General features: G+C 39.9%; 1 protein-coding gene across 1 annotated transcript; it reads left to right on the forward strand.

The window, feature by feature from the left end:
• Positions 1–15,834: 15,834 nt before the first annotated feature.
• Positions 15,835–129,875, forward strand: LOC132115618 (ADP-ribosyl cyclase/cyclic ADP-ribose hydrolase 1). The gene is made up of 8 exons (XM_059524034.1): positions 15,835–15,859; positions 15,959–16,079; positions 16,315–16,441; positions 19,823–19,961; positions 25,061–25,143; positions 25,326–25,399; positions 120,017–120,109; positions 129,675–129,875. The coding sequence occupies exons 1-8, from the start codon at positions 15,835–15,837 to the stop codon at positions 129,769–129,771; spliced, it is 759 nt and encodes a 252-aa protein (XP_059380017.1). The 3' UTR covers positions 129,772–129,875.
• Positions 129,876–288,358: the final 158,483 nt, after the last annotated feature.

Here is a 288,358-nt window from a genome sequence, read left to right on the forward strand (position 1 = left end):
GTCCATGGCGGCCTGACAAATTTCGATGTTTCGCCATGAAAAAGGAAGTTGCTGTAACTCAGACATACAATATCCAATCTGCCCCAAACTTCACATGTTAGATAAGACCTCTGCCCTTAACAGATCTAAATGCCCATATTCAGTTATAGTCATAGCGCCACCTGCTGGCAACAGGAAGTGACATGTTTTACGTTGCGACAAACTACTCCTAGAAATCTTTTGACATTAATGTATTTTTTGTGGTCAGTCTAATCTAAAGGCCTGTGCAATGTTAAATTGTGGAGATCTTCAGTTTTTGTTAAAGGGCTTGTCCATGGCGCCATGACAAAATTTGATGTCTCGCCACAGCAAGAGAAGTTGTTGTAACTCAGGCATTAAATGTCCGATCTTGCCCAAACTTCACATGTGTGATAAGGGTCCTGGCCTGAACACATCTGAAGGCCAATATTCCATTATAATGATAGCGCCACCTGCTGACAACAGAAAGATTGGCACATATATGGAATAAACTTTGATATATTCCACTTATATTTATGAGTTTAAATGCATATTTCTCACCGTTCACCTATTTACTAAAGCCACTCGCTGCCGGTGAGCCCGGGTGCGAGGGCCCGTTCATCGCTGCTTGCAGCTTTAATTAGGGCCCGATCACCGATGGTGTGAGGGCCCTCTTGGAATTGCTCCGTTTATTATTATTATTATTATTATTATTATTAGGGCCCGAGCACCGATGGTGTGAGGACCCTCTTGGAATTGCTCCGTTTATTATTATTATTATTATTATTATTATTATTATTATTATTATTATTATTATTATTATTATTATTATTCTCTAAGATGAATCGCATTTTTGAGAGCCTAAACATGCTCGAAAAGTCATGAAACTTTGCACACACCTCAGAACTGGCGAAAATTTACGTCTGATATGGGTTTCAGAAGTAGGTGTGGCAAAATGGCTCAACAGCGCCACCTATACACGTTCAACGGTGTGCGCCTCGAGCTACGTTTCACGTACATGTATGAAAATTGGTATACACATGTATCTCTCCAATACCTACAAAAAAGTCTCTTGGAGCAAAATCCGAAACCCAACAGGAAGTCGGTTATTTTTAATTTTATGAGCAAATTTTGTGTCATTTTTGTCATTTCCATGCGTTGTATTTTAACGAACTCCTCCTAGAGATTAATTCAGATCAACACCAAAGTTGGTATGCCTAATCTAAAGGCCTTTGCGATGTTAAATTGCGAAGATTTTGAGTTTTCGTTAAAGGGCGTGTCCGTGGCGGCCTGGCGAATTTCGATGATTCACCATGAAAAATGAAGTTGCTATAACTCAGACATACAATGTCCAATCTGCCCCAAACTTCACATGTTTGATGAGACTCCGAACCTGAACAGATTGACATGCCCATATTCAGTTATAGTCATAGCGCCACCTATTGGCAACAGGAAGTGACATATTTTACACTGCGACTAACTACTCCTAGAAATTTTATGACATCAATGTCTTTTTTGTGGTCAGTCTAATTTAAAGGCCTGTGCGATGTTAAATTGTGAAGATCTTGAGTTTTCGTTAAAAGGCGTGTCCATGGCGCCATGACGAAGTTCGATGTGTCGCCATGGGAATAAAAGATTTTATAACTCAGGCATAAAATGTCAGATCTTGCCCAAACTTCACATGTGTGATAAGGGTCCTGGCCTGAACAGATCTGAAGGCCAATATTCCATTGGGTGTGGCAAAATGGCTCGATAGCGCCACCTATACACTTTCAACTGAGTGCATATACACTTTCAACGGAGTTCGCCTCAAGCTATGTTTCACGTACATGTACAAAAATCGGTACACACATGTAACACACCAATATCTATGAAAAAGTCTCTTGGTATGAAATACGAATCCAAACAGGAAGTCAGTTATTAAGAATCTTCTCTGCAAAATTGGTGTTGTTTTTGGCATTTTCAGGGGTTGTACTTTAACAAACTCCTCCTAGAGATTTATTCAGATCAACATCAAACTTGATCAATTAAATCTAAAGGCCTTTGCGAAGTTAAATTGGGAAGATCTTGAGATTTCGTTAAAGGGAGTGTCCATGGCGGCCTGACAAATTTCGATGTTTCGCCATGAAAAAGGAAGTTGCTGTAACTCAGACATACAATGTCCAATCTGCCCCAAACTTCGCATGTTAGATAAGACTTCTGCCCTTAACAGATCTACATGCCCATATTCAATTATAGTCATAGCGCCACCTGCTGGCAACAGGAAGTGACATATTTTACGCTGAGACAAACTACTCCTAGAGATTTTTTGACATTAATGTATTTTTGTGGTCAGTCTAATCTAAAGACCTGTGTAATGTTTAATTGTGGCAATCTTGAGTTTTTGTTAAAGAGCGTGTCCATGGCAAAAATGACAAAATTTGATGTCTCGCCACAGCAAGAGAAGTTGTTGTAACTCAGGCATAAAATGTTTGATCTTCCCCAAACTTCACGTGTTTGATATGAGTGCAGCCCTGAACACATCTGAATGCCAATATTCCATTATAATGATAGCGCCACCTGCTGGCAACAGGAAGATTGGCACATATATGGAATAAAAATTGATATATTCTACTTATATTTATGAGTTTAAACGCATATTTCTCACCGTTCACCTATTTACTAAAGCCACTCGCTGCCGGTGAGCCCAGGTGCGAGGGCCCGTTCATCGCTGCTTGCAGCTTTAATTGTCTTTATCTTTAGAAAAAGACAATCGTGTCCTGCTGCTGTGGTCTGAATATCCAGCCTGTCTTCATCATGAAATGATGAACCCCCATCATCAGCCCCCATTCTGGAGATTGTGTGTATGCTTGTTTGTTTTTACATACATATTTCATCATAAAACTAGGTAAGCAGGTTATTGTAATAATATGGTAAAAATGTGATAAGTTGGTCAACCGTGCATCCAGAGTTTATCTTACTGCATCTCTACAATAAATTTCTGCAATGGCTATACTTGTTATGGTGCGTTCAAGTCGGGGGTCTGGGTTGTTTTATGAACAAACCCTTGTTTGCCAAACTAGAGTTAAGCCACACTGTCCGCATTTTTAAAGTTAAAGAGGTTAATGAACTCTTTTACCATCTATTATTGTTAGAATGCATAATCAGTGTTAGGGGTCAACTAGTTACATATAGCTAAATTATATCATTTGATTACAAAAATAAAATGTAATCAGTTACAATCACTGAGAAAAAATAATTAAACTTCGGTTAATTATGAAAATGTTACATCTGAACATTTTTTCACACACGTACAGATTTATTTTAATATATTGCATAAACCACCTTAACTACTCTAACTACTCTATGCTAATCTCCAAGCAAATCTGATTTTGTGGTGGTTGTGCTTTAAAATGAAATGATCACAATCCTAATTTAAGTGATGAAGGATTTTGAAAAGTCTGACGGCCATTAGCTGTTGAGCACTCTAATGTTAACCCCGTCCTGTTTACATGTTTCAAAAGATTAACGGTTGAAAACATTACAAGTCTTAAAACATGTAATCAAATGTTATCAGTTACATTACTTTTTTAAAGAAATTGATATAGTTGCACAACCTTTTAGATTTTAAATAGGGTAATTTGTGATCTATGACCTATTACAAAGTTCATAGTAACCTCACCAAAACTGTGCGTAAAATAATTCCCCCAAGGTCTCAGCTACAGCTAAACGTTAAAACAAAAACTTAAGGTCCTTGTTGGCAGTTTTGTGAGGTGTGTGTGTGTGTGTGTCTGTGTGTGTGTGTGTGTGTGTGTGTGTGTGTGTTTGTGTGTGTGTGTGTACACACATTCAAGAAAAATGCATAAACTCAATTGTTTTGAAACCATTTAGTCTGTCATTAAAAAACTCTTACATTTTTTTCTTCACGCATCTATTTTCATCTGTCACTGGACTCTTGCTAAAAACATTTGAGTGCTGACATGAATCCTACATGAAAGCTAAAAAAGAATACTTTTTTAAACTATTTTAAACATCATGGTTAACAACACCATTTGGAAAGTGAGAAAGGACATCTAATCTATTGTATAAAGTTCTGTGAGACATTTGTAGCAACAAACACTTTTGGTTTCAAAGAAAACTTATGACAACTCATTTTCAATCTAATATGGGTATTTTCGTGTTTGTGACCTATTTTGTTTTTTTGTGTATTTATGTACTTGTTTGACTGTATATTTGTATTTGTTTGGTTACATGTTCATGTTTTCTGTATGTTTACATTTGTGTCTGTGTGTGTGTGTGTGTACTTGTTTGCATTCTCAGTATGTCTATGTTGAGGTTAACAATATTTTGTTAAACAACATTTTCCTATATGGTCTGACTTGTTAAAAGATTTCACATCCTTTTGACCAGAAAATGAACTTTCAGCTAACCTCGCAAACGCAGGCCTAAGCAATAAAGTTGAAATTGTCACCCTTTGATCACTGAATACACAAACATTTTTTTTTTTACTTTAGCTGACCTGCAGCACACCATTTACAACACCAGAACCCCCGGAAAACTAATTAGATTACAGTTGAGTTGCAAACCCCAAAAACCTTTAGATGTTTTACAATCTTCGCTGACATGGTCATAACAGTAAACACAAAGACATCAGATGCCAGACACCAGACGCGTTTCTACGCACTATTTGAGATGAAATATTTAGCCTTTCCTGTAATGTTGTAAAAGTTTCTTTGGCAAGAAAAGCCCATCTTGACTTACCACATTCATTCCTGTTTAATATTTGAATTGATATAGCAACGATATAGCAATGATAGAAGTTAATATTGACAACATAAAAGACGTATTCAAGGATTTAGACTACTAAAGTATGTGTGAGTGACTTATTAAAATTAAATAAAACAACACTTTTTTCCAACAAGGAATTTTTGTTGAGATGAAAAAATAAAATCGTATAGGTTAACCTAATTTTAAAGTAAAAACATTGGTTGCTTTGAACATTGATACAGAAAGGCATACATTACTGGTAGATTTACAAATACGGTCTGAGATTACACTAAATGTTTGTTCACAATCTGTACATCATAAAACAAAATAAATGTAAAATAAATAAATAAAACAACACTGAAGAAAAATAAATAAATAAAAAATATATATAAAGATAAAGAAAATGTGTGTGGGGGGGGGGGGGGGTAACAGATTTTCACATTAAGAAACCAAAGTCCTCTAATGAAGAATACAAAAATCTTGCTTTGGGACTTTTCATTCCTTTTAACGTCTCCAAATACATCACAAATTCCTCTTTAAACGTCACTAAACGTGGTGGAATTTTGAAAAACATACATTTATGAATGTAGAATTTCGTGCCAGAAGTTAATATTAACAAAATAAAAGACATATTCAATGATTTAGGCTACTGAAGTGTGAGTGGCTTATTAAAATAAAATAAAACATCAAGGACTTTTGTTTAGATTAAAAATAAAGAGCATATAGGCTATTTAACTAAGTTTATTATTATCATTAATTTTATTTTTGTATTTCTTTTATCTCTTATGTTTGAGTTAGTTTTCATTAACGTCAAATGCTAAAACTCTGTTACCTAGTTTTCTAACTGGTAACAAAACAGCTTTTTAAATTGTAATACTACAAGCTCTCACATCTTTTTCACGTGTTGCTTAACGAAACATATCTGTTCGTTTTTGACTTGTTTAGTTGTTTTAGATAAATAACCAGTAACCTAGTTTTATTTTTATTTAATTTGTAACAACTTTAACACCGTTTTTACACTTCCATGCACGGAAAAAAAACGACCATGACATTGTTTCCGTCTCGTCTGTGTTTATAACCTTTTTTCTGATAGTTTTTGACTTGTTTAGTTGTTTTACATAAATATCCAGTAAACTAGTTTTCTTTTTATTTAATTTGTAACAACTTTAGCAACGTTTTTACACCTTTTTAAACTGCAACGTTATAAGCTCTCACATCTTTTTCACGTTTGGCTTAACGAAACATATCTGATAGTTTTTTGACTTGTTTAGTTGTTTTAGATAAATAACCAGCAACCTAGTTTTATTTTTATTTCATTTGTAACGTTTTTACACTTTTCCAAGTAGGACAAAAACGATCATTACATTGTTTCCATTTTGTATGTGTTTATAACCTTTTTCTTGAAATGCACTGTGTACTTAAAACCTTAATAAAAACTTCCCTTATACCATTTTCACGATTTCACATTTCAGAGTTTAAAAAGTATATAGATCCCAACGCACACACACACACAAAAAACCCATTCCCCTCCCTCACCGAAATTCCTTCTTAGGTTCATAAGTTCATATTTAGGTCACTGGGGTGTACAGGGAGGGGAGGGGAGGGGGGAGTGTACAAACAGGTGTCCAGAACAGATGGCTTTTATGACCCTCATCAATCAAATTTTTGGAGACAAGGTGCACAGGATCCTCTCTCTCGGCGTTCTCCGGATCTCAGTATGTTATGGCTCTAAACATCATTTCCCTTCTACATTACTGAGTGTGGAGCCAACCTTCTGGGACTTGATCTATTAACAAGCTTGGGATTCACACTTCGAGATGAAAGGTTTCTGATATCCACCATGTCATCTCCACCTGGCAACAGAGATGGCCATCGCTGTTCGATGGACTGGGCTGCTTTAAAACATTCACCTATAGGTCTTTGCTTGACCCTTGTGTGCCGCCGGTCATACAGCCCCTGTGCAGACTTCCCCTAGCCCTGTGGGAAGAAGTTACTACGGAGCTTCAAATGATACTGGACATGGAAGTTATTGAGCCGGTCAATGCATCTCTCTGGATTTCTAACCTGGTCACTGCCACAAAAAAAAAAAAGAAAATAAAAATCTGGAGGAATACGAGTATGTGTTGACATGAAGAGAGTCAACCTGTAAATAAGGTGGTTATCCCGGACAAGTATCCCTTACCCACAGCTGAGCACTTACTTTTATGGTTCAACAGTCTTCTCAAAACTGGACCTGCGCCAAGGTTATCTGCAGATGCCACTTCACCCAGGGGCGGACTGGCCATCTGGAGCACCGGGACTTTTCCCGGTGGGCCGCTAGCCAATGTGGGACGGCCCGCCCGGTACACAAATATATATATATATATATATATATATATATATATATATATATATATATATATATATTTTTTTTTTTTTTTTAATTGACGGAAATCATAATATTACATCTCTTTTCTACGCAAATGGATGAGTGAGTCGATCGCGCAGCCAACAAGCGCGTTTTCGTCTAATTTAGAGAGAGACAGATTCATCTGGTACAGCGAATTTCTCTGAGCAGCAGGCCACTGTATACGTTCACTTAAAACATAACCGACTGTGTTTACGAGAATACTTGCAGAGACAATTATTTTGAAATAATTGTGTGTGTATTTGTTCATTCAGAAGTTAGGATACCCAAAAGATGAATTAATTCTTTGTACGCGCATTGTCTGAAATGCTGCTCACAGCGCGTGCTTTGAACGAGTGCACGCAAGCTTCGAACGCGCGCAAATTGTTTAAAAAAGTTGAATCAGCAAGATTTAGAAACAAGTGAAAACGATCAACTACGATACATTTCACCCCTCCAAGCGAGTGAACAACGCGAATTTTAAATCACTATTCACGATAGCCCGTCGGGAAGAGCAGTGATACATTTTGGAGCCCGACTGCAAAACACAATAGCCCCTGGACGTCGGGCTAGCGATTTTGCGAGCCCTGCACCTCAGATCTATCCAGTTTGTGAACCACTGGTTTCCACAATGTTTTCGTTAAACAAAATAAATGATTATTTTAAAAGATTTACTCAAGAGAATAATCTGTTCACGAATCGGATCATGAACTTATATTACCGCATATTCATGCATCTGTTAATTGCAGTGTTGGGAAGGTTACTTTGGAAATGTAATAGGTTACAGATTACAAGTTACCCTATTTAAAGTGTAATAGTAGTGTAACTTTTTCAATTACTTTATTAAAGTAATGTAACTAATTACTTTTGATTACTTTTTGATTACTTTTCAAAATCTCCAATAAATGTTTATTTGCAACTGTTAATCATCTTCAAACATTTACACCATTCAGGTTTAACCTTACAGCAGTGCTCAATACTGTCAGACTTTTACAATCCTTCATCACTTGAATTAAGATGATCAAATTTGAACACATGTCTGCATGTCTGCTTCATTAATTTCCACATGGGGCGGACTGGGATAAAATTTCAGACCGGGAAATCTCAAACTCATACAAACAAATTCATGTACAACACTATTTTTTGTATGGACCTTATATAAAAAAAGATTTAAATCTTTAGTTTGGGGACATGCAAAATAATTAAAAGTTCTCTCCTGAACTTCACCTTCACTTCATTTCTTTTTTCTTTTCAGTCTCTTTATTTTGCCCTGTTATCCATCTACCTCATGACTTTAACACTCAAGATTTAACAAAACTATACTTTCTAAATTGCCTACATGTCAAATTGAGTGCATCACTACAATATAAAATCCTAATACTGAACATGAGTCATGTTTTTCCCTCACAAAAATTAACTGCTTTTATTACGTAAAAGTACAGTAACCATGTTTTTTTTAATTATTATTATTGCAAATGGATTACCATTTGTATTTATTTTTAAATAAATAAATATGTAAATTTGTGGCATGGTTTAACAACAGTAACCTTTGTCTCTGAAAAACTTTGCATATGCTTTGATTCAAGTGTACTTTTGATATATTTGTCCAAAATGTGGCATATTCCGTCCGTGTTAGGCAATAGCAATCCCGTTTTTATGACTGGATTCTACTAACCAGACTATGTTTCTGCATCGCGGAAATTATAGGGCCGTACGTCTCAGAATAGTCAGTTCAATTTGGGAAAGAAATCAATTACATCTGTATGTGGATGTGTGTAAATATTCAAATGTAATCCCCACTGTAATCTTTAAAATTTTCAGAAGTAACTGTAATTTAATTACTCATTTTTTCTTAGTAACTGTAACTGATTACAGTTATTTTTATTTTGTAATTAAATTACGTAATTAAGTTACATGTAACTAGTTACTCCCCAACACTGGTTAATTGAATGCAAAGTGTGAGTTCTAGGAGAATGTTTGTCTCGCGATGAACATGTATCGCTCACTAGGAGTCGCTAAATGAACAGCTGCAGCACGCAGCTTATCTTTTTTTTTTTTTTTTTTCAATGGAGGATCAGTTGCCCTATTGGTTAAAATCCCCAAACAGTACACTTAAATATCAAATAAATAAATTACATCAAAACAGGGGCGTTTGCGTTTTGATGTGGTGGGCTGCTGTGGGCCAGAAAGTCCAGGGCCACTTTTTGGTCCCAGTCCGCCCCTGACTTCACCCTTCTAACACAGACCATCACTCAGATAATGGAGAGTCTGTTCACTTGCTGGGGCATGCCCCGTGCCATCACTACTGACAATGGGGCGCAGTTTACCTATGCAGACTTCTCCAGCTTCCTGTGTAGTAAAGGAATTAAGCATTTCCATGCCACACTCTACCATCCCCAGGCAAATGGTGGGGTTGAAAGATTCAATCAAAGCTTTAAGAATGGCATTCGTGCACACCAGACCTAGGGGTATACATCCCAAACAGCACTTAAATTAATGCTCATGCATTAAAGAGCTAGCCAGCACATCACCACTCCTGCTCTGCTCATGCTTGGCTGAGAGATGGACTTGCCATTGAACAGACTGAGACCACAGGAATAGTCAGCTGCAGCCTCAGGTAGCACCTGGGCAGCAGCCAAAGCTGCCTTAACATCAAACCCGAGGCTAATGAAGGCCAACTTTGACAGAAGACACAAGGCCAAACCTAGTACAATAACAGTACTATACTGGGTTCGGTTCCAGAGACCACACCATAGGAATAAAATGGCATCATTTTGGTCTAAACCGCTCCAAGTGGATTGTCAGTTAGGGCCTGCCACTTTCTTGTTGAGCGATGGTTCTCACTGGCACGCTAGCAGACTGCGGAAAGTGCTTACCCCTTTCAACTCAAACATGTGCTCACAGGCAAGGGAGCCTAGTGGAGGAACAACACACAGCTCAGCTTTTGCAACATTATCACCGGGGCCAGTACAACCACAGGCAGGCCAGGTGCATCAAGGTTCCCCTGTCAGGGTGGTCCCACAACAACCTCCACCAGCTGTGGGGCCTCAACCTCTTCATCAACTGCTTGATGAGAATCAGGAGGGCCAAGAGGTGCCGCAGTCGACATATCTGAGTGCCAGCCGATTCGAGCAAGAGCTCGTCTCACATACCTTAAGGACTTTATCACTGGCTTTAATGCTTAGGTGTTTGGTCATTTCCTTTAGCTATAGCTTGAGAGAGCAGTTTTTGTTATTTGAAAGGTGGGAGGGGGTGTTGTGTTCTACCACTAGGTTTTCAAGGTTATGAGGGGGTTAAGTTTTGTCTGCTGTGTGCACATTTGTGTGGGTGAGTGACACAGAACTAGTAAAGTGATTATCCGTTCAGCCGTGTGTGCTTAATGTTTAATAGCTAACTAAACTACTCCAACATAACAAGGTATCTTAAAATAGAGCAGCTACACCTCCACCTCTCCTAACAGTCCTGCAGATACTTATGAATGTAAAGTTAGTAGGGGCTGCTTCATTGAGGACTGTTGCACTGTAGCTGTCTTCTAGCCATGTTTCATTTAGAAACATAAAATCCAGCTTGTTTGTGGTTATAAACTCATTGATTAGAAATGATTTTTTTTTTTTAGTGAGCGACTGTTTAAAGATACTAACTTGATGGCAGTGCTTTGTGTCTTTACATCAATCTTAGTTTGGTGCATAATAGGCCGCAGATTAGATGAGTTTGTCCTTCGGCTTGTAAAGGCCTTAGACTTTCTATCATGTGATAAAACAGGCACACTGGGTTCCCGCTTGTTCTGTAAACATTTGTGAATGTTGCTACTATTATAGCAGGGACCCGACACATATCACTGAGAGCTGCTATCAGTTGTTTTTGGATCACCTACAGCAGATGGAGGGTTTGGGCCCTGGCGTTGTGTCAGCGGTGGGAGATCTCTCACAGGAGCAGGGCCCATAGGCTTTGGTGGTTGGGGGGCCCACCATTTTTTTGTTGATATCTGCGGGCTTGCAGTGAATGAGTGGGAGAGTTTAGTCCCAGCATACACCAATTCCTCCATTTTCTGTGAGAAGCACAGAAGTGGAGATGCTGGAGAGAGGAATAATGTGTCCAGTGAGCAGGGCTTTGTCTCTGGTGTTTCCGGTGACTGTGATATGTTGTCCTGGCTTCCCTGGCTGTTTTCCAGAAAGTCATCCTTGGTTGCTAAGTCTTGTAGCTGTTTTGATACATCACAGTCTGTAAGGAGCTCTGTGGGCAGGGCTCAGCCGGTAAAGTGTCTATCAGCAGTGCTTGTTGTGGCTGCATGGTGTTATCAGTGTCCTTGTGGGATATGTCAACCACATGATGACTCAGACCTGGTGAGTGTGTGTGCTGAATGGATTGACACACTCTGCTGAAGGATGACGGAGGGAAAAGTAGATATTGTCCTTAATCACTCTAGCACCAAGTTTGTTTGGGTGGAGGCCATCCGGTTTAAACAGTTGTCTATGGCCCCAGAAAAGATTGAAGTTGTCGAAATTCACTCATTTTATATTGCAAGATCTTTGTAGCCATGTGTTCAGCCCAAGCAACCGTGAAAACATATTTGTTCACTTTGCTGGGAGTGGTCCACTGATGAATGAACTTTGAGTCTTCAAAGTGTATCAAACAGTTGACTGAAGTCCTTCTTAAGGAGTTCTGATTGCTCTTTCTGAATATCATTCTTTCCCACATGGATGATGATTCGATTAGCAGTCTTGTGCTTCATCTGAATGTTCTGAATTTCCTTGTTCACATCAGTAATGCCGCTGTCTGCATGACCTTGAGCGCCTGTTAGTAGCGGTGTTAGCTGCTGGCTGATCCGATCCATGTTTAATCACATTTGGGGATTCATCACCCACATTCATTAATGGTTAAAATCTGTTCTCAAGATGTATAGAGGGTGGTAGAATAGCAGTATTTACAAGCCTTGTCATAGGCTAATCTGGGGTAGAGGATGCTATGGCAACAATACGAGAAACTCGTGACAACCTGATGTCTCATGTTGTTTTGGGTCTCGCTCCCTGTTTGTGCCATCGATTAGTGTGGCTATCAGTTTCAGCTTGTTCCTCTACACTTTGTAGAAACTGTTGAGATTCAGAAGATTCATGGGACTATCCTGTATGCTGAAAGGGTCTATGACGATGGTCTGCTGAGTGTTCCACCTGTTTTGGAAGGCCAGCAAGTAACTTTGTTTTAAGAACCACAATCCTTTGTAGAAGTTTGTAGCAGTTCTTGCAACAAGTATATTCAATAGGAGGCATTTTCTCTCTATTTTGTTTGAATGTAGGCAGTTGTTTTCCCGTCTCCGGAATGTAAGCTGCTGGCAGTGGGAGGCAAAGTCTTCTTTTTGTAAAATTATTCCAGTCCAAAAGAGCTTTTAGTTTTTGTGTTTGTGCCAAAAATCTGTTGTTTGAGCAATGTGCTGATCTGCTGAAGTAAAAATCTTAGAAAAATCTGAGAAAAGTACAGAAATAAGAAGCAAAGCACAGAGCAGTAAGCCAGAATGTCTAAACGGTAGCGAAGCTGGAAGCAAGTTCTATAGTCATTTGAATGCTGTAATATTCAGAGAAGTTACTGGGTCTTTCTTTCAGCTGCGATGAACGAAAGAGAGTATAGTGCACCATGTGACAACATTTTATTGATGAGGGTCATAAAAACAGGTGTCCCCATAAGTGGACACCTGTTCCTGTACAGTCCCCACCCATCTAAGTGACGATCTGTTTATCCACCACAATGATCCGAAGGAATTTATGATTGTTTGGGAATGCACTTCTTTTTTGTGGGCCATTGAAAACTATGTGCTTTAAACTTTAATTGTAAAACGTGGTATAATTATTAAACGGGATAAGGAAGGTTTTTGTTTAAGTTTACACACATAAAACAAAAATAGAATAGAAACAATGTAATGACTTTTTCCAGAAAATAGTACGACTTATCTTACCGTGATCTAAACAAAAGTAGTCCTCCAGATACATTCATTAAACAATGGAGCAGTTTTTCTATGTTAACATTTTTAAAAGTTAGAATTGGTTACAAGTTAAAAAAAAAAAAAGTTTACTTTTCTTACCGCGATCTAAACAAAAAAAGTATCAGAAGCGAATGTTAAGCAATAAGATACATGTCAAAATCTATGTTGTACTGTACCATTAGCTACAATTATTTTATTTATTTAATTATTTATTATTAGTTATAACAAAATAAAAAGACCCACTTATATTGTATCCGTCAGACACATCCTCACACGCTGCTATCAAAGCTCAGAATGCATACGTCTGGTCTTACTCAAACCTCACCCACCAACCACCCCTAATGAAACTTTGCTCAGAGAAGGAACCAGGAGAAATACTGAAGTAGGATATTTTATTTAAATTAATATCCGATGTCAGTGTACTGTATTTCAGAAGGTTGTAAAGCATCTAAGCATGTTTCCGTGGTTGTAACTCATTTGCATTCTAACAAGTTTTTGAGGATCTGGCATTTTGAACTTGGTGTCGTGTGTCAGCTAAAGTTCAGTGATCAAAACAGATCATTTTCTAATATGTTCAGTGATCAAAGGATCTCCATTGCATCTATTTATGGCATGCACCTTCGAGTGTGAACTTTGTTAAAAGTTTAGGCAAAAGTTGGATTTGCATATGGTATCTGGCTGATTGTTAGGTAAAGTTGTTGAATAATAATGATATTTTTTTTCTAAGAAAAAAAAAAAAAACAGGAAGGTTTATTTATAATGTAGATCCGGGGAATGTAATTTAATAGATGTTCAGAATGAGATTAGATAGATCGCCTGGAGGGTTGAGGGTAATTGTTTTGAACAAGGCAGTCTATGCTGTAGGAAAATGTTGTTTAATTTAATTTAGTTTATTTTAGTTACATTTATTATTTTTATTCACACTTAGATTTTTAAAGCCTATATATGCAACTTTCATTTTGACAAATAAGTTAAGTTTTGTAGATTTTTAGATCTTTCAAACCTAAAATGACCCTCTGATGAATGCAAGACTGTGATGAGAGGGGTGAATAGAGGGGTTCCCTGTCGTAACTCCTCTTTTTACCCTTTCGGAGCTCCTCCATGGGACTCGAGACCAGTGAGTGGCGCGGGTGTTGCTCATTTCCAGTTACTCCACCGGAGAACAATCTCAAAGCAAGTCTGATTTTGTGGTGGTTGTGCTTTAAAATTAATTTATTACAATCCTAATTTAAGTGATGAAGTGTTGTTGGCAGATTGTGGGGGTATCTGTGAAAGCTGCATGGGTGTGTGAGAGTGTTTGAAAGAAAACATGTTTAGCTTAAAGATGTGATTTTATTACAAACTATAAGCATTCTATCTAAGAAACATAAGTTTTTTTTTTTTTTACAAAACTGGTTGTTCGACATTTAAAAAGTCATGAGAAAATTTACTGTGTTTTGAAAATAAAGTAAGATATGGTATATAATTTTTTTTTTTTTAATTATTGATTAACATGGTAGAACCACAATGAATTTATTAGGTTATTTGTATTTATTCTGCTTCATGTACTCAATGTTAACTGTATACATATTCAAGAGAAATGCATAAACTCAATTGTTTTAATCAATCTAAAGCTTTTTTGGATTAGTGTTTGGTTGTGTCTGGTCTCACCTGTGGAATATTAAAAGTACTATATTGTTGTACTCCTTTGTCGTGTGCTTGTTTTGCACACCAACATGTGACACCATCAGACACATCAGGTGGGGGTTGAGAAATTGGACTTATCGATTGAAAAACATAGAAAAACTGCCACATTGTTTAATGAATGTATCTGGAAGACTTCTTTTTTTGTTTAGATCAGGGTAAGAAGTCAACTCTGGAAAAAGTAATTACATTGTTTCTATTCCGTTTGTTTAAACAACCAAAAAAAAATTCCCGAACAATTACCACTCGGCACGCTCCTGGTGTGACAACTGAAGAAATATAGCTGTGCTTGGGGAAAAAAAGCTTTGGTGGACATGCGGCCTGAAAGTTATGTTGAAATAGAAATGGCAACAGATATGTGTGATTTAATAATTATAAGCTCCATTGTGAAACTATGTGGGGAAGAAAAAAAATTATTTAGTGAATTAAAGACACTCTCCTCTATAGAAATGTATACAACTGTTCTACTTAAGTGTATACCTTCATTCCCTCCTCGCTCCGTGAAAATGCCCAACTTGCATCATAATTAGAATCATGAGAACCTGAATTTTTTTTTTTTTTTTTGTAGAGTGTGGAATGGCTTATGGGTGGAATTTGTGGTTTCTTTATTCAGAGGGACAAGACCAAAGTGGTATCCATTTTAGTCTTTCATGATATGATGTATAATATTAGCCTATATTTTATGTGCTTGGGTAATTTAATTTCCTTTACTGCATTCTGATATTCTGATTCCTGTGGCCTAGTTTTATTCTTCACATTTTGCAAACATTCGCAAGTGCTGCTATTATATATATTATTAATCTTTACAGAATGTGAGTTCTAGCTTTTCATTCTTCTTTAAGATCAGCTAAACCGCATAATGCATACAGAATGACTTGAGAATGTGAGGGTGAAGGACATTTTTGCACTGATTAAATTAGTTTGGTAATTTCTAAGGACACAGGCTTATGTTGTTGTTGTCCCTCCCTGATCCCTGATCCCTGATGCTGCCCTGTAGTGTTCTGCACACAAGACCATATAATTTTCTTTACCTCAGATTTAGTGAAGCATGTTAACTGCTAGAGAGGAGGAAAGTAAAACGTTTTCAGGATGATTTTAGGTAAGCATCTGTTAGACAGATGACTAGTTTTGTTATCCCTTACACTATGTTTTTTTCATGTTTATAATTTTAGGATTTGCCTTGCTGTTTGTTCTCACGGATGTAACAGCAGAGTTTGGGACCACACCAAATCTTAAACAGATTGTCATTGGACGGTGTTTTGAATATGTAGCCCTGGCTAATTTTAACCCCAGGTAAGATTAAGATTGTTAATTTTAACCCAGTGTCTTATAAGCAATACTTTTGACATTTCTAATAGGAAAATGTAATATGTTTTATGTAGTCAGTCTTTCACACGATTTCATAAACTTGTTTAGAGAAAAATTTTATATCTGTATCTGTCTCATAACTTCCACTTTCATTAGCTAATATTACATTCAGTCTTTAAAAATGCAAACTGGAGAAATGTTTACATTTTCTTTCTAACAGGTACAATTGTGAGAAGATATGGCAGGAGTTTGAAAAGGCTGTGGTTAGGAGATCCCCCTGTGATGTCAGAGTTAAAGATTACCGAAAAATGTTCCAGGTCATCACTCAGATTTTACCATGTGACAAGGTGATTCCATGCAAGTGGAAAACAAAACAACAGTATAGAACATTTTCAGAAAGATTTATTAAATCATTATATTGAGCATTAAAAGCTAAAACTAAAACTGTGCTCAAGAACAGAGTGTGAATTAACTTTGTATTTTAAGTAAAATAGAAAGCAAAAACAACAAAGACGAATCCTATATATGGAAAAATTTTCATCAGACTTAATTAAGGACACATTCGGTCCAAAAAAAGAGACAACAATAACATACAAACACACACACAAGGACAATATCACACCTGTATACTAAAACACCAATGATTCCACATCTGAAAAAAGCATGACTGAACTTAGTGTCAAGTTCGTCAGTGTTAAAATTATTGTATACATATTCTGATAACCTACACATACATGAGATTACACAACACAGCAGTGTGGGTTGGCATACGAGTACTGACAAATATTTAGCTTGCACTGCTCCATCAAGCAGCAATTGCACACCATCATTATACGCTACATTACTATAAGTCTCTGCACTCTGCAATGCCGCCACAAATGACCAGTATACATAGGGATACAGAACGCTTTAAAAGTGTACTCTACACAGATCCTGAGGACATACCAAATTTGCGAATCAACATATTGGCCTGGGCATACAGCGTACAACACTGTCTATAAATATCCCTATCATCAGACAGGTCATCAGTTATATGATGCCATCTTTACATACTTTAAAGGGTTAGTTCACCGAAAAATGAAAATGATGTCATTAATAACTCACTCTCATGTCGTTCCAAACCTATGAGACCTCCGTTCATCTTCGGAACACAGTTTAAGATATTTTAGATTTGGTCCCAGAGCTCTCAGTCCCTCCATTGAAACTGTGTGCACGGTATACTGTCCATGTCCAGAAAGGTAATAAAAACATCTTCAAAGTAGTCCATGTGACATCAGAGGGTCAGTTAGAATTTTTTGAAGCATTGAAAATACATTTTGGTAGAAAAATAGCAAAAACTACAACTTTATTCAGCATTGTCTTCTCTTCCGTGTCTGTTTTGAGGGAGTTCAAAACACAACAGTTCAATGATATCCGGTTCGCGAACGAATCACTCGATGTAACCGGATCTTCTTGAACCAGTTCACCAAATCGAACTGAATCATTTGAAACGGTTCTCGTCTCCAATAAGCATTAATCCACAAATGACTTAAGCTGTTAACTTTTTTAATGTGGCTGACACTCTCTCTGAGTTAAAACAAACCAATATCCCAGAGTAATTCATGTACTCAAACAGTACACTGACTGAACTGCTGTGAAGAGAGAACTGAAGATGAACACAGAGCCGAGCCAGGTAATGAACAAAAGATTGACTCGAAGATAACTGTGGCCAATACGCAGTTCTCGAGCATTATATGACACAGTATTTATCTTCATGTAGTTAAGTATATCCCGAGCACCCACAAAGCTACTGCTCTTCCATAAGCCTGTAGGTGTAATGTCAGGCACTGGGCGATGTTCTTGCAAAACACCCCTGCCTTTTGATGCAAGGGCCGCACAACCACTGTTTACTCTAGGTTTACGAGCCTCAAAATAATGGTGAACATAAATCCCTGCCAAACAAAGGAAAATCTAGTTGCAAACACATTCACCAGCTTAGTTTTAAATGTTGCTCTCAATGCCAGAACCAATAATACCTACTTTCCTCTGCTGATCCTATTTCGTGCAAGCAGGCACAGCAGTGTTATTGAACTACCCGGTTATGCTTGATGGCTTATGATACTTTTTATGAGACTTACGGCTGTCTGTCATGGCCCACTGGGTTCCAGATGCCGCCTTGGTAATTCTATCCCTCACATCCACTGACTCTACCCTCAGTCATCTAAGCCCCTATGTAGTTCTGCCCGTTCATGTCCTCCTTGATGCCTCTGCTTCCGTCTGGGTCTCTATTTCCTCTTGCTCCAGTGCGGTCATTTGATCCACTGGTTCCACTAGGTTAATGCTGTGGATTGTCATCACTCTGGCTCCAACAGGTTCTTCCACCTCAATGTTTCTGCTGTGAACTCTTCCTCCAATGACTCCCCATGGTGATCTCCTCTGTTGGCTCCTTTGTTCTGGTCTTCAGCAATGCCATGGTCCCTTCCTCCATCGGCTCTACAATGGACATATCTTTTGTCTGCTCCTCTGAGGAGGTCTCCATCTCTGCTGGCCATCCAGAGGTCTCATCTTCCGCCAAGTGAAAAGAGCTGTACACAGGAGATCCCTTGCAATGTGATAAATCCAGAGCTAATTCTTTCTTCAAAAAAAAAAATGAAGACTGTCTTTTATTAGTCTTGAGTCTTGAGTCTTTTATTTATTTATTTTTCCTTAAAGGTTTCTGTTGGTTTGTTACATTTTGTAGGTTTCAATATTACATTAAAGATGGAAAAAGTTCTGAGATGATTTTATTTGGATTAATTTTTCTTTTACGTCTCAAAAAGCTGCAATTTTTTGTGAATTATTACAATTTAGTTTGTATGAAAGTGTATGATTTGTATGTAAAAAGTAAGCTCCATCCCTAATCCCAACCTTAAGACCCTATTCCCCAGATAGCCCTTCAAACTAAGATTTTTCGGGACCACACTTCAAATGAAGGGGTATGAATTATCTCGGCAACATGGCTGCTACAGCGAACAAAAAGACACATAATGTAAGCTTTTTTGGCATAAATAAAGATTTTAATGAAAAGTAATCATTTGTTTTATGTTACATTCAATTGTGAGTTCATATTAATGGTCATGTTACTTAAAGAAATGTTTGCAAAAAATCGCTAATATTTGCTAACATCATATCATTACAGACTGCATGATAGTGCCACAGCATGTCTGATCAGGGCCATAACTGCCGTAGACATTGATGGGGGCTAATCCCCCCAATAATTAGAAATCGCTAAACCATTTTCTCAAATATTGCCTATTCGAGAGAGAGAAAGAGAGAGATAGAGAGAGATGGAAGTTGTGTGTATTTGCGTCTGTGCGTTTATCTTTTTAGAGTGAGTTTACTTAAAAACAGCGATTGTATCCTCTCGTTGCTGGAAAATATAATGTAGCGATTCAGTATTTAAACTGTATTTAATAAAAGTCTTGGGGCAGCGTTGACAAGTTTATTTTCTCCTGGATGTGTGAGCTGTGCGATTTCCAATATGTGTCATATGTGTCAGTAAGCAGCTCATTAATCCAGAACGATAATTAAAGGCTTTAATGCACACCAGTATATGTGTGTATTGTAAGAGCTAGACGACGAATGATGGCGTGTGATGTCATGGTAGTGGTGTCCCAATCCTTAGGGGAATATTTTCTCCCCTACCCCATGACACTAAAAAAGAATGGGTTTGATCTTTCATTTAATTTTTTCTTTTTATAATTTTAAAGTTGCTGTTCTGGAGTAAGACGAGAGACTTCATGCACAGCTATGTAGCTGTCACAGAATCCTTCTGGACATTAGAAGACACACTTCTGGGATTCATGTTCAATGATCTGATCTGGTGTGGACAGCAGGAGAGAGAGAGAGGTACCACCAAAAGATGATACAGTTAGCGTAGCACCAAATTTTGGGCCCTGGGTACAAACCAATTTGCTAGGCCCCCGTACCAAATACCATAGTGATACCAATGGTTGGGGTTTTGCATTTTTATCAATAGTTTATTCAATAGTTTTCCTGTGCTTATCAGTAAAAGTTGTTGGCCATAATCCTGGGTCCTCTGACAATCCCTCACCAGTATCCCTAAGTCTCTCATTCTCTTCTCTTTCCCCTTCAGCTCTGTCCTCCTGCTCCTGACTACGTTCATCACATTCTTAACTTTCCCTCTCATCACTTATATGAATATCAACCTCATCTTCTGTTTCTGCCTCTGCTACAAGAGGAAATAAGCAAAATGGGTGCATTGTTATTGTACACATTTAAACTTTAAACTGTAATTAGTAATTACAGTTTGAAGGGATAGTTCACCCAAAAATGAAAATTCTGTCATCATTTACTCACCCTCAAGTTGTTCCAAACCTATATGACTTTCTTTCTTCTGCTGAACACAAAAGAAGATATTTTGAAGAAAGTCGGTAACCAAACGACCGATGAACCCCATTGTTTTCCATAGTAGGAAGAAAAATTACTATGGAAGTCAATGGGGACCAGCAACTGTTTAATTACAAACCTTCTTTAAAATATCTTCTTTTGTGTTTAGCAGAAGAAAGGAAATCATACAGGTTTCACACGGTGGCTTGTCAGATGTGCGACAGCATGCCTCGGGAGAACAACATTCATACACTTTACAATAAGATTCATTTATTAAACATTAGTGTATTAACTAACATGAACTAACAATGAGTAAGTAATACATTTGTTACAGTTTTTATTAATCTTTGTTAATGTTAGTTTATAGAAATGTTCTCATGTTAGTTCACAGTGCATTAATATTAACAAGATTTTAATAAAGTATTATTAAATGTGGAAATTAACATGAACAAAGATGAACAATTGCTATATAAGTGCAGTTCATTATTAGTTAATGTTAATGTAGTTAACTAATGAACCTTATTTTAAAGTGTTACCGATTTGTTTATTACGGTTAAGGTGTACAGTCAGACACATAAGCATTATTTTAATAAGAGATAACAGAGATATATTTAATAATAAAAATACAATGCCTATGTGAAAATAAACAACTTAACTAATTTAAATGATTGCATTCTTCAATAGGTTACTGTAGAATTAACAATACACTATATAAAAACATTAACTTACCAATAATAATAAAAAAAATTGTGTGTTTTACATGAATTTAGAAATGTTTATAGATCGGTTATTTATTATGTGGTTTCACTGTTTGGATGGTGTTACTATCTGCAAACAATGACAAATATTTTATCCAAAATCTGTGTTCACGCTACCTTATACAATTACTAAAGTTCATTAGCATTTAATATATTTATGAAAACATGTTTCAAGTTGTGATTTACCACCACTGGCATGTCATCGGACCTGTGGTTATTGTGGCCCTGAGGGGTGGCCCTGAGGGGTGCTGTTACGTTCGGGAACCCAGGGAAACACAGGAGACGAGAGATCCAAACGCAGTGTGGGTTTTAATGGGTAATCCAAATCAGAATCCAACAAGCAGGGGTCAAAACCAGAAATCAATCCAAAACAAACAACAGGGATAGGAACAGGAACAGGAATAGGAACTGGAACAGGAAACTCGGAAGACGAGGAAACTCGGAAGGCGAGGAAACGGGGTGATGGAAAGAAAGGACTCCATGCAAACAAACAGAAACAGACTGGTTAATATAGGCAGGCTAATGACTATCAAGTGAAGACACCTGAGTGCAATTAACAGGAGTGCAATTACTGTGATGAAGGGACAAGGCTTTGTGGGAATTGTAGTGCATGCGGTGAGGTGCCTATGGGGAAGTGAGACCACTAGTGGAGACTCAGGGAAACAGAGACCAGACAGCGTGACATTACCCCCTCCTCCACGGAGCAGCTACCAGATGCTCCACCTGAACACAAGAACAGACCAAGGAACACAGAGACCAAGAGGGAGGTGGAGAGCGGAGGACCAGGGGGAGGGACAACAGAGACAAGAAGTCGGAGGACCAGGGGGAGGGACGGAGGGCCAGGTAATAGGGGAAACAGAGAGAAGAAGAGCAAAAAACAAAAACAAGGAGCCCAGGAGGGAGGTGGACCAGCGGAGGATCGGGGGAGGGATGGAGGGCCAGGTCCATAGAGGGAAACAGAGAGAAGAAGAGCAAAACACAAAAACAAGGAGACCAGGAGGGAGGTGGAGTGGCGGAGGAACAGGGGGAGGGACGGAGGGCCAGGTAATATAGGGAAACAGAGACAAGAAGTCGGAAGACCAGGGGGAGGGACGGAGGGCCAGGTAATATAGGGAAACAGAGACAAGAAGTCGGAAGACCAGGATGAGGGACGGAGGGCCAGGTAATATAAGGAAACAGAGACAAGAAGTCGGAGGACCAGGGGGAGGGACAGAGGGCCAGGTAATAGGGGAAACAGAGACAAGAAGTGCAAAAAAAAACAAAAACAAGGAGCCCAGGAGGGAGGTGGACTGGCGGAGGATCAGGGGGAGGGACGGAGGGCCAGGACCATAGAGGGAAACAGAGAGAAGAAGAGCAAAAAAACAAAAACAAGGAGACCAGGAGGGAGGTGGACTGGCGGAGGATCAGGGGGAGGGACGGAGGGCCAGGTCCATAGAGGGAGACAGAGAGAAAACCAAAAAAAAAAAAACTAAAACAAAACAACAACAAAACACAAGTCCAGGAAGGAACAGAAAGTTCTGTGGCCCAGGGCCGAACCAACAGGGCAGGAATCCAGAGAGGAGCAAGGTGGAATTGGAGCCATGCGGTCGAGACAGAAGCCCACCAGGGCGGCGCAGAAGACCACCACATCCGTGCGGTCGAGACAGAAGCCCACCAGGGCGGCGCAGAAGACCACCATATCCATGCGGTCGAGGCAGAAGCCCACCAAGGCGGCGCAGAAGACCACCAAATCCTTGCGGTCGAGACAGAAGCCCACCCGGGCGGCGCAGAAGACCACCACATCCGTGCGGTCGAGACAGAAGCCCACCAGGGTGGCGCAGAAGACCACCACAGTGGGATCGATGACACAGGAGAGCAAGTCTGGTTAGACAAGTCTGAAACAGAGAACATGAACAAGTTAAGGGTGGCCTCCGTGGCCACGACAGGATCAGTCGAGTGCTCAGAGAGTTCGGCTGAGACGTGACGAGGCTCTGGAAGTTCCGCAGACACGAGGAGAGGCTCTGGTAGTTCAGCCGAGACGTGGAGAGGCTCTAGTAGTTCCACAGAGACGTGGAGAGACTCTGGTAGTTCAGCAGAGACGTGGAGAGGCTCTGGTAGTTCCACAGAGACGTGGAGAGACTCTGGTAATTCCGAGGTGTTTAGACTGGATTCAGGAAGATCAATGGTGACTTGACTCTGCTCATGAAGATCATTGGTGACTTGACTCTGCTCATGAAGATCAATGGTGACTTGCATTTGTTCATGAAGATCAATGGTGACTTGCCTTTGCCCATGAAGATAGTCTGTGACTTGACTTTGCCCATGAAGAACACTGGTGACTTGACTTTGCCCATGAAGATCATTGGTGACTTGACTCTGCTCATGAAGATCATTGGTGACTTGTCCTTGCCCATGAAGATCAATGGTGACTTGCCTTTGCCCATGAAGAACACTGGTGACTTGACTTTGCCCATGAAGAACACTGGTGACTTGACTTTGCCCATGAAGATCACCGGTGACTTGCCCTGACTCTGGAGTGTCAACGGTGACTTGACCTGACTCTGGAGTGTCAATGGTGACTTGACCTGACTCTGTAGTGCCAACGGTGACTTGACCTGACTCAGGAGTGTCAACGGCGACTTGACCTGACTCTGGAATGTCAACGGCGACTTGACCTGACTCTGGAGTGTCAACGGTGACTTGACCTGATTCTGGAGTGTCAACGGTGAACTGACCTGACTCTGGAGTGTCAACGGTGAACTGACCTCACTCTGGAGTGTCAACGGTGACCTGACTCGACTCTGGAGGATCAACGAGAACCTGACTCGACTCTGTAGGGTCATCGGAAACGGGAAGATGAGAGATCCAAAGGCAGTGTGGGTTTTAATGGGTAATCCAAATCAGAATCCAACAAGCAGGGGTCAAAACAAAACAAATAACAGGGATAAGGAACAGGAACTGGAACAGGAAACTCGGAAGACGAGGAAACTCGGAAGGCGAGGAAACGGGGAAGGCGAGAAAACGGGGTGACGGAAAGAAAGTACTCCATGCAAACAAACAGAAACAGACCTGTTAATATAGGCAGGCTAATGACTATCAAGTGAAGACACCTGAGTGCAATTAACAGGAGTGCAATTACTGTGATGAAGGGTCAAGGCTTTGTGGGAATTGTAGTGCCTGCGGTGAGGTGCCTATGGGGAAGTGAGACCACTAGTGGAGACTCAGGGAAACAGAGAGCAGACAGCGTGACACAGGCGTCCCTTATTTTCCTATATTGAAGGTGGCAACCCTATTTGGAGCTCATCTTTCTTTTCAAAAAACTGAGTGAGCAACTGCTTGCCGTCATTTGCCTTTCTCTCTTTAATCTTCTTTTCTTTTCGTTTTTGAGCCCCTGATTTTCCTTTCTTAAGGAAAGACATGACTCTTCCCGTCTTCCTAGTTCATATCACGGCTAACTCCAGCTCCTATCTCATTAACTGATTCACCGCAGGCCCGCAGCAGAAGCACCTGACCTGCGGGTCATAACCATTACATTGATTGAGAGGGGTGGTGGGGCCCTGCACAGCATGAAAATGACTTTTTTTTTTATATACTAAACCAGTGCCTAACTACAAGTTTAGTTTTGCACAGGAACTTTTTTATTTGTACATAAATGCTTAAAAAATTTTAGTGCATGTATATGTATAGAAAACTGACTTCTAAGCGCCCCCCCGCCTCGAGCCCTGGGTACTCTTTACCCCCCCCCCAGTACGACGCCCCTGCAGTTACTACTTTTATTGAAAACATTTAATGCTTGTATACATGTTATAGATATAAGCCATTTATATGCAACTTAAGCCCTCTTTCTCTGTCTACCCTTAGGTTTTGACTATCAGTCCTGTCCAAAATGGTCAATGTGTTCGAACCATCCTGTGTATTCACTTTGGAAGCAGGCTTCTCAGAATGTAAGTCTTGTTCATTTCATATTATTAAAAACATAAATAAACTATATGTCAAAAAATGTATACGAGCTTCCAACTGACCAGGAGTATTGTCTAAATGTCTAAATTAAATTTTTCTTTTTTTCTTTCTTAAGTGGAATTCAGCTGCATTAATGCATATCATTGGTTTGAATCTGTCTTTGCAGTTTGCTATGGCTGCATGTGGAAATATTACAGTCTTACTAAATGGATCAATTCATCATGCTTTCAACAAAAAAAGGTGTGTATGCTTGCTTTGAATATGCTCACTAGCTATAATGTGAATCATGATGAGAATGTTTTTGGTCCTTTGAATATCTAAATTATTCCAAATTTACAGTCATGAACTGAATTGCTTACCAACATAAAAAGCCATGTATTTTCTGAAATCACAGAAAATATTTAGCTCAAACGTTTGTGGACATATGTCATGTTTTATATCAGATCATCGTCTTGTTTAAACTTAGGCTATGTCTTTACCTTACCATCCACCAGGAAAGCTTAAAATACAAAAAAATACAGTGGGGTACAATGGTGTTTCATGAATTCAGAGTTGTTTACACTGTTTAAGAGTTGGATTCTCATGCTAAGCATAGACAAAGTAAAAAAAAAATTGGACATATGACAGAATATTTCTGTGCCAAAAATCTTACCAGGTTCGTACAAGTTTCTCAGAGTTTCTTCGATCGTGGCTCTTTATGATGTAGACGAGGGTAGAACTCCTTATATGGGCATTTCTCAAAAATGCGGCCGCACACACATTGAGCGGTGCGAGCCCATCAACAACTTTACATCTGGTGACAGCGCTGGACGGGACTTGCTCGGGAACAATGTCTCAAAAGAAGTGTTTTTTTTTTGGTTGTAAGGAAAAGATAACTGTTCAGCTTCTTAAAGAACCCAGTGTTATGTAAACAGTGGATACAGTCTGTTTATTCGGGGCAGCGAAGGAGTTTCACAAGTGTTTGTTGATGAAAGTTTTATAAACAAGGCCCAGTTTCGACGCTGGATTTGCACATTGTTTCATACTGAATGATTAAGCAGTCCCAGCTATAAAAGATCCCGGTCATGATTCAGAACTGCAGACGGTAAGTGAAACGGCATCAAATGTCTGTTTTGTTGGCATTTGGTGCTCAAGTGCTCTAGCTCCGCTCACGGCACACCTTCAGGAGCTCGGCTTTTTCCAGAGAGAATGGTAAAGCTATCTTAAAGTATTTAGTTTTATCATGTATATAAAAATATACATGATAAAACTAAATATTTTTTAAGAGATGAAGGATGCAGTCCTACTCTATAGTTACTCAATATTAACATGAGATTGGGTGAAACTGTGTGTGTTATGCCCCCTTTAAAGAAATATTCGGGGTGTAGTACAAGATATACTCAGACAAAAGCACTTGTGTCATGATGTTGATTGCAACTAAAATTAATTCCCACTTTTCCTCCTCTATCATTTCAAATACTTAAATGTTTCCTTTCAAATGGGATATTACAGTGCATCTGCTGATGCCATGGAACACCCTCAGCATGGCCAGTGTCTGAAGTTTGTTGAGTCAAGTCACTTTTATTTATATAGCGCTTTAAACAAAATACATTGCGTCAAAGTATCTGAACAACATTTATTAGGAAAACAGTGTGTCAATAATGCAAAATGACAGTTCAAGGCAGTTCATCATTGAATTCAGTGATGTCATCTCTGTTCAGTTTAAATAGTGTCTGTGCATTTATTTGCAATCAAGTCAACGATATCGCTGTAGATGAAGTGATCCCAACTAAGCAATCCAGAGGCGACAGCGGCAAGGAACCGAAACTCCATCGGTGACAGAATGGAGAAAAAAACCTTGGGAGAAACCAGGCTCAGTCGGGAGGCCAGTTCTCCTCTGACCAGACAAAACCAGCAGTTCAATTCCAGGCTCCATTAAAAGTCAGATTGTGCACAAGAATCATCTGTTTCCTGTGGTCTTGTCCCGGTTGTCATCTGAGACAAGGTCTTTACAGGGGATCTGGGGCTCTAGTTGTCCTGGTCTCCGCTGTCTTTCAGGGTTGTAGAGGTCTTTTATATGTGCGATCCACAATCTGGTTTCGATACGTACTGGATCCGGGTGACTGCAGTGACCCTCTGATCTGGATACAGACTGGAACTGGTGGCTACAGAGACCTCGGAATAAGAGAGAAACAGACTAATATTAGCATAGATGCCAATCTTCTAATGATGTAGCAAGTATATCGGGTGTTATGGGAAGTGTTCCCGGTTCCGGTTTACCTAATTAATGCAGCCTAAAAATCCTTTAACGGATTTGGATTTTAAAAACATGTGTAAGCCAGGTTAAAATGATGGGTCTTTACTCTAGATTTAAACTGCAGAAGTGTGTCTGCCTCACAAACAATGTTAGGTAGGTTATTCCAGAGTTTAGGCGCCAAATAGGAAAAGGATCTGCCGCCCGCAGTTGATTTTGATATTCTAGGTATTATCAAATTGCCTGAGTTTTGAGAACATAGTGGACGTAGAGGATTATAATGTAAAAGGAGCTCATTCAAATACTGAGGTGCTAAACCATTCAGGGCTTTATAAGTAATAGGCAATATTTTAAAATCTATACGATGTTTGATAAGGAACTAGTGCAGTGTTAACAGGACCGGGCTAATATGGTCATACTTCCTGGTTCTAGTAAGAACTCTTGCTGCTGCATTTTGGACTAGCTGTAGTTTGTTTACTAAGCGTGCAGAACAACCACCCAATAAAGTATTACAATAATATAACCTTGAGGTCATAAATGCATGGATTAACATTTCTGCATTTGACATTGAGAGCATAGGCCTTAATTTAGATATATTTTGAGATGGAAAAATGCAGTTTTACAAATGCTAGAAACGTGGCTTTCTAAGGAAAGATTGCGATCAAATAGCACACCTAGGTTACTTAATGATGACGAAGAATTGACAGAGCAGCCATCAAGTCTTAGACAGTGTTCTAAGTTATTACATGCATGAGTTTTTAGGTCCTGTAATTAACACCTCTGTTTTTTCAAAAAGGAAAAGGATCTGCCGCCCGCAGTTGATTTTGATATTCTAGGTATTATCAAATTGCCTGAGTTTTGAGAACATAGCGGACGTAGAGGATTATAATGTAAAAGGAGCTCATTCAAATACTGAAGTGCTAAACCATTCAGGGCTTTATAAGTAATAGGCAATATTTTAAAATCTATACGATGTTTGATAAGGAACTAGTGCAGTGTTAACAGGACCGGGCTAATATGGTCATACTTCCTGGTTCTAGTAAGAACTCTTGCTGCTGCATTTTGGACTAGCTGTAGTTTGTTTACTAAGCGTGCAGAACAACCACCCAATAAAGCATTACAATAATATAACCTTGAGGTCATAAATGCATGGATTAACATTTCTGCATTTGACATTGAGAGCATAGGCCTTAATTTAGATATATTTTTGAGATGGAAAAATGCAGTTTTACAAATGCTAGAAACATGGCTTTATAAGGAAAGATTGCGATCAAATAGCACACCTAGGTTACTAAATGATGACGAAGAATTGACAGAGCAGCCATCAAGTCTTAGACAGTGTTCTAAGTTATTACATGCATGAGTTTTTAGGTCCTATAATTAACACCTCTGTTTTTTCAGAATTTAGCAGTAAGAAATTACTCGTCATCCAGTTTTTTATATCGACTATGCATTAGTTTTAGACTATGCCATTAGTTTTTCAAATTGGTGTGTTTCACCGGGCCGCGAAGAAATATAGAACTGAGTATCATCAGCATAACAGTGAAAGCTAACACCATGTTTCCTGATGATATCTCCCAAGGGTAACATATTAAGCGTGAAGATGTTTATGTGTCATAAACATATTAATCTTTGATTGCAAGTCAAGTTGGCTAAGGAATTATGTAGCAAATTATCTCAAATGGGAAAAATTTATTAATTATAACTGGTTATAATAAATTATAAATAGGGATATCGAGCCGATCTCAAGGATCGTGATTGGGGTCGATCAAGCATTTTTTAACAGTTTGGTATCGGCTCTCCTTAAAGGGGTCATATAATGTGGCTAAGAAAAATATTATTTGGTATATTTGGTGTAATGAAATGCATTCCTGCAGATAAAGATTCAAATTTTCCACATGCTGTACATTGTTGTTTTTCCTCTATGTCCCACCTTTCAGAAAAGCTCATTGGTCTGAAAAGCAAGGTGTGCTCTGATTGGCCAGCTGTCCAGTGAATTGTGAATGGCCAAATACCTCAAGCGTGTGACAGAAATGTTATGCCCCTCACCATACTGTGATGTCATCTCCCCACACGATCAGACAAAGCCAATATAACCCATTACAAACAAAGCATTTGTTACATCCAGACAAGTCAAGTCACCTTTATTCATATATCGCTTTAAACAAAAAAATATTGCGTCAAAGCAACTGAACAACATTGATTAGGAATGCAAAGACAAAAAGGGCTAGTCAAGACAGTGTATAGAAATACCCTTTGTGAGAAGCAGTTAAATCAGCGGGAGTTAAAAGCAGAACGTAAGTGTATTTATTTCTTGTCTCATTAGTGTTTAGCGCAGTTGTTGTTGCTAGGAAACACTTGTTTGTTTACTGTGTTGAGACGTGCTGCGTTTGGTCTCCTAGTCTATCGCATACAGTGTTGTGCTCTATCGTATACAGTGTTGTGCTCTTTTAGACCTTGTTGTGCTAAACAGTAAAGTGCGTTCAGCTGAATTCAATTTCCGTTTTGTCGGGTATTAAAAAAGGTTAGTATACCGCGGCAGCCCTCCAGTTAAGCCCTCCTCGTGTGAAGACCGAAGAGTGTAAAGACCATCGACTCTACCGTGCGACTCCACCAGGCAGGGACACCGGCAGGTTTCAGCTGTTTTTTGCTTATAACCAATTCTTACTATGTCACCTTTATTTATATAGCGCTTTAAACAAAATACATTGCGTCAAAGCAACTGAACAACATTCATTAGGAAAACAGTGTCAATAATGCAAAAATGAGAGTTAAAGGCAGTTCATCATTGGATTCAGTTATGTCATCTCTGTTCAGTTAAATAGTGTCTGTGCATTTATTTGCAATCAAGTCAACGATATCGCTGTAGATGAAGGGTCCCCAACTAAGCAAGCCAGAGGCGACAGCGGCAAGGAACCGAAACTCCATCGGTGACAGAATGGAGAAAAAAACCTTGGGAGAAACCAGGCTCAGTTGGGGGGCCATTTCTCCTCTGACCAGACGAAACCAGTAGTTCAATTCCAGGCTGCAGCAAAGTCAGATTGTGCAGAAGAATCATCTGTTTCCTGTGGTTTTGTCCTGGTGCTCCTCTGAGACAAGGTCTTTACAGGGATCTGTATCTGGGGCTCTAGTTGTCCTGGTCTCCGCTGTCTTTCAGGGATGTAGAGGTCCTTTCTAGGTGCTGATCCACCATCTGGTCTGGATACGTACTGGATCCGGGTGACTGCAGTGACCCTCTGATCTGGACACAGACTGGATCTGGTGGCCACGGTGTCCTCGGAACAAGAGAGAAACAGACAAATATTAGCGTAGATGCCATTCTTCTAATGATGTAGCAAGTACATAGGTTGTTATGGGAAGTGTTTCCGGTTCCGGTTTACCTAATTAATGCAGCTTAAAAATCCTTTAACGGATTTGGATAATAAAAGCATATTAGTATGTTATGTGTATGCCAGGTTAAAGAGATGGGTCTTTAATCTAGATTTAAACTGCAAGAGTGTGTCTGCCTCCCAAACAATGTTAGGTAGGTTATTCCAGAGTTTGGGCGCCAAATAGGAAAAGGATCTGCCGCCTGCAGTTGATTTTGATATTCTAGGTATTATCAAATTGCCTGAGTTTTGAGAACGTAGCGGACGTAGAGGATTATAATGTAAAAGGAGCTCATTCAAATACTGAGGTGCTAAACCATTCAGGGCTTTATAAGTAATAAGCAATATTTTAAAATCTATGCGATGCTTGATAGGGAGCCAGTGCAGTGTTGACAGGAACGGGCTAATATGGTCATACTTCCTGGTTCTAGTAAGAACTCTTTCTGCTGCATTTTGGACTAGCTGTAGTTTGTTTACTAAGCGTGCAGAACAACCACCCAATAAAGCATTACAATAATCTAACCTTGAGGTCATAAATGCATGGATTAACATTTCTGCATTTGACATTGAGAGCATAGGCCGTAATTTAGATATATTTTTGAGATGGAAAAAATGCAGTTTTACAAATGCTAGAAACGTGGCTTTCTAAGGAAAGATTGCGATCAAGTAGCACACCTAGGTTCCTAACTGATGATGAAGAATTGACAGAGCAACCATCAAGTCTTAGACAGTGTTCCAGGTTATTACAAGCAGAGTTTTTAGGTCCTATAATTAACACCTCTGTTTTTTCAGAATTTAGCAGTAAGAAATTACTCGTCATCCAGTTTTTTATATCGACTATGCAATCCATTAGTTTTTCAAATTGGTGTGTTTCACCGGGCTGCGAAAGAAATATAGAGCTGAGTATCATCAGCATAACAGTGAAAGCTAACACCATGTTTCCTGATGATATCTCCCAAGGGTAACATATAAAGCGTGAAGAGTAGCGGCCCTAGTACTGAGCCTTGAGGTACTCCATACTGCACTTGTGATCAATAGGATACATCTTCATTCACTGCTACGAACTGATGGCGGTCATATAAGTACGATTTAAACCATGCTAATGCACTTCCACTGATGCCAACAAAGTATTCAAGTCTATGCAAAAGAATGTTGTGGTCAATTGTGTCAAACGCAGCACTAAGATCCAATAAAACTAATAGAGAGATACACCCACGATCAGATGATAAGAGCAGATCATTTGTAACTCTAAGAAGAGCAGTCTCAGTACTATGATACGGTCTAAATCCTGACTGGAAATCCTCACATATACCATTTTTCTCTAAGAAGGAATATAATTGTGTGGATACCACCTTTTCTAGTATCTTGGACAGAAAAGGGAGATTCGAGATTGGTCTATAATTAACTAGTTCTTTGGGGTCAAGTTGTGGTTTTTTGATGAGAGGCTTAATAACAGCCAGTTTGAAGGTTTTGGGGACATGTCCTAATGACAATGAGGAATTAATAATAGTCAGAAGAGGATCTATGACTTCTGGAAGCACCTCTTTCAGGAGCTTAGATGGTATAGGGTCTAACATACATGTTGTTGGTTTAGATGATTTAACAAGTTCATACAATTCTTCCTCTCCTATAGTAGAGAATGAGTGGAACTGTTCCTCAGGGGATCTATAGTGCACTGTCTGATGTGATACTGTAGCTGACGGCTGAATGGTTGCAATTTTATCTCTAATAGTATTGATTTTAGAAGTAAAGTAGTTCATAAAGTCATTACTGCTGTGGTGTTGGGAAATGTCAACACTTGTTGAGGCTTTATTTTTCGTTAATTTAGCCACTGTATTGAATAAATACCTGGGGTTATGTTTGTTTTCTTTTAAAAGAGAAGAAAAGTAATCGGATCTCGCAGTTTTTAATGCTTTTCTGTGCACTATGTGTTTCCAGATCCCTACTATCACTACCACTCGCAAACCACACATCACACAATGTAGGCAGTCCAATCTTAACAACCTGCGCACTTTGCCTATATCTGCTAATACACTAAGTAGACATCCAAAAGGCCCTTTTTACCGCCACACGTCCCGCCGCGGCGGTGGTATAAAGTGCATTTGCAGCCTTTGACCGCTGAGTGGCGCTTTAACCACAAGTTATCAAACAAGCGCATCAAAGCACATTTTCCCTAATAGACGTCAGTTTTGCCTCACTGATGTGTTAGATTTGATGGCTTCAGTCAGGGAAAATGAAAGAAAAACACTGTAGTTAAAATATTTAATATTTAATATTTAATATCCACAGACGAAAGTTTGGAACTTATGAAGTTATGTGCATTTCTTAGAACGAATTCAAGCAGGATGTCAAGCCTGTGCCTGAACCTGTGATAATATTTTCTCTAATCTACATGGTATTAAACCATATTTTAGATTTGACACATTTAAAAGGTGTGGAGTATTATTTATATTATATTATGCGTTATATTATTCAAAAGAAATTGTGGTTTACTTTGCATCGGAGCATTAAAAGTGGTAGCCTATTTTAGGGGGGTTGGCTACATGGATTAATATGCAAAATGTCAATATTTTCATATATTATGCCTATAGCCTATTTTAATTTATATTTTCAATATAAATATATTTTGTTGTTTTCATAAGGATTACTTTATCACATAATATCTGTTTTCGGTGGCACTTGTTTAGTTTAAAAGTAGACATGTCAAGCTTTCTATAGATATCTCTCATGTATTTTCCTTGAGTATTCACGGAGTTACAGTTCATTTTAATGACGTGTTTGTAAATGAAGATCAGCAGACAAAGGCTGCAGACAGCACACCTTGTTTCTTATCTTTATTTTATAAGTGCACAAAGTTTTGTTGTTATTATGTCTGTATCCAAAAAAAGTAGACCCTTTACAGATTCGATTGATGTATTGCTCTTATCTGTACGATTAAAACTGAAAGTGTAATTTAAGTTATTTTCGGGGTTATCAGGAGAAAATGACTCCAGATGGTTAATAAAATCTGATTTATGATTTAAACCGATGTTTAAATCAATATTCAAATGACGAAGAAATTTTACAAAACAAGTTTTAATATAGTTCTTTATCATTCATTTAGCATGTAAACATTTTTTTTTAAATCTATGAAATTACACTAAAATAAAAACGTGCAAGCATGTTTTCAGAGTTTTTAATTTTTTCATTCTGCAAAAAGGTGAAAAGGGTAGCCTACACAATAAATGTACAAAATTGCAATAAATTAGTTACATTCCAGTTGCGCATCCGTTGTACTGCACTACAGCTGGCAAAACCTTCTGAAGGTGGTCAATGTATCTGTTGCAGACAGTTTTTGTCAAGCAATTGCACCAAAAAGTTACAATGGCCTCAAGAAGCTCGTCTTTATTTCTTGGCTTGACCTGACGTCTGATAAATTCCTTCAGTGCGTGCCACATCAGCTCGATGGGATTAAGATCTGGTGATCTGCAAGTGAAAAAAATTGTGGGCACGGTTTGTTAAACCGAGGGAACAGTTTATGAATTCGTGAGTACGGTTTATAAACTGCGGGGACGGATTGCAAAACCGTCGCCACGGATTGATTTTTTTTCTCCTACAGGTGACGTGCAGGGCTCCATGCGAATGGGATCAACCCTCCCTCGCTCGTTTGCCAACGCGCCTTCTGCTGCCGAGCAGAGTTATGTGAGCAGTTTGGACTGGAGCGAGAAAACCATGCACATCACGGCTGGGCGTGATTTTTAACAGGTACAATGTGTTCACATCTGTCACGTTGGTGACAGTTTGCAAGTGAAAGTCAATGTCTTGTAAATAAGCGTGAACGTCATGTCCTCCTGCAAGGATCTGGATTGAACGTAGGGATGCTTCTGGCTAGCTTGTCAAATTCTTGGTAAGCCGTGCAGGGTTTAGTGGCATGCGTTCTCTGGAAGGGTTCTCCCCCCTCCGTTGTTGACAGGTGTTCTTGTAAGCTGGCTGGTGATTTCTTGAGCCATGAGCTTACACCCCCTTTTTCAGCTCTGGGTTCTTGGCTGAAAGGTTTGGAGTGGAGGGTCGGGAGAAACTCTGTGGTGTGCGTTTCTCCGATCCAGCCACTCTGTAATCTGTCAGAATGTTTCAGTTCTGTGTGAACAGTGTCAAGTTCATCTCGGAGCTCGTCTCTCTGCAGACTAAGCTCGTTGATTTTAGCTCGGGCCGCTTGCAAGTGTGTTTTGCAGGACCAGGTTTTAGAGTCTCTTTCTTTCAGTTCAGTCTCTGCTCTTTTTAGGAGAGCGTCACCTTGCTGGAGTTTTTTGTTGAGTTCTTTTCTGGCTTTTCTCTCCAGTTGTTCTCTTTGGTCTGTGTCGAGGCGAAGATCTTGCAGGGCATTGTGAAGTCTTTCTACTTCTTTCTGTAGCTCTGGATCTGTGTCGTCCTCTTTCTCGCACTGGTTTTGGGTCTCGAGGAGGAGCTGATCAAGGCGACACTGGGTTCGGGCCTGGTCCGTCCAGGCCTCCTCCGCTTGAAGCTTAAGCGTTGCCGCTTGCTGTTCAAAGTCGATGTTGCACTGAGCCGTGCCTGGGCGACGAGAATGTGAACTAGGCTTCCGAGGATCCTGGCGAGTTCTTTGTAGTAGTCGCTTTGGGTTGGATCGTGTGCCATCAGTTCATCAAGCTCGGTGTCTAGTTGCTCTGGGTGCTGCAGGTAACTGGCGTCCTTGGGCAGGAAGGGGGTCGTCACTGCTTTCAACCATGTCGAGAGGTGGCCCCCGTGGACTGCTGGACTGGATGACTGGAACATCCTGACTCCCTGTCGGTGAGAGAAGCACAGCACACACACAAAAAGACCAATGCAAGTTCGTTCTACGGTTAACGAGCTATATTCATACGGGCTGTGCCGTATATGAGAATTTTGGGGCTAACTGATGCAAACAGTCAGACAGTTCAGTAGCCAATTTACTTGGGTCAACGAAGGACCTGAAATGGAGATTTGACAGGCAGTAGCCTAGCGGGTCTCGTGATGACACCGGCTGCTGGTTGTCGCTCTACTATTTAGCTTCTTTGGTGGCTCTCACAGGTTACTGTCTCTATGTGAAATGAAAGAAACAAATCACAACAGAACAGAGGATAGAAAAAGACCAAAGTGAAACAACACTTGAAATGAGATAAAAACAATAGTAACACAATGTGTTAGTGAGAATAAGGAGGCCTAAGCCTACTGATAGATTTTAAGATAGGGCCAACAGGTGAGTGGGGCTATCTGAGTAGGAAACCTAAAGATGGTGTGGCTTGAAGAAGCAATGGGTCAAACACTTAAAATATATCCCGGGGAATATCTAATATTCTGTGACTTATAATACGTGGATCGGTTTTATCACATTTGGTTCACCTGGGTGAATTGAAGCCATTCTGGTGGAAACCAGTGGCTTGGTCAACCTCTCCGGCGCTACCCAAACACTCAACCGCAGTGTCCCCGGCCCTCCGTTACTCTGGCCTTGCGCCCTTTCAAACAGCTTGTGACTTTTAACACAACCTGGCAACACCAAGATGTCAACCGCCAGACAGCACTACAAAATTGGGCTGTTCCCTAGAAGCTTCTCTTAAAAAGAGAGTGGCCCCGCTTTAGGCCCCGGTTTAGGTACTGGTCCCAGAGATTGCATTGTGTGTGTTGGCTGGACTGATTGACTACCGTTGGAGTGCCAAATTGCTGATGTCTCCACTGCGTGCCGCAACAGACAGAGATAAGAGGAACCGAGTTTCACTCACAGCCAGTGTCGGTAACGCCTGTCGGCTTCCTTGCTCACTGGAGACCTGAGATGACTGTCCAATCACCAAGGGAGTTCTACAATCAAATACACAAAGGATGACACAAGAAACTTAAAGTTAATTAAGGTTTGGTTTGTTTAACATCAACTGAGTAAATATATATGTAGAAATGAGAGGTTACAGCTTTACCTAATAATGATAAAACAAAAAAGGAATTATGATAATGATGGTAATTATCAAAATAGCCTAACCCAAAAGAGAGAAGAAAAAGAAGAAAAATCAAAATAACAAAAGACAGGAATGAAACACGGGAGAAGAAGTAGCTGGTTTTCACCACAAGGGGGCGTACTCCCTCTCTGTGATTAACCTGGTGAGCAGAAAACTTAATTCAAATTAAAAATTCAAAACTGGTTTAAATCAAAATTTAAAATAAGCATGTAAGAAGAATTAAAAGGAAAATCTGAATAATATCCTATAATAACCAATGATAACAGTAAGGTATCATTAATAATTATGAAATTAATCAAAAAGGGTAAAAGTAGACATATGCAATTCAAAACAGAATTGAAAAGAGAGCTGAGAAAGCTGAGATCTGTTAGTCGATTTAACAGGAGACTGCCACTAGATGGCTTACTTCCTTCTAAGTGGGTCAATCAGTGGTTGACCTGAAACATCTAGATTTCCACTAATAAACAATTACATTTTAATTCAAATCATGTTTGAACCAAACTCAGAGTAAATGTAAACAGTCAAAGGAAGGGAAGAATTGTCTAATTTTAAATAATATTCGCACGAGCAAAGCTGTAAATGCAAATAATTATTGAGAATTTAGACATTTAATTCAATAAATCACAAGGGAAATAGAGATTAGCAATTAGAGCGCATTATCTGAAACGGCCACGCGATGGCGGACTTGCACTCATGCAGGCTGACATCAGAAGGCAGGGCATAATTTTGAACTTCTAAACAAAAGACCCCCTCTGGTGTTTAGTAAGCGGAATTACAGCCGACTTCAATGTGATCTAAACTCTGTGCGCTCGTCAGCACTGATTCTCCAACAGTGCTATATATACTGCACTAGGATGTACGGCACGATTCATTTCGCTGCACAAACACACCAATGTGAAACAACAGGAATTTTCCATCTGTTGACTCCCATAAACATTTATCCAAATAGCACTTATGATTTAAATGTTTTAGGTTTACAATCGGGTAGCTAAGCCAATTTTAGACCAGGAGTTTTTTTATCCGTTCAGATTTACATGTTGCAACTAATAAAAGATTTCTTCATCTTTTAATTATTCATATTAAAATGTTCTCACTGCAGAGAGATCTTGGTCTTTCTTAACAGTAGACTTATAACATTATACTGCAGTTTACTTTCATTAAAATAACAGTGACTGTTAAGTTTCTATAAATACGTAACGTGCTGACTGATCAGCTTTTTGCCTCAGTCAGTTAGGAGTGAGTTCGCGTCTTGCGACTTATCACAAGTACATAATTGAACTGGATTGCTCACAAAACAAAGTTTGAAATGCCCGCATCCTCCACCAATAATATGTAGCCGCACTGGGTTGTACATAAGTCAAAAGTCAAAGTCAAAGTCACCTTTATTTATATAGCGCTTTAAACAAAATACATTGCGTCAAAGCAACTGAACAACATTCATTAGGAAAACAGTGTCAATAATGCAAAAATGATAGTTAAAGGCAGTTCATCATTGGATTCAGTTATGCCATCTCTGTTCAGTTAAATAGTGTCTGTGCATTTATTTGCAATCAAGTCAACGATATCGCTGTAGATGAAGTGTCCCCAACTAAGCAAGCCAGAGGCGACAGCGGCAAGGAACCGAAACTCCATCGGTGACAGAATGGAGGAAAAAACCTTGGTAGAAACCAGGCTCAGTTGGGGGGCCAGTTCTCCTCTGACCAGACGAAACCAGTAGTTCAATTCCAGGCTGCAGCAAAGTCAGATTGTGCAGAAGAATCATCTGTTTCCTGTGGTCTTCTCCTTGTGCTCCTCTGAGACAAGGCCTTTACAGGGGATCTGTATCTGGGGCACTAGAGGTCCTTTCTAGGTGCTGATCCAGCATCTGGTCTGGATACGTACTGGATCCGGGTGACTGCAGTGACCCTCTGATCTGGACACAGACTGGATCTGGTGGCCACGGTGACCACGGAACAAGAGAGAAACAGACAAATATTAGCGTAGATGCCATTCTTCTAATGATGTAGCAAGTACATAGGGTGTTATGGGAAGTGTTTTCGGTTCCGGTTTACCTAATTAATGCAGCCTAAAAATCCTTTAACGGATTTGGATAATAAAAGCATATTAGTATGTTATGTGTATGCCAGTTTAAAGAGATGGGTCATAATAATTAACTCAAATGATATATAGGGAATTTAAATAATTAATCAGGAATATGATTAATATATATATCTCATATGACAGTTACATTAAAATTATTGAAGATGAAAAATAGCTCAATTGCATATATCAATAACTCATTACAAGGCACTGTAATTTACTCATTAATATGTCAATATTCCATTCTTCATATCAATTATAGTGATATCTCTTACTGTAAATTACCGCAAATCAAACAGTGGTTTGTCCAGCAAACGGCCGTAAGATTAACTTATCAATTTTCAATAAAGTTATCACTTCTTATAATTCAAGGAAAAATATTCTCTGGCCATGAAAACATTATCCTATCATTATGAAATTTAGGTTTGTAGCTAAAGATCAGACATTTCATTGACTCGTGAAGTGAGCATTTCAGTCGGAGGCAATCATGAATATATATTGGTTTTTAATAATTGAACTAATAATACATCAAACTACAAATCACACAGGGTAAATACGCATACGACAATATAGACAGTAAACTTTGTACAAGACATAACGAAATCCAAATGAGGGAGAGGGAGAGAGAGAGAGAGAGAGAGAATGAGTGAGAGAGGATGAATGCGAGAATAGGCGTGATCACAGAATCACGCGCTCAGTTATGCAAACTCACAGACAGTAACCCTTGAAAGACAACAACGAATCAAATCATAGACAAACTTTAAGCAGCATTTAAATCTCCATTGAGAATGATACTTGCATGTGGTCTCTTTGTGATTGGGCATGTTCTCTCGTGTCTTCCGGGCTGATGTGTCTCTTTGTCAACTGCCAGACCAGCGTGCGTGTGAGCAGCGTGAGCGTGGTCCTGTAGCTAGGCGTGTTCTTTCGTGTCTTCCAGTGCGGTATATTTGAAAGGTTCAACAAAGCAATGTTTCAGAATTCATCTTCCTCGTGTGGAGAGGCGAATAGGTGAATAAACTTAGTAATGAAAAGAAACGAAAACAACGAGATAAAAGCTCCCGAAGGATCCATGAGTAAGAGCTGTTCTCTCAGCCGCCGTGCGGAGAGGGACAGCGATAGGAGAGTGGACCAAGGCCGCGAAGAAGGACGAGCAGGGTCAGAAGCGGGGAAGCGAAGAGAGAGCTAAGAGAGGGAGGAACTTCCTGGGTCAGCTCTTATGGCTTGAATAGTTCACGCCTCTGTTTGCGTGAACAACCAATGAACGTCCGCGATCTGAAGCAGGAAAAAGTTCCTTTGTCTCTGGGGAAACACCCACTCTAATAAGTTCTGGCTTATAAGATTTCAGCAGTGATATTCCAGCAAGTTCGTAATTCCAGATTAATACATTTTACACACCTTTTATACAGGTGGATAGTTTGGTCACAACATGACAATTCCAAAAACACCAAACAGTACATATATAACTGATAGAAACACGACGTTACATTCATATGCAGAATTACACACATTTAAAGATTAACACACAATAAAATTGTGGATACTCCAATTTTTGATTATGGAAAACATCTAATGCACCAAAAAGCAATACTTAAAGGTAACCCCGTTTATTAAGACACATAGGCCTAAATATGCTACAATTGCTCTCTCCTACAACATACATAGTTATAAATACATAAAATATTTTCGTTATTTAAAAAATACTCAAAGTGGTTTACAGAATTTGAGCTACGAAGGCAGCCATTATTTTTGCGCGCGCAGTGCATTCTGGGTCGATGACGTGTATTGGTTGCGTTCAGAGCGGTTCAGAGCAGAGAGAGGTGAGCTAATGGCGCTGTAAACTGTAGCTACATCCTAAACGTTAATATAATGCCACATTGTGCAGCGTTTGGTTGCAATTTCCAATCCAAAGGAAATAAGGGGAGTGATGTAAGCCTCCACTGCTTTCCAAATGAGAAAAAAATACGAAAAGAGTGGCAAGTTGCTTGTGGACGAGTACAACTCCCTAAAGACCCACGGCTGTGTTCCCGCCACTTCAGCCCTGATGCATTTGAGGCATTTAGTCGGCTAAAAGAGTTCACAGGTGCAGCTGGTTACAAGCGTAGGCTGAAACCAAATGCCGTGCCTTCAATTTTCCCCCACAAGGAGCCTAAACGTCCGCGCGTAGCGAGTGAAAGCCGCGCTAACAAGCGTCAAAGGCAAGAGACTCTGGACACTCTCCTGCTAAGATGTAAACAACCCGCTCCTTTCGTTGCGGAAGACGAATCATCGGACACTACACCGATCATGGAGGTAACCGACAATCCACCAGATGCTGTTAATAAATTTGTAACTGTAGGCCTACAGTGTTCTCCAATTATGACCGATGCAGCAACGCAGACGGATGTTTACAATTCGGATGCAGCGGTACAGTGGTCAGCTGATGTGGACTACTCGGTAAAAAAGGACCATACTTACACAGGTAAATATGAAATTGAGTTGGGCAAACCTGTACAGGAGGATGACGTTGATAACTCCCAGGATCTGTTCCTCTCAGATGATGAACTTAGTGAACAGAGTCAACCACAGTACAGTCACTGTGATCCGGAATACATTGCAAGTTCATCTGAGTTTTCTCAAAGCACCCAGGGATCACAAGAATGTTTGTAACCAAACAGATCTCGGTCCCCATTGACTACCATAGTATATATTTTTTCCTACTATGGAAGTCAATGGGGACTGAGATCTGTTTGGTTACAAACATTCTTCCAAATATCTTCCTTTATGTTCAGCAGAACAATAAAACTCAGGTTTGGAACAACTTAAGGGTGAGTAAATGATGACAGAATTTTCATTTTTGGGTGAACTATCCCTTTAATCGCTCAGGTGCGCGCCGACACTTTGATAGCACTTAGCTTAGCCCAGTATATTCAGTGGTATCTAACAGCAATGAATTTAGAAGTGACCAAACACATCAACGTTTTTCCTATTTAAAAACAGTTGCACGAGTAGTAAGACGAAAAGGATAACTATAATGTATGGCGGAATAGCACTTTTGGGAGTACTTCAACTCGGCGCAGTAAAAAGTCACACCTGATCCTCTGCCCTCTATTGACAAGTGAGAGGAAGAGGATCAGGCGTGACTATTTACTGTGCTGAGTTGAAGTACTCCCAAAAGTGCTATTCCGCCATACATTATAGTTATCCTTTTCGTCTTACTACTCGTGTAACTGTTTTTAAATAGGAAAAACGTTGATGTGTTTGGTCACTTCTAAATTCATTGCTGTTAGATACCACTGAATATACTGGGCTAAGCTAAGTGCTTTCAAAGTGTCACCGCGCGCCTGAGCGATTGAGTGCACGCACTGAGATGAGAGAGGTATGTATCAACTCGTCTTAGTTAAAGGAGAAGTTCACTTTTAAAATGAAAATTCTGTCATCATATACTCACCCTCATGTTGTTTCAAAGCTGTATGAATTTATTTCTTCTGTTGAACAGAAAGGAAGATATTTAGAGGAATATCAGTAACCAAACAGTTTTTGGGTCCCAATGACTACCATAGTATATTTTTTTCCTACTATGGTAGTCATTGGGACCCAAAAACTGTCTGGTTACTGACATTCTTCTACATATCTTCCTTTCTGTTCAACAGAAGAAAGGAATTCATACAGCTTTGAAACAACATGAGGGTGAGTATATGATGACAGAATTTTCATTTTAAAAGTGAACTTCTCCTTACATAGTTTAATATGAAACTATGTAAGGGAATAAAGGGAATAACATAGTTTAATATGAAAAAAGTTAAAACGGTGGAGTATCTCTTTAAATATTAGTCAGGAAACAGAAATCCAATCGTTATCCTGATACAGAGGCTACTTTATATGATCAAATGTAAACGCACCGTGTCCTGATTGGCTAATAATCGGATCACGGTGATCGCATGTTAATGCCAAGTGTAAACGCAGCCATAGTGACACATTGGATATTGCACATCAAACTGTTCCTATCACCTTGTATCTATTTTCCATTTTTCTGTTTTTGAACAGGCTGTTTTTCAAGATGGGGAGAGTGTTGGAGAACCCAAGTTCAAAATCTCATGGAGCAAAGTCCACAAGGCATTCAGAGCAAGACCAGTGCCTGTTGAAAAGGACTATAGCTACATGACAGCTATGATTGCAGATGTTCTCTCCTCTGTTTTAGATTCAAAACAAGTCATGGGGATGAGAGTTAATCCAACACACGTCATGGCTCCACAAGACAGACTATCCAGATCACAGATCATTTTTCAAACACAGCAGTTTTCACGTTTCAAGTAGCTGCATCAGTACGAACACATGACGTGTACACAAGCATAGTTCAAATGTACAATATCTTTAATTTTGTATTCTAGTCAAGCACATGTAGTACTTCAAACAAACATTTAATGGAGTACATGCAACATTTTTATTTACACCATAAACATTTGGTATGATACCCTATTTTGTTGCAAGCATAGCTTGTGCTCTTGCCAAAATGTAAACTATCCAGCTATATGTTATTAAAATCCCTCCATGCCTCATCAACTTCTGCACGATCAGTCTTCATATTCAAACCCTGTATAGATTCCACTTGGTTCAGAGTAGACGTTTCTTATTTTGTTAACAGCACATGATGGAAGGACTCTTCTCCCTAGCCAGCCATGCATCCACCATGTAAACTGACGATATGAAGCATATCTGTAAGACCTAAAAGGCAGAATTTTGAAAACAATTATACTATTACGTTATGAATAATGATTCAGGCTGCTTGTCTTAAACAATAAAACAACTGAAGCCTTCACTGAAAGCACATAGTCCAGTTAACTTTTTTTTTCCACTATTTGTAGGCTACTATGTAGGCATACTCAGATAACCATGTTCACGTTTGACTTGCCTATTAGTGACCTGGTACGATTTGGTAGACCAGCACTATGCCGGTCATGGAGGCTGACGAGGGCCGCCCATAAAACATCTTTATTGAGGCAAACTGCATTAAAGTTTTCATGTGCTGTGATACACGGAGTATCTGTAAATACAATCAAAGCATGTTATAGCATTTTACTTTATGTTCTCATCAGAATCACAATCAGCTTTATTGGCCAGGTTTGTTTTTAAATATATAGTGCAAGGCAATTCAGTGCAATTGTAATTTTTAATAACAATATCATAATTGTACGATTTTAATGTACATGACATAGATGAGAAAAACAGTGTTGACTTTGTTCAGGGGGAGAGGGTATTTTTGCGCGTTCAACATAGTGACTGCTTGGGGAAAATAAAGCAAACAAGGGCGGTAAGACTTATTAAATTATTTATACTGATAGTACGATTGTCTGATCTAGCCTATACTTAGCCTACCCTGGACAGCTGCTGACAAAAAGTGAAGCTCTTTACAGCAAACGCTCTCGTTCTCGCTTGGCATTGGCAAGCAGTTGCCGCACAGACACCATCTGTTTTGCCCCACTCTCGCTTCCTCAACTCTCTGATAATCTTCAGGCCTATCGTCTTCCGCGCTATTCTCCTGATTTAAGCCTACGGTGAGCTCGGGTTCAAACTGAAAAGGCTGAACGGCAGACGTGTTCATCTCGCTAGTCGCTACTGTCGAAACTCAGCTAGCTAGCCGCTACTGATGCAATCCTGACAGTAAGCAATCTTTACACTTCACTACCCAGAATGCATTGAGACGTAAATAACTATGGCGGCCTACGAGTGAACGGATTTTCGTCTTTTTTTAATAAAAATAAAACCATGTGAAGTGTTTTTGTATCACCTTTTTATAGCTGACGCCTACGTTAATCTTATAAGGCCAACATGCCGCACAAGTCGGGGTTCCTTTTAATACATTTAGAATACATTGAGAAAAGGTAATAGTTTAGGATACATTGAGAGAAGATGCCAGTGAGCTGGCTTTTTCCTGTCCTGTTTCCCAGTGGGATCATAAAGTTTTATGAGCTGCTAAGGGGGTAGGGTTACAACTCCTGGTTCTATTTGAGAACATTAAAATTAGGAGAAACATTTCCAATTTATAAGTTAGCAACATATACTCCTCACATAACAAGGATTAACCATTTTATGCAACGCAAAAACATATTCAAAATACATATTATTGAGGACTTACATAGAGAGCTTAAAGAAGAGTTTGTGTGTGTGTGTTTAGGAATGTGGGTGTTTCGTTTCTCCTTTGAGCATGCTCACGTGACTCTGGAATTTCTTGTCGTAAATAATTTAAATCCAGCCAGGCTGGCGCCAGGCCAGGCATTTAGTTTACAAAGGTTTCATTTTATATGCCTGAATTAAAAATCTACAAGTGTTAATGTCAATGTCACCTTTATTTATATAGCGCTTTAAACAAAATACATTGCGTCAAAGCAACTGAACAACATTCATTAGGAAAACAGTGTCAATAATGCAAAAATGATAGTTAAAGGCAGTTCATCATTGGATTCAGTTATGCCATCTCTGTTCAGTTAAATAGTGTCTGTGCATTCATTTGCAATCAAGTCAACGATATCGCTGTAGATGAAGTGTCCCCAACTAAGCAAGCCAGAGGCGACAGCGGCAAGGAACCGAAACTCCATCGGTGACAGAATGGAGAAAAAAACCTTGGGAGAAACCAGGCTCAGTTGGGGGGCCAGCTCTCCTCTGACCAGACGAAACCAGTAGTTCAATTCCAGGCTGCAGCAAAGTCAGATTGTGCAGAAGAATCATCTGTTTCCTGTGGTCTTGTCCTGGTGCTCCTCTGAGACAAGGTCTTTACAGGGGATCTGTATCTGGGGCTCTAGTTGTCCTGGTCTCCGCTGTCTTTCAGGGATGTAGAGGTCCTTTCTAGGTGCTGATCCAGCATCTGGTCTGGATATGTACTGGATCCGGGTGACTGCAGTGACCCTCTGATCTGGACACAGACTGGATCTGGTGGCCACGGTGACCTCGGAACAAGAGAGAAACAAACAAATATTAGCGTAGATGCCATTCTTCTAATGATGTAGCAAGTACATAGGTTGTTATGGGAAGTGTTTCCGGTTCCGGTTTACCTAATTAATGCAGCCTAAAAATCCTTTAACGGATTTGGATAATAAAAGCATATTAGTATGTTATGTGTATGCCAGGTTATAGAGATGGGTCTTTAATCTAGATTTAAACTGCAAGAGTGTGTCTGCCTCCCGAACAATGTTAGGTAGGTTATTCCAGAGTTTGGGCGCCAAATAGGAAAAGGATCTGCCGCCTGCAGTTGATTTTGATATTCTAGGTATTATCAAATTGCCTGAGTTTTGAGAACGTAGCGGACGTAGAGGATTATAATGTAAAAGGAGCTCATTCAAATACTGAGGTGCTAAACCATTCAGGGCTTTATAAGTAATAAGCAATATTTTAAAATCTATGCGATGCTTGATAGGGAGCCAGTGCAGTGTTGACAGGACCGGGCTAATATGGTCATACTTCCTGGTTCTAGTAAGAACTCTTGCTGCTGCATTTTGGACTAGCTGTAGTTTGTTTACTAAGCGTGCAGAACAACCACCCAATAAAGCATTACAATAATCTAACCTTGAGGTCATAAATGCATGGATTAACATTTCTGCATTTGACATTGAGAGCATAGGCCGTAATTTAGATATATTTTTGAGATGGAAAAATGCAGTTTTACAAATGCTAGAAACGTGGCTTTCTAAGGAAAGATTGCGATCAAGTAGCACACCTAGGTTCCTAACTGATGACGAAGAATTGACAGAGCAACCATCAAGTCTTAGACAGTGTTCTAGGTTATTACAAGCAGAGTTTTTAGGTCCTATAATTAACACCTCTGTTTTTTCAGAATTTAGCAGTAAGAAATTACTCGTCATCCAGTTTTTTATATCGACTATGCAATCCATTAGTTTTTCAAATTGGTGTGTTTCACCGGGCTGCGAAGAAATATAGAGCTGAGTATCATCAGCATAACAGTGAAAGCTAACACCATGTTTCCTGATGATATCTCCCAAGGGTAACATATAAAGCGTGAAGAGTAGCGGCCCTAGTACTGAGCCTTGAGGTACTCCATACTGCACTTGTGATCGATAGGATACATCTTCATTCACTGCTACGAACTGATGGCGGTCATATAAGTACGATTTAAACCATGCTAATGCACTTCCACTGATGCCAACAAAGTATTCAAGTCTATGCAAAAGAATGTTGTGGTCAATTGTGTCAAACGCAGCACTAAGATCCAATAAAACTAATAGAGAGATACACCCACGATCAGATGATAAGAGCAGATCATTTGTAACTCTAAGAAGAGCAGTCTCAGTACTATGATACGGTCTAAATCCTGACTGGAAATCCTCACATATACCAGTTTTCTCTAAGAAGGAATATAATTGTGTGGATACCACCTTTTCTAGTATCTTGGACAGAAAAGGGAGATTCGAGATTGGTCTATAATTAACTAGTTCTTTGGGGTTAAGTTGTGGTTTTTTGATGAGAGGCTTAATAACAGCCAGTTTGAAGGTTTTGGGGACATGTCCTAATGACAATGAGGAATTAATAATAGTCAGAAGAGGATCTATGACTTCTGGAAGCACCTCTTTCAGGAGCTTAGATGGTATAGGGTCTAACATACATGTTGTTGGTTTAGATGATTTAACAAGTTTATACAATTCTTCCTCTCCTATGGTAGAGAATGAGTGGAACTGTTCCTCAGGGGGTCTATAGTGCACTGTCTGATGTGATACTGTAGCTGACGGCTGAATGGTTGCAATTTTATCTCTAATAGTATCGATTTTAGAAGTAAAGTAGTCCATAAACTCATTACTGCTGTGTTGTTGGGAAATGTCAACACTTGTTGAGGCTTTATTTTTCGTTAATTTAGCCACTGTATTGAATAAATACCTGGGGTTATGTTTGTTTTCTTCTAAAAGAGAAGAAAAGTAATCGGATCTAGCAGTTTTTAATGCTTTTCTGTAGGATATGTTACTTTCCCGCCAAGCAATACGAAATACCTCTAGTTTTGTTTTCCTCCAGCTGCGCTCCATTTTTCGGGCTGCTCTCTTTAGGGTGCGAGTATGCTCATTATACCATGGTGTCAAACTGTTCTCCTTAACCTTCCTTAAGCGTAAAGGAGCAACTTTATTTAAAGTGCTAGAAAAGAGAGAGTCCATAGTTTCTGTTACATCATCAAGTTGTTCTGAGGTTTTGGATATGCTAAGGAATTTGGATACATCAGGAAGATAACTTAAAAAGCAGTCTTTTGTGTTAGAAGTGATGGTTCTTCCATACTTGTAACAAGAAGTAGAATTTACAATTTTGGCTATATGAATTTTGCAAAGAACTAAATAATGATCTGAGATATCATCACTTGGCTGAATAATTTCAACACCATCAACATCAATTCCATGTGACAGTATTAAATCTAGAGTATGATTTCGACAATGAGTAGGTCCTGAAACGTGTTGTCTAACACCAATAGAGTTCAGAATGTCTATAAATGCTGATCCCAATGCATCGTTTTCATTATCAACATGGATATTAAAATCACCAACTATTAAAACTTTATCTGCAGCCAGAACTAACTCAGATGTAAAATCACCAAACTCTTTAATAAAGTCTGTATGGTGCCCTGGTGGCCTGTATACAGTAGCCAGTACAAACATAACAGGGGATTTATCATTAACATTTGTTTCTTTGGATAATGTTATATGAAGTACCATTACTTCAAATGAGTTATACTTGTAGCCTGCCCTCTGAGAAATCCTGAAAACGTTGTTATAAATTAAAGCAACACCTCCACCTTTGCCTTTTAGACGTGGCTCATGTTTATAACAGTAATCTTGGGGGGTGGACTCATTTAAAATAATGTAATCATCAGGTTTTAGCCAGGTTTCTGTCAAACAGAGTACATCTATATTATGATCAGTGATCATATTATTTACAAAAAGTGTTAGGTTTGCATTGTTTTAGATTCAACGAACCGTGATTCATTAGTTCAGAACCCATGAATCGATGACCTGTGTTGGGAACTCAGAAACGAAGACCAGGAGACTCTTGGGTAATCTTCAGCAGGATTCTTTATTGAGAACGGTCTGCGTGGCGCTGCAGTCATCAAGAAGTCTAACTTGTCCTTAAGACATTGTAGTTTGTATACATTCAAGTGGGAGGGATCCCTACCGTAGAGGTGGAGACCATGTAAACAAAGCATGCAAATTGAATCAGGAAAATGTCAGACACTGTAATTTTTCTAACCTTGATCTCATCAACATAACAGTGTCATTCAAATGCATAGGTGCTAATTCAATCAGTCTGGCAAGACTGGTGAGGAAGAGCACAAAGACAAAAGGTCATTATCTCATACTCTTGATTTTCTTGATTTGATCTTCTTGGATATGTCAGCTTTATTACCTACTATTATATTGGAACCTATATTTAACATTTTATAAATTTGTAATCCCACAGTCCTCCCGTTGAGAGTTCTAATAACTCTCACATAATAAAAATTGTCTGTTGTCTGTTGTGACGAATGGCATGTTGACACAGAAACAAACATGCAGCTAGGGTTTGTCTAGTTCTTATGGGTAATAATCTTTTCTGGTCGGAATTGTCATTTCCTCGTGATGGGCATGAGTAAGTTGTTGAATAAAACACTTGATACTGTGGACGCATAGATAGTACACCAGTAGTAAGAACAACAGCAGAATTGCTATTTCCTTGATCCACAGCCAGGGTTTACCTAACAGGTTTCCGAACCATGACGAATTGTCTTCAGTCATCTGGTGTAATTTTGAATTTTCTTGTTGAATTTTGTTCAAGTTCTCTGTTGGATCCAGTAAACCGGTGCAAACAAGGAGTTTCTTGACATATTCATCAGCTCTAAGAATATGTTGTTTCTGGAGTCTATACTTTGTGCGATGTCCATCATGATTACTAGTACGGCAATCTTGATCATGTTGATGGATGACTGAAGTTCCCGTGTATGATTCTCTGCATTGTGTATTGAATTAATTAATTTTTTTCTTCCGTGACAGTTGGCTCGGTTGTGGGTCTGGTTGTCTTTTAAAAGTGGTGTCGTCATACACAAGTGAGGAGGTTGGTGTGTACAGAATAAGAAAGAAAACAAACAACGACAGAGCAGCATTTGTTGTAAAAAAAAACTGTAAACACTAGGGTTGTATCCTCTGGTCGATTTGAGTCTGCTATTGTTGTTCCTTTCTTTCCCTATTTCTTAATTACTGCGACACCTAAAGAACAGTGAGGTAAGGATGGACTAGTAGGTGGGGGAATGCCTAAAAGGGAATCTTCACCGCAGGATTGGCCCCCGAAGCCTGTTGCATTCGGTTCTTTCCTGGGCTCCTCACTGGTCCATGTGTCCTATCCTATCACTGTAGGTGGAGGAACAACTTTACAGTGTGAAACATGAGTCCATGTTTTCCTTCCCTGACAAAACACTGCAGCTGCTGTAATCAACATCACTTGATGTGGTCCGTGCCACTTAGGCTCTAACGGCTTGTTTCTGAATGACTTTATCATGACCCACTGACCTGGGATGATTGTGTGTCCCCCTTCTGGTGGAGTCTGCCAACACGACTCAACTCTCTCTCTGGCACTCTGTACTGCCTTTGTGAGGTTTTCACAGTAAGTGATCAGGGCATCTGAGGCTATGTGTACATCAGCATTTCTAAGATCAATCACACCTGGCATCTGCATTGGGCGTCCTGTAATAATCTCATGAGGGCTTAGTCCTACTGATCTGTTAGGTGACGCTCTCATACTACACAATACCGCTGGCAGTGCCTCGACCCATGGTACTCCTTCCTGGTGCATTTTGCTTAGCCTGGCTTTTATAGTTCTGTTTGCTCGTTCAACTTGTCCTGATGCTTGTGGCCTATAGGGGCAGTGAAGATTCCACTTAATTTTCAACATTTTAGACACTTCCTTGACTACCTGTCCTGTGAAGTGTGTACCTTGATCTGAGTCAATGCAATCTGGTAATCCCCATCTGGGAATGAAATCAGTGACTAGACATTTAGCAGTATGTGCAGCTGTAGCATGCCCTGTTGGATAAGCTTCTAGCCATCTAGAGAACGTGTCCAATACTACCAAAACACCAGTTTTTCAATTACAAGGAGGCAATGATATGTAATCAACTTGCAGGTGACGAAATGGTCCTGGTGGAGCTGGAGTATGTGTTGCTGCTGTAGCTGCTGCTGGCACATCATTATTTTTTTTTTGACATGTAACACATCTCTTGACTGTTTCGGTTGCTACATTTCTGAATTTTGGATTCCACCATTGATTTGAGAACCTGTGATTCATCGTTGATGGACCACTGTGACCCAAATTGTGTATTTGTTGAGCCAAATATGGCAGCAGTGATTCGGGAGCGACATACTTCCCCTCTTTGGTCCAGCATCCAGATGAATCCACTGTGGCCCCTTTGTCTAACCATGTCCATGCTTCATATAGAGGAGCGTCTTTGTACAGATCAATAATTGATTTAGGAGGCAGAATTGTCTTCTGTGCTATACTATCTGAACACACTTGTACAGTTGCATAGGAACAAGCCTGTTTAGCAGCTACATCAGCAAGAGTATTACCTTTAGCTTCTGCAGTGTTAGTTGTGAGATGTGCTTTCACTTTGATCACCGCTAATTTCTTTGGAAGTTTCATGGAAAACAATAAATCTTTTACTAATCCAGCATGCTTGATGGGGGATCCAGCAGAAGTTAGAAACTGTCTAGTTTGCCAAATGACACCAAAATCATGAACCACCCCAAAAGCATATCTGGAATCAGTGTAGATATTTGCAATCGATCCTGAAGCTAGCGTGCATGCTCTAGTGAAGGCTACTAGTTCTGCAGCTTGAGCTGAAAAATGATCTGGAAGACGGCCTGAAGCTACAACTTCAGTGGTGGAAGTTACTGCATAACCTGCTCGTCTGTTTCCCTCAATGACTTGAGCTGAACCATCAACAAACAACTCCAATTCTGCATTCTCTACGGGAGTTTCTTTTATGTCACTCATAGCTGCGTATGTAAGCGTAACACAATCGTGAGTTATTTCACCTTCATCCTCTAACAAAACTTCAGTCATTGCAGACATCATACATGAGGATGGGTTTGTTACTGGTGCACGTTGTAAAACAATGTTCGGGGCTGTGAGGGTCGTTAACCAATTTCCCCAGCGAGAGGAGGTGACAGAAGTGACTTTTGCTTGATTCATTAGTGCGGACACTGCATGAGGACATCTTACATTTATAGTCTGTCCTAGCACCATTCCTGTTGAAGCCTGAAGAGCTAGATGAACTGCCTGCACTGCTCTAAGACATGGGCCCATCCCTTGAGCAACTATGTCAAGTTTACATGAATAGTAATGAATTGGGCGTAAACTGCCCCCATGATCTTGCATTAAACATGCAGTCATAAAGCCTAAGTATTCATGTACATAAAGCACAAAGGGTTTATTAGATTGTGCAATTCCTAATGCTGGTGCTTGACATAGTGCTCTCTTTAAATCATTGAAAGCTTTGAGGTGAATTTCTTCCATACAAACAGTATCAGAATCTTTAACCTGGCCTTTCAACAAGTCATAGAGAGGCTGAGCAATTGAGGCATATTCTTCAATCCAAGGTCTACAGTAACCTGCTGTTCCTAAAAATGATCTGAGTGTTTTAATGGTCGTAGGTGGAGGTATGGCTTTGACTGAAGCGGCTCGATCCTGTGTAATAGATCTATTTCCTGCACCAATTGTTTGACCCAGAAATGTGACTTGGTTTTTAGCAATTTGAGCTTTGTGAAAGCTACATTTGTGTCCTCTTTTCTGCAAATAGTCCAACAATGCTGCCAATTCAGTTTGATGTACCTCGTGATCTGTAGAGGCTACCAAAATATCATCGACATTTGAATCATAGTGGACTGTTTTACTGGACATTCTGGGTCACACAAATCACATCTGACAGCCTGATGGTATAAAGTTGGGGAATTCTGAAATCCCTGGGGCAAACGTGTCCACTGATATTGTTCATAGTCAACTGTAAAAGCTAACCATGTCTGGCTGTCAGAGTGCAAGGGTACAGAAAAGAATCCATTAGACATATCAATTACAGAAAAAACCTTACAATCTAATGGTAAGCCATTACAAATTGTAGATGGATCTGCCACTAAGGGGGTGATTTTATCAATATGTTTATTGGCTACTCTGTAGTCTATGGTGAGTCTCCATGTCCCATTAGATTTCTTGATGGGCCATATGGGTGAGTTACAGGGACTGTTTGTTTTAACTAGCACTCCTTGCTTCACCAATTTTTCCACAATAGGTTTTATCCCCTGTATAGCTTCCTTACTGATAGGATATTGTTTGGTAACAGGAGGTGGCGTTCCTGTCAATTTGACTGGTTCTACACCTGTCAAAAACCCACAATCATCTTTGTCTTTAGCCCAAATTGGATGATTCTGTAAGAAAGCATACTCAGGAGTTATTACATTATTGGTAGAAACTTGTGCTGATGAAATTTATATGTTAGCAGATTCTGAGGACATGTCTAAAGTCAGATGTACTTGTCTGAGTAGATCCATGCCTAGAACTGCACCTGTATTTAATGGAGCACATAGCAATTTTGTAGTCAGAGTCTTTGGGCCTAATTGTACATCTATGGATGGGGTTTCATACAAAACAGAATCTTCACCTATTACACCTGTTAAACAAAGTTTAGTTTTCTTGTATGGGATGTTTAAACCTTCAGCCAATTTGATAGGAATTACTGTAATTTCTGCACCTGTATCAAGCAAAAAGTCAATCTCTTTCTCTTGTATGCTACCTTTCACAAAAATTCTTTTGTCATTGTGATGGATTACAGGGTAAAGGTAGCTACTCACAGCCCCAACAATTAGTTTTTTTCCTGTTCTTTTTGTGCTTTTAGAAGAACCTGAGCGAGCTGTCCTAAAGTTTCTGTGGTCATTGTAGGAATTTCTTCAGGATTGTAGACGGGCTGAGAAGGAGCAGAATTATGCATAACATTTCTTCTACTATCTTTCAACTTCTTTCTACACTCTTTCTCCCAGTGACCTGATCTTTCACAGTAATTGCATTTGCCTTCTCTTTTAGGCCATCTATGGTCATGTTTCCTTGTGCTAAATGTAGCTGCTGCTGCTACTCTCACTTTTGTCTTAACATCCGCATCTCTTTCCCATGTAGCTAAACTGTCTAGATTACTTCTGAGAGTTTTGTTAGACCAAGTGAGATCTAGGAATGGCAAGGCTTTTCTGTACTCCACTACAAGGCCATCTGACCAGATGCGTACTAATGGTCCCTTATCATCTAGCACACTTTCAGGATCATCAACGATCCCACTGTACGTTACTGCTGACTGACAAAATCTTTCAGTGTATTCACTCACAGTTTCTTCTTTCCTTTGCACGCAGTTAGTGATTCTAGACCAGTCTATTTTGGGTCCCATAATACTTTTTAGAATTTTCAAAACACCTTCCCTCAAATCGCCTTTACTGACATGTTGTAATTCAGAAGTAACAGCAGACTCAAAGGTGTTGAATTCAGATTCAGTTAGAATTTGTGACATTAGCTGTGTGACTTCTGCTAACGACATGTCGTAGAGACGCATTTTGCTGATTAATGCTCTTCTAAATTCAGAAAAATGTGTGCGTGCTGAGGGTAAGCTCTGGGATAGTCTCTCTATATCTTTAGGTCCTAGAACTTTGGTAACAGTTTGTACCTGGACAACAGAGGGGTTGGGAGCAACACTTTGAGTTCCCTCAGTTCCCTGAGATCTCCTCCTAGCGCCACAAACCTTAACAGAATCTACAGGCACATCAGTTACTGACTGGATGGCTACATCTGTTTCAAAGAAAGTTTGTAAATCAGGATAAATGCTATCAGTCTGACTAACTTCTTCCACATCAGTTTTTGCTGCAGCTTTGTTGCGGTTAAATTTCCTAGTCAAAGAGGATACTCTAGCTCTGAGCTCTTTGTTCTGTTCCTCTAGTTCTGAGTTACGCTGAGACTGTTGCGTAGCTAGCGCTAAGGCAAATTCTCTGTGGCAGCAGATAATGCCTTTCAAATTGTTCTTGCGAATACATGCTCCTAGTACCTTTTTACACTCATCTACAGACCATGTTTTGTCTGGATGGCTATCATATTTCTGAGTTAGTTCTTGTCTAACTTTCTCAGTGACTATTAGGTTCATTTGCACACCTAACAGTGATTTGAATTTGCTATCAGACCACAAAGGAGTCGCGAGACCACCTTTTTCAGTTGTGGGGATCAATCTAGCATTCTTTCTAAACATCTTGTGAGTTTCCTTTTTTTTTAACCACACAATCAAAACACTAAAACTTCTCTGATCAACAGAGAGTACCAAAAATTAACACAAACTTCTAGCACTTTACGCTAAACTTCCCTGCCGAGACACAGAGGGTAGCAAAATATTAGCATGTGATGCTAATCTTCCCTGCCTAAACAGAGGATTATTTCCATCTCTAAAATATAATTTTTAGAGGGTAACTTAGTTAACCAAACCCTACAGCTGTCTGTTAACTCTTCACTGACGGCGCAGAGGATAACATTTGTTCTGGTCTTAAAGCTTCTATTGGATAGAGGTATACTCACCAACCATTGGTTGTACAGAAAGATTCAGACTGGAATGAAGTCAGATCTTTGTTGAGATTGCAGTTTCAATCTGGATTCAGGTGAGAAGCTCTATCCGGGTCACGGCGCCAAAAACTGTTGGGAACTCAGAAACGAAGACCAGGAGACTCTTGGGTAATCTTCAGCAGGATTCTTTATTGAGAACGGTCTGCGTGGCGCTGCAGTCATCAAGAAGTCTAACTTGTCCTTAAGACATTGTAGATTTTATACATTCAAGTGGGAGGGATCCCTACCGTAGAGGTGGAGACCATGTAAACAAAGCATGCAAATTGAATCAGGAAAATGTCAGACACTGTAATTTTCCCAGCCTTGATCTCATCAGCATAACAGTGTCATTCAAATGCATAGGTGCTAATTCAATCAGTCTGGCAAGACTGGTGAGGAAGAGCACAAAGACAAAAGGTCATTATCTCAGACTCTTGATTTTCTTGATTTGATCTTCTTGGATATGTCAGCTTTATTACCTACTATTATATTGGAACCTATATTTAACATTTTATAAATTTGTAATCCCACACCTGCATATCCGTTACAACTGCCTTTAACTGTTATTTTGCATTATTGACACACTGTTTTCCTAATGAATGTTGTTCAGTTGCTTTGACGCAATGTATTTCGTTTAAAGCGCTATATAAATAAAGTTGACTTGACTTGTTGATGCAATTTTTTTTGTTAAATTAGCCACTGTATTGAATAAATTCCCTTGGGGTTATGTTTGTTTTCTTCTAAAAGATAAGTCTTCAGATAACGCCATTTTTAAAGCTTTTCTGAAAGATAGGTTACTTTCCCACCAAGCAATACAAAATACCTCTAGTTTTGTTTTCCTCCAGCTGCACTCCATTTTCTGGGCTGCTCTCTTTAGGGTGCGAGTGTGCTCATACCATGGTGTCAGACTGTTTTCCTTAATCTTCCTTGAGCGTAAAGGAGAAAATGTATCTAAAATTCTAGAAAAGAGAGAGTCCATTGTTTCTATTATATCAATTTGTTCTGAGGTTTTGGATATGCTAATAAAGTGGGATAAATCAGGAAGATTACTTACAAAGCAGTCTTTTGTGGTAGAAGTGATGGTTCTGCCATACTTATAAGGAGGAGTATAATTTATTTTTATCTATATGAAGTTTGCACAAGACTAAATAATGATCTGAGATAATATTGCTTAGCTGCATAATTTGAACACCATCAACATCAATACCATGTGACAGTATTTAATCTAGAGTATGATTTCAACAATGAGTAGTTCCTTAATCCAAAAAGCCCAAAGAGTGAGAGGTGAAGCTAGTCAATGGCGTTTGGTAACTTAATGCCGCATTAAGACCACTTGTGGTAATACCCAGACCCACACATGTTGCTTTCTGGAGATGTGCAGGGAATCCAAATGGTACTCATATAATGAACACAGTGAAGTAAAACAACAAGAGTAATATGGTCCAACATTGATGTAAATAAATTGATATAGAAAAAAATTTATATATATTGCTCGTAGGTGACCAGGCTCATATCTGGTAACCACTATGCACTAGTGCCCTCAAGCGGCTCTTAGTGGTATTAGACTTGAACAAGATACCTCTTATTAGGCAATAGCCAGTGAAAAATACAATGAAAAAAAAAGGTAACACTTAGACCATTACACAATGCTGATCGCCAGTGCATCTTTTTCATTATCAACGTGGATATTAAAATCACCAACAATTAAAACTATTTGCAGCCAGCACTAACTTTAAGTCTGTATGGTGCCCTGGTGGCCTGTATACAGTAGCCAGTACAAATATCACAGTGGATATATCACCAACATTATCTCTGGATAATGTTATATGAAGCACATTACCATTACAGTAATACTTGTAGCCCGCTCTCAGAGAAATACTGAAAATATTGTTATAAACTGAAGCAACCCCTCCCCCTTTACCTTTTATAAGTAATCTTGGGGGGTAGACTCATTTAAAATAACGTAATCATCAGGTTTTAGCCAGGTTTCTGTCAAACAGAGCACATCTTAGTTATAATCAGTGATCATATTTGTAAAAAAGTGCTTTCGTTGAAAGGGACCTAATATTCAATAAGCCAAGCTTTATCATTTGTTTATCCATATTGGTCTCTATGTAATGATAATTAACTGATTTCTGTGACATGAGGTGGTTAGCAAATGGTTGGTTTAGCCAGTCAGTCTGCTTCCTGACCTGGGCCATGATATGTGCCATATTTCTAGAGAGAAGAGCGGCACCACCCCAGGAGGGATGAAGACAATCTTTTTTCAACAGGTCAGGTCTGCACAAAAACTCATCCAATTGTCTAAAAAAACTGTTATTCTGTGGACACCTCTTAGACATCCAGCCACAGAGTGATGACAATCTGCTGTGTATCCCATCACCATGTTAAGCAGAGAAGGGGCCAGAGCATATTACAGTGTCTTACATCATGCTTGCAAGTTCACACACCTCTTTAATGTTATTTTTAGTGATCTCCAACTGGCTAAGTTGAACATCATTAGCGCTGACACGAATAACAATCTTACTGTATTTACGTTTAGCATTAAGCAGCACTTTTAAATTTGCCAAGATGTTAGGTGCTCTGGATCTTGGTAAACATTGGACTATGGTGACTGCTGTCTCTATTTTCAAGTTCCGTACAATAGAAATGCAATTAACAAGAGCACTTTGATATGGTTTCTCAGTGAGTGTGTCACTGAGTGGGAAGAACCTGTTTAATGTTTTGATCAGAACGGAAGAGCAGTGTTTTGACCCATGACTATGTCACTCACAGTCATCCTTTCGCCCTGCTGCAGAGGCTCTGTAACTGGAACCAAACAATGTAAAGGACTCCCTGAGCTAGTCACATCCAAAGCCATATCTACAGCCCTCACATTCTTACAGTTTTAAATTAATGTTTGGATGCATGTCTCTAATTTTGAAATCTTCTCTGTCAGCCTCGCTATTTCCCTGCATTTATCACATGAACCCCTCGTCGACGGCAGTGAAAGATAAACTGTACACGTGGCAAATGATACAAACAACAATAGCAGAAGAAGCCATTACTCACCATGATTGATGAATGATTCTTACCACAGGTGTTTGATGAACTTGTGAAAAAATGGAGATAGAGAGAGAAAATAAACTGAGTGTAAAATAACAACAACAACAACAACAAAAAACATTTCATTCAATGATGAACTAATGGCTTAAATGAAAATGTAGTGTTTAATTTTGTAATTTTGCATTATTGACGCACTGTTTTCCAATTAATACTGTAAAGTGCTTTGACACAATCTGTGTTGTTAAAAGCGCTATATAAATAAAGGTGACATTATGGGGTGGTTGTTCTGCGTACTTAATAAACAAACTCCAGCTGTTCCATAATGCAGCAGATAGAGTTCTTACTAGAACCAGGAAGTATGACCATATTCAGTGTTGGGCAAGTTACTCTGAAAATGTCATCAAATTACTGATTACTCATTTTAAAAGTAATCACGTTACTGTTCTGATTAATTTATATCAGAAGTAATTAGTTACATTACTGGTAATATTACTATTTTTCTCTATGAAATGTATGCAATCCCAGCATACATGCTCCTGATAAATATTTGTTATTAAAGCATCAACATTCACAGAACACTGTTATTTTTAACTAAAGCAAGCAGCATGGTTTGGCAGAATGCAAGCAAAGAGTGCTGCATTTATAATTTTTAAAAGACATCTCAGTTAATCTCAATCTCATAAATCTCTGTTATAACACAATACATATGTGCATAATTAATATTTCATAATGTCTACAACTCATGTAATATAATGAGAGGAAACGTGAGCATGCAAATTTCAGCACTGCATTGCTCAATGCTGCAAACACGTTATAGCCTAAATAGAAACTCTACATACACTTGCACCTGCTAATTGTTTATATTATATTTTATATTTTAATCTCTAGATTATAAAACACTGCATTCTGTCAGCAATGTAACATGGCAGTAACATATAGAGACCTCGGCTTTTAACTATACTCTAATTACTGTTTTTAAAATTATAACGTCTTAGATTACCCCGTTACTAAAAAAAGTATTAAAATTACAGTAATGCGTTACTGCCCAACACTGACCATATTAGCCCAGTTTTCTCGACTCTGCTCTGGCTCCCTATTAATTACTGTATACACTATAAAATCTGGCTAATTTCTTATAAAGACCTAAATGGTTTAGGCTCCTCGGTACATGAGTGAGCTCTTATCACACTACAGTGCTTCAAGTCCACTGCATTCTCTAAACTCTGGTCATTTGATAATACTTAGAATATTAAAATCAACTGCTGGCAGCAGATCCTTTTCTTATTTAGCACCCAAACTTAGGAACAATCTACTTAAAATTGTTTGGGAGGCAGACACCCTTTGTCGGTTTAAATATAGATTAAAGACCCATCTCTCTAACTTGGCTTACACATAACACTCAAACATTTATATTATTCAAATCCATTAAAGGATTGTTAGGCTGCATTAATTAGGTCAACCGGAACTGAGAACACTTCCCATAACACCTGATGTACTTGTTACATCATAAGAAGAATGGCATCTACTCTAATATTAGTCTGTTTCTCACCTGTTTTACGACGTTTTTCCCAACGATCCAAGTTGGCCACCTGTATAATTGAAAAAAAATGGAGAGGTTCAGAAGGAGTTTCTTCCCTCACACTATCAGACTAATAAACATGGACATTAAACACACTGCACTTTAGATACTCTTGTAGTGTAGGGTTACTGTTACGAATCAGCTCAAAAAGGAAATATGAATAATCGATCATAACTAGTGTAATGATGAGCCAGAGACGTTCGGATCCAAATGCAGTGCTTTATTAAAGAATGGTTAAACAGGCAGAAATCAGGAATGGCGTCAGGTGTGTCAGGGATAACCAGAGTCGAAACCAGAAACAAGCAGAGATCGGGGCAGGCAGCAGAGAATCAGAGTCGGAGTAATCAGTCCAAAGATCAAACACGGGGATGACAAACACAGGGAGAAACGCTCGGAAATGTTAGACAGGCTAAACAAGACTTCGCAGTGAGTGAGAGTGATTGTGCTGCTTTTATGTGTGTGTAAATGAGGTGCAGGTGTGGCAAGGAAATTGGCTGATGAATGAGGTGCAGGTGTGGCAAGGTGATTGTGATGCAGTGACTCATGGGCAATGTAGTTCGGGTGTGGTGCAACAGTATGAAAGGTGCTAGTGTCCAAGTGACATCTGGTGGTTGATGGGTGGAATGGTCCTGAGCGGAGTGCCCTCTATTGAAGTTCATGGGCACTCCATCTAATGATCGTGACATAGCTGCTCAGGTGGGACTGAAACAGAGAACATAAACAGGTTAATAGCGGCCTCCGTGGCTGTGATGAGATGGTAGCTGGCCTCCGTGGCTGTGACAGGGCGGGCGGTGAGTTCATGGATGGCCTCCGTGGCCGTGACAGGACAGACAGTGACTTGGTGGATGGCCTTCATGGCCATGACAGGATAGGATGAGAGTTTTGGAAGTTCGGCTGAGACGTGGCGAGGCTCTGGTAGACCCGTGGTGACTCGACTTGGCTCATGAAGATCATTGGTGACTCGACTTGGCTCATGAAGATCATTGGTGACTCGACTTGGCTCATGAAGATCATTGGTGACTCGACTTGGCTCATGAAGATCATTGGTGACTCGACTTGGATCATGAAGATCATTGGTGACTCGACTTGGCTCATGAAGATCATTGGTGACTCTACTTGGCTCATGAAGATCATTGGTGACTCGACTTGGCTCATGAAGATCATTGGTGACTCGACTTGGCTCATGAAGATCATTGGTGACTCGACTTGGCTCATGAAGATCATTGGTGACTCGACTTGGCTCATGAAGATCATTGGTGACTTGACTTGGCTCATGGAGATCATTGGTGACATGACTTGGCTCATGAAGATCAATGGTGACTTGACTTGGCTCATGAAGATCATTGGTGACTTGACTTGGTTCCTGAAGATCAACTGTGCTTTGATTTGGTTCATGAAGATCGTTGGTGACTTGACTTGGCTCATGAAGATCAACTGTGGTTTTACTTGACTCATGGATATTAATGGTGACTTGACCAGACTCTGGACGGTCAGCGGAGACTTGACCTGACTCTGGATGGTCAACGGTGACCTGACTAGACTCATGAAGTTTAACTGTTGTTTCACTTGACTCTTGGATGTTAGTAGTGACTTGACCTGACTCTGGATGGTCAACGGTGACCTGACTAGACTCCGGGAAATCAACAGGGACCTGATCAACGGTGACCTGACTAGACTCATGAAGTTTAACTGTGGCTTTACTTGACTCAAGGTGGTTAATGGTGACTTGACCTGACTCTGGACGGTCAGCGGAGACTTGACCTGACTCTGGATGGTCAACGGGGACCTGACTTGACTCTGGAAAGTCGACGGGGACCTGACTTGACTCTGGAAAGTCAACGGGGACCAGACTTGACTCTGGAAGATCAACCGTGGCCATCTTGCGCAGCGGCGCTGGGCTGGTGGCCATGTTGTGCAGAAGCTCAGGTACAGGGACCACCAAACGGAGAGGAACTGGATACCTTGGAAAAGTGACCTCCTCAACTGTAAAGGGAGAGCCACAAAACTGCAACAATGCAAGTCAATAAACTTTCCCAGGGTCAAGCTAGGGTCTTCTTCTGCTAAACGTAAGCTTATCTTAGCGTCAAGACCACTCCAGAAAGTGCAAAAAGGTGCATATGATACTTAATGTATCAATTAATAAGACTAAGTTTGATACTTGCAAGTCTTGCCTGTTTGATAAAGAGTCCTGATGCACTTTGGGGCTCCAGTTGGTCTCTGCTGACGTGAATTGATGAGACCAGTTTGAATCAGAGGATCTTGATGAATGAATAGTCAGGGCTGAAGCCTGGCACAAGCTTAGTGTGGTTTTGAGAGCACTTAGCTCAGCATCTTCTCCTGGAATTCCTGAATCTAAAAAAAAAACTGCCCTGATCTGGTGATCAGTGATCTATATAGGGGGATGATGTCACACCCTCAGGATTTGAATGAGCCAATGAGGAACAGTACCTTTTGGAGGGAAGTTTTACAACTCTTTGTCTCTAGTCTGGTCTCCTCTGGTCCGTCTTTCTACTAGGTAGGTTATTCTAGAGTAGTACTATCATATCCTTAGTCTCCAAACTTGACGATTTATGACCCTGATTTATGGCCTGATTTATGTGCGTCCAGTCAGCGTTGACCGACAGGTAGTCATATGTCAAAAGTGTACATGGTCAGATTTGGATTGATTTATAGCTATATGGCCTGTCTGTCACAGTGGTTGCCATGTCACTGGGTTCTGTCCCCCTTGATTGACATGACAGTGGTGTGTGTAAATCAAAAGATCAAACAAATCTCAGATTTGACTTGTGTTGCATTTATTACTGGATATATGATGGTTGTATCTGTAACCAGAGCTGTGGGGGTTTCTGTGGAGTTCCTTCCTGACCTGTTACCCACTTCCAGTCAGGAGGTGTTTGGGTTCTTCCTGGAAAAGTAAGAAAGTAAGCAAAATTGAGTGTATTGACACCTTGACAGGATCAATGTTTGTTTGATCTATATGGTATATGTTGATACCTATACACCAACAGTGTGGCTATGACTGGTCTATATCCACCTCTGAAAAGGAGGTTGTCTGGGCCTCTGGCTTTCATGTTTGTGTTTTAGGTCAACGCCTTTGGTGGATTGGTGTCTAGACCCCAGAGCCCAAAGCTTCTCCCCTGTCTGTTTTCCTCCTGTGATGTAGTATGTGTCCGGTATACTGTTTTAACATGCTTGTTAACGGTAATGTGGTTTGTTTGGGGGTGGGAGGATATCCAGACACGTTTCCATCTCAAACCTCTAAACGGTTCAGTTCTGCTTGATCTATAGGCTCAATATTGATAGCTAAGCCATCACTGTTTTGATTGTGGTTGATTTTATTGTCAATACTGGAATGCTCTGGAAATACGTATGTACAACATATTTTCCATGTCAATAAAGCACCTAAAAATTTAAAACTGAAACATAGAATTAAGAGTTCACCAAGAACAATACCCATCACACTTTCTATATGCTTTTGTAAAGGTTTTATGTTTGGGGCATGTTTTTTCTACCTCATCTGTATGTGTGTATGCTAACACTTCTGTAGGATCAGTACAACCTGATCTGTAGGTTGAACAGATAAACTTATGAGGAGTCTTAAGTTAAAAATGATTCAACATCCTTGCTCACCGTCCCTATCCACCAAAATCCACCTCACTGAACAATTTACTTCTGACTGTGAAGGAGGTTGTGGGGTCTAACTGACAGTGGGTCTAACTACAGATCAGAGTGGATGCGAGTATCATCTATGTGCTTGTGTTAAATTCTTTACAACATCCACCTCATATTACTGTATATGCACAGAATCATTCTTTAGTTCAGTTCATAAAGCACAATAAAACAATAATGGTTGACCATGATGCTGAACAATATTGCTTAAAGTAAATCAAAGTACATGACAAGACAAAACCACAAGCAGGTTTTTACTTTTTGTTGTTTTTAAGAAATGTTTTCATTTAATAATCTATCCTGTAGATTGTATGTGTACTGTAAAATAACAAATATACATTTTGCTTAAAGTCAGTAAAATAATTACACCTACAATTTTAAACATGTTTAAACACATTGTGTGTCACTAAAGCAAGGCACACTGTCTATAGTCTTAATTTTTTTTTAAATAACCTGATGACCAGCATTGTTTCTTCATATAATTTATGCACCCAAGTGCTTTTCTCACACGAGTAGAAAATTCTTTCTCTTTGGATGTTTTTGGCAGAAACATAATTGCTACATCTGAAAACTTTTTTAAATGTATGACTGAACTTTTCTCATTCGACAGAAATACTATTTTCAAATTATTTACCTGGCCTATAACACTTGGTGTAAATGTTCTTACCTAGAACAGAAAACATACACTTTGACTATTTGACTATTTTGTAGGCATCATGTAATGTTAAATGGTTTACTAAAAAAAAAAATTAAGCACCAGCAGCTGTGATTTTCAAAATGAAAGAAATGTACAAGCTAAGGATGTTTCAACTATTATCATCATTTCCTTTTGACCCTGATAAACTGGTAATGAATTTTCTATGCAAGTGACACGAAATAAAGTTCTCATACTATTTGTTTAAATAGCTGTGCTAAAACATTTATGACTATTTTTGCATGCCAACAGATTATGTCAAGGGCACCGGCGGCGCCAGGGGGGGTCTTGGGGGGTCTCAAGACCCTGCAGAAAAAAGCTTTGACCCCCCATTTGACCCCCCATCCTCTTCCTGATTAAAAAAAAATATATATATCCGGGATAAAGATTAAAAAATGTTTCTCTTCAAACTATGCAGAACAATAATAAATAATAATTATTTGGACATTTATTCATACTCTGAACCGAGAACCGTTTCTGTCAGACGCATCCAATTCGAGAACCGAGGAGCTGATGATACTGCGCCTGCGTGATTCAGTGTGAAGCAGACTGACACACAGCACGTCTGAACCGAACTGATTCTTTTGATGATTGATTCTGAACTGATTCTGTGCTAACGTTATTAGTGCGGGTAAACTGAAGGCTTGAATGAAGGGCAGTCGTCGCCAATGACATTACATCGATCGCAAAAGAACCAGTGAACCATTTTTTTCAACTGGTTTATTTGATCGAATTGTCCGAAAGAATCGGTTCACTTGAGCACCTGCTCTTTTGCCCCTTAAGTGCCCTTTTTTCAAAGCAAAGTTTCCTCGAACTTTTTTTGTAATAACATACCCTTTTGTGAATGCCTGCCCACGCCCAATCATAATATTAGTACAATTTATTAATAATAATTTAGCCGTAAATAAAATGACCAACATGATGACCTTTCACCTGACGACGACGACCTCATCCGCATTTTTTAATTGTTAGAGGATATTTTCAACACTGTGGCAGCTGGTAAGTGGTGTTTCATTCTCAGCGAAGTGATTTTGATGTTTATTTACTTATTATTATTTTACAAGAACGATGTGATGTGAGAACATGCAGATATGTGGTTTATATTGCTGTGTGTAGCCTGTAGTGTAGAAGTAACACTAGCGTGCTGTTAGAGGGAGAAAAGTTTCACAGGCATCGAGGGGTCTGGTCTTTTTTATGTTATTTGACTAAACTTTTATTATATTACAGTACTTATTTATTTTTTAACACGTTGGGTGCCTTAAAAATAATCATCACAACACTGGTAAGGCTTATTCAGGTTTTCTAATTCTCTAAATTATCATTATAAAAATAAAAACAATTCAGAAACGAATTAAAATATAATTATATTTTAAATGTGACGCAAATATTTTTTTTTCTACAATAGCAACAGTGTTTACAACAGCAAGACCACTTTAGCCTGTAAACTCAATAATATCTCTCTGGAAATAAATGTAAAAATATCAATGTCAATAAAAAATGCATAATATACCTGACATCAAAGTGCAGTGTGAAGAATATGAATAACAAATGTAGCCTGTCATTTGTTTACATTGCAAAGGTGTTCAATTTTAGACAACTACAACAGTAATAATAATATTAATCACTATATTCCAGTGTATCGGTTTTTTTATGTCTTGTATCAATATTTAAGGTGGACTTCTTGATTAGGTGCAAGAGTAGTAGTGATGGTTAAAATAATAGATTAATGCTGAACTAGTAAATTTAGCCTTTTTCCTAGATGGACAGAGAGTGGAAAGTAATAGATCAAATGAGGAGATGGAGAAAGAAGAAGAAAAAGAGGGAAATGTAGAGGCACAAGTGACAGAAAGAGAGCAGGGAACAGCAAGCCAGGAGACAGAGGCTGGTGAGAAAGAGGAAAATGTAGAGGCACAAGTGTTTTCTGTAGTTTTTACTATAATTGCTGTTCTTAATTATTCTGTAGAACAGAGAACAAAAAGCCATCAGGTTGGGACAATTTAAGACATTTCAGTTTCTAATCCCAGAGCTATTATTATTTTAAACTTAAAATTGTCTTCTCTATTGTTTCTTTTTTAAAACTGCATCAAAGCATTTGCTGCTGTATCAATACATAATCATCCATATCTATACGCGAATCAGCAAGGAATGCATCACAATATATTGCTGTATTGATATTTTGAACAGCGCCATTTAAAGCCTTGTTCCATGTGCCCCTTTTATACTTTGAGCACCTGCCCCTCCAAAGGTCTCTGCACGGCCCTGCTCAGAGGGACTGTCAGCCATGTTAAAAAAGTTAACCGCTTAAGTCATTTGTGGATTAATGCTTATTGGAGACGCGAACCATTTCAAACAATTCAGTTCGATTTGGTGAACTGGTTCAAGAAGATCCGGTTACATCGAATGATTCGTTCGTGAACCGGATATCACTACACTTCAGTGTTTTGAAATCTCACACAACAGACACGGAAGAGAAGACAATGCTGAATAAAATAATAGTTTTTGCTATTTTTGGACCAAAATGTATTTTCGATGCAGTAATATACAGTTATTAGCCGTGCCGTGTATTTTTTGTTGGTTTTCATGAGACCCCCCTTGAAATGACCAGGACCCCCCATTGCCCCCCCCAATCAAAATTGTCTGGAGCCGCCACTGGTCAAGGGTGTTTCACATCTAAGAATCACAATGTTTTGTAAATGACATTTTTCTTACACCTCAAGATTTAGCCATATCAAGATTTTGGACGGCCGTTCACAATTTATTTGTTGGACTGTACGTTTTTAGGTGATCTTTGTGTGGTGTCATCATAATAGGAATAAATGAAAATTAAGAAATTAAGTTAAAGTTTTTCTCTTCGAGATATTTCTTTTAGTGCAACTTTGTGTCTGTCCAAAAAGTGTGATCACATGAAGCATCAACACAATAAATTAAGTCTAGCTGTTTTACACTTAAAACTATTATAACCTAAACAAATGAAACGGTTCCACTGAAAGCTGCACACTCGTTTAAGTTTGAGCATTTTAGAGTTTCCACACTCTTGTTGAGATACATTTTATCCATAACCTTTCGTGTATTCAAGTGACCAAATCACTAAGAAAGAGAGTATAGCAAGAAAACTAATGTTTACAATGCATATAGAATTCAGAATACAACTGTTAAAGTATTTTTTTTAAATGTTGATTTGTAAATGACATTTTTATTACTCCATTAGATTTAGTCATCGTGTTCAGATAGCAGATGACACAATTCACATTTTGTTTGTTTGGCCGTTTTTGTTTTAAGACTCCTGTAAGTTCATGCTAATTCTTGCATGGGAAAGAGAGCAGGGTGAGCACATTCTATTCATTTAAGAAAAATTATTAAACATTTGCCCGAACTTTTTTATTATTTTGACAAAACACAACACAACAATATTAAAGAATGTTATCAGTTCCTATGGCCATCTTCTTTGATTCAAATAAAGCAACATCTCTGGTGTACGTAAGCATCTACAATGTGTTTATGTGCTAAACATCTTTGTTTCTCCACTTCTGCCAGATTTGTTAGATGGGCTACTGTTGTAATACAAACACATTTGAGAACTACAATGTTCTCACTTTTGTAATGGTTATAGAAAAATTCAAACATAACTTTTGCATATGGATTATCTGTGAGCAAAACTGACTAAAAAAAAATCACTGAATTATGAAATGCAAAAGTGTGTACAGCATTTGGCAAAACAGGATTTTAGCTGTAATGAGCACATAAGACAAAAATTGTCAATGTGTGACTTGTAAACATGTATAATTTTATTTTATTTATTTATTTATTTATTTTTACCAGAGATAGTTGACTGATCTGTTTACATGTTGTTTTGCAGTTTTCTGATGAAGAGTTTTCTCTGACTGTGGTCAAACATACAGTGCCTGTTCATAGGAATTTTTACAGCATAACTACAGCATTAAAATATTGCCCCTACATCTAGAGCTCTTGTTCATATAGCTGATGACGATGTTAACATTTTTATTTGTCATACTCGTTTGTTTCAACATTTCCGCTTGACATTTAAAGAGTAGGCCTATGTGTACTCCCCTTCGGTCATAAGCATTTAGCATCTACCGTGTGCTAAGATTTTTCTGCTTTGTCCATTTCAGACATGGGGACTTGTGACTTGGTGACTTGGACTCGAGTCGACTCGAGTCGCTATTTTTAAGACTTGTGACTTGACTTGACAAAAAATAAAATACTTGAGACTTGACTCGGACTTGGAAGTTAAAGACTCGGGACTTGACTTGACTTGAGACAGGATGACTTGAATGACTTGAGTGTTAATCACATTATGTTTTCAGTTTGAATATAAAATATATAAATTATTTTTAAAAAATAAAATTGATTACTCAGCTGGAGCGCAGGCTGAGAATCGCGTTGTCATGTCATGACATCATCAGTCATGCCCTCTCTACCTTACGCAGACCACGCCCACTTAGATCAGATATCACATCACATCAACATCTCAGCTTGAGGGGTACTGAGGGTCATCGCTTTTGTCGTCAATAATTCGCGCCTAAAAACGCGTGGAAATCGCTAGTCGCGCTGCTTTCTCATTGTTTCCAAAGCGCTCGGGCAGTTGCGCCCCTGAGGCGTCGAGCGTGTCGCACCGCGTTGCTTCCATTATGAGCGCGCATACCGGTGGCGCATACATGGTGGGATAGGCCACATCGTGCTCGGCTTGCAGACAAGACTCTCGAATCTTATATTTTGCAAGTGCAATACCTTGTAATAGAGGTAATGACTTACGGATGTACTCTGAGAGGGAGATTGTGTGTGTGTGTGTGTGTGTGTGTGAGAGAGAGAGAGAGAGAGTGAGAGAGAAACACACTCGTGCTTCACCTGATGAAGGAAACCCAAACTGAGTCTGACTCCAATCACAACCCCAACATTCAGAAACTAATTGACAAAAATCTGAAGTATAATTATGATGAAAAATGAAAAAAATGAATTTGAGCTCCAAACCAAACTCCAGTGTTATTCGGCCCTAAACAGAACCACAAAACTGGCAAATTACTTATCACTAAAGCCATTAAAAGAAAGACAAATCCTTTCAAAATATCGACTCAGTGATCATGATTTGGAAATAGAGATTGGTAGACATAAAAGATCCTGGCTACCGAGAGAAGAGAGGCAAACACTGTGAGCTGAATCAAACAGAGGATGAGAAACACTTCCTTCTTGTCTGTCCCAAATACAGCACTACAAGAGAAAACATTCTTCCCACAGTTTGAAGCTTTGAATCGTTCATTCTTGTCTCTAAATGACTCAGAGAAACTACTCTATATACTTGGAGAGAATGAGCCGGCAGTCACAATAGCTACTAAATATTTATACACCATACGAAAGGGATCATTTATTGTATTCAACTGTTTTATTTTATATTCTTAATTCTATATAATTACTATTATTAATATTAGAAATATTATCTGCTGCTGCTATTTTTGTTGTATTTTATTGTAATCATATTTTATTCTGTATCTAAATGCTAAATTTGGCAATACTGTAACTCAAATGTCATGCCAATAAAGCAACTTGAACTTGAACTAGAGAGAGAGAGAGAGGAGAAATGTAAGAAAGTTTAATGTTGTATGTAAACTGTGTTTGAGGGGAAGTTGTGGCCTAATGGTTAGAGAGTCGGACTTGCAATCGAAGGGTTGTGAGTTCGAGTCTCGGGCCGGCAGGAATTGTGGGTGGGGGGAGTGCATGTACAGTTCTCTCTCCACCTTCAATACCATGACTTAGGTGCCCTTGAGCAAGGCATCGCACCCCCAACTGCTCCCCGGGCGCCGCAGCATAAATGGCTGCCCACTGCTCCGGGTGTGTGTTCACAGTGTGTGTGTGTGTTCACTGCTCTGTGTGTGTGCACTTCGGATGGGTTAAATGCAGAGCACGAATTCTGAGTATGGCCGAATGTCATGTCATGTCACGTCGTTAGAGAGAGAGAGAGAGAGAGAGAGAGAGAGAGAGAGAGAGAGAGAGAGGTGTTCAGAGAGAAGTCTGTTGGATGTTTAGCTGTTATTTGTTTTATGGACTCAATGTTGAAAATGTAAAACATTTCTGATTCCATGATGTATTTTACTGAACATGAGTATTTACAATGCAAATCCAAATTATTTTAATTTACTGTTACTTATATCTTGTCTTTAACTTTATTAAGATCAGATTCTGCAGGTAAAATTACAATAATAAGGTGACTTGACTTGGACTTGACTTGACTTACTACAGGACTTGACTTGACTTGACTTGACATAACTTGTGACTTGACTTGACTTGACTTGCCCAAGAAAAAAATACTTGAGACTTACTTGAGACTTGAAGGTTAAGACTTGAGACTTACTTGAGACTTGCACATGTGTGACTTGGTCCCATCTCTGGTCCATTTTTGGTGGATTTGCTAGAGGGACTATGTCACCTTGTTGTAATGTGATTACGTTTAAGATCCATAAGATTGCACTAAACGCCCTTGAATAGGTTATAGACATACTCTTTTATACAGGAAATGTGTATCAGAATAACAAATACCTAATAGTGAAATCTTCTCTTCTAAACTATTGTGAAAACTATATCGATATAAACTATTCTCAGAGTTTGGTCAAACAGGCAAAACATGAACAAAATAGAGTACAAGATGATTAAATGATTGTCAAGAGAGTGTTTAAACTGAGATTGTGATGCACTTTAGAGCTTTTTCTGGTCTACCTGTGTCACAAAGACACATAATAGTGTGACGATCCATAGGAGGAAACAGACAGAAAAAACAAAAGAGAAACAAAAAGCACAAAAACATAAGTCCATGAAGGACATCACATGACGCCCCCCAGGGCGGATCAGAAGGCCACCACATCCTTGTGGTCGATGCAGAAAGCCTCCAGGGCGGAGCAGAAGACCACCACAACCGTGTGGTCGGGACGGATACCCCCCAGGGCGGAACAGAAGACCACCACGTCCTTGTGGTCGAGGCCGGAGTCCCCCAGGGCGGAGCAGAAGACCACCACAACCGTGTGGTCGGAACGGGTGCCCCCCAGGGCGGATCAGAAGACCACCACATCCTTGTGGTCAATGCAGAAAGCCTCCAGGGCGGAGCAGAAGACCACCACATCCTTGTGGTCGAGGCCAAAGCCCCCCAGGGCGGAGCAGAAGACCACCACGTCCGTGTGGTCGGAACGGGTGCCCCCCAGGGCGGATCAGAAGACCACCACATCCTTGTGGTCGATGCAGAAAGCCTCCAGGGCGGAGCAGAAGACCACCACATCCTTCTGGTCGAACCAGACGCCCCCTAGGGCGGAGCAGACGACCACCACATCCTTGTGGTCGAGGCAAAAAAGCCCCCAGGGCGGAGCAGAAGACCACCACATCTGTGTGGCCGGACCAACGGGAGGACAAAACTCTGGTAATCCCATGACTCTGGAGGGTCCATGAACACCTGACTCGACTCTGGAGGGTCAGCCGGAACCTGACTCAACTCTGGAAAGTCAACGGGCACCTGACTCCACTCAGGAAAGCCCACTGTAGCTGCCATCCTGTGCAGTGTCGCTGGGTTGGTGGCCATCTTGTACTGTGGTGCTGGCTCAGCAGACGTGACGTGAACAGTTTTGGGAATCTCTAGAATCTTTGACAGCATGGATAAATAATCCAAAAACGTCTCAGCGGCCATCTTGGGCGTTGGCGCTGAACTGGCGGCCATCTTGCACCGTGGCGCTGGACTGGTGACCACCTTGTGCTGTGGCGCTGTGCTGGGGTCCATCTTGCCTCGTGGAGCTGGGTTGGCGGCCATCTTGTGCTGTGGCGCTGGGCTGGCGGCCATCCTGCCTCGTGGCGCTGAGCTGGCAGCCATCTTGTGCTGTGGTGTGGAACACGACCAGGCAGGTACCCTCAAAAGCATTCCTCATCCGCTCAGTGACTGGGGAGGAAATATGATTAGACATACCGCTGGATCTTTTGGGATGGAGTCCTTCTGTGACGATCGTGCACCAGAGAGACACAGGGAGAGGTAGAGATCCAATTGCAGGTAAGATTTATTAATCAAATAAGGGTATCCAAATAAACAGTCCAGGAAAACAAACAAAACAAAAGAGGGTACAGGAAGGAAAGGAACGGGAACTCGGGAAACGAGAAGGCAAGGGAAAATCTCGGGAGACGAGAACGCTGGTAACACGAAGGGTAAGGACTCCATACAAACAACAGGGAAAGACAGGTATTTATAAGGAGTCTAATGACAAATAGATTGCCTGCACCTGGTGCAATTAACTGGAGTGCAATTACTTTGAAGACAGGACCAGACTAGAGGAATTCTAGTGCCTATGGTGAAGTGCCTAAGGGGAAGTGAGCCCACTAGTGAACACCCAGGGAAACAGAGACTAGACAGCGTGACAAATAGCCACTACCTCAACTTGAAAATGAGTCTTACCATCTTCTGTTATGACTGTTTACTTAATACAAACCCATCTATTACACTAAAGTTAGACATTAAAAGTCAAGGATGCCACAGGAACCATTTCCTTTCTCTGTTTCTCTAAACACCACACTGGTAAATAAACCAGAGATGACATGTAGATAGAATTCATTGAAAGGGGCATGTTTTAGTCCATTTTAGATGGTCTGCACCAACACATGTTTTAGATGTTTTAGGTATTCATCAGACTAAAAGGTTTGTTTCGGGAAACACTGTACTGGAACTGCGTGTTGTCATGACTGTCTTTATAATTGATCTACTTTTACTTTTAAAACAAAACAGTGTGAAATCACGGTCTTTGACAGCATGGGCCCCTGAAATGTCATAGTATATCTTTATTGTTTTCACAAAATATCTAAACATTTATCTATCTTAAAATATTAGTTATTACGTGTTTACAAAGTTGTCATGTCCGACATTTAAATTTTTAAGAACATCTGATATAGTTTATCGTTTTTTAAATTTTATAACATATATTTCACCGAACCTTGAGGCCTGAAAAACGGGTTTAGCATCAGTCCACATTTCAACTGTTAGCCAGAAAATGCAAGTGAGCCGAGATTTCATTATTGAGATAATCTACATAATGTGAAACTAGCTCACAGTTACATTAGAGTTTTGGGTTGAGATCACAAACAATACTGAAAACTTTCAAAACTAGCCAGCCTAATTAGTCATCACAAACTATGAAAAGGCTAATTTATTGAAAGTATACATATTACACCTTTCTATAATTTAAAACACATCTACATAATCAATCATACATTAACAACACAACTTGACATTGGCTTAAAAAGCCCGAACTTTGAGCCGAGACTTGATCTCGGGTCACCTTGTGCACAGCTGTAGCATATGTCAGAACGTGGGTCACAAGGCTAGGCTATTGCTCTGACATAACAGCTAATTTTCATCATTTATTTTGTCTATGGATCATATCATTTCTTACAGATTTCTGCTCGTTTGAATCAGATATAAAGTGGCACTGTATTTGAATGCATGAGTGGCAGTGACTTGTCTCAGAATTTTGGGATATAAAGTTGCAATAGTCAAATTCTGACCGGAAAAATGTCAGCTCACAATTCTGACATTTGCTTGCAAATGTGTGTTTATACATTTCAATTCTGAGGGAAAAAAAAAAAAAAAAGAGAATTAAAGACGTTTTTAATACCACCTTTCGTGAAATTTAAGGCCAAACCTATGATGGAAATACAAATTACTATTACATGATGCATGTGTGATATTTAATGCATTTAATGTAAAAATAAAACAAAATATAGCTGCAAGGAGCGATGGCGGGCCCGAGTTGTCAGCAACAAACACCACCCCAGTGGCATCACGAAAACTGTGCCCAGCGGACACATACACAGTAACCCTCTAGCACAGGGGTGTCCAACTCTGTTAATGGCGATCGACTGTCCTGCAAAGTTTAGCTCCCACCCTAATCAAACTCACCTGAAGCAACTAATTAAGGTCTTCAGGATCGCATGAAAATTAAAGGTAGGTTTGAATGATTAGAGTTGGAGCTAAACTTTGCAGGACAGTTGATCATGCATTTCTGTTCAGTTTGAATCTAAGGGATACAGCCAGGGCACTGCTGTCTAATTGGGAGCCCTAAGCATGATTGTATTGTTGTGCCCCCTTCCTGAAATATTATGAAAAAAAAAAAACATCTATAGGGGTGAAAAGTCATGGCCTAGTGTTTAGAGAGTTTGACTCCTAACCCTAGGGTTGTGGGTTCGAGGCTCGGGCTGGCAATACCACGACTGAGGTGCCCTTTAGCAAGGCACTGAACCCCCAAATGCTCCCTGGTTGCCGCAGCATGCTTTGTGTGTGTGTGTGTGTGCGCACTTTGGATGGGTTAAATGCAGAGCATGAATTCTGAGTATGGATCACCATACTTGGCTGTATGTCAAGTCACTTTCACTTTTTTTTCTTTAAATAGAACTTTAATAAAATAAAAAAAGTAAATAAATGAATAAATTGTATTATTTACAAATGACAATTGTACCTCTCGACATTTACCTATGGCTATAACTTTATTATGACTAATTTATTTTATAGTCTCAAGCCTTCAGAAATCATGCAAAAGAAAATTAATTACTACGTTTTGTTTTTATTTATTTATTTTTTTAAGAAATTAGAGCCTGTGTCATCTATAACAAAAAGTTGGCAAAAAATTAAAGATTTAGTTAATATTTGAATTAAATGTTTGGCCAATAGCCTAGAGAAGGATTTGATTGTAAGTGTAGCAGCAGCAATTACCAGGCCTTTTTATTTTTAATAAAATGTTATGTACATGAATTGTTTATTTAGTATTAGCCTTCATTATTTATTTTTAACAGTGTTATTAACCAATCATTAATGCATTTTAAGTTTTTAGTTTTTATAACAACAACAAAAATATTACAGTACATTAATACTTTTTTGTAAATTATTATTTGAAGTGACAAAACCATGGTTAATTTGCAGTTACCATGGATACAATAATGATTTTGAGGCTATTCTTGTTAAAACAATGGCTAATTTTAGTAAGGGAACCTGAAAAGTCAGAATATTAGATGCGTTGGTGGATGTGAAATTATTCCCGACATTAAAACTCGTTATTATCGTCAACAGAAAAAATAAAAAATAAAAAAAGCTATGCGAGTTGTTAAATTTGTTTTTGTTATACATAAACTATATAATGATGAAAAAAGTACAACAATTATTGTTTTCATAATATTTACTATTGAGAATTGTTATTTTGTATTGTAATGAAGAAGTTATAATGACAACAAAAATGGTCATTACTAAAAATGAAACACTAATTTAATTCATAGTTTTTTTTTCTATAGGTTAAGCACCTTTTCAAGAGAGTTTATTCTAAATTGTTGCCAACACTTTTCATGATCTATTTTTAAAAATCATTTTAATGATCTATAAACATTTGTAAAATGATTATATAAAACTATATTACCAGTAAAATTCATTAATTTTTTTTGAAATACATATTATTTTTCTTTGAAATATTTTTATAAACGATTTAAATGCTTTATACACGTTTCTACAACAATTATTTAAAAGTAATCCTATAGCTCCATCTGGTGGTGGCCATGATTGGTATTATACACTGCACGTTTGGTTTCGCTATCTGAACCAAACAGAATGAGGCATGCCTACATGGAGCGTGAGTACAAGACAGACTGGGCATATGCCTACATAATATATATATATATGAATAAAGAGATGTTAACTCTCTCTCTCTCTCTCTCTCTCTCTCTCTCTCTCTCTCTCTCTCTCTCTCTCTCTCTCTCTCTCTCTCTCTCTCTCTCTCTCTCTCTCTCTCTGTCTGTCAGGCGGCCCTCAACCACTCCACCCCCTCCCACTCCCACTCAACACTTCCCCCTCCCTTCCCTCACACAGAGAGAGTGGCCTCAGAGTGAGATCAGATGTCTGACAGTTTTTTCTTTTTCTTTTAATCATACAGTGTTGTAAAGTCGTGAAATTATGCATATTTCCTCAGAATGACGTGTTCTCTTTATGAAAAATGATTGGAGTGCTTGGAAGCTGCAATTTAAAAATACAAGAAAATTAATGTTTCCATTTTTACTGTTATTTAAAAAAAATCACCAAGGCAAAACCGTTCAAGCTACCCTAAATCCATTCGCAATTTAAGTTCCTCAATGTTTTGGCATCATGTTGACAAAGTTTGGTGTTTATAGTGTACTTCTCCTCTGAGGAGTATGCACTTATTCACAGCCATAATTTTCCAAAAATCCACATTTAAACCAAAATAGCCAACTTCCTGTTCATCGTAGCTGATGACTGTCAAATAGAAAGTTGTCCATCGTGATAAGAACAATATATGAGCCAAGTTTGGTGTCTGTAGCTAAAACTACCCCCTCCCCCCCCACACACACACACTTTTGACAAAAGGTGGCGCTATAGAGTGTCTCCTCCATGCCCTTTTATGAGCTTAAGCCAGTGTCAATCTGTCATTAATACTGGTATTCGTTTTGAGTTTCATGTCATTCTGAGCATGTTATCTGCCTCAAAATCATCAGAACAGAATATTCAAGTTTGACTAGTTGCCATGGCAACACCATATTAGATATCAATATCACCACAACAGATTTTCTTCGGCAGTGTTTTGTCATTATTCTGATGAAGTTTGAAACAAATCGAGTAAAAATATGATGCTGCATTCAAAGCGTTTTTAATATGAAACACTTCCTGCTGCCAGTTGGTGGCGCTATAACTTTGACTCCTAATAGTTACATATTTGCAATCGGCATCATACAACGGAAAGGCCAATGAATCTTGATCAAAATCAGGGAATGTATGTGGATGTTATTAGACATTTCCTGTTTCTCATTTTTCGCCCTAATTTCAACGCCTCGCCACGGGCAAACCATTCGAGATATCAAAAATCCCCAATGTCTTGAGATCATGGTCACTGAGTTTCAAGGCAAACGGTTGGAACTTAATATTATATAAAATGCTTTTTTTGATCAATAACATTTTAAGAGTAACGTTATGGAAACTAAAATACACAAATATGTAACAAACCATCATGAATTACAGGGAAATTAATTATTTTCAGAATTCTCTCTAACTCACACACACACAGAGAGAGAGAGAGAGAGAGAGAGAGAGAGAGAGAGAGAGAGAGAGGGAGAAAGAGACACTCTGTGAGTGAGTGAGTGAGTGAGTGAGTGAGTGAGTGAGTGAAGAATAATGCATTGCGCATGTGGATCGTTGTGCAATTAACCCAAATCGTCATAAAATCACGATTTGAGCATGTCCAGTCAGAAACCAGTCAGAATGCACGCCTAAATGTAACGTGAGAACAGAACAGACTGGGCATATGCCTAAATAACACCAGGTTCACACACTCTTTCTGTGATGCATATTTTTTCCGAGCCCATGTTAATGGATCGGAGCGTTCACACTGCACGTGGTAAAATATGTGAACAGAAAAGGTTAGAAATAGAAAGGTGCAAAAAGAATGAATATCTAGCGCATGAGCACAGAGAGATATTGATTTAAATTTTCTAAGACACTTTTTGTTGGTAAAAGTCATATGGGAGTAGGCATCAACTATCATGAATATCATTGTGATTTACACCTGGGGAGACAAAGGCCTTCATAATCATAAATTCATAAATTCATAGGGGTGGTGTTAGCGCAGTGGATAAGACGCATGCCTGTGGTGTGGGAGACCCGGGTTCGAATCCACTGTGAACCGCCAGTGTGTCCCTGAGCAAGACACTTAACCCCTAGTTGCTCCAGAGGCGTGCGACCTCTGACATATATAGCAATTGTAAGTCGCTTTAAAAGCGTCAGATAAATGTAAATGTATAAATAATGAGCTGCATAAAGAGCCTTTCAGTCAGCTGTGCCACTGTGAGGGAGGAGTTAAAAGAAAGAATGTGAGGATAAAATAAATCTATATAATTTTATGTTTGTAGTTTATTTAGAATATATTTAACTATCCCACAACATAATTTAATATCCACTGGCGAGTGCAATTAAACAGTTTATTAGGAACAATCAAAGCTGACTTTCAAATTCATTTTTTGCATCATTACTCCAGTCACACAATCCTTCAGAAATTCTTTTAATAATCTTATTTTCTAAAAAAAAAAAAAAAAAAAAAAAAAATATTTTTTTATTATTAATGTTGAAAAGAGCTGAGAATATTTTTTTTTTTCAGTTTTTTTAGGGGGCTTAAATTAAAAGAGCAGCATTGTCTGTTACATTTGTTACAGTTACATTTATTTGTTACATTTGTATTATTTACATCAAGCTTTTGAATTGTATAGTATTGTATATTGTTATTGAAACTTCATAATATTTCACTTGATTATACATTTAGTCAGGAATTATAGTTTGGAAAAAGTCTAACTAGTAAAATGTTTACACATTATGTGAAAACTAGTACAAGTATATAAATAAATAAAAAGAGACTTACTCATGTTTATGATCTCTGCTGAATAAAGCGCTTCATTCTTTTTTTTTCTGAGGAAATCCAAATCTCATATCCTCAACCACATCACATCATTTCGGGGTGTATTATGTCTTATTCCTCTCATCATGAAGCAAACAGTAAAATAAAAAAAACTTGAAGAACAGTCTCTCTGCATTGCCTTCAGTTGTGTGGGCGTATTCAAGCCACGTGCTTCAGTTAAACATTAGAATCTGAATAGGGCGTTCAGCGCGGGGGCGTGGTCACATTAGAAGATAATGAAGGGAGAGTGAAAAACAGACATCGCGTTGTTTTCATATGGATTACTTTTCCACAGAATATCCGTTTTTGGCAGCACCTGATTAGTATAAAAGTAGACGTGACAGGATTTCTATAGATATCTCTCTCATGTTTCTTCGTTAAGTATTCACGGAGTTACAGTTCATTTTAATGACGTGTTTGTAAATGAAGATCAGTGCAGACGAAGGCTGCAGACAGCACACCTTGTGTGTTATCTTTATTTTATAAGTGCACAAAGTTCTATTGTTATTATGTCTGTATACAAAAAAAAGTAAACCCTTTACAGATTCGATTGATGTATTGCTCTTATCTTTACGATCAAAACTGAAAGTGTAATTTAAGTTTTTTTCGGGGTTATCAGGAGAAAATTACTCATAACGCGTATACGCGTTAATCGACTTCAGAAGGTTAACACACCTCTTACAGTCCTCACAAGATTGGATGCATGTCTCTAATTCTAAAATCTTCTGTCAGCCTAACTATTTCCCTGCATTTATATTTTCATTATTTCTCAGAGGGTTTCAGGTATGACTCGTTTGAAGTAAAAAATAAACTTAAAAGAACTCAGAAAACTCAGTTAAATTTTATTTGTATAGTGCTTTTCATGATACAAATCATTACAAAGCAATTTTACAAAAAATTAATGTTAGTAGCTTATCAGACTGGGGTGGTGTTAGTGCAGTGGATAAGACATGACTTTGGTGTGAGAGACCCGGGTTCGAATCCACTGTGAGACACCAATGTGTCCCTGAGCAAGACACTTAACCCCTAGTTGCTCCAGAGGCGTGCGAACTCTGACATATATAGCAATTGTAAATTGGTTTGGATAAAAGTGTCAGCTAAATGTAAGTGGTTACTCATTTTACATACATATGGCAGAAATGTATTGTAAAATCAATTAAAGATGTAATCAGACAACGAATACTAATAACAGCAATTATTATCAAACTTATAGTCTCGCGTAGTGGAATTCATGGCAGCTTTCATTGGCCAAGGCCGCCTTTGAGTCTTTTTAAGCGATATGTCAAACAACCAATCACAGTTTGTTTTCGTTGATCGTCACGTTTCAAGGGATGGAAATGTCACCACAATAACAGACCAGTGTGTAAAACATTTTAAATATTTTATGCAGCAAAATTTAAATATTTCATTTACTTTAAAAAATCCAGTGTTTAGCTCATCCTGATAAGCGCTCGTTGTTACAGTAATAAACATGGGGGCTTTTTTCTTTTGTGAAGGGGTTTGGCACCACTGTATCTTTGTTTCCAGGTGGAACGTTAAAGAATGTGACACACACGTCTCGCAGAAATCCTTTTGAATTCATCCAATCCAATGATGACTTCAACACTCCTGAAGTGTTTCCACTTTTGTGTCCCATATGCATCAGATGTTTAGCCAACGGTGCGTGGGTGTGAAGTCTGAAGCTGAGACTATTAAACTTATAGCAAAATTTGGAAGTTCTGTATGTTGTTTACCTGACTGCAGTTTGTCATCGTAACAGACTTGAATAGGTAAATGCTCACATTCTATGGCATCTGGCATTTTGGAGAGGTTTTCTCTTGACGGATGAATCACGATTTTCTCTGTACAGGGCAGATGGCAGACAGTGTGCATGGCATTGTGTGGGTGAGCGGTTTGCTTATGTCAACTTTGTGGATAGAGTCACCCATGGTGGCGGTGGGGTTATGGTATGGGCAGGCATATGTTATGGACAACGAACACAGGTGCATTTTATTGATGGAATTTTGTACACTTACATTTTTTGCACATAATATACCTGTACATACATAATGCTCATTGTAATATACCTGCCATACATTGCCAATTTGTTTATTTTCGTTCCTTACCAACCTATTTGTATTTTTTTTTTCATTTTGTGTTTTCACTGTCATTGTGTTGCACTGCGGAGCTTCTGTCACGAAAACAAATTCCTCGTATGTGTGAACATACCTGGCAATAAAGCTCATTCTGATTCTGATTCTGAATGCACAGAGATATCATGACGAGATCCTGAGGCCCATTATTGTGCCATTCATCCACAACCATCTCCTCATGTTGTAGCATGATAATGGATGGTCCTATGTTTGCAAGGATCTTTACACAATTCCTTTAAGCTGAAAACATAAAACTGGCCAGCATACTCACCGGACATGTCACCCATTGAGCTTATTTGGGATGCCCTGGATTGGTGTATACAACAGCATGTTCCGGTTCCTGCCAATATATTTTTGTAATATGGGAAATAGGATTTTCAAAAGACACGATTTTAAAAGTTGCCGTCTAATATAACACCCAGATTTAACAGATGTAAGTAACAGTACATCTGTCTAGTTGCAAATTATATTCTATGAGATTGTGTGTACAGTTTTTTTTGTCCAATAAGTAAGATCTCTATCTTATCCAAATTTAATAATATAAAATTATTTGACATCCAATCTCTTACATTTTTAACACACTCTGTTAGCTTAGATAATTTAGAAGTTTCATCTGGTCTCGATGAGATCTATAGTTGAGTATCATCAGCATAACAGTGGAAACTAATCCTCTATTTTCCATTTCAACTTTGGGTCAGCTGCAGGGTCATCAACTGGTGCCACAGTTCACAGATTTTTCACCCCTTTTCCAGTATGTCTCCAGGTGGGGGGGCAGTGGCTTATGGGGACGTCTCCCCGCCACCCCCTGCAGCTACCCTTACTGGGGTACCGAGCCCCAATTCCTGTCCCTCCTCTGTAGCCACAACCAGTAGCTTACCCCAATTGTCCCAGCAGCTCGAAGAAGCTGAATTGCAGACTTTCCCACAAAGCCCCTGCATCCAACTTCTACAGGAAGTCCATCCCCCATGGTCAATGTCAATGTCAATGTCACCTTTATTTATATAGCGCTTTAAACAAAATACATTGCGTCAAAGCAACTGAACAACATTCATTAGGAAAACAGTGTCAATAATGCAAAAATGATAGTTAAAGGCAGTTCATCATTGGATTCAGTTATGTCATCTCTGTTCAGTTAAATAGTGTCTGTGCATTTATTTGCAATCAAGTCAACGATATCGCTGTAGATGAAGTGTCCCCAACTAAGCAAGCCAGAGGCGACAGCGGCAAGGAACCGAAACTCCATCGGTGACAGAATGGAGAAAAAAACCTTGGGAGAAACCAGGCTCAGTTGGGGGGCCAGTTCTCCTCTGACCAGACGAAACCAGTAGTTCAATTCCAGGCTGCAGCAAAGTCAGATTGTGCAGAAGAATCATCTGTTTCCTGTGGTCTTGTCCTGGTGCTCCTCTGAGACAAGGTCTTTACAGGGGATCTGTATCTGGGGCTCTAGTTGTCCTGGTCTCCGCTGTCTTTCAGGGATGTAGAGGTCCTTTCTAGGTGCTGATCCACCATCTGGTCTGGATACGTACTGGATCCGGGTGACTGCAGTGACCCTCGGATCTGGACACAGACTGGATCTGGTGGCCACGGTGACCTCGGAACAAGAGAGAAACAGACAAATATTAGCGTAGATGCCATTCTTCTAATGATGTAGCAAGTACATAGGTTGTTATGGGAAGTGTTTCCGGTTCCGGTTTACCTAATTAATGCAGCCTAAAAATCCTTTAACGGATTTGGATAATAAAAGCATATTAGTATGTTATGTGTATGCCAGGTTAAAGAGATGGGTCTTTAATCTAGATTTAAACTGCAAGAGTGTGTCTGCCTCCCGAACAATGTTAGGTAGGTTATTCCAGAGTTTGGGCGCCAAATAGGAAAAGGATCTGCCGCCTGCAGTTGATTTTGATATTCTAGGTATTATCAAATTGCCTGAGTTTTGAGAACGTAGCGGACGTAGAGGATTATAATGTAAAAGGAGCTCATTCAAATACTGAGGTGCTAAACCATTCAGGGCTTTATAAGTAATAAGCAATATTTTAAAATCTATACGATGTTTGATAGGGAGCCAGTGCAGTGTTGACAGGACCGGGCTAATATGGTCATACTTCCTGGTTCTAGTAAGAACTCTTGCTGCTGCATTTTGGACTAGCTGTAGTTTGTTTACTAAGCGTGCAGAACAACCACCCAATAAAGCATTACAATAATCTAACCTTGAGGTCATAAATGCATGGATTAACATTTATGCATTTGACATTGAGAGCATAGGCCGTAATTTAGATATATTTTTGAGATGGAAAGATGTAGTTTTACAAATGCTAGAAATGTGGCTTTCTAAGGAAAGATTGCGATCAAGTAGCACACCTAGGTTCCTAACTGATGACGAAGAATTGACAGAGCAACCATCAAGTCTTAGACAGTGTTCTAGGTTATTACAAGCAGAGTTTTTAGGTCCTATAATTAACACCTCTGTTTTTTCAGAATTTAGCAGTAAGAAATTACTTGTCATCCAGTTTTTTATATCGACTATGCAATCCATTAGTTTTTCAAATTGGTGTGTTTCACCGGGCTGCGAAGAAATATAGAGCTGAGTATCATCAGCATAACAGTGAAAGCTAACACCATGTTTCCTGATGATATCTCCCAAGGGTAACATATAAAGCGTGAAGAGTAGCGGCCCTAGTACTGAGCCTTGAGGTACTCCATACTGCACTTGTGATCGATAGGATACATCTTCATTCACTGCTACGAACTGATGGCGGTCATATAAGTACGATTTAAACCATGCTAATGCACTTCCACTGATGCCAACAAAGTATTCAAGTCTATGCAAAAGAATGTTGTGGTCAATTGTGTCAAACGCAGCACTAAGATCCAATAAAACTAATAGAGAGATACACCCACGATCAGATGATAAGAGCAGATCATTTGTAACTCTAAGAAGAGCAGTCTCAGTACTATGATACGGTCTAAATCCTGACTGGAAATCCTCACATATACCATTTTTCTCTAAGAAGGAATATAATTGTGTGGATACCACCTTTTCTAGTATCTTGGACAGAAAAGGGAGATTCGAGATTGGTCTATAATTAACTAGTTCTTTGGGGTCAAGTTGTGGTTTTTTTGATGAGAGGCTTAATAACAGCCAGTTTGAAGGTTTTGGGGACATATCCTAATGACAATGAGGAATTAATAATAGTCAGAAGAGGATCTATGACTTCTGGAAGCACCTCTTTCAGGAGCTTAGATGGTATAGGGTCTAACATACATGTTGTTGGTTTAGATGATTTAACAAGTTTATACAATTCTTCCTCTCCTATAGTAGAGAATGAGTGGAACTCAGGGGGTCTATAGTGCACTGTCTGATGTGATACTGTAGCTGACGGCTGAATGGTTGCAATTTTATCTCTAATAGTATCGATTTTAGAAGTAAAGTAGTTCATAAAGTCATTACTGCTGTGGTATTGGGAAATGTCAACACTTGTTGAGGCTTTATTTTTCGTTAATTTAGCCACTGTATTGAATAAATACCTGGGGTTATGTTTGTTTTCTTCTTAAAGAGAAGAAAAGTAATCGGATCTAGCAGTTTTTAATGCTTTTCTGTAGGATATGTTACTTTCCCGCCAAGCAATACGAAATACCTCTAGTTTTGTTTTCCTCCAGCTGCGCTCCATTTTTCGGGCTGCTCTCTTTAGGGTGCGAGTATGCTCATTATACCATGGTGTCAAACTGTTTTCCTTAACCTTCCTTAAGCGTAAAGGAGCAACTTTATTTAAAGTGCTAGAAAAGAGAGAGTCCATAGTTTCTGTTACATCATCAAGTTGTTCTGAGGTTTTGGATATGCTAAGGAATTTGGTTACATCAGGAAGATAACTTAAAAAGCAGTCTTTTGTGTTAGAAGTGATGGTTCTTCCATACTTGTAACAAGAAGTAGAATTTACAATTTTGGCTATATGAATTTTGCAAAGAACTAAATAATGATCTGAGATATCATCACTTGGCTGAATAATTTCAACACCATCAACATCAATTCCATGTGACAATATTAAATCTAGAGTATGATTTCGACAATGAGTAGGTCCTGAAACGTGTTGTCTAACACCAATAGAGTTCAGAATGTCTATAAATGCTGATCCCAATGCATCGTTTTCATTATCAACATGGATATTAAAATCACCAACTATTAAAACTTTATCTGCAGCCAGAACTAACTCGGATGTAAAATCACCAAACTCTTTAATAAAGTCTGTATGGTGCCCTGGTGGCCTGTATACAGTAGCCAGTACAAACATAACAGGGGATTTATCATTAACATTTGTTTCTTTAGATAATGTTATATGAAGTACCATTACTTCAAACGAGTTATACTTGAAGCCTGCCCTCTGAGAAATCCTGAAAACGTTGTTATAAATTGAAGCAACACCTCCACCTTTGCCTTTTAGACGTGGCTCATGTTTATAACAGTAATCTTGGGGGGTGGACTCATTTAAAATAATGTAATCATCAGGTTTTAGCCAGGTTTCTGTCAAACAGAGTACATCTATATTATGATCAGTGATCATATTATTTACAAAAAGTGTTTTCGTAGAAAGGGATCTGATATTCAATAAGCCAAGCTTTATCATTTGTTTATCCATATTGCTTCTGTTTTTTATTTGTTGAACCTCAATTAAATTGTTAATCTTAACTTGGTTTGGACGTTTTTTGTATTTTCTAGTTCGGGGAACAGACACAGTCTCTATAGTTTGATATCTAGGTGAAAGAGTCTCTATGTGCTGAGAATTAACTGACCTCTGTGACGGGAGGCAGCTAGCAGACGGTCGGTTTAGCCAGTCTGTCTGCTTCCTGACCTGGGCCCCAGTTAGTCAAGTATAAACACTAAGACTATTTGCCATATTTCTAGAGAGAAGAGTGGCGCCACCCCAGGAGGGATGAAGACCATCTCTTGTAAACAGGTCAGGTCTGCCCCAAAAGCTCATCCAATTGTCTATGAAACCTATGTTATTCTGTGGGCACCACTTAGACATCCAGCCATTGAGTGATGACAATCTGCTATGCATCTCATCACCACGGTAAGCAGGGAGGGGACCAGAGCATATTACAGTGTCTGACATCGTGCTTGCAAGTTCACACACCTCTTTAATGTTATTTTTAGTGATCTCCGACTGGCGAAGTCGAACATCATTAGCGCCGGCATGAATAACAATCTTACTGTATTTACGTTTAGCATTAGCCAGCACTTTTAAATTTGCCAAGATGTCAGGCGCTCTGGCTCCCGGTAAACATTTGACTATGGTGGCTGGTGTCTCTATATTCACGTTCCGTACAATAGAATCACCAATAACTAGAGTACTTTCATCAGGTTTCTCAGTGGGTGCATCACTGAGTGGGGAGAACCTGTTTAATGTTTTGATCGGAACAGAAGAGCGGTGTTTTGACCCACGACTACGCTGCCTCACCGTCACCCAGTTGCCCTGCTGCTGGGGCTCGGTTTCCGGAACTGAACAATGTACAGGAATCCCTGAGCTAGACGCATCCAAAGCCATATCTAGAGCCCTAACATTCTTACTGTTCTCAATTAAAGTTTGGATGCGTGTCTCTAATTCTGAAATCTTCTCTGTCAGCCTAACTATTTCCCTGCATTTATCACATGTGAATCCCTCATCAGCAACAGAGATAGATAAACTGTACATGTGGCAAGAGGTGCAAGAAACAATGATAGGAGAAGCCATTACTCACCGTGCTTGATGAAAATTCTTACTGCGGTTGTTTGATGAACTTGTGAAAAACTGGAGCGAGGGAGACTCCATGAGATGGTCCATCCCCCATCTCTGCACTCCGCTGCCAGATCAGAGTACTTGTACGCTGCTGATATTCCCTCTTCCCATGGCACAGTCAACTCAATAATGAGAGCCTTCTTAGCCACTGTGGCCCACATCACAGCATCTGGCCTTAATGCTGTCTGAGTGATCTCTGTTGGGAAGATAAGCTGGGTGCCCAGGTCAAGACGCATCTTCCATTCCTCTCCAGGAGTGAGCAGACATGTTGTCCTTCCTACCACTGTTTTTCTGCCTGCCTTCTCCTGGTCTGAGGAACGGGATGTTTGGTTGAAGGGAATCTGAAGAGCTATTTGCCAGACTATACATCTTTCCAACTGCTCCACCAACTTCCTCAGCACCTGATTGTGCAGCCATCTAAAGCGGCCCTGCGCCAATGCCACATTACACCTCAACAGGATATTTTGAAGCCTGCATTGGCATCATTGCACAGGGGGCACTTGTCCTCACTTCTGAACAATTGGGAGAGATTTTGGGGATAAGGGAGCATGTCATACACTGCCCTCACAAGGAAGCTGAGCCACGACTGCAGGGTTCACCAAATATCGTCCCAGGTTATGACCCTGTTAGTAATATCCTTCCAGCGGGTCCATGCTCCTTGTTTGCCCTGGGGAACAGCCTTGATGAGGTAACGGTCCTGTCTCATGAGACCTCTTCCACCACCATGGTCTTCCTCTGCTCCATTGTGGCTTTGGACCAGAACTGGACTGGCTCTCCCTGTCACAATGAACGAGTCTCGAGATCCAAGTGCGAGGGCAAAAATGGTTTATTTGCATATCTCAGTATAGCAAGCAATGAGAAACATAGGAAGATGATGGCATAACTCCAGATGAATACCATCCAGGCCGCTCAAGCTGCAGTGACTCTAACCCAGTGCAGGAATCCCAGGTGGGTGAGGAATAAGATCAAGACCGCTCAAGTGCAGTAACTCTGACCCAGTGCAGGAAACCCATGTGGGTGAGGAATAAGGTCCAGACCGCTCAACCTGCAGTAATTCTAACCCAGCGCAGGAAACTCAGGTGGGCGAGGAATAAGATCCAGAAAATACCAACTGGAGGAACAAGAACAACAAATAGACAGGAGAGACAGACGAGAATTAACGAACCAACAACCCGAACAGGATTGCCAGCCAAACTTAAAAGGCAGCACAAATGAGCTGCAGCTGGCGCTCAGACCGTAGCTGTGGTGCTAGTTAACAGATGCACACAATCAGACAGAGACGCAAGATGAACGCACAGATCCATGAACCGTGACACTCCCCAGCCCAACCATGCCCAGCAGTGTTGGACTCCCATGACCTTGTAAGGGAAACAGGTCAATTTAGCTCAAAAGGGAATCATTTAAGATTTTAAAAGGGAATTTGAACAGAACCACTGTTTCTCGGCTGATCACTGAGACGCCATGCGATTCACTGAACGAGCCGTTTAACATCAAATCTGCGCAGATCTGCAAGATCGGTAGTTTAAGACATTAAATTGTAAGCACAAAACATAAGATACTTCTCTTTTCAATATGAATAAGGCTTTATTAGATAAATCTAAGACATATAAACTAACCTAACACATAAACGCACACACTTACACATTCACACAAGTTGCAGGAAGATCGAAAGTTGGGGAAAGATGAGTTTAAGAGAATGGAAATGTGGAAGTTTACAGCAATACGTGAAATTGCATAGACATGAACAGCCATCAATCACTTAATTAACCCTCGCATTGAGTTCCTCAATGAGGTTAAAATTATATTAGATACACCAGTACAAATGTCTGGAGGTACTGTAGGAGCCATTTTAATGCAATTATATATTTGTCCATTGGGGGTGCTCTGACATTGGCATATTAGGAGCACATGGGTAATTAGACAACAGGTGTATTGGTAGTGGGAAGCACACAGTTTTTGACCATGTTAAAGCCATGTACTACGTGGAATATTATGCTGACCGTGCTTCTAAGATTGTGTTGGATTGAATTTATTGGTGCTTAACCATGCTTCATTGTTAAGAGTGATGTTCAAGGACATATGGAATATGGACAATGTTTGTGTGCTATATTATGCAAGGTATGGACTTTGATTCTTTGAACAACAAAGAATGAGACACTACAAGAAGCTAACTGGAAGCAACGTTAATCAATTAGAGCACAACACATAAAAGACATTGTTGCATCTTACATCTGTGTTCATGGAGTTTATACGCGTTGATTACTTGCTCACTCCTATTACCAATACAACAGCAGCTTAATGAAAAGCTGTTACATTAAGTCAAAAAATACTTCCAATGGAAGAACACAACATTCAGGAGGATGATCCTGAGATCAAAAGAGAGCATAAGGTAAATGCTTTTATTCTGCAAGGTACATCAAATTCTACCAATTACTTTATCACCTACTTCTCAGAGTGGAAAAGACTGAAAGTGGCAGTTGCTTGGATGCTCAAATTGAGAAAAATGCTAGATAGGCTACGTCTCAAAAGGAAGGAATTACTGGCATTGGATTGCAATGTTACTAAATCTACCTTGGATGGACAAATGAAGTTATTTAAAGCAACACAGGGTGGACAGTCTTTGTCATTGGAGGATCTCTGTGAAGCTGAAATGGCTATTGTTCGCTTCAGTCAACAACAACAATTTCAAGATGAAATTGAACAAATGAAGAGTGGTTCTAATGGAGTCAAGATGAATAGCAGTCTATATAGACTGGACCCTGTAATGGACAATGAACTCATAAGGGTAGGAGGAAGGCTCAGGAAGGCAGCTATGCCTATTGAATCCAAACACCCCATCATATTGTCTAAGAGTCAGCACATTTCACATCTTTTACTTCGTCACATTCATGAACAATTGGGCCATTGTGGTAGGAATCATATGTTATCCAAGTTAAGACAAACATACTGGATTACCAATGCCAATGCTGCTGCAAGAAAAATCATATCCAAATGTGTTGTATGTAGGCGTTATAGAGGGAAGACAGGTGAGCAAAAGATGTCAGACCTTCCCCTTGAACGAATTACCCCTGATCTTCCACCTTTTACAAATACTGGAGTGGATTACTTTGGTCCTATCGAAGTAAGAAGATGACGTAGTAATGTGAAGCGATACGGAGTAATTTTTACTTGTATGTCAACTAGAGCAGTGCATTTGGAAGTAGCTTACTCCTTGGACACTGATGGATGTATTAATGCTTTAAGGAGATTTGTTGCTCGAAGAGGTCAGGTAGCTCACATTAGGTCTGATAATGGAACAAATTTCATTGGTGCCAACAGAGAGTTGAAGGAGGCTCTTTCTGTGTGGAATATCAAGCAAATTGAAAAGGAGTTACTTCAAGTAGGGGTGCAGTGGAGCTTTAATCCACCAGCAGGCTCCCATTTTGGAGGTGCGTGAGAGCGCATCATTCGCATGGTGAGAAATATTCTTTGTTCTGTACTTCGCCAACAGACGCTGGATGATGAATCATTCCATACTATTTTGTGTGAAGTTGAATCCATTTTAAATGACCGTCCGATTACAAAGCTTTCCAGTGATTCCAATGATCTTGAGGCCCTCACCCCTAATCATCTTCTTCTTATGCAAGGCAAGCCTGCTTTACCACCTGGACTTTTTGAAAAGACCGATCTGTATGTGAAAAGAAGATGGAGGCAAGTTCAGTATTTAGCTGACCTTTTCTGGAAAAGATGGATACGGGAGTATCTACCTCTGTTACAAAAACGTCAAAAGTGGACAAAGGAACGAAAAGGTTTTGTTCCTGGCGACATTGTTCTTTTACTGGATCCTACTGCACCTCGTGGATCATGGCCACTTGGTAGAGTACTGGAAACTTTTCCAGATGATAAAGGTTTAGTACATACTGTAAAGATTAAAACCAAAGGTAGTGTTCTAGAACGACCTGTTAGAAAGCTTTGTCCTTTATTGGAGTTAAATGATTGAGGTGACAATGGTTCAATAATGTCTTGAATTTAAGACCGAATGTCTGTATATGTTGCTTCAATTGTTGTGGCTCCTTTATGTATGTTTCTGTAATTGTTATGTCTTCCTGCCATGAGCAATTAAGGGGCCGGTGTGTAGGAGCCATTTTAATGCAATTATATATTTGTCCATTGGGGGTGCTCTGACATTGGCATATTAGGAGCACATGGGTAATTAGACAACAGGTGTATTGGTAGTGGGAAGCACACAGTTTTTGACCGTGTTAAAGCCATGTACTACGTGGAATATTATGCTGGCCGTGCTTCTAAGATTGTGTTGGATTGAATTTAATGGTGCTTAACCATGCTTCATTGTTAAGAGTGATGTTCAAGGACATATGGAATATGGACAATGTTTGTGCGCTATATTATGCAAGGTATGGACTTTGATTCTTTGAACAACAAAGAATGAGACACTACAAGAAGCTAACTGGAAGCAACGTTAATCAATTAGAGCACAACAAATAAAAGACATTGTTGCATCTTACATCTGTGTTCATGGAGTTTATACGCGTTGATTACTTGCTCACTCCTATTACCAATACAACAGCAGCTTAATGAAAAGCTGTTACAGGTACTACTTGCGTCTCCTGTGTAAAGTTGTCATTGAAAGGGGGTTTCCCGATGTCGCTGATTGGCTGGAAATTCAGTAGTCGTTGAAGTGGCGTCTTGGGAAGCTTGTGGTTGGGCGTTGGCTGAAGACGTGGAGTTGTGTGGGCTGGTTGAAGTTGAACGGGCACTCGAGGTCAGACTCGGAGACACGGTGTTACAAAACTTAACTCAGAACACGAAACTCTCAAACGGAAAAGAAACGAAGTAAAGTTTGAGAGACTAGGTGGTGATTCTTCTCATCGTGGCTAAGTAGCAGCAGGCGTGCAGGCCGAAGCACGCTGGAACTGTGCTCAAAGAACGCTTAAAGTGATGACTAAAAGCATGGCTAAAAGCTAAAGCTAGGAAGCAAAGCTACAAGCTAAAAGCTAAAAGCTAACTAAAAGCATACATGACTAATAGCAGAAGCAAAGCTAGAAGCTAAAAGCAAGATTTTATGGTGTCCCAAGTATTTAAACTGGCCTGTTGGCCACACCTCAAATGTTGTCTTGACCAATCAGATATTGTCTTGGCTCGGGGGTATCATAAATCATATGTTATCATATCAAGCACGTGGTCCGAATTTTTCCGCTCTTGCAGGGTATAATTTTGGACATGATTCCTATAACAAAAATATGATACATTTGACAAATAACTGATGGTCAGAACTGTTTCAAGCTAACAGATTCAAACACATACATATGAAACATGAATATCTATCCTTAAGCTATCAAATAGTTATTAAAAGACATACACAATAAGTGATTAAACATGATAGTCAAATGTGTGGGTTACATATAAATTAATATGGAGTTAAGCGGTGGACTGAAATTCATTTAGAAGTCATTTTGAGTTCATTTTGGTCCATTTATATCTAGAAAAGACAGTTTCTGTGTCATTCTCTGACATAAAGATTTCTGTGGAGACCAGAGGTTAAAATACCCCCCTTAGGAATTTCAGTCTGGTTCTGCTAGGTGGGGGAAGTGTTTATTACTCTCATGGGTTTACACGTGATGTCCGGCGTTGCATCTCAATTACTTGCCCCAAATTTGACAATCTCTTCTCCGAATTGAAATTGTCAATAATTGTTCTAATGGTGTTAATGTTGAAATCTGTTCTGTGAAAGAGTTGGTTGGTTGGTTAACTTTTTTCTGACTTGTGGCACTAGGACTGATTTATGACCTCCTGTTGCCTTCCTGAGGAATTTGGCTCATGTTTCAACCACAGTCCTGATTGACTCTTTAATTTGTCTGGTTCGGGTCAGATCCGCTACAACCTCCTTGTGTTGTAGCCTCTTAATGGCTTGGTCGACCCTCTGCTGGGCCCTCCATCTGCGCCCAGTGCATGATGGTCACGCCTGCGCTGTTCACTGCTTCGTCCCTGGTTTCCTTTAGCTCGACAACAAGACGGGTGTTCTCCGACTTGTATCTGAGGTTGATGGACTTCAAAGGAAGCTGAAGAGCATTCTTGCCGAAAAAGCCTATGTCAGAGAAGCGGCATGGGAGGCCCAACCACTTCTTTATGTAGGTGTTGGATGGTGTCCATCCTGCTAGCCAGGGATGATGGTATACCGGACACCTTCAGAAGCCACTTCACACGCTGGAAAAGTGTGAATTGGTAACACCATACCTTCAGTTTCCCCGGTAGCTGGCTGCTGTCGAGTTTTTTCAAGCCCCTCTCTCAGCTGCTTCTGAACCAACTTCCCCATCTGTCTGTCAGAGAACTCTGACGTGTACTCCCTTCCAAGACTTCAGATGGATTGCTTTTTCAACAATGGTTTCAACTAGGGATGTCCCGATCAGGTTTTTTTGTCCTCGAGTCCGAGTCCGAGTCATTTGATTTTGGGTATCTGCCGATACCGAGTCCCGATCCGATACTTCTATAATACATAAAAAAAGAATAAAGAAGAGCGAAAAAACAGATCCAGGATGTTCAATAAATTACATTTTGAAATATATTCAAATATAAAACAGCTATTTTAAATAGGCTAGTAAAAATATTTCAAAATCTTACTGTTTTGCTGTACTTTGGATCAAATAAATGCAGGCTTGGTGAATAGAAGGGACTTCTTAAAAAAAATAAAAAATAAAACTTTAACAAGCTTACTGTTCAAAAACTTCTGACTGGAAGTATAGGCAACTTTATTTTTTTTCTAATTTCTAGCTTTTAATTGGCTTAGAAATCTATAAATGCTGGACAATAACAAATAATAATGATTTGTTTATATACTACAAACACTGTTTATCACATAATAATGCAGAATAGTTTCTATACTGTAATAAATACTATGTCAATCAGCACTGCATTGTTCATAATTTATTTATCACCTGCTGGAGATGACTTGAAGAACAATTTATTGTCGTGATCGTATATTAACGTCAATGTCAATGTCACCTTTATTTATATAGCGCTTTAAACAAAATACATTGCATCAAAGCAACTGAACAACATTCATTAGGAAAACAGTGTCAATAATGCAAAAATGATAGTTAAAGGCAGTTCATCATTGGATTCAGTTATGTCATCTCTGTTCAGTTAAATAGTGTCTGTGCATTTATTTGCAATCAAGTCAACGATATCGCTGTAGATGAAGTGTCCCCAACTAAGCAAGCCAGAGGCGACAGCGGCAAGGAACCGAAACTCCATCGGTGACAGAATGGAGAAAAAAACCTTGGGAGAAACCAGGCTCAGTTGGGGGGCCAGTTCTCCTCTGACTAGACGAAACCAGTATTTCAATTCCAGGCTGCAGCAAAGTCAGATTGTGCAGAAGAATCATCTGTTTCCTGTGGTCTTGTCCTGGTGCTCCTCTGAGACAAGGTCTTTACAGGGGATCTGTATCTGGGGCTCTAGTTGTCCTGGTCTCCGCTCTCTTTCAGGGATGTAGAGGTCCTTTCTAGGTGCTGATCCAGCATCTGGTCTGGATACGTACTGGATCCGGGTGACTGCAGTGACCCTCTGATCTGGACACAGACTGGATCTGGTGGCCACGGTGACCTCGGAACGAGAGAGAAACAGACAAATATTAGCGTAGATGCCATTCTTCTAATGATGTAGCAAGTACATAGGTTGTTATGGGAAGTGTTTCCGGTTCCGGTTTACCTAATTAATGCAGCCTAAAAATCCTTTAATGGATTTGGATAATAAAAGCATATTAGTATGTTATGTGTATGCCAGGTTAAAGAGATGGGTCTTTAATCTAGATTTAAACTGCAAGAGTGTGTCTGCCTCCCGAACAATGTTAGGTAGGTTATTCCAGAGTTTGGGCGCCAAATAGGAAAAGGATCTGCCGCCTGCAGTTGATTTTGATATTCTAGGTATTATCAAATTGCCTGAGTTTTGAGAACGTAGCGGACGTAGAGGATTATAATGTAAAAGGAGCTCATTCAAATACTGAGGTGCTAAACCATTCAGGGCTTTATATGTAATAAGCAATATTTTAAAATCTATGCGATGCTTGATAAGGAGCCAGTGCAGTGTTGACAGGACCGGGCTAATATGGTCATACTTCCTGGTTCTAGTAAGAACTCTTGCTGCTGCATTTTGGACTAGCTGTAGTTTGTTTACTAAGCGTGCAGAACAACCACCCAATAAAGCATTACAATAATCTAACCTTGAGGTCATAAATGCATGGATTAACATTTCTGCATTTGACATTGAGAGCATAGGCCGTAATTTAGATATATTTTTGAGATGGAAAAATGCAGTTTTACAAATGCTAGAAACGTGGCTTTCTAAGGAAAGATTGCGATCAAGTAGCACACCTAGGTTCCTAACTGATGACGAAGAATTGACAGAGCAACCATCAAGTCTTAGACAGTGTTCTAGGTTATTACAAGCAGAGTTTTTAGGTCCTATAATTAACACCTCTGTTTTTTAAGAATTTAGCAGTAAGAAATTACTCGTCATCCAGTTTTTTATATTGACTATGCAATCCATTAGTTTTTCAAATTGGTGTGTTTCACCGGGCTGGGAAGAAATATAGAGCTGAGTATCATCAGCATAACAGTGAAAGCTAACACCATGTTTCCTGATGATATCTCCCAAGGGTAACATATAAAGCGTGAATAGTAGCGGCCCTAGTACTGAGCATTGAGGTACTCCATACTGCACTTGTGATCGATAGGATACATCTTCATTCACTGCTACGAACTGATGGCGGTCATATAAGTACGATTTAAACCATGCTAATGCACTTCCACTGATGCCAACAAAGTATTCAAGTCTATGCAAAAGAATGTTGTGGTCAATTGTGTCAAACGCAGCACTAAGATCCAATAAAACTAATAGAGAGATACACCCACGATCAGATGATAAGAGCAGATCATTTGTAACTCTAAGAAGAGCAGTCTCAGTACTATGATACGGTCTAAATCCTGACTGGAAATCCTCACATATACCATTTTTCTCTAAGAAGGAATATAATTGTGTGGATACCACCTTTTCTAGTATCTTGGACAGAAAAGGGAGATTCGAGATTGGTCTATAATTAACTAGTTCTTTGGGGTCAAGTTGTGGTTTTTTGATGAGAGGCTTAATAACAGCCAGTTTGAAGGTTTTGGGGACATGTCCTAATGACAATGAGGAATTAATAATAGTCAGAAGAGGATATATGACTTCTGGAAGCACCTCTTTCAGGAGCTTAGATGGTATAGGGTCTAACATACATGTTGTTGGTTTAGATGATTTAACAAGTTTATACAATTCTTCCTCTCCTATGGTAGAGAATGAGTGGAACTGTTCCTCAGGGGGTCTATAGTGCACTGTCTGATGTGATACTGTAGCTGACGGCTGAATGGTTGCAATTTTATCTCTAATAGTATCGATTTTAGAAGTAAAGTAGTTCATAAACTCATTACTGCTGTGGTGTTGGGAAATGTCAACACTTGTTGAGGCTTTATTTTTCGTTAATTTAGCCACTGTATTGAATAAATACCTGGGGTTATGTTTGTTTTCTTCTAAAAGAGAAGAAAAGTAATCGGATCTAGCAGTTTTTAATGCTTTTCTGTAGGATATGTTACTTTCCCGCCAAGCAATATGAAATACCTCTAGTTTTGTTTTCCTCCAGCTGCGCTCCATTTTTCGGGCTGCTCTCTTTAGGGTGCGAGTATGCTCATTATACCATGGTGTCAAACTGTTTTCCTTAACCTTCCTTAAGCGTAAAGGAGCAACTTTATTTAAAGTGCTAGAAAAGAGAGAGTCCATAGTTTCTGTTACATCATCAAGTTGTTCTGAGGTTTTGGATATGCTAAGGAATTTGGATACATCAGGAAGATAACTTAAAAAGCAGTCTTTTGTGTTAGAAGTGATGGTTCTTCCATACTTGTAACAAGAAGTAGAATTTACAATTTTGGCTATATGAATTTTGCAAAGAACTAAATAATGATCTGAGATATCATCACTTGGCTGAATAATTTCAACACCATCAACATCAATTCCATGTGACAGTATTAAATCTAGAGTATGATTTCGACAATGAGTAGGTCCTGAAACATGTTGTCTAACACCAATAGAGTTCAGAATGTCTATAAATGCTGATCCCAATGCATCGTTTTCATTATCAACATGGATATTAAAATCACCAACTATTAAAACTTTATCTGCAGCCAGAACTAACTCAGATGTAAAATCACCAAACTCTTTAATAAAGTCTGTATGGTGCCCTGGTGGCCTGTATACAGTAGCCAGTACAAACATAACAGGGGATTTATCATTAACATTTGTTTCTTTGGATAATGTTATATGAAGTACCATTACTTCAAACGAGTTATACTTGTAGCCTGCCCTCTGAGAAATCCTGAAAACGTTGTTATAAATTGAAGCAACACCTCCACCTTTGCCTTTTAGACGTTGCTCATGTTTATAACAGTAATCTTGGGGGGTGGACTCATTTAAAATAATGTAATCATCAGGTTTTAGCCAGGTTTCTTTCAAACAGAGTACATCTATATTATGATCAGTGATCATATTATTTACAAAAAGTGTTTTCGTAGAAAGGGATCTGATATTCAATAAGCCAAGCTTTATCATTTGTTTATCCATATTGCTTCTGTTTTTTATTTGTTGAACCTCAATTAAATTGTTAATCTTAACTTGGTTTGGACGTTTTTTGTTTTTTCTAGTGTGGGGAACAGACACAGTCTCTATAGTGTGATATCTAGGTGAAAAAGTCTCTATGTGCTGAGAATTAACTGACCTCTGTGACGGGAGGCGGCTAGCAGACGGTCGGTTTAGCCAGTCTGTCTGCTTCCTGACCTGGGCCCCAGTTAGTCAAGTATAAACACTAAGACTATTTGCCATATTTCTAGAGAGAAGAGTGGCGCCACCCCAGGAGGGATGAAGACCATCTCTTTTAAACAGGTCAGGTCTGCCCCAAAAGCTCGTCCAATTGTCTATGAAACCTATGTTATTCTGTGGGCACCACTTAGACATCCAGCCATTGAGTGATGACAATCTGCTATGCATCTCATCACCACGGTAAGCAGGGAGGGGACCAGAGCATATTACAGTGTCTGACATCGTGCTTGCAAGTTCACACACCTCTTTAATGTTATTTTTAGTGATCTCCGACTGGCGAAGTCGAACATCATTAGCGCCGGCATGAATAACAATCTTACTGTATTTACGTTTAGCATTAGCCAGCACTTTTAAATTTGCCAAGATGTCAGGCGCTCTGGCTCCCGGTAAACATTTGACTATGGTGGCTGGTGTCTCTATATTCACGTTCCGTACAATAGAATCACCAATAACTAGAGCACTTTCATCAGGTTTCTCAGTGGGTGCATCACTGAGTGGGGAGAACCTGTTTAATGTTTTGATCGGAACAGAAGAGCGGTGTTTTGACCCACGACTACGCTGCCTCACCGTCACCCAGTTGCCCTGCTGCTGGGGCTCTGTTTCCGGAACCGAACAATGTACAGGAATCCCTGAGCTAGACGCATCCAAAACCGTATCTAGAGCCCTAACATTTTTACTATCCTCAATTAAAGTTTGGATGCGTGTCTCTAATTCTGAAATCTTATCTGTCAGCCTAACTATTTCCCTGCATTTATCACATGTGAATCCCTCATCAGCGACAGAGATAGATAAACTGTACATGTGGCAAGAGGTGCAAGAAACAATGATAGGAGAAGCCATTACTCACCGTGCTTGATGAAAATTCTTACTGCGGTTGTTTGATGAACTTGTGAAAAACTGGAGCGAGGGAGAGGAGAAAAGAAAACAGCGATAGGTTCGAATGAAGACGCTAATGACAAGCTAACGAGTGCTAACGCTTTGCAGGTGTACTGCACTCACGGAAATAAAATAAAAGTGAACGATCAAAGTTAATCTGATAAGATTGATCGATAATATCAGAAATATGGTGTGAATTAAGTTATATTTTACCACTTTAAAAAACAGAGAGTGATAGTAAGATAAAGATTCTAGAGAAAAAAAAATAAAATAAAAACAGCTACACGGAGCTACAATTTGCTACAGAAGGCCAACAGGAAGTAGAGAAAACACTGAACGTCTGAACGTCTGAAACACTGAACGTCTTCGTGTTTGCATAAGTTTCTGTTTTCCTGTGCGCACCACAGCATAGCTGGACGCTTTTGTCCATATTAGGAATTTCCTGATATCAGCGCGAGAGCGCGCTACGGCTTCGAGTATGAATGAAACACACACTGCATTAGAGTTTAGCGCTCTGTGATGTTCATCTCGCTGTATCCGAAGGAAATATCAGGTCATGCGCAAACTATCATGTCTCTTTGAGTTTGAATCTATATTTATTCACACCAGTTCTTGAAAACAAAGTGATGTCATGCCGCACGCGTCGCTGTTTCTGTATGGAGTCAAAAGGGTCTAACTCTGTGCCACTGCATAACAAAAGATGTGTTAAAAATTAATGAGAATATATATATATATATATATCCGAGTCCTGATCGGGAGGTAACGTCCGATTCCGATCGAGTCTGAAACCACGCGATCGGGCCCGATTTCCGATCACGTGATCGGATCTGGACATCCCTAGTTTCAACCACTTTTTGTGCAGTATGAGTAAAGGGGGAAAAATTTAAGTACTTTCAGGATCCTTTAATAAAATTAAATAATATAAAAACAATAAAGGCATAATCTGAAAAACCAAGCCTTGTGAATTATAAAGAATAATATTCTGAATATATTAAAGTTGGTTTAATACCTTTATCTCAGACAGTGTCAGAGTTTAATTTAAGTGGGTACAGTATATAAAACATTTGAAAAATATGGATTCAGTAGTGTATATAAAAAATAATAAAGGCATAATCTGAAAAACTAGACATTGTGCATTATACTGAATAATATTCAGTATATGTTTGAATATGCTGATTATGGATATGTTTGATAACTGTATATCAGATGGTGTTGTCGTTCAATGGATTTATATTATTGCATACATTAAAAGTTGTAAAATTATTATAAAAAAAATGAACTTTGTGCAATAACAGGGATGATTTTCTGAACATTATCATGTCACGTAGTTAAATTGTTTAATTTAAATGGTTATTTTTTTACATTCCCCCCCACCTGGAAATTAGGCCTTGTGCAACATAAAGAGCATATATTTATGACTGTCTGAGATAGTTTGGGCTCAAAACACCACAAAGAGTTTAATTGGCAAAAAAAAAAAAAGTCTAATGAATGTCAAACTAAATTTACCGCAATCGAAACCGCAATGCGAGCACAGCACCAACTGCACAAAACGGCGACCCTCCTGCAAGCCTCTTCACATGGGTCGCGGCAAGCGGTGGAACCGAGGCAGCACCAGCGCCACAGTCCCGCAGTGGACATTACCACAAAAACCAAATGAGGGCACACTTCAGTTTTGTACATCGTATCTATGTACGTGTATCTCACGTGTATCTATATTTTCTTACACACCTATTCAAACGCTGCCACAAACAGGATAGGGGATAATGAGCAGCCCTTACCAATACCGACCTCCACCTGCTGCCATCCAGTCGTACGGCTGTCAAGAGAGAAACACATGCGCAGGTTGTTGAAATACTTGGCTATGATGGTAATTACACACACTGGAATGTGGAAGAATTCTAACGCAAACTCAACCAGCTTATGTGGTACTGAACCGTAAGCATTCGCCGAGTCAAGCCACACCACATGAAGTTCGCTCTTCTCTCTTTTGGCACGTTGTATCTGCTCCCAGATCACTGATGGGTGTTCAGTGCATCCTGGAAAACCTGTGAGCCCAGCCTTTTGATATCTCTGACAGCCTTTTGACAATTCTATTAATATTACCAAGTGTCAACCTGTATATTGAAAATAGCAGAGGACCTAGGACAGATCCTTGTGGCACTCCATCTTTTAATGGTGATAAATGAGATTTGAATAAACAAAGTTGTAGAGATCTTAGAGCCTGCCTTTGAATACCTGTATAGTTTTGTAATTGATCAATGAGTTTGTCATGATCTATGGTGTTGAATGTGGCACTCAGATCAAGTAAAACTAGCAATGAGATGCAGCCTTCATCTGACACAAGAAGCAAGAAATTTGTAACTTTAACAAGTGCAGTTTCTGTGCTATGGTGGTGCCTGAAACCTGACTGAAATTCTTCATACAGATAATATTTTTGCAGGAAGGAGCACAATTGAGCAGACACAACTTTTTCTAAAATTTTAGACATAAATTTAAGATTTGAAATTGGTCTGTAATTTGCCAGTTCACTAGGATCTAGTTGTGGTTTCTTAATCCATCCATCCATCTTCTACCGCTTATCCGGGGCCGGGTCGCGGGGGCAGCAGACTAAGCAGAGAACCCCAGACTTCCCTCTCCCTAGACACTTCCTCCAGCTCTTCTGGGGGGACACCGAGGCGTTCCCAGGCCAGCCGGGAGACATAGTCTCTCCAGCGTGTCCTAGGTCTCCCCCGGGGTCTCCTCCCAGTGGGACGCGCCCGGAACACCTTCCCGGGAAGGCGTCCAGGAGGCATCCGGAACAGATGCCCGAGCCACCTCAGCTGACCCCTCTCGATGTGGAGGAGCAGCGGGTCTACTCTGAGCTCCTCCCGGGTGACTGAGCTTCTCACCCTATCTCTAAGGGATCGCCCAGCCACCCTGCGGAGAAAGCACATTTCGGCCGCCTGTATCCGGGATCTTGTCCTTTCGGTCATGACCCAAAGCTCATGACCATAGGTGAGAGTAGGAACGTAGATTGACCGGTAAATCGAGAGCTTCGCCTTGCGGCTCAGCTCTTTCTTCACCACGACAGACCGGTACATCGACCGCATTACTGCAGAAGCTGCACCGATCTGTCTGTCAATCTCCCGTTCCATCCTTCCCTCACTCGTGAACAAGACCCCAAGATACTTAAACTCCTCCACTTGAGGCAGGAACTCTCCACCAACCTGAAGTGGGCAAGCCACCCTTTTCCGACTGAGGACCATGGCCTCGGATTTGGAGGTGCTGATTCTCATCCCAGCCGCTTCACACTCGGCTGCAAACCGTCCCAGTGCATGCTGAAGGTCCTGGCTTGATGAGGCCAACACGACAACATCATCCGCAAAGAGCAGAGACGAAATCGTGTTGTCACCAAACCTGACCCCCTCCGGCCCCTGGCTGCGCCTAGAAATTCTGTCCATAAAAATCATGAACAGAACCGGCGACAAAGGGCAGCCCTGCCGGAGTCCAACATGCACCGGGAACAAGTCTGACTTACGGCTGGCAATACGAACCAAGCTCCTGCTCCGGTCGTACAGGGACCGGATAGCCCTTAGCAAAGGGCCCCGGACCCCATACTCCCGGAGCACCCTCCACAGGCCGCCGCGAGGGACATAGTCGAATGCCTTCTCCAAATCCACAAAGCACATGTGGACTGGTTGGGCAAACTCCCATGAACCCTCCAGCACCCTGTAGAGGGTATAGAGCTGGTCCAGTGTTCCACGGCCTGGACGAAAACCACACTGTTCCTCCTGAATCCGAGGTTCTACTATCGGCCGGATTCTCCTCTCCAGTACCCTGGCATAGACTTTCCCAGGGAGGCTGAGAAGTGTGATCCCCCTGTAGTTGGAACACACCCTCCGGTCCCCCTTCTTAAAAAGAGGGACCACCACCCCGGTCTGCCATCCCAGAGGCACCGTCCCCGACTGCCACGCGATGCTGCAGAGGCGTGTCAGCCAAGACAGCCCCACAACATCCAGAGACTTAAGGTACTCAGGGCGGATCTCATCCACCCCCGGTGCCTTGCCACCGAGGAGTTTCTTGACTACCTCGGTGACTTCAGCTTGGGTGATGGATGAGTCCACATCTTAGCCCTCAGCCTCTGCTTCCTCAATGGAAGACGTGACAGCGGGATTGAGGAGATCCTCGAAGTATTCCTTCCACTGTCCAACGACATCCCCAGTTGAGGTCAACAGCTGCCTACCTCTACTGTAAACAGCGTTGGTAGGGCACTGCTTCCCTCTCCTGAGGCGCCGGACGGTTTGCCAGAATCTTTTCGAGGCTGACCGATAGTCCTTCTCCATGGCCTCACCGAACTCCTCCCAGGCCCGGTGGGAGTTGAAGATCTCTCTGACAGGAGACTCGGCCAAACGTTCCCAGCAGACCCTCACAGTACGTTTGGGTCTGCCGAGTCTGTCCAGCTTCCTCCCCCGCCATCGGATCCGACTCACCACCAGGTGGTGATCGGTTGACAGCTCCGCCCCTCTCTTCACCCGAGTGTCCAAGACATACGGCCGGAGGTCGGATGAAACGACCACAAAGTCGATCATCGACCTACGGCCTAGGGTGTCCTGGTGCCACGTGTACTGATGGACACCCTTATGCTTGAACATGGTGTTCGTTATGGACAAGCTGTAACTAGCACAGAAGTCCAATAACTGAACACCGCTCGGGTTCAGATCAGGGGGGCCGTTCCTCCCAATCACGCCCCTCCAGGTGTCACTGTCGTTGCCCACGTGGGCGTTGAAATCCCCCAGTAAAACGACAGAGTCCCCAGTCAGAGCACTTTCCAGCACCCCTCCCAGAGACTCCAAGAAGGCTGGGTACTCTGCACTGCCGTTCGGCCCGTAGGCACAAACGACAGTGAGAGACCTATCCCCGACCCGAAGGCGCAGGGAAGCGACCCTCTCGTTCACCGGGGTAAACTCCAACACATGGCAGCTGAGCTGGGGGGCTATAAGTAAACCCACACCAGCCCGCCGCCTCTCACCATGGGCAACTCCAGAGTGGTGAAGAGTCCATCCTCTCTCGAGGAGTGTGGTTCCAGAGCCCAAGCTGTGCGTAGAGGTGAGTCCGACTATCGCTAGTCGGAACCTCTCTACCTCACGCACAATCTCGGGCTCCTTCCCCGCCAGTGAGGTGACGTTCCACGTCCCTAGAGCTAGTTTCCGTGTCCAGGGATCGGGCTGTCGAGGCCCCCGCCTTCGACTGCCACCCGATTGTCTAAGCACCGGCTCCTTACGGTCCCTCCTGTAGGTGGTGAGCCCACGGGAAGGCGGCCCCACGTCGCTCCTTCGGGCTGAGCCCGGCCGGACCCCGTGGGGGGAGGCCCGGCCACCAGGCGCTCGCTTACGAGCCCCAACCCCGGGCCTGGCTCCAGGGTGGGGCCCCGGCTGCGCCATACCGGGCGACGTCACGGTCCTTTGATTTATTCTTCTCATAAGGGGGTTCTGAACCGCTCTTAGTCTGACCCGTCGCCTAGGACCTGTTTGCCTTGGGAGACCCTACCAGGGGCATATAGCCCCGGACAACATAGCTCCTAGGGTCATTCGGTACTCAAACCCCTCCACCACATTAAGGTGGCAGTTCAAGGAGGGGTGGTTTCTTAATAAGAGGCATAATAACTGCGAGCTTGAATGGTTTTGGGATGTGACCTAAAGATAACGACGAGTTGATAATATTGAGAAGAGGTTCTTCTGCTACAGGTAACAACTCTTTCAGTAATTTAGTGGGTACATGATCTAATAAAAATGCTGTGATAAGTTTATTTAGCTCTTCCTGTCCTATAGTTATAAAGCACTAAAGTTTATCTTTGGGTGGAATTATTGAAGCTGAAGTATTAGAATGAAGCTGAAGTATTATTACATTTGTTTTAGTATTTCTGATGTTATCTACTTTATCAGTGAAGATATTATTAAAGTCATTAACTATTAAAATTTGAGGTAATATTTAGATCGGGTGGCACCACTGGGTTAAATAAAAACCTTGAATTGTTTTGGTTATTTTCTATGAGTTTGTGGATATACTCGGCCCTGGCAGTTTTTAGAGCCTGTCTATAGCTGACATACTGTTTTTCCACGCAATTATAAAAACTTCCAAGTTAGTTTTCTTAGATATGGTTGCTCCTTTATGCTTAAGGATGATTGTCTGAAATTGTGGTATGAGCACACTCGCACCCTGAAGAGAGCAGCCCATGAAATGGAGCGTAGCTGAAGGAAAACAAAACTACAGCTATTTCATATTGCTTGGCGGAAAAGTACCCTATCCTACAGAAAAGCATTTAAAACTGCTAAATCTGATTACTTCTCTTCTCATTTAGAAAAATACAAACATATCCCCAAGTATTTGTAGCATCTGTTTAGGATTATGTATGATCACTTAGTCTTTATGTCATAGGGATTCCTCTAGCCTTTTGACATTTGCATATAAATTACAGAATATGACCCCATGGTATACATTTATATGAGTGCTTAATGACAATGTTTATCCCCATAATCTGGAAGATACTGAACAAACCATTTTATTGTACTATTAATGCTATAATGCTAAAATGTAATTCCTGAAGATGAATGTAGTTAATAATATTTATGGCAACGTTTTAAACCTAGTTCTGTGAGCAGACTCAGTAACTGTGGTGTGTTTCTTATGTGTGTTCATTCAAACCAAGACTACTATCCAACCGCGTGCTTTTGTGAATGAATTTGTAGGCTATACACGCACACGTTCTGAGCCTTAACAGTTCTCGAGTTCCTCACTGAGAAACTAGACACTGTTAATGACTTGTTAACTGCAGTTCATAAAATCTGACCCTATAAAATGGCTAAACCTTTTATAGTGTGTCTCAATGCAATTTTATCCGCCCTAAATTGAGCAAAGAAACCCTCTTTTAGCGCAAGCGAAGATAGCGAGCGATGTTCCTCGTTTTCTTAAAATTAAGGTCTTAAGTTATGTATAGCTAGATTAATGCAATTGCATTTTCCAGTGTCATACAACTAAACTATTACGCCCGTGGGTTTAACCATTAGCATAGCTAACTAATGTGTGCCCTCCCACCCGTTCACAGGGCAAAATTAATCTTAGAATACTGTAGGTCAGTATCAGATTAATGATTACCGGGAGTCTTAAAATCTCAATTAAAATTGTTGCAAATACTGCATAAGTTCCATTTATCTGGCGAAATCCCAGAGGCAGCATGTATAAATAGATTTATACTAAAGTTATCTGATATTAGGTGAAGAAACCCCAACTTTCAGTTTTAAAAGCATAAATCTTAACTCTGACAAAGAAACCTCAGATTAGCGGCATGAATTAAACTGCATGGTGAAGAAACCCCACTAGATCTAGATGAATCTAGATTAAAATGGCTCATTTGAATTCTGCTGAAGGCATTCAGAATATGTGTGCTACCCAAATAAAATAATGATTAAAAGTAGCGCTAAGTCTTTTAGAAAGGGTTTCTCAAGACAGGTGATGCATTAGACCAGGGGCTCATCTCCTGTTTCCAGAATGCATTACAAACTGCTTGAGAAAGCTGTAAACTAATTCCACATTGCACAAGGTGCAAACAACCTTATGTCTGTTACACACATAATCTGTCTGCAGTGCGTATGCATTGCGTATTGCGCACCCATGTTAACAGATTCCAGCGTTCACGTGGTTGCGGTCCGTCAGTGTGTTCCAGGAGTGGTGCGTCTGCAGCAGTGCATGTGTACTTCAATAACTGTCTGGTTTGGTTCAGCAACAAAATCGGACATCAGAAGAATACAGAGCACTGTTCAGACTGCTGAAAGGATTATTGGTGCTCCCCTGCCCACCCTTCAAGAACTTTATACATCCAGAGTGAGGAAAAGGGCTCAGAAAATCACTCTGGTTCCCTCACATCCAAGTTACCCCATCTTAGAACTTTTGCCATCTGGCCGGCGCCTCAGAGCCGCAAATACCAGAACAGACAGGCACAAGAACAGTTTCTTCCCCCAGGCAATCTACCTCATGAACTGTTAAATGTTCCCCACTTATGCTTATGCAATAAAAATGTGCAATATCCTTATATTTATTTGTTACCCATCCATCCTAGTACATCTCTGCATCTTACTCAATCCTATTCCATTATCATGTATAGCACAATTGTTTATACACTTATTTTTTTGCATTTTATTTATTTATTTATTTTTGTCTGTGTGTTGTTGTCTCTGTGTACTGGAAGCTTATGTCACTACAACAAATTCCTTGTATGCGCAAGCATACTTGGCAATAAAGCTCTTTCTGATTCTGTATGTACCGAGTAGCAGACTGCAAAAGTGTCCTGTGTGAAAGCACAATGAGTATGAGTCCGTGCTGCTTCTGCACCACATACATAACACACACGGACTGCATACGCACTGCAGATGGATTATGTGTGAAACAGGCGTGCGCCTTGTCGAGGTTTCCATTGGGAAGCTTCTTAAAAATTCCCAGAAGAAAACCCGGCGGCATCTTAGCTGCATCCATGTTAGCATGTCACGTTTGATGTGGTAATTTCACAGTAGGCATACACACAGGTTTAAAGACTTGTTCTCGCCCCCTACATATTCGGCTAGGTATACATCCGCACTAAAATATCAAGGTGAAAGTCATCATAGCTCGCGTAGTATACTGTAGACCCAGCTCCCAACCCAACTTTGAGAATAGATTAACAGCGGTATTTTTTTTTATCGCCCAATAAGAGTCTCATGTTAACACGGCACATTAACGCCGATAACGGCCAACCACTAATATATATACATACACACACACACACACACACACATATACACTACATTCTGTAGTTTGTCCTTCTTGATCTTTGGCCTTGGCTAAACCAGCTGGCCCCACTCTCTCTAGCATCAAAATCTCTATCTCCTATCTCTGCACAGTACCAGAACTGATTATGGAGAACACATGGGCCCACATGAAAAGATCCTAAGGACATTAAAGGAACTGATCCTGAGAGTGGCTTCACCAGCAGGACAAACAAGATTAGACCAGCAGACTCCTTTTTAACTACGAGCAGCATGAGAAACCAACAACCTACCAGAATGCCCTCCTACTTAGAGAAATGCCTAGATCTTGGCCAACAGTCTCTCACCACCATCCATCTTAAAGCCAGATGGTCATGGCACTCAGACAGCACATCAGCAGATGGCTGACGATCCACGACAAGACACAACACAAATGGACACGTGCCCTCTTTTCACCAACAAGGGGAAGTCGTGGCCTAATGGTTAGAGAGTCAGACTCGCAATCGAAGGGTTGGGAGTTCGAGTCTCGGGCCGGCAGGAATTGTGGGTGGGGGGAGTGCATGTACAGTGCTCTCTCCACCTTCAATACCATGACTTAGGTGTTCTTGAGCAAGGCACTGAACCCCTAACTGCTCCCCGGGTGCCGCAGCATAAATGGCTGCCCACTGCTCCGGTTGTATGTTCATGGTGTGTGTGTGTTCACTGCTGTGTGTGTGCACTTTGGATGGGTTAAAAGCAGAGCACGAATTCTGAGTATGGGTCACCATACTTGGCCGTATGTCACTTTCACTTTCATAGACCTGCTGTATTGTTTTGAGCCCAAATGGACTTGAAGCATTCATAGAGTTTTGGCAAGTAAACACTCACATCAGGATACGCACACCAGTTATGGTAGCCTACCACGACAGTAACCCACAGTTATACCCGGCCCCAAATCTGCGTTTGTGTACCCTGACCAAAGACATTCATTATCTCTGCCCCATCAAGCCCTTCCTCCTAGACAACACTGAAGGAATCTGCGGGTTACAACCCTTACAAAGAGAGCCACTCTGCCCGGCTGAGGCCAAGTCACAGAAACACAAGCAGAGATTGTGGGATGGTTTCTTTTCTGGTGGTCTGCTATTTTTAAACTGCTACATGCTTTTAATATATGACCGTCAAGCACTCTTGGATATCCGCAACTCAGTTGCGACCTCATTCACAAAATCTTACAATTTAGATGTGGTCTGCTCCTTTAACAAGACTGATGAGTTGTTCACATCGGTTATCTTGGGACATATCTGCCAGTGGCCCCTTAACATCCCGCGGTGAAAGCGAAGGAGGAAACGAGGAAACCGCAGAGGAAACATCATAAAACTGAAAGCTCATCTGTGTGCTGGCTTTCTCTCAGATCCTTCTCATGAATCTCATGAATGCCACTGGACGTGGCATACCAGTGGCTTCATCATGTTCTCCCCCTGCACCCGAGCCCTGTTTCCCACAAAAATCGACCTCGGCTCCCAACGTCGGGGAGTAACTCATAGAAATCTGCGCGCGCTAGAAAGAGGGTCCTCATCTCCTGTTATTATCCATCCACCGAAAATGGCATTATTAATTGCATGTTCTTTGGTGAATAAGACCTTCTTACTAAATGACTTTTACTCAGCTCACAACTTAGATTTTATGTTTATCACGGAATCCTGGATAAAGTTTGGTGATCTAACTCCGTTTTCTGATCTGATCCCTGCTGTCTGTTCATTTTTTAACTCTCCTCGTCCGAGTGGCATAGTAACCATTTTAAAGAACTCTCTCTCTCTGCATGCTGTCGATTGGTCCCTGGAACGGCCTTTTCCAGCTTTAAAACTTAGTTTCTTCACTTGGACTGGAATGGTCCTGTATGTCTAGTGGTGATTTACCGTTCTCCGCACTCCACAAGGATTTTTTACAGCATTTTACTGAACTGGTCGGCAATATGGCCACAAATTACAATTGCTTTCTATTGGTGGGCGACAGTAATATCCATTTCTGCTGTCCGTCTAACCCCTTATCACATGAGTTTCTTAAAGGTCCCATGACATGACATTTTCACTTTCTGAGGTTTTTTAACATTAATATGAGTTCCCCTAGCCTGTATATGGTCCCCAAGTTTCTAGAAATTGTAATCGGTGTAAATCGAGATTTTGCTATCTTTCTCTGCCTTTAAGAAAATGGAAGCTCAACCGGGCTGATCTTGAATCTCCTCCTTGTGACGTTATAAGGAGAAATGTTACCTCCCCTTTCTCTGCTTTGCACGCCCAAATATTTACATATAATTTAGTCACAATGTCAGCACAGGCGTTACAAACAGACTTTTATGATATGGATTAGACAACACCGCCACAAACAGTGAGTAACAGTGTTCATTAATGCCTGATCTGTGATCAGTGATTTCTGATGTGTAGCTAATTATTCAAGTTCACACAGACTTTCTTTCTAAATCGTTTAATACTGTTTATGCATCAGTGAATCAAGCCAGTGACTAAATAATCAACTTCACGTTGTTTCTCTTAGTAGCATGAAACAAATCTGTTATTTAAATTGTGATTTAATAACTACATAGAGCGATCAAAGAACGCTCCCTTTATTTTTTCGGAGCTGTCACACATCGCGAGTATATCTGCACACTTGCCTAAACTGCTGTTACAATGAATGACGCTGTTATGCTGCACAACAAAGCTCTTACTGTATTCATGTGGTGTATTCATGTGTTTGGTGTTAGTTGTGGTGAAAGCATTTTGAGAGAAAACGTGTTGCAATAATGACGAGATCACTGCATTCACGCGATAAACAGACTCTGTTTACTCAATGCTCATCACTGCAGCTTTTCATGTGACCGAAAAAATAATTATATAATCAACACTTCCATGATTCGTTAATCTCGACATCTGTAATAGTAAAAGAATATATATATATATATGTATATATATTTGAGAGGGGATCAACATGTAATACGCATTTCGTATGCAAAGATGTCAGCCAGTCACAACAGTTGTCGTTTACTCGGAGTCTCACAGCAGACACGCCCCTTCAAACAGAGAAATCAAGCCAGAGGGCTAATATCAGGATATAAAAATGCTTTTTATTTCTAAATTTTAAATGTAAAAATCATACTAACAATATAAGTACACCTAAGGAAACATTAAAAAAGCATTTAAAAAAAGGAAATAATCCATGTCATGGGACCTAGCGATGCTTAGATTATCGATGCTTTTAATCTATCCCAGTGGATCAGTGACTACATTTACATGCAGCCAATAACCCGTTCAAAACCGGGATATTAGCAATAACCCGGTCGCGCACGGCCATGTAAACACCAGCAAAAACCCGGATATGCTCATATTATACCTGGGGTACCCCTTTTCTAACCCGAATACTAGGTCTTGTAAACGCGTTTCGGCATATCCCCATCAAAATGTGTGTTCTGCGCATGTTCTATTCGCAAGGAATCTTGGTCTTTTGAGTAGAGATGGCGCACAAAAAAAATCCGTGAGCAGTATAGAGGCACAGTAGTGTCAAGTGGCACTGGTGGATCAGTACCAGCGCCAAAGCGCAAACAAAGACTATCGCTATCTGCCCCAAACTATTCATTATCCGCCTGCTGCTGCTGTTGTTGTTGTTGTCTTTGGATACAGGAAGATGAATCGGAAATGACGCATATTGCGTCTTGTTGTCCGTACGTCCAGACGCTAAACGTGCGTCGCCGTTTACATCGGGATTGGTGACTGATTACACATTCCATGCATACAGGAGTAACTCTCTCTGCTCACGCATGTAAACGGGTTATCCCGAATGTTTCAGAAACCCGAATAGTGACCTTAACCCGACCATAACCCGAATTTTAACAGCATGTAAACGTAGTCAGTGACTCTACTCATATTCTATGGAAGCATATGGGTAGCAATATTCAATTTGGAATGTAATTTGCAAAATGACAATGCAATATGTAAAATGGCAATGCATTTCTGTATTTACATTTACATTTTCCAATACATTTGTGCAACGTTTGGTGCAAAATGAAAATGAAACTTAAATTACATAATTTTCATTTGCCATTTCGCACACTAGTTTTAATATTTAAAATGAATACTAATTTTAATGCTTTATAAGTTGCAAAATTAAAATGAAAATGTATTACAAAAATTATTAGATATGTATAACATGTCCAAGCAAAAACTGTGGCAAATTTATCATTCAAATGCTATTTTTCTTAATTGCATTAACACTCAAAGTCAAGACAATTACAATTGCATTTTCATCCAATGTCCCGCAATGAATGTAGCAAAATTCAATGTGCACATTGAAAATGTGTTCTGAGCCAATCACGTCTCCGTTCCCCTCGCGCCACGTAAATCACTGCGTGAACAAGGAGGGGCTTGCAGAAGATCAGGAGACTCAAGATTCGAGAGGATTCAAGTGAGAGAACATGGACAAGACAGTTGGTCCGTGTACGTTTTGATCATTTTGGTTTATGGCTTCAATATTTGATTCGCACTTGTGGGCGGAGCTGAAACGCTTCTTTCATCTGATTGATCGAATCGCTTCCACCTTCAGCTCGGTCTTTTCATTCTTTCAGGCAGAATAAGAGTCAGTGCGAGTGCGGCACTGTAATGTCTGAAACCACCACTCACTGTTAATTAGCATAATATTCGAATCAGATGTAGCTGGGCACATAATTTGTGCTGCTGCGACTTGCAAGAGACCCCGTTAAATTATTTATAGGTTACAAAATTATATAAATAATGTCCCACTGATAAAAACAGTGCAAATAGTTATGTCTACTTGGATAACAGTGAAGTGGAAATAAATATAGTTACATTTATGAAAAAAAATTAAATAGGATTTTTTGGGAAGGTAAGTCTGGCCAGTTATACAGCAACGTGAGTCAGACGAGTCTGAAGATCTGAGCTGAATTTGGTGAAACATTAAAGTTCTAGTCTGTGTCAATTACTCTCATAATAAATAATAATAATAATGTTACCCTTATTTTTCGGACTAAAAGTCGCACCTAAGTATAATTTGTATCAGTCCAAAAATACGTCATGACGAGGAAAAAACATATATAAGTCGAACTGGACTATAAGTCACATTTATTTAGAACCAAGAGAAAACATTACCGTCTCCAGCCACGAGAGGGCGCTCTATGTTTTCAGTAGTAGACGGTAATGTTTTCTCTTGGTTCATTTCCCTGGGTTAATTTCTCTTGGTTTATGTCAAATTACTTTTGATAAATAAGTCGCCCCTGACTGTAAGTCACAGCACCAGCCAAACTATGAAAAGAAGTGCGACTTATAGTCCTGAAAATACGGTAAATATATGTTGTTCCACTTCACTTTTATCCAAAGAGACAGAACTATTTGCACTGTATTTATCAGTGGGACAATATTCATACAATACTACAACCTAGAAATAATTTGCAGGTCGCAGCAGCACGAATTATGTGCCCAGCTACATCTGATTCAAATATGATGCTAATGAACAGTAAGCGGTGGTTTCAGACATTACAGTGCCACACTCGTACTGACTTATTCTGCCTGAAAGAATGAAAAGACCGAGCTGAAGGTGGAGCGATTCGATCAATCAGATGAAAGCAGCGTTTCAGCTCTGCCCACAAGTTCGAATGAAATATTGAAGCCATAAACCGAAATGAACGTACAAGGACCAACTGTCTTGTCCATGTTCTCTCACTTGAATCCTCTTGAATCTTGAGTCTCTTGATCTTCTGCAAGCCCCGCCTTGTGCACGCAGTGATTGACATGGCGGGAGGGGGCGAAGACATGATCGGCTCGGAATGCATTTTCAATGTGCACATTGAACTTTGCTACATTCATTGCGGGACATTGAATGAAAATGCAATCGTAAGTGTCTTGACTGTGAGTGTTAATGCAATTAAGAAAAATAGCATTTGAATGATAATTTTGCCACAATTTTTCCTTGAACATGTTATACATATCTAATCATTTCTGTAATACATTTTCATTTTAATTTTGCAACTTATAAAGCGTTAAAATTAGTATTCATTTTTTATATTAAAACTAGTGTGTGAAATGGCAAATGAAAATTATGTAATTTAATTTTCATTTTCATTTTGCACCAAACGTTGCACAAATGTATTGGAAAATGTAAATGTAAATACAGAAATGCATTGCCATTTTACATATTGCATTGTCATTTTGCATATTGCATTTCAAATTGAATACTGCTACCCATATGCTTCCATAATATTCAGGGATCTTGAACGTTGGATCTTGTACTCTCATATGGGCTTGATGTGACTGATATTGTGCTCTCTGATTTTATTATCTCTGACCATAAGCCTATATTATTCACACTGTCTCTTCCAGAGCTCTCTTATTTTTCAAATACAACTGTAAGTCTTGTTTCTACTCTCCACAGTTTAGCACAAATTATAACTTGTGTTTTTTTCTGAATGTTGCTCACAGTTGCACTTGGATCAATCGCTATCTGACTTGGATGCTGATCAACATCTTAGCATTTGAACTCTGCCTGGCTTAAGGCAGCAATGCAACTGCCCCCCTTAAGCCTCACAAGCAAAAAACAAAATCTTCTGTGGCAAAACACTGATACCCATCTTCTAAGACAATAGAAAGGCAGAATGTAAATGGAAACAAGACAAGCTGCATATCTCTCTTCAAATGTTCAGAGACTCTCTTACTTTTTACCAGACTGTAGCTAAGTGTGCAAAAGCTGCATACTTTTCTAACCTAATAGGAAATTATCACTCTAAACCTAAGGTTTTATTTTCAATTATTCAATCTGTTACCAATCCTTCTGTTAACACCTTGCCTGTTGCCTCTGATGCTCTCTGTGAAAGCTTCTTGAGATATTTTAGTGACAATTACTAACTAAGACTTGGTGTCTGCCCCAATTTTACTTTAACCATGTCTCCAATCATGTCATCTTCCTCTGCATTTTTGGATGCTTTTGAACCCATCAATCTCCAGCAATTGAAGGAGGTGGTTGACAATCTTAAACCCTCTTTCTGTTCTAACGATATCATTAAACCCAAATTTTTTAAATTCATTATTGATTCGTTTGGGCCAGGTTTGCTGTCTCTTATTAATAAGTGTCTCCAAACTGGCTCTGTTCCTGCCGACCTTAAAGTCGCTACAGACACTCCTCTGCCCAAGAAGCCTTCACTGGACCCCACTGTTCTAAAAAAATTTCGTCCAATTTCAGTTTTTTCCTTTCATTTCAAAAGTTTTAGAGAAAATTGTGCTAAATCAACTTTAACACTTTTTGACTAGTAATTCTATTTATGAGGCTTTTCAATCTGGTTTTAAGTCAAGTCAAGTCACCTTTATTTATATAGCGCTTTAAACAAAATACATTGCGTCAAAGCAACTGAACAACATTCATTAGGAAAACAGTGTGTCAATAATGCAAAATGATAGTTAAAGGCAGTTCATCATTGATAGTTAAAGGCAGTTCATCATTGAATTCAGTGATGTCATCTCTGTTCAGTTAAATAGTGTCTGTGCATTGATTTGCAATCAAGTCAACAATATCGCTGTAGATGAAGTGACCCCAACTAAGCAAGCCAGAGGCAACAGCGGCAAGGAACCGAAACTCCATCGGTGACAGAATGGAGAAAAAAACCTTGGGAGAAACCAGGCTCAGTTGGGGGGCCAGTTCTCCTCTGACCAGACGAAACCAGTAGTTCAATTCCAGGCTGCAGCATAGTCAGATTGTGCAGAAGAATCATCTGTTTCCTGTGGTCTTGCCCTGGTGGTCCTCTGAGACAAGGTCTTTACAGGGGATCTGTATCTGGGGCTCTAATTGTATAATATTATTGACTAATATTAGCGTAGATGCCATTCTTCTAATGATGTAGCAAGTACAACGGGTGGTATGGGAAGTGTTCCCGATTTACCTAATTAATGCAGCCTAAAAATCCTTTAACGGATTTGGATATTAAAAGCTTGTCAGAGATGACATCTGCTCTGTGCTGCCTGCCTCATTGGATCCGCTACAATTTACATATCGTAGCAACCGTTCTACAGACGATGCTATTGTTTTCACCCCACACACTGCTCTCTCCCACCTGGAAAATAAGAACACCTATGTGAGAATGCCGTTTGTGGACTACAGCTCAGCATTTAACACCATATTTCCTGACACACTTTTTGCGAAGCTCCAGACTCTGGGACTAAACAGATCTCTGTGCAGCTGGACCCTGGACTTCCTGACAGGCAGAAGTCAGGTGGTCAGAATGGGCAACATTACTTCATCCCCGCTGACCCTCAAAACTGGTGCTCTTCAGGACTGTGTCCTCAGCCCACTCCTGTACTCCCTGTACACACAACTATGCTGCCACACACAGGTCCAACGTCATCGTCAAATTCGCTGATGGTGATAGGCCTGATCACCAACAATGATGAGGAGGCCTACAGAGAGGAGGTGAGCACCCTTACTAAATGGTGTGAAGAGAACCACCTCTCAACATCGACAAGACCAATGAGCTGGTGGTGGATTTCGGAAGACAGAGCAGAGAACACAAACCAGTCATTATCAACAAGACACATGTGGAGCTTGTGTTTTGCTAACTGTATGTGCATATGCATATAATGTATAGTGTTAACTGTAGGTATGTCTAATAGTATACTGTGTGTACTGACAATATGTATGTGCATATTGCACATTTTCACCTGTTGAAGTCTGTATGGTTATATGTACAGCCCGAAGCCATTTGTTTTGAGAATAATGGCTGGCTGATGAAGTTATTGGCTGGCTAGCCAGCTCAGCCAAAACCTAAATGGCTGCTGCAGCCGCCAAACAAGTCTACAGATGTCTATGTTATACTGATTAACTAAATCTAAATCTTTCCAAGCATTGCATGGCTTACACTATATTTCTACAAAATGCAATACAATGTAATAAAAAAAGACCAGATTTTACTTTCACAATGTATGCACATATTTATTTTGTAGTCTGTATGCTACTAAACATTTTCAAATAGCCTACAATTGATGGGGAAAAAATTACAGAGGGATTTATGGATATCTACTTTTGTTATCCTGTAAATCAGAATATACTGTGTCAATAGCCTTAAAAAATGATTTTCGCCATGTTTTTTTGGAATAAAATGTTATATATCAGGCTAGGAATAATATATTTACAAATCCCTCTGTAAATGTCTTCATAATATAACTAGGTACTACTGAAGTGGAGATTTCGGACTTGGAGTATGAGAGAAAGGTCATTTTGAGAAAACAGGCTTTAAAGATTTATCATCAGCCAATGAGATCGCGCATTCAATCTTTTTACTTTCACGATTGGTTGCTGATAAAAAGGAAATGACCATATTTGGATTCAACAGGATTGTATAGAAGAGAGAGAGCTAAACGGTGCATGTGATGAGAGGGTGACGGCAGAGATCGTGGAGAAGTATGTTGATTAAGAACGCAAACTTTTGTTGAATTTATGAGAAATCTACAGACGCAAACAGACGAAGTGTAGTAAAATAAAGACCTATATGTGTATTTCGGACTTTTTTTTCACCACAAGTCTGAAAGAAGATATGTTATTGAAGACAAATATCCAAAAATCTCAAAATTGACCAGGAAAAAACCCCCGATGTTTTTGCCTGCCGTGTCTCGTCTTAATATAAACACACACTGTTATCAGTATTATTTTGGACAAAGTTTTGCACATTTCACTTCAATGTACACTGAAGCATGCATCGTGAATTAGCAATGTGGAAACGGTGGTTTGTTACTGCAGTAATATCACGTTCAGTGCTATAAATCTCTCCGTTCCAGAATATTTGGTTCATAACATCAATCTTTGATTCAGGTGTTTGTGCAACCGTGCCCTGAAGATTTAAAAAAAAGTCTGGGTAGGCCTAAGTTAAAAAAAAGTAAGTAGGAATTAAAGTAAGTATGTGAGAAGTGAGATCAAAATTACCTTGCTTGCTTCTTTCCGCCATTTCACCTCAGTGCGAAAAAAAAAATGCATCGCTTCTTCTGTACGGAAAACGAGCAATTTTAATTAGTCGTCAATTCACTGTGAGTCTGTGTATCGTAGCAACGAGCACAAGACTGTGCTGTTATGAAACCAGTGGGTTTTGTGTGTGTATGTCTCTATGTGATAGAATTATTATTTGATGCAAATAATTCTAGCCGGCTCAGCCAAACTTTATCAGATGGCGGCTCAATTTGCCTTAGGAAATTATTGGCTGGCGGCGGCTGAAATTCTAAATGGCGCAAATGGCGGCGGCTTCGGGGTCTAGTTAAATGTTAATTGTTTCTGCAATTTCTGGAGCACGCTCCCTAAATTTTCACTCACCAAGCCACATGTGCTGCGATGATGTGACAATAAATGTGGTTTTATTAACAAAGTTCGGGAGGAGCACGATCAGATAATCATCCAATTTGGTACAGGTTCATCTCGTTTAGCTAATCATCTTAACTAGCACACAAGCGTATATATATCCAGTCTTCCTACCTCCTGTCCCACGACAGTTTTTTTTTTTGGCATGGACGGTTTGTCAGCATTTGGTTTGCTCTGTCTGTCATCTTTATCACAGGCCCAATTTTCCTTCCGATGAAGATATCTATACCGGGGATTTTTTCAGATCTGCTGCTTTTTTGCTGGACCCATGATCACTCCTACCCCGCTAAACACGGCCGCTGAACACCAACAAGTGTCATCGCGTCAGCTGCTCTTCTCACCAAGCCACAAGTTGTGGCCAAAAGATTGTGCAAATCCCCGAGCTCGCCTCACTCGACAACAAGATTGTCCCGCCCAAGACCGGGCTCTCTTATAATGCTGGATCGCACCAGCAGCAGGCATTCAACCAGCCCATCTCACCGCAGCAAGCCTTTCTCGCTTTTCCGACCGTGGCACAGTTTGATGCTGCCTCCACTAGCGGCGAAGACAGTGCATTGTAGTGATGTGTCGTTCGTGAAAGAATCGTTCTTTTTGAAAGAATCTTTTAGGCGAACGAATCGTTCTCTGTTTACCATCATTAATGAAGAGTTTTCCAGAGTTGTCATCCACACTGAGCGAATTTCATATGAGTCTGAACGATATTTAGAGCTCTCATTTGTGAACGAAAGGACTGAACCGGTACACATGTCGAGTTGAATGAATTGAAAAAAAAAAAAATATATATATATATACCAACATTTGTAATACAAAAATATATTAAGTGGCTAAGAGAAGGCCTGCAGTGCTTTTTCATTTAAAAAAATATTAAAACATCATTGCGAAAGAACCTGACGTGAGATTTAAAATAAATTAAAAGAGGCTTCAAGACAGAGGAATTTGCCTCAATCATTTTTTTGTAATTGAGTTACTCGAGGAATCGTTTCAGGAAACCCCTCATCTGAGTTATGTTGCATGCTCAACGGTGGCTAGGGATCTCCCTCCCGATGGGGTACAGCCGCTGGCTCCCTTCGGTTGCATTAGGAGCCCTTCATCCGACGTGCCAAACCGCGGCTCTAATCTCATTGCCTATTCAGCATCTGACGGGGCTCTCCCTTCTGGTGCAGCAGACCCACAGCTCCCTTCGGTCGCAGTGTGAATCCCCTGTCCGAGTTATGTCGCATACTCAATGGCGGCCTGGGATCTCTGTCCCGAAGGGGTACAGCCGCTGGCTCCCTTCAGTCGCAGTGAGAACCCTACATCAGATGCACCAAACCGCGCCTCGTACTCAGCCGCAAGAGGGACTCTCCCTTCCGGTGAAGCAGAGCCGCAGCTCCCTTCGGAGGCAGCAAGAGTCCCTCATTTTTTGATATCCGGCATCGTGCTCCTCTCATAAGCGGCATGGAGGGCTCGCCATCTAAGACGTTGCGAGCCGCAGCTCTCGTCGAGCACTGCATGGGCCCACAATTTTCCACTTTGCCACAGTCCATTTTAAATGAGCCTTGGCCCAAAGAAAAAGCCTGCGCTTCTGGATCATGTTTATATATGGCTTCTTTTTGGACCTATAGAGTTTTAGCCAGCATCGGCGAATGGCACGTTGGATTGTATTCACCGACAATGTTTTCTGGAAGTAAATTGTGTGTTGTGATTTCCATTACAGTAGCATTCCTGTATGTGATGCAGTGCCGTCTAAGGGCCCGAAGATCATGGGCATCCAGTTTGGTTTTCCAGCCTTGACCCTTATGCACAGAGATTGTTCCAGATTCTCTGAATCTTTGGATGATATTATGCACTGTAGATGATGATAACTTCAAACTCTTTGCAATTTTTCTCTTAGAAACTTCTTTCTGATATTGCTCCACTATTTTCCGCCGCAGTAGTGGGGCAATTGGTGATCCTCTGCCCATCTTGACTTCTGAGAGACACTGCCACTCTGAGAGGCTCTTTTTATACCCAATCATGTTGCCAGTTGACCTAATAAACAAAATGGTCCTCCAGCTGTTCCTTATATGTACATTTAACTTTTCCGGCCTCTTATTGCCACCTGTCCTAACGTTTTTGGAATGCGTAGCTCTCATGAAATCCAAAATTAGCCAATATTTGGCAAGACATTTCAAAATGTCTCCCTTTTTAAACATTTGATATGTTATCTATAGTCTATTGTGAATAAAATATAGATTTATGAGATTTGTAAATTATTCCATTCCTTTTTTACTCACAATTTGTAAAATGTCCCCAACTTTTTTGGAATCGGTTTTGTATGTATTTTTGTATATATTTGTTTTCATTCCTCAGCATGTTTGGCAGTGTGGAACTGGGAAATCTAAACCCAAGGATGGTCACTCATGTACACATTAAAGTCATCTACAACTTAGAGGGACCCTTTTTGTAAGTAAATTTCTTCCTGTTCATATTGTTTTCAACACAATGCACTGACACTGCAGTTAATTACATAAACCTTCTCAACAAAAAAATACAATAAAAAATGAATAAAATGAAGATCCTTGTCGAAATTTAATTCACATTTACATTTAGTCATTTAGCAGACACTTTTATCCAAAGCAACTTACAAAGGAGGACAATGGAAGCAATCAAACACAACAAAAGAGCAATGATATATAAGTGCAATAACAAGTCTCAGTTAGCTTAAATGCAGAACACGTAGCAAGGGCTTTTAAATAATATGTAGCGCCCCCTAGCGTGTCTAGCTATTAGTGTGGAGTGTGCTCCCCGAATTCCTATTTATCAAAAAATCTCTCTCTAAATTAATTAATGCACTAAATGTAATTCCCTAATTATTATATACTTGTAACCGTTTACCTTAAGGGCAGCTTTTAACTCAATTCAAAGTGGTGATACAGTGTCTTTATAGCCAAATTAAAGTAAAACACTAATTGTAATCAGCTCAAGTGCTAGGTTAAATAAACATTAACTTTTATAGTTACATTAATATTCCACCCGTTTTAAATGGCTATCAATACTGTAAGTGAAATAAACATCAAGTCACAGGTCACTTATCTTAATCAGTATTGATAAATACTTTCACTTTAAACCAGTCTACTCAATATCTTGCCTCAAGTATCAAAATTATAAATGTCATAAACCCAATGTAATGCAAAGCTTCAACAGAAATTCGTTTGAACCATTTACTGGAAAAAATATAGTATGTACATATATACAGTTCAAATATCAAGTGCAATTCAAATTACCAGCGATGCTGGTGATTGAAGACGTCGTCCGACAGCTAAGCAGAGAATGGTTCTGGAGATGAGGGCATTTTTTCAGACGATGCACAAAAGGGCAACCGAGCAGGCTACTCGCTGGCAAAGTCCTTGTAACTAAATCGTTCTGACTAGCAGTTCACTCTTTCTCCTCGTGGAAAACTCTAACTGAGTTTCGCGAAACCATAAACTTTCATGCTGTAAACTTCTATACAAATGTCTGTAACTCACTCTTTGTGCAGTCTACAAGTACATGTACTATCACAAACATTAACTTGGTGTTTTACCAAATTTCTAACGTGACAGTCACAGCGCGATTCTCACTCATGTCTCTCCATCTCCTCCTCCCGATCTCCTCTTCCTCCACCTCGCGACCTCTCACCCCGATTCCTGATTGGATCTTTCTTCTGGGTATATACATTTTTAACTAAAGCAATTTTTAACACACACAAACATTATTTAAACATTTTTAACATCATGAAATTTACATTTTAAAGAAAACAAACAAAATAAAAATAATGATTTTAGGAAATACCCAAAATTCCCATAGGGCTACATCCTCCCCTTACTAAATGTCTAAATGTCCTCATTAGACATAAAACATAATCCCCACATTCCACTATGTAGACTAATTAACCCCTTTGTCTTTTTAAAACTATGAGCTCCTAATTATGATCTACGTGGAAACCTAATGTTTTCCTAGTTTAATAATTATTCCTCTGTGCACTATGGTAAGTGGTTGCTCACTTGACTTTCCAGGTCCATCATAGGTAAGTCTCAATACTGGTTTCATTTGTCTTTTCTCAGTTAATCTTGATCTAGGTACACTATTAACTTTTGTTTTAGAGCTCAGTTTTTCTTTAGGTGCACAGACAGAATTTCTTCCAGCATCCAGGTCTGTTCCTGAATCATAAGAATCTGACTCTGTCACTGCTTGACCTTCTTTATCAGATTTTATGTTGGACTCTATTTCTTCTGCTGACTGCACAGAATTTGGTTCTATAACGTCTTCATACTTTGAACAAACTGAAACTCCATCAGACTCTTCTCTTTAGTAGACATTCCACATAATCCCGGTATGGTATACTGGTATGGTCACACTCCATCTCAGATGAGGAATCCGTCATCTCTGAGACTTCTTCTCTTTGCCTCATTTTCGGTTGTCCTTTTCTTGTTCGAGTTGATCGTATTCTGGGTCTCACAGTGGTTTCTTCACAGGCTTGCTCCACTGGGATCCTCACAGATTGTCCAATAGGTAATATGTGGTCACGATGAATGGTTCTTATTCTGCCTCTGCCTCCCTCAGGTCTCACACGGAATACAGGTAAGTTTGGCATCTTTCCTACCACTACATGGGGTATGGAACTCCATCGGCTGTCCAGCTTGTGTTTCCCTTTTAGACCTAGATTCTTTAGAAGAACACAATCTCCTTCCTGTATGTTCTGAAAACAGACCTTTTGATCATAGGCTCTCTTGTTCCTCAAGTGAGTCTTGTCAGCAGCTTGACTAGCCAGTTGATAGGCTCTTTGCAGGTCCTGTTTCAGGCTTTCAACATACTGAAAATGGTTCCTCTCCTCTGTTCCATCTTTTGACGTTTCAAAGCACAGGTTTACAGGCAGTCTAGCTTCCCTACTGAACATTAAGTAGTAAGGAGAGTATCCCGTTGAATCACTTTTTGTGCCATTGTACGCATGCACTAATGAAGCTACATGCTGACTCCAGGATCTCTTCTTCTCTTGCCCTAACGTAGCCAGCATAGAGAGCAGTGTACGATTGAACCGCTCCAGCTGGGGGTCCCCTTGAGGGTGATACGGAGTCGTTCGTGATTTCCGTATGCCCAAAGTTGTCAGAAGTTCTCTTATCAGTCTCAACTCAAAATCTCTTCCCTGATCAGAATGAATCCTAACAGGTAAGCCATAGTGAATGAAATACTTTTCAACTAGGATCTTAGCTACTGTCAGGGCTTTCTGATTCTTTGCATGAAAGGCCTGTGCATATCTGGTATAGTGATCGGTCACAACCAGGATGTTACTAATGCCCCTGGAATCGGGCTCCATTGACAAAAAGTCAATACACACAAGGTCCATAGGACCACTACTGGTGATTTGGTGCAGAGAGGCAGCTTTCTTGGCAGGTGTTTTACAAGTAATGCACAGTCCACAATTCCTCACATACTCCTCTGCATCATGAGCCATTTTGGGCCAGTAGAATCTTGCTCTTAGGAGTTGAGTTACCCTCTCCACCCCTAAGTGGCCCATGTCATCATAAAGAGAGTGCAACACTACTTCTCTGAACTCAGCAGGCAGTACAAGCTGTAATGCCTCCTAGCATCTCTGGGTCTAAGTCTTTATTGCTAGGCCAAACTCCCTGTTTCAATGCCTCAATCACCCGTCTGATCACAGTATCCCTCTTCTGGGCAGTCATCAAGTCAGCCTTTGATAGTTGTTCCAGTGAGCTGAGGTGTAACTGAGACGGAAATGCATACACTTCCGGTATACAGGCTGGCGAAGCTCCTAATTGTTCCACATATCTGGGGGATGAATTTGGAGATACATTCACTTCCACCCGCCGACATATGGACTTCACTTCGTTCTGAGACATGTCATCCCACTCCCCGTCTTCAGGTAAGTTGTGAGACAGCAAGTCAGCATCAATGTTTGCTTTTCCAGGCCTATATTTTACTTCGAAGTCATAGGTGGCCAGGGCTGCAAGCCAACGATGACCTGTTGCGTTGAGTTTGGCCGTGGTAAGTACGTAAGTCAACGGGTTATTGTCAGTGCATACGGTGAACTTGAATATATAAAGGTAGTCATGAAATTTATCAACGACAGCCCATTTCAACGCAAGGAACTCTAGCTGATGTACAGGTTATCGCTGTTCAGAAGAGCTCAACTTTCTGCTGGCAAACGCAACTGGTCTTAACCCTTCTGGATGTTCCTGATACAGTACGGCACCAAGCCCTTTGAAACTTGCATCAGTGTGTAGAACATATGGCTTATTGGCATCAGCAAATGCCAGTACAGGTGCATTGAGCAGACACTGAATGATACGATTGAATGCATCCGTACAGGACTGATCCCATCGGTCACTGAATGGTTCTCAGTCTTTAAAATATGTCTTGGTCTTGTCTGGGGTTTGCTTCCTTCAATGCTGGGTGGGTGCATAGCCCTTTGTCAGTTCAGTGAGAGGCCTAACAATCACAGAGTAGTTCGCTATAAAGCGTCGATAATACCCACAGAAACCTAGAAAAGACCGCAATGACTTAAGGTCTGTGGGCATAGGCCACCTAGCGACTGCCTCTAGCTTTTCAGGGTCAGTAGCAACACCATCAGCGGACACTATGTGACCCACATACTTAACCCTGGGTTGACAAAATTGACACTTGTCAAGGGAGAGTTTTAGCCCTACCTCTTCAAGCCTATCTAACACTCGCATGAGGCGTTCTTCGTGTTCTTCTAAAGAACTTCCAAAGACTATGAGATCATCCAAATAAACTAACACCTGAAGGAGATTCATATCGCTGACAGAAAGTCTTTGGAACGTCGCAGGCGCTCCAGTTATGCCTTGGGGCATCCTTTCAAATTGGAAAAATCCAAGGGGACAAATGAAGGCGTAGACGTAAATCAAGGACAGAAAACCATTTGCTCCCAGTTAAACAATCCAACGCATCGTCTATGCGAGGAGACGTGTACTGGTCTGGAATTGTACGCCTATTAAGGGTCCTATAGTCAACACACATTCTGATACGCCCAGTCTTTTTTCTGGCGATCACAATTGGTGATGCATATTGGCTATGTGACTCCTTAATTATACCAGCCTTTAACAACTCTTGCAAGTGCTGACGAACATCGTCAATATCTGCGGGAGCTAAACGTCTTGAACGTTCTCTAAATGGCTTTGCATCGGTCATCCTGATATGGTGTTCCACATCCTTTGCAAGGCCAACATCCCACTCATGCAATGAGAATATGTTTGCTTGCTTACATAACTTTTGACTGAGTCGTGCTTTCCATTGTGATGATATGGGCGAGTCGCCAAACTGGATCAGTTGCGGGTCTAACTCTGTTGGTACAGTCAAGGCCTCAGTTTCAACTTTCAGAGATGGAACGACTGGATCAACGTGACACAGCTGGCCTAAGACAGTTCCAACTGGAATGATGGTGTCTTTCATGGACACATTCTGGATAAGGATAGTGAGGTGATCATCCACTGCAGTACCATGCATGACCATAGGATGCAGCAGTACTCCGGATGGTAGTGGAGCGGTGGGTGATGCCTCAACCATCAACATGTCTTTACCCAGAGGCCTCTTCAAGTCCACTTCACAGATGGCGCAGCATTCACCACCAGGAGGTAAGGTTAGTGAGCCTGGACCCATCCACTTCACACATGCAACTTCATCCTCTTCACCCTCAGTGGTTGGTTTGTCTGTGTTACAAATGGAGTTCTTTGCCTTTATGCCAAGGGTCTGTGCAATGTCAACTCCTGTGGTCTCCTTGCAGAGCATGGACAGTCTCTGGAACAGGTTTGCATTTGTTCCTAGGATCACAGGGGTCTTTTCAATGTTGGCAAGGTACCGGAGAACACTCTCAGATGACAGTAACTGCTGTTGCCACCTGATGGTGTCCCCATCTTAGTCAACAAATCACCCACCGCACGAATAATAGACTCTGCTGAGCCACTCTCAGGAGGTTCTTCCAACAAACTCTTTAACGGAGTCGAAGGAGTAGGACTTTCAGAAGCAATAACAATCATCCACTTTTTCATCTTGCCCTCTGGCAACAGTTCAGGAGGGACTTTGGTGGGGTCCTCCATCTCTTTACACTCGCAGAGCACCCTGTGGCTATCCATTAAAATGTATATAATACAAAATATTAGAAAGGTGGTTTGATTTAAATGTTTTTTTAAGAATTGAAATAGTGAGTGCTAAAGTCAAATAAAGATGGAAGATATTTGTTTTAAGCTGATTCTTGAAGATAAGGAATCAGCTGCTCTGATTGAGTTGGGACGGTCATTCCACCAGGAGGGAACATTTAATTTAAGTCCGTAAAAGTGACTTTGTGCTTTTTTGAGATGGCACAATCAAGCAATGTTCACTTGCAGAACGCAAGCTTCTAGAGGGCATATACATCAAAAGTAATGAATTTAGGTAAAGGGGTGCAGAGCCAGTGGTGGTTTTGTATGCAAACATCAATGCCTTGAATTTTATGTGAGCAGCCATTGGTAGCCATTGTAAACTGATAAACAGAGGTGTGACGTGTATTCTTTTCAGCTCATTAAAAAATTTTTCTTGCTGCCACGTTCTGAATTAATTGTAAAAGTTTGATAGAACTGGCTGGACGACCTGCAAAGAGAGCATTGCAATAGTCCAGCCTGGACAGAACAAGAGCTTGAACAAGAAGTTGTGCAGCATGTTCTGAAAGAAAGGGCCTGATCCTCTTAATGTTGAATAAAGCAAATCTGCAGGACCGGACAGTTTTAGCAATGTGGTCTGAGAAAGTTAGCTGATCATCAAGCATAACTCCAAGGTTTCTGGCTGTTTTTGATGGTGTTATGGTTGATGTGCCCAACTTGATGGTGAAATTGTAATAAAATGATGGGTTTGCTGGAACCACAAGCAGTTCTGTCTTGGCAAGATTGAGTTGAAGGTGATGGTCCTTCATCCAGTAAGAAATGTCTGTTAGACAAGCTAAGATGCGAGCAGCTACCGTTGGATCACCAGGATGGACTGAGAGGTAGAGTTGAGTGTCATCAGCATAGCAGTGGTATTCAAAGCCATGTTTCTGAATGAAAGATCCTAATGATGCCATGTAGACAGAGAAGAGAAGTGGTCCAAGAACTGAGCTCTGAGGCACCCCAGTAGTTAGATGTTGCTACTTGGACACCTCACCTCTCCAAGATACTTTGAAGGACCTATCTAATAGGTAAGACTCAAACCACTGGAGTGTGGTTCCTGAGATGCCCTTTGCCTGTAGGATTGACAGGTGGTTAACTGTGTCAAAATCAGCTGACAGATCAAGCAAGATAAGTATTGAGGATTCTGTTCTTGCCAGTCTTAGGGCTTCAACAACTGAGAGCAAGTTATTCTCAGTTGAATGTCCACTTCTGAAACCAGATTTGTTGCTGTCAAGGAGGTTGTTCTGTGTGAGAAAGACAGAAACTTGGTTGAACACAGCTCGTTCAAGTATTTTTGTAATGAAAGGAAGAAGGGAAACTGGTCTGTAGTTCTCTAAAAGAGATGGGTTGAGGCTGGATTTCTTAAGTAGTGGAATTATATGAGTCTAAATGATGTGGGAAAAACACCAGTGTGGAGGGATGTGTTAATGATGTGAGTGAGTGCAGGTACAACTGCAGGAGAGATGTCTTGAAGGAGATGAGATGGAATAAGATCAAGCGGACAAGCAGTAGGATGATTAGAAAGGATGAGTTTGGAGACTTCTGCCTCAGAGAGTGAAGAGAAGGATGTGAATGAATGCATGTCTGCTGGTGATATGTGCTTGACAGATTGTGGTGTGGAAAATTGTGCACTGATGTTTTTAATTTTATAAATGAAAAATGTGGCAAAGTCGTCAGCTATTAGATATGAAGCAGGAGGGGGAGCAGGAGGACAAAGGAGAAATGTTTTAAAAAGCATGCGAGAGTTAGACGAATTATGAATTTTGTTCTGGTAGTATGTCCTTTTAACAGTGGAGACATTAGCAGAGAAGGAAGAGAGGAGTGACTGATACACATTAAGGTCAGTAGTATTTTTGGATTTGCGCCACACCCTTTCAGCAGCTTAGCTTAGAACAATGTTCACATAGAACATCAGAAAACCAAGGGGCAGAAGAGATGGTATTGGCTGGCCTGGAAGACAAGGGGCAAACGGTGTCTAAACAAGATGTAAGAGTGGAGCAGAAAGTATCAGTAGTACTGTTAGCATCAAAATATGCTAACAGTTTAGGGGAAGGAAGCGAAGATGAAACCAGTGCAGATAGCCGGGAGGGTGACAGTGAGCATAAGTAACGTCGAAAGATGACGTGAAGGGGTAAGTGATGTGTCAGGGACCATGTTGTTGTTAAAAGTGAGGAGGAAGTGATCCGAGGTGTGCAGTGGAGTAGTCAGTACATTATCAATGGAGCAGTGTCGTGTGTAAACAAGGTCCTGGGGGTCGATAGAAAACTACAAACTGTATTTTAAGAGGGTAGGTAACAGTAACTGAATGAGATTCAAAGGAACTGTTGATACACAAAAATGGTAAAGGATTACATTTCCAGTCATTAGAGATGAGCAGACCAATACCTCCACCTCTTCCAGGTAAAAGAGGGGAGTGGGAAAATGAGAAATTATTGGAGAGTGCTGCAGGTGTAGCAGTGTCCTCTGGTTTGATCCAGGTCTCTCTCAGGGTCATGAGATTAAGATTTGAATGACTAATAATAGAAGTAATGAAATCGGATTTGTTTACAGAAAACTGGCAATTTCAGAGACCAGTAGAAAGAAAGTAGTGTATTAGCAGACATAGGCAAAGTGTGCAGGTTTTTAAGATTGCACAGCCTACATTGTGTGATACATGGGTTGCGAGTGGTAGTGATAGTAGCGATCTGGAAACACATAGTAAGAATTGTTTATAAAAACTAAAACAGCAGTAAAACAAGTAGAAGGAAAAAATTATTACTCAACACAATATTTTTATCCCTTGCCAGTGTCCCTGCCCGGTGTATTTGCACGGTAGGTAGAGTCAATGGTCTTTACACTCTTTGGTCTTCATACAAGGAGGTCTTAACTGGAGGGCTGCCGCGACCTAATCTTTTCTATACCGTCAGACAAAATGGAAATTGTATTCAGCTGAACACATTTTAGTGATTTAACTGCTTCTCTCAAAGGGTATTTCTTTACACTGTCTTTTGCTAACACTTGAACACACCTTACTGTTTATTACAACAAAGGTCTAAGCAAGCACACGACACTGATAACATATGTGATAGAGTATGAGAACAAACGTAGCACGTCTCAACACAGTTGACAAACAAGTGTTTCCTAGAAAGGACAACTGTGCTAAACACTAATGAGACAAGAAATAAATACATTTATAATCTGCTTTTAAATGTCCGCTGATTTAACTGCTTCTCTCAAAGGCTATTTCTTTATACTGTCTTTCGATAGCGCTTGAACACACTTCACTGTTTATCACAACAAAGGTCTAAGCAAGCGCACAACACTGACAACATATGCAATAGAGTATGAGACAAAAGTCAGCACGTCTCAACACCGTAAACAAACAAGTGTTTCCTAGCAACGACAACTGAGTTTAACACTAATGCAACATTTATGCATTTAGCAGATGCTTTTATTCTAAGCGACTTAGTGCATTCAGGCTATACTGTTTTTTTTTTTTTGTTTGTTTGTTTTTTTTTACCAGTATGTGTGTTCCCTGGGAATGGAGTCTTATTTTTGTCTAACAATTTTTTTTTAATTATTAGATGTTTTATATGCTTTACTTCAAGTATGAATTTATCAGTCAATATATCTGGCCATCCAGGAACACTTATTAGTGATCTTCAGTACCTGGTGATCTCCAATGGTACAATTTCTGTACCTGGTGACCTCCAATGATACAATTGCTGTGTGAACGGCACACTTAAATACTGCTGTGAAATGAATACAGATCAAGAACAGGATAATGAATATTATATAGTAATGTTTTTATATGACACACTAATCTTATAGCTGGCTTCCTTTTTTTGTCCCTCTAGGGAGTCTTGCACTCAGGGATCCATCCTTGGACTGATAGAGGTTTTAAAAAAACGAGGGTTCCACTGGACCTGCACAGACAATGACTTGTATGTTTGATTTTCTTCTTTTAAAAATATTTGAATTGTTGAGCCCAGTAGTGGCTCTTGACCATAAATTTAGGTAGGGCAGATGTTAGGTCATAGCAATGGCTTATGATTAACCACCGGTAAATTTTACATTCTAATGGCTTAACACATGCATTTCTTTAACAGAGGTGTACACATAGTACTACCTATAGTAGACTGTTTAAAACCTCTAGGTTTTTGGATTGTAATTTGAAACTTAGTTCCCAGGACGTGAGAATAATTAGATTAGATTCAACTTTGTCATTGAAAATGTAAGGTACAAGGGAACAAAATGCAGTTAGCATCTACCGGATTCTAGGAATTACTGGAGGTTCGGGTGACTTTAGACAGACAACAATCTTGACATGTGGCACCCCATTGAGTAATTTGTCCTTCCCTCCAAGAGTTGAGTGAATTGTGTGTGCATAACCATGGTAGCCCGAGAATGATAGTATAATTGGATGAGTGGATGACATAGAATCAAATGAGTTCAGAATGCAGAGTTCCAACATGTAGCTTGAGTTCTTCAGTGATACTTAGAATGTTTCCCTCTCCAAGGGGCTGTCCGTCTAGCACCTCCACTGACAGGGGAGAGTTACAGGGGGTAAGTTTTAGATTATGTTGCTTAGTGTATTCATAAGGAACAGAGTTATACACTTCTCCAGAGTCTAAGAGAGTGGTGGTGGTAATGGTAATTTTATGCTTGATGTGGAGGTTGCAATGCGAGTATTTACACTCACCGGTCGGATACTGGATGATGGATAGACTGGGCAAGAAATCTTCTGCTGTCCTGCCTGACCACAATAGAAAGACAGTTGATTCTGAGTGTGACACCAACTGCGTGGGTTCGGCTCCACTGTTGGTTTCAGTGGGGAAACGAGGCTTGGCTCGAGTTGAGCATCGAGAGTGGATAAGATTGTCAATAGGGATGGTAAGATCAATTAACTCACCCAGACTTCTTCCCTCATCTCGGCAAGCCAATTCGGACTGGAGCTCTGAATTGAATCCTTTCCAAAACAAGAGCTTTAATGTGTCCTCCACCCACACAGTCTGAGCCGCGAGTGTATGGAAGGACAGAGCGTACTCCGCTGCTGGCTTCCCTCCTTGAGAAAGGGTAAACAATCTGTCAGCTGCTCTTCTCACCTCAGCTGGGTGTTCAAAAACCTTGCAAAAGTTTTGGAGAAAGGCTTCAAAGGTAGAGAAGGATGATCCGTCCATTCTCCATACAGTGGTAACCAGTCCACTGCTCTCCTGGTCAGAAGTGAACAAACAAAAGCAAAGCGGAAGGAATCTGTGGGCTACAGCGAGGGCTGTTGATTTGACAAAGAGCGAGCACTGACGTAGGAAGCCCTTGCATTTGGCAGGTTCTCCATTGAATTTCTCAGGGAAAGCGAGTCGTGGGCTGACTGGGAGTGTTTGAACCAGGAGGGGGTGACTAGGGACAGGTGGTGGATTAGAGCCGGCTCTGGGTGGTGACATGCTGAGGTCTTGCAAAGTCTAACAAGCTCCTCTTTAATGTGGTGAGTAGATGTAGTTGCATAATCAGGTGTGAGTGTAATCAGGTGTTGTAGTGTAATCAGTCCCAGGTATGAGGGATGATGGGAAATGGAGTCCGAATGAGAGATTGCTAATAATCAGGGGACAGTTCCCTCTGGGGCCTCCTCTGTAACACACATAGAAAAGAGAGAAAACTAGAGATTTTCTTTTTCATTGTTTTATTGTTTTATTTATAATTTTTTTACACTGTTATTCTCTCATGGCCATGAGAAAAACATGTCGTTCCCTCAACATAAGAAGTCGTGGCCACGAGAAATGAATGTTGTTCTCTCAACATAGCATCTCGAGGCCACGACATAAAGATGTCGTTACCTCGACAAAATGATCTCGTGGCCATGACATATGTTATTATGTCGTGTCCACGACAAAACTAAGTGAACCGACCATTGCATCTCCCGGGCACCGTATATCTTTGACCATTGCGCCTTGCATCTTTTTACCTCCATTCTTTAGGGCTGCGACTCTGCAATTGGATATTATTATGCATGTCTTGTTTATAATAGCAAAACATTCTTATTGGCTAGTTATGTTAGTTTGGTTGAAAGTGAAAGCTGCTCCTCTCATAACATTGGTAAGCAAACTCATGGACTCAAAAGTGACATCAATCAATCAAGTGTTTTTTTTTTTAAACTCAACTCAAATTGTTAAATGCATGTATTAAATAAATTCAATGCAAACAGACTGAAGTAGGCTAAGTCTTTTGTTATTTTAATTGTGATGATTTTGGCTCACATTTAACAAAGACCCAGCAATTCACGATCTCAACAAATGAAAATATAACGACATGCCAATCAGCTAATTAACTCAAAACACCTGCAAAGGTTTCCTGAGCCTTCAGAATGGTCTACGACAATCATTGATACCCTTCACTTTAAAGGATGTGTGCATTCGTGTCATTGTTATTTGACACCTGATGACACACATGATCTCAGTGTTTTTTATTTGGACGAAGAGCACTTTGCAATTTGGGGCAATTTGCATGCATTTTGCGCATTTTCCGATGAAAAAGCTCCACTTTAGTTTGTCTCTCTTTACTAGGAAAGACGGGCAGCCATCTGTTTCCAGCGGTTCAGGACCTGCCTTCCCAGCTTGTGGGAAATCGCAGGTGGATCTGGCCAATGTTTTTAAAGAAGGACTTTCCCTCTCGCACTCATAGGCTGTGGATGAGAAAGAGCCGCTGGAGGATGATGTTATTTCTTTAACATACAACATACATCGTCTGATATGTGGGCCAGTGCTCTGCTGGGTTCGGCCCAGGAAGAGCAAGATGTCTGTGGATGGAGAAGAAGCTGAGGCTGAACCTTCCCAATCCTCCTGCCCTGCATATGACGAGCTGTTGGAGTTTATGGATCACGGCAAGGCAGGACATCCCATGGAAGCGGGCTAAGAAAGTAAAGCTGCAAATTCATCTCAATGAGCGTTATCTTTCTGGCCATAGCCCTCCAGCTCAAGTGAGACTTCCATTTCTTCCTGATCTCCATACAGAGATCCAGAAGGAATAGAAGAGGATGATTTCCTCATTCACCCATCAATTCCAGCATACGTGTTATGCCAACATCAAGGTGATGCACAAAAACGACTATGAGAGGATGCCCCCTGTAGAAGAGACGCTGGCTAGCTATATCTATATTAGTGAGATGTCCTCTTATTATTCTTCCTTGCCATCTAAGCCCCTTCAGGATACATCTCGCTTAAATGGCAGGGCATACTCAGCAGCAGGTCAGGATGTGGCTTTCTTGTACACGATGGCGGTGCTCCGGGCATATCAGGCTGATCTACTGAACCAGCTTTTCCTGCATGAGGGTGGTCACAATCCAGAAGTTCTGAAAGAGCTCCGAACTGCTACTGACCTCTGGTTTATATGAGGGATGCCGACAAAATTTGGTTCCTTAATGCTCCTGTGTCCCAGGCTGGCCTCTTTGGTGACACAATCGAGAGCCTGGCCCAGCAGAAATGCATCTTTGGGTGCATCTGTTCCCAAGATTGACAGACCATTTCTGCAGTCCGCGTTCGAGAGACGTGTATATCAGTACAAGGTCCTGCCCTTTGGGCAGTCCCAGTCTCCCCGTGTCGTCACGAAAGTTTCAGAGGGGGCTCTTGGGGGGCATCCTCAACTATCTTGATGATTGGCATGTACTAGTACAGTCTCTGGTTCAGTTGTGCGAGCACAGGGACCTGGTGCTCCAGCACCTCAGCTAGCTGGGTTTTCGTGTCAACTGGGAAAAAAAGCAAGCAGAGGACCTCTTTTTTTGGTATTGAGTTGGATACTCACAGAGGAACATGCGTGGTCTGTGTTGAACTGCTTGAATTCATTCAAGGGAATGACATCGGTCACACTGAAACCATTTCAGAATTTACTTGGGCATATGGCAGCTGCAGCACTGGCTTCATGGCCGAGTCCCCAGGTGGGCATGGCAGTGTGGCACTCACTGGATCCAAGTCACACCAGCCAGTTGCCAAATCTTCACCCTGTGGTCATGGTTAGCAGTGCACCTTGCCTTGAACAGTCTCAAAAATGCTGGTTCGAATAGACAACATGGGTACCGTTGTATAAATCAACTGACAAGGTGGTTGCATGTCGCAACTTACCCAGCTCCTGAGCTACACTCACGGGAGAATGAAGACTCCATCCCCAGATGGGCCAGCTGATTTGGAAACCTTTTAGAGCCACTCTGGTAGACCTGTTTGCCTCTCCAGAAATCTCTCACTGCCAGTTGTTCCCCCCCTGACTGAGGGTACACTTTGCATGGACATACTGGTACACAGATGTCCAGAGGGCCCACGCAAGTATTTGTTTGTCCCAGTGATCTATTTGGCCAAGACAATGTGCAAGGTCAGGGAGGATGAAGAGCAGGTCCTGCCTGTGGCACCATATTGGCCCATTCAGACCTGGTTCCCGGAACTAATGCTCCTTGTGACAGCCCCTCCCTGGCAGACTCCTCTAAGGAAGGATCTATTTCCCTGTGCAAGGCTACTCCAACTCCCAGACCATCTCTTGTCATTATTTTTTGGTAAGACTGCAACAGTTTCCAAGGAGAAAGTCTTTAGCTTCAGGCACCTACAGAACAGCCGGGCGGAAGCTACATTCCGCTCCCTGAAAGGCCGACAATCAGCCACCACGGTTCTGCCATCAGATTATGGAGAAGCTACACAGCTCCCAGTAAGTTTCAGACGAAAAACACTTCACGATCCGTGCTTAACTTCAGCGCTGGTGGGGATGCTGCGACAGTTACTACGTGCAGACCTGTGACTGCTGATCCCAAAGCTGTCGACCAAGATGGTGCATATCCATGGTCTGTTACTGAAGCTGGCAGAAGGGGAATGCCATCTCTAAGCAGAGGATGGCCCATTGTGGATGCCATCACCCTGGCTTATCAGGCACAGGGTGTGCCCTTCCCTCTCAGGTTGAGATCTTACTCTACTAGACGTGTTGCATCCTCCTGGGCACTGGCTCGTGGCACCTTGCTGACAAATATTTTCCAATTATCAAAATGGCGCCACTGAGTTCGGATGCCGTCCAGGTCACTCCACTCAACACAGATTGTGTTTTTATTTACTTTTGTACTTTATTTTGCTCTCTCTTTTTACACATATATCGTCTGCACTGCAAGGAACTTTTGGACATTGGACGCCGCTTCACTAACTTGTTTCAGGATACTTCATCCTTCAACCCATCATGGCCATCTGAGATTCTCCGAAACGCCGAGATGAACAATGGCTACCTGAATAACCACCCGAGGTGACGGATCAAGAAACACTGCGGGAAACGCGCTGGGATTCGCAACCGACTGAGAAAAAGAGCACACAGCACACATTCTGCCCATCAATGTCCTGTTTCTGGAGAATAAGATGGACGATCTTAGAACCAGGATAAGTTTCTAATGGGACATAAGGGTCTGTAACATCCCTTGTTTGTCTGAAACATGGCTCGTACCCTCGGTCCTGGACACTGCTGTAATGCCGATGGAATACAGATGGACGGAACAGCTGAGGCCAGTAAATCCAAAGGTGGAGGAGTGTGTTTCATGATTAACAAGAAATGGTGTGTCCCCAGGAATATATCCACTCTGTTGCGCTCCTGCTAACCTCATCTGGAACATCTATCCATTATTTGCTGCCCATTCTATCTGCCCTGGGATGTTTCATCAATCACTGTTACTGCTGTTTACATCCCACCACTAGCTGTGTGAAGCTGGTATCCTCCTGTGTTCTCACCTCAAACGGTTAGAGGTACTGAGAGGCCCCGGTTTAGTGTCAGCTTGCTAAAACTGCTCCAAAACGCAGACCTCTGCTATTTCCAAGAGGGTTACAATTACATCTAATCTTCCATAGTCAAGTCAAGTCACCTTTATATGGCGCTTTAAACAAAACAGATTGGTGATTGTGACGAGTGGGGCGGGGCCGAGGGACATGGGAGCGAGGCCGGGGGAGTGATTGGAGATGAACTGCACCTGTTCGACCCACCGGTCTCGAGGCCCATGGAGGAGATGGAAGGATATAAAACTGGAGCAACGACAGTGAAGGACGAGAGAGGACCAGGCCTGGGCTTTTAGTTGTGTTTTGGGTTTTATTTTATGCGCACCAGTCGTCCGTGAGGGGCTGGTGCGCTGTTTTGTGTTTATTTTGTTTTATTAAAATGTTGTTGATTGTCCGCCGGTTCCCGCCTCCTTCTTCCGGATGAATATGAAGGTTGATATCATTACAGTGATAAACAAAGCAACTGAACAACATTAATTAGGAAAACATTATCAATAATGCAAAATGACAAATAAAGGCAGTTCATCATTGAATTCAGTGATGTCATTATCCAGCTCAGTTCAGTTTAAATAGTATATTTGCAATCATTTGTAATCAAGTCAACAATATCACTGTAAATGAAGTGGCCCCCACTAAGCAAGCCAGAGGCAACAGTGGCAAGGAACCAACACTCCATCGATGACAGAATGGAGATAAAACCTTTGGAGAAATCAGGCTCAGTCGGGGCCAGTTCTCCTCTGACCAAACGAAACCAGCAGTTCAATTTCAGGCTGCAGCAAAGTCAGAATGTGCAGAGGACTCAACTGGTTCCTGTGGTCTTGTCCCGGTTGTCATCTGAGACAAGGTCTTTACAGGGGATCTGTATCTGGGGCTCATCTAGTTGTCCTGGTCTCTGCTGTCTTTCAGGGCTGTAGAGGTTCTTTCTAGGTGCTGATCCACCATCTGATCTGGATACAGACTGTATCTGGTGGCTCTGGTGACCTCGAAATAAAAGAGAAATGGACTAATATTAGTGTAGATGCCATTCTTCTAATATTGTAGCAAGTACATCAGGTGTAATGGGAAGTGTTCCAGGTTCCGGTTGACCTAATTAATGCAGCATAGAAATTCTTTAACGGATTTGGATATTAGAAGCATATTAGTGTCTTATTTGTAAGCCATGTTAAAGAGACAGGTCTTTAATCTAGATTTAAACTGACAGAGTGTGTCTGCCTCCCAAACAATGTTAGGCAGGTTATTCCAGAGTTTAGGTGCTAAATAGGAAAAGGATCTGATGCTCGCAGTTGATTTTGAATTGAATCAAATTGCCAGATATTTGAGAATGCAGCAAATGTGGAGGACTGTTTTGTAACAAGAGCTTGTTCAAATAGTGAGGTGCTAAACCATTCAGGCCTTTAAAAGTAATAAGCTAGATTTTATAATCTATACATTGTTTAACCTGTTAGCCTGCACCTTGATGCAACCTGTTGCATCCTCAACTCCCCATGTTCGCACGTGTCAATGTTTACAAATAGATTAAATGAAACGGGCCAAATTAAATCTTGACAAACTATATATCACTATAAAGATCTAAGTCTCAAGCATCTATGACAGATCACTGTTTTTCAATGGCAAGCTTTTAAAGAATGTATTTGCTAGATTTTTGTAAGCAGTACACATCAAAACATGATGAATGAAAATGTACTCGGTTACTAACGTAACCTCGGTTCTCTCTAGAAGAGGAGAAAATTATCCTTAATTTTGAATTATTGTAAAGCGCATTTGCAGCAGCACACAGCCATAGGAGAGACGGCTCGCTCGCTCATTGGCTGCTCTGCGGCAACTGCATAAGCCTATCGAGCGCAGGCTGATGCAACATCAGACCAATGAGGGCGCTTCGCGCCTTCCATGCCATTTTCCGCCGAAACGGGTGTGGCCTAGCCCTATAAAGGGAGCTCGAAAAGGCTGACTCACCTGATTTATTTCATCGCCGAAGCGAACCAGAGTGAATCGTACGCACGGCAGTACGAGGTTACGTTCTCTTACGAGAGTTCTCTCGTACTGCGTCTTAGCTAAGACGCTACGGGAACCCAATGTAAAGCGCCGTGCGTGCAGAGATCACACACCAATAAACCTGGAAGCGACGCCCAGGATTTACAGTGCACAATCACCCTAGGGACTCACAGAGAGTCCTAGAACAGGAGGGGGGAGACCCTCCGTCCCATATCTAGCAGCGTCCGTAGACGCGGCAATATGACATCACATAATCAAGGCAAGGCCTGACCAATGTGGTAATGTGGGTCTTACGCAATACTTCCCATATAACAGTCGGCAGCGCATAGCGCTTGTGATCTCAGAGTTCCAATCAGGACCCTGATTCAACTATACCGACAAAAGCTTTGCTTGCAGGACGGGAACCTCTAGGTTATAGAACCTGATAAATGTAGATGGCGAGGCCCATCCTGCCGCCATACATATATCCTGTAAGGAGATCCCATTAGACCACGGCCACGACGAGGCGACGCCTCTTGTGGAGTGTGCTTTGACGCCCAGTGGGCACTGAAGGCCACTGGAAGCGTAAGCTAACGCTATAGCGTCAACAATCCATCTGGATAGGCTCTGTCTCGAAACAGCCATTCCCTTGGAACGTCCACTGAACGAGACAAACAGCTGCTCAGTCTGTCTAAAGACAGCAGAGCGAGACACATAAGTTCTTAAAACCCTAACGGGGCAAAGAAGACTCGAGTCTCCATCCTCTTCTGACACCGACAGGGCAGACAGGGAAATAACCTGAGCCCGAAACGGTGTGTTGAGGGATTTCGGCACATAACTGTGCCTAGGTTTGAGTATGACCCTTGAGTCATTAGGCCCAAACTCCAAGCACATCGGGCTCACCGAGAGCGCGTGCAGGTCACCCACACGCTTCACTGAAGCGAGAGCCAACAAGAACACTGTCTTGATTGACAGATATTTGAGGCTAATCGTTTGGATCGGCTCGAAAGGGGAACCTTTCATGGCTTCCAAAACCGTCGAGAGGTCCCATACAGGGACTGACGGAGGTCTGGGAGGATTCAGCCTCCTAGCTCCTCTAAGGAAGCGGATGACCAAATCGTTCCTTCCTATTGACTGACCGAGCGTTGTCTCAGAAAACGCTGCGATAGCCGCCACGTAAACTTTGAGCGTGGAGGGGGCTCTGCCCTTATCCAACAGCTCCTGTAGGAAGGAGAGAACCTCCGTCACCTCACAACTAAGGGGTGAACGTCCCCGAGTTGTGCACCACCATGGTTGGTTCTTCCAAAGTGGTGCTACAAGCAGTACTGAGCATCTTGTTTCCCTCACCCGTTCTATCACCTGCGGAAGGACGGAGACGGGGGGAAAAGCATAAAGCGGGCAGCGCGGCCACCTTTGTGACAGCGCGCTTTCGTTCTTGGAAAAGAACGCGGGGCAGTGAGCGTTTTCGTGGGACACGAAGAGGTCCACTTCCGCCCTGCCAAATCTCTCCCACAGCAGCCGGACTGTCTGTGGGTGTAGAGACCATTCGCCCGTGGGAATGTTGTTTCTGGACGGTCTGTCTGGACCCAGATTCTGTAGCCCAGGCACATGAACTGCTCTTAGCGAGCGCAAGTTGCGCTGAGCCCAAACCAGGAGGCGTTCCGCCAACCTGTACAGGTTTCGGGACCTGAGACCGCCCTGGCGATTTATGTAGGACACCACAGACATGTTGTCCGAACGGACTAAGACGTGGTGGCCCTTGATTCGGGGACAAAAGCGCGTCAGCGTGTTCTCTACTGCCAGCATTTCCAGACAGTTGATATGTTGGAGCTTTTCCTGTCTGACAACAGGCCAAAGAACGGTCTGCCCTCGAGCAGCGCTCCCCATCCCGAAGTGGAGGCGTCCGTCGACACCATTTTCACTTTCGAGGAAGTCCCCAGGCTTACACCTGATTGGTACCAGTCGTTCGCTGTCCAGGGTTTCAAGGCTGTAACACAGCTCTGATTGACCTTGAGACGCAACTGACCGGATATCCACGCTCTGCGCGGTACTCGTGCTTTCAGCAAGAACTGCAAGGGGCGCATGCGGAGCAGGCCCAACTGAAGAACTGGTGATGCTGAGACCTAGCATCTTCTGAAATTCTCTGAGCGAGAAGGTCGCGCCGCAGCGGAGAGAGCTCGCTGCGCGCTGAATGCCCAACGCGCGCTGTGGCGACAGCCGCTCCGTCATGGTCCAGAGCTATACCCAAAAACAGTATCGTCTGACTGGGGTTCAGCGAACTCTTCGTCCAGTTGACACTGAGACCAAGTTTCTCGAGGTGATCGAGTAAAATGGCCCTGTGTTCCACGAGCTCTGATCGTGATTGAGCCAGAATCAGCCAGTCGTCCAAATAGTTCAGCACTCGCATGCCTCTGAGTCTTAGAGGAGCGAGCGCTGCGTCCATGCACTTCGTAAACGTATGAGGAGCCATGGACAAGCCGAACGGCAGGACTGTATACTGGTATGTCTGGCCCTCGAAGGCGAATCTCAAATATCGCCTGTGACGTGATGCTATCTGTATCTGTATGCGTGCACATTTACTTCTTTTGACTCGCTGTCTGCCTGGGCAGAACGAACGTGCACGGGTTTAGTTTTTACAGAAACCACCTGACGTGTGTGACATAGTGTTTGTGGGCACTGAGGAGTGGGCACGTTTACTATGTAGTGCGCGCGCTCGACCTGAGTCGCTTTTATGGGTGCGAGCCCTGTGTGAAGGGCTGTGCTTATATGTGGAGATGGGCACTGAGCAGTGGGCATCGTCACTACATTTATAGCACCATCGGCCGTGGCCGTGGCACCAGAAATTACACCTTTTTTCGGGAAATATCTGGGTAGCTGTGATAACGGTTTTTGTGTGCAGGCAAGCGGGCAACTGTACAGGCTTGCGCATTGCAAAAGACGCTGAGACAATCCCTGGGACTGAAACAGCGGCGCGCTTGGGTGAGAGTTCGGCTGCGGCGGGACTCGTACACCGGCGCTTTCCTAGGAGTGCTAGGATGGCTTCGGGGTAGAGCGAGAACGGGGTCTCGAGCTGCGTTGCTGACGCTGTTGCGATGAAGCAGCAGGAGGCGGGGGGTGTGGCTGAGAGCTTTGCGGGGCCGGTCTAGCACGACTCGCTGCAGAACCGGAGCGCTTCGGGAGGAAGTGCTTGAATGCTTGCGACGCTTTCTGGTCCTCGACGAATCTCTCAATGAACTCGTTGACAGAAGATCCGAAGAGGCCAGCGTGAGTCAGCGGGGCGTCGAGGAACGCAGTGCGTTCAGACTCTGCCATGTCTGAGAGCGTCAGCCATAGATGGCTCTCAGCCACGTTGCGGAAGCCATAACTCGTCCCATGGCCTGTGCAGCGGATTTAGTAGCGCGAAGAGAGAGATCCGAAACACTCCTCAAATCCGCGAGACAGATAGCCTCAGGTCCCATCTCATCCAGCTTACGGAGGAGATCACCCTGGAATATCTGCAGCCTGCCCAGCAGCAGAAAAGATCCGCGCGAGCAGAGATGACGTCATGCGGCAGGCTTTAGATGGCAACACCGCTTTCGTCTGCCGTCCAGCAGAGGGCGGGCAAAGGTGCGTCGCTATCGCCTGTTCCACCGGCGGAAGTGACTGGTAGTTCCTGTTTTTAGCATCATCCAGTGTGGAGAATGCTAGTGAGACAGACGAACGAGTTCGCGCTGAATATGGAGCGTTCCAAGCCTTTGCCACCTCTTCGTGAAGCTCAGGAAGAAATGAGACGGGCTTTGAGTTCGCAGAAGTACGCTCATCCGAAAGGAAACTACCATCCAGCCGGGAACGAGAGGGGGGCGCTGGTGCAGACCACTCGAGGCCGAGGCTCGTCGCGGCCAGCGTGAGCACTCACATCAGCTCCTTCTCGATGTCAGCTCGTCTGCTGGGCTTCTGAGCAGAAGGCGCGAGATCCCCGGAACTCGCCCAGCCCTCACTGCCCGAAGCTAGCAGAGAGCACGTGTCCTCTTCCCCCGATGCGGCCCTGAGATCGACTTCCTCGGAAGATGCGGCGGTAGACAGCGGGCGCTGACCATCGGGAAGCGATGCAGGGGAGGCCGGTGAAGCAGGGCGAACCGGCGAGCTCGGTTGAGCTGGAGACGTTTCCGGAATCCGCTGGAAGCGGCGCTTTGTACGGCGCCGCAGCGCAGCGGAGAATGCAGGCTCAGAGAAAAATGCCAAGCGAGTCCTCAGAGTCACCATTGGCAACAGCTCGCAGTGAGGGCATCCGCCGTCAGCGAGCGCTGCATGATCTTCACCCAGGAAGGAGACACAGATGACGTGATGGTCTTCCTCGCTGAGTGGGGCTCTGCACGAGCCTTAAGAAGGCATCTTTAAAAAGACGCAGCTCTTTTACGAGTGTGTGTCGCAGGGCGAACACACACAGGATAAAAGGAATTGAAAAGGATATGGGCGCCGGAGAGCGCAGCAGGAACGGCAGTGGAAGGCGGCGTTGGCCAGCAGCTTCAGGAATGGCTCGTCCCGCTGAGATGCTTATCAGACGACGCGTTGCTTCTTCTCGTGACCCGAAGCTAGCAGAGAGCACGTGTCCTCTTCCCCCGATGCGGCCCTGAGATCGACTTCCTCGGAAGATGCGGCGGTAGACAGCGGGCGCTGACCATCGGGAAGCGATGCAGGGAGGCCGGTGAAGCAGGGCGAACCGGCGAGCTCGGTTGAGCTGGAGACGTTTCCGGAATCCGCTGGAAGCGGCGCTTTGTACGGCGCCGCAGCGCAGCGGAGAATGCAGGCTCAGAGAAAAATGCCAAGCGAGTCCTCAGAGTCACCATTGGCAACAGCTCGCAGTGAGGGCATCCGCCGTCAGCGAGCGCTGCATGATCTTCACCCAGGAAGGAGACACAGATGACGTGATGGTCTTCCTCGCTGAGTGGGGCTCTGCACGAGCCTTAAGAAGGCATCTTTAAAAAGACGCAGCTCTTTTACGAGTGTGTGTCGCAGGGCGAACACACACATGATAAAAGGAATTGAAAAGGATATGGGCGCCGGAGAGCGCAGCAGGAACGGCAGTGGAAGGCGGCGTTGGCCAGCAGCTTCAGGAATGGCTCGTCCCGCTGAGATGCTTATCAGACGACGCGTTGCTTCTTCTCGTGATCAACGATGCGTGAGCTTCGCTGAAGAGATGAAAAATCTGGTGAGTCAGCCTTTTCGAGCTCCCTTTATAGGGCTAGGCCACACCCGTTTCGGCGGGAAGTGGCATGGAGCGCCCTCATTGGTCTGATGTTGCATCAGCCTGCACTCGATAGGCTTATGCAGTTGCCGCAGAGCAACCAATGAGCGAGCGAGCCGTCTCGCCTATGGCTGTGTGCTGCTGCAAATGCGCTTTATAATAATTCAAAATTAAGGATAATTTTTTGCTTCAGTGTATCGTGAAAAGAGACTTTTCCTGTAGCGTCTTAGCTAAGACGCAGTACAAGAGAACTCTCGTAAGAGAACACAGTATATACCAGATTCATCGTAATAACGAGTCATAAACACATTCACAGCTGTAAATCCCGGTTTAGTTAGAAAGGTAAGGGTCCACTGAATGAAATCTCATGTAGCATGTTTAATCCAATGAAGCAATAATGTTGTAATATGGATGATAATTCCTTTGTTTACGTTTCAGTTTATCAGGGACAGAATTGTTTGTGTCCGTTATTGAATAACTCAACCTCAGACACTGCGTCATGGTAGTAAAAAAACAGCATGGTTTTGTAGCGCACAGTGTCACAAACAGGATGAGACGATCCACAAAAAAAAAAAGTGAAAGAAAACCGGAAGATTGTTAATTTGAATTCTGGCACTCTCTTGTGATGGCTTGTGACGCACCTGTCATCTGATGGAAGCGGAACTTAGCGATCGCCTTTTTCTTTATTAGTTTTATTTTTCAACAGTTTTCATATATGTGTGAGTGTGTTTTATGTTGAATGTGCCTGTATCTGCATGATTAACATCTGTTTGAGTGCTAATCAGCTCGCTATTACTGTGTAATCACGGCTATCGATGTGAACGCGTCTATATGAATAGAGTGCAATTTTTTTGACTTTATGGCACATTTATATTATTAACATCTCTATAACTGGCCATCAGCACATCAGCACGTATTTTCATTGTAAGTCATTGTAAATGCTGCATTTTTAACAATCTCAGGATGTTCTGTAATTGGCATATGAAGTTACATCTTTATTTTATTTATTTATTTTTCTTACTCAAATTATTCTTATTGTATTTTTCTAGTGCTCAAATAAATCACTTATATGATGTTTAAGTTTCTGTCTAGTTTTTTATAATAGAAAAAAACTATGCAGTGATATGTTTAATGACTAAAATAGTTTGTAGAACCCTTCAATACAGTTGGTAAATATTTTTTTATATTTGGGGGGGGGGGGGCACTAGACATAGTCTCAAAAGAATGGTTCCAGGAATTTCATTTTTCATGGTATCTCCATCAGATTTGAAAAATAAACTCATGAGACATGTGATTTTCAACCCATTACTTTTTTAGATTGCTCCAGGACTGATTTCATGTATTTTTATATCAAATAAAAAAATATAAAATAAATTCAGTGTGGTAAAAAAAAATTCAAGGCACTTCAGTGTCTATAATTTTTAATAGGTAATGGCTTCTCATGCTATTGTTATTTACACCTCTTGCCACATGTACAGTTTATCTATCTCTGTCGCTGATGAGGGATTCACATGTGATAAATGCAGGGAAATAGTTAGGCTGACAAAGAAGATTTCAGAATTAGAGACACGCATCCAAACTTTAATTGAGGACAGTAAGAATGTTAGGGCTCTAGATACGGCTTTGGATGCGTCTAGCTCAGGGATTCCTATACATTGGTTCCGGAAACAGAGCCCCTGCAGCAGGGCAACTGGGTGACGGTGAGGCAGCGTAGTCGTGGGTCAAAACACCGCTCTTCTGTTCCGATCAAAACATTAAACAGGTTCTCCCCACTCAGTGATGCACCCACTGAGAAACCTGATGAAAGTGCTCTAGTTATTGGTGATTCTAGAGACACCAGCCACCATAGTCAAATGTTTACCGGGAGCCAGAGCACCTGACCTCTTGGCAAATTTTAAAGTGCTGGCTAATGCTAAACGTAAATACAGTAAGATTGTTATTCATGCCGGCGCTTTTGGGGCAGACCTGACCTGTTGAAAAGAGATGGTCTTCATCCCTCCTGGGGTGGCGCCACTCTTCTCTCTAGAAATATGGCAAATAGTCTTAGTGTTTATACTTGACTAACTGGGGCCCAGGTCAGGAAGCAGACAGACTGGCTAAACCGACCGTCTGCTAGCTGCCTCCCGTCACAGAGGTCAGTTAATTCTCAGCACATAGAGACTTTTTCACCTAGATATCACACTATAGAGACTGTGTCTGTTCCCCGAACTAGAAAATACAAAAAACGTCCAAACCAAGTTAAGATTAACAATTTAATTGAGGTTCAACAAATAAAAAACAGAGGCAATATGGATAAACAAATGATAAATCTTGGCTTATTGAATATCAGATCCCTTTCTACGAAAACACTTTTTGTAAATAATATGATCACTGATCATAATATAGATGTACTATGTTTGACAGAAACCTGGCTAAAACCTGATGATTACATTATTTTAAATGAGTCCACCCCCCATTCTCTACTATAGGAGAGGAAGAATTGTATAAACTTGTTAAATCATCTAAACCAACAACATGTATGTTAGACCCTATACCATCTAAACTCCTAAAAGAGGTGCTTCCAGAAGTCATAGATCCTCTTCTGACTATTATTAATTCCTCATTGTCATTAGGATATGTCCCCAAAACCTTCAAACTGGCTGTTATTAAGCCTCTCATCAAAAAAACACTACTTGACCCCAAAGAACTAGTTAATTATAGACCAATCTCGAATCTCCCTTTTCTGTCCAAGATACTAGAAAATGTGGTATCCTCACAATTATATTCCTTCTTAGAGAAAAATGGTATATGTGAGGATTTCCAGTCAGGATTTAGACCGTGTGATAGTACTGAGACTGCTCTCCCTAGAGTTACAAATGATCTGCTCTTATCATCTGATCGTGGGTGTATCTCTCTATTAGTTTTATTGGATCTTAGTGCTGCGTTCATATCGATCACAAGTGCAGTATGGAGTACCTCAAGGCTCAGTACTAGGGCCGCTACTCTTCATGCTTTATATGTTAACCTTGGGAGATATCAACAGGAAACATGTTGTTAGCTTTCACTTTTATGCTGATGATACTCAGCTCTATATTTCTTCGCGGCCCGGTGAAACACACCAATTTGAAAAACTAATGGAATGCATTGTCGATACAAAATACTGGAAGACGAGTAATTTCTTACTGCTAAATTCTGAAAAAACAGAGGTGTTAATTATAGGACCTAAAAACTCAGCTTGTAATAACCTAGAACACTGTCTAAGACTTGATGGTTGCTCTGTCAATTCTTCGTCATCAGTTATGAACCTAGGTGTGCTATTTGATCGCAATCTTTCCTTAGAAAGCCACGTTACTAGCATTTGTAAAATTGTTTTTATCCATCTCAAAAATATATCTAAATTACGGCCTATGCTCTCAATGTCAAATGCAGAAATGTTAATCCATGCATTTATGACCTCAAGGTTAGATTATTGTAATGCTTTATTGGGTGGTTGTTCTGCATGCTTAGTAAACAAACTACAGCTAGTCCAAAATGCAGCAGCAAGAGTTCTTACTAGAACCAGGAAGTATGACCATATTAGCCCGGTCCTGTCAACACTGCACTGGCTCCCTATTAAACATCGTATAGATTTAAAAATACTGCTTATTACTTATAAAGCCCTGAATGGTTTAGCACCTCAGTATTTGAATGAGCTCCTTTTACATTATAATCCTCTACGTCCGCTACGTTCTCAAAACTCAGGCAATTTGATAAAACCTAGAATATCGAAATCAACTGCGGACGGCAGATCCTTTTCCTATTTGGCGCCTAAACTCTGGAATAACCTACCTAACATTGTTCGGGAGGCAGACACACTCTTGCAGTTTAAATCTAGATTAAAGACCCATCTCTTTAACCTGGCTTACACATAACATACTAATATGCTTTTAATATCCAAATCCGTTAATGGATTTTTAGGCTGCATTAATTAGGTAAACCGGAACCAGAAACACTTCCCATAACACCCTATGTACTTGCTACATCATTAGAAGAATGGCATCTACGCTAATATTTGTCTGTTTCTCTCTTGTTCCGAGGTCACCGTGGCCACCAGATCCAGTCTGTGTCCAGATCAGAGGGTCACTGCAGTCACCCGGATCCAGTACGTATCCAGACCAGATGGTGGATCAGCACCTAGAAAGGACCTCTACATCCCTGAAAGACAGCGGAGACCAGGACAACTAGAGCCCCAGATACAGATCCCCTGTAAAGACCTTGTCTCAGAGGAGCACCAGGACAAGACCACAGGAAACAGATGATTCTTCTTCACAATCTGACTTTGCTGCAGTCTGGAATTGAACTACTGGTTTCGTCTGGTCAGAGGAGAACTGGCCCCCCAACTGAGCCTGGTTTCTCCCAAGGTATTTTTCTCCATTCTGTCACCGATGGAGTTTGGTTCCTTGCCGCTGTCGCCTCTGGCTTGCTCAGTTGGGGTCACTTCATCTACAGCGATATCGTTGACTTGATTGCAAATAAATGCACAGACACTATTTAACTGAACAGAGATGACATCACTGAATTCGATGATGAACTGCCTTTAACTATCATTTTGCATTATTGACACACTGTTTTCCTAATGAATGTTGTTCAGTTGCTTTGACGCAATGTATTTTGTTTAAAGCGCTATATAAATAAAGGTGACTTGACTTGACTTGACTAGAAACTAAGCTTATATGGTCATTCTTCCTGGTTCTAGTAAGATCTCTAGCTGCTGCATTTTGTAACCGCTGGAGTTTGTTTACTAGGTGTGCAGAACAACCACCCAATAAAGCATTACAATAAATAATCTAACCTTGAGGTTATAAATATGTCAATGTCACCTTTATTTATATAGCGCTTTAAACAAAATACATTGCGTCAAAGCAACTGAACAACATTCATTAGGAAAACAGTGTCAATAATGCAAAAATGATAGTTAAAGGCAGTTCATCATTGGATTCAGTTATGTCATCTCTGTTCAGTTAAATAGTGTCTGTGCATTTATTTGCAATCAAGTCAACGATATCGCTGTAGATGAAGTGACCCCAACTGAGCAAGCCAGAGGCGACAGCGGCAAGGAACCAAACTCCATCGGTGACAGAATGGAGAAAAATACCTTGGGAGAAACCAGGCTCAGTTGGGGGGCCAGTTCTCCTCTGACCAGACGAAACCAGTAGTTCAATTCCAGACTGCAGCAAAGTCAGATTGTGAAGAAGAATCATCTGTTTCCTGTGGTCTTGTCCTGGTGCTCCTCTGAGACAAGGTCTTTACAGGGGATCTGTATCTGGGGCTCTAGTTGTCCTGGTCTCCGCTGTCTTTCAGGGATGTAGAGGTCCTTTCTAGGTGCTGATCCACCATCTGGTCTGGATACGTACTGGATCCGGGTGACTGCAGTGACCCTCTGATCTGGACACAGACTGGATCTGGTGGCCACGGTGACCTCGGAACAAGAGAGAAACAGACAAATATTAGCGTAGATGCCATTCTTCTAATGATGTAGCAAGTACATAGGGTGTTATGGGAAGTGTTTCCGGTTCCGGTTTACCTAATTAATGCAGCCTAAAAATCCTTTAACGGATTTGGATAATAAAAGCATATTAGTATGTTATGTGTATGCCAGGTTAAAGAGATGGGTCTTTAATCTAGATTTAAACTGCAAGAGTGTGTCTGCCTCCCGAACAATGTTAGGTAGGTTATTCCAGAGTTTGGGCGCCAAATAGGAAAAGGATCTGCCGCCTGCAGTTGATTTTGATATTCTAGGTATTATCAAATTGCCTGAGTTTTGAGAACGTAGCGGACGTAGAGGATTATAATGTAAAAGGAGCTCATTCAAATACTGAGGTGCTAAACCATTCAGGGCTTTATAAGTAATAAGCAATATTTTAAAATCTATGCGATGCTTGATAGGGAGCCAGTGCAGTGTTGACAGGGCCGGGCTAATATGGTCATACTTCCTGGTTCTAGTAAGAACTCTTGCTGCTGCATTTTGGACTAGCTGTAGTTTGTTTACTAAGCGTGCAGAACAACCACCCAATAAAGCATTACAATAATCTAACCTTGAGGTCATAAATGCATGGATTAACATTTCTGCATTTGACATTGGGAGCATAGGCCGTAATTTAGATATATTTTTGAGATGGAAAAATGCAGTTTTACAAATGCTAGAAACGTGGCTTTCTAAGGAAAGATTGCGATCAAGTAGCACACCTAGGTTCCTAACTGATGATGAAGAATTGACAGAGCAACCATCAAGTCTTAGACAGTGTTCTAGGTTATTACAAGCAGATTTTTTAGGTCCTATAATTAACACCTCTGTTTTTTCAGAATTTAGCAGTAAGAAATTACTCGTCATCCAGTTTTTTATATCGACTATGCAATCCATTAGTTTTTCAAATTGGTGTGTTTCACCGGGCTGCGAAGAAATATAGAGCTGAGTATCATCAGCATAACAGTGAAAGCTAACACCATGTTTCCTGATGATATCTCCCAAGGGTAACATATAAAGCGTGAAGAGTAGCGGCCCTAGTACTGAGCCTTGAGGTACTCCATACTGCACTTGTGATCGATAGGATACATCTTCATTCACTGCTACGAACTGATGGCGGTCATATAAGTACGATTTAAACCATGCTAATGCACTTCCACTGATGCCAACAAAGTATTCAAGTCTATGCAAAAGAATGTTGTGGTCAATTGTGTCAAACGCAGCACTAAGATCCAATAAAACTAATAGAGAGATACACCCACGATCAGATGATAAGAGCAGATCATTTGTAACTCTAAGAAGAGCAGTCTCAGTACTATGATACGGTCTAAATCCTGACTGGAAATCCTCACATATACCATTTTTCTCTAAGAAGGAATATAATTGTGAGGATACCACCTTTTCTAGTATCTTGGACAGAAAAGGGAGATTCGAGATTGGTCTATAATTAACTAGTTCTTTGGGGTCAAGTTGTGGTTTTTTGATGAGAGGCTTAATAACAGCCAGTTTGAAGGTTTTGGGGACATGTCCTAATGACAATGAGGAATTAATAATAGTCAGAAGAGGATCTATGACTTCTTGAAGCACCTCTTTCAGGAGCTTAGATGGTATAGGGTCTAACATACATGTTGTTGGTTTAGATGATTTAACAAATTTATACAATTTTTCCTCTCCTATGGTAGAGAATGAGTGGAACTGTTCCTCAGGGGGTCTATAGTGCACTGTCTAATGTGATACTGTAGCTGACGGCTGAATGGTTGCAATTTTATCTCTAATAGTATCGATTTTAGAAGTAAAGTAGTTCATAAAGTCATTACTGCTGTGGTGTTGGGAAATGTCAACACTTGTTGAGGCTTTATTTTTCGTTAATTTAGCCACTGTATTGAATAAATACCTGGGGTTATGTTTGTTTTCTTCTAAAAGAGAAGAAAAGTAATCGGATCTAGCAGTTTTTAATGCTTTTCTGTAGGATATGTTACTTTCCCGCCAAGCAATATGAAATACCTCTAGTTTTGTTTTCCTCCAGCTGCGCTCCATTTTTCGGGCTGCTCTCTTTAGGGTGCGAGTATGCTCATTATACCATGGTGTCAAACTGTTTTCCTTAACCTTCCTTAAGCGTAAAGGAGCAACTTTATTTAAAGTGCTAGAAAAGAGAGAGTCCATAGTTTCTGTTACATCATCAAGTTGTTCTGAGGTTTTGGATATGCTAAGGAATTTGGATACATCAGGAAGATAACTTAAAAAGCAGTCTTTTGTGTTAGAAGTGATGGTTCTTCCATACTTGTAACAAGAAGTAGAATTTACAATTTTGGCTATATGAATTTTGCAAAGAACTAAATAATGATCTGAGATATCATCACTTGGCTGAATAATTTCAACACCATCAACATCAATTCCATGTGACAGTATTAAATCTAGAGTATGATTTCGACAATGAGTAGGTCCTGAAACGTGTTGTCTAACACCAATAGAGTTCAGAATGTCTATACATGCTGATCCCAATGCATCGTTTTCATTATCAATATGGTTATTAAAATCACCAACTATTAAAACTTTATCTGCAGCCAGAACTAACTCGGATGTAAAATCACCAAACTCTTTAATAAAGTCTGTATGGTGCCCTGGTGGCCTGTATACAGTAGCCAGTACAAACATAACAGGGGATTTATCATTAACATTTGTTTCTCTGGATAATGTTATATGAAGCACCATTACTTCAAACGAGTTATACTTGTAGCCTGCCCTCTGAGAAATCCTGAAAACGTTGTTATAAATTGAAGCAACACCTCCCCCTTTGCCTTTTAGACGCGGCTCATGTTTATAACAGTAATCTTGGGGGGTGGACTCATTTAAAATAATGTAATCATCAGGTTTTAGCCAGGTTTCTGTCAAACAGAGTACATCTATATTATGATCAGTGATCATATTATTTACAAAAAGTGTTTTCGTAGAAAGGGATCTGATATTCAATAAGCCAAGCTTTATCATTTGTTTATCCATATTGCTTCTGTTTTGTATTTGTTGAACCTCAATTAAATTGTTAATCTTAACTTGGTTTGGAATTCTAAATACATAGAATAACATTTCTGCATTTGACATTGAGAGCATAGGTCATAATTTAGATATATTTTTGAGATCCAAACATGCAGTATTACAAATTCTAGAAATGTGGCTTTCTAAGGAAAGATTGCTATCAACTGATAACAAAGAACTGACAGAGCAGCCATCAAGTCTTAGACAGTGTTCTAGGTTATTACATGCAGTTTTTAGGTCCTATAATTAACACCTCCGTCTATTCAAAATTTAGCAGTAAGAAATTACTCGTCATCCATTTTTTATATATCGACTATGCATTCCGCTAATTTTTCAAATTGGTATGGTATATCACTGGACCGCAAAGAAATATAGAGCTGAGTATCATCAGCATAACAGTGATAGCTAACACCATGTTTCCTGATGAAATCTCCCAAGGGTAACATTTAAAGCGTGAAGAGTAACAGCCCTATCCTTGAGGTACTTCATACTGCACTTGTGATCGATATGATACCTCTTCATTTACAGCTACGAATTGATGGCGGTTATATAAGTACAATTTAAACCATGCTAATGCACTTCCATTAATGCCAACCAAGTTTTCTAGACTATGCAGAAGAATGTTGTGGTCAATAGTGTCAAATGCAGCGCTAAAATCCTATTGCACTAATAGAGAGATACAACAACGATCAGGTGATAAGAGCAGGTCATTTGTAACTCTATTTAGATTAGATTAGATTCAACTTTATTGTCATTACGCAGAGTACAAGTACAGAGCTAATGAAATGCAGTTAGCATCTAACCAGAAGTGCAAGAATATAGTGCAGAGTAAGTGAAGCTTTGATTTACAGAATGTACAGTGGAGTTGCTATATACAGTACTGAGTAGAGTATATACAGAATATAAATAGGAATGTAATGTAGGGATTATATCTACATTATGAACAGAGCAATGTAGGATTATATATACATTATGTACAGCAGCAACGTAAGAACAGTGGTTATAAATACAATTGAATGTGCAATAGTATTGTCAATCAATGCATTCTATGCAAAATAATAGTAGTGCAATGATATTTTTTATAGAAATAGTTTACTGTGCTATGTACAGTAACAACTTAAGACAGTTTATAGTGTAATAGCTTGAACAATGTGCAGTCTGTGCAAAGTATGAGTAGTGCAAATACATGTAGGTGAAGTACTGTGACCAGTGCAGCAAGAGAGCAGGTGCAGATTATATTGGTGGTATGGAGTTCAGAAGTGTCACAGCCTCGGGGAAGAAGCTCTTCCTGAGCCTACTAATATGAGAGCGTAGGCTCCTGTAATGCCTGCCAGATGGAAGGAGGTTGATAAGTCCGTGGTTGGGAAGAGAGGCATCCTTGATGATGTTTCTTGCCGTGCCCAGGCAGCGCTGGTGATAAATGTTTTCAATGGAAGTTAACTGGCTGCCAGTGATCCGTTGAGCAGTTTTCACCACCTGCTGGAGTGCTTTGCGGTCAAATGCGGAGCAATTGCTGTACCATACTGAGATGCAGTTTGTGAGTATGCTCTCAATGGTACAGCGGTAGAATTCAACAAGGATCCTGGGACTCAGGTGAACTTCCTTAAGGCACTGTAAGAAATAAACGCGCTGTTGTGCCTTTTTGACTAGGGTGGAGGTGTTAAGGGACCAGGTGAGGTCATCAGAGATGTGGATGCCAAGGAACTTGAAACTGGACACCTGCTCCACTACAGCTCTGTTGATATAGATGGGTGTGTGTGCATGACTCCTAGTCCACCTGAAGTCCACATTGATCTCCTTAATCTTCTGGGTGTTTAGTTCCAGACTGTTAGTGGCACACCACACAGGATGAGAGGTTATCTAACTTAACAGACTGAGGTCTGTTAGTCAGAAAATCTAGAATCCAGTTGCAAATGGATGTGCTGATTCCAAGCTGACTAAGCTTGGAGATCAGCTTGTAGGGGATTACAGTATTAAATGCAGAACTGAAATCAATGAACAGCATTCTCACATGTGTATTTTGACTGTCCAGGTGGGTGAGAGCAGAGTGAAGTGCCGTTGAGATGGCGTCCTGTGTTGATCTACTGCAGTGATAGGCAAATTGGAATGGGTCTAGTGTAGCAGGCAGACAGGTGAAATTTAGGGAGAACAGATTTTAAAGTGCAGTGATTAAAGTCCCCAGCAACAATACCGGCTCCATACGGGTGCAGGGTTTGTAATTTGCTAATAGCAGCCCAAAGTTCTTTCATAGCCACATTAGCATTAGCGTCAGGCAGTACATAATCTGCAGCAGCAACAATGCAAGTAAACTCACATGGTAGATAGAATGGCCTGCACTTGATAATCAGGAACTCCAGATCAGCAGAGCAGTAGGTATCAACAATGACAGAGTCTGTGCACCATGATTTGTTTACATAAATGCATACTCCACCTACCTTGTTTTTACCAGAGGTTGCTGCTACTCTGTCAGCCCTGAAGAAAGAGCGTCCATCCATATGCACCACGCTGTTTGAGACATCGTTGCACAGCCATGTTTCAGTGAAAAACATAACATTACAGTCCATAAGCCATTTCTGTGTGAGGAACCAGATATTTAGTTCGTCCATCTTGTTCATCAGAGATCATACATTGGCAAGCAAGGTGCTGGGCAGAGATGGTCGATGTGGGTTTAGCCTTAGCTTAACACGCAGCCCTCCACGCTTTCTCCATCTTTGTTTACGATCCCGACGGCAAATACTTCCGGTCAGTGCGAGTGTTCCGCTTGTCCGTGGTGATCTCTGTAGCTCCGGCGGGGGTGCGCTGAAGTTGAAAGAATGATCTAAAACTATGTTGGAACACTGTTTGTTGATGTCCAAAAGTGACTGTTTACTATAGCTGTAGTTCACATAAATGAATCGAGCGAACACGAAGGAAATAACCAGGTAAATTAACACTATTTTCCGAAATCTGGTAAGACGCTGAGCCTTGTGATGTGTCCGCGCCGCCATCTTGTGCATTTTGATGCATCATCTAATTAGAGCAGTCTCAGTACTATGATACGGCCTAAATCCTGACTGGAAATCCTCACAGATGCTATTTACACCTAAAAGGATGTTCATATGTGTAAGTGCTTCTGAAACCTCCGTCAGGAAGGATGGGGCTTCCGCAATGCTATAACAATGGATAATGCTATAACAACAATGACTGGCCTTCTTGTTGCAGGCCCCGGCCTACACCAAAGATGGGCACAGGTGACTCGCACAGGACACTAAATGGAACATCTTGGTTACGTATGTAACCTGCCACTGTTACAAGTACCACTGCTGAGTGTCCCAGTCACTGGCTTACCTTCTCAGCGAAAACTTGAAATGCATTGCACCTACTGCCTTTTAATGCTCACGCTGTAAACAGCGGCAGATGGTTGCAATCATTGCATGCCAATTTAGTCCTCGTCTAACCTTGTTTAGTCACACTCAAGTGGATTGGTCTTGCTAAGTACGTACATAACATACAACGTGACATATCCGTTCCCTCCTTCAGGGATCAGGGTTACATACGCAACCAAGACGTTTATATCTGTATAATTTGATGTTGAAAACACATCTTAAAAACAACAATGGACACAGAATGAACAACTGTTAAAAGAGTGCATGATCTTGCAAGTGCAGGCTGTCTTCAGCAAGGGACATGTTTTATATTAAGCGCATCAAACTAAATCATTAACATATGTGGCTTGGGCTCCTGTCAGATGCCTGTATTGTAAAAAATAGATGTGTAGTGTTCTTGTGCAGTGTGTTGAATCTCTTACTAAACACCAAGTTAAACCATAGTCAGTAAGGAAGGTACGGTTGATCATTTACTGTCACTCTTCCTCATTAACGTTTAAGGTGAAAACTGTAATAAAACAATACAGCAATATTCAGTGTGTATGTCTTGAATAACATTGAGTTTTGAATGAATATAACATAAACTACTGTTTTCCTTGTTCCCTTTTTTTCGTGAGCTGAACTCAAATATGTAATACTTTTTCTATGGTATGTACACAAAAGGCCTATTTCTCTCAAGTATTATTCACAAATCTGGCTAAATATATGTTAGTAAGCACTTCTTCTTTGCTGAGATAATCCATCCACCTCACAGGTTTGGCATATCAAAATGCTCATTAGCATGATTATTGCACAGGTGTGCCTTGGGCTGGTCACAATAAAAGGCCACTCTAAAATGTGCAGTTTTTCTGTATTGGGGGTCTGGGGGGTCTGAAATCTATTCAGTATCTTGTGTAACCACCATTTGCCTCACACAGTGCAACACACCTACTTCGCATAGAGTTGATCAGGTTGTTCATTGTGGCCTGTGGAATGTTGGACCACTCTTCAATGGCTGTGTGAAGTTGCTGGATATTGGCAGGAACTGGAACATGCTGTCATATACGCCGATCCGGAGCATCCCAAACATGCTCAATAGGTGGAATGTCCGATGAGTATGCTGGCCATGCAAGAACTGGGATGTTTTCAGCTTCCAGAAATTCTGTACAGATCCTTGCAACATGGGGCCATGCATTATCACTGCAACATGAGGTGATGGACGTGGATGAATGGCACAACAATGGGCCTCAGGATATCATCATGGTACCTCTGTGCACTCAAAATGCCATCAATAAAATGCACCTGTGTTCGTTGTCTATAACATACACCTGCCAAAAGCAGGGGCGGAGTGGCAATCGGGACGATCGGGACTTTTCTATTCTAGAAATTCTAGAAAAAAAAAAATTGACAGTCAGGAAGGATTAGCGTGGTTGCATAACATTTAACGATACCCCCATGGAAGGCAAGAAGAGAAAGGACAAAGGAGGGGCCGAAAAGGCCCGAATGAAGAAGAAGCGGATGCTGGAGGAGAATGCATCAAAGTGCTCAAAAATTACGGATTTATTCCGAAATCAGGCGTCAACAGGTGAATTGACAGAAAAAACAGTGGCGCCGCTCAAGCATTAACTTACGTTATTGCTAGCCGCCCGTGAACTAGCACAAGCTAGTAAATGTTAGTAGCCTAATAATAATTACTAATTTAATTAGTGGTAGGTAGACAGTGGTGTGTTTATTATATATATTCATACTATAATGAAGTCGCCAACGCCAATTAATAATCAGTAACTCTTTATAATTAAAGTTCAGTTGTAAGTAGTTTATAATCTATAAATTATATAATGTACAAAAACATTCATAAATAATTAGCAAGTGATATGCTCACATTTTATGTATGTTTTGAGGCTCTCTCTCTCTGCTCGTTCTTATATATGTCCTGTTTAGCGCGCCCTGTTAAACTGACAGTACTTAACACACATGCAAATGATACACTTTCACTCTATGATGGTTAAACTGTGCAATTAATCCGATAATGATAGGAAACCCAACCCAGCAACGGCGATGATCAGCTTCTCCTCCATTTTCTCGGAACTAATGTTTTGTTAGGAACGAAAGTTTACATCGTATGTTTCTGCGGAATCAGCCAGCGCGAAGGACGTCTATATTCCGATTTTTTGCCGCTGAACCGTGTCATAGCTCATTATTACCATAAAGTTGAGCCACTTTCAACTCTCGGCTTGACGCTCTGGGCACTCGAAACGCAACGTCAAGGAATTTGACGCTCCTTGCAGCTAAGAGAAGCCAGCTTCCATTGAAAATGAATGACTTCCGGTAACTTTGGAAGCTCAAGTCAGCGGCGGTGTGAACGCCTCTCACGTGGCGTTGTCAAGGTAGCAATTTCACTGGATCTAAACAAATCAGTCTAACCATAGACCACGTGACCAGTAGCGGTGGCTTTCGTAATATATTTAAAATAATTTTGCATGGGTTATGACGTTAGTAGTATATATTTTTTAGCATTATTTTTTTTTTTGACCACTGAGGGCCGGTGGCCAAAAGCATAACCCCACCGCCACCATGGGCCAATCGATCCACAGCTTTGAGATCAGCAAACGCCGCCATACACGCTGTCTGCCATCTGCCCTCTACAGTGAAAACAGGGATTCATCCGAGAAGAGAACACCTCATCAAAGTGCCAGACACCATCGAATTTGAGCATTTGCCCACTCAAGTCACTTACGACGATGAACTGCAGTCAGGTCGAGACCCTGATGACGACGACGAGCAAGTAGATGAACTTTCCTGAGACGGTTTCTGACAGTTTGTGCAGAAATTTGTTGGTTATGCAAACCGATTGTTGTTTTGCATATGTCCAGGGGACTGAACTCATACGATCTTGGAGGTGAAGATGCTGGATGTGGAGGTCTTGGGCTGGTGTGGTTACAAGTGGTCTGCGGTTGTGAGGCCAGTTGGATGTACTTCCAAATTCTCTGAAACGTCTTTGGAGACGGCTTATGTTGAACATTCTATTCATTGGCAACAGCTCTGATGGACATTCCTGGAGTCAGCATGCCAATATCATGCTCCCTCAAAACTCGCAACATCTGTGGCATTGTGCTGTGTAATAAAACTGCACATTTTAGAGTGGCCTTTTATTGTGGCCAGCCTAAGTCACACCTGTACAATAATCATGCTGTCTTATCAGTAACTTGATTTGTCACACCTTTGAGGTGGATGGATTATCTTGGCAAAGGTGAAGTGCTCACTAACACAGGTTTAGACAAATCTGTGAACAATGTTTGATAGAAATAGGTCTTTTGTGAACATAGAAAAGTCTTAGATCTTTGAGTTCAGCACATGAAAAATGGGGGCAAAAACACAAGTGTTGCATTTATAATTTTGTTCAGTGTTTTTTTCTTTTTTTTTTCTTTTTAAAGAATAGTGTAAAACAGTGTACAGTATGCAACAGATGATTCAGGGTAGTATGCTTAAGTGTTGTCACATGGCAAACACTGAACATTAATTCAGCACAGCTGTCGAGGTTGTTACCTTACAAACAAATGTGCTAACCCTTCTTTTTACAAAGTTGTAATAAATAAATAAATAAATGTTAATAAGGCTTCATAGTAATAAATAATGCTGTTTTGCCCAACTGAACTCATTTCATAATTGATTAACTTTACATATTGGACAGAACTGAATCAACACTGAGCTGTCTTTAACTGAACAATGATATTTTAGCAATTAAAAAATGGATAAAGCAATATATTCTACACTACACTGTAAAAAAAAAAAAAAAGGTCCATCAACTTAAAAAATAAGGCAACTTATCGCAAGCGCTTTTTAGAGCAGCAAGAGACAAGTGAACACAAGAAGTAAATGGACCAAGATCACAACTAAACCAAACACTTTCCACCACAATGGTGACTTCAAATGAATCAAGTATCAACATTTAAACCTCTGTTAATTCTCAATAAGAGCTTCTCTAGATGTCTGACAGAAAAAGTCACAGAACCTTGTAAGGAGGATCTGTGAACGTCTATATCGGACGTACAGAAGACATAAAAAACATTTTAAAAAAAGAGGTCATAAAAACATTCTGTCTCCTCAGTGGACGTCTTTTCAACGTCTGCAAAGACATAAAAAGACGTCCACTGGGCGTAACTTTGCCCAGTGGATTAGGTTGATGTTAAAATACGGAATATAGTAATTTTCACATAATAGTTCCTTTAAAAACAAACAAAAATGTTAAATACTTGAGACTTCATGCCACAAGACTGCTAACGTATTAAGGTATAATTAACACTGGATTTATTTAACATGCATTATGTACCATGTGTTGAGTTCAGTGTAAAATGCATTGAGTAAAGAAGTTAATATACAAGACTTGGTATGTCCTTGTGCTTTGGACACAAACTTTCAATAATAAAAAAAGTTATTTGACCCGTGTCATGGTCTTTTATTTATTTAGATTATTTGAATAATATAAAGTCGTGGCCTAGTGGTTAAAGAGTTTGACTCCTAACCCTAGGGTTGTGGGTTTGAAACTCAGACCGGCAATACCATGACTTAGGTGCCCTTGAGCAAGGCACACACACACAAAATTGTGTATGCTTATAGATAATAGGCCTTGTGTTCAGTAAACAAAAAATTGTGTGTGTATACACGTACTTTGGATGGGTTAAATGTAGAGCATGAATTCTGAGTATGGGTCACCATACTTGGCTGAATGTCACTTTTCACTTTAAAATTGTGTATGCTTATAGATAATAGTCCTTGTGTTCAGTAAACAAAAAATATTTTGTTCTGATATTTTTTAGGTTAACATGACTATTCATGTTGTGACAACTTGTGATATTAAGTTATTATTTTAAGTTGGGTGGACTTTAGTCCCTGTTTGTTAAGTTTACTCAAAAAAGCGCTTGCAATAAGTTGCCTTATTTTTTTAAGTTGACGCAACTTTTTTTATATTGTACATGCAAAAGCATTGATATCAAATATATATACACATTTCATTAGATGAATGCCACTTTATCGAGACAAAAACCTACCTACAGCCAAGCATACATATCAGTGTGTTAATAATGAGGCATTTAATGTCCACTTTTCAAATATTTACTTAATGTTTACCTAATAATCTCGGGTCGATCGCATCAAAAGCAAACTGCTCATGCATTACTTGCTGGACCACTGATATAACAGAAAACCATGTGTCTTTTGCAGTGATGTTTATCACACCCTGGCATTGGAGGTTGGAGTTAATGTTAATGGCCTCTACCAACAAATTGGTCTATTTTACCTAAAAGTAAGTCACTCGTTTCTTTTTAGAGCTGCTTAACAGGGGAATCGAATTATGTTTACATAAGTGTATTATTTTATTGATATATTTATATATTATATTGCTGCAATATTATTATTATTTAACATATTTGAAACAATCTGTACTGTATAAAAATGCTATGATAAAGGTGACGTCTTTTGACTTGATCTAAAATGTGCCACAGATATTCAATTACAATTTATATTATACTAACAATATTGTTGTAATATAAACAGAGATCATTTGTAGTTTACATGTATATGTAAATATGTGCATATACAAGTGTTACATTTGTAATTAATATTCCCAGCCTCCGGCTTATTCACGCGTTTGAAGATGAAATGTCACATGTAGCATGTTGCATTCTGGGAAATAGTATCCCATGCAGGGTTTTCAGATGCATACATCAAGTTTCAGCAAATGTAGCAGGTAATCCGGGCATTCAATGCATACAGAAAATTAACATACTATTCACGGTAAGCACACAGCATACTGCGATATAGTAGGAGTTGTATGCTGCCCTACAAAGGCAAAAGACCTTAACTATTATTATTATTATTATTATTATTATTATTATATTTAAAAATAATAATAACAAGCAGACTGGCCAATTTTCACATCATAGTTCAGATACGGGCTGGGCCTCAGCCCTGTTTTAGGCTTCTCGTTATTTTTATATTTAAACATCCATCAGTTAGTGATGAAAACAAATTGGAAAGATGGTGAAAACAACATGAGACCATGCTACTGTGACTGTCAAGAGTGGCTCAAAGGTGTTTAATGTCCAGCAGTAGCAGCATGTATTGTGCCTGCAGTCAGTTCAGCTGAAGAGTTCTGCATTCAAATGCAAGCAATAAGCTTAATCTTGCAACAAAGCACTAGCAACAGTAATTGCCATAAATGTGTCAGGGGAAAATAGTAAGGAGACTACTAATAAATAAATAATTAATTATCTACTAATAAACTAGTGTTTTTTTAGTCTGTGTCACAAGGAAGAAGTTGCAAATTCTGACTCGCCATCTCCTCAGACACCTTTAGAAAGGAAGTGCATCTTTACACATTAAGACTGATTATAATGAAAGACTTTTTAATTTGCTTTGATTTGATTTTGTTAAGTAGTAATTTAAAGCTTTCTATATAGTAGATATATTTATCAAGTATTTTAGGCATGTATTCACTGCGTTTCAGTTCATTTTTGTGAAGCGCTCCTGTTCAAGACGAGACGGCAGAAAGTGCATCATGTTTGTTTTCTTTATTTTATAAAAGCACAACATTTTGTTTTTATTGGGAGTGTACACAAATACAAACAGTTACAGTTAACAGTTACAAATGGTGTATTACTCTTATACCTTTATGAACAAAAATGACGGCATAGGCTATCCACTGGAAAAAACACAAGTGATCGCGATGGCACCTCCATGTCCTGCCAAGCGCCTTTCAGTTTCCACCCTCTGACAAACTATTGGTTATAGTGCACATTTATCTAGGTTAAACATTTAAGACATTGTCATAGGCTTGAACTGTTTTATATATATATAGGCCAGATTTTATTTTAGGGTCATGATGTTTTGAGTCATGATGATTTGAGAAAGCTAAATTGATCAAATATAGGCTTACTGTCTGCCGCTGCCCACTTGGTCCTTACGTTAAAATACAAAACTTATATTTAACGAACAAAAAATGCTCCAACTGTTTTTTCTCAGTTAATTTGATAAAATAAAGAAAAAAATACAAAAATAATACAAAACTGAACTATTTTAATAGCTGAAACAGTAGTATAAGCTGTTTTGGGAGAAGGGGGAAAGAAAAAGTCGAGCTCGGGTCGATAATTCTGATAAGCTGTTGGAAACAGGCCAGGCTAAGCCCTGAGCATCTTGGGCAAGCTAGGGCCAGGCTAGGGCCTACATTTGAGACCCATGCAGGACACTAGTGTAGTGTGCAGGGATACCCCTTGGATCCTCATGTTCCGGGAGTTTGGGTGAGGGTTATGGGGGACCCTGTCGGAAATGTTCCCCTCGGTAGTAATTGTGTTCTGTGTAGCCCTCGGTAGAAATCACGTTCCCTCTTTGGTGGGCATCCCTCCAACATCGGGCCCTTAAAATGCCCTGCCCCGAGCAGACAAAAATTTGCTATGCTCATTAACGTAAAAATTGCTATACATAGCATATTGTTTTTATATTGACTTATTAATAAATAGCCTAAACTAAAAGAATGACTTTTGGATTGATGTGAACCCCAGCAGGCAGGAATAATGCTCAGGAAGAGTGCTTGTGGATTAAACATCTTCAATGACGTTCATTGGCATGAATTGATTTTATCGGGTTACAGGAAAAGGTAGGATGTGGATTTATTTGTGAACTGTTAGTAGGCTACTGATTTTATGATTGATCATGCTAGCTATGGAATTCGAGTCCACACATGTCCAACTAAGTGACAACATGGTGCATAATCTGCATTACATATCTGCATTTTCTGCTGCCAAGGTATTTAAATTGAGCTGTTTGAAGTTCTAATTCATCTGTCTACACCGTAATTAAAATGCGGCAGACTTTAATGAACATTAAAAAAATAAAAAATAAAAGGCAGAACACTATAACTCCAATCCGGCACTGTAACTTAATTTTGACCCGTGGATAAACATAGGCAGAATGCCATAAAAAAGTGAAAAAGCTGTAACTGCTTTTATATGGTGGTGTTCTGCCTTGGTTTTTCTGGGGCTTTTCGAAGTTACGGTTGAGATGACCCATAGTTTTTTTTTTTTTTTCAGAAAAACAACGAAATCGACTCATATAAGATTCATATGCATGAGATTCATATGCAGATGATAAAGGATGTCTTGAATGACCCAAGAATATCAATGATTAATCTTCGACAAAAAAGTTGTCTTTTGCCTTTGCACGGCAAAATGGTAGTATGCCATTCTGAACACAGCTTCTGTACATTATACTTGAGTTATATTTAGCAGATTCTAACAATTATAGTAGGTCATCCTGGTATTCCATACATACAAAAAATGTTTTTTTATTTTTGTATGCATTGAATACCCTTTTTTTTTTCAGAAAAACAACGAAATCGACTCATAAGATTCATATGCATGAGATTCATATGCAGATGATAAAGGATGTCTTGAATGACCCAAGAATATCAATGACTAATCTTCGACAAAAAAGTTGTCTTTTGCCTTTGCACGGCAAAATGGTAGTATGCCATTCTGAACACAGCTTCTGTACATTATACTTGAGTTATATTTAGCAGATTCTAACAATTATAGTAGGTCATCCTGGTATTCCATACATACAAAAAAATTTTTTTTTATTTTTGTATGCATTGAATACCAGGATGACCAGGATAAATACTGTACTATGCAGAGGATAAATACTGGATACTGAAGAAATAGTACGAGTAGTATGATAGTATGGCATTTCGAACACAGCCCCTGTTTTTATGTAGAACCAGGAGCACTAACAGGAAGTGGCTGAACAGGGAGTGACTTCACCTGGAAAAAAAAAAAAAAAAAAAAAAAAAAAAAAAAATTATATATATATATATATTAGAGGTGGGCATAGATTAATTTTTTTAATCTAGATTAATCTCGCTGTAATCTTGGAATTAATCTAGATTAATCTAGATTACTTGGCATGGCCACCATGTTGATGGCCTCCTTTACTGCTACTCGGACTACTGTGCAGTGTTTAGACGTACTCCCTCTCATCCGTGTGTCTTAATTTGATTAATTAAAAATCTATTTCAACCATGGTAAACCATTACTGTATTGTGGGGTGTAACAGCAACATATAATCACCATGGGGAAAATAAAATGAGAATGGATTAACTTTCCAACGCTTTCCTGCTTGGAGGCGCGACCACGGAGACCATAACATCTGAATATTCATTTATATAGCTTAAGTCAACATTGAACATTTAAAATAAGGGAAAACTCCCGGGTTACTCATCCAAAATACGGGAAATTTCAACATTCATCTTTCTGTTGCTATCCCTCTGCTGACAGCAGAAATCCGTACTACAAAACTGCTGCATTAACTAATGTTAAGCGATTTGTAAAGCTAGGTCTGACATGACTTTGCTTATATATTGGCGTGAAATCGTGCTCTCACCACGCTGTTATCTTAAAAAGCCCAACATCACGCTAAGGTTGCTTTCAAGTAAGCAAAACGGTGCTTTGAAAACATCTGTTCGCTGGAAGGGCAAGGAGTAGCAACAGGACAACAGCACAGAGACTTGACAGGTCTGATGGAGGGATATTTTACAGGAAAATACTAAAACGGGAAGACAGCGGGAAAAGAGCTCAAATACGTGATAAAAACCCCAGAAAAAAATGGGAGGGTTGACAGCTACTAACTACACTTTTGAAACACATAGTTAAAAGTCCATGTTTGAATGGTTGTTAGCACTAACAGTTACTAAACTAGCAGCTAGGTAGAGCGCAGTTTACCTTTGTTTGGATTACTGTATACTGTTTGCCGGTTCTATGATCTGCAGCTCCTGAACCCATTCATTTGTGAACTGTACATGAGACTCCAATGACTTGTAGCTTCGGAACTATTCTGAAGTGTAGGCGCTCACAAAACAAACAAGGTAGCCGAGTATATATGTAATGCAAAAGTGCGGCAGCAAGTCGTCATCGGTACTCCACTCTTTGTTGGGAATTTCATATGGATCCAAACCGTTAATAGTGCCGATTTTGTCCACACACCGGTCTCTGGCATCCCTATTTAGCGTATCCTTATAAATCCCACAACCTTTCCGCGATTTTAACATCATTTTTCTTTCTCCCAACTCTGCTTCTTCTCGTTCAACTTGCTGTAAGTTTACATTCGCGAGGCCATCAACATGGCCGCCACGTCCCAGAATGCAACGCGGCGCCCAAGCCCTGTAGGCATACACACAGGTTCGAAGACTCGTTCTCGCCCCCTACAGTGGAATTCGATTAGGTATACATCCACTCTAAAATATCAAGGTGAAAGTCATCATAGCTCGCCTAATATAGACCCAGCTCTCAACCCAACTTTGAGAATAGATTAACGGCAATATTTTTTTTATCGCCCGATAAGAGTCTCGCGTTAACGCAGCACGTTAACGCCGATAACGGCCCACCACTAATATATATATATATATATATATATAAATTTTTTGTTTGTTTTTGGGTTTTTTTTACAAACAGTGTAGATAAAGGAAAAGTAATTCACATCTTTACATTAGAATATTTACCCAAAAATATTTCAAGCAGATATTTGAAAGTTTAATTAGTTAAAGGCCAACACACTTCCGTCTGACCTATTTATATATTGCCTTGTCAGTTGTTGTGACCTCAACATTTCATACATATCCATCCTTTTCAGGAAAAACAGCAGAGATTCTGCTATGTGCCAACAGTTGCAGGCTATCTGCTTGTCCCTGAGCAGAACTAGATCTTCCACTTGAAAGTTTCTGAGAGGTACTATCCACTTCTGTCTGTGTTGCAAGCAAGGTAAGTATTTGCAGCTCCAGAGGCTCCAGAACTGGTTTGCAAGGGCCTGAACTTGTCTCCATTGCTTTGTGTACAGGTCCCTGTCCGAAAAGTCTTTAGGAGGAGACAGAACTCTTGTATTTTGTGTAAGGAACACTGATGGTGAAAGTATGAATGGTTGTTCCAGGTCTGCAGACACAGGTAGGAGTGGTCGTACATTAATGATAGCAGTAACTTCTGCCATTAGTGTGGAATGAACTTTGTGGGTTAAGCAAGTTTTCAGCTATAGGAACACTGAATCTAGGATTCTTCTGGCAATGCCAGTCAGGCACTCCCACAAGCCTCCCATGTGAGAACATGGTGTGATTGTTTGAATTTCCAGCTGCATCCTTGCTCACTGAGGTACCTCTGCACCATTTTGTGCATTCCAAGCACCTTGCATGCTCCGAAAAAATTGATACCACAATCAGAACGGAGCTGTTTCACAGGGCCTCTGAGTGCAAAGAAGCATCTGAGAGCATTTTTGCAACTTGATGGGTTCATCAACTCAATGACCACGATGTGCACAGCTCTCGAACTCTCAGCAGAAAATGATGGCCCACAACTTGCCCTCCACCTGTCCTCCTCTGGTGCGTCTGCTTGTGACAGACCAGGGTCCAAATACATCAAGACCATCATTTGTGAAGGGAGGGCATTTTTAAAACGTTCAGATGTCGGGTCTGCCATGTGTTGTTCTTCAAGCTTTCCATGCAGCTTGCGACAGGTTATGCATTTGTGTGGAGTACTGAATTGATAAGTGACTTACCTTGCCTTGATGTTTCACTTGCTCATGGTGATATCGAATGAGCAGTAGGGATATGTGGTTATCTTTGGGGAGAATTATTGGGCTCTTTTCTGCAGTTGCAACCTCAGAAAACTTCAGTCATCCTCCAACACAAATGAAATTGTCATCTATGATCCGACTGAGTTTCCGCAAATGGCTACTTTTGGATACAGCTTGATTAGCTTGGAGAGCTGATCGTTTTTTTGCAAATGCATCCTTTTGTGTTGCTTTAAGGATAACATTCTTAGCTTGGTACATTTCATCTGGATTATAAGGCAAATCACATTTGTGCCAACCTTTGCATTTGCTGTTTTGATTCATGTGCTTGTAGGATTCTGCTATGTGAACTAGGAATGCTACCCCTCTTACCAGGGAAGTGAAATTGGTTTGATCAGATATAACTGCAGTCCAAAATTATGAAATGCTCGGGGAGGAATGTGTCCCAGTCTGACTGTTCAGAGGTAAGATCTCTGAGAAAGGCTCTTCCCTGGATTGTGATTGGTGCTAATAGACCCAGAGGATCAAAAACAATGTTGACAGTGAAAAGGACTCCACAGCGGGTATATGGCTTGTAATGGTTGATGTGGAGTAGCTGAATATGTCGGTCGTGATCTCCTATAGCAGGCCTAAACTCTTTTGTGTGGGTAAATTTTCTCCACTCAGATCTAGGTCCTTGATTACAGGAGCAAAATCTTTAACGGGAAAGCTTCTATGACTGTCTGAGGGTTTGAAGCAAACTTGTGTAAATGGAGTTTTGACTGAGCTAGTGATGCCTGTTTTCATTGGAGCAAATCAACTGCCTTAGCTTCAGATGGTACAGATACCAAACCATCAACAACATAGAAATGTCTGAGTTTGACTGTATCAGCACCTTGCTCCTGTGCACCTTCTCTGATGGCTCTCTGTGGCCCATAAATGGCAATAGCAGGAGATGGCCGATTGCTGAAGACTTGGACCTTCATCTGATACTCTTGTTGTTCAACCTTGTTGATGTCATTGTCCTTGTGCCATAGAAAATGGAGAAAGTTCAGATGGTCTTCACATCTGCAACATCTGCTGAATGTCTGCTAGTATTGCAACCTTCTCTTTGTAAAAGTGTAGCAGCAATGCTGACAAGGGAATTATTGAGGTCGGGGCCTGTGAGGAGCACATCATTGAGAGAGCACTGGAATCAAAGACCACCCTGATCTGATTGGGATTTTTGGTATGGTAGACCCCAAATATAGGAAGATACTAGAATTCATCCTCTTCTCTCAGTAGTGGTGCTACCTCAGCATGTCAGCTGGTAAAAGTCTTTTCCATGAATGCCACATACTGTTGCTGCATCTCAGGTTTTCTCTTCAGGGTTCTTTGCAGGCATGTGAATCAAATAACAACTTGCTCCTTATTGTTTGGCAAGGGCTGGCATGGTTCTCTGAATGGAGCTACCGAGCTGTTAGCATTGACGTTTTTGTCCATTCGATTATTTATTTATTTTATTTTTTTTTCAATAAACATTCCTTCATGTTAGTTAAAATGTTGCAGAGTATTTATAAGTTCCCAAGATTTAACAAAAAAAGTGTACAGTACCCCTAATATGTACAAACGATGTAATATGGATGATAATTCTTTTTTTACATTTCAGTTCTTCAGGGACAGTATTGTTTGTGTCCATTATGGAATAACTCAAAGTCAGAAACCGCGTCTTGATGGTAAAAAAAAAAAAGCATGGTTTTGAAGTGTAGAGTTTCACAAACAGAATGAGACGATCCACAAAAAAAAAAAAGGTGAAAGAGAGATTGATTGGAAGATTGTTTATTTGAATTCTGGCACTCTTTCGTGACGTACGTTCTGACGCACCTGTCATCTGATGGAGGCAGAACTTGGCGATCGCCTTTGTATTTATTTGTTTTATTTTTCAACAGTTTTCATACGTGTGTGAGTGTGTTTTATGTTGAGTGTGGCAGAATTTGCATGATTACCATCTGTTTGAGCACATATCATCTCGCTATTACTGTGTAATCACAGCTATCGATGTGAACACCATCTATACGTGGCCTATTGGTTAGAGAGTATGACTCCTAACCCTAATGTTGTGGTTTCGAGTCTCGGGCTGACAATACTGTGACTAAGAGGGCTTTTACACTGGGCTCGTTTGCTGCTGCCCGAGCGCGATTTTTCCCGGCGCCGCCCGCAGCGTGGTCTGCTTTCACACTCAATAGTTGTATTGAACCCAGCTGCATTTGCAGTCATCTTACGTCATCACACACGGAAAATGCATGGAGAACACAACAAGACTGAGCATAGTTGTAATTTTTTTGTTATTTTGGTGCTATTATGCACAGTATAATAATAAATTTTAATTATTTTAATTATGTAATTTTATATAAAGAAATAAAGAAACACACTGCAAATACTCACTACACAAGTCCAGTGTTTTGGGAGTGAGAGTTATATAAAATCTCACCAAGGGCACCAAAAATAGTCTGGTCCAGCCCTGGATTGATATCTTTTTGCAAGTGTATGGAATACATGGTCATGCTTAGATTGGTTGATAGAAAACAAGAGTCCTTTTTTTTCTCCATAGGTCTTAATCAGAATAGATGTCAATTTGAATTTAACACGTTCCTAGTTCCTAGAATAATTTTCACAACCCACAACTTTAAAAACACTTTCATGGACTTTTTGTCTACTGAAAGTTTTTTCCAGTAAGATGTTTAGCAGCTGAACATTCGGTATATTACTAAACAAAACCTTCAAAACACTGTATTTGTATCCCTTACAGCTTTAATTCCTGTATTATCATTTACTGCAAGAAAAGTATTTATGAAATCAATGTTAATGAAATTATATGCAATATCAGTGTTTAATATACTTTTCCTTTTATTTTATTTATTTATTTATTTATTTTATGTTTTTCTAAATAGGACACTGTTAATTCTGCAGTGTTTGAAGAATCCAAGATGGGCAACCTGTCAAAGATGTTTCAACAGCCTGCTTTAATATATACATTCACATACTATATATATATATATATATATATATATATATATATATATAAAGACACATTGGAATAGTGAGAAAAATCAGGACATGTTCCAATAGTGAGAACTTATATCTATTTAATCTTTTTCATTTAGATAATTCTGTTCCTGGATCCCAATTGGCTAACCCTGTGTCCAAGATGTCGTAAAATTGACTTCTATGATGCAAAAAAGCTCTTCAGTATATTACTGGCTGAATGGCATAGGGTCTGTTTACAACTGGTCATTTCATGCATTTTCTCTGATCGGATGGATATCTGTCTGATTTGATAGAACGTTTCAATTTACACTTGGTCACATAAATGTGTTAAAAAAAAAAAAAACAGATATTAATATGGTCAAATTGAACAGAGTTCTTGTTAACTAAAGTAACAGATAAGTGCTGCATTTTATTCATTACCAGCTAATTTCAAGATCACACCGCAACAGGAGAAAGCGCGATATCAGCACCGGAATATGTAAACCACGTATGTAAATTTCACTCCTTCCAAAATGTTAAAATAATAAATGCGTGAAAGCATGTTATAGGCTATAAGATATGTTATAGTCAGATATGACAGTGCTAATGCAAAATGCATCACCGGAGATGAGTAGCGGAGTATCTTTAAAGCAAGCCAACGTGCAAACTTCAGCAAATGAAACTGAAAGACACACAATAATCTTCATTAAGTAGCAAGACTAACCTATCATTCCAGTTCTGATGCCGCGCTTTCTTCTGTTTTGATCTTGAAATTAGCTGATAATAAAATACAGCCGTTATCTGTAGCTTTCATTGACATGAAATTAAATTTGCATATAGCGACGAATTTGAAGATCGGATTTATATCCTGCGAAGACAGTTATGTGGCCAGGTGTAAATGTAAATGTTTTAACAAATCATATAGATATCCGATCACAGAAAACACATGAAGTGACCAGGTTTAAACAGGTCAATAGAGACCAAGGCTGTGTCCGAAATTCCATTCTCTGAGTAGGTAATTCTTTTGAATAAGTAATTGCTTAGTGATAGTTAAAGGGGTCATATGTTGTTAAAAAACTAGCCATTTTTTGCAACCAGGATGGACATAATTACAGATTATAATGGTTTATACTGTGTTTTTACATGTTGCTTTCATCACGATGTGTAAACATAAAACCATGTCTGCATTTTGAGAAACGACAAACAACAAGGTCTACTCTACACCAGCGGTTCTCAATTCCAGTCCTTGTGATCCTCAGCTCTGCATATTTTGGATGTCTCTTTTAACACAGCTAATTCAGATAACCAGCTTGTTAGAAGTGAGCTCTGTGCATTAACTGTGTTCCTATTGACAAGGTCCTGTTAATTGACTCTTAACTTTTATAAAGAATATATTTTTGCGTTTGACACTTTAGTCTTTTCAACTTTACAGATTTCTTTATGCAAAAAGAGCTTATAACACTCCAAAAAGAGGGGAAAACTTGAAATAGCATCATATGACCCCTTTAACACAGTATATTTCTTTTAGTATTAATTTATTTAGTAGGAATGTAATCAGGACGTACTACATTTATCATTTTGTCATGACCACGGCCATTTACCTGGAATCATTTTCTTGTGGCCTCATGGTTTAGCAAGTGTCCATCAGATGTGCCCTTCATCTTGCCACAAATGTCATTGAGGGATGTTTTGCCTACAGTTTCACGAATAATGTGAATTGTGACATACTACCCAGTTCACATACTTTTTTTTTTTTTTTTTTACCTGCTATATGGCCTGCTATGTGATTTTGGATGCAGCCCAACTGTAATCCTTAGTATTGTGTCATGTTCTAGTTAAAGTAATTAATGAATTCATTATTTAAATTTCTGTTTAAGCTAATAAAGTACTCCAATATGTCCCAAAAAGTCATAATTTTCTTAGTATAGAAATATAGCTATTTTCTTCAGTTTATGTGTGTTTCATGTGTGAATCATCTAAATAAACTCAAATCCTGCAATAAGCAATGGTTGTTGTGCAGTTAAACTGTTAAACTTGTTTTTTGGGTGTTCAATCAAATCCAACAGACATAAAGGGGGAAGGTCAAGTCAAGTCACCTTTATTTATATAGCGCTTTTAACTATTTTAACAGCATTAATAGGAAAATATCAGTGTGTCAATAAAGCAAAAGGGCAGTTCATTTCTAAATTCAATGATGTCATTATCCAGTATAGGTCCGTTTAAATAGTATCTGTGCAATCAAGTCAACAAAATTGCTGAAAATTAACTGTCAGCAACTAAGAAAGTCAGAAGCGACAGCAGCAAGGAACCAAAACTCCATCGGTGACAGAATGGAGAAAAAACCTTGGGAGAAATCAGGCTCAATAGGGGGCCTGTTCTCCTCTGGCCAGACAAAACTAGCAGTTCAATTCCAGGCTGCAGCAAAGTCATATTGTGCAGAAGAATCATATGGTTCCTGTGGTCTTGTCCCGATGGCTGTCTAGGAGACATGGTCTTGACTGTGGATCTGTCTCTGGGACTCATCTAGTTGTCCTGGATCCGGTTAACTGCAGTGACCATCTGATCTGGATACAGACTGGATCTGGTGGCCATGGTGACCTTGGTGTTACGAATCAGCTCAAAGGGGAAATATGAATATCAATCATAACTAGTTATGAGTAATTATAAATATTTAGATCCGCTGTTAGTATTTATTTGACCTCTAATTGTCAACTGTCTGTCAATTCTAAGAACGTTAATTTCCTGGTTAAAGAAAATAACTTTCTTACTGTACAGTACTACTCAGAGCATGTAGTAAAAATCTGCATGATTAGGGACTTCAGTTATGAGCAAACAAAGAACAACCTCAAGCGTGATACAAATAAGACTTTATTAACTACATAAACACTTAAACTAGTCTAACACACGCACACACACACACATGCATACAGTTGGCATAGGAAAAAGGGTTAAAGCTTAAGCAGTAAAAAGAAAAGAATAAAGACTTGGAATTGAAAGACTTGCTGACGTGAATTGATGAGACCAGTTTGAATCAGATGATCTTGATGAATGAAAAGTCAAGGCCGAAGCCTGACACACGCTTAGCGTGGTTTTGAGAGCGCTTAGCTCAGCATCTTCTCCTGGAATTCCTGAATCTAAAAGAAATGCCTGATCTGGTGATCAGTGATCTATATAGGGGGATGATGTCAAATCCTCAGGATTTGAATGAGCCAATGAGGAATGGTACCTTTTGGAGGGACGTTTTACAACTCTTTGTCTCTAGACTGGCATCTTGCATATGAAATTTGATTGGGGGGTTCAAGAGAAGAATCTTTAAGACTCTTATAAAACTAATGTGTCGCATAGGCATCGACATATAATATACACTGTCATTTGGATCATGAAAATACGAACTCATAGATACCAAACATCATATAGATGAGGTTATATTATCTAGTGATCCACCATAAGCATGTATAAAACATATAAAATACACAAAACACAATATACAAGAACAGTAACAGTATATACAGTGCCCTAAAGTATATGTGAATTAATTCAAAGAAAGGTTTTTATATGAATTAGAGAAGAGTTCCTTTTTAACTGTATTTTGTGTCTGTTTCTGAGAGACTTGAGTTAAGAGTTGCTTAGCCACATTCCTGGGGCATCTTAAACCTAGTGTTATCAGATAGTGCAGATTTGGTTGCAAGGGAACCAGAAGCCTGTTCAGTCCATTTTGAGGTGATAGCTTCCTTTTGGGTGAAGGATCCATAGACCCTTTGGTTAGATGAGGAGGCGTTAGATATTATTTGTTAAATGTAACAAATAGTTGTAGTAGTGTGTCTGATTGGTCCAAATGCTACATTGGAATAAGAAAAAAACAGACTGATATTAGCGTAAATGCCATTCTTCTAAAGATGTAGCAAGTAAGTTGTGTATTATGGGAAGTGTTCCCAGTTCGGTTTTTCCTAATTAATGCAACCTAAAAATCCTTTAATGGTTTGAAATATTAGAAATGTGTTAATTTTATGCAAGGGAGCATTAACTGGTCTTCAGCTACAGTATGTCTCGAGATTATTTTCAAATGCATGCTGACAACATTACATGGCCTGAAGGAAGAGGTTTTGAGCAGATGCCAGAGCTAAGTGGACACCAACACATCTGCATCAAGGTGCAGAATTAATCCAAACAGTTGTAGAAAGTAATTTATCAGTAAAAATCTTCAAATAAACAGCTACAGTACAGTCGTGGCCAAAAGTTTTGAGAATTACATAAATATTGGAAATTCCAAAAGTTGCTGCTTAAGTTTTTATAATATCAATTTGCATATACTCCAGAATGTTATGAAGAGTGATCAGATGAATTGCATAGTCCTTCTTTGCCATGAAAATTAACTTAATCCCAAAAAAATCTTTCCACTGCATTTCATTGCTGTCATTAAAGGACCTGCTGAGATCATTTCAGTAATCGTCTTGTTAACTCAGGTGAGAATGTTGACGAGCACAAGGCTGGAGATCATTATGTCAGGCTGATTGGGTTAGAATGGCAGACGTGACGTTAAAAGGAGGGTGATGCTTGAAATCATTGTTCTTCCATTGTTAACCATGGTGACCTGCAAAGAAACGCGTGCAGCCATCATTGCGTTGCATAAAAATGGCTTCACAGGCAAGGATATTGTCGCTACTAAGATTGCACCTAAATCAACAATTTATAGGGTCATCAAGAACTTCAAGGAAAGAGGTTCAATTCTTGTAAAGAAGGCTTCAGGGTGTCCAAGAAAGTCCAGCAAGCGCCAGGATCGTCTCCTAAAGAGGATTCAGCTGCGGGATCGGAGTGCCACCAGTGCAGAGTTTGCTCAGGAATGGCAGCAGGCAGATGTGAGCGCATCTACACGCACAATGAGGCCAAGACTTTTGGAAGATGGACTGGTGTCAAGAAAGGCAGCAAAGAAGCCACTTCTCTCCAAAAAAAACATCAGGGACAGATTGATCTTCTGCAGAAAGTATAGTGAATGGACTGCTGAGGACTGGGGCAAAGTCATATTCTCCGATGAAGCCCCTTTCCGATTGTTTGGGGCATCTGGAAAAAGGCTTGTCCAGAGAAGAAAAGGTGAGCGCTACCATCAGTCCTGTGTTATGCAAACAGTAAAGCATCCTGACACCATTCATGTGTGGGGTTGCTTCTCATCCAAGGGAGTGGGCTCACTCACAATTCTGCCCAAAAACACAGCCATGAATAAAGAATGGTACCAAAACACCCTCCAACAGCAACTTCTTCCAACAATCCAACAACAGTTTGGTGAAGAACAATGCATTTTCCAGCACGATGGAGCACCGTGCCACAAGGCAAAGTGGCTCGGGGACCAGAATGTTGAAATTTTGGGTCCATGGCCTGGAAACTCCCCAGATCTTAATCCCATTGAGAACTTGTGATCAATCCTCAAGAGGCGGGTGGACAAACAAAAACCCACTAATTCTGACAAACTCCAAGAAGTGATTATGAAAGAATGGGTTGCTATCAGTCAGGATTTGGCCCAGAAGTTGATTGAGAGCACGCCCAGTCGAATTGCAGAGGTCCTGAAAAAGAAGGGCCAACACTGCAAATACTGACTCTTTGCATAAATGTCATGTAATTGTCGATAAAAGCCTTTGAAACGTATGAAGTGCTTGTAATTATATTTCAGTACATCACAGAAACAACTGAAACAATGATCTAAAAGCAGTTTAGCAGCAAACTTTTTGAAAACTAATATTTATGTAATTCTCAAAACTTTTGGCCACGACTGTACACTCAAAAAAATTACTCTTTAAACTTACTTAATTCAATTATGGACAGTGGTTCCACACAAGCAAATTGTTTTTTATTAACATTAATGGTATTTCTTGAATCAATGTAAACTTCTTGTGTTGAGACAACACAACTGAATTGGGATGAATCTATGTAAAAAAAAGTATTGTCAAACCAAATCAATTGAATTGCTTCCTTTTAACTTAAACTGGTTAAGTTTAGTGGACATGCTTTTATTTATTTAAAACTGGCCAAACAGGTTTCATTCAACCAACACAAGATGATTTCTTTCAAATAACTCAATTAAATTATGGACAGTGGTTCCATCCAATTAGGTTTTGCTACTTTAACTCAATGATTTCTATTTAAAGTAACTCCCTTCAAAGCAGCATTTGTTTGTGTGTGATTTTAGAGTCAAAAAAGACAAGATCTGTAACAAATTAACAAACTGTATTTGCCAAACTGTTGAAATAACCAGTTTTAAACAGCCTGCTGCATCATAACATTTAATAAACTTGTGCAAATGCTGTAACATTATCTAAAATTACTTTTACAGACCGTTTGAGTCAAAAGACTTCTGAAAACTCAAAGTGAAAGTTAAAACTTTACAAAAAAGAGAAATCCTACATGCAACAAAAATGTCCAAGATGGTATGGTGTCTAACAATGTTTAACAATTATCAAATTCCATATCACTGCTAAAATATACTAGACATCTTTTATGGAAAATAACATATGCACTAAGCACCAAATCGGCAGCTTCAAAGTGTAACAATTTAGAACATGTACAAGAACAAGTGACCTGCAATCGAAAAATCAATATACTGCCAAATTTTTTACATTAACATGTTGCCATTCCAGGAACAGTCCTTAAACACAGAAGAGCTTGTTTTTCATTGTTTGCACTTTATTGGATAACTTACTGCCATCAAGCTCCAGAATCAACTTTTGCAGTGCTTTAAAAGTATACCTCAATTCAGGAGGGTAGCTCAAATTTAGCCCATATACAAGTCCCATCAACATGGCTGCTGAAAATGGGACACTGCCAAAGTATTGAAGAACCATTTGCCCCTCCAACACCACTCCAACATCTGCTAGGCTTTCTTCTATGTCTGCACCTTCCAGTCTTGTGACAAAAATCCCCATTACAGTCTCCTGGATAGCCTCCTGTGCAGTGGCATTCTCTGTATCCTTGAGTGGAAAACACAGTACTCTTAAATTCCTGTGTATTAACTTTAACAAAGCATTTAGAATCCTTGAATTTTTTTTTAAAGCACCAACTCACCATAAACTCCAAAATCAGTCTACTAGGTTATTCATTCAGGTAGGCACAAAGAGATTTGAGTATGCACTCTCTCTTCACTTCGATGTCATCAGTCTAAACATGCAAATAAGAACATTAAACAAATATATCTGTAGCATCTGGACCAGACACACAATTATTCAATTTATTTTAATGAATAATACACTAACTTTACTTTAAAGACTCTTGATCTGATCAACTGAAAGGCATCAACATCACTGCACCTTCTGATACCCAGAAAGATAGTTAAAAACATGTTTAAAATAGCCCATATGACGTCAGTGGTTAATCTTAAATGGATAGTGCACCTAAAATAGAAAATTCTGTCATCATTTACTCCAAGTTGTTCCAAATCTATATACATTTTTAGTTTGAATATACACAAAGGAAGATATTTGGAAGAATGTTTGTAACCAAGCAGATCTTGCCTTCCTTTGACTACCATAGTAGGAAAAAAATACTATGGTAATCAATGGTGGGCGACATCTGCTTATTCTTCCAAATATCAAATTGTGTACAGCAGGACTAAGAAACATATAGGTTTGAAAAAAACTTGAGGGGGATTAAATGACAGATTTTTCATTGCTGGGTAACTACCCTTTTATGTTATGAAGCGAAGAATACCATTTTGTGCAGAAACAAAACAAAAATAATGACTTTATTTAACAATTTGAATCATTGTCATACATGGTGAACTCAGTGCAGACTTCCTTGTTTACGTCCGAATGCCAACTCAGTATTATCACATACATGTGATGCTGACACAGGAGCAGGCCAATAATGAGCCAGTATTCAGGCTGCAGTAACGTTGATTTATTTAAGCCATGTTTTTTTAACTACCTTTCTGGATGTCAAAAGGTACAATGAAGTTGCTGCCTATGAGTGGATCAGATACCCCCAAATTTAATAAATAATATATGAATTTGTGTTATGAAGATGAATGAAGGTCTTATAGGTTTAGAACAACATAAGGGCGAGTACATCATGACAGAAGTTTTATTTTTGGGTGATCTAACCATTTAACACAAGGTTTTGTTGAGCACAGTTTTTCATACCTGTGTAGTGGGCGCCAAAAGGTGTTTAATTTTTTGTCCAAGGAATCCTCCTCTGTTTGCAAAAATCTTAATCAGCTTTCCAGAGTATCCATCCAGTTTAGCAAAGAATGTTGACACCAACGGGACTGTTGTAATTCTCTCAAATTCTGCACAAAACTGGAATCACATGAAAAGTAATTTGTTACCAGAACACCCATAAAGCGAACAAAAATTTCAGATAGAAACTTTCACTTACCTCTTCTGTTCTGAAAAGAGCAGGCCACCTGACTTTGAAGTCTGCAATAAGTGGTTCCTTGATCACCTCGTGCCTCCTAATTGAAAAACTCCTGTCCATCAGAATGCTTACATTTTTCTCATTGTTCTTCTTTTTAACTTCAATCTGAAGTGTTTTTCTGACTTCCTCAAGAGTTTCTTCAGTTTCCCCTTGTGGATGGGGAGGGCAGTAATTAACCTCTGCCTTGCGTGGTTTTTTTACACAGTATGCAGGACTGGATATACCATCTGGCTTGTGCTTCATTGAATTGACAGTGACTTCTGTGCAGCCAAGATTTCTCAATTTTGTTCTATAGTTGCCTAGTTTATATTTTAAACTGGCTTTCCATCCACTGTATCCAGTTACAGAACCTCTCTCTTTCAAGCAAGGGTGCTTTTGAATAAGTGTAGCCGCTACCTGATCGTATTCTGCATCAGTAGGGTACACTTTGTACTTAACCATTTCTTCTGCAAGTCCATCTAAGATGGAAATTTTTAGTTTTGGATCAGGAATGAGAAAAATGCCCTGATTTTTGAAAGCTGCATTACCTCTTTCCAGTTTCAGTTCTGCGTCATATGTAAAATGAGGTACCATGAAAACAGCAGGCCATGCTGAGTACTTCATGCTAGAAGATAATTCAGAAGAAAAACTCTCAGAAGGTTCAGAGTTTGTTGAAGTAGATGAAGATGAACGTATAAGAGCATCACAGGATGAGGTTGTCTGAGCTGGTGAAGAGCATGCACTTCCACTTTGAGATGAGTCCTCATGTGGTGAGTCATTATGGTCACTTGATGTTGTCAGAAATACCACTTTTAGGGTACTTTTGTCTTGGATTTCGGATGTGGACATGAGATTCATGAACTCATTGTCAAAGTCTGGGTCCATGAATTGCAATCTAAAATTTCCATTGATATTACATTGCTTTGCAATTTCCTTTGTTAGATCACAAACACAAGTAGGCATGCCATCCTGAAGGACCACCCTCTGAGAGTTATTCTCTCCAAGAATAATTCTTAGCCGGATTGAAGTCGTCATTGTGGTAATTCTGTAAAAAAAAAAATAATAATTATTGGTTAAAAAAAAAAAATCAATTTGTTGTAAGTTATAATTTAAAAAATGCAACAAAAGTAATGGTTTAAAGGAAACAGACATAAGCAGTTTTTTAATACATGTTAATACAGCACGTCACCTTTTATGCCTGCACTTGTCTTTTCAAAGTCACCATACGCAATGGACCAACCATGTAGTCAGCCAAAGGATAATCGTCAGCTAAATCCCCATGTTCAACAAAGAACATCTCTCTTGTTGGTGATGCACTAAGCTCAAAAGCCCTGAAGTGTTCCCTGTACCAACCATACAATCGTCTCATTATGAAGCACAATGTCTTTTGAACTATACAAATCTGAGCAACTTCTCCGAAGTCAGGGAGGCCACTTGTAGTTCCATGTGCAAGGATCATACCACTTCTGTAGTTCAAGCCCTTGTTAGACACACTCCTAGCCAAATGGACCTCTGATACATTTGGTTATTTATCTTTTATCATCTGACCAATCTCTGTCTGCAAAACATCAAGAAGAACCGTTGAGGCAGTCGAAACTTCCAGTGTATGTTTTTCCTGAGTACTTTTCAAGTGGTAAGAAATCATCAGCTGATGTTTTACAGCGAGTGAGTAGGGAATATTTTTGAAGCAACTTGTGTGTCGTGCAACCTGCTTAAAAAAGCTGTGTTTGGCTTCAAATCGCATAGTCCATATACTGACAAGAGGACCAAACAATTTAATCATCTCAGGGTAATGTTCCAAAAAGTGGTGCTTTGGCAGAAGTTTGACGTTGGGGAAAAGTTCTTGGTACCTCTGCCTGTGTTCAGAAATTTTCATCTGAAGGTAGGATATGGATTCATCTGTGTGTACAGGAGAAACCACCAACTCTACAATATCCTTCAGGTCCATTACCACCTGCCATGCAGGCTCACCTTCAGGCACCACATGCCCAATCAGAAATGGAAGCAATCTGATTAAAGTCCAATTTTCATGGCCATTCCCTCCAATTGTGTTATTCCGTGTAAATGTACAAGGAATTGCATGAGGCTTGTTCTTTTTGTCTTCCCACTTGTAGGGAAACTGGAGAATTGTTTTATTGAGGCTTTCCAAAGAAAAGTATTTCTTCAATATCAGCAAAGCCAAGCAATGTGCAAGTTCTACAGGCACTACACCCTCAAAGACATCATGAAGCACATCTGGTGGATAAGCAGATAGCACATTGAAATGAGAGAGGTGCTTAGTAAAAACACATTCTCTTTTCACTCCACAACAGCTTGTGCCATTCTCCAATGCATTATTTACATGACCTTTATGAAGATCTTTATCTCTGACGTTGAATGCACCGGACCAAACTTCTTTTGTCTGCACATCGGAACTCTTTCCCAGACAAAATCGACAAAAGAACTCTGCTGAAAAGCTTTCAAGAAAGCCAGCAAGACCATGTGCTGCCAAGTTGTCTGCCACCACACAATAAACAGTACCTTTAAGAAAGGTTCCAAGAAGATGAATGAATATGCCTTGTTTTTCTAGAACTGAAAGGTCACGCAGAAGAGGATCAAGGACTTTCTCATACCCATACTGCTTCAAATCCTCACTTTTACACAGGAGAGCCAAATAAATCGAAGAGAGAGATGAATTTGAGCCTGGGGGTAAATTGCTCAAAATCCAGTAAACAGCAAAAAGCTTGTGTTTCTTTCTGGACGTCCCAAGTGGGTTACACACTTCAAAATCATCTGCATATAAAGTCAAAGAAACAGTTAAATCTTCCCCAGACAAGAAACTGTTTTCTTTGAAGTGGGTACCATCCTGAAATGACTTGTAACAGTGGTTGTCACAACTTGCTGGACTAGCTCTTGATCTATGGTTTTCCACAACTTTGTCGACAATTTCCTGCTTAGCCAAAAGCAGCTGCAAAGATTTCAAAATTGGAACGTACTGAAAGGTGTTAGTTTGTTGTTCATTAAGACAATATTCAATAGGTTCCACAACATTAAAGCTGTCTTTGTAAAACTGTTTGCGCTTACAGGTTGTACTTAAGGAACCACTTCTGCCTATTGCGGAGTGTAATGGGTTAGATGCAGAGATGGTAGTGGCTATTTCCATTATGACCGATTCATCAGCACAAAGTTTATGTTTCTCAAACACCTGTTGTACTGCAGCAACTGTGAGAGGCACTGACACAGAATTTAACAGGTAATGTAGTTCTTCCAAAAAATCATCAATGGCTACAGAAGGAACATGTACAAGATGCTCAAGTTTTAATAGCATTGCTGCTAAATTTTGAACAACAACACCAGGAAAGTCAACAGCCACTTCATTGCAGTCGTCATTCAAACAGGCATCACTGGTTTCAGTACTGCCATCTTGAACCTCATCAGGCTCTTGTAATTGTTCAGAGATGGTAACTATGCCAGGCTTGAAATCAGTCAGTGAATGTGGGTTGTGTTTTCTGTTTTTGTGTGACTTAAAAGTTCCACAAACATTTGACTGGAAATTACAACCAGAAAACATGCAATGGACAGTTTCATTTCTCTTTAAATGACTATTTATATGAATAAAGTAATCTCTTTCTGATGTGAGGTTCCTGCATGCACACAAATGACAAGTGAAGGTGGATATTTGTCTGTCATTTATTCCAGAGTGTGCAGCATGGTTTCTACTCAGATGAATAAGTAGAGCATTCCATGTCTTGAATGTACATGGACAGTCTGTATATGTGCATGGATATCTCTGACTACGACCATAATGTCTGTGCTGCAATCTTTGGTGTTTTAGTAATTTAGACCTTGCAGAAACTGCAAGACCACAAATTTTACATTTCCACATTCTCTCTGAAAGAGAAAAGAAAATGCACACAAAATAAATCTCAAGATAGACTGAAACAGTTACTAAAGATGCAAAACATGTTAACACTACACTGATTAAAATGTCAGTACATAACTTTTTTGCACAAAAATTCAATGCATTAACCCTTCTTTTAAAATGTGTTTGTCTTACCCTGATTCACTAGTTACTGCCCATTATAAGTATTTATATGTCAAACTTAGTAGGACTGTTTTCATGAGCAAGTACATCACTTGCCCGTACAAGCAAGTAAACAACACTGCAGTGACGCTGCTGACGTGTTATCTTTGTTATTGGACACACCAGAAAACAGCATCGTAAGTCTGCTGCATCACTGCATTGTTTTGAACTCTCTCTAACAACAGACATGGAAGAGAAGACAATACTGAATAAAGTCATAATTTTTGTTATTTTTGGACCAAAATGTATTTTCGATGCTTCAAAATATTCTAACTGACCCTCTGATGTCACATGGACTACTTTGATGATGTTTTTCTTACCTTTCTGGACATGGACAGTATACTGTACACACAGCTTCAATGGAGGGACTGAGAGCTCTCGGACTAAATCTAAAATATCTTAAACTGTGTTCTGAAGATAAACGGAATCTCACGGGTTTGGAACAACATTAGGATGAGTTACTAATGACATAATTTTCATTTTTGGGTGAACTAACCCTTTAAGCCCTTGATCATTTGGAAATTGATATGAAACTGATTTATAAATTAGTTTTCTTATGAATTTAATAATTGATTAAATTAAATAGATTTAGTTTTCACAACCATCATTTTCACATTTATGGACACTGTTTTCTGCAGTGCACTGATTGACATGGTTAATAAACAGAACAGCATGCGTCTTGTGGAAGAACATTGTAGCCAGAACTGCTACTTTCTGTTTATGTTTATGACAAGTCAGGCAGGTACTGTGCTACTCTGCAGTGATACGACCCAACCCAGTTTAAAATACTCTAATATGAACAGTTTTCAGGATAAGACAAAAACAAGGGTTGGAAATTATTTCCGTTTCCAATTTGTCTTTATATAATTTTTCTAAGTTTTGAAAAAAAGTTATGAACAACAGCGTTAGCGGTTTTATCATGTCAATCCGTTTGGTGTTTTAACAATAGTTGACAATATTACTTATATTAATAAAATCTAAAAAGACAATATACAGTGCTTCACTTACCTTACCAAAAATGCTGTTTTCTCAAGTTAAAGTTATGGCAATCCTTTTGTTTCACCAAAGACAGTGCCAAACTGCAAAAACCAGGAGTAAAAACATTGCCAAAAAAAAAAAAGAATATCAGATAAAATGTCAAAATACATGCGTCTGCAAGACGTACTGATATACCCACTTGTACTGATATATCTTAATATGTCGATGCCATTGTTTTTTTCACACGATACACACCAGTCATGTTTTTCCCCTCCTAGTATACGTTTATATAAAAGCTTCAATGCCCTAATTGAAATAAGGCCTAATCCCAGTTTAGCCTAAACTGTGTCTGTGAAACCAGCGCTTAATGGACTGTGATATTAAAGATCAAACTTAAACAACACATAAAAGTCTCAATTTTTTTTTTTTTTTCCTCAAAGAATTAATGAAATTACTGAATTTTAAGAAAAATGCAAACAACAGTTGGGTGTTTTTTACTGTGTACTCAAACAGAAACTCCTAAAGTTTGGATATATTTTTTAAGGAAGTTGTGTCCGGGTGTTTTACACTTCCAAATACTGTTTTGTTTAGATATACCATTCCCCAAGCAAGTTATAGCCATTTATTACAATATTGTTATCAGTAAAAAAACAGGCCTATTTCGTTAACTAACAATAGAGATGTGTCCAAAATAGTGATGTGTCGTTCGTGAACGAATCGTTCTTTTTGAATGAATCTTTTAGGTGAACGAATCGTTCTCGTTCACGTAATCCACTGACTCATTTTTCTCATTCACTGAAGTTCCTCCCTACACAGCAGCGTGGCTCTATTAGCAGCGCATGCGCAGCTCGGTGAACCGGGTAACTGAACCATTTCATCCTGTCAAAGAATTACTCAACCTCGAGCCAATAGCCTTCGATTATGAGATGTGACAGAGCATGTGATTTGTTGAATGTAGTGAACGTATACGCCCTTCAATGAACTAGTTTCATGAGTCTGAACGAGATCTAAAGAGCTTCGTTCGTGAATGAAATGACTGAACTGATACCCATGTCGTTCGTGAACGAGTTGAATGAATTATTATATCTCGTGAATGAAATGACTGAACTGGCACACATGTCATTCGTGAATGAGTTGAATGAACGGATACGTCGTTCGTGAATGAAATGAACTGGTATATCTTATCTCGTTCGTGAACGAAATGAATGAGAGTAAACTGGGTTCCTTTTCAGGAACTCGAGCTGCGTCGAAGCGCTTTTGGGGAACGTCCCTGACGAGACCGACTCTGAATATCGTGTGCAATCAGTCCATCGGAAAGGCGTGACGTCACGGGCGGGGTGACGTAGCGACCAGGAAGCTATAAAAGCACGTGCCGTGCAGCTGCCTTCAGCTTCGAATCTGTCAGCAAGCGCTCTGTGTGTGCATGTCAAAGTCTGTCCTGTTGGTCCTATTTATTGTTGTCTGTCCCTTAGCCATTAAAAGATCGCTAAAACAGCTCAATATGCCAAAACAAAAGCAAAAGACCTAACTTATGAAGGGCGATTCAAAGCCACGTTATAGATTGTGTGTTCCTCCCTGCCCTCGCTACATTACGAGTGTGGATACACACAGTTTGTGCGTGGCTTGCCTGAGATCGAAGCACGCTGAGTCGGCTCTCGAGGGGGCCGACTGCCCGCATTGTGAACGAATGCCAATGCGGACGCTTCGATCCCGCAGGGCTCTCTTCGAGAAGTGAGCCTTCGCAAGCGTTCCTCGCGATGCCGGTTTCGCTTTCGCCGAGGCGAAGCCGCGCCGGCATTCGTTGGGTTCGCAGATCGATCTGCTGGAAGGTATGGAGACGGGCACGTCCTTATCTCCTACCGTACCCACCAGATCTGCCTGATTCCGGGGTTTGGAAGCCCGAGCTTCGGCTCTTCCCCCCGAGCGTCGGGCTTGACGCTTTGCCTTTCTTTCTCCGAGGAGATTGACACGGAGGGCGTCGGCGAGCTTGTAGTTGCACAAACAAAGTTGCATAAGCACAGTATAAAACAAACAGTGTCATTATACGGGCAGCGTTAGTGAGCAGCTATTTAATCTCCGAGGGGATTAATATTGTTTGTGTGACTAAGCTATTCGCGCGCTGTCGAGGCAACGTGTGTATTACATCATTTTCAGTTTTGATGTGAATTTTTCCATACCCGACCGCGTGTCTGGTTATTTTTAACTCCATTTAATAAGCAGGAGTTGGTTCTATCACTTCAATGTGTACTTTATCACAATCTAGACCGTGTTTACTTGTCTGATTGTTTGATTATTTTTAAATTCTGAGGAATATGACTCTGAGAAGTCAATATATCACTATATGTGTACTTTATCACAATCTAGACCGTGTTTACTTGTCTGATTGTTTGATTTCACAAAATTCTGAGGAATTTGGATTGCATTAGATTCTGAGGAATCTAATGACTGTTATCTAACTTCGAGAAGTTCAATATATCACTTCAATGTGTATTGTATCACAATCCAGACCGTATTTACTTGTCTGATTGTTTGATTTCATTAAATTCTGAGGAATATAATGACAGTTATTTGACTCATGAAGTTAGATGTACTGGAGGGACTGCTGGGCGGGAGCAGCCCCCTCCGCGTACAAACAGTCACGACTACAGAGGGCAGCCCCTACTGGGGTAGAGCGGTGTCCACCTCATTACACGGTGCCCGTCTCACCTCAGTGCCCTCGGGAGGTGGGTCTGCCAACCCTGCCGGAGTTTCAGGGTGCAGCGGCCTCCAGCGAGCACTACTCAGTTATTTCCGCCCGTGAGCGTAGCAGAGCTGGGATGCTCGCCTCCCCTTCGGGGGCCTCTTACTCCAGAGATCAGTCTCGAGAGACTGATTCCCTTAGTACATTAGCTAGCAGCGTGGAAACTACTGCCAATGTATCTCAATGGGTCCTGCGCACAGTGGAAAGACAATAGTCGGCCTCCTGCAGGCTCTGGTTATGGAACAAAAAGTGAATACCCTTTTTAGGAAGGAGGCCATCGAGGTGGTCCCTCCTCTAGTCAGGGAGTCCGGGTTTCATAGCCGGTATTTCATAGTTCCAAAGAAGGATGGGGAGTTGCGTTCGATCTTAGACTTATGTCATCTAAACCTCTCAGTAATGTCACTGAAGTTCAAAATGCTCACTGTCAAACAGATTGTAGCTCAAATCAGATCCGAGGACTGGTTTGTCACAATAGATCTCAAAGACGCATACTTCCATATCCATCCTTCCACAACACAGGAAGTTTCTGTGGTTCGCTTTCGGGGGCAAAGCTTATCAATATCGAGTACTTCCCTTTGGCCTCGCACTCTCACCCCGCACGTTCACGAAATGTATGGATGCGGCTCTGGAATCCCTCCGTATGCAGGGCATCCGCATTTTAAATTATATCGACGATTGGTTGATCCTAGCTCAATCAGAGCAGATGGCGGCTCGACATCGAGATGTTGTTCTCGCACACATGGGGGAGCTGGGTTTGAGACTAAACGCCAAGAAGAGTGTACTTTCTCCAGTTCAGAGAACCACCTATCTAGGCGTAGTGTGGAATTCGACCACGATGCAGGCACGTCTGTCTCCTGCTCGGATCGAGTCGATCCTCACATCAGTCGAGAGAGTCAAAGAAGGCCAGTCACTCACTGTCAAACAATTTCAGAGATTGTTAGGGCTGATGGCAGCTGCGTCTAACGTGATACCTTTTGGCCTGCTGCACATGAGACCCCTACAGTGGTGGCTCAAGTCCAAGGGCTTTTCCCCGAGGGGAAATCCACTTCGAGTTATCAAGGTCACGCGGCGGTGCGTTCGTGCCTTAGACATGTGGAGGAAACCTTGGCTCTTGAATCAGGGCCCGGTGCTGGGAGTTCCTTGTCGCCGTGTAACGCTAGCGACAGATGCGTCCCTCACCGGTTGGGGTGCGGTCATGAGTGGCCACCCTGCCCGCGGTCTGTGGAGTGGTCGCCATCTAACATGGCACATCAATTGCCTAGAGATACTAGCGGTCTATCGAGCATTGAAATATTTCCTCCCAGACCTGAGAGGTCACCATGTGTTGGTGCGCACCGACAACACATCAGTGGTCTCTTATATCAATCACCAGGGGGGTCTGCGTTCGCGCCCCTTGTACAAGCTGGCACACCAGATCCTTCTGTGGTCCCAGGGCAAACTCCTCTCGATCAGAGCAGTGTATATTCCTGGGAGATTGAATGTGGGAGCAGACATACTGTCGAGACAGGGGCCGAGGCCCGGGGAATGGATGCTTCACCCCGAGGTGGTGAAGCAGATATGGAGAGTATTTGGCACAGCCCAGGTGGACCTCTTTGCGACTCAGGAGACATCGCAATGTTCCCTCTGGTTCTCTCTAGTTCATCCAGCTCCTCTGGGACTGGACGCTATGGTACAGACCTGGCCGAGGCTTCGTCTGTACGCTTTTCCCCCTATCGCTCTGCTCCCGGGAGTTCTGGCGAGAGTACGCCGGGACGGGGCCCGTCTATTACTAGTAGCCCCGTTCTGGCCGGGCCGAGTATGGTTCTCAGATCTAGTCTCGCTCCTCGACGGCTCTCCGTGGGAGATACCGATCAGGACAGACCTACTCTCACAGGCGCAGGGCACGATAGTTCACCCTCGCCCGGAGTTGTGGAAGCTGTGGGTGTGGCCCCTGAGGGGGCACAGCTGTTAGCAGCTGGTCTCTCAACCGAGGTTGTTGAGACCCTACTCCAATCCAGAGCTCCCTCTATGAGGAAACTGTACGCCCTGAAGTGGAAGCTCTTCACTTCATGGTGCAGAGACCGCCAGCTTGACCCAGCAGACTGCCCAGTTGGTACAGTTCTGGAGTTTTTACAAGCCAGGCTCTCTGCGGGGTTATCCCACTCCACCTTAAAGGTTTACGTGGCGGCCATAGCTGCTTTCCATGTCCCTTTCAATGGTCAGTACAGTGGGTAGACACCCCCTAGTTACACGTTTCCTCCGCGGTGCGCTGAGGCTGAGACCTCCAGTACGATCCCGTGTTCCCCCCTGGGATTTGGTTGTGGTTCTAGAGGCTCTTTGTAAAGCTCCATTCGAGCCAATACAAGATATCTCAGATAGACATCTGACACTTAAAACTGCCCTGTTACTGGCAATCACCTCACTAAAGAGAGTTGGAGATCTTCAGGCCCTTTCGGTGGCCCCTACTTACTTAGAATTTGCCCCTGGTATGGCCAAAGCATTCTTATACCCTCGAGTGGGTTACGTTCCGAAGGTTCCCTCTGTTAAACCACAACCTATCGTACTGCAGGCCTTCTGTCCTCCTCCCTTTCGGGAGCCAGATCAAGAGAAGCTAAACTGTATGTGTCCAGTGCGAGCACTGGACGCATACGTCCACAGAGCTGCCCTGTGGAGAAAATCAGACCAATTGCTTGTTTGCTACGGTCCTTCTAACAAGGGTTCTCCTGCCACCAAGCAGACCCTTAGTCGTTGGATAGTCGAGGCTATCAACGTCTCCTATGAGTCCTCTGGTCTTCCCCCTCCTTTGGGGGCCAAGGCTCACTCTACTCGGGGTATGGCGGCCTCCAAGGCCTTCTCAGCAGGTGTGTCCCTCTTGGACATCTGCAACGCTGCGGGGTGGTCCACGCCCTCCACATTTGTCCGATTTTACGATCTTGACATGCGAGCCACGCCGGGCTCTTCTGTTCTCTCGTCTTAGCTGTGCTCTTTTGACTACACAGTAGGCAGGGATTTGGAAGTCTGGCAGCGTGGGCACATCGTTCCCCAAAAGCGTTTCGACGCAGCTCGAGTTCCTGAAAAGGAACGTCTCAAGGTTACGTATGTAACCCTAGTTCCTTGAAGGAACGAGACGCTGCGTCGCAGAGCCATACTCCCGGCACCCCTGCCGGCGCTTGCTTCCCTACTCGAAGCTGAAGCCAGCTGCACGGCACGTGCTTTTATAGCTTCCTGGTCGCTACGTCACCCCGCCCGTGACGTCACGCCTTTCCGATGGACTGATTGCACACGATATTCAGAGTCGGTCTCGTCAGGGACGTTCCCCAAAAGCGTTTCGACGCAGCGTCTCGTTCCTTCAAGGAACTAGGGTTACATACGTAACCTTGAGACGTTAGTCTGCCATTTAGCATGTCAATCTCGCAAAATGCAAAGAGCAGTTACAGGTACTGTGCACATAGCTTGTTTTGATATTTAGCATACAGAACTCAACGTTTAATCCCCAATTTATGAATGTGAATATATAATATACAACCTATCTGATCAAACAATTAAAATGCTAATTAGGCATGAAAACCTCGTGCTTTGTTCATCTGAACAACTTAATTAGACTTTATACATTGAATGAGATTATGCACACATTTTTATAAAGCCAGGTCAGTTTTTGTAACAAGTGAATACGTTTGTTAACTTAAGACAAAACGCATAATACACCCTTTTTGCCACCTGCTGGCATATTTTGTGTAATACGAAAAAATGATCACTGAACGAATCAGTGAACGATTCTGAACGAATCATTTTGGTGAACGAACTGAAAATGAACGAATCTCGAGAAAGAATCATAATTTCCACCACTGGTCCAAAAACATTTTAAAGAGTAAAGAAAATGGAAAGTGTTATTTTATAACAAAACAAAACAAAACAAAAATTTCTCTTCTTCTGAGAAATAGATTTTCAATTTGAGTATGACCAATAAACAGAAACTATGCAGCATAGTAAAAACAATTGCACAAATTGTCTTCAACAATACAGTGTAAATTATTCACAAACAACACACAAAATGAGTGAGAGACATTCAGAGTGCAACAGAAAAAAAAGTGCAAACTATCTTTTTGAATTATTTACTTGTAATTAACTAATCATAATAGACATAGTATAAATTATAGATTTGCTGACTGCATTCTGCTTCAGAGTCGATTTCACCGTAACATCACCTATCAACGAATGACCTAAATCTCAGTGCTTTATCAGATATGTACTACTGTTTCATCATTGGTATTGATTTGTTTTATGTCAAAGTTTTCTGTCGTGTTTTTTATTTATGCTTTTTCAGAGTTTTCTCATACAAACGTGTTATTTTGTGTTTTTTATCCATGCACTCACGACAGACTTCACTTTCACTTTGTGTTCGTTCATATTTCAAAAGACATATGTTAAGTAGTAGTTCAAAAGACTACTTATTGGTTGAATATGGGACAGCTTGAACCAATCTGAGCTCGGGGGTGGGACTACGAGTCAACAATCATTTCTGTTTGGCTCAGAGGAACGAAATGCAAAGTTTTTTTTTCTAACGAATCAATGTTGTCAAAATGTGATGACATAATCACCTGTACTACGGCGCCTCTATCCAAACGAGAGAAATAGGATATCTCTAAAACATGGAGAATCTTTGCTTTACATTACTTTTTAAAGTATTCAGATTGCATTAGCGGTTCAAAAGTCATTAAAAAAATTTAGCCGAGGGCGGCTGTCTCGGTCTTTGAGATTTAACGTGGCTAAATACGGAGACAGTAATATAAAATACCAAATTCTGTACACAAACCTCGGTAATGTCCTAAACCACACGCTATTCGGGCAGATAACGTCAAGCAGATTAAACCAGAATATGAACGAAACGCTTAATGTGTAGCCTACATTAACTAAATGTGTTGCATTCCTGTGCTAGATTCATCTGCATGTTTGGTTTATTAAAAAGGTGCGTAACATTACCAAGTTTTGTCTTTTAATATCACTGTCTTAGAGCATTAAGCCACATTTTCACTGTTAGACGTTTAAGAATGCCCCTGTTAGTAATGGCTCATTTCATTACTTCGACTGAAAACAATTTTTAATGTTAATATATTATAAAATATAAAATATATTGTACTTGTTCGGTACAAGTACAATAAAATTGCATCTTTCAAACGCATGAAATCATCCATTAATGACGCAATTAACTAATTTCACACAATATTCGACAGTTAATATATTAAAATTATAGCAGAACAGAGTTTTCAAAACACTAATAGAAATTAAAGACTTTGCCTTTAGATTAACATTGTATTTTCTTACCTCGCTGTTACTTCCAGGTCTGATGCAGTTCACCTTCCCATCTCCTTCGCGCCGTCTTCATCCAATACGTTGGAAATCGTCACATCCGGTTTTTTGAATCGCGAAAGTAAACCATTTACATTAGTTTAATGACTGATAATTAGGTGTGGTGGAAACTGACACACTTTAAGTTAATTAAACGCAATACAATAGTGTTTTGGTGGGGAAAGAAACGTATATGTGTTATTTTAACAAAACATATTGGGGTAAAATCAACAGTGCCGCAAAACCATTTTTTTGAGTGCAGGTGGACAGCCTAAATGGGCATTACCGCTGCGTGTACCGCGCCACGGTGCCGCGGCGGTAACTGTAATTCAGTCACGTGTTAAAATCATTCGCTAAACTACAGCCAGGTGGCGCAGAGGGACGGATTGCGAAATGAATGTAATTGTAAAATGAGATAAAAGGAGAAAGTAAAACAACAATAACATTATTATATAACATTCTAACATCTATAAAAAATATTAAAACATTTACAGTGAGTTCATTTCAAAATGTAGGATAGTCTTAGGCTACAGTCTACTAATCAAAAATTTAAAGAAGACCTTTACACCAAGGATCATATGCATGCTATTGTTATTAAACAGTAAATAAATATAAGGCCTATGTGTGTGTGTGTGTATATATATATATATATATACACACACACACACACACACACATATATATATATATATATTATACGGATAAAAAGCTAAATGTTTTCATTTCATTTTCAGTTTGGTGTATTATTGGTTTTAAAAAAATCTTCAGGTTCCATATGCAGAGCGAAATGAGAACGGTGCAGCATTTAGCAATAATTATTATTAAATTGACATAATCAAGTCTTAATATATTCCGCGCTCAAGCACATGCATTAAGTTTGCCACAAAGCACATGCAGAAGTAGCCTAATAATTGTGAAAAAGAGACATTTTAATTATTAATAAACAAATGTTTTCTTGTCGACTGCAAGATAAAATTCACAGTGCTGGCTCTCTCCGACGAGAGAGAACAGTCCTTTAGGTGATTGTAGATTACAATTCCGAGGAAAGGAGGAGAAAAAAAAATGTAGAAAGACCTTCGGCTTGTCAACCTGACAGTCCCAAAACCGGACAGCATCAGATTGTGTAACATGGTTCGTGAACAGTTCCTGGTTCATATCTGCTCACAACAAAACTGAAACACCTCTGTACACACAAAATATCAGAATAATAAACCCGTGATTACGATAGAAAAGCTTGGTATGAGATTTTCTTGAGATCTGGGGCATTTTATAAACTATAAAAAAAAATGTACATCGGAAATGCTAACTTGTGCAGCGATGAAAACTGCTACAAATAGCATATTTTTACAATAGTAAACGACCAAATTCCACCCGTGATCGCAAAAGGATGTTATTATAAACACTCAATCGGGGTTCAAAGTGAGTTTTGAGTAAAAGTGTACTAATAATTTAATAAATTGTCTGATGTAGCTTGATGCTAACGTTAGCTCTAATGCTACTAATAGCAGGTGAATTTCTTCTTCATAATGCATTTCTGTCACAATAATTCACGTAAGGTCGTAAGAAAATGTTTTGTTGTTTTTTTATAGTAAGACTTTTGATAAATAAGGGCTAAATGCATACAGAGACTGAAGTGAGATCGCTGCTTTGTTGCTTTGTAAACATTGAAATTCCACAAAAAGCTTATTATTATATACTTCAGAGCAGATCCTGCATTGTCCTAATCTAGGCTATCCAGGGTTTTTTCATTGCATCTGAAAATGACTTTGTGCAGCATATTCACTTTGCGTGCTCTGGAGCAGATCCGCCTCCGTGTTGCTCAGCTGTGGACGATTTAAAAATGTTTGATATAAAGGTCGTAAGGTCGTAAGAAAATGTTTTGTTGTTTTATTATAGTAAGACTTTTGATAAATAAGGGCTAAATGCATACAGAGACTGAAGTGAGATCGCTGCTTTGTTGCTTTGTAAACATTGAAATTCCACAAAAAGGCTGATAAAGGTGGAATAAAAACAAAAGAATAATGATAAAAGAATAATGCGGATAATGTATCATACCTGGCGGAGGTGTGAAAGACTCGTTTGGTGAGAACAATAAAACAATGTTATTATTCTTGATTTTTCAAACTACCAACACTTTGCATTTTTGAATTATGCCTTATGTGTGACCAAAAATTGAGTATTTTCTGTTTCAGTTGTTTGATCGCGCTGGTGCCTCGCGCACATATTCACTGGAAACAGCAGTCGTTCACCAGACATTTAGCGTTAGCAGCGGTCCACTTACTCCACATATTGTTAATTATGATTTTTTTCCATCGATACTGAAACACGCGTGAACTACAAAGCCTATTTTACCTCATGAATAATAGTTAAGCTTCAAATGGGCAACCAACATCATGAATATGGAAACGGATTTGTCCCGAGAGAGAAAATGAGAGAGCCCAACCTTACCTTATGATTAGCTTTAAATTATTATTATTTGTTTGTTTATAGCTAAGCCTATATTATTATATCCCATAATAACCCGGACCAATTTCCCCTTATAGGAAAATTATGGGGCATATAAAACAGACTAAATGGACCACTTAAAACATGTTTCTGCAGTTGTTTTTTAAATACAACCACTCCTTGTCAAAGATCTGTAATGTTACATATATGTGACATTGGGCGTTTATGATAAATTTTTAATGTTACATATTTGTCACATTGGGCTTTTATTTCTCATTTGAAAAAAATAACATTTTGTCAGTTTTCTTGCTAAATATCATTTTTTTCTATTTATTTTCTTTTCCACAACATTTTCAAAATTATAACTTTTCTGGGAAGATCAATAAAAAAACCTTTTTCAGAAGTAATACAGTTTTTGCATTTTATTTGCTTTGCCACATATTTCAAAACCACATAACTGTGACCATTCAATTTTACAACAACTTTTTTGTAACTTATCAAAATTCTACCTTTTCAGGTATACGGTTTAACCAGAAATAAAGTTTTAGAATATTTTTTCACAACTCGAAAATGTGCAAACTGAATAAAAATAAATAACTACCTCACACTGGAGGTCAACATGTTGAACATGCATGTAGTGCAATAACACTGCAAAATTTGACCTTTTCAGGTATACGGTTTAACCAGAAATACATTTTTAGATTATTTTTTCACAACTCGAAAATGTGCAAACTGGATAAAAATAAATAACTACCTCACACTGGAGGTAAACATGTTGAACATGCATGTAGTGCAATAACATTGCAAAAATGTGTATATTGTGCAATAAAACTGTAAACAAACCAACAATACAATGCTCAGTGAAAAAAAAAACTTGTTTACTCTGATCAAACCATTGTTATCACTTTTCTCACTTTTTTGGCAATTTAGGGCAGATGGAAGTTTTTGAAGCAATTTCTGTCCTCAGTGAAGCAAAGCCGCACATCACATTTCTCACAGACAGTGGTGGTTGCAAGGACTTTGCAGAATTTGCAACGGCCACGTGTGTCACATTTTGCAGGCCAATGTGCAACCTGGTCAGTGCGAACATCATCTGGTACTCCAACACAAACTCTCTTGGGTCGTGGTGGTGGTGGTGGTGAAGACGTGCGGTGAATTGTTGGCCGACCTCTTTGTGCTTGCACAAGAATTAGGCTAGTGGCAACCTCTGCCTGAAAGCACCTCTGCTTCAATGGCTTTTGGACACCAAGTTGTTTGCAGTCACGGCGGTAGATCAACCATGCATTAACAAGGCCCAACATGATGGTTTGCCAGAACAGGTAGATGTACCACCAATTTGATGGGAGACTTTCACACAGCTCAACCACAACGTCTCCTCTTATGCCAAGTGGTGTTTTTTTCCCAGTGCCACCTTGATAGACAGCAAAATCACATAAGATTCCAGAGGAGGAGCAAGGGTGGGGTTTGCCCTTCACATACTGCATTGGGCTGTGTGTCCCTCTGAAGATACCAATGAGAATTTCCATTTCTTTAACAGTGGTGTTAGCATTCATTTGAGTTCCAGATTTTTGCACACTGTACAAATTTGTTTGTTCCTTTAGTAACTCAAGCATTTCTGATGTTATAAACTTTCTGAAATACTCCAGGGGCGTTTGAAGATTGTCTGGAGGTGTGACGCTCGGCCCTTTGAATGTGCACTCAGGGGTTTCAAAAGGTTTCTTTCTCCAAGAAAATGTTTTTTTACCCTGGCTGGTTGTATTTTGCTTCCCAGAGTTTGTGTTTGGTTGTGCAGCTTCTAAATCTAAATCACTGGATCCGCTATCTGAATCAGGACCACTTGATTCATCTTCCTCCATGTCTTTCCTGGCAGGAGTATATTCAGGGTCATCAATGTCTTCATCCGATCACTGTCACATACCTCATACTCACTGTCGTCTCCCTGGATAATCTTCAGTACATTCTGAAGATCAAGATGTTTCCTGAATCTATTCATGTTATTCTCACTACAAAAAAAGATAAAATAACCTTAAAATAGTACCAACATATGATATAAACATATGTTATACCTGTTTTATACCATATGCTGCATACCTGTTTTAGTTACAGGTATGCAAAAATAAATTCTAAAATACATTTCATTAACAATGTTATTAATTTTACATTTATTTTGTTTACATATGTTAAAATATGCTTTTAATTGAGCAGCAGAATATATATAACACTAAAATGATTGAATCAGCTAAATTATTTGAGCAGCTCATTACCATTTTTCTTAATGTGACACATACGTCACATCAAAATTCCACCTACTGTTTTAAGGTTAACAGCACGATGTGACACATATGTCACCACAACATTTTCATAACTTGTTTTATATCAATTTGTACAAGACATGTTTTAAAATCAGGTCAAGTGTAATCTAGGATATGTCATTAAAACATTAGAATTGTTGCATGGGTTGAAACATACCTTTAGTAACAAAAAAAAGAGTTTTTAAAAATTGCTGACACTGCAACATGTGCACACCAGACAGGCCACCATTTTGGAAATGTTACCATGGCAACAAAAATGCACAGATTGTCACATGACTGAACCTGGATGTTCCTTAAATGTCACTTAGGGACTTCCTGGGTTGAAAGTAAGGGATAATGCTTTAAAAAGACCTTTCCAGATAATCACCAGTGTTTGTGACACCCACGTCACCACGGGTTATTATGGGATATACTGCGATTATATTTATCCATTAGAATTATATATTTTTAATTCTTGTTTTGTTCTGATATATTTGTTAAATTTAAAGGATTTGTTGTAAAGTGAAGGGAACTAAATATATCATGTTGGTACATTATAACATTATTAGGCCAGCCGTTATTATTTCTAAATGTAATATCAAAAATATAAAGAGAAAAACATGCAGCAAACGAAAATAGGTGATAAATCCGTTAAGATGCAACCTACAGTATACATGACTCATATATTTTTTCCTCTCACAAACTTTATGTTTTAGCGTGTTTAAAAAAGAAAAAGAAAGAAAGAAAACGTGCAGCAAATGAAAATAGGTGATTAATCCGTTAAAATTTGTTACTCTGGGTTAACAGTAATTATAATTATTATATACTTCAGAGCAGATCCTGCATTGTCCTAATCTAGGCTATCCAGGGTTTTTTCATTGCATCTGAAAATGACTTTGTGCAGCATATTCACTTTGCGTGCTCTGGAGCAGATCCGCCTCCGTGTTGCTCAGCTGTGGACGATTTAAAAATGTTTGATATAAAGGTTGCTGTCCCATTTCATACAGGAATTGTTCATCTAAAAAATCTAATTATATTGTTAGTTCTAATTATATTGTTAACACAAGTTCATTTAGGCTATTTAACATGCACTGTGACATTTTATCCTTTTTAATTTATAAACTCCTTGAGATTTTAAAGTTTAATAGTATTTAAATTCAAGTTTAAAAATAGGTGTTAACTGCTTAAATTATTTCTATATGAATTAATAATATGTTATCATATTTATTTTTGTAGAAAATAAGTGTTTATTCTTTTAAAAAAAAATGAGGGAAAAAGTAAGGGACGATCCAAATATTTGTTTTGCTTAACATATTTATGTAGGCTACAATTCAAAAATAAAAAAATAAAAAAATAATAAAATGTCATAAAATTCCATTGGCCTGAGTAAATTTGACCATTATAGAATTGTTACTTTAAAGGTTAGTGATTTAGGTGGTGAAAATACTGTGAAATTACAAATGGCATTGGATTTTAGAGTATAACAGCTGAAGGTTTATGAAACGTTAGCCAATAAAGCATTTTTGTAAACAATGGAACTTAAAGTTGTGAACTAAAATATCGTTTCAACCATACAGCATGTGAATAAATAAAATGCATACTTTTCATAACATTTCATTATTCATAAAATGCATAACGTTTCTGGTGTTTGTATTTGTACTTCAATATAATGAGCTCCAAGTTTAAGAATAGCCCTAGACTAGGTTCTCTCTCTCTCTCTCTCTCTCTCTCTCTCTCTCTCTTTAACAGCATCAGCTCAATGAAATACATCTTCCTTCCGTTAGAATGAATGTTTTCCTGCCTTGCTAAATTTTGGTCTCATGATCAATAAGTTGTATTCGCCTCAATCTGATTTAGTAAAGTCAAACCGCAGACAGTGAAGATGCATCAGTGAGCGGAGTCCCGCGCGCTGTGAGGCGGGACCAGAGGACTCCCCTTGGTCTTAAAGCCTTCCGCAAACATCCACGATAACAAATAACAATGATTTTCGTAAATAATGATTAATTATTAATTGATAATTTGTTATTATCATTATGGTCTTGTGAAAATAATAATATGGGCTGCAAGAAAATAATGAATACAAAGAGTAGTGCTGCTGAGTGCAGGCATGTTTCAGCCAAGTAACATACCGTTCCTCAGAGCCAAAATCAGACTGAGTTCAGTTCAGCTGGAGGGGGTTGAGTTTTTGGGGGTAGTTATGTATGACTTGTGGGGGTCGAGATAAAGGTGTGAATCTCTTGCTCTTTCATTTGGACAGTGTCTTATGAGGCTTTCACTTGCTGAACGGGTTTAGGACTGTTATATTCAACTAATCAGATGTTTATATTAAATAACTCTTTACAATAATGGTTCATTTATCAACATTAACTATGTTAACATGAACAATAATTATAAAGCATTCATTCATCTCAGTTAATATCCCAAACTTAAACATTAAAACATTGTTTTATTGTGATTTATTTTTCCAAGCACATTTTAGCACTTCCAAACCATATCAATCTTAATAACTACCATTCAGTTTTTTATTTAATCATTTATGAGTGATATATAATTGTCCATGAAAGCTGGAAGAGAAAAAACTCCTTATATTCAGGTGTGCAGAAATATTAGGCATATTTTAATTTACAGATAAAATGTTCTATCTCAGACTCAAACTCAAACCCTAACCCTAACCCTAACCTAATACAGAAATTGCAAAGTTAAGACATGACCGTTGGACAAAAAATGCTGACTGGGTTGGCGGGGTCAGAAAAAAAAAAAAAAAACAGGTGGAGAATAAATGACAACAAGAATTGCTAAAGAATTAAGAATTAATGTGAAGATAAATTTTTAGTCAATTCTGCAAGACAGTCTTCTCAGGATAGCAGATGGAATAAAAATGAGCTCCTAAATCTTAATGCCAGATTCTGGAAGATATATTCCTCAAACCGTCGTTCAAGAGGAGGTGGTGCTGGTCCTTCAAGAGTCACTCTAAACCTATCTGTTCTTGAAGCCTATATATAAAGTCTTAATATATATTATTTCACAATACTTCATGCTATTCTAATTAAGTCATTTTTGGGATTTTTTACCAAAGCAAAGTCTCTTAGAATGTGACAACTTGAAATTCTGGAGACTCCAGGAAAGTTGCAGTTCTGGAAAATGGTGGCGCTGTAGACTAAATGCTCCCTGATAGTTTCACACCTAATTCTTCACTTTAATTCTTAATTCTTTTGCAGTTAACGTGTTTCTGTTCTTCTCCACCTGTTTATTTTCTGACCCTTCTGACTCTGGAAAGCATTTTGCTGTCCAGTGGTAATGTCTTAACTTTGCAATTAATGTACTGATCTAATTTTGAATATTTCTCATGGGGATTTAATCATTTTGGATTTCTCAGTCTGAGTTAAACTTCTTTTTTGGCTCATTTTATCAGTAAAAGGAAAAAATGCCTAATTATTCTGCACACCTGAATATAAGGAGTTTTTTTTTTTTATCTCTTCCAGCCTTCATGGTCAACTACATATACATTACACTCGTTGCCTTCTCTAGTGCAGCTCAACCAAAGTGTCATGCCATTCGTCGATATTTGTGATATTACAAATCCTGGAAAATATTTGTTGTGGTCCAAACAAGTTGTTCGTTGTAGTTTATAAAAAGTGATTTTTGTTAAATAAAATATCTCCTTTTGAATTGGACTTTGAGCTTTGATGCTGATTTTTCACGCTGAAACAGCAACATTACAGACTTACTAAAGTTGAAAAAGTGAAAAAGCATAATACCTGTCCTTTAATAGACATTATTAAGCAGTTCATAAATACAGCTATAAAATGCTTTGTTCTTGAGAATATCTATAGCGTTCCATCATTGTATTTTCATACTTTAAGGATGAATTTATCAATTATAAATTACGTTATTTTCAAACCAGTTATTTAGGAGTTGTCAGTGGTTCATGAGATCATTAAGAAAGTGAAATTAAATGATTAATAAATTAGTGTAAACATATAAATCTTATTATTTAGACACATGATAATAGTTGGTCAGTTTGTTAATAACTGCTTTATTAACATATATTCCTGCTGTAATTCATGATAAAGTCAGGTTTTTATAAAACATTTAGTAATTGTCAGCTATCTATTTTTGTGAGCTCATCTAAAGTGAGGTCTATTTATACATTTAAAACATTCACAAATGAGATTTAAAGGAACATTTATCTTCCAAACTGAAAAGTTAAACAGGGATACTAACACAGAAATGTTTTTTTCAGGATGCAAAAAATGAAACTGTACATCTGTACACTTGATTAAAAAAAAAGAAATATAAACCTATTCAATCATATATATATATGATCTCAAACTTCTTGTGGCCTCTCCTTGTTCACATGTACACACAAAGCCATACCTTATGGACCGCATACAACTAGAATCCACCTTGCGAGCTACTCTGCCGTGCGCTCAAAATCTTTGCTTCCCAATTACCAACACACACTTGTTGCTCAGGTTCTCTAGTTAAACATAGCCACAGCAACACCCAGTGAACAAAACCTTTACCATCCCCAAAATGGCTCCTACTATATATATATATATATATATATATATATTATATATATATATATATATATATATATATATTAGGGATGTAACGGTACGTGTATTCATACCAGACCGTTCCAGTACAGGGCTTTCGGTACGGTGCACGTGTGTACCGAATGACGGAATGCAATATTTTGTGCGCGGAACATAAGTACATTTTCGTGTTTACAAACTAACATATTAAGTGGCGGAAGTCTCCGCGTTCAGATCAAATCCCGCCCTGCAGCTGATTCTAAGGCCGGCGACACACTGGATGCGTGGCACAAGCGTCTCAGCTGCGTGGCGTGTCCGTTTTTAATTCGGCTCCCATGTTAACACGTTAGAGCTTGCAGAGTGCCTGCGTGAGACGCGCATGCGGAAAATGCGTGCATGCTAGAAATAGAACCGACTCCTATTTTTCACGCGACACGCAAGCGTGTTGGAAGCGTTTCCAGGCAAAATAGAATAGGAAAATATGTTTATATTTCATTTTGTACACAAATACATATTAATTCATGGCAGTTTGATGTTTGAAAGTCTATAGGTTGACATAAATTCAGATATAAATGTAATTTTAAAAATAAATGAATAATTATCGATTTTCAAATATTGCAGTCAGTACTGTTGACGTTTTTTTTTTTTCAGTAGGCTTTATATTTATGCTCAACATGAAGTATAGATATTGTTGTCGTGAAGACAAGAGCCTGGTCTGTCGGCGGTCTCCCTCTATGTCACCTACAGCAGCAGCAGCGTGCCAGCGCCACGTCAGGCACGATTCTGGTGAGGCAGGCCTACAAGCTTGGATTGGTAATGCTGCACTTTAATCAAAGTTATTTATTATATTTTTCATTATATTTTATTATATGATATTGGTTTGAGACTGAGATTATTTTATTTAGTGGAGAACTTTGCAGCAGTATTTTATTTCTTATTCTTTTTTTATTTTATATATATTTTTTAAAGTATTTTAAAAAAGTTTATAGTAATAAACAACCTGCAGTTTAATGTTTGCATTTCTTTCCCTTACTGTACCGAAAATGAACCGAACCGTGACTTTAAAACCGAGGTACATACCGAACCGTTATTTTTGCGTACCGTTACATCCCTAATATATATATATATATATATATATATATATATACCATAATTCCTCAAATAAATTTCTTTATTTTTTTTTAATTAGTTTTAAATTAAAAGCGATAGCGTTCCAGTGGACAGAGACTATAACATTAGCACATAATCAGTTCAGAATCAATCACCAAAAGAATCAGTTTGGTTCAGACGCACTCTGTGTCAGTCGGCTTCACGCTGAATCACGTAAGCGCAGTATCATCAGCTCCTCAGTTCTCGAATCAGACACGTCCGACAGAAACAGTTCTCGGTTCAGTATACTGGTGGTCCGAAAACCGATGCAACTAGTTCTTGACTCGAGAACGAGAAACGCTCCGGGAGTGGGCGTGTACGTTCGTTATCTGGCTCTGCTGCACAAATTTTCCCCCGGCCTTTATTTAAGACCGGCCTTTATTTGTCCGTGTTGACCACGCCCCCGGCCACTATAAGAGGCCCGGCGTTTATTTGACTACCGGTTTTTATTTGAGGAATTACGGTATATATATATATATATATATATATATATATATATATATATATATATAATTCAAATGTACAGTTTCCTTTTATTAAATCTTGAAATAAATATTCTGTTCTGTATCAATCTGTGTTGTGTTGTGTTGTGTTTGTTTATTTTTATTTTTATTATTATTTGTACCTTAGGAACATAACTGAGCCTTTAATCTCCTTTGTAATAAATGTGCTTATAAACCAAGAACAAGTTATTCATAGCTGTATTTATAAACTGCTTACTAATGACTATTAATTTTGGTACAAGGCTTTATAACGCATGAACTATTTACTAATGTTTAGATAATGAGTGCAGATATTATAAATTGTTACCAATGCATTTACTAATGTTAACAAATAAGACATTTAAAAGTGTTTTGTCATAATTTTATTTACCTACAGTAAGTGGACAACCTAAATGGGTTAACTGCAAGTCAGTTGCGTGTTGTAATCATTCGCGAAACTACCACCAGGTGGCGCAAAGGTACGGATAGCGAACTGAATACAATTGTAAAATGAGATAAAAGGAGGAAGTAAAACAACAATAACATTATGATATAACATTAAACATTTTTACATTGAGTTAATTTCAAAACGTTGGATAATCTTATGCTACAGTCTACTCATCAAAAATTAAAAGAAGACCTTTACACAAAGGATCATATGCATGCTATTGTTATATATATATATATATATATATATATATATATATATATATATATATATATATATATATATATATATATATATATATATATATATATATATATATATAGGAACACACACACAAGGATTAAAATAATATATATATTTTCATTCTGGTTTGCTCTTAGCAAAAATAAATAAATAAAATCCTTCAAGTTCCATATGAGAAACTAAATGAGAACGGTCCAGCATTAAGACCGCACTAACAGCAATAATTCTTATTAACTGCTATTGTTCTTGATTTTTCAAACTATCTCCAATTATGCCTTAACTGTGTGAGCAAAAATTGAGTATGGTATATTTCAGCTGTTTTATGCGCTGGTGCCTCACTCGCACATATTCATTGTAAACAGCGAAGTTCAGCATGAGCAGCGGTCTACTGTGGCATATTTTTGCTCATTATAATATTTTTCCGTCGATACTGAAACACACGTGAACAACAAAGCCTATTTTACCTAATAAATAATAGTTTAGCTGCAAATACGCAACATCACGAATATGGAAACATTTGGATGTGTCCAGAATGAGAGAGGTAAACCCAACAGGTAGCCTAAGCTAAGTGGATATACTGTATATCAATTTATTTTATTTAATTATTTATTTCATGTTTATCCCATTTTTTTTCATTGAATATGAAAATTTAAGAATAAAAAAAATCCTCCTACCCCCTAAAAATTCTCTTCACATTCACTTGTGCGCTCTTGCGCAATACCTTCCTCTCCCGTTGCTCAATTGTGGACGACGTAAAAGTGTTTGATATAAAGGTTGCTGTCCCATTTTATACATGAATTTGTTAATTAAAAAAAAAAATCGAATTATTCTGTTAGTTTCATGATAAAATGCAATCAAGGTCTTCTGTTATATAGGCTATATTTAATATTCACTGTGGCATTTTCACCCGTTTAAACTTAAGATTCCATGAGATTTTAAATTCAGTTTAATAGTATTAAAAATTCTGATTTAAACTAGTATAAAAACGCATTAAATTGCTTAAATTATTTATATAAGTTAAAGTAGCCAACCCTGCTAACACACGACGTAACAGTTACGTAACGTATTGGTAATTTTTGGTAATTCCATGACTTACCAATTGACAACGTAACTACAACGTCGCATGCACGTAATTGTATTACCATCACATTACCAACTCACAACGTCGTCAGTACGTCCTTCCAACGTAACAAGATAACCAAGAACGTCCCAGATAGGTCCTCTATTCGTAATATATTGGTAAATTCATGACTTACTGGCAACGTAACTACAACGTCGTATGCACGTAATTTTAATTACCATAATTTTTGTACATTCTTTATATGCTCACTGAGTATAGTGCTATTTAAAAAGTGTAATTAAACTTCAGACACACAATTAAACGTTCCTTAAAGATAAAATGTGTTTCTTTTCACCAAGTCAGAATATGGACATGCTTTTAATATATAGTGACGTGGCATACAGCGCGTGCGCGCTTCCACAACTGACGCACCCACGCGCACAATATTGACAAGAAAGGAAATACATTTTTCGGAGTTGTGAAACTTTCTATTTCGTAAGGAGTTGTGAACGTGAAATAATGACAGACTGGCTGAACCATCTCATCTGCCGCAGATACAGTAACGTTATCAGGAGGACAGCGCGTTTGTTTGAAGTACTTTTCACTTCAACTGTGTCTGACAGGAGAAATGGCTTTTCTGAGGTGAGTCTAACAATGTATAATAAATAAAGAGGTTGATAAAATGTATAAAACAAAAGTCTTGATCTCCGTAAAGACGCTAAAACCCTTTTTTAATATTATTGTTTTTATTAGCCTACTAGCCGTTGAGAGTTACCATGGCAACCGCGGACACATCAGCTGCTGGAGAGGAGAGGACTTGTCTGACAGTTTCTCTGTTTCTCGTCAGTTATACCAAAGAAAAGTTCAACAACTGCGACAGATTGGTTAAGTAACATATGTTAATATTATCCACAGCTTACTTTAAGTACTTTTGTTAACATTTATACCTCTGTGATTATGGCATCTTAATTATCTGATATGTCTGCTAGCAAATATTATGCTAGCTTAGAAGCATAAGTATAACATAATAGATTTGAGCTCTTATTAATGAATGTTTGGGCTTTTAATCACATCTTATGTGTAAAGGAGCGGTTTTGATAGCTTTGTAAACTTTTTTGATGATAATATGTCAAAATATAAATGGAAGTAAGCTAATTAATTAAAACTAAAAGTCTGCACTGTAGAGTCTATCAGTGACGTCACTCGCGGTCTAAATTTGGCTGACACTATTTCAAACCAGTGTTTCAAACACGTTTTGATTTTTCATTGTAAACAAATATGGATTAAAATTGTACTGTGATTTCAGGAGTGTCTTAAAAACCCTCTAAAACAGAGGGGAAGTTCCAAGAGAATTTCTAATGGGAGCTGCTGACAGAGATATAAAACACAGGTGATCCGAGGAAGCTTATTAAATAACTTAATATTTATTTTACACAACATATCATTATGCATCTGTAACATCAAAAAATGTGAATACTGGTATTTTAAGATTTATATGTATGTTTTCCATTTTGCTATTTTTCTTTTCTGCATTTCCCCTATTCTCTAGTTTGTTTATTTCTAATAAGGAGCTGGAGGCTGTGGAGAAGCAGATCCGTGACCTCGTGGAGAAGCAGGCCCAGCTGAGAGAGTGAAGAGCTGTGCTGGAAACATTCAGGGGTTGACGCTCATAAGTCCAGGGTAAGTAAACAGCTAACCCTACTACCACCTCTACTCTGTGTGGTTCTCAGCACAAGCTTGGTGCACCCAGGACGCGATCTTCCCAGATGTCCACAGCGTAAGACATGAGCCAGGACCTGGGCGATGACCTCTCTCCTTCCAACGCCTCCGGTCTTCAGGATCTCCACCTGCAGGAGCTCCACTTCCCGAGACAGAACACGACACTGTTATCATCTGAGAGGGTTAACGACACCACGCTGCGGCAGACGGATACGGTTGTTGTCATGGTGTAAAGAACAGAAACTGCTATTTGTTAATAACTGGAATCTTTTCTGGGAGCGTCCTAGGCTGTTTCGCGCTGATGGCCTGCACCCCAGCAGAATCGGAGCGGAGCTAATCTCTGACAACATCTCCAGGACACTTCGCTCCATGTGACTAGTAAGACAATTCTCAAATAACTATTATGATCAGTTTTGTTCTACACGCTCAAATAGAAGTACTTGTGCTGTCCAATCAATAAAGATTGTGTTTGTTCCAGTGTTAATTTTGACAGGCATTTTTGATTTAGCATTAGTCTAAACTCCACCAAACTACTGTTATAAGCATGAGCCCCATCAGACTGGTAGTGGCTGAGGTGTTGCAACAATATATAGTGATATTCTCAATGTTACCCAGAAAACAGGATACAGGTTTAACTCATTCGAAATACTTCAGCTTAATGTTACACTGTCAGACATGCAAAAGAAATCTAATGTATCTCTTGCTCTGGCTACTAGGGGTGTGACGAGACACTTATCCCACAAGACGAGATGAGACACGAGACTGGGTTCATGAGAGCGAGACGAGTTTTTTTTTTTTTTTTTTTAGAGAAATCCTCAATGATTTTTTTTTTGCATTATTGACACTGTTTTCCTAATGAATGTTGTTCAGTTGCTTTGACGCAATGTATTTTGTTTAAAGCGATATATAAATAAAGGTGACTTTGACTTTGAATGATAAAATAAATATTTCATTTCATTTCATTCATCTCCTTTTTCGTAGTCCATACATTTTCACATCAATTTATTAAAAGTAAAAAAAAAAAAAAAAACATGTTTAGGGCCCTATGAAATGTTTCATTTTTTCCCCAGCATATTGTTTTTTATTATTATTGTTAACAAATTCTGTATTTTAGCATGTCTAACTATTTGAATGCATAACACAACTTAATTTATTCATTTTATTTTTTCTTAAAGGTAGCCTTACTGATACAGATATCATACCTCAAAGTGTTGTTACTGACCACTTCCTTGTATCGTGCATGCTGCATATTACTGATATTAACTATATTTCCAAAATGAGCATTATGAATGTAAGAGCCTTACATTGCATTTATAACAATCATTGTTAATGTTTGAATTGTATTTCAGGGCAGTTTGTGAAGACAGATAATCAAGATAAGTCAGTTCCAGATCCACCTTCCACACCAGACCTCTCTCTCACGAGGATTGCTGTCTACTAGCATATTGTGTTCTCTTCAGACTTCGCCAGATGCAGATATTACTCGGGGACATGAACACTTGAATATTGCAAGAATAGAGAAAGTAAGAATTACTTAAGATTTTAGAATTTAATGTTAATTGCTTAAACATATATACATATATATATATTTTTAGATATATTTTTTTGTGGCAGTGTGAACTGGCCATAATGCTGTATGATAGGTGTGAGATTCATTAAACTTGATTTGCTATAATACATCTGTTCATAAGCTATTGCATATTATTTTCAATTAATTATTTGTAGTGGTTTGGTTAAGGGTGTGATTAGCTGATGTATTATTTGTGGGAGCTTGTGATTAGTTGATGAATGTGTGCATTGTTAATGCTAATATTTAAATGCAATGTACTGAGTGCCTACTAAGACTTGCATGTTGGTGCATAATGTTTTGACCCTGGATGCTTACAGAAGGGTATAGATATTTAAATATATGGAAATGTATTTATTATTAATATATCTCAATCTATGTGCTTCTGTATGGGCTGAATGCTTTCAATCATATTTCGCTGTATATCCTATGTTTTTATTAATAATCTGGGTGTATTACTGTACTGTATTACTTACGTATTTGTGTTAGCTGGGAACCTTAAAAATGTGTTGTCATGACTTTTTCAGCGTATTTTTTTTTACAGTCTGATAACAAGCTGTATTCGTTTTACTTTTTTTATTATTATTTTTGTTTTAGTTTATTGAAAATAAATGGGCTAAAATAGAAGCAGACACGTTTAAATTAAAACAACCACAAAAACATGACTAGTCTTGAGGGAAATATAGGTTTTATTATTTTTATCAATCACAGATCTCACAGACGAACGTCTTAATATGATCGCACATTAGAAATGTTTGGTGAGATAAAATGTGCACGATAACATTAAGCAAATCTCTTCGCCATCGTCACTCTTTATTATTAAGCAGTTTACGTACAGTTAATGCGTGTGAGTCCGCCGCGCTCGTTGTGGTGTGTGTGTGTGTGTGACTGACAGACAGCCTCCGCGGCGCGCATTAGAGATCTCGCAGATCTCACAGACAAACGTCTTAATATAATCGCACATTAGATATGTTTGGTGAGATAAGATGTGCATGATAACATTATTAAGCAAAAATACATAGTATGTTATTTTTTTTCCCTTGTTCCAGTACCGATAGCAGAACCGATAGCGTCAGATCTTAGCCTACTGTTAGCCCCGGGGCCAGTTTAATACCGGGTTTTGGTACACATCCCTACTTATACCTGACTTATATTTTTCCTCTCACAAACTCTGAATTATTTTTTAGAGTGTTAAAAAAAAAAAAAAAAAACATGCAGCAAACAGAGAATATGATGAATCCGTTAAAATGCAACTGTAGACGACTTATATATTTTTTCCTCTGACAAACTTAATTTATTTTTTAGCGTGTTTAAAAAATAAAATAGACATACAGCAAATGAAAATAGGCGATCAATCCGTTAAAATGTTATACTTCAGAGCAGAGCCTGGGCCTAATATAGGCTATCCAGGTTTTTTTTTTTTTTTCATTGCATCTGAAAATTACTTGATCAGCCTCCCGCGATGCTCAGATGTGGATGATTTAAAAATGTTTGATATAAAGGTTGCTGTCCCATTTTATACAGGAATTGTTCATTTAAAAAAATCGAATTATATTGTTAGTTCTAATTATATTGTTAACACAAGTTCATTTAGACTATTTAACATGCACTGTGACATTTTATCCTTTTTTACTTATAATCTCCTTGAGAATTTAAAGTTAGTTTAATAGTATTTAAATCCAAGTTTTAAAATAGGTTTTAACTGCTACATACCAACAACCATACTGCATGTGAATAAATAAAATGCATACTTTTCATAACATTTCATTATTCATAAATTGCATAACGTTTCTGGTGTTTGGATTTGTACTTCAATATAATGAGCTCTAAGTTTAATAGCCCTAGACTGGTTCTCTCTCTCTCGCTCTCTCTCTCTCTCTATTTAACAGCATTAGCTCAATGAAATACGTATTCCTTCAGGTAGAATGAATGTTTTCCTGCTTGCTAAATGTTGGTCTCATGATCAATAAGTTGTATTCACCTCAATCTGATTCAGTAAAGTCAAACCGCAGACAGTGAAGCTGCATCACTGAGCACGAGTCCCGCGCGCTGTGAGGCCGGAACAGAGGATTCCGCTTGGTCTGAAAGCCTTCCTCAAACATCCACGATCACAAATAACAATGATTTTCATAAAATAATTATTAATTATTAATTGATGATTTGTTATTATCATTATGGTCTTGTGAAAATATATATATACGGATAAAAAGCTAAATATTTTCATTTCATTTTCATTTCGGTTCATTCTTGGTTTAAAAAAAATCTTCAGGTTCCATATGCAGAGCGAAATGGGAACGGTCCAGCATTTAGCAATAATTATTATTAACTCTGTTTTTATTCTTGATTTTTTCAAACTACTAACACTTTACATTTTTTGAATTATGCCTTATGTGTGTCCAAAAATTGATTATTTTCTGTTTCAGCTGTTTGTTCGCGCTGGTGTCTCGTGCACACAGGGCCGGGACGTGCCTATAGGCGAACTAGGCAGCCGCCTAGGGCGGCAGCTCAGCCAGGGCGGCGAGAAAGAGAGAATGCGAGAGAGCGAGAGAGAGAAAGAGAGAGAGAGAGAGAGAAAGAGACAATTATTAATTTATTTGTTTGTTTTACATTAGGTTACAGTTATTGCACTTATATCAAAAGCATTTTTTTACGCACTCCATTAGTATGAATTTAAATTCACTTTAAATTTAGAATAAAAATTCCTGCCTGGCCGCGATCTATTAGTATATGCGTGCAAAATACTTTAATGTATATTCAAAAATATCAAAATGAATAAAATTAGGCTATCTGGTCATGAGTAAAAAAGACGACCTCTTTTAAATGAGAAACAATGAGGCTCCTTTTTGAAATTCATTGCCTTTGTTCTGTGAAAGAGCGCTTTTCGCTGCTTCGAGACCATGGGCGCGTATTTGGATTTTAAAATGACATGCATCTCTCAAAGAAAAGGAGAATACAATAGTTCTTCAGGATTGCTTAAGACTCTTCAGGATTGCTTAAGACTGGAAAAGGCCCTGACTCATGGAGACTCGCGGGACATTGATGGGCATGAATTGTTCGAAGAGCTGACTTTGGGCAGACGCCTGGTTGCTGGAGCCTGGTTGCTCAACCACTGGATGCGCTTAAATTCATCTGTGAAAAAGGGATGGAATAAATTTTTCCAAATGTTTTTGTAGCATTGAGAGTGCTTCTCACTGTCACTGTGATCTCTGGAGAACGCGGTTTCTCAAAGCTTAAACTGATTAAAAATTATCTCCGACGTACAAGTTAAACTCGAGGACGCAATCAAAGCGTTTGTCGCTGCGAAAGCCCGACCCGGCTTGTTGTGTGAATGTGTGTTTGTGTGTATCAGTCAAGAAAAAATCAAAACCTCCAGTACTTATGAGCTAAAAAGTTGTGTGCATATGTTTAGTTTTATTCTATAATAATATGAGCTGCGAGAATATAATGAATACAAAGAGTAGTGCTGCTGAGTGCAGGCATGTTTCAGCCCAGTAACACACCGTTCCTCAGAGCCAAAACACAGACCGAATTCTGTTCAGCTGGAGGGGGTTGGGTTTTGGGGTTAGTTATGTGTGGCTTGTGGGGGTCGAGATAAAGGTGTGAATTGCTCTTTCATATGGACAGTGTCTTATGAGGCTTTCAAAGTTGCTGAACCGGTTTATATAGGACTGTTGTTTTGGTTAGACAAAAAAAATAGTCTGTCCCCAAGTAAGATTTTTATAGTTCTAGTCGTTCATTTGTTATATTCAACTAATCAGAGGTTTATATAAAATTTACATAATCAAATCTTAATATATTCTGCGCTCAAGCACATCCATTAAGTTTGCCACAAAGTACATGAAGTAGCCTAATAATTGTGAAAAATGAGACATTTTAATTATTTATTAATAAACAAATGTTTTCTTGTCTGCTTCAAGATGAAATTCACAGTGCTATCTCTCTCCGACAGAGAAATACAACATTCACAGATTGTTGAATGTTGAATATTAATGCGCCTGTCATTAATGCGAATTAATAATTTTTGCACAAATACTTATGAATATGAATATTAATATGAATATGAATAATAATTAATTATTTTACATGCAATTATCCAAAATGAAACCAAACAAGATTTGTAATGAAGATAAAATAAATAAGAATAAAAGCTGCACATCTACCATCACACCTGCCGTGCAAATCTTGCACATATTTTACACACCTGCATTTAAATGCAGCTGCATTTTTTTTTTCATTAAATAATATGAAAGCAAGTAGGGCTGGGTGATAAATCGATTTTATCAATTAACTCGAATTTGTAATTTACATCGGTTTGTTTGAATGAAAATCGGTTTTCTTTTTAACATCCACCGACGCACCACTCAGTTCTCCCATAGTTCAGAGTGGCTCAACCCTCCCCCGCGAGTCTGACAGAGGCATGTTGATTTATTTAGGACAGGACCCTTGTCAAACATGTGAAGTTTGGGGCAGATCGGACATTGCTTGCCTGAGTTACAGCATCTTCCTTTTTCACTGCATTAATAGCTTGCTTTAGCACTTAGCTAAGTGTTGCTAGCATGTTTTAGTATGCTTCTAGAAGGTTGCCAGCCTATTTAACACTTCTTGATGCTTTTTATTATTTTGCAAGGAGTCCATAAGTTTTAAAAATGCCACTTCCTGTTGCCAACAGGTGGCACTATCATTGAATACGGGCATACTGATGTGTTCAGGACAGGACTCTTATCAAACTTGTTCAATTTGGGGCATATTGGACACTGTATGCCTGAATTACACTAACTTCCTAATTAACTGCAGTAATATGATGCTTTAACATTTAGCTAAGTGTTGCTAACATGTTTCAGTATGTTTCTAGCATGCTGCCAGTGTGTTTATCACATGCTGGCACTTTTTAATATGTTGCTAGGACTCCATAACATTGTTACACATGCTAGGAGTCCATAAGAGTGTTACACATGACACTTCCTGTTGCCAGTAGATGGTGCTATGACTATAACGGAGTACGGGCATGTTGATGTGTTCAGTACAGGACTCTTGTCAAATATCCTGAGTTTGGGGCAGATCGGACATTGCTAGCCTGAGTGACAGCAACTTCCTTATTCAATGCATTAGTTGCATGCTTTGACACTTAGCCAAATGTTGATAGCATGTTTTATTATGTTTCTAGAATTTTGCCAGCCTATTTAACTCTTTTTGACACATTTTAATTTGTCCCTAGAAGTCCATAAAAGTGTTAACATTGTCACTTCCTGTTACCAGCAGGTGGCGCTATGACTATAACTGAATTTGGTCATGGGTGTTTGTTCAGGACAGAACACCTATCACACGTGTGGAGTTTGGGGTAGATCGGACATTGCTTGCCTTAGTTAAAGCAACTTCCTTTTTCACTGCCTTGGTAGAATGCTTTAACACTTAGCTAAGTGTTGCTAGCATGTTTTATTATGTTTCTAGCATGTTTCCAGCCTATTTAACACTTTTTTTACATTTTTTAATTTGTTCCTAGGAGTCCATAACAGTGTTAACCTTGTCACTTCCTGTTACCAGCAGGTGGCGCTATGACTATAACTGAATTTGGTCATGGGTGTTTGTTCAGAACAAAACACCTATCACACGTGTGAAGATTGGGGAAGATCGGACATTGCTTGCCTGAGTTACAGCAACTTCCTTTTTCAATACATTAGTAGCATGCTTTAACACTTAGCTAAGTGTTGCTAGCATGTATTAGTATGTATCTAGTATGTTGCCAGTCTATTTAACACTTGTTGATGATTATTAATTTGTTCCTAGGAGTCCATAACAGTGATAACCTTATCACTTCCTGTTACCAGCAGGTGGCGCTATGGCTATACCTGAATTTGGTCATGGGTGTTTGTTCAGAACAGAACACCTATCACACGTGTAAAGATTGGGGAAGATCGTACATTGCTTGCCTGAGTTACAACAACTTCCTTTTTCACTGCATTGTTAGCCTGCTTTAACACCTAGCTAAGTGAAGCTAGCATGTTTTAGTATGCTTCTAGAATGTTGCCAGCCTATTAAATACTTATTGTTGCTTTTTATTATTTTGTAAGGAGTCCATAACAGTATTAGACATGCCACTTCCTGTTGCCATTAGTTGGCACTATGACTAAAATCGAAAACGGGCATGTTTTTGTGTTCAGGGCAGGACTCTCATCAAACTTGTTAAATTTGGGGCAGATTGGACACTGTATGCCTGAATTACAGTAACTTCCTGATTCACTGCATTAATATGATGCTTTAGCATTTAGCCAAGTGTTGCTAACATGTTTAAGTATGTTTCTAGCATGCTACCAGTGTATTTATCACTTGCTGGCACTTTTTAATATGTTGCTAGGACTCCATAACATTGTTACATATGCTAGGAGTCCATAAGAGTGTTACACATGACACTTCATGTTGCCAGTAGATGGCGATATGACTATAATGGAGTACGGGCATGTTGATGTGTTCAGTACAGGACTCTTGTCAAATGTCTGAAGTTTGCGGCAGATCGGACGTTACTAGCCTGAGTTACAGCAACTTCCTTATTCAATGCATTAGTTGCATTCTTTGACACTTAGCTAAATGTTGATAGCATGTTTTAATATGTTTCTAGAATTTTGCCAGCTTATTTAACTCTTTTTGACACGTTTTAATTTGTCCCTAGGAGTCCATAACAGTGTTAACATTGTCACTTCCTGTTACCAGCAGGTGGCGCTATGACTATAACTGAATTTGGTCATGGGTGTTTGTTTGGAACAAAACACCTATCACACGTGTGAAGTTTGGGGAAGATCGGACATTGCTTGCCTTAGTTACAGCAACTTCCTTTTTCACTGCCCTGGTAGAATGGTTTAACACTTAGCTAAGTGTTGCTAGCATTTTTTATTATTTTTCTAGCATGTTGCCAGCCTATTTAACACTTTTTTACATTTTTTAATTTGTTCCTAGGAGTCCATAACAGTGTTAACCTTGTCACTTCCTGTTACCAGCAGGTGGCGCTATGACTATAACTGAATTTGGTCATGGGTGTTTGTTCAGAACAGAACACCTATCACACGTGTGAAGATTGGAGAAGATCGGACATTCCTTGCCTGAGTTACAGCAACTTCCTTTTTCAATACATTAGTAGCATGCTTTAACACTTAGCTAAGTGTTGCTAGCATGTATTAGTATGTATCTAGTATGTTGCCAGCCTATTTAACACTTGTTGATGATTATTAATTTGTTCCTAGGAGTCCATAACAGTGTTAACCTTGTCACTTCCTGTTACCAGCAGGTGGCACTATGGCTATAACTGAATTTGGTCATGGGTGTTTGTTAGGGCTGTAACGATTCACTCGTTTTCTCGATGCATCGATTACAAACCCTGTCGATTCATATGCATCGATCTTGAAACATGATTTTTGAATCGTGAATCGCCGATCTTGGACAGTAATCGATTCAAAATGCTAAGAATCAAATGAATCCCGATTTCTATAGCGATTCAATGCTTTCAAAATGTATACACATTAAATTACTACACGCACAAATTAATGGAGACCTTGAAGAGTGTTCGTGAATCGTGTCTCTTATCTGTCCTTCACGCGCTCCACTGTTTACCGACTGAGACTGCTCCGTTCGTCTCTGACGCAGCTGACGTGTGATCTATAGGACTCGTGGCCAGTAGTTTTACTTTTCTGTAGTTTGTCAATGGCTCTCTGCATCTTACCGACGGAGTTACCGGAGCCGTCGACAGCTGTATTTATTGCATGGACGGAGCAGAAATGTAAGTGTCTAAATCATACGCACAGTTCCATTGAATTATAAATGTGTTTAAACAATGCGGATGAACCGAATATACGAAGGAAACTTTTAAAATTAACCACAGCATTAACAACGACCTTGAAATAAGAGCGCGAGATTTATCTGATAATATACATGAAAGTAGCGTTTGTTTCATTAGCAAACAGACATCTTGCACGTTTTCTCTCAGGACCATTCGCTGATGGAGAGGAAAAGTTAAATAGAGATGAAGACGTTTTCACACTGAAAGAGAAGCGATCTCGCTCTCATAGACGTGCCAGGCTATATCTGCAGCTAAACTGAATAAAAGCAGAATGAACTGATGAAACCCACAAACAATTTATGAATGATGCAGTGCTAATTGACATTTATTACAGTACAGAAACTATAAAGTATATTTTCTACCTTATTCTGTGCAGAAAATTTAAATAATTGCTAATTAAATGTAGCCTAGTATATAAAACAATCATAAAATTGCCATTAGGAAAAAAATATCGATTACAAATGATTGATTATTGTCCAGCAGTGTATTTGATTTGTTACAGCTAATTAAAAGTAATTAAAAAAGAAGATAATTCCTTGAAAAAAAAAAAATTAATAATAATAATAATAATTATTATTATTATATAGGCTACATACATAAAATGATTGTATTTGACATTTCTGTCACTTCTGAAATTATGGCTACGCCCCTGGTGTGACAAAATGTTAGCTTATACATAATACTCTTTAAGCTCTTTTTTAAAAACTTGGCTTACATACATTTTTACGTATGCCATGTCGCATCATTAAACTAGCATTTAACAATGGACAAAATTTTTTTTTTTTTTTTTTTTAACCTATGGTTCTCTAACCATAAATGCTACTGTAATTTGCCCCCTGACTAAGCATTTAAAGAATTTAGTAGAAGCATTTAAATAATCCCATGAATGCACTTAAAGAATGCAGAATCGAATCGTTATAATCGAATCGAATCGAATTGAATCGTTCTAAATTTGCAAAAATCGTTCTTGAATCGAATCGAAAACCTATGAATCGTAATCGAATCGAATCGCTGCCTTGCCAAAGATTCACAGCCCTAGTGTTTGTTCAGAACAGAACACCTATCACACGTGTAAAGATTGGGGAAGATCGTACATTGCTTGTCTGAGTTACAGCAACTTCCTTTTTCACTACATTGTTAGCATGCTTTAACACTTAGCTAAGTGATGCTAGCATGTTTTCGTATGCTTCTAGAATGTTGCCAGCCTATTAAATACTTATTGTTGCTTTTTATTATTTTGTAAGGAGTCCATAACAGTATTAGACATGCCACTTCCTGTTGCCATTAGGTGGCGCTATGACTAAAATCGAAAACGGGCATATTTTTGTGTTCAGGGCAGGACTCTCATCAAACTTGTTCAATTTAGGGCAGATTGGACACTGTATGCCTGAATTACAGTAACTTCCTGATTCACTGCAGTAATATGATGCTTTAGCATTTAGCCAAGTGTTGCTAACATGTTTAAGTATGTTTCTAGCATGCTACCAGTGTATTTATCACTTGCTGGCACTTTTTAATATGTTGATAGGACTCCATAACATTGTTACACATGCTAGGAGTCCATAAGAGTGTTACACATGACACTTCATGTTGCCAGTAGATGGCGCAATGACTATAACTGAGTACGGGCATGTTGATGTGTTCAGTACAGGACTCTTGTCAAATGTCTGAAGTTTGCGGCAGATCGGACGTTACTAGCCTGAGTTACAGCAACTTCCTTATTCAATACATTAGTTGCATTCTTTGACACTTAGCTAAATGTTGATAGCATGTTTTATTATGTTTCTAGAATTTTGCCACCCTATTTAACTCTTTTTGACACGTTTTAATTTGTCCCTAGGCGTCCATAATAGTGTTAACATTGTCACTTCCTGTTACCAGCAGGTGGCGCTATGATTATAACTGAATTTGGTCATGGGTGTTTGTTTGGAACAAAATACCTATCACACGTGTGAAGTTTGGGGAAGATCGGACATTGCTTGCCTTAGTTACAGTAACTTCCTTTTTCACTGACTTAGTAGAATGCTTTAACACTTAGCTAAGTGTTGCTAGCATGTTTTATTATGTTTCTAGCATGTTGCCAGCCTATTTAACACTTTTCTACATTTTTTTATTTGTTCCTAGGAGTCCATAACAGTGTTAACATTTTAATTTCCTGTTACCAGCAGGTGGCGCTATGACTATGACTGAATTTGGTCATGGGTGTTTGTTTGGAAAAGAACACCTATCACACAAGTGAAGTTCGGGGAAGATCGGACATTGCTTGCCTGAGTTACAGCAACTTCCTTTTTCACTACATTATTAGCATGGTTTAACACTTAGCTAAGTGTTGCTAGCATGTATTGGTATTTATCTAGTATGTTGCCAGCCTATTTAACACTTTTTGACACTTTTTAATATGTTCCTAGGAGTCTGTAATAGTGTTAACCATGTCACTTCCTGTTACCAGCAGGTGGCACTATGACTATAACTGAATTTGGTCATGGGTGTTTGTTCAGGACAGAACACCCGTCACACGTGTGAAGTTTGGGGACAGATTGGACATTGCTTGCCTGATTTACAGCAACTTCCTGTTTCACTGCAATAATATGATGCTTTAGCACTTAGCTAAGTGTTGCTAGCATGTATTAGTAGGTTACTAGCATGTTGCCAGCTTATTTAACACTTGTTGGCACTTTTTAATATGTTCCTAGTAGTCCATAACTGTGTTAACCATGTCACTTCCTGTTACCAGCAGGTGGCGCTATGACTATAACTAAATTTGGTCATGGGTGTTTTTCAGGACAGAACACCCATCACACGGGTGAAGTTTGGGGCAGATCGGACATTGCTTGCCTGAGTTACAGCAACTTCCTGTTTCACGGCGAAACATCAAATTTTGTCAGGCCGCCAGGGACACACCCCTTGACAAAAACACAAAAGCATCGCAATTTAACGTCACAAAGGTCTTATGATGACCCTCACCAAATTTGAAGATAATCCGATTAAAACTGTAGGAGGAGTTCGTCAAAGTACGAGGCATGGAAACGGCAAACACTGCACAAAAATCGTACATGAAATTCAAAATAACTTACTTCCTGTTGGGTTTTGGATTTTGTACCAAGAGACGTTTTTGTAGGTATTGGTGTGTTACACGTGGGTGCCGATTTTCATGCATGTACGTGAAACGTAGCTCGAGGGACACTCCGTTGAAATTTACCAGGTGGCGCTATCGAGCCATTTTGCCACACCCACTTCTAAAACCTATAGCAGATGTAAATTTTCGCCGGTCCTGATGCGTGTGCAAAGTTTTGTGAGTTTTGGAGCATGTTTAGGCCCTCAAAAATGAGCTTCATTACGGAGAAGAAGAAGAAGAAGAAGAAGAAGAAGAAGAAGAAGAAGAAGAAGAAGAAGAAGAAGAAACGGAGCAATTCCAATAGGGTCCTCGCACTGCAGTGCTCGGGCCCTAATAATAATAAACAAAGCAGATACAAGAGGGTCCTCGCACCTTGGTGCTCGGGCCTTAATAATTAAAGCTGCAAGCAGCGATGAACGGGCCCTCGCACCCGGGCTCACCGGCAGCGAGTGGCTTTAGTAAATAGGTGAACGGTGAGAAATATGCGTTTAAACTCATAAATATAAGTAGAATATATCAATGTTTATTCCATATATGTGCCAATCTTCCTGTTGCCAGCAGGTGGCGCTATCATTATAATGGAATATTGGCCTTCAGATGTGTTCAGGGCTGCACTCTTATAGAAACAGTTGTGAAGTTTGGGGAAGATCAAACATTTTATGCCTGAGTTACAACAACTTCTCTTGCTGTGGCGAGACATCAAATTTTGTCATTTTTGCCATGGACACGCTCTTTAACAAAAACTCAAGATTGCCACAATTTAACATTACACAGGCCTTTAGATTAGACTGCCCATAAAAATACATTAATGTCAAAAAATCTCTAGGAGTAGTTTGTCTCAGCGTAAAATATGTCACTTCCTGTTGCCAGCAGGTGGCGCTATGGCTGTAATTGAATATGGGCATGTAGATCTGTTAAGGGCAGAAGTCTTTCTAACATGCGAAGTTTGGGGCAGATTGGACATTGTATGTCTGAGTTACAGCAACTTCCTTTTTGATGGCGAAACATCGAAATTTGTCAGGCCGCCATGGACACTCCCTTTAACGAAATCTCAAGATCTTCCCAATTTAACTTTGCAAAGGCCTTTAGATTTAACTGACCAAGTTTGATGTTGATGTAGCCGAAATGACTCGAACCAGACAAATTAAAGAGTCGATCAGGGCTGTGTTTGAAACACGAGCCGAATTCCTCAGGAAGTCGTAAAACATTCTGTGCCACAAGTCCCAAGCAAGATAACCAACCAACCAAAGCTTTCACAGAACAGCTTTCAACATTAACACCACTAGAACAATTATTGACAATTTCAATTCGAAGAAGAGATTTGTCAAATTTGTTGTTCGTAATTGAAATGCAACGCTGGACATCACATGTAAACCCATGAGAGTTAAACACTTGCATTGACACCCCCCCCCCCCCCCCCACCTAACAGAACCAGACTGAAATTCCTAAGGGGGAAGGGGCTTTGAACCTCTGGTCTCCACAGAAGTCTTTGTGTTAAGAGAATGGCAAATAAACTGTCTTTTGTACATATATATGGACCAGAATGAACTCAAAAAGACTTATAAATGAATCAGTCCATTGCTTAACTCCATATTCATTTATATGTAACCCACACATTTGACTATCATCTTATAATCACTTATTGTGTATGTCTTTTAATAACTATGGGATAGCTTAAGGATACATAGTCATGTCTAGTATCTATGTAATTGAATCTGCTTGCTTGAATTAGTCCAGACAATCAAAAATTTATCAAATGTATCATTTTCGTGTTATAAGAATCATGTCCAAAATTATACCCTACAATAGCGGGAAAATTCGGACCACATGCTTGGTAAGATAAACATATGATTTATGATGCACCCGAGCCAAGACAATATCTGATTGGTCAAGACAACATTTGAGGTGTGGCCAACAGGCCAGTTTAAATACCCAGGACACCATAAAATATTGCTTTTAGTCTGTAGCTATGCTTCTGCTATTGGTCATGCCAGCTTTTTAGTCTGTAGCTATGCTTCTGCTACTAGTCATGCCAGCTTTTAGTTCTAGCTTTGCTTCTGCTATTAGTCATGTCTGCTTTTAGCTTTTAGCTTTGCTTCTTAGCTTTAGCTTTTAGCCATGCTGTTTGTCATCACTGTTCTTTGAGCGCGGTCCCAGCGTGCTTCAGCCTGCACGCTAGTTGCTACTTAGCCACGATGAGAAGAAACACCAGCTATAGTCTCGTCAAACTTTACTTCTTTTCTTTTCCGTTTGAGAGTTTCGTGTTCTGAATTAAATTTTGTAACGTCGAGTTCAACTTCAGTCAGCTACACACAACTCTCTGCATCTTCAGCCAACGCCCAACAACCACGACCTTCTCAAGACGTCACTTCAGCGACTACTGAACTTCCAGCCAATCAGCGACAACTTTACACAGGCAATGTACCTTCAGACATTTGTGCTGGTGTATCTAATATAATTTTAACCTCATTGAGGAACCCAATGCGAGGGTTAATTAAGTGATTGATGGTTGTTCAAGTCTATGCAATTTAACTATTGCTGTAAACTTGGGATTCCACATTTCCATTCTCTTAAACTCATCCTTCCCTAACTTTCGATCTTCCTGCAACTTGTGTGAATGTGTGAGTGCGTGCGTTTATGTGTTAGATTAGTTTATATGTCTTAGATTTATCTAATAAAGCCTTATATTGAAAAGAGAAGTATCTTGTGTTTTGTGCTTACAAGTTAATGTCTTAAACTGCCGATCTTGTTACTGTGCTAATTGATAGTGTTTTCACTATACGTTGGATATTAATATCCAGCGCAGATTTGATGTTAAACGGCTCGTTCAGTGAATCGCAGGGCGTCTCAGTGATGAGCCGTGAAACAGTGATTCTGTTCAAATTCCCTTTAAAACCTTAAATGATTCCCTTTGAGCTAAATTGACCTGTTTCCTTTACATATTTATGGTGGAGAATGCGGGCAGTTTAATCTAAATTGTGAGCATAAACCAAGTTATTTAATCTTTTATTTTGCTGCGGATGAAAGATGAGAAGCTAGCGAGACGTGTGTGTGAGACCCGTGACGTAAGCAGCGCGCGCCCGCTTGAATGAATGAAAGCAGATGGGACTGTAACTCAAGTCCACCTCTCCATTGTTAACAGTAGTAAGTGAACTTAAAAGTAAACATCTGAGATCGTACAATAAGGTAGAAATTGAGCGTGTTCCTCATTTTTGTAATGCCTTGCTTATAGCTTGAGTTGATTTCACTGCGTGTTCCAGTGCCTCTCCAAAAGCTATCTCAGTCACCGTTCGCTGAACGGAGCTAAACTGCTGTGATTCAAAGGGAAATAAATCGGTGAATAAAAAATAGTTTTGAGCGTGTTCCTCAATCTATGTATCAAAGCCTCAGTATTCATAGTTTGATTACCAGTGCGTGTTCCACTGCCGAATCAAATGTGATATTTGACTCCCCTAAGTTAACGTTAAACATTAGAGAATAATGTTTGCATGTTTGTATGCGGTCACAAAGTGAATGCAATCTCGCGGAACACTGCGTGTGTCCGAAAGTAATTTGAATGGGAGTGTTTTAAAAGCTTGATCAAGTAAATTTTAACTGTGTACCAACAGCGAAGGGAACCTTGTGTGTTGTGTCCAGAAAAACTGGCACGGAGATTCAGATTGAGATTGATATCACTGTGTTCCCTTAACTACAGCAGGAAGCTACTATTTGAAATAAGATAAATTTAACTCTATACGAACTGAGAGTTTAAGTGCCACATCGCAAAACCAACTAAAAGAGGTGTTGTTATGTGTACAGTGTTGAAATGGGCCGACATTTCATGTTACATGTTTAACTGTACGTCCAATGCAACGATTCATGTTGTAACGGACAAACGTTACTTTTTGTAATTCTGTACTTTTTGTATTTTTGTTCAAGTATTTTTGTTAAGACCTGGTTGTAATGGATGGGAGTGACGGGCAGTAACAACAGGAACAGTTAGAGGGCGCTATTGCCTGGAGGTAACTGGGTATATAAACACTGACACCATAGAGTAAGACAGTTCGTTTGGTAGAGGGAAATCTCAGGATTGATCTTGTGCTACCTTCTTTCTCATCCTAAGTTTTGTGTTGAGAACTCTTTGAGTTTCTGCTCAACTAAAGGACTTTTCATTTACCACAGGTGCTTTTGTGAATGGCTTTGCACATGGTCAGCTATGTGGCACTGAGGACAGCTATGCACTAAGCATCTGCATTTCAAACGATCTTTTCTCGTATGGAGGATTATAGGATTACTATCATTGCATCGCACTCAATCTTTGCATCGCTCTCAAATAACTTTGGGGATCTGAAACTCATTACATCTTCAGCACTTCATCATCGTCACACACCTTATCCAAGACAAGACATGCCAAGAGATAAGTTTTCTTCATCTCATTGACTTTTTGTTGAGGAGACAAAGACCTCCAAGATCTCTGACTTTGTTTCTATTGTCTTTTTTGACACATTTATTAAGCACGGGTGAATAAAATAAAATAAGCAAATGATCATTTGGTTTGTGAAGAGTGATTTTTATCAGTACATGTCAGAATTCTGTTGAACCTCCTCAGAGTAACATCTTTCAAAGAAAGGAGGTGTTGCAATGTGCTAATGTTAATTCACTCGAGTGTGTTTTGGTTGCCACAGTGACACGGAAGCCTTAACGTACTTTCGGAGCAACTTTGCACTGCGAACGCACAGCGCATCAACACTAATGTAAACAAACTCCACGGTGTTGCTAAGCTAACGAAACTGTTGCATTTACATTGAAGTCTATTCTAAAGCCACTAGCCTCAAAGGTTAGCAGTTAGCATTACCATCCAGTGGATGAATAGTGTGTATTTGGGCAACGCTGACGTGATTTAACCCTTTAAACATCTTAACTAACACTTGTTAGTCTCTTTCTCTTTTATTGCTCTTTTCTCACTATACCACTTATTTTAATTTTACTAGAAAGGGAAATACAGACTCACAATTATTAATTGTCAAATTGAAATTTTATTGAAACATTAAATTTATTTTGAATCATTTAAAATTTCCCTCTCAGATCATTTCATATGATCTTTACTTCTAGTATTCTCTTTTGGGCCTAATTATTTTAGGAATGAATAAGCATTGAACTTTGAAAGTTTAAGTAAACTTATTCTACCTAATCTATTTATTACCCATCTGAATATAAGCTATTCAGACCTTTACTTATTTGATTGCGTTTAACTCTTCCTGTTTTGGTTATACACTTAACCACTATTGTTTTACTTATTGATTTCCTCTATTTAATTTAATTTTTGCATATTTTGCCCATTTATTATTTTTTTTAAACTTTACTTTTTCTTACCATTTCTTTACTTAGTGTATCCTAGCTTGGGAACGACACACCTGAGCCCTAAAAGGAGACGTTGTTATCCCTCACTACAAGTTCAAATAAATTAGAAAGACAACTCTCTTTCACTTAAAGTTTATTTTGTTTGATTAGTTGTGCAGCAACTAAAACAACGCTCTCCTTGTAGTTGAGATAACTGCTACTGAGACTTACCATCTCCATACTCTCTCTCCTTTCCTTTCCTCTTCACTTTTAACATTTGTAGGACATGTAAGAACCATCAATCAATTCTAAGTGAATTAAATACACAATCGTGTGTCAAAGACGACGAATCATCCTTATGAATTTGATTGTAATCATCCTCTCCCTTGTTTTTCCTAACCTCCCTACATTTGGAAACGCAATCCAAGTTTTAGCATCTCATCCAACATTGAGATAAATTTAATAGAGATATGTGTTGAAAATCTGTTGCCTTCACAGCCTCCCTGATGAGCTGTAAGGTGTACGGTGTCAATCCTGTCAGACTAAGAAAAGAGATATCAGCATTTATTATTGTATTCTTTTGTCCAGAACAAGAAATATAATAATATTGTTTACCTTTTTGATAACATTTAATTGGGAAAAATTAATTTTCCTCATTTGAAAAACAGAAATTTTGCTTGTCATTTAATTTGTTTTTCACCTCTTTCTCTCTTTTCCTCTTCCTCATTAGAGTGACAAAGTCTTCGCATCCCTAGTCTACTTAGACACCCTGAGACCAACACCGTCATTACCACACTTCACTAGTGGTTCACAATCACTGATACAACACTTAGTTGTCCCACAACACATAGGCTTTTACTCCACACAGATCTGTGTCAGTCTCTCTTCTCCCTAGCGTGCCAACATGCCGCAGACTGCAGACTGCAGACCCCATTGCCCATGGGGATGATGTGAACACTTGGCTGAGAGGCATGACAGACAGCCTCACTCCAAAGACATTTGAACTGTTATTATTTTTAATAATAATCCTAATCCTGAGAAAGATTCCTGACACACGATTCAAGCCAGAACAACAACCACGAGGAGCTAGTCAAGATCACCAGCTCACTAAGCTATGCCTTCACAACCCAGCTGAAACTGAGCGACAAGCACATCACCCATCTTCAAGAGGAGCTGACACGTGCTCAACGTCGCATAGACAAGCTGGAAGTGAAAGTTCAAGATCAACTCAAAGCACCCAGCGAGAGGGAGCAGTAAACAACGGAACATGTTAAGCTCCAAGCAGCCCTGGCAGCAGCTCAGCTCGACCAGCAACATGCAATGGCTGCTCAGAAAGACCTGGTAAACAGACTCCAGTATGCCGAACAGCTACTAGAGAAAACCAAGATAGACATCAGAAACAAGAATTCTGAAATCGGTGCTTTGAAATACCACCTTGAAAGGTACAGAACTGAAACGGACAATCTGACCCAACAACTAGACGATACAAACGATGAGCTCTACATGGTCAGAAAAGAACTCCAAAATGCTTACAAGCAGAAACAAGAGCCAAGAAAAGAGAAACATCTCCTAGCCTCATCACTGCTGAGCAGAACAGAGTCCCACGTCCAAGAACTGGCATATGATAAAAGGAGCTAAGGGCCGCAACCTAAAACCTCACCTGCCTTCGCCACACAACCCTTTCCTGCCAACGAAAGAAAACCTCCCGTCCAAGACCTTGGAGCTGCACACGGGATGACCATCAAAGACCTCAACAAGATGTCTGAAAACATCAGCAGGTTCAACCCGAACTCCATAGAGGGCCACGGCATCCAGGCTTACCTGCGAGATATCGAATTTCATCTGGAAGTGAGACCTCATGTGACTGACAGGGACTGGTTATACCTCCTTAGAGCCACGTCCAGTCCCGAGGTACAAAACTTCCTAGATCGACAGCCCAGTCAAACCAAGTCAAACTACCAGCGACTTCGTGAGGTCCTGATTAAAGAGTTTACAGACCCAGAGTCTGAACATGGACTGTTAACTGCCTTGGAAACCAAACAAGGTCGACAAGAGACTCCACAAGCTTACTACAACCGACTCCGACAAGCCTACTTTGGTGCACACAACAACCCTGACCTTGAAGAGGATGTTAACTTCAAAAGCCTCTTCCTAAAGTATCTGCACCCTGGAGTCAGTCACCATCTAGGTGTCATGGCCTGTCCGAACTCCATGACCATCCAACAGTTGCGTGACCTAACACAGAAGGCCTATAACAAGCAGAAGATGGCCTCAAAGAAAGGTAACAGAACCTCCACACTCTTGAACTCTGTCAACAAAGACTCAAGCCTTGCACTGGACGACACCCAGTGGCATCACAACGCCAGAGGCTTCCATCAAGAGCACAGAGAACGTGACACCTATATCCACGACCGTTTTCAGCCCAACTGCTGGAAAAATCCATGGGACCAGCCACGCTTCTCAAGAAACCAAAAGGATAACATCTGGAAACCTAACCAGATATCCACAGGTAATCACCTGACTCATCCAAGAGCAACACGGGTGGGTAAGAGACAACAAAACCCACCTCAGCACTACTCAGACATGCACAGTGCTGAGTATGCACCAGAACATGACAGCTTACCATCAGAAGACATGGAACAAGTCATGAAACAACTGAGAGAGTTCCTTCAAGACAATTCACATGCATATGACCACAAAGTTGAGTCGTGCTCGCTGTGACCAGCGACAGAACGGAAGGCCGGTGATCACCTGGTGCACCACATCAGAGATGACAAGCACCTGTTCAACAACGACCCAGAACGAACAAGTCTTTCACGGCCAACCGTTGATAAAATCTGAGGTACCAAAGGACATCACCTCAGTCACTAACAAACTGTCAAATGAACTCCAACTCCAAAAACCACATTCCCTGTCTGTGCAACAGCAACCACCAGAGCACAGAAGGTCAGAAAGTCTGCTACAGCAAGAAGGCACCACAAGAAGAATGCAACATAGGAGACAAAGTTTTGCAACCCAGCTTCACACAGCCATGCTAAACTGCCTCCGACTGTCTGCTAAAGAACTTCCTGCCTTGCTGGACTGACCCCCATTAGACCATGGACACGCCCTCATCCAAGCCAAGGATGCAGAGAGCCAGTCTTCCGTGACATATTAGAAAAAGGGGGAGACAACACAGACTTGAACAGATCTGACCACACATGCACTACATCATTAACACACACAACATTACCTACACCCAGAGGTAACCACATCTACTGATAACACATTCAACAAATGTATTCTTTCACAGGTAGAATATCCAACCTTTAGCATAACAAAGTTACACATACCCACCATGAAGAAACGTGCAGCCATCCTCACCATAGGTAGAACACCTGACACTAAGTTAAGGTTCATGACACACTAGCTGCACCTGACATCCTAGCTCAATAGTAGTTGTAACCCATGCTAGGAAAACCCACAGCAGCTTTGATTTGTTTTGTTCTTCTTTTACCTATCCTTCTCCTTCCCCTTTCCTGAGTAGGTGAAACACCTAGACACCCTGCAAGGGTCAAAGGTCTGATATTAGGATTGACTCTGAACACCTAATATCCACCAGCCAGAGAGCTCCATGCATGATAGGTCAATTCATTTAATTGAAAATGAGGTTACTAGAAAACTAACGGTAAAGTAAGACAACCTAGAAGAACCAAACATGTTAACCACAAATTTGATTGATGAATCAAAATAAAACAACGATTTCCAAAACGGTCTAAACTATCCTCAATTTGCTAAACTACATTGACTAATTGAACTTAACCACGTGTACCTAAATAACCTGATGCCTGCACCAGTACAGTAACTGTCATGGAGGTGTTGTCTTGTTGTTTGCTGTGTTTGTCTGCTTCTTCTGCCTTTGTTTCTCCAGCGATCGACGATGTCTTCAGCTAAACACCTCGCCGATCGAAAAGGGGATATGTAGCCGAAATGACTCGAACCAGACAAATTAAAGAGTCGATCAGGGCTGTGTTTGAAACACGAGCCGAATTCCTCAGGAAGTCATAAAACATTCTGTGCCACAAGTCCCAAGCAAGATAACCAACCAACCAAAGCTTTCACAGCTTTCAACATTAACACCACTAGAACAATTATTGACAATTTCAATTCGGAGAAGAGATTTGTCAAATGTGTTGTTCGTAATTGAAATGCAACGCTGGACATCACATGTAAACCCATGAGAGTTAAACACTTGCATTGACTCCCCCCCCCCCCCCACCTAACAGAACCAGACTGAAATTCCTAAGGGGGAAGGGGCTTTGAACCTCTGGTCTCCACAGAAGTCTTTGTGTTAAGAGAATGGCAAATAAACTGTCTTTTGTACATATATATGGACCAGAATGAACTCAAAAAGACTTATAAATGAATCAGTCCATTGCTTAACTCCATATTAATTTATATGTAACCCACACATTTGACTATCATCTTATAATCACTTATTGTGTATGTCTTTTAATAACTATGGGATAGCTTAATTATACATAGTCATGTCTAGTATCTATGTAATTGAATCTGCTTGCTTGAATTAGTCCAGACAATCAAAAATTTATCAAATGTATCATATTCGTGTTATAAGAATCATGTCCAAAATTATACCCTACAAGAGCGGGAAAATTCGGACATATGAACATATGATTTATGATGCCCCCGAGCCAAGACAATATCTGATTGGTCAAGACAACATTTGAGGTGTGGCCAACAGGCCAGTTTAAATACCCAGGACACCATAAAATATTGCTTTTAGTCTGTAGCTATGCTTCTGCTACTAGTCATGCCAGCTTTTAGTTCTAGCTTTGCTTCTGCTATTAGTCATGTCTGCTTTTAGCTTTTAGCTTTGCTTCTTAGCTTTAGCTTTTAGCCATGCTGTTTGTCATCACTGTTCTTTGAGCGCGGTCCCAGCATGCTTCAGTCTGCACGCTGGTTGCTACTTAGCCACGATGAGAAGAAACATCAGCTATAGTCTCGTCAAACTTTACTTCTTTTCTTTTCCGTTTGAGAGTTTCGTGTTCTGAGTTAAGTTTTGTAACGTCGAGTTCAACTTCAGCCAGCTACACACAACTCTCTGCATCTTCAGCCAACGCCCAACAACCACGGCCTTCTCAAGACGTCACTTCAGCGACTACTGAACTTCCAGCCAATCAGCGACAACTTTACACAGGCAATGTACCTTCAGACATTTGTGCTGGTGTATCTAATATAATTTTAACCTCATTGAGGAACTCAATGCGAGGGTTAATTAAGTGATTGATGGTTGTTCATGTCTATGCAATTTAACTATTGCTGTAAACTTGGGATTCCACATTTCCATTCTCTTAAACTCATCCTTCCCTAACTTTCGATCTTCCTGCAACTTGTGTGAATGTGTGAGTGCGTGCGTTTATGTGTTAGATTAGTTTATATGTCTTAGATTTATCTAATAAAGCCTTATATTGAAAAGAGAAGTATCTTGTGTTTTGTGCTTACAATTTAATGTCTTAAACTGCCGATCTTTAAACTTCTTTTTAACTGCCGTTACTGTGCTAATTGATAGTGTTTTCACTATACTTTGGATATTAATATCCAGCGCAGATTTGATGTTAAACGGCTCGTTCAGTGAATCGCAGGGCATCTCAGTGATGAGCCGTGAAACAGTGATTCTGTTCAAATTCCCTTTAAAATCTTAAATGATTCCCTTTGAGCTAAATTGACCTGTTTCCTTTACATTGATCTGAATAAATCTCTAGGAAGAGTTCGTTAAAGTACAACCCCAGAAAATGCCAAAAACTACACCAATTTTGCAGAGAACATTCTAAATAACTGACTTCCTGTTTGGATTCGGATTTCGTACCAAGAGGCTTTTTCGTAGATATTGGTGTGTTACATGTGTGTACCGATTTTTGTACATGTATGTGAAACATAGCTTGAGGCGCACTCCGTTGAAAGTGTATATGCACTCAGTTGAAAGTGTATAGGTGGCGCTATCGAGCCATTTTGCCACACCCAATGGAATTTTGGCCTTCAGATCTGTTCAGGCCAGGACCCTTATCACACATGTGAAGTTTGGGCAAGATTGGACATTTTATGCCTGAGTTATAACATCTTTTATTCCCATGGCGACACATCGAACTTCGTCACGGCGCCATGGACACGCCTTTTAACGAAAACTCAAGATCTTCACAACTAAACATCACAAAGGTCTTTTAGATTAGACTGACCACAAAAATAACATTGATGTCATAAAATTTCTAGGAGTAGTTGTTACGTATGACAGAGACAGGATGTAAACGCAAGGCGTATTTATTGACAAACAGCACAAGAGTCAGATGAATGAGAAAGATCACAGAAAACACTGGCAGGCGGACACAAGGCTGATGGAATGGTGACGCAGGGACTTCGGTGGACAATAGGTGGTGGTGCTCGGTCCCGTGATGATCCCTTGAATCCCGGTGAGTAAGTAATCCTCGTGACAGTGCTTGGTAATCCAGTGCTGAGTGACGATCCAGGAACGAACGACGAAAACAGGAAGACTAGGCAGGAACCAAGGACACAGGAACAGGTACGGGAGCACACCGGGGAGAAACAACGATCTGACAACATGAAACACAAGTTACTGAACTTATATAGGGAACAAACAATTGAAACCAGCTGGCACTGCTGATCATCGCTGATCAGTGACCACGCCCACAGACACACACACAACAGCACGCTAGACGAGAGAGAGAGAGTGAATTCATGAACCGTGACAGTACCCCCTCCCCTAAGAACGCCTCCTGGCGTTCCCTGGCAGACTTACCTGACGATTGTAATCATCGATCAGAGAGTGATCCAGAATGTCTCTAGCAGGTACCCAACTTCTCTCCTCCGGACCGTAACCCTCCCAGTCCACCAGGTACTGAAATCCGCGTCCCCTCCTTCTCGAGTCCAGAATACGACTAACCAAATAAGTAGGTTCCCCATCTACGAGACGCGAAACAAAATCTAGCGCGATGTGGGACCAGGGTCTCGAAGGGACTGACAGCGGTTGTAGTAACCCATCAGGGGGTCGGTTGGACGTCTTACCAGTGGCACAAACCGAGCAAGCCAAAACAAAACTACGGATATCACGAGCCATTAATGGCCACCAGAATCGTTGCTTAACCAAAAAACTGGTACGATTAACTCCTGGATGACAAGCTATACTGGAGCAATGACCCCACTGAATGACTTCAGACCGATACTCCTCAGGCACAAATAACCGGTTCGGTGGGCAATCGGGCGGAGGCGTTACCCCTTCTAAGGCCTTCATGACCTTCGATTCAACCTCCCATCTGAGCGTGGAGAACACGAATGTCTCGGGTAAAATACACTCGGGAGTGGACGAGCGTTCAGAATGGTCAAAAATATGAGATAAAGAATCGGGTTTGATGTTTTTGGAACCCGGGCGGTACGAAAGAGAAAAGTCAAAACGACCGAAAAAAAAAGTGCCCACCGAGCCTGCCTAGAGTTGAGTCTTTTAGCAGTTCTAATGTATTCTAGGTTCTTGTGATCGGTCCAAACGATAAAAGGTAGCCCTGACCCTTCTAACCAGTGACGCCATTCCTCCAGTGCTAACTTGACTGCCAACAACTCTCTGTTACCAATGTCATAATTACGTTCGGCAGGTGATAAACGATGAGAAAAAAATGCGCAAGGGTGAACCTTATCGTCTGTGGCGATAAGGAACTGCTCCTACCCCCACCTCTGACGCGTCGACCTCCACCACGAACGTGATGGATCATGGGCAACGAGGATGGGAGCCGAAACGAAGCGGCTCTTAAGTTTGGCAAATACAGCCTCCGCTGTAACGGACCACCTGAACGTCGTTCTGGGGGAGGTCAAGGCGGTCAGAGGAGCAACGTCGATAAAAATTGGCGAATCCCAGAAACCTCTGTAGGGCCTTACGGGAATCTGGACTTGGCCAATCTATCACAGCCTTAACCTTGTCAGGATCCATACGCACTCCCTCAGACGAGACGATGTACCCTAAAAAGGGGACGGACTGTGCATGAAAAACGCATTTCTCCGCCCTGACAAAAAGCCCATTCTCTAGCAACCTCTGAAGCACTCGTCTGACGTGCTGAACGTGTTCCTGGAGAGAAGAGGAAAAGATCAATATGTCATCCAGGTAAACATATATGAATTGATCAACGATATCTCTCAGCACGTCATTGACGAGTGCTTGGAAGACCGCGGGCGAGTTGGATAGCCCGAAAGGCACAACCAAGTATTCAAAGTGCCCTCTGGGGGTATTAAATGCGGTCTTCCATTCATCTCCCTTCCTTATGCGAACCAAATGATAAGCGTTACGTAAATCCAATTTTGTGAAGATGGATGCTCCCTGCAATCGTTCGAAAGCTGAAGACATCAACGGCAAAGGATAAGTAGTCTTTACCGTGATGTTGTTCAACCCTCGATAATCAATGCACGGTCGCAGAGACCCATCCTTCTTCCCCACAAAAAAGAACCCCGCCCCAGCTGGAGATGAAGAAGGCCTAATGAATTTGGATGCTAGAGAATCAGAAATATATTTCTCCATAGCCTCCCTCTCTGGAACAGAAAGTGAATATAATTTGCCTTTAGGCGGAGACTCACCTGGTACTAAGTCTATGGCACAGTCATAGGGACGATGTGGAGGGAGAGAAGCAGCATGAGACTTACTGAACACTTCTCTCAAGTTCTGCTACTCTTCGGGCACGTTTGATAAATTCACCGCCTCCTCCTGGAAAACAGACACAGGTACAGATGAACATGCAGACACTAGACATGACTCATGACACTTATTACTCCACATAGAGATAGAATTGTGCCCCCAATCGACTCTGAGATTGTGTTGTGTGAACCAAGGATGACCAAGTACGATGGGTGCCTAGCGATGCTTCGAGCCGCAAACTCGTCCCACGTTGAAGCGCCTGCTACATCCATAATGGTCAGATCGTTCTGTTACGTATGACAGAGACAGGATGTAAACGCAAGGCATATTTATCGACAAACAGAACAAGAGGCGCACTCCGTTGAAAGTGTATATGCACTGAGTTGAAAGTGTATAGGTGGCGCTATCGAGCCATTTTGCAACACCCAATGTAATATTGGCCTTCAGATCTGTTCAGGCCAGGACCCTTATCACACATGTGAAGTTTGGGCAAGATCGGACATTTTATGCCTGACTTATAACATATTTTATTCCCATGGCGACATATCGAACTTCGTCAAAGCGCCATGGACACGCCTTTTAACGAAAACTCAAGATCTTCACAACTAAACATCACACAGGTCTTTAGATTAGACTGACCACAAAAATAACATTGATGTCATAAAATTTCTAGGAGTAGTTTGTCGCAGTGTAAAATATTTCACTTCCTGTTGCCAATAGGTGGCGCTATGACTATAACTGAATATGGGCATGTAGATCTGTTCAGGTCAAGAGTCTTATCCAACATGTGAAGTTTGGGGCAGATTGGACATGTATGTCTGAGTTACAGCAACTTCCTTTTTCATGGCGAAACATCGAAATTTGTCAGGCCGCCATGAACACGCCCTTTAACGAAACCTCAAGTCCTTCGCAATTTAACATCGCAAATGGCTTTAGATTACATTGACCAAGTTTGGTGTTCATCTGAATAAATCTCTAGGAGGAGTTAGTTAAAGTACAACCCCTGAAAATGGCAAAAACAACACCAATTTTGCAGGGAAAATTCAAAATAACCGACTTCCTGTTGGGATTAGGATTTCGTACCAAAATACTTTTTTGTAGGTATTGGTGTGTTACATGTGTGTACCAATTTTTGTACATGTACGTGAAACATAGCTTGAGGCGCACTCCATTGAAAGTGTATCACACATGTGAAGTTTGGGCAAAATCGGACATTTTATGCCTGAGTTATAACATCTTTTATTCCCATGGCGACACATCAAACTTCGTCACGGCGCCATGGACACGCCTTTTAACGAAAACTCAAGATCTTCACAACTAAACATCACACAGGTCTTTAGATTAGACTGACCACAAAAATAACATTGATATCATAAAATTTCTAGGAGTAGTTTGTCGCAGTGTAAAATATTTCACTTCCTGTTGCCAATAGGTGGCGCTATGACTATAACTGAATATTGGCATGTAGATCTGTTCAAGTCAAGAGTCTTATCCAACATGTGAGGTTTGGGGCAGATTGGACATTGTATGTCTGAGTTACAGCAACTTCCTTTTTCATGGCGAAACATCGAAATTTGTCAGGCCACCATGGACACGCCCTTTAACGAAACCTAAATTCCTTCGCAATTTAACATCGCAAATGGCTTTAGATTACACTGACCAAGTTTGGTGTTCATCTGAATAAATCTCTAGGAGGAGTTCGTTAAAGTACAACCCCTGAAAATGTCAAAAACAACACCAATTTTGCAGGGAAAATTCAAAATAACCGACTTCCTGTTGGGATTAGGATTTCGTACCAAGATACTTTTTTGTAGGTATTGGTGTGTTACATTTGTGTACCAATTTTTGTATATGTACGTGAAACATAGCTCGAGGTGCACTCCGTTGAAAGTGTATAGGTGGCGCTATCGAGCCATTTTGCCACACCCGATGGAATATTGGCCTTCAGATCTGTTCAGGCCAGGACTTTTATCACACATGTGAAGTTTGGGGAAGATCGGACATTTTATGCCTGAGTTATAACATCTATTATTCCCATGGTGAGACTTTGAATTTTGTCACGGCGCCATGGACACGCCCCTTAACGAAAACTCAAGATCTTCACAATTTAACATTGCACAGGCCTTTAGATTAGACTGACCACAAAAAAGACATTGATGTCATAAAATTTCTAGGAGTAGTTAGTCGCAGTGTAAAATATGTTACTTCCTGTTGCCTATAGGTGGCGCTATGACTATAACTGAACATGGGCATGTCAATCTGTTCAGGTCAGGAGTCTTATTAAACATGTGAAGTTTTGGACACATTGGACATTGTATGTCTGAGTTATAGCAACTTCATTTTTCATGGCGAATCATCGAAATTCGCCAGGCCGCCACGCACACGCCCTTTAACGAAAACTCAAAATCTTCGCAATTTAACATCGCAAAGGCCTTTAGATTAGGCATACCAACTTTGGTGTTGATCTGAATTAATCTCTAGGAGGAGTTCGTTAAAATACAACGCATGGAAATGACAAAAATGACACAAAATTTGCTCATAAAATTAAAAATAACCGACTTCCTGTTGGGTTTCGGATTGTGCTCCAAGAGACTTTTTTGTAGGTATTGGAGAGATACATGTGTATACCAATTTTCATACATGTACGTGAAACATAGCTCGAGGCGCACACCGTTGAACGTGTATAGGTGGCGCTGTCGAGCCATTTTGCCACACCCACTTCTGAAACCCATATCAGACGTAAATTTTCACCAGTTCTGAGGTGTGTGCAAAGTTTCATGACTTTTCGAGTATGTTTAGGCTCTCAAAAATGCGATTCATCTTAGAGAAGAAGAATAATAATAATAATTAAAGCTGCAAGCAGCGATGAACGGGCCCTCGCACCCGGGCTCACCACCAGCGAGTTGATTTAGTAAAAAGATGAACGGTGAGAAATATGCATTTCATGTCATAAACATAATTGCAATATGTCAAAGTCATTAATATGTGCCAATCTTCATGTTGCCAGCAGGTGGCGCTATCATTATAATGGAATATTGGCCTTCAGATGTGTTCAGGCGAGGACTCTTATCAATCATGTGAAGTTTGGGGAAGATTGAACATTTTATGCCTGAGTTACAACAACTTCTCTTGCTGTGGCGAGACATCAAATTTTGTCACAGCGCCATGGACACGCCCTTAAACAAAAATTCAAGATCTCCACAATTTAACATTGCAAAGACCTTTAGATTAGACTGACCAAAATAAAATGTTGATGTCATTAAATTTCTAGGAGTAGTTTGTTACAACGTAAAACATGTCACTTCCTGTTGCCAGCAGGTGGAGCTATGGCTATAACTAAATATTGGCATTTAGATCTGTTCAGGTCAAGAGTCTTATCCAACATGTCAAGTTTGGGGCAGATTGGACATTGTATGTCTGAGTTACAACAACTTCCTTTTTCATGGCGAAACATCGAAATTTGTCAGGCCGCCATGGACACGCACTTTAACGAAACCTCAAGATCTTCGCAATTTAACATCGCAAAGGCCTTTAGATTTAACTGGCCAAGTTTGATGTTGATCTGAATAAATCTCTAGGAGGAGTTTGTTAAAGTACAACCTCTGAAAATGGCAAAAACAACGCCAATTTTGCTGAGAAAATTCTAAATAACCGACTTCCTGTTGGGATTCGGATTTCGTACCAAGAGACTTTTTTGTAGATATTGGTGTGGTACATGTACAAATAATAATAATAATAATAATAATAATAATAAACGGAGCAATTCCAAGAGGGTCCTCACACCATCGGTGCTCGGGCCCGAATTAAAGCTGCAAGCAGCAATGAACGTGCCCTCGCACCCGGGCTCACCGCCAGCGAGTGGCTTTAGTAAATTGGCGAACAGCGAGATATATGCATTTAAAGTCGTAAATATAAGTGAAATATGTCAAAATCATTTATATGTGCCAGTCTTCCTGTTGCCAGCAGGTGGCGCTATCATTATAATGGAATATTGGCCTTCAGATGTGTTCAGGCCAGGACTCTTATCACAAATGTGAAGTTTGGGGAAGATCGGACATTTTATGCCTGAGTTACAACAACTTCTTTTCCTGTGGCGAGACATCAAATTTTGTCATGGTGCCATGGACACACCCTTTAACAAAAACTCAAGATCTCCATAATTTAACATTGCACAGGCCTTAAGATTAGACTGACCACAAAAATACATTAATGTCAAAAAATCTCTAGGAGTAGTTTGTCTCAGCGTAAAATATGTCACTTCCTGTTGCCAGCAGGGGGCGCTATAACTATAATTGAATATGGGCATGTAGATCTGTTAAGGGCAGAAGTCTTATCTAACATGCAAAGTTTGGGGCAGATTGGACATTGTATGTCTGAGTTACAGCAACTTCCTTTTTAATGGCGAAACATCGAAATTTGTCAGGTCGCCATGGACACGCCCTTTAACGAAACCTCAAGTCCTTCGCAATTTAACTTCGTAAAGGCCTTTAGATTTAACTGACCAAGTTTGATGTTGATCTGAATAAATCTCTAGGAGGAGTTCGTTAAAGTACAACCCCTGAAAATGCCAAAAACAACACCAATTTTGCAGAGAACATTCTAAATAACTGACTTCCTGTTTGGATTCGGATTTCGTACCAAGAGACTTTTTCGTAGATATTGGTGTGTTACATGTGTGTACCGATTTTTGTACATGTACGTGAAACATAGCTTGAGGCGCACTCCGTTGAAAGTGTATATGCACTCAGTTGAAAGTGTATAGGTGGCGCTATCAAGCCATTTTGCCACACCCAATGGAATATTGGCCTTCAGATCTGTTCAGGCCAGGACCCTTATCACACATGTGAAGTTTGGGCAAGATCGGACATTTTATGCCTGAGTTATAACATCTTTTATTCCCATTGCGACACATCAAATTTCGTCACGGCGCCATGGACACGCCTTTTAACGAAAACTCAAGATCTTCACAACTAAACATCACACAGGTCTTTAGATTAGACTGACCACAAAAATAACATCGATGTCATAAAATTTCTAGGAGTAGTTTGTCGCAGTGTAAAATATTTCACTTCCTGTTGCCAATAGGTGGCGCTATGACTATAACTGAATATTGGCATGTAGATCTGTTCAGGTCAAGAGTCTTATCCAACATGTGAAGTTTGGGGCAGATTGGACATTGTATGTCTGAGTTACAGCAACTTCCTTTTTCATGGCGAAACATCGAAATTTGTCAGGCCGCCATGGACACGCCCTTTAACGAAACCTCAAGTCCTTCGCAATTTAACATCGCAAAGGGCTTTAGATTACACTGACCAAGTTTGGTGTTCATCTGAATAAATCTCTAGGAGGAGTTCGTTAAAATACAACCCCTGAAAATGGCAAAAACAACACCAATTTTGCAGGGAAAATTCAAAATAATCGACTTCCTGTTGGGATTAGGATTTCGTACCAAGAGACTTTTTTGTAGGTATTGGTGTGTTACATGTGTGTACCAATTTTTGTACATGTACGTGAAACATAGATCGAGGCGCACTCCGTTGAAGGTGTATAGGTGGCGCTATCGAGCCATTTTGCCACACCCGTTGGAATATTGGCCTTCAGATCTGTTCAGGCCAGGACTTTTATCAAACATGTGAAGTTTGGGGAAGATCGGACATTTTATGCCTGAGTTATAACATCTTTTATTCCCATGGCGAGACTTTGAATTTTGTCACGGCGCCATGGACACGCCCCTTAACGAAAACTCAAGATCTTCACAACTTAACATCGCACAGGGCTTTAGATTAGACTGACCACAAAAAAGACATTGATGTCATAAAATTTCTAGGAGTAGTTAGTCGCAGTGTAAAATATGTCACTTCCTGTTGCCAATAGGTGGCGCTATGACTATAACTGAATATGGGCATGTCAATCTGTTCAGGTTCGGAGTCTCATCAAACATGTGAAGTTTGGGGCAGATTGGACATTGTATGTCTGAGCTATAGCAACTTCATTTTTCATGGCGAATAATCGAAATTCGCCAGGCCGCCACGGACACGCCCTTTAACGAAAACTCAAAATCTTCGCAATTTAACATCGCAAAGGCCTTTAGATTAGGCATACCAACTTTGGTGTTGATCTGAATTAATCTCTAGGAGGAGTTCGTTAAAATACAACGCATGGAAATGACAAAAATGACACAAAATTTGCTCATAAAATTAAAAATAACCGACTTCCTATTGGGTTTCGGATTTTGCTCCAAGAGACTTTTTTGTAGGTATTGGAGAGATACATGTGTATACCAATTTTCATACATGTATGTGAAACGTAGCTCGAGGCGCACACCGTTGAACGTGTATAGGTGGCGCTGTCGAGCCATTTTGCCACACCCACTTCTGAAACCCATATCAGACGTAAATTTTCGCCAGTTCTTAGGTGTGTGCAAAGTTTCATGACTTTTCGAGCATGTTTAGGCTCTTAAAAATGCGATTCATCTTAGAGAAGAATAATAATAATAATAATAATAATAATAATAATAATAAATGGAGAAATTCCAAGAGGGTCCTCACACCATCGGTGCTCGGGCCCTAATAATAATAATAATAATAATAATAATAATAATAATAATAATAATAATAATAATAAACGGAGCAATTCCAAGAGGGTCCTGACACCATCGGTGCTCGGGCCCTAATAATAAACGGAGCAATTCCAAGAGGGTCCTCACACCATCGGTGCTCGGGCCCTAATTAAAGCTGCAAGCAGCGAGAAACGGGCCTTCGCACCCGGGCTCACCGCCAGCGAGAGGCTTTAGTAAATTGGCGAACGGCGAGATATATGCATTTAATGTCGTAAATATAAGTGGAATATGTCAAAATCAATTATATGTGCCAGTCTTCCTGTAGCCAGCAGGTGGCGCTATCATTATAATGGAATATTGGCCTTCAGATGTGTTCAGGCCAGGACTCTTATCACAAATGTGAAGTTTGGGGAAGATCGGACATTTTATGCCTGAGTTACAACAACTTCTTTTCCCGTGGCGAGACATCAAATTTTGTCATGGTGCCATGTACACACCCTTTAACAAAAACTCAAGATCTCCATAATTTAACATTGCACAGGCCTTAAGATTAGACTGACCACAAAAATACATTAATGTCAAAAGATTTCTAGGAGTACTTTGTCACAGTGTAAAATATGCCACTTCCTGTTGCCAGCAGGTGGAGCTATGACTATAAGTGAATATGGGCATGTGGATCTGTTAAGGGCAGAAGTCTTATCTAACATGCAAAGTTTGGGGCAGATTGGACATTGTATGTCTGAGTTACAGCAACTTCCTTTTTCATGGCGAAACATCGAAATTTGTCAGGCTGCCATGGACACGCCCTTTAACGAAATCTCAAGATATTCCCAATTTAACTTCACAAAGGCCTTTAGATTTAACTGACCAAGTTTGATGTTGATCTGAATAAATCTCTAGGAGGAGATAGTTAAAGTACAACCCCTGAAAATGCCAAAAACAACACCAATTTTGCAGAGAACATTCTAAATAACTGACTTCCTGTTTGGATTCGGATTTCGTACCAAGAGACTTTTTCGTAGATATTGGTGTGTTACATGTGTGTACCGATTTTTGTACATGTACGTGAAACATAGCTTGAGGCGCACTCCGTTGAAAGTGTATATGCACTCAGTTGAAAGTGTATAGGTGGCGCTATCGAGCCATTTTGCCACACCCAATGGAATATTGACCTTCAGATCTGTTCAGGCCAGGACCCTTATCACACATGTGAAGTTTGGGCAAGATCGGACATTTTATGCCTGAGTTATAACATCTTTTATTCCCATGGTGACACATCGAACTTCGTCATGGCGCCATGGACACGCCTTTTAACGAAAACTCAAGATCTTCACAACTAAACATCACACAGGTCTTTAGATTAGACTGACCACAAAAATAACATTGATGTCATAAAATTTCTAGGAGTAGTTTGTTGCAGTGTAAAATATTTCACTTCCTGTTGCCAATAGGTGGCGCTATGACTATAACTGAATATGGGCATGTAAATCTGTTCAGGTCAAGAGTCTTATCCAACATGTGAAGTTTGGGGCAGATTGGACATTGTATGTCTGAGTTACAGCAACTTCCTTTTTCATGGCGAAACATCGAAATTTGTCAGGCCGCCATGGACACGCCCTTTAACGAAACCTCAAGTCCTTCGCAATTTAACATCGCAAATGGCTTTAGATTACAATGACCAAGTTTGGTGTTCATCTGAATAAATCTCTAGGAGGAGTCGTTAAAGTACAACCCCTGAAAATATCAAAAACAACATCAATTTTGCAGAGAAAATTCTAAATAACCGACTTCCTGTTGGGATTTGGATTTCATACCAAGAGACTTTTTTGTAGGTATTGGTGTGTTACATGTGTGTACCGATTTTCGTACATGGATGTGAAACGTAGCTCGAGGCGCACACCGTTGAATGTGTATAGGTGGCGCTATCGAGCCATTTTGCCACACCCGATGGAATATTGGCCTTCAGATGTGTTCAGCTCAGGACTCTTATCAAACATGTGAAGTTTGGGGAGGATCTGACATTTTATGCCTGAGTTATAACATGTTTTATACCTTTGGCGAGACTTTGAACTTTGTAACGGCGCCATGGACACGCCCATTAACGAAAACTCAAGATCTTAACAACTAAACATTGCACAGTTCTTTAGATTAGACTGACCATAAAAAATACATTGATGTCAAAATATTTCTAGGAGTAGTCTGTCGCAGTGTAAAATATGTCACTTCCTGTTGCCTATAGGTGGCGCTATGACTATAACTGAATATAGGCATGTAAATATGTTCAGGTCAGGAGTCTTATTAAACATGTGAAGTTTGGGGCACATTGGACATTGTATGTCTGAGTTATAGCAACTTCATTTTTCATGGCGAATAATCGAAATTCGCCAGGCCGCCACGGACACGCCCTTTAACGAAAACTCAAAATCTTTGCAATTTAACATCGCAAAGGCCTTTAGATTAGGCATACCAAATTTGCTGTTGATCTGAATGAATCTCTAGGAGGAGTTCGCATGGATCGCACAACGCATGGAAATGACAAAAATGACACAAAATTTGCTCATAAAATTAAAAATAACCGACTTCCTGTTGGGTTTTGGATTTTGCTCCAAGAGACTTTTTTGTAGCTTTTGGAGAGATACATGTGTATACCGATTTTCATACATGTACGTGAAACATAGCTTGAGGTGCACACCGTTGAACGTGTATAGGTGGCGCTGTCGAGCCATTTTGCCACACCCACTTCTGAAACCCATATCAGACGTAAGTTTTCGCCAGTTCTGAGGTGTGTGCAAAGTTTCATGACTTTTCGAGCATGTTTAGGCTTTCAAAAATGCGATTCATCTTAGAGAAGAAGAATAATAATAATAATTAAAGCTGCAAGCAGCGATGAACGGGCCCTCGCACCCGGGCTCACCGGCAGTGAGTGGCTTTAGTAAATAGGTGAACGGTGAGAAATATGCATTTAAACTCATAAATATAAGTGGAATGTATCAATGTTTATTCCATATATGTGCCAATCTTTCTGTTGCCAGCAGGTGGCGCTATCATTATAGTGGAAAATTGGCCTTCAGATGTGTTCAGGCCAGGACTCTTATCGAACATGCGGAGTCTGGGGAAGATCGAACATTTTATGCCTGAGTTACAACAACTTCTCTTGCTGTGGCGAGACATCAAATTTTGTCATGGCGCCATGGACACGCCCTTTAACAAAAACTCAAGATTGCCACAATTTAACATTACACAGGCCTTTAGATTAGACTGACCACAAAAATACATTAATGTCAAAAAATCTCTAGGAGTAGTTTATCTCAGTGTAAAATGTCACTTCCTGTTGCCAGCAGGTGGCGCTATGACTATAATTGAATATGGGCATGTAGATCTGTTAAGGGCAGAAGTCTTATCTAACATGCAAAGTTTGGGGCAGATTGGACATTGTAAGTCTGAGTTACAGCAACTTCCTTTTTCATGGCGAAACATCGAAATTTGTCAGGCCACCATGGACACGCCCTTTAACGAAACCTCAAGTCCTTCGCAATTTAACATCGCAAAGGCCTTTAGATTAGGCATACCAACTTTGGTGTTGATCTGAATGAATCTCTAGGAGGAGTTCGTTAAAGTACAACCCCTGAAAATGGGAAAAACAACACCAATTTTGCAGGGAAAATTCAAAATAACCGACTTCCTGTTGGGATTAGGATTTCGTACCCAGATACTTTTTTGTAGGTATTGGTGTGTTACATGTGTGTACCAATTTTTGTACATGTACGTGAAACATAGATCGAGGCGCACTCCGTTGAAAGTGTATAGGTGGCGCTATCGAGCCATTTTGCCACACCCGATGGAATATTGGCCTTCAGATCTGTTCAGGCCAGGACTTTTATCAAACATGAGAAGTTTGGGGAAGATCGGACATTTTATGCCTGAGTTATAACATCTTTTATTCCCATGGCGAGACTTTGAATTTTGTCACGGCGCCATGGACACGCCCCTTAACGAAAACTCAAGATCTTCACAACTTAACATCGCACAGGCCTTTAGATTAGACTGACCACAAAAAAGACATTGATGTCATAAAATTTCTAGGAGTAGTTAGTCGCAGTGTAAAATATGTCACTTCCTGTTGCCAATAGGTGGCGCTATGACTATAACTGAATATGGGCATGTCAATCTGTTCAGGTTCGGAGTCTCATCAAATATGTGAAGTTTGGGGCAGATTGGAGATTGTATGTCTGAGTTATTGCAACTTCATTTTTCATGGCGAATCATCGAATTTCGCCAGGCCGCCACGGACACGCCCTTTAACGAAAACTCAAAATCTTCGCAATTTAACATCGCAAAGGCCTTTAGATTAGGCATACCAACTTTGGTGTTGATCTGAATTAATCTCTAGGAGGAGTTCGTTAAAATACAACGCATGGAAATGACAAAAATGACACAAAATTTGCTCAAAAAATTAAAAATAACCGACTTCCTGTTGGGTTTCGGATTTTGCTCCAAGAGACTTTTTTGTAAGTATTGGAGAGATACAAGTGTATACCAATTTTCATACATGTACGTGAAACGTAGCTCGAGGCGCACACCGTTGAACGTGTATAGGTGGCGCTGTCGAGCCATTTTGCCACACCCACTTCTGAAACCCATTAATAATAATAATAATAATAATAATAATAATAATAATAATAATAATAATAAACGGAGCAATTCCAAGAGGGTCCTCACACCATCGGTGCTCGGGCCCTAATAATAATAATAATAAAAATAATAAACGGAGCAATTTCAAGAGGGTCCTCACACCATCGGTGTGAAACGGAGCTCGAGGCGCGCTATGTTGAAAGTGTATAGGTGGCGCTATCGAGCCATTTTGCCACACCCGATGGAATATTGGCCTACAGATGTGTTCAGGCCAGGACTCTTATCACACATGTGAAGTTTGGGGAAGATCGGACATTTTATGCCTGAGTTATAACATATTTTATTCCCTTGGCGAGACATCGAACTTCGTCATGGCGCCATGGACACGCCTTTTAACGAAAACTCAAGATCTTCACAATTTAACATCGCACAGGCCTTTAGATTAGACTGACCACAAAAAAGAAATTGATGTCATAAAATTTCTAGGAGTAGTCTGTCGAAGTGTAAAATATGTCACTTCCTGTTGCCTATATGTGGCGCTATGACTATAACTGAAAATGGGCATGTCAATCTGTTCAGGTCAGGAGTCTTATTAAACATGTGAAGTTTTGGACACATTGGACATTGTATGTCTGATTTATAGCAACTTCATTTTTCATGGCGAATCATCGAAATTCGCCAGGCCGCCACGGACACGCCCTTTAACGAAACTCAAAATCTTCGCAATTTAACATCGCAAAGGCCTTTAGATTAGGCATACCAACTTTGGTGTTGATCTGAATTAATCTCTAGGAGGAGTTTGTTAAAATACAATGCATGGAAATGACAAAAATGACACAAAATTTGCTCATAAAATTAAAAATAACCGACTTCCTGTTGGGTTTCGGATTTTGCTCCAAGAGACTTTTTTGTAGGTATTGGAGAGTATAATAGAGTATACATGTGTATACCAATTTTCATACATGTACGTGAAACGTAGCTCGAGGCGCACACCGTTGAACGTGTATAGGTGGCGCTGTCGAGCCATTTTGCCACACCCACTTCTGAAACCCATATCAGACGTAAATTTTTGCCAGTTCTGAGGTGTGTGCAAAGTTTCATGACTTTTCGAGCATGTTTAAGCTCTCAAAAATGCGATTCATCTTAGAGAAGAATAATAATAAGAATAATAATAATAATAATAATAATAATAAGAATAATAAGAATAATAAGAATAATAAGAATAATAAACGGAGCAATTCCAAGAGGGTCCTCACACCATCAGTGCTCGGGCCCTAATAATAATAATAATAATAATAAACGGAGCAATTCCAAGAGGGTCCTCACACCATCGGTGCTCGGGCCCTAATAATAATAATAATAATAATAAACGGAGCAATTCCAAGAGGGTCCTCACACCATCGGTGCTCGGGCCCTAATAATAATAATTAAAGTTGCAAGCAGCGATGAAAGGGCCCTCGCACTCGGGCTCACCACCACCCGGTGCCCATAGGAGGAACAGTGAACGTTGGGCCACATGCTTATAAAATAGTAAATATTTGTGCCACATTTCCTGCTGCCAACAGGTGGCGCTATGATTATAACAGAATATTGACATGTAAATTTCTTCAGGCCAGGACTCTTACCAAACATGCAAAGTTTCGGGCAGATCAGACAAGTCATGTTTAAGTTAGTATAAAATATTTCATTTCCTGTTGCCAGCAGGCGTCGCTATACTTAGAATTTAATATTCTAGCCTTTAGTTGTGTTCAGGCCAGTACTCTTATAAACCATGTTATGTTTGGGTAAGATGGGGAATTGTATGCATGAGTTACAACAACTTCCTATTTTATAGTATTAATAGCATTGTTTTGCACATACTAAGTGTTGCTAGAATGTTTGAAAATATTTCTAGCATGATTAGCAAACAATGGCATATTTTACTGTGTTGCAAATAGTGCATAAAAGTGTTAAAAATGACACTTCCTGTTGCCAGCAGGTGGCGCTATGACTATAACCGAATATGGGCACTAGCATGCTTTAGCATTTAGCTAAGTGTTGCTAGCATGTATTGGTATGTTTCTAGCATGTTGCCAGCCTTTTTAACACTTGTTGACACTTTTTAATATGTTCCTAGGAGTCCATAACATGTAACTTCCTGTAACCAGCAGGTGGCGCTATGACTATTACTGAATTTGGTCATGGATGTTTGTTCAGGACAGAACACCCATCACACGTGTGAAGTTTGGGGACAGATTGGACATTGCTTGCCTGATTTACAACAACTTCCTGTTTCACTGCAATAATATGATGCTTTAGCACTTAGCTAATTGTTGCTAGTATGTATTAGTAGGTTACTAGCATGTTGCCAGCTTATTTAACACTTGTTGGCACTTTTTAATATGTTCCTAGGAGTCCATAACTTTGTTAACCATGTCACTTCCTGTTACCAGCAGGTGGCGCTATGACTATAACTGAATTTGATCATGGGTGTTTGTTCAGGACAGAACACCCATCACACGTGTGAAGTTTGGGGCAGATCAGACATTGCTTGCCTGAGTTACAGCAACTTCCTATTTCATTGCATTAGTAGCATGCTTTAGCACATAGCTAAATGTTGCTAGCATGTATTAGCATGCTTATAAAATTTTGCCAGCCTATTTAACCCTTGTTGATGCCTTTTATTATTTTGCAAGGAGTCCATAACAGTGTTCAACATGCCACTTCCTGTTGCCAGCAGGTGGCACTATGAATACAATCAAATATGGGCATGTTGATGTGTTCAAGACAGGACTCTTGTCAAACGTTTGAAGTTTGAGGCAGATCGGACATTGCTTGCATTAGTTACAGCAAATTCCTTTTTCACTGCATCACTAGCATGCTTTAGCATTTAGCTAAGTGTTGTTAGCATGTATTGGTATGTTTCTAGCATGTTGCCAGCCTTTTTAACACTTGTTGACACTTTTTAATATGTTCCTAGGAGTCCATAACAATGTTAACCATGTAACTTCCTGTTACCAGCAGGTGGCGCTATGACTATTACTGAATTTGGTCATGGGTGTTTGTTCAGGACAGAACACCCATCACACGTGTGAAGTTTGGGGACAGATTGGACATTGCTTGCCTGATTTACAGAAACTTCCTGTTTCACTGCAATAATATGATGCTCTAGCACTTAGCTAATTGTTGCTAGCATGTATTAGTAGGTTACTAGCAGGTTGCCAGCTTATTTAACACTTGTTGGCACTTTTTAATATGTTCCTAGGAGTCCATAACTGTGTTAACCATGTAACTTCCTGTTACCAGCAGGTGGCGCTATGACTATAACTGCATTTGGTCATGGGTGTTTGTTCAGGACAGAACACCCATAACACGTGTGAAGTTTGGGGCAGATCAGACATTGCTTGCCTGAGTTACAGCAACTTCCTGTTTCACTGCATTAGTAGCATGCTTTAGCACTTAGCTAAATGTTGCTAGCATGTAGTAGCATGCTTATAAAATTTTGCCAGCCTATTTAACCCTTGTTGATGCCTTTTATTATTTTGTAAGGAGTCCATAACTGTGTTAACCATGTCACTTCCTGTTACCAGCAGGTGGCGCTATGACTATAACTGCATTTGGTCATGGGTGTTTGTTCAAGACAGAACACCCATCACACATGTGAAGTTTGGGGCAGATCGGACATTGCTTGCCTGAGTTACAGCAACTTCCTGTTTCATTGCATTAGTAGCCTGCTTTAGCACATAGCTAAATGTTGCTAGCATGTATTAGCATGCTTATAAAATTTTGCCAGCCTATTTAACCCTTGTTGATGCCTTTTATTATTTTGCAAGGAGTCCATAACTGTGTTAACCATGTCACTTCCTGTTACCAGCAGGTGGCGTTATGACTATAACTGAATTTGGTCATGGGTGTTTGTTCAGGACAGAACACCCATCACACGTGTGAAATTTGGGGCAGATCGGACATTGCTTGCCTGAGTTATAGCAACTTCCTGTTTCACTGCAAAACACCAAACTTTGTCAGGCCGCCAGGGACACACCCCTTGACGAAAACTCAAAAGCTTCGCAATTTAACGTCACAAAGGTCTTATGATGACCCTCACCAAATTTGAAGATAATCCGATTAAAACTGTAGGAGGAGTTCGTCAAAGTACGAGGCATGGAAACGGCAAAAACTGCACAAAAATCGTACAGGAAATTCAAAATAACTTACTTCCTGTTGGGTTTTGGATTTTGTACCAAGAGACTTTTTTGTAGGTATTGGTGTATTACACGTGCGTACCGATTTTCATGCATGTACGTGAAACGTAGCTCGAGGGACACTCCGTTGAAATTTACCAGGTGGCGCTATCGAGCCATTTTGCCACACCCACTTCTGAAACCTATATCAGATGTAAATTTTCGCCGGTCCTGATGCGTGTGCAAAGTTTCGTGAGTTTTGGAGCATGTTTAGGCCCTCAAAAATGCGCGTCATTATGGAGAAGAAGAAGAAGAAGAAGAAGAAGAAGAAGAACAAACAGAGCAATTCCAATAGGGTCCTCGCACTGCAGTGCTCGGGCCCTAATTAAAGCTGCAAGCATATGGAATAAAATCACTGTCAAAAGTAATCGTACGTAATTCAAAACATTTGTGTGTAATTTTAATATACTCGTGCATAATTTAAAACTATTGTACGTAATTCTGTTTTTTGTCAGAGTTGGATTCCAAAATCTACGGGCACGACAGTTTACAGATACGCGATTTTGTGTGTTTTTTTTAGAGTACAACTCTGAAATGTACGACTGTGACAGTTTACAGACACGGCGCTTGTTTTCACAATAGCTGTTACACACACGACATGCGAATTACGACTACGAAGTGCGTTGTGCGAAACAACTGTCAAAAATACGTCATCAAGGTCACAGGCATTACTATCCGAGGGAAGATGAATCGATTCAACGAAGAGTCATACTCTTAATCGCTATTGGCCTATAGATTAATAGAAAGCGATCAATTAAACACATAATCCTATAAAACCAATAGAAATATATCCAATGTAAAAACAGCGTTAATGATGTAAATAATATTATTTTAAATTACTTTCGAAAGTACCTTCAAAACGGCTTACTGACGTAATCACCACCGCACGTTTAGGTCTTAGTTTATCAATAATCAAAAACACATTACAATTATTTTTGAGAATACAAACGTCTCTTAACACGGTTAGTCGCACTTGCTGTTCTTAAGTTAAAGTCATTTAAAGTCAGCTGTATTGTTAACATTAGTGAACTAACAAGAACAAACAACGTACAGCTGTATTTTTATAAACTAACAAACTGTATCAAATGCATTACTCATAGTTAATTATAGTTAATACATCAGTCAACAAATTAAACTTTATTGTAAAGTGTTACACTAGAAAGCTAGGTTTTGCCTGATAAAGAAAAATTAGTAAAAATTTATAAAAACTAATAAATTTAAAAATTATTCAGAAGAGTTTAGTAACCTTGTTTTAAGTGACATTAACCAATTAAGCAAACAGACACAGCTTTATCCACTAAAACATTTATTTAGCTTTCAGTTTCAGTCACCAATTCAAGTAAAAAGATAGATAGATAGATAGATAGATAGATAGATAGATAGATAGATAGATAGATAGATAGATAGATAGATAAACCACTCATTCATTCATTCATTCTACAGTAGCAGTCCATAGAACAGAATCCAGCTGTGAAGATGCCCTTCTTTCCGAGACCACAGTATCTACAGCCATCACACATCTGCTGAGCTCCAGCTCCACTCTGCATGTCTTCCTCACATCTGGACTGACAGACTTCCAGTCAACCATCCCTACACAAGAGAAAAACAAATGTTGAGAGATTCAAACAAGAAGTAACCAATAAGTAGAATAAAATATCCAATAAAAAAAGAAGCGCAAGTGTTTGAGAGTGCAAGTCTGCAGCCAGACCCTTCTCCATTATATTATAATACAACTGTACTACTGACTCTTTACTGACTACCAAAAGTACATATGCTTCCTGTGCATGGTTTCTAAAAGAATGGAATCAGGAATAAGTTGACTGGCACTCATCTATACCACAGGTTATAATAATATTTACATTTATTCATTTAGCAGACGCTTTTATCCAAATCGACTTACAAATGAGGACAAAGTGGAAGCAATCAAAAACAAAAAGAGCAATGATATATAAGAGCTATAACAAGTCTCAGTTAGCTTAACACAGTACACGTAGCAAGGGCTTTTAAATAATATAAATAAAAAGAAAAGATAGAATAGAAAAAGAATAGAGCAAGCTATTTGGTTCATGTGCATGTACCACTCCAACATGTTGGATTAACTTCAAAAGAGTGAATGTCATTCGAGTGCACTTTGGGCGATGGTACAGTCAAGGCATGAGGATCTAATACAAGAGGCAAATCATTCAGAGTAACGTTACTGACAGTGCTTGTCTCCATCTTCTAATGTTGACAATGTGCCTCTGAAGGAAAGTCAGTGTCTTTCTCAGGTGTGGTGGATATGCAATGTTGAACACATAATACATCCAGAAGGCTGTTATGAAGGCTTTATCAAGGCTGGTGCACTGGCACACATCTATTCCATTTTCTGTCACCATACTAAGCCCTCCTCCTATGATTGCCATTTTACAGTCAGTATCCATCAGGTGTATGGTAGGAAAGGTGTAGCCGGGTTCCCCTTTCATAAAATAAATAAAAAGAATAATGACAACAATAATAATAATAATAAAAATAAAGAGAAAAAAAGAAAACACTTTTTCAGATTCATCAGATTCTGTTGCATCCTCTTTGGCTCAGACAGTGTAGCTACATACACTGCAGAACTGCAGATACAATCAGAAGCTAATGTATAAGGTTCACAATACGATGCATTTCATGTTCTTGTATACACTGATAAATCTTACATTGTTTTCTAAAACTATTGCTTTAAATTTTTAACAGATGGGCTAAAAGGGTACAGAAGAATAAAATATTACCTGAAAAGATTTGAAACAAGATATTTTACAGTTGATAAGTTTTTTTTTTTTAATATACTCACTCCAGCAGGTGTCCTGAAGTATGTGTATTTTTTGAGTACATCCTCCACAGACATTCATTCCGTGCTTTCTCAACGTCTCCAGGAGCATGTTCCTGTCGTGTGGTCTCTGACAGTCAATGTGTTTCTGAAACTCACTTTATAACACATTCACATGTGCCTCAACAGACACTGAATCCTCCCCAACACAAGCTTCCTTCATCAGAACAACAGAAACAGATCATGCTTAGACCGTGACAGATATGAAAAACATCTAAATACTTACTGAACAAGGTGCTTTAGATATAAATAATAATAAAAACATTGAACTGCATAAACAAGATGATGGTCAGGCAGTGAAGAAGTGGAGTACATACAAAAATGATTTAAATATCTGTAGTACAGTATCTTCCTTACATTAACCTGCACTAAGTGAAAATGTAAAATTGATTAACAGTGCAAAAATAAGTTATGCCTATGGCAGTGTGCTTACATATTCTACAATTACCTGCCAGTGGAGCACGTTCTGCTTTACATTTCAGGTTTAGGGATGTGTCAGATGTGCTTAAAACACAAACTTGACTGATTGTCATTTTCCAGCAAATAAAGATTACAACATCTTGTTACTACAATATTGTGTGTGATTATGTTGATAGAGATAAATCAATGGTTTAAATAAATTTATGTGCAAATTTGCATAAATACCACAACAGATCTAAACATTGGGTATAGCCAGGTGAAAATGTCTTGTTCAATCTTGTTGATAACAGTAAAATACTTAATATTAAGGTCTGAATGGAACCCATTTAGGCTACCCATGAGCATTAATACAGAGAGGCAGGAAGAAGTACTTTAGAAACCAGCCTTTATTAATTACTAATGCAGAGATGGGGTTTGGGGTTGGGTCCGTGGGACTGTTTCTGGGGATTTACTTTTTATTTTGCCTACCTTTTGTCTTCTGCATTCTCCTTACTATTGTCTCATGTTCTTGCCTCAGATTCGTCCCCCAGAAACAGCCCCAAGTATAATCTCTTAAAAATTAATAAAGGAACCAGCCTAAGTAGGAACCAAAGTACTTCTTCCTCCCTCTCTGTATTAATGCTCATGGGTAGCCTAAATGGGTTCCACTCAGATCTTAATATCAAGTATTTTACTGTTATTTGTCAACATAATTTAACAAGACATTTTCACCTGGCTAGACCCAATGTTTTGTACATATTGATACAACATCAGTCTGCTTCTGTTGCAATTTGTTCAGAAGTTTTGTTGCCTTTTTTTCCTAAATTGACTAGACTATTAGTGATAAATTAAATATGACTTCAATACTTAAACAGTGAACACTTATATAACATGACCTGTGTATTAACGTACAGTGCACTTAAAACGGCTGTTAGGAAGTCAACACTTAAAATTGTTCATTCTTTTATGTAACCCTATATCATCGCGCTACAGGCTGCAGCGATGACCTCCTAAACAACTGTCTTCTTTAAGCACCTAACGTTACATGTACTCTCAGAGCTTATCTTACCTACTATACTATCTCTGTAATATTGCTACTCTCGGTTATTAGTTATAACTAACGTTAACCCTTAAACACAGGGGTCGTCAAGTTCGGTCCTGGAGGGCCCGTGACCTTCAGAGTTTAGCTTCGACCTCATGACCGCCTGGAACAAGTTTGATGACCCCTGCTTAAACATGTCAGATTAAAAAAAAATAATAACAATTAACTTACCTGAGACGAGATGTGTAAGCGATTGGCTGCTGATCCGCCATTTCGGCGCCAGTGGTTTAAAACTTAGATGGGGCGCATGCGCACTTCGTTGAATCGATTCATCTTCCCTCGGATAGTAATGCCTGTGACCTTGATGACGTATTTTTGACAGTCGTTTCGCTCACCGCACTTCGTAGTCGTAATTCGCATGTTGTGTGTGTAACAGAGCTATTGTGAAAACAAGCGCCGTGTCTGTAAACTGTCACAGTCGTACATTTTAGAGTTGTACTCTAAAAAAAACACACAAAATCGCGTATAAACTGTCGTGGCCGTAGATTTTGGAATCCAACTCTGACAAAAAACAGAATTACGTACAATAGTTTTAAATTACGCATGAGTATATTAAAATTACACACAAATGTTTTGAATTACGTACGATTACTTTTGACAGTGATTTTGTTCCATACAAGCAGCGATGAAAGGGCCCTCGCACTCGGGCTCACGACCACCCGGTGCCCATAGGAGGAACAGTGAACGTTGGGCCATATGCTTATAAAATAGTAAATATTTGTGCCACATTTCCTGCTGCCAACAGGTGGCGCTATGATTATAACAGAATATTGACATGTAAATTTCTTCAGGCCAGGACTCTTACCAAACATGCAAAGTTTCGGGCAGATCAGACAAGTCATGTTTAAGTTAGTATAAAATAAATCATTTCCTGTTGCCAGCAGGCGGCGCTATACTTAGAATTGAATATTGGCCTTTAGTTGTGTTCAGGCCAGTACTCTTATAAAACATGTGATGTTTGGGTAAGATGGGGAATTGTATGCATGAGTTACAAGAACTTCCTGTTTTAAAGTATGAATAGCATCATTTTGCATCGTGTTGCTAGAATGTTTGAAATTATTTCTAGCATGATTAGCACACAATGGCATATTTTACTGTGTTGCAAATAGTGCATAAAAGTGTTAAAAATGACACTTCCTGTTGCCATCAGGTGGCGCTATGACTATTACCGAATATGGGCATGTTGATTTATTTATGACAGGACCCTTGTCAAACGTGTGAAGTTTGGGGCAGATCGGACATTGCTTGCCTGAGTTACAGCATCTTCCTTTTTCACTGCATTAGTAGCATGCTTTAGCACTTAGTTAAGTGTTGCTAGCATGTTTTAGTATGCTTCTAGAAGGTTGCCAGCATATTTAACCCTTTTTGACACATTTTAATTTGTTCCTAGGAGTCCATAACAGTGTTAACCTTGTCACTTCCTGTTACCAGCAGGTGGCGCTATGGCTATAACTGAATTTGGTCATGGGTGTTTGTTCAGAACAAAACACCTATCACACGTGTGAAGTTTGGGGAAGATCGGACATTGCTTGCCTTAGTTACAGCAACTTCCTTTTTCACTGCCTTAGTAGAATGCTTTAACACAAAGCTAAATGTTGCTAGCATGTATTAACAAGCTTATAAAATTTTGCCAGCCTATTTAACCCTTATTGATGCCTTTTATTATTTTGCAAGGAGTCCATAACAGTGTTAAACATGCCACTTCCTGTTGCCAGCAGGTGGCACTATGAATATAATCAAATATGGGCATGTTGATGTTTTCAGGACAGGACTCTTGTCAAACGTTTGAAGTTTGAGGCAGATCGGACATTGCTTGCATTAGTTACAGCAAATTCCTTTTTCACTGCATCACTAGCATGCTTTAGCATTTAGCTAAGTGTTGCTAGCATGTATTGGTATGTTTCTAGCATGTTGCCAGCCTTTTTAACACTTGTTGGCACTTTTTAATATGTTCCTAGGAGTCCATAACATTGTTAACCATGTAACTTCCTGTAACCAGCAGGTGGCGCTATGACTATAACTGCATTTGGTCATGGGTGTTTGTTCAGGACAGAACACCCATAACACGTGTGAAGTTTGGGGACAGATTGGACATTGCTTGCCTGATTTACAGCAACTTCCTGTTTCACTGCAATAATATGATGCTTTAGCACTTACCTAATTGTTGCTAGCATGTATTAGTAGGTTACCAGCATGTTGCCAGCTTATTTAACACTTGTTGGCACTTTTTAATATGTTCCTAGGAGTCCATACCTGTGTTAACCATGTCACTTCCTGTTACCAGCAGGTGGCGCTATGACTATAACTGCATTTGGTCATGGGTGTTTGTTCAGGACAGAACACCCATAACACGTGTGAATTTGGGGCAGATCGGACATTGCTTGCCTGAGTTACAGCAACTTCCTGTTTCACTGCATTATTAGCATGCTTTAGCACTTAGCTAAATGTTGCTAGCATGTATTAACATGCTTATAAAATTTTGCCAGCCTATTTAACCCTTGTTGATGCCTTTTATTATTTTGCAAGGAGTCCATAACTGTGTTAACCATGTCACTTCCTGTTACCAGCAGGTGGCGCTATGACTATAACTGAATTTGGTCATGGGTGTTTGTTCAGGACAGAACACCCATCACACGTGTGAAGTTTGGGGCAGATCGGACATTGCTTGCCTGAGTTACAGCAACTTCCTGTTTCAATGCATTAGTAGCATGCTTTAGCAGATAGTTAAATGTTGCTACCATTTATTAGTATGCTTAAAAAAATTTGCCAGCCTATTTAACCCTTGTTGATGCCTTTTATTATTTTGCAAGGAGTCCATAACAGTGTTAAACATGCCACTTCCTGTTGCCAGCAGGTGGCACTATGAATATAATCAAATATGGGCATGTTGATGTGTTCAGGACAGGACTCTTGTCAAACGTTTGAAGTTTGAGGCAGATCGGAAATTGCTTGCATTAGTTACAGCAAATTCCTTTTTCACTGCATCACTAGCATGCTTTAGCACATAGCTAAATGTTGCTAGCATGTATTGGTATGTTTCTAGCATGTTGCCAGCCTTTTTTAACACTTGTTGACACTTTTTAATATGTTCCTAGGAGTTCATAACAATGTTAACCATGTAACTTCCTGTTACCAGCAGGTGGCGCTATGACTATTACTGAATTTGGTCATGGGTGTTTGTTCAGGACAGAACACCCATCACACGTGTGAAGTTTGGGGACAGATTGGACATTGCTTGCCTGATTTACAGCAACTTGCTGTTTCACTGCAATAATATGATGCTTTAGCACTTAGCTAATTGTTGCTAGCATGTATTAGTAGGTTACTAGCATGTTGCCAGCTTATTTAACACTTGTTGACACTTTTTAATATGTTCCTAGGAGTCCATAACTGTGTTAACCATGTCACTTCCTGTTACCAGCAGGTGGCGCTATGACTATAACTGAATTTGGTCATGGGTGTTTGTTCAGGACAGAACACCCATCACACGTGTGAAGTTTGGGGCAGATCGGACATTGCTTGCCTGAGTTACAGCAACTTCCTGTTTCAATGCATTAGTAGCATGCTTTAGCACATAGCTAAATGTTGCTAGCATGTATTAGTATGCTTATAAAATTTTGCCAGCCTATTTAACCCTTGTTGATGTCTTTTATTATTTTGCAAGGTGTCCATAACAGTGTTAAACATGCCACTTCCTGTTGCCAGCAGGTGGCACTATGAATATAATCAAATATGGGCATGTTGATGTGTTCAGGACAGGACTCTTGTCAAACGTTTGAAGTTTGAGGCAGATCGGACATTGCTTGCATTAGTTACAGCAAATTCCTTTTTCACTGCATCACTAGCATGCTTTAGCATTTAGCTAAGTGTTGGTAGCATGTATTGGTATGTTTCTAGCATGTTGCCAGCCTTTTTAACACTTGTTGACACTTTTTAATATGTTCCTAGGAGTCCATAACAATGTTAACCATGTAACTTCCTGTTACCAGCAGGTAGCGCTATGACTATTACTGAATTTGGTCGTGGGTGTTTGTTCAGGACAGAACACCCATCACACGTGTGAAGTTTGGGGACAGATTGGACATTGCTTGCCGGATTTACAGCAACTTCCTTTTTCACTGCAATAATATGATGCTTTAGCACTTAGCTAATTGTTGCTAGCATGTATTAGTAGGTTACTAGCATATTGCCAGCTTATTTAACACTTGTTGGCACTTTTTAATATGTTCCTAGGAGTCCATAACTGTGTTAACCATGTCACTTCCTGTTACCAGCAGGTGGCGCTATAACTGCATTTGGTCATGGGTGTTTGTTCAGGACAGAACACTCATAACATGTGTGAAGTTTGGGGCAGATCGGACATTGCTTGCCTGAGTTACAGCAACTTCCTGTTTCACTGCATTAGTAGCATGCTTTAGCACTTAGCTAAATGTTGCTAGCATGTATTAGCATGCTTATAAAATTTTGCCAGCCTATTTAACCCTTGTTGATGCCTTTTATTATTTTGCAAGGAGTCCATAACTGTGTTAACCATGTCACTTCCTGTTACCAGCAGGTGGCGCTATGACTATAACTGAATTTGGTCATGGGTGTTTGTTCAGGACAGAACACCCATCACACATGTGAAGTTTTGGGCAGATCGGACATTGCTTGCCTGAGTTACAGCAACTTCCTGTTTCACGGCAAAACATCAAACTTTGTCAGGCCGCCAGGGACACATCCCTTGACGAAAACTCAAAAGCTTCGCAATTTAACTTCACAAAGGTCTTATGATGACCCTCACCAAATTTGAAGATAATCCGATTAAAACTGTAGCAGGAGTTCGTCAAAGTACGAGGCATGGAAATGGCAAAAACTGCACAAAAATCGTACAGGAAATTCAAAATAACTTACTTCCTGTTGGGTTTTGGATTTTGTACCAAGATACTTTTTTGTAGGTATTGGTGTGTTACACGTGCGTACCGATTTTCATGCATGTACGTGATACGTAGCTCGAGGGACACTCCGTTGAAATTTACCAGGTGGCGCTATCGAGCCATTTTGCCACACCCACTTCTGAAACCTATATCAGATGTAAATTTTCGCCGGTCCTGATGCGTGTACAAAGTTTCGTGAGTTTTGGAGCATGTTTAGGCCCTCAAAAATGCGATTCATTACGGAGAAGAAGAAGAAGAAGAAGAAGAAGAAGAAACGGAGCAATTCCAATAGGGTCCTCGCACTGCAGTGCTCGGGCCCTAACAATAATAATAATAAATGGAGCAATTCCAAGAGGGTCCTCGCACCATCGGTGCTCGGGCCCTAATAATAATAATAATAAACGGAGCAATTCCAAGAGGGTCCTCGCACCATCGGTGCTCGGGCCCTAATAATAAACGGAGCAATTCCAATAGGGTCCATTTCCATTTCCTGTTGCCAGCAGGCAGCGCTATACTTAGAATTGAATATTGGCCTTTAGTTGTGTTCAGGCCAGTACTCTTATAAAACATGTGATGTTTGGGTAAGATGGGGAATTGTATGCATGAGTTACAACAACTTCCTGTTTTATAGTATTAATAGCATCGTTTGGCACATACTAAGTGTTGCTAGAATGTTTGAAAATATTTCTAGCATGATTAGCACACAATGGCATATTTTACTGTGTTTCAAATAGTGCATAAAAGTGTTAAAAATGACACTTCCTGTTGCCAGCAGGTGGCGCTATGACTATAACCGAATATGGGCATGTTGATTTATTTATGACAGGACCCTTGTCAAACGTGTGAAGTTTGGGGCAGATCGGATATTGCTTGCCTGAGTTACAGCATCTTCCTTTTTCACTGCATTAGTAGCATGCTTTAGCACTTAGCTAAGTGTTGCTAGCATGTTTTAGTATGCTTCTAGAAGGTTGCCAGCATATTTAACCATTTTTGACACATTTTAATTTTTTTCTAGGAGTCCATAACAGCGTTAACCTTGTCACTTCCTGTTACCAGCAGGTGGCGCTATGACTATAACTGAATTTGGTCATGGGTGTTTGTTCAGAACAAAACACCTATCACACGTGTGAAGTTTGGGGAAGATCGGACATTGCTTGCCTTAGTTACAGCAACTTCCTTTTCACTACATTAGTAGCATGCTTTAGCCCTTAGCTAAGTGTTGCTAGGATGTATTGGTATGTATCTAGCATGTTGCCAGCCTATTTAACACTTGTTTATGCTTTTTAATATGTTCCTAGGAGTCCATAACAGTGTTAACCTTGTCACTTCCTGTTACCAGCAGGTGGCGCTATGACTATAACTGCATTTGGTCATGCTTATAAAATTTTGCCAGCCTATTTAACCCTTGTTGATGCCTTTTATTATTTTGCAAGGAGTCCATAACAGTGTTAAACATGCCACTTCCTGTTGCCAGCAGGTGGCACTATGAATATAATCAAATATGGGCATGTTGATGTTTTCAGGACAGGACTCTTGTAAAACGTTTGAAGTTTGAGGCAGATCGAGGAGCGTCTCGCTGCAGCTTGCGGTGGACATCCAACCCCGCCCACATCCAAGTGTGACGTCAGACGCCACGCCTATGCCATACGTAAAAATACGTCATCGGGTGATGCCAGGTGAACACCCATGTGTTGTGCGCATGTGCAAAAATAGCGGAAGTATATGTTTTTTTTTTTAATTAACATTTTGTCAATGTACAATTTTAAGACGTAAACAAAATTGAATCAATATGGCGGAAGTATATTGTTTCGGGGATCAAATTAAATAATGTTATCTTTCGTTTTACTAATTCAGGTTAAATAACTTGTATAAATTTAAATAGTACAAATTAAGCCTAGGCCACATCTCTAATGTATGGAAGTAAATTCATCCAAACAGCCGGTAAAACGCCTGCATTGGTTGATTATACTTAGGCAAATTAATACAATATTTATACCTGCCTCTGTTCGCTTATGTAATGACAAATTCACATATTTTATGATCGATTGTAACATACCTTAGACAATATCAAAGTTAAGTAGACAATTTTGTTTAAGGCATTTTTATTTATCTAATTCTCTAAAAATATGTTTCACTTATAAGATGGAAATGTTAGTGATCATATCACTATTTTAAGGATAAATATGGGTGTTATGCAATAACTGGAATCCTCCCCTCTTTATTTTTTTTAAATGTGTTTATTTTTCATATTTCTTTCATTTGAAATAAAAAAAAATGTTCATGAATTTCGCAAATTTATATACTTCATTTGGTTTTAAGTATTGTTATTTTCCTTTTAATTATATACAAGAACAATTATGATCTACACACTATTATTTTTTATATGTGCATGGAAAAAAAAATTATCACCTCGCAAAAAAGAGCAACTACATTTGCATGATAGGATTGACGGTTCTCTATAAAGACTAAGCTACACATACATAGGCTTAAGTCATTGGTTGCTTTGATAGATTATGGAAGTAACATGGCATTGACTTTTGGGCCTTTTTCCATCAACACAAATATATATAAAAATGTGTCCAAGTCCTACGAATGCATAAAGATCAATAACAAGACATCCCTTGTTTCACTGGGTATTGTTATATTTATTTCACAAAACAATAATATTCAACAATGTAGAGTAAATAAATTATTATAAATTAAATAACTCCCAGAAACATTTTATTGACTTTCAGCCCCTGTTCATCAACACATTTTAATAAGAATGTTTCCATATCCTCGCGATTGTCAAAGACAAACACACAGGCATCCCTTGCTTTCTCGGTCTCTCTTTTCAGATAGTCTTTGATTATATTAGACTGTTTTTCTTCGTCCATCTGGAGAAATTCAGGCTCTGTCACCTCTCCATGGAACAGCTCACAGTGGCTCTGAACCCAGCACCATGCTACACATTACACATTAATGTCCCTTATGTTCCTCTTCGAACTTCCTCTTCAGTTCCTCTTCGATCTTCTGTTGAAAGTACAACCCGAATTCCGGAAAAGTTGGGACGTTTTTTAAATTTTAATAAAATGAAAACTAAAAGACTTTCAAATCACATGAGCCAATATTTTATTCACAATAGAACATAGATAACATAGCAAATGTTTAAACTGAGAAAGTTTACAATTTTATGCACAAAATGAGCTCATTTCAATTTTGATTTCTGCTACAGGTCTCAAAATAGTTGGGACAGGGCATGTTTACCATGGTGTAGCATCTCCTTTTCTTTTCAAAACAGTTTGAAGACGTCTGGGCATTGAGGCTATGAGTTGCTGGAGTTTTGCTGTTGGAATTTGGTCCCATTCTTGCCTTATATAGATTTCCAGCTGCTGAAGAGTTCGTGGTCGTCTTTGACGTATTTTTCGTTTAATGATGCGCCAAATGTTCTCTATAGGTGAAAGATCTGGACTGCAGGCAGGCCAAGTTTGCACCCGGACTCTTCTACGACGAAGCCATGCTGTTGTTATAGCTGCAGTATGTGGTTTTGCATTGTCCTGCTGAAATAAACAAGGCCTTCCCTGAAATAGACGTTGTTTGGAGGGAAGCATATGTTGCTCTAGAACCTTTATATACCTTTCAGCATTCACAGAGCCTTCCAAAACATGCAAGCTGCCCATACCGTATGCACTTATGCACCCCCATACCATCAGAGATGCTGGCTTTTGAACTGAACGCTGATAACATGCTGGAAGGTCTCCCTCCTCTTTAGCCCGGAGGACACGGCGTCCGTGATTTCCAACAAGAATGTCAAATTTGGACTCGTCTGACCATAAAACACTATTCCACTTTGAAATAGTCCATTTTAAATGAGCCTTGGCCCACAGGACACGACGGCGCTTCTGGACCATGTTCACATATGGCTTCCTTTTTGCATGATAGAGCTTTAGTTGGCATCTGCTGATGGCACGGCGGATTGTGTTTACCGACAGTGGTTTCTGAAAGTATTCCTGGGCCCATTTAGTAATGTCATTGACACAATCATGCCGATGAGTGATGCAGTGTCGTCTGAGAGCCCGAAGACCACGGGCATCCAATAAAGGTCTCCGGCCTTGTCCCTTACACACAGAGATTTCTCCAGTTTCTCTGAATCTTTTGATGATGTTATGATGTTTGACGTTGAGGAACATTGTTTTTAAAGTTTTCCACAATTTTGTTACGCAGTCTTTCACAGATTGGAGAGCCTCTGCCCATCTTTACTTCTGAGAGACTCTGCTTCTCTAAGACAAAGCTTTTATAGCTAATCATGTTGCAGACCTGATATCAATTAACTTAATTAATCACTAGATGTTCTCCCAGCTGAATCTTTTCAAAACTGCTTGCTTTTTTAGCCATTTGTTGCCCCCATGCCAACTTTTTTGAGACCTGTAGCAGGCATTAAATTTTAAATGAGCTTATTAAGTGGATAAAAGTGTAAAATTTCTCAGTTTAAACATTTGCTATGTTATCTATGTTCTATTGTGAATAAAATATTGGCTCATGTGATTTGAAATTCCTTTAGTTTTCATTTTATTAAAATTTAAAAAACGTCCCAACTTTTCCGGAATTCGGGTTGTACAAAATAAACTGTGTTTGTGGGGTAAATCTAAAATTACTATAATTATTTTCACAAAATCCCATCACAGTTTCCGTACTAGCTGGCTGTTTGGTGATGGTGGACTCAATGACAGACTCAAAGGTTAGGTAAATGGACCATTTGTAGAGCATCTTTTTAGTATTTCCAACCACTCAAAGCATTCAACACATTTCTAAACATTCAACATTGTGGCCTCTCCAAAGTTTTGCTACTGCTTAACATTCTAGGAGGAATCATTTAGTGTGTCTGGGTAGTTTGAATGCAGAAGAATCAATTTCATTTCATTAACCAGTTGGATGTGACATGTTTTGCAAGAGCAAACTACACCACCACCTTCGGAGCTGAGGGATGTTATCCTAACAGATAAAACACAAAATAAAAAACTGAGAATGCATTTGATAATGCATAATGCATTTGGACATTGCTTGCATTAGTTACAGCAAATTCCTTTTTCACTGCATCACTAGCATGCTTTAGCATTTAGCTAAGTGTTGCTAGCATGTATTGATATGTTTCTAGCATGTTGGAAGCCTTTTTAACACTTGTTGACACTTTTTAATATGTTCCTAGGAGTCCATGACAATGTTAACCATGTAACTTCCTGTTACCAGCAGGTGGCGCTATGACTATTACTGAATTTGGTCATGGGTGTTTGTTCAGGACAGAACACCCATCACACGTGTGAAGTTTGGGGACAGATTGGGCATTGCTTGCCTGATTTACAGCAACTTCCTGTTTCACTGCAATAATATGCTGCTTTAGCGCTTCGCTAATTGTTGCTAGCATGTATTAGTAGGTTACTAGCATGTTGCCAGCTTATTTAACACTTGTTGGCACTTTTTAATATGTTCCTAGGAGTCCATAACTGTGTTAACCATGTCACTTCCTGTTACCAGCAGGTGGCGCTATGACTATTACTGAATTTGGTCTTGGGTGTTTGTTCAGGACAGAACACCCATCACACGTGTGAAGTTTGGGGACAGATTGGACATTGCTTGCCGGATTTACAGCAACTTCCTTTTTCACTGCAATAATATGATGCTTTAGCACTTAGCTAATTGTTGCTAGCATGTATTAGTAGGTTACTAGCATATTGCCAGCTTATTTAACACTTGTTGGCACTTTTTAATATGTTCCTAGGAGTCCATAACTGTGTTAACCATGTCACTTCCTGTTAACAGCAGGTGGCGCTATAACTGCATTTGGTCATGGGTGTTTGTTCAGGACAGAACACTCATAACATGTGTGAAGTTTGGGGCAGATCGGACATTGCTTGCCTGAGTTACAGCAACTTCCTGTTTCACTGCATTAGTAGCATGCTTTAGCACTTAGCTAAATGTTGCTAGCATGTATTAGCATGCTTATAAAATTTTGCCAGCCTATTTAACCCTTGTTGATGCCTTTTATTATTCTACCAGCAGGTGGCGCTATGACTATAACTGAATTTGGTCATGGGTGTTTGTTCAGGACAGAACACCCATCACACATGTGAAGTTTTGGGCAGATCGGACATTGCTTGCCTGAGTTACAGCAACTTCCTGTTTCACGGCAAAACATCAAACTTTGTCAGGCTGCCAGGGACACACCCCTTGACGAAAACTCAAAAGCTTCGCAATTTAACTTCACAAAGGTCTTATGATGACCCTCACCAAATTTGAAGATAATCCGATTAAAACTGTAGCAGGAGTTCGTCAAAGTACGAGGCATGGAAATGGCAAAAACTGCACAAAAATCGTACAGGAAATTCAAAATAACTTACTTCCTGTTGGGTTTTGGATTTTGTACCAAGATACTTTTTTGTAGGTATTGGTGTGTTACACGTGCGTACCGATTTTCATGCATGTACGTGATACGTAGCTCGAGGGACACTCCGTTGAAATTTACCAGGTGGCGCTATCGAGCCATTTTGCCACACCCACTTCTGAAACCTATATCAGATGTAAATTTTCGCCGGTCCTGATGCGTGTACAAAGTTTCGTGAGTTTTGGAGCATGTTTAGGCCCTCAAAAATGCGATTCATTACGGAGAAGAAGAAGAAGAAGAAGAAGAAGAAGAAACGGAGCAATTCCAATAGGGTCCTCGCACTGCAGTGCTCGGGCCCTAACAATAATAATAATAAATGGAGCAATTCCAAGAGGGTCCTCGCACCATCGGTGCTCGGGCCCTAATAATAATAATAATAAACGGAGCAATTCCAAGAGGGTCCTCGCACCATCGGTGCTCGGGCCCTAATAATAAACGGAGCAATTCCAATAGGGTCCATTTCCATTTCCTGTTGCCAGCAGGCGGCGCTATACTTAGAATTGAATATTGGCCTTTAGTTGTGTTCAGGCCAGTACTCTTATAAAACATGTGATGTTTGGGTAAGATGGGGAATTGTATGCATGAGTTACAACAACTTTCTGTTTTATAGTATTAATAGCATCGTTTGGCACATACTAAGTGTTGCTAGAATGTTTGAAAATATTTCTAGCATGATTAGCACACAATGGCATATTTTACTGTGTTTCAAATAGTGCATAAAAGTGTTAAAAATGACACTTCCTGTTGCCAGCAGGTGGCGCTATGACTATAACCGAATATGGGCATGTTGATTTATTTATGACAGGACCCTTGTCAAACGTGTGAAGTTTGGGGCAGATCGGACATTGCTTGCCTGAGTTACAGCATCTTCCTTTTTCACTGCATTAGTAGCATGCTTTAGCACTTAGCTAAGTGTTGCTAGCATGTTTTAGTATGCTTCTAGAAGGTTGCCAGCATACTTAACCATTTTTGACACATTTTAATTTTTTTCTAGGAGTCCATAACAGCGTTAACCTTGTCACTTCCTGTTACCAGCAGGTGGCGCTATGACTATAACTGAATTTGGTCATGGGTGTTTGTTCAGAACAAAACACCTATCACACGTGTGAAGTTTGGGGAAGATCGGACATTGCTTGCCTTAGTTACAGCAACTTCCTTTTCACTACATTAGTAGCATGCTTTAGCCCTTAGCTAAGTGTTGCTAGGATGTATTGGTATGTATCTAGCATGTTGCCAGCCTATTTAACACTTGTTTATGCTTTTTAATATGTTCCTAGGAGTCCATAACAGTGTTAACCTTGTCACTTCCTGTTACCAGCAGGTGGCGCTATGACTATAACTGCATTTGGTCATGCTTATAAAATTTTGCCAGCCTATTTAACCCTTGTTGATGCCTTTTATTATTTTGCAAGGAGTCCATAACAGTGTTAAACATGCCACTTCCTGTTGCCAGCAGGTGGCACTATGAATATAATCAAATATGGGCATGTTGATGTTTTCAGGACAGGACTCTTGTCAAACGTTTGAAGTTTGAGGCAGATCGAGGAGCGTCTCGCTGCAGCTTGCGGTGGACATCCAACCCCGCCCACATCCAAGTGTGACCTCAGACGCCACGCCTATGCCATACGTAAAAATACGTCATCGGGTGATGCCAGGTGAACACCCATGTGTTGTGCGCATGTGCAAAAATAGCGGAAGTATATGTTTTTTTTTTAATTAACATTTTGTCAAAGTACAATTTTAAGACGTAAACAAAATTGAATCAATATGGCGGAAGTATATTGTTTCGGGGATCAAATTAAATAATGTTATCTTTCGTTTTACTAATACAGGTTAAATAACTTGTATAAATTTAATTAGTACAAATTAAGCCTAGGCCACATCTCTAATGTATGGAAGTAAATTCATCCAAACAGCCGGTAAAATGCCTGCATTGGTTGATTATACTTAGGCAAATTAATACAATATTTATACCTTCCGCTGTTCGCTTATGTAATGACAAATTCACATATTTTATGATCGATTGTAACATACCTTAGACAATATCAAAGTTAAGTAGACAATTTTGTTTAAGGCATTTTTATTTATCTAATTCTCTAAAAATATGTTTCACTTATAAGATGGAAATGTTAGTGATCATATCACTATTTTAAGGATAAATATGGGTGTTATGCAATAACTGGAATCCTCCCCTCTTTATTTTTTTTTAAATGTGTTTATTTTTCATATTTCTTTCATTTGAAATAAAAAAAAAATGTTCATGAATTTCGCAAATTTATATACTTCATTTGGTTTTAAGTATTGTTATTTTCCTTTTAATTATATACAAGAACAATTATGATCTACACACTATTATTTTTTATATGTGCATGGAAAAAAAAAATTATCACCTCGCAAAAAAGAGCAACTACATTTGCATGATAGGATTGACGGTTCTCTAGAAAGACTAAGCTACACATACATAGGCTTAAGTCATTGGTTGCTTTGATAGATTATGGAAGTAACATAGCATTGACTTTTGGGCCTTTTTCCATCAACACAAATATATATAAAAATGTGTCCAAGTCCTACGAATGCATAAAGATCAATAACAAGACATCCCTTGTTTCACTGGGTATTGTTATATTTATTTCACAAAACAATAATATTCAACAATGTAGAGTAAATAAATTATTATAAATTAAATAACTCCCAGAAACATTTTATTGACTTTTAGCCCCTGTTCATCAACACATTTTAATAAGAATGTTTCCATATCCTCGCGATTGTCAAAGACAAACACACAGGCATCCCTTGCTTTCTCAGTCTCTCTTTTCAGATAGTCTTTGATTATATTAGACTGTTTTTCTTCGTCCATCTGGAGAAATTCAGGCTCTGTCACCTCTCCATGGAACAGCTCACAGTGGCTCTGAACCCAGCACCATGCTACACATTACACATTAATGTCCCTTATGTTCCTCTTCGAACTTCCTCTTCAGTTCCTCTTCGATCTTCTGTTGAAAGTACAACCCGAATTCCGGAAAAGTTGGGACGTTTTTTAAATTTTAATAAAATGAAAACTAAAAGACTTTCAAATCACATGAGCCAATATTTTATTCACAATAGAACATAGATAACATAGCAAATGTTTTAACTGAGAAAGTTTACAATTTTATGCACAAAATGAGCTCATTTCAATTTTGATTTCTGCTACAGGTCTCAAAATAGTTGGGACAGGGCATGTTTACCATGGTGTAGCATCTCCTTTTCTTTTCAAAACAGTTTGAAGACGTCTGGGCATTGAGGCTATGAGTTGCTGGAGTTTTGCTGTTGGAATTTGGTCCCATTCTTGCCTTATATAGATTTCCAGCTGCTGAAGAGTTCGTGGTCGTCTTTGACGTATTTTTCGTTTAATGATGCGCCAAATGTTCTCTATAGGTGAAAGATCTGGACTGCAGGCAGGCCAGGTTAGCACCCGGACTCTTCTACGACGAAGCCATGCTGTTGTTATAGCTGCAGTATGTGGTTTTGCATTGTCCTGCTGAAATAAACAAGGCCTTCCCTGAAATAGACGTTGTTTGGAGGGAAGCATATGTTGCTCTAGAACCTTTATATACCTTTCAGCATTCACAGAGCCTTCCAAAACATGCAAGCTGCCCATACCGTATGCACTTATGCACCCCCATACCATCAGAGATGCTGGCTTTTGAACTGAACGCTGATGACATGCTGGAAGGTCTCCCTCCTCTTTAGCCCGGAGGACACGGCGTCCGTGATTTCCAACAAGAATGTCAAATTTGGACTCGTCTGACCATAAAACACTATTCCACTTTGAAATAGTCCATTTTAAATGAGCCTTGGCCCACAGGACACGACGGCGCTTCTGGACCATGTTCACATATGGCTTCCTTTTTGCATGATAGAGCTTTAGTTGGCATCTGCTGATGGCACGGCGGATTGTGTTTACCGACAGTGGTTTCTGAAAGTATTCCTGGGCCCATTTAGTAATGTCATTGACACAATCATGCCGATGAGTGATGCAGTGTCGTCTGAGAGCCCGAAGACCACGGGCATCCAATAAAGGTCTCCGGCCTTGTCCCTTACACACAGAGATTTCTCCAGTTTCTCTGAATCTTTTGATGATGTTATGATGTTTGACGTTGAGGAACATTGTTTTTAAAGTTTTCCACAATTTTGTTACGCAGTCTTTCACAGATTGGAGAGCCTCTGCCCATCTTTACTTCTGAGAGACTCTGCTTCTCTAAGACAAAGCTTTTATAGCTAATCATGTTGCAGACCTGATATCAATTAACTTAATTAATCACTAGATGTTCTCCCAGCTGAATCTTTTCAAAACTGCTTGCTTTTTTAGCCATTTGTTGCCCCCATGCCAACTTTTTTGAGACCTGTAGCAGGCATTAAATTTTAAATGAGCTAATTAAGTGGATAAAAGTGTAAAATTTCTCAGTTTAAACATTTGCTATGTTATCTATGTTCTATTGTGAATAAAATATTGGCTCATGTGATTTGAAATTCCTTTAGTTTTCATTTTATTAAAATTTAAAAAACGTCCCAACTTTTCCGGAATTCGGGTTGTACAAAATAAACTGTGTTTGTGGGGTAAATCTAAAATTACTATAATTATTTTCACAAAATCCCATCACAGTTTCCGTACTAGCTGGCTGTTTGGTGATGGTGGACTCAATGACAGACTCAAAGGTTAGGTAAATGGACCATTTGTAGAGCATCTTTTTAGTATTTCCAACCACTCAAAGCATTCAACACATTTCTAAACATTCAACATTGTGGCCTCTCCAAAGTTTTGCTACTGCTTAACATTCTAGGAGGAATCATTTAGTGTGTCTGGGTAGTTTGAATGCAGAAGAATCAATTTCATTTCATTAACCAGTTGGATGTGACATGTTTTGCAAGAGCAAACTACACCACCACCTTCGGAGCTGAAGGATGTTATCCTAACAGATAAAACACAAAATAAAAAACTGAGAATGCATTTGATAATGCATAATGCATTTGGACATTGCTTGCATTAGTTACAGCAAATTCCTTTTTCACTGCATCACTAGCATGCTTTAGCATTTAGCTAAGTGTTGCTAGCATGTATTGATATGTTTCTAGCATGTTGGAAGCCTTTTTAACACTTGTTGACACTTTTTAATATGTTCCTAGGAGTCCATGACAATGGTAACCATGTAAATTCCTGTTACCAGCAGGTGGCGCTATGACTATTACTGAATTTGGTAATGGGTGTTTGTTCAGGACAGAACACCCATCACACGTGTGAAGTTTGGGGACAGATTGGGCATTGCTTGCCTGATTTACAGCAACTTCCTGTTTCACTGCAATAATATGCTGCTTTAGCGCTTCGCTAATTGTTGCTAGCATGTATTAGTAGGTTACTAGCATGTTGCCAGCTTATTTAACACTTGTTGGCACTTTTTAATATGTTCCTAGGAGTCCATAACTGTGTTAACCATGTCACTTCCTGTTACCAGCAGGTGGCGCTATGACTATAACTGCATTTGGTCATGGGTGTTTGTTCAGGACAGAACACCCATAACACGTGTGAAGTTTGGGGCAGATCGGACATTGCTTGCCTGAGTTACAGCAACTTCCTGTTTCACTGCATTAGTAGCATGCTTTAGCACTTAGCTTAATGTTGTTAGCATGTATTAGCATGCTTATAAAATTTTGCCAGCCTATTTAACCCTTGTTGATGCCTTTTATTATTTTGCAAGGAGTCCATAACTGTGTTAACCACGTCACTTCCTGTTACCAGTAGGTGGCGCTATGACTATAACTGAATTTGGTCATGGATGTTTGTTCAGGACAGAACACCCATCACACGTGTGAAGTTTGGGGCAGATCGGACATTGCTTGCCTGAGTTACAGCAATTTCCTGTTTCACGGCGAAACATCAAATTTTGTCAGGCCGCCAGGGACACACCCCTTGACGAAAAATCAAAAGCTTCGCAATTTAACGTCACAAAGGTCTTATGATGACCCTCACCAAATTTGAAGATAATCCGATTAAAACTGTAGGAGGAGTTTCGTCAAAGTACGAGGCATGGAAACGGCAAAAACTGCACACAAATCGTAAAGGAAATTCAAAATAACTTACTTCCTGTTGGGTTTTGGATTTTGTACCAAGAGACTTTTTAGTAGGTATTGGTGTGTTACACGTGCGTACCGATTTTCATGCATGTACGTGAAACGTAGCTCGAGGGACACTCCGTTGAAATTTACCAGGTGGCGCTATCGAGCCATTTTGCCACACCCACTTCTGAAACCTATATCAGATGTAAATTTTCGCCGGGCCTGATGCGTGTTCAAAGTTTTGTGAGTTTTGGAGCATGTTTAGGCCCTCAAAAATGCGCTTCATTACGGAGAAGAAGAAGAAGAAGAAGAAGAAGAAGAAGAAGAAGAAGAAAAATTAAAGCTGCAAGCAGCGATGAAAGGGCCCTCGCACTCGGCTCACCACCACCCGGTGCCCATAGGAGGAACAGTGAATGTTGGGCCATATGCTTATAAAATAGTAAATATTTGTGCCACATTTCCTGCTGCCAACAGGTGGCGCTATGATTATAACAGATTTATTTATGACAGGACCCTTGTCAAATGTGTGAAGTTTGGGGCAGATCGGACATTGCTTGCCTGAGTTACAGCATCTTCCTTTTTCACTGCATTAGTAGCATGCTTTAGCACTTAGCTAAGTGTTGCTAGCATGTTTTAGTATGCTTCTAGAAGGTTACCAGCATATTTAACCCTTTTTGACACATCTTAATTTGTTCCTAGGAGTCCATAACAGCGTTAACCTTGTCACTTCCTGTTACCAGCAGGTGGCGCTATGACTATAACTGAATTTGGTCATGGGTGTTTGTTCAGAACAAAACAAATATCACACGTGTGAAGTTTGGGGAAGATCGGATATTGCTTGCCTGAGTTACAGCAACTTCCTTTTCACTACATTAGTAGCATGCTTTAGCCCTTAGCTAAGTGTTGCTAGCATGTATTAGTATGTATCTAGCATGTTGCCAGCCTACTTAACACTTGTTGATGCTTTTTAATATGTTCCTAGGAGTCCATAACAGTGTTAACCTTGTCACTTCCTGTTACCGGCAGGTGGCACTATGACTATAACTGAACTTGGCCATGGGTGTTTGTTCAGGACAGAACACCTATCACTCGTGTGAAGTTTGGGGAAGATAGGACATTGCTTGCCTTAGTTACAGCAACTTCCTTTTTCACTGCATTAGTAGAATGCTTTAACACTTAGCTAAATGTTGCTAGCATGTATTAGCATGCTTATAAAATTATGCCAGCCTATTTAACCTTTGTTGATGCCTTTTATTATTTTGCAAGGAGTCCATAACAGTGTTAAACATGCCACTTCCTGTTGCCAGCAGGTGGCACTATGAATATAATCAAATATGGGCATGTTGATGTTTTCAGGACAGGACTCTTGTCAAACGTTTGAAGTTTGAGGCAGATCGGACATTGCTTGCATTAGTTACAGCAAATTCCTTTTTCACTGCATCACTAGCTTGCTTTAGCATTTAGCTAAGTGTTGCTAGCATGTATTGGTATGTTTCTAGCATGTTGCCAGCCTTTTTAACACTTGTTGACACTTTTTAATATGTTCCTAGGAGTCCATAACATGTAACTTCCTGTTACCAGCAAGTGGCGCTATGACTATTACTGAATTTGGTCATGGGTGTTTGTTACAGCAACTTCCTGTTTCACGGCGAAACATCAAACTTTGTCAGGCCGCCAGGGACACACCCCTTCATGAAAACTCAAAAGCTTCGCAATTTAACGTCACAAAGGTCTTATGATGACCCTCACCAAATTTGAAGATAATCCGATTAAAACTGTAGGAGGAGTTCGTCAAAGTACGAGGCATGGAAACGGCAAAAACTGCACAAAAATCGTACAGGAAATTCAAAATAACTTACTTCCTGTTGCGTTTTGGATTTTGTACCAAGAGACTTTTTTGTAGGTATTGGTGTGTTACACGTGCGTACCGATTTTCATTCATGTACGTGAAACGTAGCTCGAGGGACACTCCGTTGAAATTTACCAGGTGGCGCTATCGAGCCATTTTGCCACACCCACTTCTGAAACCTATATCAGAGGTAAATTTTCGCCGGTCCAGATGCGTTTCGTGAGTTTCGTGAGTTTTGGGGCATGTTTAGGCCCTCAAAAATGCGCTTCATTACGGAGAAGAAGAAGAAGAAGAAGAATTAAAGCTGCAAGCAGCGATGAACGGGCCCTCGCACCCGGGCTCACCGCCAGCGAGTGGCTTTAGTAAATAGGTGAACGGTAAGAAATATGCATTTAAACTCATAAATATAAGTGGAATATATCAAAGTTTATTCCATGTATGTGCCAATCTTCCTGTTGCCAGCAGGTGGCACTATCATTACAATGGAATATTGGCCTTAAGATGTGTTCAGGGTTGCACTCTTATCAAACATGTGAAGTTTGGGGAAGATCAAACATTTTATGCCTGAGTTACAACAACTTCTCTTGCTGTGGCGAGACATCAAATTTTGTCATTTTTGCCATGGACACGCTCTTTAACAAAAACTCAAGATTGCCACAATTTAACATTACACAGGCCTTTAGATTAGACTGACCACAAATATACATTAATGTCAAAAAATCTCTAGGAGTAGTTTGTCTCAGCGTAAAATATGTAATTTTCTGTTGCCAGCAGGTGGCGCTATGACTATAATTGAATATGGGCATGTAGATCTGTTAAGGGAAGAAGTCTTATCTAACATGTGAAGTTTGGGGCAGATTGGACATTGTATGTCTGAGTTACAGCAACTTCCTTTTTCATGGCGAAACATCGAAATTTGTCAGGCCGCCATGGACACTCCCTTTAACGAAACCTCAAGATCTTCCTAATTTAACTTCGCAAAGGCCTTTAGATTTAACTGACCAAGTTTGGCGTTGATTTGAATAAATCTCTAGGAGGAGTTCGTTAAAGTACAACCTCTGAGAAAGCCAAAAACAACACCAATTTTTCAGAGAACATTCTAAATAACTGACTTCCTGTTTGGATTTGGATTTCGTACCAAGAGACTTTTTCGTAGATATTGGTGTGTCACATGTGTGTACCGATTTTTGTACATGTACGTGAAGCATAGCTTGAGGCGCACTCCGTTGAAAGTGTATATGCACTCAGTTTAAAGTGTATAGGTGGCGCTATCGAGCCATTTTGCCACACCCAATGGAATATTGGCTTTCAGATCTGTTCAGGCCAGGACCCTTATCACACATTTGAAGTTTGGGCAAGATCGGACATTTTATGCCTGAGTTATAACATCTTTTATTCCCATGGCGACACATCGATCTTCGTCACGGCGCCATGGACACGCCTTTTAACGAAAACTCAAGATCTTCACAACTTAACATCACACAGGTCTTTAGATTAGACTGACCACAAAAATAACATTGATGTCATAAAATTTCTAGGAGTAGTTTGTCGCAGTGTAAAATATTTCACTTCCTGTTGCCAATAGGTGGCGCTATGACTATAACTGAATATGGGCATGAAGATCTGTTAAGGGCAGAAGTCTTATCTAACATGTGAAATTTGGGGCAGATTGGACATTGTATGTCTGAGTTACAGCAACTTCCTTTTTCATGGCGAAACATCGAAATTTGTCAGGCCGCCATGGACACGCCCTTTAACGAAACCTCAAGATCTTCGCAATTTAACATCGCAAATGGCTTTAGATTACACTGACCAAGTTTGGTGTTCATCTGAATAAATCTCTATGAGGAGTTCGTTAAAGTACAACCCCTGAAAATGGCAAAAACAACACCAATTTTGCAGGGAAAATTCAAAATAGCCGACTTCCTGTTGGGATTAGGATTTCGTACCAAGAGACTTTTTTGTAGGTATTGGTGTGTTACATGTGTGTACCAATTTTTGTACATGTACGTGAAACATAGCTCGAGGTGCACTCCGTTGAAACTGTATAGGTGGCGCTATCGAGCCATTTTGCCACACCCGATGGAATATTGGCCTTCAGATCTGTTCAGGCCAGGACTTTTATCACACATGTGAAGTTTGGGGAAGATTGGACATTTTATGCCTGAGTTATAACATCTTTTATTCCCATGGCGAGACTTTGAAATTTGTCACGGCGCATGGACACGCCCCTTAACGAAAACTCAAGATCTTCACAATTTAACATTGCACAGGCCTTTAGATTATACTGACCATAAAAAAGACATTGATGTCAAAAAATTTCTAGGAGTAGTCTGTCGAAGTGTAAAATATGTCACTTCCTGTTGCCTATAGGTGGCGCTATGACTATAACTGAATATGGGGATGTAAATCTGTTGAGGTCAGGAGTCTTATTAAACATGTGAAGTTTTGGGCACATTGGACATTGTATGTCTGAGTTATAGCAACTTAATTTTTCATGGCGAATCATCGAAATTCGCCAGGCCGCCACGGACACGCCCTTTAACGAAAACTCAAAATCTTCACAATTTAACATAGCAAAGGCCTTTAGATTAGGCATACCAACTTTGGTGTTGATCTGAATTAATCTCTAGGAGGAGTTCGTTAAAATACAACGCATGGAAATGACAAAAATGACACAAAATTTGCTCATAAAATTAAAAATAAAACGACTTCCTGTTGGGTTTCGGATTTTGCTCCAAGAGACTTTTTTGTAGGTATTGGAGAGATACATGTGTATACCAATTTTCATACATGTACGTGAAACGTAGCTCGAGGCGCACACCGTTGAATGTGTATAGGTGGCGCTGTCGAGCCATTTTGCCACACCCACTTCTGAAACCCATATCAGACGTAAATTTTCGCCAGTTCTGAGGTGTGTGCAAAGTTTCATGACTTTTCGAGCATGTTTAGGCTCTCAAAAATGCGATTCATCTTAGAGAAGAAGAAGAATAATAATTAAAGCTGCAAGCAGCGATGAACGGGCCCTCGCACCCGGGCTCACCGGCAGCGAGTGGCTTTAGTAAATAGGTGAACGGTGAGAAATATGCATTTAAACTCATAAATATAAGTGGAATATATCAATGTTTATTCCATATATGTGCCAATCTTTCTGTTGCCAGCAGGTGGCTCTATCATTATAGTGGAAAATTGGCCTTCAGATGTGTTCAGGCCAGGACTCTTATCGAACATGCGAAGTCTGGGGAAGATCGAACATTTTATGCCTGAGTTACAACAACTTCTCTTGCTGTGGCGAGACATCAAATTTTGTCATGGCGCCATGGACACGCCCTTTAACAAAAACTGAAGATCTCCGCAATTTAACATTGCATAGGCCTTTAGATTAGACTGACCACAAAAAAATACATTAATGTCAAAAGATTTCTAGGAGTAGTTTGTCGCAGTGTAAAACATGTCACTTCCTGTTGCCAGCAGGTGGCACTATGACTATAACTGAATATGGGCATGTAGATCTGTTAAGGGCAGAAGTCTTATCTAACATGCGAAGTTTGGGGCAGATTGGACATTGTATGTCTGAGTTACAGCAACTTCCTTTTCATGGCGAAACATCGAAATTTGCCAGGCCGCCATGGACACGCCCTTTAACGAAACCTCAAGATCTTCGCAATTTAACATCGCAAAGGCCTTTAGATTTAACTGACCAAGTTTGGTGTTGATCTGAATAAATCTCTAGGAGGAGTTTGTTAAAGTACAACCCCTGAAAATGGCAAAAACAACGCCAATTTTGCAGAGAAAATTCTAAATAACCGACTTCCTGTTGGGATTCGGATTTCATACCATGAGACTTTTTTGTAGGTATTGGTGTGTTACATGTGTGTACCGATTTTTGTACATGTACGTGATACATAGCTTGAGGCGCACTCCGTTGAAAGTGTATATGCACTCAGTTGAAAGTGTATAGGTGGCGCTATCGAGCCATTTTGCCACACCCAATGGAATATTGGCCTTCAGATCTGTTCAGGCCAGGACCCTTATCACACATGTGAAGTTTGGGCAAGATCGGACATTTTATGCCTGAGTTATAACATCTTTTATTCCCATAGCGACATATCGAACTTCGTCACGGCGCCATGGACACGCCTTTTAACGAACACTCAAGATCTTCACAACTAAACATCACACAGGTCTTTAGAATAGACTGACGACAAAAATAACATTGATGTCATAAAATTTCAAGGAGTAGTTTGTCGCAGCGTAAAACATGTCACTTCCTGTTGCCAGCAGGTGGCGCTATGACTATAACTGAATATGGGCATGTAGATCTGTTAAGGGCAGAAGTCTTATCTAACATGTGAAGTTTGGGGCAGATTGGACATTGTATGTCTGAGTTACAGCAACTTCCTTTTTCATGGCGAAACATCGAAATTTGTCAGGCCGCCATGGACACGCCCTTTAACGAAAACTCAAAATCTTCGCAATTTAACATCGCAAAGGCCTTTAGATTAGGCATACCAACTTTGGTGTTGATCTGAATGAATCTCTAGGAGGAGTTCGTTAAAATACAACGCATGGAAATGACAAAAATGACACAAAATTTGCTCATAAAATTAAAAATAACCAACTTCCTGTTGGGTTTCGGATTTTGCTCCAAGAGACTTTTTTGTAGGTATTGGAGAGATACATGTGTATACTGATTTTCATACATGTACATGAAACGTAGCTCGAGGCGCACACCGTTGAAAGTGTATAGGTGGCGCTATCGAGCCATTTTGCCACACCCGATGGAATATTGGCCTACAGATCTGTTCAGGCCAGGACTTTAATCAAACATGTGAAGTTTGGGGGAGATCGGACATTTTATGCCTGAGTTATAACATCTTTTATTCCCATGGCGAGACTTTGAATTTTGTCACGGCGCCATGGACACGCCCCTTAACGAAAACTCAAGATCTTCACAACTTAACATCGCACAGGCCTTTAGACTAGACTGACCACAAAAAAGACATTGATGTCAAAAAATTTCTAGGAGTAGTGTGTCGAAGTGTAAAATATGTCACTTCCTGTTGCCTATAGGTGGCGCTATGACTATAACTGAATATGGGCATGTAAATATGTTCAAGTTTGGAGTCTCATCAATCATGTGAAGTGTGGGGCAGATTGGACATTGTATGTCTGAGTTATAGCAACTTCATTTTTCATGGCGAATCATCGAAATTCGCCAGGCCGCCACGGACACGCCCTTTAACGAAAACTCAGAATCTTCGCAATTTAACATCGCAAAGGCCTTTAGATTAGGCATACCAACTTTGGTGTTGATCTGAATTAATCTCTAGGAGGAGTTCGTTAAAATACAACGCATGGAAATGACAAAAATGACACAAAATTTGCTCATAAAATTAAAAATAACCGACTTCCTGTTGGGTTTCGGATTTTGCTCCAAGAGACTTTTTTGTAGGTATTGGAGAGATACATGTGTATACCAATTTTCATACATGTACGTGAAACGTAGCTCGAGGCGCACACCGTTGAACGTGTATAGGTGGCGCTGTCGAGCCATTTTGCCACACCCACTTCTGAAACCCATATCAGACGTAAATTTTCGCCAGTTCTGAGGTGTGTGCAAAGTTTCATGACTTTTCGAGCATGTTTAGGCTCTCAAAAATGCGATTCATCTTAGAGAAGAATAATAATAATAATAATAATAATAATAATAATAATAATAATAATAATAATAATAATAATAATAAACGGAGCAATTCCAAGATGGTCCTCACACCATCGGTGCTCGGGCCCTAATAATTAAAGCTGCAAGCAGCGATGAACGGGCCCTCGCACCCGGGCTCACCGCCAGCGAGAGGCTTTAGTAAATTGGCGAACGGCGAAATATATGTATTTAAAGTCGTAAATATAAGTGGAATATGTAAAAATCATTTATATGTGCCAGTCTTCCTGTTGCCAGCAGGTGGCGCTATCATTATAACGGAATATTGGCCTTTAGATGTGTTCAGGCCAGGACTCTTATCACAAATGTGAAGTTTGGGAAGTTTGAACATTTTATGCCTGAGTTACAACAACTTCTCTTCCTGTGGTGAGACATCAAATTTTGTCATGGTGCCATGGACACTCCCTTTAACGAAATCTCAAGATCTTCCCAATTTAACATCGCAAAGGCCTTTAGATTTAACTGACCAAGTTTGATGCTGATCTGAATAAATCTCTAGGAGGAGTTCGTTAAAGTACAACCCCTGAAAATGCAAAAAAACAACACCAATTTTGCAAAGAACATTCTAAATAACTGACTTCCTGTTTGGATTCGGATTTCGTACCAAGAGACTTTTTCGTAGATATTGGTGTGTTACATGTGTGTACCAATTTTTGTACATGTAGGTGAAACGGAGCTCGAGGCGCGCTATGTTGAAAGTGTATAGGTGGCGCTATCGAGCCATTTTGCCACACCCGATGGAATATTGGCCTACAGATGTGTTCAGTCCAGGACTCTTATCACACATGTGAAGTTTGGGGAAGATCAGACATTTTATGCCTGAGTTATAACATCTTTTATTCCCATGGCGAGACATCGAACTTCATCACGGCGCCATGGACACGCCTTTTAACGAAAACTCAAGATCTTCACAACTTAACATTGCACAGGCCTTTAGATTAGACTGACCACAAAAAAGACATTGATGTCATAAAATTTCTAGGAGTAGTTAGTCGCAGTGTAAAATATGTCCCTTCCTGTTGCCAATAGGTGGCGCTATGACTATAACTGAATATGGGCATGTAGATCTGTTCAGGTTCGGAGTCTCATCAAACATGTGAAGTTTGGGGCAGATTGGACATTGTATGTCTGAGTTATAGCAACTTCATTTTTCATGGCGAATCATCGAAATTCGCCAGGCCGCCACGGACACGCCCTTCAACGAAAACTCAAGATCTTCGCAATTTTACATCGCAAAGGCCTTTAGATTAGGCATACCAAATTTGGTGTTGATTTGAAGAAATCTCTAGGAGGAGTTCGTTAAAATACAACACATGGAAATGACCAAAATTACACAAAATTTGCTCATAATATTAAAAATAACCGACTTCCTGTTGGGTTTAGAATTTCGTATCAAGAGACTTTTTTGTAGGTATTGGTGTGTTACATGTGTGTACCAATTTTTGTACATGTACGTGAAACATAGCTCGAGGTGCACTCCGTTGAAAGTGTATAGGTGGCGCTATCGAGCCATTTTGCCACACCCGATGGAATATTGGCCTTCAGATCTGTTCAGGCCAGGACTTTTATCACACATGTGAAGTTTTGGGAAGATCGGACATTTTATGCCTGAGTTATAACATCTTTTATTCCCATGGCGAGACTTTGATGTTTGTCACGGCGCCATGGACACGCCCCTTAACGAAAACTCAAGATCTTCACAATTTAACATTGCACAGGCCTTTAGATTATACTGACCATAAAAAATACATTAATGTCAAAAAATTTCTAGGAGTAGTCTGTCGAAGTGTAAAATATGTCATTTCCTGTTGCCTATAGGTGGCGCTATGACTATAACTGAATATGGGCATGTAAATATGTTCAGGTCAGGAGTCTTATTAAACATGTGAAGTTTTGGGCACATTGAACATTGTATGTCTGAGTTATAGCAACTTCATTTTTCATAGCGAATCATCGAAATTCGCCAGGCCGCCACGGACACGCCCTTTAACGAAAACTCAAAATCTTCGCAATTTAACATCGCAAAGGCCTTTAGATTAGGCATACCAAATTTGGTGTTGATCTGAATAAGTTTCTAGGAGGAGTTCGTTAAAATACAACTCATGGAAATGGCAAAAATGACACAAAATTTGCTCATAATATTAAAAATAACCGACTTCCTGTTGGGTTTAGAATTTAGCTCTAAGAGACTTTTTTGTAGGTATTGGAGAGTTACATGTGTGTACCGATTTTCATACATGTACATGAAACATAGCTCAAGGCGCACACCGTTGAACATGAATAGGTGGCGCTGTCGAGCCATTTTGCCACACCCACTTCTGAAACCCATATCAGATGTACATTTTCGCCGGTTCTGAGGTGTGTGCAAAGTTTCATGACTTTTTGAGTATGTTTAGGCCCTCAAAAATGCGATTCATTCTGGAGAAGAATAATAATAATAATAATAATAATTAAAGCTGCAAGCAGCGATGAACGGGCCCTCGCACCCGGGCTCACCGGCAGCGAGTGGCTTTAGTAAAGAGGTGAACGGTGAGAAATATGCGTTTAAACTCATAAATATAAGTAGAATATATCAACGTTTATTCCATATATGTGCCAATCTTCCTGTTGCCAGCAGGTGGCACTATCATTACAATGGAATATTGGCCTTCAGATGTGTTCAGGGCTGCACTCTTATCGAACATGTGAAGTTTGGGGAAGATCAAACATTTTATGCCTGAGTTACAACAACTTCTCTTGCTGTGGCGAGACATCAAATTTTGTCATTTTTGCCATGGACACGCTCTTTAACAAAAACTCAAGATTGCCACAATTTACCATTACACAGGCCTTTAGATTAGACTGACCACAAATATACATTAATGTCAAAAAATCTCTAGCAGTAGTTTGTCTCAGCGTAAAATATGTCACTTGCTGTTGCCAGCAGGTGGCGCTATGACTATAATTGAATATGGGCATGTAGATCTGTTAAGGGCAGAAGTCTTATCTAACATGTGAAGTTTGGGGCAGATTGGACATTGTATGTCTGAGTTACAGCAACTTCCTTTTTCATGGCGAAACATCAAAATTTGTCAGGCCGCCATGGACACTCCCTTTAACGAAATCTCAAGATCTTCCCAATTTAACTTTGCAAAGGCCTTTAGATTTAACTGACCAAGTTTGGTGTTGATTTGAATAAATCTCTAGGAGGAGTTCGTTAAAGTACAACCTCTGAAAATTCCAAAAACAACACCAATTTTGCAGAGAAAATTCTAAATAACTGACTTCCTGTTTGGATTCGGATTTCGTACCAAGAGACTTTCTCGTAGATATTGGTGTGTTACATGTGTGTACCGATTTTTGTACATGTACGGGAAACGGAGCTCGAGGCGCGCTATGTTGAAAGTGTATTGGTGGCGCTATCGAGCCATTTTGCCACACCCGATGGAATATTGGCCTACAGATGTGTTCAGGCAGAGACTCTTATCACACATGTGAAGTTTGGGGAAGATCGGACATTTTATGCCTGAGTTATAACATCTTTTATTCCCATGGCGAGACATCGAACTTCGTCACGGTGCCATGGACACGCCCCTTAACGAAAACTCAAGATCTTCACAACTTAACATCGCACAGGCCTTTAGATTAGACTGACCACAAAAAAGACATTGATGTCATAAAATTTCTAGGAGTAGTTAGTCGCAGTGTAAAATATGTCACTTCCTGTTGCCAATAGGTGGCGCTATGACTATAACTGAATATGGGCATGTCAATCTGTTCAGGTTTGGAGTCTCATCAAGCATGTGAAGTTTGGGGCAGATTGGACATTGTATGTCTGAGTTATAGCAACTTCATTTTTCATGGCGAATCATCGAAATTCGCCAGGCCGCCACGGACACGCCCTTTAACGAAAACTCAAAATCTTCGCAATTTAACATCGCAAAGGCCTTTAGATTAGGCATACCAACTTTGGTGTTGATCTGAATTAATCTCTAGGAGGAGTTCGTTAAAATAAAACGCATGGAAATGACAAAAATGACACAAAATTTGCTCATAAAATTAAAAATAACCGACTTCCTGTTGGGTTTCAGATTTTGCTCCAAGAGACTTTTTTGTAGGTATTGGAGAGATACATGTGTATACCAATTTTCATACATGTACGTGAAACGTAGCTCGAGGCGCACACCGTTGAACGTGTATAGGTGGCGCTGTCGAGCCATTTTGCCACACCCACTTCTGAAACCCATATCAGACGTAAATTTTCGCCAGTTTTGAGGTGTGTGCAAAGTTTCATGACTTTTCGAGCATGTTTAGGCTCTCAAAAATGCGATTCATCTTAGAAAAGAATAATAACAATAATAATAATAATAATAATAATAATAATAATAATAATAATAATAATAATAATAATAAACGGAGCAATTCCAAGAAGGTCCTCACACCATCGGTGCTCGGGCTCTAATTAAAGCTGCAAGCAGCGATGAACGGGCCCTCGCACCCGGGCTCACCGGCAGCGAGTGGCTTTAGTAAATAGGTGAACGGTGAGAAATATGCATTTAAACTCATAAATATAAGTGGAATATATCAAAGTTTATTCCATATATGTGCCAATCTTTCTGTTGCCAGCAGGTGGCGCTATCATTATAATGGAATATTGGCCTTCAGATGTGTTCAGGGCTGCACTCTTATCGAACATGTGACGTTTGGGGAAGATCAAACATTTTATGCCTGGGTTACAACAACTTCTCTTGCTGTGGCGAGACATCAAATTTTGTCATTTTTGCCATGGACACGCTCTTTAACAAAAACTCAAGATTGCCACAATTTAACATTACACAGGCCTTTAAATTAGACTGACCACAAAAATACATTAATGTCAAAAAATCTCTAGGAGTAGTTTGTCTCAGCGTAAAATATGTCACTTCCTGTTGCCAGCAGGTGGCACTATGACTATAATTGAATATGGGCATGTAGATCTGTTAAGGGCAGAAGTCTTATCTAACATGCAAAGTTTGGGGCAGATTGGACATTGTATGTCTGAGTTACAGCAACTTCCTTTTTCATGGCGAAACATCAAAATTTGTCAGGCCGCCATGGACACTCCCTTTAACGAAATCTCAAGATCTTCCCAATTTAACTTCGCAAAGGCCTTTAGATTTAACTGATCAAGTTTGATGTTGATCTGAATAAATTTTTAGGAGGAGTTCGTTAAAGTACAACCCCTGAAAATGCCAAAAACAACACCAATTTTGCCGAGAACATTCTAAATAACTGACTTCCTGTTTGGATTCGGATTTCGTACCAAAAGACTTTTTCGTAGATATTGGTGTGTTACATGTGTGTACCGATTTTTGTACATGTACGTGAAACATAGCTTGAGGCACACTCCGTTGAAAGTGTATATGCACTCAGTTGAAAGTGTATAGGTGGCGCTATCGAGCCATTTTGCCACACCCAATGAAATATTGGCCTTCAGATCTGTTCAGGCCAGGACCCTTATCACACATGTGAAGTTTGGGCAAGATCGGACATATTATGCATGAGTTATAACATCTTTTATTCCCATGGCGACACATCGAACTTAGTCACGGCGCCATGGACACGCCTTTTAACGAAAACTCAAGATCTTCACAACTAAACATCACACAGGTCTTTAGATTAGACTGACCACAAAAATAACATTGATGTCATAAAATGTCTAGGAGTAGTTTGTCGCAGTGTAAAATATTTCACTTCCTGTTGCCAATAGGTGGCGCTATGACTATAACTGAATATTGGCATGTAGATCTGTTTAGGTCAAGAGTCTTATCCAACATGTGAAGTTTGGGGCAGATTGGACATTGTATGTCTGAGTTACAGCAACTTCCTTTTTCATGGCGAAACATCGAAATTTGTCAGGCCGCCATGGACACGCCCTTTAACGAAACCTCAAGTCCTTCGCAATTTAACATCGCAAAGGGCTTTAGATTACACTGACCAAGTTTGGTGTTCATCTGAATAAATCTCTAGGAGGAGTTTGTTAAAGTACAACCCCTGAAAATGGCAAAAACAACACCAATTTTGCAGGGAAAATTCAAAATAATCGACTTCCTGTTGGGATTAGGATTTCGTACCAAGAGACTTTTTTGTAGGTATTGGTGTGTTACATGTGTGTACCGATTTTTGTACATGTACGTGAAACATAGCTTGAGGCACACTCCGTTGAAAGTGTATATGCACTCAGTTGAAAGTGTATAGGTGGCGCTATCGAGCCATTTTGCCACACCCAATGGAATATTGGCCTTCAGATCTGTTCAGGCCAGGACCCTTATCACACATGTGAAGTTTGGGCAAGATCGGACATATTATGCATGAGTTATAACATCTTTTATTCCCATGGCGACACATCGAACTTAGTCACGGCGCCATGGACACGCCTTTTAACGAAAACTCAAGATCTTCACAACTAAACATCACACAGGTCTTTAGATTAGACTGACCACAAAAATAACATTGATGTCATAAAATGTCTAGGAGTAGTTTGTCGCAGTGTAAAATATTTCACTTCCTGTTGCCAATAGGTGGCGCTATGACTATAACTGAATATTTGCATGTAGATCTGTTTAGGTCAAGAGTCTTATCCAACATGTGAAGTTTGGGGCAGATTGGACATTGTATGTCTGAGTTACAGCAACTTCCTTTTTCATGGCGAAACATCGAAATTTGTCAGGCCGCCATGGACACGCCCTTTAACGAAACCTCAAGTCCTTCGCAATTTAACATCGCAAAGGGCTTTAGATTACACTGACCAAGTTTGGTGTTCATCTGAATAAATCTCTAGGAGGAGTTTGTTAAAGTACAACCCCTGAAAATGGCAAAAACAACACCAATTTTGCAGGGAAAATTCAAAATAATCGACTTCCTGTTGGGATTAGGATTTCGTACCAAGAGACTTTTTTGTAGGTATTGTTGTGTTACATGTGTGTACCAATTTTTGTACATGTACGTGAAACATAGATCGAGGCGCACTCCGTTGAAAGTGTATAGGTGGCGCTATCGAGCCATTTTGCCACACCCGATGGAATATTGGCCTTCAGATCTGTTCAGGCCAGGACTTTTATCAAACATGTGAAGTTTGGGGAAGATCGGACATTTTATGCCTGAGTTATAACATCTTTTTTTCCCATGGCGAGACTTTGAATGGACACGCCCCTTAACGAAAACTCAATATCTTCACAACTTAACATCGCACAGGCCTTTAGATTAGACTGACCACAAAAAATACATTGATGTCATAAAATTTCTAGGAGTAGTTAGTCGCAGTGTAAAATATGTCACTTCCTGTTGCCAATAGGTGGCACTATAACTGAATATGGGGATGTCAATATGTTCAGGTTCGGAGTCTCATCAAACATGTGAAGTCTTGGGCACATTGGACATTGTATGTCTGAGTTATAGCAACTTCATATTTCATGGCGAATCATCGAAATTCGCCAGGCCGCCACGGATACGCCCTTTAACGAAAACTCAAAATCTTCGCAATTTAACATCGCAAAGGCCTTTAGATTAGGCATACCAACTTTGGTGTTGATCTGAATAAGTTTCTAGGAGGAGTTCGTTAAAATACAACTCATGGAAATGGCAAAAATGACACAAAATTTGCTCATGATATTAAAAATAACCGACTTCCTGTTGGGTTTAGAATTTTTGCTCTAAGAGAATTTTTTGTAGGTATTGGAGAGTTACATGTGTGTACCGATTTTCATACATGTACGCGAAACATAGCTCGAGGCGCACACCGTTGAACATGTATAGGTGGCGCTGTCGAGCCATTTTGCCACACCCACTTCTGAAACCCATATCAGATGTACATTTTCGCCGGTTCTGAGGTGTGTGCAAAGTTTCATGACTTTTTGAGTATGTTTAGGCCCTCAAAAATGCGATTCATCCTGGAGAATAATAATAATAATAATAATAATAATAATAATAATAATAATAATAATAATAATAATAATAATAATAATAAACGGAGCAATTCCAAGAGGGTCCTCACACCATCGGTGCTCGGGCCCTAATAATAATAATAATAATAATAATAATAAACGGAGCAATTCCAAGAGGGTCCTCACACCATCGGTGCTCGGGCCCTAATAATAATAATAATAATAATAATATTAATAATAATAATAATAATTAAAGCTGCAAGCAGCGATGAACGGGCCCTCGCACCCGGGCTCACCGGCAGCGAGTGGCTTTAGTAAATAGGTGAACGGTGAGAAATATGCATTTAAACTCATAAATATAAGTAGAATATATCAATGTTTATTCCATATATGTTCCAATCTTCCTGTTGCCAGCAGGTGGCGCTATCATTATAATGGAATATTGGCCTTCAGATGTGTTCAGGGCTGCACTCTTATCGAACATGTGAAGTTTGGGGAAGATCAAACATTTTATGCCTGAGTTACAACAACTTCTCTTGTTGTGGCGAGACATCAAATTTTGTCATTTTTGCCATGGACACGCTCTTTAACAAAAACTCAAGATTGCCACAATTTAACATTACACAGGCCTTTAGATTAGACTGACCACAAAAATACATTAATGTCAAAAAATCTCTAGGAGTAGTTTATCTCAGCGTAAAATATGTCACTTCCTGTTGCCAGCAGGTGGCGCTATGACTGTAATTGAATATGGGCATGTAGATCTGTTAAGGGCAGAAGTCTTATCTAACATGCCACGTTTGGGGCAGATTGGACATTGTATGTCTGAGTTACAGCAATTTCCTTTTTCATGGCGAAACATCGAAATTTGTCAGGCCGCCATGGACACTCCCTTTTACGAAATCTCAAGATCTTACCAATTTAACATCGCAAAGGCCTTTAGATTTAACTGACCAAGTTTGATGCTGATCTGAATAAATCTCTAGGAGGAGTTCGTTAAAGTACAACCCCTGAAAATGGCAAAAACAACACCAATTTTGCAGGGAAAATTCAAAATAACCGACTTCCTGTTGGGATTAGGATTTCGTACCAAGAGACTTTTTTGTAGGTATTGGTGTGTTACATGTGTGTACCAATTTTTGTACATGTACGTGAAACATTGCTCAAGGTGCACTCCGTTGAAAGTGTATAGGTGGCGCTATCGAGCCATTTTGCCACACCCGATGGAATATTGGCCTTCAGATCTGTTCAGGCCTGGACTTTTATCACACATGTGAAGTTTGGGGAAGATCGGACATTTTATGCCTGAGTTATAACATCTTTTATTCCCATGGCGAGACTTTGAATTTTGTCACGGCGCCATGGACACGCCCCTTAACGAAAACTCAAGATCTTCACAATTTAACATTGCACAGGCCTTTAGATTATACTGACCATAAAAAAGACATTGATGTCAAAAAATTTCTAGGAGTAGTCTGTTGAAGTGTAAAATATGTCACTTCCTGTTGCCTATAGGTGGCGCTATGACTATAACTGAATATGGGCATGTAAATATGTTCAGGTCAGGAGTCTTATTAAACATGTGAAGTTTTGGGCACATTGGACATTGTATGTCTGAGTTATAGCAACTTCATTTTTCATGGCGAATCATCGAAATTCGCCAGGCCGCCACGGACACGCCCTTTAACGAAAACTCAAAATCTTCGCAATTTAACATCGCAAAGGCCTTTAGATTAGGCATACCAAATTTGGTGTTGATCTGAATAAGTTTCTAGGAGGAGTTCGTTAAAATACAACTCATGGAAATGGCAAAAATGACACAAAATTTGCTCATAATATTAAAAATAACTGACTTCCTGTTGGGTTTAGAATTTTGCTCTAAGAGACTTTTTTGTAGGTATTGGAGAGTTACATGTGTGTACCGATTTTCATACATGTACGTGAAACATAGCTCGAGGCGCACACCGTTGAACATGTATAGGTGGCGCTGTCGAGCCATTTTGCCACACCCACTTCTGAAACCCATATCAGATGTACATTTTCGCCGGTTCTGAGGTGTGTGCAAAGTTTCATGACTTTTTGAGTATGTTTAGGCCCTCAAAAATGCGATTCATCCTGGAGAATAATAATAATAATAATAATAATAATAATAATAATAATAATAATAATAATAATAATAATAATAATAATAATAATAAACGGAGCAATTCCAAGAGGGTCCTCACACCATCGGTGCTCGGGCCCTAATAATAATAATAATAATAATAATAATAAACGGAGCAATTCCAAGAGGGTCCTCACACCATCGGTGCTCGGGCCCTAATAATAATAATAATAATAATAATATTAATAATAATAATAATAATTAAAGCTGCAAGCAGCGATGAACGGGCCCTCGCACCCGGGCTCACCGGCAGCGAGTGGCTTTAGTAAATAGGTGAACGGTGAGAAATATGCATTTAAACTCATAAATATAAGTAGAATATATCAATGTTTATTCCATATATGTTCCAATCTTCCTGTTGCCAGCAGGTGGCGCTATCATTATAATGGAATATTGGCCTTCAGATGTGTTCAGGGCTGCACTCTTATCGAACATGTGAAGTTTGGGGAAGATCAAACATTTTATGCCTGAGTTACAACAACTTCTCTTGTTGTGGCGAGACATCAAATTTTGTCATTTTTGCCATGGACACGCTCTTTAACAAAAACTCAAGATTGCCACAATTTAACATTACACAGGCCTTTAGATTAGACTGACCACAAAAATACATTAATGTCAAAAAATCTCTAGGAGTAGTTTATCTCAGCGTAAAATATGTCACTTCCTGTTGCCAGCAGGTGGCGCTATGACTATAATTGAATATGGGCATGTAGATCTGTTAAGGGCAGAAGTCTTATCTAACATGCAACGTTTGGGGCAGATTGGACATTGTATGTCTGAGTTACAGCAATTTCCTTTTTCATGGCGAAACATCGAAATTTGTCAGGCCGCCATGGACACTCCCTTTTACGAAATCTCAAGATCTTACCAATTTAACATCGCAAAGGCCTTTAGATTTAACTGACCAAGTTTGATGCTGATCTGAATAAATCTCTAGGAGGAGTTCGTTAAAGTACAACCCCTGAAAATGCCAAAAACAACACCAATTTTGCAGAGAACATTCTAAATAACTGACTTCCTGTTTGGATTCGGATTTCGTACCAAGAGACTTTTTCGTAGATATTGGTGTGTTACATGTGTGTACCGATTTTTGTACATGTACGTGAAACATAGCTTGAGGCGCACTCCATTGAAAGTGTATATGCACTCAGTTGAAAGTGTATAGGTGGCGCTATCAAGCCATTTTGCCACACCCAATGGAATATTGGCCTTCAGATCTGTTCAGGCCAGGACCCTTATCACACATGTGAAGTTTGGGCAAGATCGGACATTTTATGCCCGAGTTATAACATCTTTTATTCCCATGGCGACACATCAAACTTCATCACGGCGCCATGGACACACCTTTTAACGAAAACTCAAGATCTTCACAACTAAACATCACACAGGTCTTTAGATTAGACTGACCACAAAAATAACATTGATGTCATAAAATTTCTAGGAGTAGTTTGTCGCAGTGTAAAATATTTCACTTCCTGTTGCCAATAGGTGGCGCTATGACTATAACTGAATATTGGCATGTAGATCTGTTCAGGTCAAAAATCTTATCCAACATGTGAAGTTTGGGGCAGATTGGACATTGTATGTCTGAGTTATAGCAACTTTATTTTTCATGGCGAATCATCGAAATTCGCCAGGCCGCCACGGACACGCCCTTTAACGAAAACTCAAAATCTTCGCAATTTAACATCGCAAAGGCCTTTAGATTAGGCATCCCAACTTTGGTGTTGATCTGAATTAATCTCTAGGAGGCGTTCGTTAAAATATAACGCATGGAAATGACAAAAATGACACAAAATTTGCTCATAAAATTAAAAATAAACGACTTCCTGTTGGGTTTCGGATTTTGCTCCAAGAAACTTTTTTGTAGGTATTGGAGAGATACATGTGTATACCAATTTTCATATATGTACGTGAAACGTAG

The sequence above is a fragment of the Carassius carassius genome, chromosome 35 (assembly GCF_963082965.1).
Source record: "Carassius carassius chromosome 35, fCarCar2.1, whole genome shotgun sequence".
NCBI classification, from domain to species: Eukaryota; Metazoa; Chordata; class Actinopteri; order Cypriniformes; family Cyprinidae; genus Carassius; species Carassius carassius.

Excerpts from the sequence above, each read along its gene's own strand:
- LOC132115618 (XM_059524034.1), top strand. The coding sequence starts at position 15,835 with ATGTTAACTGCTAGAGAGGAGGAAA. Across the intron at positions 16,442-19,822 it reads AGATTTTACCATGTGACAAG|TTGCTGTTCTGGAGTAAGAC; the intron begins GTGATTCCATGC and ends ATAATTTTAAAG. Across the intron at positions 25,144-25,325 it reads GGAAGCAGGCTTCTCAGAAT|TTTGCTATGGCTGCATGTGG; the intron begins GTAAGTCTTGTT and ends CTGTCTTTGCAG.